This window comes from Notechis scutatus, chromosome 1 (assembly GCF_049901735.1).
Source record: "Notechis scutatus isolate UNSWTSFEM ecotype Mainland chromosome 1, rNotScu1.2, whole genome shotgun sequence".
NCBI classification, from domain to species: Eukaryota; Metazoa; Chordata; class Lepidosauria; order Squamata; family Elapidae; genus Notechis; species Notechis scutatus.
The window spans coordinates 91,165,532-91,453,889 of NC_142009.1; the positions used below are offsets into that span (position 1 = coordinate 91,165,532).

The 288,358-nt window shown below is 37.9% G+C and overlaps 4 protein-coding genes across 11 annotated transcripts in view; 1 reads left to right on the top strand and 3 right to left on the bottom strand.

The window, feature by feature from the left end:
* The first annotated feature begins 13,428 nt into the window (after positions 1-13,428).
* NHSL1 (NHS like 1) lies at positions 13,429-183,048 on the top strand. Of its 7 annotated transcripts, XM_087970934.1 has the most exons (9): positions 13,429-15,703; positions 141,944-142,096; positions 151,422-151,549; positions 156,431-156,559; positions 163,085-163,277; positions 167,847-167,978; positions 173,070-176,369; positions 176,944-177,067; positions 180,960-183,048. In XM_087970934.1, the coding sequence occupies exons 1-9, from the start codon at positions 15,382-15,384 to the stop codon at positions 181,603-181,605; spliced, it is 5,127 nt and encodes a 1,708-aa protein (XP_087827060.1). In that variant the 5' UTR covers positions 13,429-15,381; the 3' UTR covers positions 181,606-183,048. The 7 variants fall into 7 exon arrangements, with proteins under 7 accessions (XP_087827060.1, XP_026521958.2, XP_026521959.2 ...); XM_026666173.2 differs by lacking the exon at positions 156,431-156,559 and having other exon boundaries at positions 176,938-177,067; XM_026666174.2 differs by lacking the exons at positions 13,429-15,703; positions 156,431-156,559 and adding an exon at positions 67,499-68,293 and having other exon boundaries at positions 176,938-177,067.
* Positions 183,049-186,610: 3,562 nt separating this feature from the next.
* Positions 186,611-197,847, bottom strand: HEBP2 (heme binding protein 2). Its single transcript, XM_026666171.2, has 5 exons — positions 197,592-197,847; positions 196,026-196,101; positions 191,992-192,127; positions 191,079-191,259; positions 186,611-189,530 (listed from the first exon to the last, which is right to left on the bottom strand). The coding sequence occupies exons 1-5, from the start codon at positions 197,675-197,677 to the stop codon at positions 189,353-189,355; spliced, it is 657 nt and encodes a 218-aa protein (XP_026521956.2). The 5' UTR covers positions 197,678-197,847; the 3' UTR covers positions 186,611-189,352.
* A 3,549-nt stretch (positions 197,848-201,396) lies between these two features.
* Positions 201,397-213,306, bottom strand: SMIM28 (small integral membrane protein 28). The gene is made up of 2 exons (XM_026666170.2): positions 212,878-213,306; positions 201,397-201,795 (listed from the first exon to the last, which is right to left on the bottom strand). The coding sequence occupies exons 1-2, from the start codon at positions 212,989-212,991 to the stop codon at positions 201,412-201,414; spliced, it is 498 nt and encodes a 165-aa protein (XP_026521955.1). The 5' UTR covers positions 212,992-213,306; the 3' UTR covers positions 201,397-201,411.
* Positions 213,307-230,675: 17,369 nt separating this feature from the next.
* The window catches only part of ARFGEF3 (ARFGEF family member 3), a 75,475-nt gene continuing 17,792 nt past the window's right edge, over positions 230,676-288,358 (bottom strand). Inside the window, exons 5-34 of one of the 2 annotated variants that reach the window (XM_026666168.2) lie at positions 284,713-284,781; positions 283,776-283,898; positions 283,412-283,454; positions 281,592-281,670; positions 277,613-277,717; positions 275,097-275,421; positions 274,261-274,373; positions 272,509-273,413; positions 271,123-271,289; positions 270,237-270,402; positions 269,863-269,970; positions 269,046-269,261; positions 268,733-268,843; positions 267,328-267,478; positions 264,282-264,596; positions 262,055-262,188; positions 261,400-261,542; positions 260,191-260,370; positions 258,451-258,598; positions 256,483-256,605; positions 255,122-255,219; positions 254,380-254,524; positions 249,996-250,124; positions 248,115-248,291; positions 246,867-246,981; positions 246,103-246,205; positions 243,626-243,757; positions 241,695-241,825; positions 238,628-239,855; positions 230,676-236,005 (exon numbers count right to left, since the gene is read on the bottom strand). In XM_026666168.2, the coding sequence (XP_026521953.1) occupies positions 235,814-236,005; positions 238,628-239,855; positions 241,695-241,825; positions 243,626-243,757; positions 246,103-246,205; positions 246,867-246,981; positions 248,115-248,291; positions 249,996-250,124; positions 254,380-254,524; positions 255,122-255,219; positions 256,483-256,605; positions 258,451-258,598; positions 260,191-260,370; positions 261,400-261,542; positions 262,055-262,188; positions 264,282-264,596; positions 267,328-267,478; positions 268,733-268,843; positions 269,046-269,261; positions 269,863-269,970; positions 270,237-270,402; positions 271,123-271,289; positions 272,509-273,413; positions 274,261-274,373; positions 275,097-275,421; positions 277,613-277,717; positions 281,592-281,670; positions 283,412-283,454; positions 283,776-283,898; positions 284,713-284,781 (6,174 nt within the window). In that variant the 3' untranslated portion in view covers positions 230,676-235,813. Of the gene's footprint in view, positions 236,006-238,627; positions 239,856-241,694; positions 241,826-243,625; positions 243,758-246,102; positions 246,206-246,866; positions 246,982-248,114; positions 248,292-249,995; positions 250,125-254,379; positions 254,525-255,121; positions 255,220-256,482; positions 256,606-258,450; positions 258,599-260,190; positions 260,371-261,399; positions 261,543-262,054; positions 262,189-264,281; positions 264,597-267,327; positions 267,479-268,732; positions 268,844-269,045; positions 269,262-269,862; positions 269,971-270,203; positions 270,403-271,122; positions 271,290-272,508; positions 273,414-274,260; positions 274,374-275,096; positions 275,422-277,612; positions 277,718-281,591; positions 281,671-283,411; positions 283,455-283,775; positions 283,899-284,712; positions 284,782-288,358 lie in introns of both variants that reach the window. The other variant, XM_087970986.1, reaches the window with a different exon arrangement.

A 288,358-nucleotide genomic window follows, 5' to 3' on the forward strand; every position in this document is an offset into this window, starting at 1 on the left:
TCTCCCCCCTCTCTTTCTCCCCGTCTCTATCTCTTTTCTTCTCCCTCCCTCCTTCTCTCCCTCCGCCCCCCCCACCCTGTCTGTTGGGCACTGATCGGCTTGTATTTATTTGTTCCTTTTACTCAGGGATAAAGGCTCCACTGGAACCCAAAACTCTACAGTGGCCACTATTGCTTTAGCACAGTGCAATATTTATTTAATTTAGTACAATAGGACAGGACAGTAGCACGTTGGTGCGCTTATGCACGCCCCCTACAGACCTCTTAGGAAAGGGGTGAGGTCAATAGTAGACAGTCTAAAGTTAAAGTTTTGGGGGTTTGGAGAAAACTTTAACCTTAAGACTGTCTACTATTGACCTCACCCCTTTCCTAAGAGGTCTGTAGGGGGCGTGCATAAGCGCACCAACGTGCCTACCGTCCCTGTTCTATTGTTTCTTTTATTTTTCTTATATGTACCCATTTCATGTATTCATAACTATGTTTTTACTTATACCTATTATCTTGTAAGCAATTGACAAATAAAAATAAATAAATAAAAATAGGATGAGTTACTTCATAGTTCCATCATCTCCCAGCTGCAATAGATGCTGGGAGTTTTAAGCTAGCGGGAACCAGGTTGGGAAAGAACAGTGAGGCTGGCTTGCCCAAGGAAGGGCAGGCATTGCTCTCTGTCCCAACTGAGTCAATGAATGCAATCCCAAACATCCTTCTTTTGTCCGTCCCCCCCATCATATTTTTTAAACATTGATCCACCTTAATAGCAGAACTTTAAAAAGGATTTCTGCAATAATGGAGTGGATGAGGTACTTGTATACAAGAAATTTTTTTTCTTGCATAATTTTAACTTGTAAATTTCCCAGAGTGGCTGGTAATCTGGGGTATATATATTTAGTAAAAAACAGTCACTGTTTTAGGAAAAAGGGTAACATAAATATGAACAAATGTGGCTAGTTTCACCCATCTACACTGTCAAGACAATGAATTACTGATTTGCCATTCCATGTTTATTCTGTTACAGACTGAATAGAATAGAATACTTTTATTGGCCAAGTGTGATTGGACACACAAGAAATTTGTCTTGGTGTAAATACTCTCAGTATACATAAAGAAAAGATACATTCGTTAAGAATCAAGAATCATAACGTACAACACTTAATGATAGTAATAGGGTATAATCAACAATCAAATCATACTAGGAAACAGTCAATATAAATAGTAAGGATGCAAGCGACAAAGTTACAGTCCTACAATCACAAGTGGGAGGGGATGGGTGATAAGGAGTGATGAGAAGATTAACAGGAAAGGATTTGTATTGGCCAGTGTGTAATTTTGATGGTGACTGCAGTTTTCTGGGAAAATTAGCAGAGTTCTGAGCAGACTCTGTACTTGGAATAATGGCAGATCAAGATCCAAGCAGCTATTTCAATATAGTAACAAACTCTTTATCTTTTTTTAAAAAATACTGCAACCATCCTATTTTAAACTTGTCGTTGTTATCCATTGCTGCCTCTTCCATGCAAAAGTTTCCATAAAAAGCTTAGTCCAGTAAAAGAATGAGGGGTAGGCAGAGAGAATGGAAATTAAACTGTTGTAAAATTCATCAGCTATGTTGGATTTCAAAATGGGAAATTCTACAACCATCAATACTACATGTATTCCACGAAGGTGACACCAATGCAACTTGAACTGAAATAAATACAAAGGTAATCCTTCAGTTGCATACATTGTTTCTGTGAGTAAATGTTTATTTAAATTGCTTTAGGTGGAATGCAGTTCAACTTTTCCTTGTGCAGGAACAGTTATTGGAACCTGCAGTGAGTCACTAGAGAGTACAGTCGTGGGTTGTTGTTTTTCTAACAACTGTACTGCTATGAATAACTGCTGAAAAAAGGAGCAGTATGTAGAGATGAGGTAAATAGGCTTTTTCAATCAGTTTTTATTTTTTATTGAAAAGTTTCACCTCTCCAATACACAGCAGGAGAATACTGACACTGACATTCTCTAAGCGGATTGCCTCTTTCAAGGGACTTCAATATGCAAAACTACATACATACATGAATGACCAAATTAAATCTGTTAAAGTATCTTCCGCAGTTTTGATCTTATGGCACTACTCACAAGGGCAATACTGCTTCTCTTGGGATCTATCACATGAAACACAAATTGTGTCTAAGGCTGGCACAACATGATCCCTGCTTTTGAAGATGTGCAGAAATGTAACCAAAAGCGACACACATGCACAGATACATGTACCACATTTTCTTCCACAATAATGTAGGCAACTTTACACGGAGTGCCATTCTATCTTCAGCCGTTCAAAGACTCTCTCCATTACATTCCTGCACATGTGGTTGCATTATGCCTCCTGTTGACTGAGAAGCCTGAAAAATAGCTCCATAAGCCACTGGTATATATTTAGTATATGCTATCTCTGAAAGTAATTAATAGCGTGAAGACACCTCACCATTGATCATCATGGAATTTCCAGCAACAAGAGTTCTGAAAAACAAAAGGCATTGGACTCTTATGCAGTGCAGAAATCCCTTTTCACCAAACCATTCATGGTCTGCCAGAGATGTGAATTTTCTACAGACTGCTTGACATTCATACTTGACTCCACGTCTCAACCATTATGGTTGTTCCCACTAGGTGAGATTGATGCACAAGCTCATGGCAAATGACCAGTCCCCACACTATTATAGTCCCGTCCTCCACTGTAGCTTGTAAAGTTGCTGTTGCAACGGTGGATCGTAGGAATTGTCATATTGAAGTAATAGTTGCATAATTACAGGAATTGGGAAAGTCATAAAGCTAAAAGTGGGTGCAGGCATTTTAATGGTTCGGGGGGAATTTGCACAACACACTGAACAATCACATCAACATGTGTACAATGCCCTCTTCCCATTTTATCCAAAGTGTCTAAAGAGAAACGTAAACCCTGGTACCATGCTTTGCTTGTATGGCTTTTCATTTCCTATTATGGAAGATGGGCTGTGGTTATCCATTCTATACAGTTACTCCTAGCTTGACATTAATTGTATGTGTATGCAGATGTCCCTAGACAATTGCAAACCACTGTGTTTGTGAATACTTGGAGGAAAACATATGTTTATCCCAGATACTCATGCACTGTCAAAGAACAGCTGGTAAGGGGATTCCTCCAATTTATGGAGGGAAAACCCTGTAGAAAACCATAGGCATCCAGAAGGGCAGTGATTGAGACTAATTTAACAGAAAGCTAAAAAGTATTATTGTTTGTTTTCTTCACTGCAGTCTTTGTGGCCACTGCTCCCCCCTCCCCTCTTCCATCTTAGACTGTATTTTATCAATGCACTGGTTACTGTTGTATTCTTGGTGTGCTGCCAAATGCTGCTTTGAATCTGTGTTATTGTGTTTGTGGTACTGCCACATTTGCAGAGACAGAACTGTGACATGAATGGAAGAGAAATACTGTAAATGGGTTTGCTATGTAACAGATTCTTTTCCCATGGTTCATTGAAGGGAGCAAATTTATCAAGAGTTCTGATGCTCTCCCCCTCTCGACCCAATAGAGACCAGCATGCAATGTTCCAGGTCCCCTCAAGGAATTCAGAATTATTTCCTTAAACAACCTTCCATCCAATTTCATCTCTTGTTTTTGAACAGGATAGACCAAAGACTGAAGAAGACATCCTAGTGTAGAATCCAGGGAATAGGGGCATACTGTTCCAGGCCCTTAGGTTACTGACAAGTATGATAAAACACATATGTAGAGAGTCAGCATTCTTACAGCAAAGAAAGTTGGTGCTTGAAGTACATAAGCTGGGATACTACGGTATGTCAAATTAAAAGCAACCCCTGTTCCACACATCAACAAAATGTATATTTTATTATTTTATAGTAATATTGTTAGCCACTGCCAGGGCCAATGGAGAAGGCAAGAACAGATGATAGGAAATATACTCTTGCAAAAAGTTTATACAATAATAGTTAATAGAAAATTGAGTATGGGTCAACAATGTTTATTTTTATTTATTTATTTGATTTGTCAATTGCTTACAAAATAATACGTATAAGTATATACATAGTTATGAATACATGAAATGGGTACATATAAGAAAAATAAAAGAAACAATAGAACAGGGACGGTAGGCACGTTGGTGCGCTTATGCACGCCCCCTACAGACCTCTTAGGAAAGGGTGAGGTCAATAGTAGACAGTCTAAGGTTAAAGTTTTTGGGGTTTGGGGAAGAAACCACAGAGTCAGGTAGAGTATTCCAGACATTGACCATTCTGTTGCTGAAGTCGTATTTCCTGCAATCAAGTTTGGTGCGGTTTACCTTGAGTTTGTATCTATTGTTTGCTCTTGTATTGTTATGGTTGAAGCTGAAGTATTCATTGACTGGTAGGACATTGCAATGTATGATTTTATATACTATACTTAGATCAGACCGAAGGCGGCGTAGTTCTAGGATTTCTAGGTCTAGAATTTCGAGTCTGGTGGCATAAGGCAGTGGCCCCCAACCTTTTTTGTGCCACGGCCTGGTACCGGCATCACAAAATGATCCATGGCCCGGTACCGGCATCAGCACACATGACAAGGCAAGGCGAGCTGAGCAACCAGCCAGCCAGCCGTCCCCCGCTTCTCCCCACCACCTTCAACTCCTCCTTTGTACCTTTGTCGATGGGCTTCGCTTTGGGACGGCTTTGGGACGGTCACTCGGCTCACCTTGCCTTGGGTGCTGAAAGAATCCTCGTGCCTTAGTTTCATTTGAAGCCCTCCCCCTTCGATGAAACTAAGGCGCGAGGATTCCTTCAGGACCCAAACGCCGCTTTCCAACCGGAAAAGCTCACCTGGAAGCACTTTCTCGTCAAACAAGATGGCGGCGCCCAGCAAACCGGCAGCCCGGTAGGAAATGTTCCACGGACCGGTACCAGTCCACGGCCCGGTGGTTGGGGACCCCTGGCATAAGGTATTCTGCAACGAGTAGAGGAGTGTGTTGTAGTTTCAAAAAAAAAATCCAATTTAACAGAATAACCTAGTTGGAAGGGACCTTGGCGGTCTTCTAGTCCAACCCCCTGCAGAGATAGGAAACCTTACATCTACACCATTTCAGAAAATGGCTGTCCAATCTCTTCTTAAAACCTCAAGTGCCCGAGCACCCACAACTTCTGGAGGCGGGTCATTCCACTGATTAATTGTTCTGTCAGGAAATTTCTCCTTCGTTCTAAGTTACTTCTCTCCTTGATTAGTTTCCATCCATTACTTCTTGTCTTGCCTTCAGGTGCTTTGGAACATAGGTTGGCCCCTTCTTCTTTGTGGCAGCTACTTAGATATTGGAATACTGCTATCATGTCACTCCAGTCCTTCTTTTCATTAAACTAGACATACCCAGTTCCAGCAACTGTTCTTTATACATTTTAGCCTCCAGTCCCCTAATCATCTTTGTTGTTCTCCTCTGTACTCTTTTTAGAGTCTCAACATCTTTTTTAATATCATGGTGATCAAAACTGGATGCAATATTCCAAGGGTGGTCTCATCAAGTCATTATAAAGTGGTACTAATACTTCACTTGCTCTTTTTCATAGCCTGAACGTTAGGCTCCTTTCACAGAAAGATAATACTATGGTGACCAGTGATGTTACACTATTATCTCCCGCAAAGCACTTTGGTGATAGTTTTTTGTCTGTCCCATATGGGGGGAGCATGAAGATGCTGCTCCTTGTGCCTGCCTGGATAGAATCTATGTCTATCCTTTTGGGCATGCACACACCAGAGCAACCCAATCCCTCTCACAAAAGTGGATGAAGTGCCTGTCACACATAGAGAAAGGATGCCTTAGGTATGAAAACTAGCCTGGCAACCTGTATTTGTGTAGAGCAGGTGAAACAGCAAATGAGGAAGGGAGGAACGGAAAGGCAATGGCTGCAATTTGAGGACATGGAACCACTTTTATACCAGTGGTTTGGCCTGAACTAATATTATTATGGTTCATCGCACATTCAGCCAGAAGTTTAGATGAATTTGGCATTTTTGTTCACCTATCAAGTCCTTCCCAAGGACCTGGGATAGGTCGATGTTAAATGTATCATAGTAGAAAATAAGCTGTTCCAAGTAAAACTGCCTTTTGCAGTTGGCTGATGGTGGATTTGTCAATGCCAATAGTGTTCAAATGGTACTACAGATGTTTGGGGATTGCACTCAAGGCACCTATTACTATTGGCACTATCTTTGCTTTATTTTGCCACAGTTCTTCACAGTTGTATTTTGTAGTCTTCTCCAGTTCCTTCTTTTCTCTTTTGCGGTCTCCAGATACTGTCCTGTGTCCACTATCCAGACTTCTTTTTTCTTTCACATTGACAATTGTTAAGTCTGGGTTGTTATGTGGTGGGTGCCTGTCTATTTGAATTCTAAAGTCCTGGAGCAATTTAGCTTCTTTATTTTCTATTACTTCCTCTATTTGATGGTCACACGATTTCCTGCTTGCAGACAAATGACATTTCTTGCAGATCTTCCAATGCACTTTTGTTGCTACTTTGTCATGCCATTGTTTATAGGCAGTCTGTGCAAACTTCTTCCAGCAGCTATCTAAGTGATCCACTGTTTCTTCAACTTCTCCACAGAGTTGATATTTGCAGGACATTGCTGTCTTCTCAATTCTGGCTTTGTTTGTATTGTTCTTAAGGATCAATCTTGAACACTCCAAATTCGGCCCTCTGTCTCTTTCTTCAATTTTCTTGCTCTTAGCATTGCCAGGTCCTGTTGTTATATGCTTTGCCTGCTATTACTTTATGTACTAATCTTGTAATACTTTGCCTTGCCACATCTCTTTTCTATTCTTCCTTTGGTTTTTCTTGTGTACTAGTTTTGTCTTTTCAGTACTCATTAAGTCATCGTCGTATAGTAGGTTCATCTTCTTCACTGTGCTTCAGATATTCTTCGAATGCTGTTCTTTTTTTCTTTTTAAACTGTCTGGTGTACTTGCAACATTCTACACCCACTTATTTTCTTTGGCAAGTAGAGTCTATCAACATTGCTTTGTGGGTGAAGGACATGATTCATTGTTATTGTTTTTTTCATCTTCTAATCCAGGGCTTTTAATTCTATTTTGAATGCATTTCCATATTCCAACTGCGTATGACTGGAATTGACCAGGTGTTAATTGCCTGGATGGTATTTCCTCCATTCTGTTTGGACTTGAAGATATTCTTCACTTTTATGACGTATTCACTTCTAACCTCCTTCTTGACTTCAGTGTGCTTGAAGTCATCAGCTTGAAGGATGCCCAGATGTTCGTAGTGTTCTTCTTTAACCAGACTCTTGATGTTATTTCTGTAGGGCATCTTGATTCATTCATTGTTTTCCTCTGTTAATGGTGAGGATGGACACATTTGTCCAGTCCAAATAGATGTTCCAGTGAGTCATTTTGGTGACTGTGTTATGTTGTTGTTTATAATCAGATTGTGAAATCTTCTTGCACGAGTGATATATATATGATCTACTCTTTGTTCTGCCTCTTTGTGCAATCTGCAATTTGAAACATTTGATGAGTTTTTAATTCTGGCCTTTAATAATTTTTCTCTTCCTCTTCCTCCTCCTCCTCTTCCTCCTCCTCCTCCTGCTCCACCTCCCCTCCTCCTGCTTCCCCTCCTCCTCCTCCCCTTCCCCCTGGATCCTCCTTTCTCCCTCTCCTCCTCTTCCCTCGTCCACCCTTCTGCTTTTGGACTTTGGGTTGGAATCACTGAAAATATCTGGCAAATTGCTAGCCTGTTCTTTAAAACGGCAAGAATTGACTGTCCCCATGACTAGGACTAGCTTCACCAAGACATATGGCTACAAATGTATTTCACAACAATTAACAATAAATTAATGATGACTAAATGCCAGGAGGATATAAGAACAGTGTGCTCATTTTTCCACTTATTTTGCTATGAATGTACGTACTTTTCTCATTACTCATTTATTTCTTATTAAATTAGATTATTTTTAGTCACTTTAGATCAGCTATCTGTATCTCTTCCTCTGGTTTTAAATCTGCTCTTTGAAGATTTTGGTGGTATCATTTATACACGAAGGAGGAACCCAGCACCAGACTATGGGAGGATAACAGACATAATGAATTTATTTGTCTGTTTACTATAGTGTTATGCTGTCCATTCCCAGAGTTTTTAGGAGACTAATATTTATTTAAAGAATAGAAATGCCAAACAGATACAAAAACAAAACCCATATAAATATACCAAAGATATGGCAGGCACTGCCTCTATTTTATAAAGCGTTATCCTGTGCCAAAAGGAAAGGGTCCCCCGCCCCTAGTTTTTTGAATCACAGGAGGGATAAAGCCTAATGAGTCTTGTGAAGGAGTTCCAGAGAATAGAGATGTTGATGGAAAAAGCTTGCTTCTAAAGTCCACCTCTGATGACAATTACAAAGGGAGGAAGCCTGGAGATTGTTGGCCCTACGATACCTATTTGAGGAGGTAAATGGCAGACAAGATGGCCTCTGAAATAACCCAAGAATGGAGTCAAGCAGGACCTTTGAGGTGACAACCAGCACTTTGAATCACACTCAGAGACCCAATGGCAGCCAATGGAGCTTCTAAAGCGAAGGGTGAGGTGAGGTGGGATCATCCAAATATATCAGGGTGTCATGCCCCTGATGGAGACTGACTCTGAGGGAGAGAAGGAACAGCCGACAGGGAGTGGAAGTGTGGCTCCGGAGGTTGTGGAGGAGGCTGGGGAAGGGCAGAGGCCGGCTGAGCAGTCAGAGGAGGACCCAGGCCCATTCCCTTTCATCCTAGGGCACGCAGGGAGGAGAGGATAAGGGAGAAATGTGGTCTAGTCGGGAGGAGAGGGCCTTGATCCTCTTCATGGGCTGCAGCTGTGACAACTGAATAAGAGGAAGGACATGCGTATGGGCGAGTGCTGGAAACAAAGCGTGGAAATATCTCTAGTTTATGGTTCCTCTCTGAGTTTGATGTCCTTCCCAGTATATGTGTTCTGTTATCTGTGGACGTCCTCCAGCCCATATCTTGCCTGGTTTGTGTTGTTTTTTACTCTTTATAATTTAAATGGCATTTCCTCCTTCTGGTAACTGCTTGTGTGGGAGTTTTTTTTATCTCCAGTCAAGGATATTTGGAGCTTGGAAACAAAGTGAAGGAATAAAAGTGGCTTCACCTATTTTCTGTGACTGTATTTATTTTGTATCCCACTCTGGGTCATCACATCAAGGCATACCTGAGCTGATGCAATCTAGCTGTACCTTTTGAATATTTTTCAAGGGCAGGCCATGTAGAATGCATTAGGATAATCCAACCGAGAAGTGATTAAAGTATGAACTTGGTTTTCTGATCCAAGCAGTTATAAGTGGTGCACCGAATGGAACAAGGCAAAACTCCTATTCAGCTGCCAGTTGCTCTCAGCCATGCGTTTAGGACTGTGGACCATTTCCAAGTGGAGTAATAGAACCCCATTCAGGGAGAAAGGTGCCATTTCTCTTTGTTAGACCCACAAATCCAGAGCCATTCCATCTTAGAAGGATGCAAACTGAGTCTATTCTTCATGACTCTGACAGGCTCCAGGCACTTTGTCAGCACTTCCATCACATCATAGATAACAATGAGTGCCATTTGACCCTCTAGAGTACGGGTGTCAAACTCAATTTCATTGAGGGCCACATCAAGGTTGTGATTGACCTGTGGGGGCATGGAGTGTAGTCAGGGTGGGTGTACTCAGCTTGACATCACTCGTATTGGAGGCGCCTGTGGTGGCCAGAGCAGCATGCCAGCAAAAACAGGCTCCTGATATCAATTTTCGGCTATGACGGCCTCCTGCAACCCTCTGCCAGCGAAAACAGAGCTCGGGAGGACTGCGTACAGCCCTCCTGAGCTCCGTTTTCACTGGCAGAGGCACCGCGGGCTGGTCCTTCACTGTTTTCAGGGTGGCCCCGCAGGCCAGATCTAAGCACCTCGTGGGCTGGATCTGGCCCGCGAGCCTTGAGTTTGACATCCTTGCTCTAGTGGCTCAGAATAAGCATTTTTCAAGCCTTCTAAAGTAATTTGGATGATACTATAAGAGTTCAGTGATAATTTGCCAGCCACAAAGTCTTAAGACAGAAATGGGAAGCAGCAAGCTGCCAATTTTACCTACTTTTTTAAAAAAATCATTACGTGTTTTAAGAGATCAGAGGAGAGGGAATCTTTTCAATTGTACTGTTGCAAAACTTTGGTACCTTTGTACTGGGAATTGATGGAAGTTTGATGCTGCTACCCTAAATTTCCAGCAGTGTAGGCATGATGTCTGAGGCTAAGCAAGGCCTTTGAGTTCCCTAGCTCTGCTCTACTAATTATCTATGACCCCCTAGGTTCTAATGTAATGCTGGTGTATGCAGGGAGCATCTAATCCAACTATAATGACCATCTGAGCCACTATCCATGAAGAACATGATTAGCTGACATATGTAATTGAAACTTACATATGGTTGGATAAAATGACAGGTGTATTTTTTCCCCATGTCTATTCACTGGTTATTAAGTGTAGCTTAATAATCATTTATAAAAGACTAAGCTTGAACTTAGTCTTTTATAAATGATTCCTTCTTCATGGTTAGATGTTCTAAGTAACAACACCTGGTTTTGAAGATCAGGCAGAGATTCTGACATCTTCTCTGTAGCCTAACATTTTCCCTGCCTGAAGTATGGGACGTAGACATGCATACACATGTTTGCAGAAATACCTAAAGTAGGAACAGTAGTTTTTAGTGATTACAGCTAAAGTACACCAATGCGTTTTTCTTTTGTGTGTGCCTGTTGCTTATAACTGTATTTCATGACATTGAGAAACTTAACCAGAGTGCAGAAAATCCTTGTAATTTAATAACTACTAATATGGAGCCTGAAAGATAGGAATAGAAAATATCAAGCATGATTAATATGAGGAGTGAGCCAACACAATTCGAGGCAACACAACAGATTCAAGTATTTTTATGAATGTGTTTTTACCTCCAGAAGACATGAGCAAACTATTCTTTTAAGAACCATAGGTCCATTTCTGGTGTGCAGTGGTTAGAATGCAGTATTGCAGGGTAACTCTGGCCATATCTAGGAGTTCGAACTTGACTGGCTCAAGTTTCACTCAACCTTCCATCCTTCTGAGGTTGGTAAAATGAGGACTTAGATTGTTGGGAGCAATATGCTGACTCTGTAAGAGTGCTGTAAAGCCTTATGGGACAGTATATAAGTCTAAATGCTATTACTATTGCTATTTCTGTTATGTAGATACTTGTTTTCCTTCCAAGTATATCTGCCAGATGGTCTCACAAGTTTCAAAGAGGTTTTACTTAAAACGCCCCTATTTCCAGCAAGCAAGGCTATAAGAAATAATATATGGTTAGTATTTATCAATTTATAAAAGTTATCAGCTACCTATCTTACCACAAGCTAACTGTCATGCCCTTGGTAGAGTCGGACTCTGAGGGAGAGGAGGAACAGCCGACAGGGAGTGGAGGTGTGGCTCCGGAGGTTGTGGAGGAGGCTGGAGAAGGGCAGAGGCTGGCTGAGCAGTCAGAGGAAGAACCAGGCCCATCCCCTCTGCATCCTAGGACACGCAGGGAGGAACTGAGAAGGCAACAACTTGGCTTATGAGAGAGGAAGCGGCCATGATCCTCCTTGGTTGCAGCTGGGGAGTCTAGTATATAAGAGAGACTATTACAACACAGTGTTGCCAGAAGCAAAGAGTCTGTTATTTTGTGCTGAAGTTATCTTGGTTGGCGTCCTTCCAACAGACTGTGCTTTGTTATCTCCTTGAATTTGGTAATTACTTATCCTGGTCTGTTGCGGAAATTTCATCATTGTAGTTTGTTTGGTTTTTTATTTCACTTCTATCTGCTCATTAAGTTCGGACTGTATTGGCTTCCGGTTTGCAGGGCTTCAGCGGCAGGCAGGAATCCATGATCATGCGCGGTTTCTGCCTGGGCTCGCCGCTGGAGCGCCCCGAGCCAGCTGGCTTCGGGGCTAAGCCACCCCATAGAGGTGGTGAAGATGGGGGAGACCCAGCAGGGTCGAGGGGAGCCGCACCTCTCCTCCTCAGCTGGCTAAACTCCCTTTCCCGAAGGCGGTAAGAGCGGCGGTCAGAAATGGCTGCCTCAAAGAAGCACTCAGCCGGAAAAGAAAGTGCAGGAGGAAGTTAAGAAGTAAAAGTTTTTGGTTGACCGGGACAAAAAGTAACAACTAAATTACCCTGGAATTTAAATTTTGCAAAAGATACATTGCTCCCAAAGAAGAGTCGGAAGCAGCAAACGAAAGTAAAAAGGGAAAGTTTTTTTCCCCTTCACTCTCCTTCCTCACACTGACAATGAGAAGATCTGAATAAAGAAATCAGAAAAATCCGCTTTGGCACCAACAGGTAATTAAACTGGAAATATAATTAAATGCCAAAGGGACAATAAAGATTTCTGAACACTAAACACCCCCCCCCTTTTTTTTTTTTGCTATAAGTGGGAAGGGAGAGGAAAAGAATAAGAGCAGGACTTGGAAGGAGGAGACTGCTTGGAATTCAAAAGAATTTAAAGTTAAATCTTAACAAGACTTCTAAAGGATACATTTTAACTGGAACTTTGCAACTAAATAGTAACCCCAAGAAGAGAAAGTGAAAAAAGAAGAAAGTGTTAAAAGAAACAGCTTGTGTGTATTTGGATTGTTTGGTGACTTTGGGACTTTTGGAAATCATATTTGAATGACTAAAAACAATTGGGTGGTTGTTTAAAAAAAAACTTTACAATGACATCACCTCTGGATGAACTGAATGAACTGGATGAACTGAAAATCAAATTTAAAAAATATAAAGAAGAGGAACAAGAAGGGAAGGGCTCCTTTGGTTCCATTTTTCAATTCTTAGAAATGGCGATTGGTGTCTACAAGAAACAACAAGAAAAGACTGCGCAACAAGAAGATTGGGACAAAGAAGAAGCCATTTTTAATGAACAAGTAATTCTATCTGGGGAAGAAAAGGGAAAGGGGGGAAAGAGAATGGAGAATCTAAGACCTAAAAAAACAGCCAAAAAAGGGAAAAATAATGTGAAAAGGGGATATAATGTTGGAAAGCAACAGAAAGGGGAATACAGAAGAGGGAAATGGAGGTGGAAAGACGGGGGGGGGGGGTAAAAAGGGGAGAGAGAAGAAAGGGAAGAAGGAAGGGAAGAAAAGTTACAAAGGTCTGGAGCAAGATGTAAAGAAACAGGATTTATTCAGTGATAATGGGTGAAAATTTAACTGAAAAAGGGATTCTGTAAAGGTATATAAGATTGTATCGTTATATTTGTAATAGAAATAATGTTAGAAAATTGGAAACAACATATGATTAAAAAGTGGAATAAAATAGTTAGTGTAATTTAGTGAAACTTTTGTGAACAAAATAAATGAAATGAAATAAATGAGAGAATTTATTATCTGAATGAGTTGGTGTGCATGTAGCTCCTTAGAGATATTCCCCAAACTTCAAGATTTATGGGAACAAATTATCAATGAATAATGTAAGAAATTCTGCCTATATAGATTGCCAAGTATGGCCATCAGTCCAAATGAGCATGATGTGACATGCATGACAGATATTAGAATGTCACCTGAATAAAAGATCAAAACAGATATCAATATTGCCTCTCCTGTACACAAAATAGACCACAATTTATCTAGTGCTATGGAAAAAAAGCTTTACTTCTTGACTAGGAATGTGGATAAATGAAAGAGCCACTGTGCATGATTGCAGTCAACTATGGACGTTCACCATGTGGCTTTGAGCATTTTCTCTAAACTCAAACTACCTCACAGGGTTGTTGTTACAGAGCATAAGAGGAGGGAATCCTAGATGCTCTGCCTTCCATTCCCGATTGAAAAATGGGCTATAAAAGTAATAAATAAATGCATGTTGCAAGAAAAAAAGTCAGGGAACCCACCCTTAAAACTGCCACAGCCATGCCATTAAGGGTTCAGTCCATTTTACCAAAAAGGTCCCAGAAAAGTCCAGTTCCACATTTATACAGGTAGTCCTCGACTTACAACAGTTCATTTAGTGACCGTTCAAAGTTGTGACACTGAAAAAAAGTGACTTAGGACCATTTTTCAAACTTACAACCTTTGTAGCATCCCTATGATTATGTGATCAAAATCCAGATGCTTGGCAATCTGAATAGTAGTTCCTACTTATGACCGCTACTGTGTCCCAAGGTCATGTGTGATCACCTTTTGCATCCTTGGAGAAGACAGATTCACTTAACAACTAGGTATGTTATCAACTGCAATGATTCACTTAAACAACTGTGGCAATAAAGGTCATAAAACTCACTCAGCATGTTTCATTTAACAACAGAAATTTCGGGCTCCACTGTGGTCGCAGATGGAGGACTACTATGGAAGAGTACTACCTGTACTCTTTTTCTCCTGCCCTTCGCCTAAGATGGCTTCTGTGAGAAAGAAGCAGCGTTTGAGCCCTATATATAACAAGGCCGAGGCTTTCCTAAAATGAGCGGAAAGGTGGCAGCTGAGAGCGCCAGAGGAGAAAGTTCATTTTGAGGGAAAGAGTCCTTGAAGATTCCTCGTTGGAGAGGCAACGAGCTGAGCCCAGGCTGAGATTTCGCTGACCTCCAGCGGCAGAAAGAGTTAAAGCGAAGGCGGGGAGAGAGAGAGAAAGGCGCTCCACCTTCGCCTGGCTGGGGGGCAAGGAGTAACTCGGGCTGGGAGAGCCACAGGTAGGCGGCGGCCTTGATTGTTGTTATTGGGGCTGCTTGAAGAAAGCCTTCGCGCCAGGTTTCTGGTGAGACGGATCGTCTTGCGCTCTCCTTCCCAGTTCTGTCGGTTTCCCAGGAGTGGAAGAGCGGCTCTTTCGGGAAAGCAAGAAGAGGGGGAATCCCAGGTGACCGAGCGCCTTCGGGGGCGGGGTGGTGGTGTCGCCCGAGCAGAGCCCCTTTCTTCCAGCCCGCTTCCTCGCTGACTTCCACCAACATCGATCGTCTCTCCCTTCGGGTCTTTCCGTTCGGAGCTGCCCGGCAGCGGCGGCGACAGCGGCTCAAAAGCTCTGGATTCCGCTCCCCGCCACGCTCCGCTCTTGCAGCGCCTTTCGGGCTAAGTGGCGGGAGGGCAGGCGGGTGAGCCAACTCTTCCCAACAACGCTCGCTTCGGCGCAATGTACCTGTGGCGGTTCCCCTGCGGGCCCTGGGCTAACGGGGATTGCGGCCACGCCAGCTCTTCGCTCCGGCCTTTTTAAGAACGACAGCGAAAAGGAGAAAGAAAGAAAGAACGGGGGAAAAAAAAAAAGCTCGGCCTTCTTAGGGCAGGGGACCCGGCAAGCGCGAAGCCTCCGCTTGGGGTTGGATGCCTGTTGCTTTCCGCCGGGAGAAGCGGAAGCCCAAACGATGCCTTTCCCTCTGAGGACCGTGGCTCCCCTCCAGCTCTGCCGCTTGGAAGAGGGCGCTGCCGCCCTTCCGAGGGACAAAGAAGGGCACGCCAGGCGGAGCGGCGCGGGGCTCCTCTTCGACTCTTTGGAAGAAGTCTGCTCCCGCTCGCTGGTCTCCCTCCTCTGGCAGCTCTCGGACCTTTCCCGCTGGGCCGGCGACATCTTCGGCGGCATCCAGAGCGAAGCCGACAGCTTAGGGTGTCGGAGCGTCCGGCTCCACTGCCGGTTGGAGTCCCTCAAGGCTCTCGCCGGTGGCCTGGACCATCGCAAAGTCAAAGTCCGTAAGTCTCTGGCTCGTGGCTGCGTTGGGTGGGCGGCTGGGCGAGCTCCACGGACTCATTGGTTGCAGGGGCCACTCTCAGCTGCTGCGGGTCGGTGGGGGACGGTGTGTGAGTGTGTGTGTGTGTGTGTGTGCCGCGCAGGAGAGAAGAAGGGAGATTTGGGTCGGTGGAAAGGTTTGCAAAGGAGCAGAGGTCCCTCTGCTTATCCGTGGGGCTCACGGAAGACCCACACCCTCCCACTCGCGAGTGGAAACGGGGTCGTCTCCTCTTTCCGTCCAAAACGGAGCTCGGTCTGGACCAGAGAGAGAGAGAGAGAGAGAGAGAGAGAGAGAGAGAGAGAGACTAATGGTTCCGAGCGGGTTTTGCATAAAAGAGCTTAGCGGTTATTGCAAAAGGTACAGGCTCCACGGGTTGGGGCACATTGTTGAAATGCTGCTTTGCCTCTCCCAAACAGGGATCCTTAAAAGAGTCCAAATGCTCAAAACAGAGCCTCGGGTTTCTTCCTTCTCTAGGTTGGGCTTGGCCAAACCATTGGCCTCTTAGAAACTCTCCGTGACAGTGCGGGACGCATGTATCTGGCGTGCTGCGTGCTGAAATACAGATATGCGTCCATCGGATGGGATTATATTCCTTCTGGATGGCATGCCTGGGATTCCAAGAGGGTGTGAAGCAGGCTTGGGATTAGGTCCCAGGCTGTAAAAGGTTTTCTGAAGATAAGAGAAAAAACTTCCACATCTGTGTTTCTTTGTGCATGTTTTTATAAACAGGAGAGCAAAGGGAAAAAAATGGAAGGGAACACTCAGAACTTAAGTTGAAAAAAATAATACTTCTGGTACACTTTGAAAGATTTCTTTACAATGTAATTAGTTAACTTCTCTTATGGCAGTGGAAACATGGAATATCTGACCAAATTTATTCAGATGAAAGCTATTTGATAATACTAAACTCTGGGAATGGTGTCTTCCAAGGATTCCTTGATTAAAGTTTGAATATTATACATTTTTTGTAAAATAATGCATAGAAGTTTATAGAAACCCTAACGAAAGTAATTTGTTATTGTAAAATCTATTGGTATTCCTGATAAAAGTCATTCAAACAGAGAATGAGTTTGGATAACACTGAGACACCTGAATGATCAAACCTTCATTGAAGAGGTATTGAAACTTGGTAAACTTTCAAAAGCAAGTTTTAATTCAATTATTTTTTCTTCTGAACAACATTGTTCTTATATCCAGATTGTTTTTTATTGGTTTGACTTTAGTGTTGGATGTACACATTCTGTCTTCAACATATAAAAGCTTTTATCAATTTAATTTCATTTGGAAAAAAAATGACACTCTTACTATACTGCAGATGTTTTCAGACTCATTGTTCCACAAAGACATAAAGCCAACACCCATGGTTTGGTAATACAGTTATGAGGGTGTATTAGATTATTCCAGAGGTGTCTCCTACTAAAAAAAAATTGTACAATAGCCTTTCAACGCTGTTGCAGAATATGTGAAGTCCTAGTTGGGTCTAGGAAAAGTGTTTATGAGGGGTCCTTGGTATTCTCTGAGCTTGGTTGTTTTCTTGCAAACATTTCATTGCCCAAACTAGGTAACATCATCTGTACTAGCACTGATGATGTTACCTAGTTTGGGTAATGAAACGTTTGCATGGAAACAACCAAGCTCAGAGAGTACCAAGGACTCCTCATTTCAACCCTGAGCTACAAATACTTTCCTTTATTGTTTATTTATGAACATATATTGAGATCAGCAATTGACACTTTTGGGGAAACCTTCTCCTTGACTTGTAAGATAGTGGTTGGAATCTTCTGTGGTAGCAGCTATATCTGCTGTTGGCAAATTAGCCTAGCATCTGGCGCCTATTTTTTGGAGAGCAGCTGAAGTCTGGTCTCCTGAGCCTTTAAAGTTAATTGAAGCAACATTTGCTCTTACTGATTTCATCAGGACAGGATGTCATTGGTTTTTACAAAAGGTTTTTACCTTTTACATAATCATCTGCCATTTCTCTTGTTTTATCTTTGAAAATTGGAATTCACTTCGACAACTGTTCAAAGTGGGATAAGTATTTTGTAAAAAATGAAAAACATCTTTCTTTAAAATGTCCTTGCCTGAAAAAATGTGAAGGGTTTTTTGTTTTCCTTAGGAAAAATTCTATAACTTTTGCTGACTTACGTCACAGTATACTTTTCCTTAATTTTCCCATGGATAAGATAATGCTAGTCTGGTATCTTTGATCAACCTCAAAGTACTTTAAAGTTAGACAACGGCGCCTAATCCTTAAAGTTACCTTTCTGGGAGAATACTGAATCAACAATGCGCAACAGTGATTTGACTTCAGCTTTCACTGGAGTTCTACCCCAATTCCTGGGAGTAAGCTCTTGTGACTACAAGATATTTAATTTTTCTTTATGTTATGAAAGCATTGCTTTAACACTTTCCATTTTATTATATTCCACCCATCTAAACATGGAAGTTCCTTATCTTTTGCACGATATGTTCCTTTTTATTCACCCCTGCTGTCCATTTCAATGTTTACTTACAATCTGTTCAAGTAACGTAGCTTGTTTTTATTTATAGTATGTGCACTATTCAGAGATCCAAGCTGAAAAAAATTGCTGTCACGTGATCTGTTCAATCTGAATTAAAAGACTTCCATGTAAATGTTGTACAAATATTATTGGAATTCAACTTTAGACATTGGGAATTTACCTTCGACTGTTTAAATGAATGGAAGCAAAGTGTGTGGGGGAATGAGTCCTTCCTTCTTTCTTTTCCTTATCCCAGGCCCTCCCTGTCATTGAAGGTTCACAAGCAATGTTATGATTTTCCCTCTGTAAACTACATACATCCTTTTCTCAGAAACTTTTGAATGGAGTGTTTGGAATTTCCTGCTGGGTCTTTGCAATGAAATATTCTTCTGACCTCTCCTCTTTTTTCAGTTTTGCAGTTTGTCCCACTCTGCACAAAACAAGGCTTATAATGTGTGATGTACAGACAATTCAGCAGAGTAGAGAAGCTTGTTTGTCAGCATTTCTGATGGGTATCAGTTTTCAGCTTTCATTTGGCACATTAGCCTTAGGAGAGTAATTGGGGTTTTTGTTTGCTTACACTAACCATTTTGTTTCAATTCATATATTTTTTTCCTTGAAAACAAAACCCTTTTTAAATTCTGTTCACAATAGCTGGTTGTATAGATTTGATATTTATAATGTAATTATTTTTTTATATAATTTACACTATCTAAAGCTTATTCTTTAACACTACATTCTGTTTAGATTGGATTGTAAATAAATAGTGTTCTGAGAATTCCATAGAAGTTTCCATTGAAGAATTGGGGAGGTCTCTAATATTTTTCCCTAGCATGCGTTAAAAATTGCACAGATATATAGAGCAGCTTTTCAGATGGCTCATTGCCCCAAGAGTTTTCAAAAAAAAAATGTAGGGCACAGAACCAATTAATTAAAAATATTTCCCTTGAACCTCTGATCAAGAAGCATAATTTTAGAAGTGGAAGACTGCACGAACTTTTGGGGTTCAGGCATTGCCCTTGATCTCTCATGGAACATCATCAAATTCTTATAACATTCTACGGTTTTCAGGAACATAATTAAATAATCCTGCATTAGGTAACCAATGTCTTTAGCAGAGTTTGTGCTGATTGTTGCATTTTAAGTTTCTTGATAATAATGTAGAAGAAATAATAAGCAACCACCTTAGCATATGAAGATGAAGTAATAATTTATGCACACAGTTTAAAATGAGTAAATAATTCATGCATGTAATTCCGAGTACAAAAAAGAATTTACATTTTGCTAATTTATTTAATATTGCTTCATTTACCCTCTTGATTACTTAGCAAAAATGTATAACAATTTCTGTAAAATTCTTCCCTATTGTCAAATTGGGCTTGCTAGTTTTTTTTTTTCTTTAATGGTTGAAGTATAAGTCCTGTTTTCCCCCTTCCATTCAGTTGTATCAGAGACTGCCTGGACAAGTCCCTGCAGTTTTCTTAGCAATATTTTTCAGAAGTGGTTTGCCATTTCCTTCTTCCTAGGGCTGAAAGAAAGTGACTACTGCAAGTCATCCAGTTTGCTTTGTCCCTAAGATGAACTGGAGCTCACTATCTCCCACATTAAACTGACTTTCAGTGACAACAAAGGATATTTGGAGATATAATATTTATGAAACCACCAAGATTTTTTTCCAGTTTTTTTTTTCCAGAAGCAATGTTGGGAATATTTGAAATGTATGCGTATTTCTTTTAATATTATCCTTAATGATCTGAGTTCTCTTTGCTGTTTGAAGAACATTCAATGCAATATGCATAACTTTGCTCATATACTAGTCACATAATAATTTTGTCTACTAATAGAATTTACTTTAATATATTTTGAAAATTTCAATTTGGTGTTCCTTGATGCTTCTGTCCTTTGAAATCAGATCAAGGAAAATCTATCAACCTCTAAAACAGGGGTGTCAAACTCGCGACAACACATCAACATGACGTGTCGCAACTTTTTCTCCCTTCGCTAAAAAGGGTATGGCCGTGGCCAGCAAATGACACATCTTGCCTGCGGGCCGTGAGTTTGACACCCGTGCTGTAAAGAAAAAAACAAGAGCAACAGGCCTGTTTTCAGACACTAAACCAACCTTCCTTCCTCCCTCCCTCCGTTTCTCCCTCCCTGAATGGCACTTGTGACAGAAGTGCCTCTTGCCTTTGCATTTAAGAGTCATATTGCATATAGGAATTATATTGCTCTGGTACTCCGAATAAAAAGATCCAGGAAAAAAATACTTTGCATTTTGGAGTTCCATACTATTACATATGTAAAGCATCTTTTAATTTTTGAATCTCAAGCACAGCACAGTCCCAATAAAAGATCATTGGAATATAAAGCAATATATGAGCACCCTGTTTTATTGCAGCCATAATGCCAAACAAAACATCACATTTGAATTTTTTCATCTTTTCCAATTTTTTTCAACTTTCGAAATTTGCAAGTTTTTTATTTTTTTCTGCAAGCCTTCATATCTCCATATATATCTAATAGCTTCAAACTGCTATGCTATACAAAGTGATTTTGAATTGTAAACCTGGAGCAAAATTTTGCTAAATTTAAGTTACAGCATGTACCATCAGTGAAGGAAGTATATGTATTTACCTTATTTCATGTAAAAGATCTTAGAAATGCCTTTAGACATAAAAAGGAATACATCCACATATATATACTTTATTTCATCTTGGGGATCTTTTTTATGGTTGAGAAATGGAAAATGAAATTGTTGACATTGCTGAAAGCCAGTTTGCACCACATAGGATATAGCAGTCAGAGTTAGAAAAATGTATAATCAGGACAGTTATATCTAAGCTAGCATTTAACATTCTATCTGTTTATTCAGAGGACTTAAAAGAAAAGATTGTTTGTGTTTTTTTCCTTAAGAATAATGAATTTGAGTTCCCTTTCAGTAAAGAATGAAATCTACAAAAAGATATCACATGAACTGAGAATTTAAAGATTTTTTAAACACTCTCTTTCCTGAAAAGCTTTGCAAGCCACTGTTTAACCAAAGCAGCATAGAAATTATAGCAATAATCAAAAATAAAATCAAAATGAAATGTCTTCCTTGTATTTGAAGCTTGGAAAACTAGCAATTTGCTGCATGCTAGGTAAGACAATATGCTTCTTCTGGACTTGTAGAAAGACTGTATGGCTTTGGTAAAAGTTAATTGTTTTACTTTTTGATTCCCTTGATGCACAGTTTTATAAAAATAATGTGGAAGAGATTATTTGTAGAAATTGCTAATTCCTTTTCCATTTATTCTTGTGATTCATATAATTGGGTGACTGCAGTTCGTGTCTTCTCCACAGCCCTCCAGTGTTAAGAAGGAAATACTGTGCAATGCAACTTGTGACTGCTTTTGTTTTGTTTGGGGTCAGCTGTTTCCGTAGGGGAACATCTCATTTGGCTCACTCATCTCCTGCTGTAACAAAGAAAAATACTGTGAAAGGGCTTTCCTGTGTATTAAAAAAAGAAACATATGAATGGAAGAATCTTCCCTTCCATCCTTCACAACACTTCCTGTCTTGAAAGAATTTGTTTATAAAAAATGTATTCAATATTGTAGTCACTTCTATGGTACATATAACATGGCAGGATTTTTCTAGCAGCCTTACTTTTCTTCTGTACCTATGGTTTTCCACAAGTGAATCTTATAAATGTTTTGCTCAGTTTTCTGAAGAAACATTCCCTTTCTTGTTAAGTTAATGTTTGAACCATTGGAGCTTTTAAGGCCCCAGATAAGAAAGCGAAAACAGCCTAATTTGATTTGCAGGACAGTTTTAGCTATTTTATTCTTAAATCTTTACTAAACGCCTAAGTTCTACCCCCTCAAAATCAATGGCTCAAACAAAAAAAAATTTCTCCCTTCACTTTATCACAAAATTACATGAAAAACAATCAACTTTCATTCAATATTTTACCTCAAGACTATTGCATTACTAGAAACAAAGGTACACCGGAATTACTAAATTGCAGCCATAATTTTGAAATTTAACAGAGAATAATAAAAACAAAGAATTTGTTTCAGAAGTTTAGCCTTTGCAGTATTGATGACAGAAGTAAAAAAAATGCAGGATTCATTAAAACATGAACCCTTTTCAACAAGAAATGCACAAATCTTTGTTGTGCTAAAGCAAAGTTTATCTGAATAAGCATGAATTTGCACATACATAAATTTTGTCTAAAACCTGATTTTGTGTGTATGTATGATATAGACAAACTTCCTCGTAATAAACATGTATCCTGTTATTATCAATGCTTCTAATAATCTTCAAAAGAGTAGCTACATCAGAAGAACAATTAGTAATGACCAGATATAGCTGCAAGAAATCTGTCTTAGATTTGGCTAATAATCTGTGATTTATGTTCAAATCTGGCAAAACGTTGAAAGAACTCTTTGATTTTTTTAAAGCAAATAATACCAACCGGGAGATAATAAAAATAATAGTAATTAACATCTTTCCTCTTCTGTAATCCTGGAAAAATACTATTCTGAACCTTGGGTCTGTTTTAATGTGTGCAAGTTCCCTATTATAGTAATCACAATAATTAAATCTTGTCGCAAAGCCATTTGCAGTTTTATAGGCCTGTTTGTTATATACAAAAATGCATATAAACTCCCTTGCAGTATATGATTTTCTCGTTACTAAAAGCAATTCCTTTTAGAAGTCACTCTAATAGGTATTTGACATTTTATACCACTTATAGTATCCCCCCTTTTCCACCTGATTTAGCAGCTATATCTTGGACACAGAGATATATTGTAGAACTATAGTCTATGTATTGCATAATCTAAGTACTGCAGTCTGTACATCAGTTTCGCATTTCCAATAACTAATATATAAAGTTTGCAGAGAAGAAAATCTAAATATTTTGAGCTTGAAACCAAAGGTACTATTAAAAGTCATTCCTTTATTTTATATTTGGTCAGTGAATATTTATTAATTAAATGGTATAAAAAGTGTGTGACATTTTTGGCTACTGTTGGCAAACCAGATGACTAATTATAGCATTAATTAATGGGTGTAGGACTCTGGACTTGCAAGGCAGGCATAACAGGTATGGTTTTATTTTCTGCCATGTCTTACTTGGAGAGGATTAATTTCAAATGATAATGCTGTGTTTTTTAAAATTAGTAATATTATGCAATAGTATGGAACTTAAATGCAATCTGATGCATGAAGAAATTGGCTATAGTGACCAATATCCTTATTTCAGTCATTTTTAGTTTTGTAGTCCGTTTTTATTTTTGGCCACAGAGAAATATTTTTACACAATCAAATGCAAGAATGGATATATTTTGCTTCCTGAAATTCTAGAATGGTGTGGAATGCCAATATGCGGTCATCTTATATCATATACCTGGTCTCATTTGAAAGAAGGGAAATGGAATAGATATGACCATATAAAGGCATACTGTATGGTAGTGAATTGGGAAAAAAATAATTCGTAATTTAATATCCCTTTTCCATCTAAAGTTTAAGAAGGAAGAAATTATCTGCCCCATGTTTAAAGATAAATTATATGGATAAAAAGACCCAGTTTTCATTGTTCCTCCTGCTTTAAAATATGCTATCACCTTAGATCCTTCAGTTACTGACTTTTTATGTATTGCAAGACTTCTAGCTGCCAAGTGCATCAACCAATAATAAAGAAGAAGTTGCATGGTAGTTATGTAACTATTTGTGTAGTTGTAGAAATGTCACCTGTATTTAAAACATATGGTAAACTGTCCAGAGTGTCGGAGTTGGCAGGGAAATAAATTTAATAATAATAATATTGTTAATAGATTTTCAGACTTAATCATGTGAATGCAATTGACTAAAGTTATTCTTAAGTTTTGTTGATGTCAGTGCTTCTGTTCTATATATAAATAAATCTGGATCCACCCAATGACTATAAAAATAATTGTCTTCAGCTGGGAAAAAAAATTCTCTTCATTTGTGATATTTCTAATTTATTTTGCATAAAATATTATTTTATTGAACTATTTCTGTGTTATAATTTGGCATCTCTACCATTTCCAGCATAGATTAACAGTGGCCTTAGTAGGTGTTTAATTATTCATTTTTTATATCTTCCATTTTTATAGCCAGCCATAGTGTAGTAATGACTCAGAGCAGCTTACATTTGTTTAGAGGAGGTTCATAAGGATTTGAGAAAGTTATTTTATACCTTCAGATTATTGATTTATTGTGAAAAAAACGCTCAAAAGTCTGTTTTCTTTGAAGATTCTCAGTCATCCAGGTCATGGTTGTCCCAAAGGTGCTTTTTCAAGAGGCAACTAAACTTTCTTTGAAGACATTTTGCTTCTCACCCAAGAAGCTTCTTTAGCTCTGACTGGAATCTGAATCCTTCCATTCTTCACCATCGAGTAAAAGCTGAAGAAGCTTCTTGGATGAGAAGAGAAACATCTTCAAAGAAAAACCAGAAAGTCCAGTTGCCTCTTGAAAAAGCACCTTTGGGTCAAAAGTCTGTATTCTTTTCAATTTATTGAAAATCATGCTATTGTATGATGAAGGAAATTTAAAATAGACCGATGATAATTTGAACCTGGTAAGAAAGTTCTTGCCTTGTTTAATTCTTACAGAGATAGCAATAGCACTTAGACATGTATATCACTTACAGTGATTTACAGCATACTCTAAGTGGATTACAGAGTCAGTATATTGCTCCCCAATAATCTGGGTCATCATTTTACCGACTTTGGAAAGATGGATTGCTGAGTCAACCTACAGAGTTACTTATTCTGTTCCATTATAAGCAATATTATAAAAAGTGAAGAACAGATTAAGATAGTATGCCAAAGAAATGAAAGGCATGAAAAACAAAAAGAAAAGGAAACATTTAGCCAAATCTTTTTTACATCAGTACCATCCACTCCATGCATTTCTGCCTTTACAAATGGCCCTCTTCTATTATTCCTGTACAATGCCCTTTGTTATTTAAAATTCTCACCTTGATCCTATCATCTCCAGCAATGACTGGGACTTCTGCTTCCTCTTGACCATTCACTCTTCCTTCATTTATTTTGAGATTGAAGATCATTATTTCCAGACGATCTAGCCAACTCAGCACAATTCTTTTGTACTAGTCACCACTTTTGTGTTCAAACATATTCATTCACCACTCATTCCATCCCATTGAACTTACTTATAAGTTTACTCCAGACATTAACAACCTTCACTTCCATGCAAAGCGTGGACAAAAATATGTTATTTTATACCGCTACTTTGTCTTTTAACAAATACTCATTAATCTTAATCAATTGCATGTTATCCATTACTTTTCTATCTGCATGTATGCATCTCTTTACTTCCCAGATGGCCCAGTCATTTTCTCTGTACTGTCATCTGATTGCCTGAATCCATTCAAATTATATGTCAGAATAACAATTTGGGTGAATTGAAGCATCCACATATAGTATTAGTTTATTTATTTGGTATACATTTCATCTTTATTTGTACAATTCAAGTTGACATTTATAATGCTCCCTCCTTCTGTTTTCATAGCAGCAGTGAGATGTGGGCAGAGAGAAAGTGGCTGACTCAAAGCCTAAGAGAGCACTGTGGTCTCCTGCAGGTATACCTTACCTGCCTTAGCTTACAGTACCTGTGTCATTTCCCTGCCAGTGGTAAGGGTAGAGGTGGTTAGCTTTGGTCCATTTTGATCAAAGAGCATGACCAATTTTATTTTAAACATATTCATACCATTTTATGCAAACTAGGATCACTAATCTAGAAAGCACCTTGCAAACCAGTATATTTATATTGTACCATCCTGGAGATTCATGCAATGTTTTGACAGTCTTTATTCTTCATATTCTGTATTTTTTCATTTGCTTCATTTGATGGCTGTATTTTTTTATGAGAATGGTTTCCAGACTTGAATGATTGTTGCATGCAAAATTAACTAAAGCCATACAGAATTAATTTGATAGAAAATTTGTACTGTAAACAATTAATAAACTGCTATAAAATGTATTCATTAAACTTGTTCTAGTTAAGCATGGCAGGCTGCCAGTTTGTGGAGGAGTGGCTCAACTGAGCCTTGTTTTTGTTGCTCCACCTGTTAAGATGAGCACACCGATGAATACTGCATGAAGGCAGGTGCAGCTGGAGATGTATCAAGAACAATGCAAATATTCCATGGTGTCATGCAGATTTCTCTCTCTCCCATGTGAATGTCTTGTGATTCAAAGCACAGGAACCACCAAAGGAGAGAGAGAGAGGAGGGATGCACAAGTATTTGCTTTCTTGCATTATAACTTTAAACACTCATACTGGGAAGTCATTTATTGTTGCCTCGTGAGATTCATCTGTACAGAAGCAGTATAGTATGACTACATTTAACTGGATTAGATTTATTCTGTGATACCACATTAGAATTAAAATTGCCTCGTTCATAGAATTTAACACAAAAACAAAGTACACCTCTTATTTTCAAACGATTTGCTCAGCAACATTTTTTTTGCCAAATAATGTTATTTGAGATTATATAATACAAGTAAAACTTGTACAACTACAGAATAAAAAATATATTAAAAAATGTCAAAGGAGGTGCAGAAAAAGAAAAACAATAGAAAAAAAAGAAAAAAAAGCTTCCCCTTCGGTCTCAGCAACTTCAGCAATTCATCACTTTCTCTTAAATTGTAAGCAAACCTCTCTTCATTCTATATGTCATCCCAATTTCTAAAAACCCATGTCTAGAACTCTATAAAATAGAAGTATTACAGATTATATCTATTACATGCGATATAACTCCTTATTTTCCCTTTAAACCAGGGGTGTCAAACTCACCTTGTACGTCGTCATCACATGACCTGTCAGGATTTTTTTCCCCTTCACTAAACCAGGCATGGGTATGGACAGCATGTGATGCATCCGGACTGCTGCCTGCGAGTTTGACAGCCCTTCTTTAAACAAATCCCTATGTTGTTTTGTCAAATAATCAAAGTTTAGCTCCACTCAAAAAAATATTAAACATTAATAGAAATCAACATCATCATCCAGTTCTAATCAAGCAACTGCTAAACATTTCCCAAAATAACAACCCATTATTTTATTCTTGATTGAATAAACTGATTCTGTATTCTTCCTTTTTTTACTTCAAACAATCTTTCTTTCTTCAGAGAAACTTCTTACATCTGACTTCTCTTCTCACAAAGTTCTTATTTTCATCTTTATGAAGCCCCTTTTGTACTTCCAATGTAGCAACTCCAGCAAAACCTTCTTGCAAATTCAGTATAAGGAAATATTTCATATTGCTAATTTGACTAATTTTTTTATTTATCAATTTTAAGTCATAATCTTTCATTTGTAAACCCCTTATTTTAATCTCCTTTTTGTTAGCTCTAATTTTTAATTTCATCTGTAAGTCAGTTTCAAACAACCAATGTACAAAAAATTAAATAGTTCAAAATTGCCTGTCACCATACTTTACAGTAGATCAAATGATTCTTTTAAGGTAGCCATCTGGTGCCCTCTAGTGTGTAATGTTCAAAGTCTTGTTATCAGTTTCAAAATGTAAGCAAAGGATCCTTGGAAGAGGAGCCTTTCAGTCAATTTTAAAGTCTTAAATCAAGTCCATCTGAGCCCTTTATCTGTTTAAAACTTTATAAAATCAACAAAAATCATCCTTTTGCTGTAATTTTAATTTTTTAATTTGTAATAAAAAAGACAAAGCTTACAAAACTTATATTTAAACTTTTTTAAGAATTGAAAGAAACTTGCCAGTTTAAAGTTCTTAAACTTTAAAGAAAGCCAAAGTATGTATGTATACACACACACACACACACACACACACACACACACACGTGTGTCTGTATATGTGTGTGTTGTGTCTGAGTGTGTGTATATCAAATAAAAAGCCCAAACTGGTTAAGAGATGACTCCAGTTGAACATGCTCCATGTAGATGACATTAGCAGTTGTAATGTGATGAAATCTGGTGCTGTTGCAGGACGGAGGGGATCTTTTACAAGGAGCTGAGAGACAAATCAGCCTTGAGTCCTCGGCATGCAGAAAGAGGCCCAGGAGGGATTCTTCCGAAATCTTCACAGAATTTATCTGATAGTTATGCAGTGTATACTTTAGTCTGGAAAGATTCCTGTGTATGGAAGAAACAAAAACAGACATTTATCTGAGCAATTCATTGGGGTATTCCTGGTTCCTTGCACCTGGCATATAAGCAGGATAGAATGCCATGACTTCCAGCCAATTGGAGGTTGACACAAAAATGCAGCTCCTGCCCTCTACTTGCAAAAATGTAGGTGTCTGGAGTACATTTAAGTAATCTGATGGTCTCTCTTTAAGTTCAAAGAGATTTCATCAGCCCGATTCCTTCATTCAAGTATCATTTCAGTCACCACGGTTCCTCTCTTATAGAATAATTATGGCTAAATTGGAAGTTCTGCACACCAACACAGTTTTAATGATACTGTAAAGTATATTCTTCATGTGAATTCTTTTTTCCTATAAGCAGTGGTTGTTGTTGTATTTAATTTAAGCAGTGATGAAAAACTTATATCAAATAATCATATGTACAGTAGATTAATAATGGGCTTGATAAACAGATGGAAGATGTGATGTGGGAAAAAAGTAGTTAGAGCAATAGCTTTGCATATAATAGAACCAGCTTCCACCCACTTTCCCCAGATACTCATTTTGGACTAATTAGCACTTGTACAACATAACCTGTCAGGCAGGCTTTGTTAAAATAATGCTAATCAGGGAAAATTTAGAGTGAAATGTCTATCCTTCCAATTGTGATTTCATCCCTATACCATGTTGTTGTGATAAAGATTACAAACAAAAGTGCTCCCCCCCCCCCGCTTTTTAACTTGGGTTTAAAAGTTTAACATTGGGTTTAAATATACTGCATCTTCTTTGCTAAATTGATTCCATGTTAAATTACTGTATAAATCATACAAAATACCTTTTTAGTCTTTCATAACAGGTTAACATCCAAGTATACTTTCTGGAAAACATTTTTAAAAATTTCTTTTTTTTATCCTGACAGATATATATATCAGTGATAGATTTTTTATTTTTATTCCTTTCATAGGACTTGCAAACGATTGATACCAGATGTAGATATTTGTGGGAATAAAAAATATGCTATCATAGACCTATTTTAATATCAAATTTTAAACATAGGTGTAGCCCAGCATTATTCCTTTATGTAAAATGTTGAATAGTCTATGACGTTTCAGTGTAGGTATTTATGGTGAAGAAATCTTAGTATTGAAAGCTGCAGCTGATAATTCTCAGTCATAGGTTCCAAGTATTTATTTAGTTTATTATTCTTATCCTGGTTATTACTAATCTAGCATATTTTTACAACCTACTGAATAGTAGAGATATTTTCAATCTGTTCTTGACATTAGAGTTTGTGTGTTCTATGGTTTTTTTTTTGTAGACATGCTTTAGAATGATATCTTATGAAATGCTGCATGAAAAGGGCCTGGTGTGGAGAGATAAGTCACTTGGGAAAGCAGGATTGAGCTTTAATACAAGCCCATCTGGCAATTAGCAAACAAACAGGCAACATAAAACAAATGGAAAAGTCCAATTCTGATTTGACAAGTCAACTGTAGGATCTCTTTTGCAAAAAAAATGTTAATGACTAGAAGCAAGCACTAAGAATACACATTTTACCAGCTGCAATTTTAAATGCATTGGCAAATAATTTAAATACTAGACATGATATTTTAATTATTCATGCAGATGACAAACTAAATAATATTGCTTCAAGGAAGGAAGCATATATTTGAGTGAGAAGGTCTATGTGTGTATGCAACTGAATAAGACAGTTGCTTTATTACTATAGGATAATTTATAATTAATAGTACTCATTTTCTAATCTTAAAATCAAAATCTATACAACAAAACTTCACTTTATTGCAGTCAATTGTAAATTCAAGCAGTGCTGGAAAATTTCTGCCTGAAATCTTAGAAAGGGATTGCTCTACTGACATTGATGGGCTAGTGAGCTGGTTCAGAATAATGCATCAGAAGCTTTTACCCATACACAGTAAACTAAATAGTTGTGCAATATTTAAGATATAAGTATAAAATAATTATATCAACTTTGCATTTTTTCAGTATCTAAATGACAGTTTTTTTAAAAGGGAAAATTATTTCTCTAATTTTTACCCATATGCCCTTCCATATTTAGCAATCCACAAATCTATATGGTATCCCACTAGAGCACAGTGATTTTCCTTGTTAGATATTATGGTCACTTTTCCTGTATTATAATGATACAGAAGTCTACTCTTTAGCACAGAATTCATAATTTTTCAACCTGATCCATAAAACCTAGCTCCTTTGTTAACTTGATGTGGTTCTATAAAAAGTAATAGGCATCTTAGGTGTGATCCCAAAACAACTGGAGCACCAATTGAACACCATTGGCATTGACCAAATCACCATTAGTCAATTGCAAAAAGCAGTTTTGTTTGGAACATTCTGCTTACATTCTGCGACAGTACTATTCACACCATCAAACAACAACATCTGTTTAATCCAGATCCTTGGAAAAGACTCGACAGGTAGATAAAAATGCTAAATCCATCTAAACATCTGGGTTTTTAAATATTTTTTTTATTTTTATATTTCAAGAACATCTCTTTTGGTGAACAGCATGGTTCCAGATTTTTACATTTCCATACAAACATGACCTTAGTTACATATTCATCTTTCACATTCAGTTTCATATCACATCATTACATTACATAATTTCTATAAATTTTCTCAAATACCTTTATATTCTTCACTCTTATTATATCGTATTTGCCGGCGTATAAGACGACTTTTTGCCCTGAAAACATGCCTCCAAGTGGGGGGTCGTCTTATACGCCGGGTATATTCTTCGCCTTGTTGGTGAGGAGGCTCGCTTCTCCCTCTCCTTGAGGTCATAGCAGGCGCTGGCGAATTGCAAAGGGTTCCTCGTAAATTAGCTGCAGATCTCAGAGCGGGACTTTGCATTCAGTTGTAGCCTTGAGCGTCGGGTTACCCGTAGCTCTGCCAGGGAGGGATTACGCCCGCAATCCGGCCGGCCCTCTCGCTGAGGTGGGGCGGAGGTGGGATGTGGGTCCCTACCACCGCTAAGGCTCAGCTAGAGGTAGCGCAGCTCTTGACCCGGCTTGCTCGGTTTCTTCCTTCCGTTTGTTTTGCTTCGCTGGCGATTTCACCTTTTGTGGAGCTGGGCGAAGGGACTGATCGGACCCCGCCTCTGGGGCTTAGACGTTACCCAGAATCAACCTGGTTTTCAGGCGCATCCTTGGATGGACTCGGGAAAGGCAGGTGGAGAGGCTAGAAAGAAAAAGGATCTGAACTCCTTCTTTCCTGCCAGATCCCTGGCAAGCAGCGTTGGGTAAGACCAGGCAGGGCCTGGCGTTTTCGAAAGGACTTGCCTGTTGAGTGACATCAGCTTCTGAACTAAAGCCCACTATGTCAGATACAATAAAGCAGAATGGGTGTCTTTTTTCTCTTTAAAGACGAAACAGAGGTTGGGGGTGGGAAGAGAAGAAGGGGAGCGATCATGTTAAAATGACAACTTTCTAGATCCAGTCCCGAAGGGGGAAAAAAAAACCACAAACGCCTAATTTCCTTAATTTCACTGCAATTTCTCCTCTTTCTCACATCCCACATTGTCTTCTCTTGCTGCGGGAGCAATGTCACCTTTTACTCTGGTATCGATGGAAAAGCAGGTTTGGCAGCGGTATCAAGTAAAAGACAAGTGAAAGGCTGAGGAGGATTGACATCAAGATCAACTTATCTTCATTATGGGCAGCTTTGCAGGGTAGTTCATATTTCAGTTCATATTTCAGTTCATATTTTAGCAAGCATAATTTAATGATAGTGGCTGGCAAGTCAAATCTTAGATGCATTGCTAAAATGGGATCTGCGAATGTGGGGTTTTCAGAAAGCTAAAGGAAGGGGAGTGTGGGTGTGAAAATTTGGATATAATTAATCATGGCTAGTTTAAAATGCAACATTGCCACAATTAATATCAGAGTGAAAATTATGCTTCTGCAGGCCCTATTTGTGTCTTTCCGGCTTAGCTGAAATAGAATTCTTTTAATAAAGTTGCCTGTCCATGACAAGTCATGGTAAATGGCTAATTTGAAATTTAGGCACACACACACATTTTATAAAACTATGAACTATACCTGCTCTGAATCGGAAAATTACTTATGTTCTATTATTTGGCATACTTTCACAGCCTTGTGAGTTTTCCTGCATGTCATAAGCATTTGAATATAAATTAACATGTTGAAATCAAATCTGATGTTCTTTTACCTTTTATTTGGTATGTGGAAGGTGTGCGGAAGAGGGGGTAGTCTTATACGGCGAGTATATAACAAACTCTATATTTTGAGTGGAAATGTTGGGGGTCGTCTTATACGCCCAGTCGTCTTATACGCCGGCAAATACGGTATATATATTCTATTCATATCTCACATTTATACCAATTATATATGTGTGTAATTTAACAATAACAAATAGTCTAATAACAAAAAAACCTATCAGTTCCAATCTTTTCATTTTTAAAGTCTATATTTTTTATACATCACAACAAATTACTATTACTTCAAATACATTTATATTATAACATGTTGCCTTGCAGAATCCCCTTCCTTATTCCTAGTCTGTTTACCCGTTATCTTTATGTCTCCTAACTAAGCAATTTCTTTTCATTCTTGTTCATTTCCCATATCTTCTTCTTTTCTGGTCTTTTCTCTTATTGCCTATTTTTCCTTCATTTTTCCCTCCATTTCTTACTCCAGTTTTTATTCCCCTCCCTCTTTAAAGCTTCCTTCTGCAATTCCCTTTTCTGCTGTTTCCTTTTTTCTTTGTTTGGCTTTCCAAGCATTTCCCTTTTTAATTATCTCCTCAAACCTCCAAGTTTTAATTTTAATTCTTTTTTTCCTTTCGCTTTGGTGTTCGTTTTTCCATTTGTTCATTAGAGTCGGTCTCTTCTTTAATCGGTTCCTCCCCTTCTGGCACTCCTTGTTCTTTGTTCTCCAAAATCGCCATTTCTATTAGTTGTAAGGCAATGCAATTCGATTCATTTCTTTCATGTAATATTTCCTTTATGTTTCTGAGTTCCATTTTTATTTCCAAAAAAAGTTCTGCCATTTTTATACTCTTCTTTTAGGTTTTCTTTATTCCTTTCTTTAATATTTAAATTCCTTTCTTTAATATTTAAATATTTGTCCAGTACTTTAATTCAACCAACGTCTTTAATATTTATTTCCAATGATCAGTTTCTGTTAATTCTTCTTTCAGTTTTCTCCAAAATCATCAAATAATCCAATATCCATAAATTAGAGTTGTGCCAAAATCACCAAACAATCACAAGGTAATTTCTTTATTCTTCTTTCTTTTATCTTAAAATTCTGTATTTTCACTTTTCACTTTTCAGAGTTTCTATTTTGTTGTAACAAAGTTCCTCTTATTTTGTGTCAAGTTCTACTTTTGAAAGAGCCAGGTACTTTTTAAAGGATCACTTAAAAATTTTCTTTACCATTAGGTGGCGCTCTCTGTTATGTCCAAGTTCCACCCTCCCCCCCCCCCCACTTTCTTTTCTCTGTTTAGGGCTTTTAAGTTTCAAAATCCAATAAATCCAATTATCAATTACTGTTTTTTTGACACATTCAAGTTCAGATTTTAATTATGCCTGTTTAATGCCAAATTCATATATTTATCCAATTTAAACAGGTATTTTCTTCTGGCTTCTTCCTTGAATTTAACTCCTTTCAAAGTTCAAAGTCACTTTCAGCTATCAAATTTTCTTTTCACTTTCTCTGGCCACCGCTTTCACTGTCTTTCTTTAAAAATTTCTTAGTATCTTAATTCTGGGGTACCTTTATAACCAGATGTTGCACCTGATTAGCCTGGTCTTCACACTGTCCGCTTCTTCACCGCTCCAGCACGGTCTTTGTCCCGGTTAGCTCTCCTTTTTCAGGGTGGCCAAATTGGCCACCGCTACATCCTGTCTTCAGAGGGAGTATGCCTAGCCAGGGAGGGGAGATGTGGCTCCCCTCAACCCAACTGGCTGTCTTTCCCTTCTTCACTACCCCTGCAGTGAGTTTCTGGCCCCGTTCAGAGCCCTCCAACGGGGAGAGCACAGATTGAAGTCACGCACGATCACAGTCTTCAGGCAATCCGCAAAGGAAAAACCACCGGAAGTCTCCCATCTAAATATCTGGTTGACTGTGTGCTATGAACTATAATAACAACAACTTTAATAGGTTCATTCACCTAAACAAATTACAAAAAGCTCTTCATTTCATTGCCATTTTTGTAGACTACAGCTTTGCATCTTGATCAGGGATTCCAAGAATTATTATTATTATTCAACTAAGAAGTTCTACATTTAAAAAGTCCTGATCTGGGTTTCCGGTTTGTCGGCTTCGCGAGCGGTAGGGATTCGCGGCTGCGCGATCCCTGCCGCTTGCTAGCCGTTTTGGGGCTTCGACCCGGACGGGTGCGGAGCAAGGCTGCCCTGCAGGGGTAGCTGAAGGTAAGGGGGATCCGGAGGAAGGGTTTGGGGTGTTGCAGACCCCCTCCTGGCCGGCAGAACCCCCTGTTACCAGGACGGTGCAGCGGCGGGTCCGCAATGGCCGCCACAAAGAAGTTGACAGCCGGGCAAGTATGCGCAGGAGGAAGAAGAGAAAGTTATTGAAAGTAAAAGTTCTTCTTGGTCGACCCAGGGCTTTGAGATTTATTTAATTTAATTCCTGGAAAAGATGGTTTTCTGATGATTTCTTCCACAAGAGAAAAAAAAGCGGCTGTTTTGAGGTGCTGAAGGAAAGTTTACTCTCCCTCCCGACGGAATTAAGCCGGAAGGGAGAGGATAAAGAAAATATATAAATTTGGATCTTGTTGGAGGAGATGCCTTGAAGACTTGAGGACAGAAATACAATCTTAATAAGGCTTTAAAATATAGACTTGGATTCTTTTTTTTTTATTTGTTTGATACCACCCTGGAAGAGGAAGGGGGAATTTTGGCTTGCTTGGATTTATTGAGGATTGTGGATTTTGGGATTGTTTTGCCTTTCTCTCGAATATTTGGTTGGTGTAAGAAGAAAGAGGAATAAAGAAAAGAAAAGACTTATTTATAATGGCTTTCCTTTTTGAAGACCTGAGGGATGAATATGAGCAAACAAAAGCAATCTGCAAAGATGGCATGGAAAAAGCTTTTCTATTTCTAGAAATGGCGCTGGTCAATTACCAACAGACAATGGAACAGATGGAAATGGAAGAAGAACAACAAGGAAGAGACGAAGACGCCATCTTCATTGAATTCCAAAACTTATCTAAGGAAGAAGGAAGGAAGAGAGCAAGGAAAATGAAGGACTTAAGATCTAAAAAAACATTTGAGAAAGAGAAAAATATGATGCAAAGTAAATATAATGATAACAAACAAGAGAAAAAGGGAATGCAACAGAGAAGGGATCCCAGCAAGGCAGAGGTTAGAAGAAGAAGGGGGTAGGAAGATTTGGTGGGGAAGAAAGAAAGGGGAAAGGCGGAGAAAAGCCTCAAAGCTTTAAAATTGGATGGGAGAAGAGGGATTTTTTTAGAGATAAAGGATGAAATATAATTTTCTGTAAGAAAGATTCTGCTAAGGTACAGAAGATGGTATTGTAACATTTATATTTGAAATAGTAAATTAGAATGCTTTAAGATTTAATAAGAAATTAAAATGTTGAAGTTTTTATTAATGATTGATTTTTAAAATGTAATAAAATATCGAAGGAAAGGAGGATACAATGTATTTAAACATTTTTGGTGGATAGAATGTACCAAGCAGAACCAAATTGGGTATTTGTTATGTTGAATGTTAATTTTACTAACTTAGGGGAGGATAGAAAGGCATCATACTCTGATTAGTGATTTCAGGAGAAATTTTTTCTTTTATTATAAGAAGAGATAGAGGGATAAATGAATGGGCAAAAGATACAATTTAATGATTTAATTAAGATGGATTAAATAAGATAGAAATGTGAAGAGTGATATGTGTTATTATTTTAGCCCATGCAAAGAGAGGTAACTGGGGCCAAGGTACTTTACTAAAAGATTTTTTTTATGTTTGTTTGTGTTTGTTTGTGTTTTATGAGAATATTGGGGAAATTATTGTAGAAAACAGGGAAAGATTCAATATGTAATGATTTGTTTGTTGTTGAAACTTTTAATAAAACTTGTTTTAAAAAAAAAAAAAAAAAAAAGTCCTGATCTGGCACTCTAATTGTCAGGACAAATTAGATGTGACCTGTATCTCCAAGCACTCATTCTGCTTGATTGTTTGGAAAAGGGTCATGACATTTTAATTTGTGCTGAGCTGTGGGAAAATAGGAAATGACTAAAATAATTTCTACAATTTTTTCCCTTTAATAACAGCACATTTGTAAAGAGTGAACTATTTATAGCAGGGGTGTCCAACCTTGGTAACGTTAAGCCTGGAGGACTTCAACTCCCAGAATTCCCCAGCCAGCAAAGCTGGCTGGGGAATTCTGGGAGTTGAAGTCCTCCAGGCTTAACGTTACCAAGGTTGGACACCCCTGATTTATAGCATCCTAACCTGACCCAAAAAAGGATATATACTTCTTTGTATCTGTTACTTAAGTTCTTTAAAATTATTCTTTAACTGAAAACCCTCTGCTCCCTGTGCTTTGGCAAACTTTGTCCCCTGAGGTTGGTTTCAGAATATAGCTCTTGCAATGGCACAGTTACTGATTTATTCCAATTAATTTTAGATAGAGATAATTGCCCCAGATTAATTTTGTATGGATTGCAACTAATGATTTAGAAAAAAACACCAAAATCTAATATTAGAATTTAGGATATAGAAATTATTTTTCACTTCCTTTTTCACATCAGAATACTTCTGGCGTATTTTGACAAATTGCACAAAGGCAGTTCCAAAATTATATTTAAACATTAAAAAGCCTGTTGTTTATGATAAAGACAGAGAAAAAAAATTAGAAACCAAATAATTAATACACAGTCTGGATCAAGGAGCTCCAATGAAAAATTAATCCAATCAACAGAATTTTCAGTAAAATGATAAACATTTTAAAGTCACTAACTGGGACTGCTAATTAATATTACGGAAAGATCTTAAACCTAGGAAAATAACACTGCTTGTTATATTTATTAATAGAAGCATATTCTTTATATTTGGAATGCAATGTTAAAGCATGAAATAAATATCTAAATAATAGACAATTTTGATTTAACTTTACTATGAATTAAGTTAATGTTCATGAATTGATCATGAAAATATTTCTCTAAATCTATAGATATGCTGCTTATAATGTTAGGTGCTTTTAAAATAATAGAAGAGCTGTTTTGTAATATGGCTTTATGAACTTTTTAATGCCATACATTTAGCATAGTCCAGATTACTGTGTAAATATCCATATGCATGTGACAGTAAATTACAAATTCCACATTATACAACACACTGCACATATGTTTTCGCACTTTTCTGTTTATATGTATGTAGAAATGTTGCAGATTACACTATATATATATGTGACTTTGAGAATGTTTAATTCAGAACTACGTTAAAATTAAGGAGAAGAGGAAGCAGGTTACTGTAAAGGGTATTGAATACTGTTATATTTTAAAACATAAATTGTATTGATATTATTGGTTAGCATTATTATTGTAATATATTACTATGTTCTGATACCTAAAACATCTTGATTGCCTACCTCAGTAATCAAAACTGATTTTACTACAGTATTCATGAATTTACTATTCATGAATAATAATGAACCATATGAAAAGTATGCATATGTTTATAAAAACCATATGAATTACTAATGACATAAAAGTTTAAATCATATAAATCCCCAATTATGCTAGACATAATGTAGTTGTAACCGGAGAGGGAAAACTCAATTCACAACACAAATTTGAGCTCACATGAATGCCTTTGTGTATACAGCTGTACACACAAAGGTTTCCTCACAGCAGATTTAATTATTGAACGTGCCATTGAAGATTAGATTCACTAGTATGACTTCAGAGGAGTAGGTCTCATTGTATGATGAGTTTCTTCCCTTGTGAAGATGATTGCAAAGGGAAATAATATACTTTGGTTTTGGTTTGGCATAATACACAAATTTATCCGTAGAAAGAAACTATGGCTTACAAGCAAAGTAATTGCATTCCCACTTCCCTCCAATTCAAAAGCAAACCATCCTATGACTTAATTTGATATAGAAATAAAACTAAATAATAATAGTAGTATGTTTGTAATAAATATTGATTGTGTAGCACTTCTATTTCTATCCCCCTTTTTCTTTCCTTTTAAAAACTGTTTCTCCATGATTTATTCAGTGTGAATATTTAATATTCTAGTTCCAAGTATACTATCTTCCAGTTAGTTGAAGTTTAGCTTGCTCTGGAGGTATGTGAATTGAATGTACTCTCAGTCCCAATGAGATTTCTCCTATTAGTGACATTGTTTTATACATGGTATTATGGTATATTAAAAAAAAGCTTGATGGGTTTTAGTTTACTAATCAAAACATAAACTCATTCTCAAAAAAATAGCTTATTTGAAATCCTGCTTAATCTGATACTTTAAGCTTATTTGACTATTTTCCCCCTGACTCATAATTAAGCTTGTATGAGGTTCATTTACTGTATATTAAAATATATCCTTGTAGGAAATGATGGAAAAATCCTTTCTGAGTTACTGAATCATGAAAAATCTGTTTCCTAGAGTTTCAGCAAATTATATTGGACAAAATTTGATTTCTATTCAGTTCAAAGAACATTAAAATGTTTAATCTTGAAGGTCCACATAAGTTAACACAAAGATCTATTTTTGAGAACACCTCAGTATTAGAAAGAAGGCCTGTGAATTGCATCAAAGCAGAGCATTCCTGTGTTTGAGTTGTGATGAATAAAAGGCTGTAGGATTTAATGAAAAACTATTTTGTCTGAAATGTGTCTCTTGGTCATGATGGCTATGCTCATAGAATGGCTGAGTAACTGAGTACAGGTAGTCCTTGATTTGAAACCATTTGTTTAGTGACCGTTCAGTTACAACAGCATTGACTGAAAAGTGACTGAAAAAGTAGGACCGTTTTTCACATTTACAACCTTTGTGGCATCCCCATCATATGATCACAATTCGGGTATTTGACAACTGGCATGTATTTATGAAAGTTGCACTGTCCTAGGGTCATGTGATCATCATTTGAACTGTTACCACCCAGCCTTTGACAAGCAAAGTCAATGAGGGAAACCAGATTCCCTTAAAGATCACAAAATTCTCTTCATAACTGCAATGATTTGCTTAACAAATGTGGCAAAAAAGCTCGCTAAATGGGGCAAGACTTACTTAACAACTGCCTTGCTTAGCAATTGAAACTTTGGACTCAATTGTGTTTGTAAGTTCAGGAGTTCCTGTAAGGCACAGGTCCCCAACTCCTGGGTTGTGGCTCACTACGGGGCCGCGGACCATCCAGAAATGGGCCACGCAAACAGCATGCACACACAGCTCTACTTACACTTGCAGCTCTACTTCCACAAGCTTGTGCACAAAGCTCGATTTGGACAAGCAGCAGGCGCTCACGCATGAAGCTCTGCTAGCGGGGGGGGGGGAAGGGTATGGTTTTGTGTGAGTGATAGGCATGCACGCAAGCACACACACTCGCCCACCACTTGCTAAACCTGGGTCCAAATGGGCCATGGCCCAGTAGTGGGCTGTGGCCAGGGGTTGGGATCATATTCCTGCAGTGCAAATATTTTAGTATTAAATGCAATAAATAGATTCAAAATCAACCTCATGCTCATCATATCATTTCCACTCAGACTACTTATTTATTTATCAACTTACATACCAGTCAAATCATCAAAGTAACTACAGTAGATGGCTTATGTATTAAGGTTTATTTAAAGAAAAAAAAACCCTCTCATATTTATAGTTCTCTTTATTTGGCTCATTGCAGCACTACTGCAGTGATAATTCCCCATTCATCCCATTCAGAACTCTGTTGCTGGTTTTTGTATTTTTCATTAACTTTATAAACTATATCAACCCAAGCTTTCTCATCACAAAAAACAATGTATCTGTTACAATCAGTTTCCAAAGGAGAAGTATAGGCCATCCATAAATTTTATTATCTTAATGAGGTACTTTCTTTTAAACTACCAATCAAAGTTAATACTGTAAAGAAGCTAATTGTTTAAATATGGTCAGGCCTGAGAGGTAATAAATTATTTCTTTGTTTTAGTGCTAACTGGCTATTGGTCTTTTATTTCAAGACAGATTTTACCATCTTTTAAAAATAATATATATAGCTACAGAGCTTTTCATGTTTCTTAGGCTCTGTTTTGTCTCTGTGTATAATGAGCAACAGTGTCTTGAATTTCTAAAAGCAGGATTTGTAGTATTTAACTACACATGAACTACCTAGGAATAAATTCAGCTGAACCCTCTACTTTGGACCATTAATCTTTAAAATTAGATGTAAGAGTCCTTAGAAAGGCAGGCAGCTTTTGGCCACGTTTGTTGTGGGATAAACTTTCCTTTAGCAATTAGTACAGGCAGAAGGGTTTGATATGTCCACTCCCCAAATTTTCTTGATCACTACCAAGTTGGTGACTGAGAAATAAAAAGGAGGAAATGACCAAGATTTTCCAAGCTTCTGCAGCCTGAAAACCTGAGTTTTATACAGAAATACACTGAAGAAGATACTAACTTTTGAAAGTTCTTTCAGGAGAATGACACAGATTTTTCATAAGGCAACTATACGTTGTCTGGAGCAGGAAGAAACTAGGTAACATGAAGATTGGTTTGTTATGGAATGAAACGAACATTACATTCACAATAAATATCAGTCTTGCTTGAACTGGGATTCAGAATGTTTAGGTGATTATGTACTTAAATAAATCCACAAGACTTTTATGTATTAAATTGCAATTGATAGGTATCCTCAATATAAAGGAGCCTAATTATCAGTTCATTTGGGATTTGTTAGAATTTATATTGTAGTAAGGATTATTTTTTCTTCTGGGTTCTTAAGATTCCAAAGGCTAAATTATTACTAGTACTAAAAATATTGATAAAAATCTCTTTTAAAAAAGACTGATATAGCTCTATAAACGGAACAATAGAAAAGGTTAACAGATATTTTAATAGGTTAAAAACTATGAATTTACATCTTTAAAAGATGTAAAATACCTTGATTCCCCTTTTTCAGAATATGGTAAGTAGCCTGAGCCCTGTGGCTTAACAGAGAAATTTTGTAAGGAGTTTAAAGAAATTCTGATCTTAGATGGGCACTATTCAAAATAATTTTAATTCTCAAACTAGGTAAAGGTTTACAAAAGCATCATCTTTTAGACCTATATCTCTTCTTAATATATATTATAAATTATACACTAAGGTTTTAGCTGATCTTTTCAAATTAATTTGAACAGGAAACGTAGACATTCTGTTCAATCAGGATTTATCCCCAAAAGGAATTTATCAGGTCCCATTAGGAAATTGTTGAATATCATTAATCATTGTAAAATGAATACATTATATCTATTGTTTTGCTAACTAGGCATTTTTAATACTTTTGATTGTGTTGAAAGGACCTTTTTACAGAAACTTTATTTTGTTGATTATTTCTTCTGTCTGATCAGTCAAATTTATAATCATACTTTTGCTCAGATAAGAATTAATCACTATGATTCATAGCAATGTGTACTTTTAACAGTCATTAACAGTGAATTTGTTATAGAAATACGGTAGCTTTTTGTGCTAACAAGGAAATAAAATAATAAAAAATGAAAAAAGTTATTTATTAAACTTATTTGCTATTGACACATTTCTGACTTTTTCAAATCTTAAACATTGTTCAAAATTGTAGAGGACCAAGGGAGTGGCCTTGAAGGGCAGGACAAACTGCTGCTACCAAGGCAACAGTCAGATAAGCAGAGCTTGAGTAAGTAATTGTTTCAAACAACCTCTTTCTTAGTTCAGGTGAATTGAGAGAGTGGGGAAGCACATTCAGATTTGCAAGATTATGTTACTGTAGCTGTCACAATAAAATCAGTCCTGAGTTATATGTTATTAATTTTTAGTCAGGTTTATGTAATAGGGCAGGGGTCCCCAATCGCGGGCTGTGGTGTGGCCCACTACTGGACTGTGGCCTATTCGGAATTGGGCTGTACAAGTGGCTGGCTAGAGCACATGCAGACACACAGCTCAACTTGCGTGAGTGGTGGGCCGGTGGGTGCATGCACACTGGTCTGCCACACACATGGCCCAGTTCCCCTCTCCCCCACAAAGCCAGACTCCAAAGCCACTGTCATAAGGTATATTGGGATTTAAAGAGCTATTAGACTAAGCAGTATGGATCATACCTACTATTAATCCATAAACTTTCATACTAGAATTAACAGGTTCATAGCTCATCTAAGTCTAAACTAAACAAACCATATGGTTTATAATAGTGAGTGAATACAGCCTCTATGAAACAATATTAAATATTAAGAGTACTGGTTTGGCTTAGCACTTGGAAAAGAATTATATATTTTTAATTCTTAAATGACCTTTTTTCTCCTGGCTGTTAAAACTCTGGAAGAGCAAGCTATCTAATTGCACAAAAGCAGGAAACTGACATAGAAACAATAACAGTATTTTTGCAAAAGCCAGTAGATTTCTGTGTCTGCCAAATTCTTCTCTCTTATTCAATTGGTATTTCAAGATTACTGCCTGAAAATTGCTGCGGGTTGACTGGTTCCAAATGTTTTAAGACGAGAACATTAGTCTTTAAATTGGTACATAAACTGCCTTTTTAAAAGAAATGAATGAGCTTGTGAAACAGCGTATTGGAAGCTTAAAATAGGTTCTTGTCTATGACAGCCCCTTCTAACTCAGAAGGCGCATCAACATAATTGTCACGATTTTCATTTTACAAAGAGCACGAAATCTTGGCAAAAGTATAAAAACTTTTTGTGGCCTGCCTGGCTTGTAGCCTAGTACTAAATCTTTGCTTCATAGATTTCTCTACTAAAGACAGGAAACTGAGTAATAAATAAAATGTTATTCAGGTTGACTGTCATGACGATGAGATACACCTTCAAGTCCACATGATTTAGATAAAGAATGGATGTAGAACAGGACATTCTAAAACAGGGATTACTTTTTAAATTTAGGATAGGTTAACCAAGTAGGTATTTAAGTTTTATTATAATCTCGTATTTGTGTTTATGTTGCCACTTCCTTATATCATGTAACCACTGTCACTGTTTATCTGTCAGAGTAAATGTCTAATCAATTACTAAACATTTTGGATTTCATAGAAAGATATGAACTGAAAGAATTGTAGAAAGTTTTCTTACATAAATTAGGATAATTTTCATCAGGTAATTTACATTAACATCAGTTTCCATTGGGCTGAGAAAATGTAACTGGTTCAAATTCATTCAGCTGATTTTCATGTTCTTGAATTTCAGGTATTAAGTAACAGTGGGGATTGAAATGAAAGAGGTTTGATTGACCAATTCAAGGAAGTACAGTCATATTCAATAGAGATAAGTTCATTTATCAAGAGATCGTAGACACTAAGACAGCACTAAATCCAGATTTGCTAGCATTTCAATCAAAGACTTGAATTGCATTATAGAATGGGTAGGAAGGGCAGATGCAGCTTTATCCCTGCTGCCTCCCTTCCACTCTCAAAATAGAGACTTTGAAAGTTGAATCCCTAGAACTGGAAGCTAGCATAGCTCCACTGTCTCTGTGAAAATGATTGCAAGGTGTATACCACTATTATAGAAACTTTGACACTTTGATGCTCTCACTTTTCTGAGTAAGGCAAAAACTTTTACAAACTAATGCCTTATATGCCCCCAAATCATAGTTTCACAGGAAACAAGATGGTTTCAGACTGCATCCTATGTGCTAGTTTTTAGAGGTGTGGACTAGGGTAGAACATGCAGGTTAGGAAGGATTGTAGAAAGACATATTTTGGCATAGACAGCAAAACATCATACTGCATTTCTAAGCTTGGAATGTAAAAGATTTTAAATTGAAAGATTGTCAGTGTCGGATAAAATTAACCTGTCCTTCACCAATATAATTTTCCATATCCTTCCTTCCTTCCCTTCCTTCCCTTCCTTCCCTTCCTTCCTTCCTTCCTTCCTTCCTTCCTTCCTTCATTCATTCATTCATTCATTCATTCATTCATTCCACTATGGAGTTCCCAAGGGAACTTGATCTTCCCATAATTTGTCTAAAGTATGATCATTTAATCTGTCTACTTGATGAGATTCATTTATACTATGAACTATGCCACACAAAATGCCTCTGAAATACTCCCAAATCATGGGATTTGAATAATTAGTTTAGTTTAGTTTATTGTCATTGCACCTTGTACAACGAAATTTAATACCATCTTCAGTATACATTATGACTAAGAAAATAAACACAAACACACATCCTTCACATTCTATACATTGAATTGAAAACCCCTGATATTGCATTAATATTGCACTATACAGTAGAATTCAATAGAGTTACTACCCTGGGATAGAAGCTGTTTTTCAGCCTATTTATCCTTGCTTTTATTATCCTGTACCATCTGCCAGATGGTAATTGTTCAAAAAAGGGGTTCCCAGGATGAGATGGATCTTTAAGAATGTTTTGAACTTTCTTAAGGCAGCAGGAGCTATAAAGCTCTTGCAAAGAGCGGAGAGGGCAACTAATGATCTTCTGGGCAATGACGTTAACCCTCTGGAGTGCTTTCCTATCTGCCACTGTGCAATTGGCAAACCATACACAGGTTCAATAACCATTTAATTATTTAATAATTATAACTATATAGCAATAACTAAATGACAGACTTGTCATTCACTACACATAATGCGTCTAAATAATTTCTCATAGAGAAATAAAAGTTCTTAGTAGCAAAGAATATTTCATCTAAGGTTTGGACATCATAAGTGTTGAAATCAACATCGTTTTTATGGAATTTATTAAAATTCCTTCTTTGTGTCAGTTGTTCTGGTTAAGTTCATTTGAACACAGTTCCCTTTGGGGGGAGAACACTTAGTTGATGATCTCTGTCTTGTCTCTATCATCTGACTGTATATTACCAACTTTTCCAAGCAACAAATCCAGCCTTTTTCTCCCCCTTTTGCTACTGTTATAAAAACCCTTTCTATTGCCTTTAACAGCCTTGCAAAACTAAGCGGGCAATTTAATACCTAAAGTGAAAAAGATTATCACAATGATGCAGTTTATTACAGTTTAACAATTTAACATTTTAAAAATAATGTTTGATTTTGGTTACCTTCTATGGAATGAAGTGCCTTTCTATGTGAGTGTATTTGATGTACTTGTCCAGAAACAATTTGACCTTAGGACAAAATATATGCGCCTGTTAGTATTTTGTAGGAATACCCGACAGCCATTAATACATACAAGAGAAAAGTAAAAGGATACACCTCTGGTTCTGGGGAGTTAAAATGTTTTCTGTACTTATTCAGCCATTAACAAAGAAACTTGCTACTTCCTGAAAAGTCCCGTTTTGAACTATACTGCTGGCAGTGGAGCATCTTCAGGAGGGCTTCTCCCACTGTTTGAAGTAACCAGGCAGGAGAGATCAGTGTAGACTCTCTAGCCATAATTGTGCATAGATACTGTTCACCATCTGACATACTGTTCACCATCTGCAGCTATCTGCAAATCCTTTGACAGCTGGGAGTGTAAGGATCACACCCAAATGATTAACCTGTCTTTTCTGGTTGAATGTAGTCTCATACAGAGCAAACTTCATCTTAATCCCAGAGCACAATATTTTCTTTACTAAAAGCATCCCCATCTTGTATGAATTCAGTGGTTTATTCTTGCTTATCTAGACAATGATCAAGAGTATTCAGTATTCAAGAATAGAAGTTTCTTCCGGGCTTCCGGTTTGAGCTTCTTTGGTGACAGACCGAAATCTGCGATCGTGCGCAGTTTCTATCTGTGCTCGCCACAGGAGCGCCCCGAGCCGGCTGGTTTCAGGGCCAGCAGGATCGAGGAGAGTCGCATCTCTCCTCCCTAGCTGGCCATTACTCCCTTTCCTGAAGGCGGTTGCAGCAGTGGTCAGAAATGGCCACCTCAAAGAAGAACTCGACCGGAAAAGAATGTGCAGGAGGAAGATAAGAAGAGAAAGTTTTGGCTGACTGGGTCGAACTGAAAAAGCAACAATATAAGGTACCCTGGAATTTGAATTATAAAGAACATTGTTCCCAAAGAAGACTTTGAAGCGGCGAATGAGACAGGGAAGGGAAAGGATTTGGTTTTTTTCTTTTCTTCCCTATATTGACAACTAAGAGATTTAAGCAAGAAACCAGCAAAAATCCATTTTGACATTAACAGGTATTTAAGCTGAAAATAAAATGTCAAAGGGATAATAAAGATTTCTGGATTCTCAAAAACTTTTAAAAGAAGGAAAAAAACACAAAAGGGTGGGATCTGGAAAAATGGAGGAGACCACCTGGAAGTGAAAGGAATTAACAGTGAAACTTTAACAAGATTCCTAAAAGATACATTTTAACTGAAACTTTGTAACAAGATAAGAGAACCCCAGGAAGAGAAAGTGGAAAAAAGAAGCAAGAAGAAACAGCTTTGGATTATTTGGATTACTTGGTGATTTTTGGATTTTTGGCTATTGGATCTAAAGGACTAAAATTAATCAGGTGGTTGTTTAAAAGTTTTTTAAATGGTATCACTCTTGGAAGAATTGAGAATGGAACTTAAAAAACAGAAAGAAGATGCACAAGAAGGAAGAGGTTCTTTTGGTTTCGTATTTCAATTTTTAGAAATGGAGATCCTGAACTATGAGAAACAACAAGAAATGCCTGTAGAACAAGAAGGGTGGGACAAAGAAGAAGCCAACTTCAATGACCAAGTATTTCTATATGGGGAAAAGAAAGGAAAGGAGGGAAAGAGAGTGAAAAATTTAAGATTTGCAAAAACAACCCCCAAAAAGAATAGTTTGAAAAGTAATTACAACATTAGGAAGAAACAGAAGAGAGGATTACAGAAGAGAGAATCAGAATTAGAGAGAGAAAGGGTCAAAAACGGCAGGGAGAAGAAGAGGCGGAAGAGGGAAAGGAAAAGAAATTATAAAGGACAGAAACAGGACATAGAAAAATAGGGAAAACGTACAAGGATTAAGGGTATAAGCCTATTTAGAAGACACAGAGATAATGGGTGAAAACTTAATTGAAAGGGGGATTCTGCAAGGGTACATAAGATAGTATTGTTATATTAGAAATAGAAATGAACTTTGAAAATATGAAACAAGTGTGATTAAAATGATAGATAAAATACTCATTGCAATGTAATTGAATGTTTAATAAATAAATGAAATAAAGAGAATGAGAGAATGAAATTGGGAAAGGAGGGGAACATTTTAATTATTATCAGTGTGTTATAAAAATTTAAGTGAAGAGGAATATGAAAGAAACATAAAAAAATGGAAATATTATAAGTGTTCCTAGAAGTATGATACCCTATTGAAAAAAAATGTTAAAGATGTCAAAGATTATGTCTAACATTAATGATAGAGCTGAATTGGAATAGAATAAGTATTTTATTTATTATTGTTATATATATATTTTCTCTTTAAGAACTTAGTGCGTATTTTAAGAATGTACCAAGCAGAATTCGACTGGAAGTTATGTGTTATGTTGAATGTTATAATTGTAAAGGCATAAATTGAAGTCTAAATAAGAGTTGAATGGATAAAAACTAAAAGATACAAAGGTGTCATACTCCAATTAGTAACTACAGGGGAAAAAATGTTTAATGAGAAAAGAAAATATGAAATTGAAACAGGACAGACAAAAGTATAAATATAATGACTAGAAAGATATTGAAACTTAGAAAAAGATATACTGTATATAATTGAATTTAGGAAGGAATGAGAATTAAAAATAAGATTGAGAAAACTAAGGGAAGGGAAAAATTATTGAGAAAATGTTAAAATAGTAATAAGATATGGAATAGAACACAAAGATGAATATGAAATTGAATTTGAGTCTGTATGGAGAAGTGATAACCCGGGACCATGCTATTCTCAAAAAAAGGAAATTTTATTTGTATAATGTTTTGTGAAAACCCAAATAAATTTTTATATAAAAAAAAAAAGAATAGAAGTTTCTTCCTTGAAGATAAAAGATACTGAGCAGCATAGCTAGGTGTCATTAGCATATTCCAGAATTCTGAAGGATTTTCCTGAATGGTTTCATGCATACACTTTGCCAGTAGATGTTTGTACTGAATGGGCATTCCTCCCTGCATTCAATTGCTCACTGCAGCTTTTCAGTTGACTGCTGATTCCCAGATATGGCATTAGCATCCTCATCCTCATCCTGAATTTGTAGTTATCCTAACTGGTGGGTCTTCATCAAACCCAGCAAAAGATCCAACAGGAACGGCTCCATTACAAAGATGAGAACGAATGTAGCAATGTTGTTATTCCATATGTTGCAGGAATACCTGAAAAGTTCAGGAGAATTTTCGAGCAACACAACATACATGTACTGTGCACTTTAAACCCAAGAATACACTTAGGCAGAAGCTTGTCCATCCAAGGATAAAACACCCAGACAAAAACTCAGCAATGTAATATATACAATACAATGCAGTGAGACATGCAGATATGTACATTGGTGAAACAAAACAACCACTCAACAAAACAACCACTCTGGAGAACTAGTAGCAGAAATGTTGAGTAGTTCGGAGAACCGGCAAATACCACCTCTGACTGGCCCCGCCCTCATCTATTCTCTGCCTCCCGAGTCCCAGCTGATCGGTTGGGTCTTCTTTTGTTGCCCTGTCCAGGAGAACAGAGCTGGAAAGCAGGTTAGTGGGATGGGGAAGGAATGGGATTTTGCAGTAACCTTCCCCCAGGAGTGGCGAGAAAATGGAGATTTTGCAGTATCCTTCCCCTGCAACACCCACCAAGCCATGCCCACCAAACCATGCCACGTCCACCAAGCCATGCCCACAGAACCGATAGTAAAAAAAATTGAATCCCACCATTGCAACCACTTCACAGGCACATGGCACAACATAGGAGAAAAAACCCATCAGGACAGGATTCACTGGTCCATCTGCATTTGAAAGACAAAGGTCACTCTTTTGAAGACAGCAAAGTCCACATTTTGGACAAAGAGGATCACTGGTTTGAAAGAGGGTAAAAGAGGCCACTTGTGTTAACACTGAGCAACCCTCTCTTAACAGAGGGGGAGTGATAAAACATCACCTATCTCCTGGAAGGTCCTGGATGACTAAGAATCTCCACAGACATCCCCATCTATACTTGCAAAGATTATGAACAGCTAGATAGGCAAAGAACCAAATAGTCTCAGTCTCTCTTCTTTCTAATGTTAAAAAAAGAGGCTTGGATTTTAGCTGGAAGGGGAGAGGAAGAGCAAAAAGAGCAAGGACACACTGGATGGGAGGCTGAAAGAAGTTGGGCCAGAGGTGGTGTTCCAGCAGGTTCTGACCAGTTCTGGAGAACCGGTAGCAGAAATTTTGAGTAGTTCGGAGAACCGGTAAATTCCACCTCTGACTGGAGATTTTACGGTATCCTTCCCCTGCCATGCCCACCAAGCCACACCAACAGAACCGGTAGTAAAAAAATTTGTACCCCACTACTGAGTTGGGCTCTAATCTTCAAAAGCTAAGCTTGGAAAAGCTAAAAGCAATTCAAAGTAACACTGAATCAGGAAGAGAAGTTTGGTCAGGATTTTATGTTTTATTGTAATGGGTGTTGTATACTTTAATGTCTGAGTATTTGTGATTAATGTCCTTAGTGCCATGCTCTTGGCAAATGGTAAGTGAATTGTATATTGTTTGTTTTATGCTCCTCGGAACCTATCGACCTCAGAGTGCAAGCTGGTGAACCATCATATGATCTGGTCAGAGATCTTGTCTTCTGTGCAATTCTGTGGAAGGTCAAAAATAAGATGCTGTGTGTGCAATTGGATTTTCTCCATAAGTCATTGTTTTCACAGTAAGCTGCTTAAAACCATAGAAGAATACATTTTCTATTTAATTCAATTTAATGTAATTTTTGGTTAAACATAATTTACAATTAAACTTCTCATATTGTTCTGACTTGGTTTTGTGTGTGTGTGTGTGTGTGTGTGTGTGTGCAGTAGTTTTTCCCTAACATACATATCAATCTCATGCTACAATTATAGGAAGTGGCATTTTAGATGTTCACTCTTATCATTCCTGAATTTCTTGATTTTTTTTTTAACTTAGAGGTTATGGGATTTCTATCCATACCACACACAGAGATTAAAGTACTGTGCACAGGGAGCTAGTGACAGAGAAAGTACTTTAAACGTGCCGTATCAACTTTAGCCAGCTTGTGTAATAACCCAGACTCCCAGAGGATAACTGGGAGACAAGGAGAGAAACACTTCTTGTTCATCCTATAGGCCCAGCCCTTTCCATTCAGTCAATATTAAACAGTATAAGAAATAGAACTGCGTGGAGCACCATAGACAGTCGACTTATGTATACTTTATTTTATTTTATTATTTTTATTTAATTATTTAATTATTTTATTTCGAAAGGTTTTGTAAGAACTTCTTTGCAATAGTAACATATTATCAAAGAAGCAAAAAGAAGTATGAGGAAACAATTATTTTATTGCTCATGACAAACACAGAGAAATATATAAATTACTGTTTTTTAATGTTGCTACAAAATTCACAAACATTTTGTAATTATCTATTGTAAAAATCTGATACAGAATAGTTTATTCTGCTTTCAAATTCAGAATAAAACTGTATAATCTTCATGTCTTCAGCACAAAATGGGACATTCTTGAGAAAAAGTAAACTCAAGACCTTCAAAGTAATCTTGGACACTTTGTTTTGGATAAAGGTCTCCATCTGTGCACCCTAATCTAACAAGAATTTTATTGAATTCTTCTGTCAAAATGTCTCTTTATCTTGATATCCGAAAAGTACTACCCAAGTAAGTGTGAGAATGGAAATTTCTTTGCAGGCACTTCAAGAACTAAAGTTATGCTGTAATATAAATGTCATAAATATCGTGGTAACCTTACTCACGCATGTACTTTAGTGAACAGTATTCTGTTTAAGATGTTCTAATAATATGTTACATATTGTGGTAGTGTTAATTTAAGCTAATAAGTATTAAGTTTGGGACATTCAGTTTTTCAGTATGAATTTGGACTACTAAATCGGAGGTATATTTTGAGCAGCACATGTATTTTCATATTTATCCTATAGAATAGTAGTCTACAGTAAACATGTGGCTATGCCTGTTATTCATCTATGTTTGTAATTATTATTTCAAGCATCTGAGCAACAGTGCTGATGAGGTTTTGTTAGCTGGGTTATATTAGGATTTTTTAAAAATACATATACTTTGTTTTCCTAGTTTTGTAGAAACCCAGCCACCATAATTGCTTTATATTATCCGAAAATAAATGTCTAAAATTGATTAATCCTAATACCATAGAAATATTGGAATAGTACTTAATGGCTTTTTAATATGAACATTCATAGTGGGAGCAGAAATTCCTGGCACATAAAGATTATATATCTATCTTCTGTGATTCCCATGATTGGGACCAGGACAGCTTTGTTAAATTAATGCAGCACGTACATTCCATAGTTTGTTTTCATTGTATCAATTACAAATGGTTTCCTGACTATACTAAACTTTAGCAAATGCAATACTATTGTAAGCTTTAAAAAAATGATTTCCAGCATGAGTGAATAATCCCAACAAGCAGATTTGATTTTTTTTTGAGCCCTTCATTCTCTATGATTCATTATTTTTCATATGCTTATAATAATCCAGCTAATATTTTTAGGCTGAAAATCTCAGTCCACGTGGCAATAATCTCAATAATTAAACATTGATAATGCAGAAAATGTAGAAAGCCAGTTGGTTAAAGCACTGGTGGGAAACCAGTAGATCAAGAGTTCTAATCCTGTCTGAGGCACAAATATGTGACCCTCAGCCAGCCATTTTCTTTCAGTTCTAGAAAATGGGCAAGGGAAAACCACTTCTGAAAACCTTGCCAAGAAAACTGCAGGGAATAGTCCAGGAAAGCGTAAGGAGTCAAGACTGACTTGAAGGCACCAAAGGAGGACAAGAAGGAGAAGAGAGTGAGGAAATGCTATAAGTAATATGTGCTTGTTATATGTGCTTGAAAAATTAAGTAGTTGAAGAAACCATTGTAATTTAAGAGATCTGTGTATTTCTTTCGATTGTATCATCACAGCACTCTTGTGAGGTAGGATAGGAGAAAGAAACTTTATCCAAAGTTACCCAATGAAGTTGATCTCTGAGTAGAGATTTAAATATGTCTTTCTAATCCTGAACTAACATTCTAATCATGCTATTTTACTGGCTCTTATAATTAAAGTATATATAGAAAATGGCACTAAAGAATTTAAAAGAACTTCAGATGAACAGCAATAGCAATAGCACTTAGACTTATATACCACTTTACAATGCTTTATAGTCCTCTCTAAGCAGTTTAGAGTCAGCATATTGCTCCCAACAATTTGGGTCAACCTTGAGCCTGGTGAGATTTGAATCGCCAAATTGCAGGCAGCTGGCAGTCAGCAGAAGTAGCCTGCAGTACTGCACTCTAACCACTATGCCATTGTGGCTTTGATTACAATCCTCTGATTTCAGCCAAAAAAAAAACAATTATGCATATTAGACATAAAGTTATGTTTCCAGAAAGGAGATTGTCTTTTCCTAAAGATGGTTATCCATTCCTGTCATTGTGGAAGGACTTTTCAGAAGCTTCCTACAAGTCTGCTTGTTTGTTTCTTTCAGTTTCATGGTGCCTGCTAATCCAGAACATCTTAATGTAGTTAATAGTTTGTTTCTTGGTTTATTGATTGCTAAATAAATGTGATATTGTTGCTAGTCTTCTTTCATTTTATGTTAGTTGAATTCATAGAAAATAATAAGCATAAATTGCAGAGAATTTGTGTTTGCTAGGAATTATGGTGAGTTATAATTATGGGAGTTAGGAGTAAATACAGCTTAGAGATTCCTACAACATTGCCAATATGTTAAAGAATTATAACGGAAATGGTTTCTAGAAACTAGAAAAGAAATGGTTTCATCCTAAATTTCAAGAAACCCTCCCACCAAAGTACAACATTTAATTGGTTGCCTTATAATTCTTTTTTTCAGTATTTGTCTTGGCTTCTTGTGCTCTATAGTGGGGAAAATTCTATTTCTGTTTGTTTCTTTGCATTCATTTCTTGCCAGGTATTTGGATACAAAATAAAAGCAGTCAGTATAACAGAAAAGAGAAAGAATGTTCTTCAGCATAATAGAGCTAACTGCCTCAGAGTTTCTCAAAAACAAGGTCAACTCTCTATTTCTGAAGAAAATTGTGGGGAGAAACATAAATCAGATGATTACACATTTAAAGATTGTGATGGTGATGATATGAAACTAGAAATACTAATGCTGTCCTTTATATGTTACCTTGTTTGGTGAATTTCTTTGTTATTAAAAATATAAAATGCTTTTAAAATATGTTAGCATACAAAAAAGGAAGCTTTTCAATTCATGATTGTAAAATGGGAAACTAGACCTGAATATATAATTTATATTGGCCTAGATTTAGCAGCTTTTTCTCATTTATTCACAGATAAATACATAACAGAATAAATAAACTTGTCTATAACTAGACAGTGGCTATTGTTTAAAACCTGTCTTACTGACTTTTTATTGCTATATTTTTATAGCAAGAGAACCTGCACAATAAACTGTTTTTGAATACTGTGGATATTCATGATATTCTTCACAAATATTTAAGCCATGTTTCCTGTGTGTGGTGCGTGCGCACATATGTATTTTTCTATGTATATGCATGTTTTTATTTACATGTATAGGTAGGCACAACGAACAGTTACAACAGACACACCAAAATTACATACAACTCTGTTTCAAAAGTTATGACAGCTACAGCATTCTGTGTTCATTCTCCCTTCTAACCAATCATTCTCCCTTTCTCCCACCATCTCACCCACCCAGGAACCCTAGCACTTTGACCTGCTCCCCACATGCCCATCACCCATCACACTTACTTTTTGAAGCTCACTGGACCTTATGTTAGGAAAGGAGAGAGAGCCACATGTCCCTGGACCATGCAATGGCAATCCAGAAGTAGCTACCATTGGCAGCCTCCAGACAAACTGCTTTGTTTTGCTGCCTTAACAAGATCTGCACAGCACTGCAGAAGTTAATAATAATAAGTCTTTATTGATTAGCCCTTGGGCCATATCAAAATGCAAAGTTCCAGCAACAATTTGTTGCTAAAATTTAATAAAAGAAATTCAAAATGAAATTTGATAAAATACTATTTAAAATGGAACTTGATAAAATACAATTTAAAATGGAATCTAGACAAAATACGATGTAAGATGAAATAGTAATAAAATACAATCCAAAATAAAATTGTAATAATGTACAATAATTTAAGTTATGGATAAAATATAATAACATTATATTTCGGAGTCGCCCTTGCAATCTACCCCAATCAATCCCACATATGCAGATCTCAACCAAATCATTTTGTTTAAATACTGTGCTACTTTAAATGTTATTTTCAAGTTCTGGCCGGACATAAGGTAAGTTAGGTTGATATGGGTATCCCAATGGGTCATTCGTCTGATATATAGACCAAGATACCTGTCTCTCATCATCTTATACAGGCAACAGTCAAATAGGATGTGAGCCAGGTCCTCTACCTCTGCCGCTCCGCAAATGCAGAGATGCTCATTGTACGGTATTGCATGAAATCTCCCGTATCTAACCATTATGTCAAGCTGTTCAAATCTCGCTCTCATGAATATCTCCCTAAGATGTTTTGGGAGTTGTGACTTCAAGTAGCTATCTACTTGGAAAGTCCATTTGTATTTACTCAACCATTTCAAGTTACCTACCTTACTAAGGATAGCTATATCATTTTGTGCATCTATATCCTTAATTCTTTGGGCAACTCTTTTTTTAGATTGTTCTCCTGTTACACAAGAGATAGGAAGACCACAGCTTCTTACAAAATTTGTTAGTTTAATGATCCAGGAGGTTTGTGATTGTAGTTTTATTTGCTCTAGTAGGCATAATTTGGGTAGTCTATCAGTCTCCATTTCATTAACTTTGCACCAGTAGTTATAAGCTCTAATTTTAGATAATGCCTGAATTGTATAAATTCCCAATTCAGCTCTAACTGCTGCAGCAGATGTTCTTGGGTTTACACCCAAAATACATCTCAGATGCTGGGACTGTGTTTGTTCTAGGACTGTGGTTGAGTAAAGACCCCAAATTTCTGCTCCATACAAGAGCATTGTGGTAACCTTAGCCTTATAAACCTTGATTAATGGGACTAGGGACCCTGGATAACTATGGTTTCTTTAGTTTGAGCAATAAATTCAAACGGGCTTTTGCTCTAAATGTACTCGGTTGAAGATGGCAGGCCCAAGATCCAGTCTTGGAAAAAGTTACGCCCAAATATACAAAGGTTCACCATCCAATTGCCACCTACGTCTCTGATGGTTTCTTCCAAACACCATTATTTTTGATTTAGATTTACTAATGATTAGTGAGTTATCCTGGCAATAAGAGCTGAATCTTCTTAATAGCCTACATAATCCTACTTGTGTGTATGATAATAAAAATTATATCATCAGAATAAAGCAAGCTGTTACAGTAAGTATTTAAGATCATCGGCATGTGTACCATGGTATCCTTCATTAACCCTGGAAAGTCATTGATGTATAAATTAAATAATAATGGGGCCAGGATAGACCCTTGCCGTATCCCTTTATTTGTGCAAATCCTGTTAGTCAGGGCCACTGCAGAAGTTCTAAACATGGCAGAAAGCTTCTACAGTGCTGTCCATAGCTCATTTAGGCAGAAAAAAATAGTACTTTGTTTTCAGACCACACAACTAGCAACCTGAACATTGCTACCACTTTGTGGATGGGACAACTGGAATCGCGCCATGTGGTTGCATAATTTAGAAATCAATTCTAATCCTCTGAAAGGCCTCCAAGCTTTTCATAAGCTAAGCAAGGAGGTGGATGTTTGGTCTGGTGGTATGGAAATCTGGCCTAACCCCTGAAGGGATCCTGTGGAAATGGAGAAAAACCTGTAGGCACCCAAGGGGCTGGAAGTAGATCATGAGACTTCTTGGGGGGCATTGGGGAAGCCTTCAGAGGGCCAGGGCAGGTGGGCTTGGGCCTATGCTAGATGTCCAAGGATCCCTCCCACCCCTAAGGCACTCTGTGTTCTGTTTAATAACCTGCACATTCATTTAACAATTCATTGGGGAAAGCACAGGTGGGGCATTGTTAGGGGAGATGATTAACCTAACGACTATCGTGATATGCAATCGTGATGGGTAAGCTCCATTACAGTCGTATCTCAAGGACTACCTGTATGTGTATACTTGCTAGTTGTGATCTCTTATTTCTTTACCTTCTATATTCTCTCACCTTTTTCTCTATCCCTTCTTTGTTTCCCCTTAATATAAAAATGCCATTTTAATTAAAAGGGTCTAGAATTCTACATTCTGATGTCAAGCCATACTCTAAACCTACTTAAGAACTGCTTAAGAAAAAACTGCTTGAGATGGAGTGTTTGCACTGTTGTAGAAACATGGATTAAAGGCAGTTGGCATCTCCAAGAACAGAAATATTCTTATAGTTGATTGGGTTCACAAAGACATGTCAATATCTGGCTGTTGTATCCAAAATTGTGAATATGTGTCAGTGTATCATTTTACTTGACTTAGGACTTTGTGTTTTTAGTGGAATTGATTCAGTCATCTTATTGTAGATCAGATATATGTACAGTAATCAGATGAGATATGGCTGTTGGTGTATGTCTGAACCATCATTTCCCCCTTATTGAGTACATCTCCGTCTCTTTCTCTCTCTCTCTCTCTCCCCACATTGTTTTGTATTCTGCTTTCAAGAAACTATAATTGATGAGTGGTTTGTTAAAACTTATTTGTGCTTAATATTATGTAACCCCCTATACAGTTTAATTCTGTTTTTAATTTCTCTTTTGTTCAATTGTTGAAAAAATAATGGAGGATGTGCCAATGAAATCCCAACAATAGATGATATAAAGTAGAAGAGCTATAAACCCTCACATGGGACCAGTGTGGAAAAAGAGGAAGTATGCTTTCATTTGGTTGCATGCTAATATTATTAATCATGTTACATTCTCTTCCTCTTTCTTCTGCAGTTTCACAGACTTTGTGAAAATCCTTGGAAATATGTAGGTTATCTGATATCAGGTATCAGGATATTTTACTGGAGATATTTAATAGAATCTGGACAATAAACAAAACTTGAATTTCCACCAACATATTGGCTAGGTGATATAAAGGTACTCTTTTGAGTTATGACTGACTGTTTAGTGACTGTTTTAAGTTATGAAGGCTCATGACTAGTTGTTTAATATTTAAAGTTACTTATGACCCAGTTCTAAAGTTCTTAATGGCTGGGCCCCCTCTGATGGTCATTTGATCATTTGATCTCATTTAAGGCGCTCGGCAACCGGCCTGCATTTACAGCTGTTTGCAGCATCCCATAGTCATGTGACCACATTTTATGACATTTTTTGCTGAAAACCAGTGTTTATTTCTGGGTTTTGGCCAAACGCCCATACCAAACAATTAGTTTGCTTAAGGACTGTGACAGGCATTTAATGACTGTGGCAGTTGCTTAGCATTCACTGCAAAAAAGGCCATAAAATCGGATTGGTCATGTGGGTGACCCATTTTACAATCATGACTTACCACTATAGAGTCCAATTACGATCATGAGTCAAGTAATACCTGTAGATGGGATTCAATTATTAACCTGCTTCTCCTTTCACACAGAAGATAAAAATGGACAGGTCACCTAAATCAATTCATTCTCTTTGGAAATAATTTGTTTACCTTTTTAAAAGAAATTTCCCAATACTCTGAACTTTCCTTTAAAAGAAAGAAATATTTGTTTGTGTTTAAAATACTGCAGAATAGCTACCCACAAAAGATTTCTTTTCTTTGAAGCCCCAACCTCATCCGTACCGGAGCTTGAAAAACACAGGGGGAGATAATATACTAACCCATCAGAATTTTTAATGTGGCATTTTCTTTTTGAAATATTGCTGGGGGGAAAAGTATATATACTGGAATGAAAAAAATTCCCCAAGAGGGATCAGATCAAATGTAAATTACTAGGCTATGTTCAAGTGGTTTGGAATCAACTTCTTGTTGAGGACAAGGTCACTGGCAGGAAATATTTTTTTAAAAAATAATATACAATTCCATACTATTACTACAAATACAGGCTTCCAAATATACCTCTACTAAAATTACAGAAATATGGGATACTGACTTGCTTTGTTGCTTCTGCAAATGCCTCCTTAATCCTGGTTATTTCCTCAATTCCATCAGCCAGATTTGCTTCTGCCTTTACAGCCTAATCAGGTATGCAGGTGGGGGAGTTAAATTGCCCAGGGTGCCAAATACAGATTTCTTGGCCAAAACTCAGCTATTTTATTTAGCAGTGGAGACAAATATTGCAGACACTTTATTAGTAAAGCAATGAGAATGGCAAGTATTTATTATTACAACCTTAGTTCCCACTTAACAAATGGTGCATGTTATGGCCATATGTGGGCTAGAAAAATTCAAATGCCCAGTAGATACAAACTGTGGGTACACAATTGGTTAATAGTCAAAACTATATTATATACAATTGAAAAAAATGCCTTTGGCTGTGTTTCATTGCTGTGCATTTTTGGAGGCAACAATTAAGCTTGTTCATTGATAACTCTTACGGCTTATGTCAAATAAATGTTTTCCTGTATTCAAGACAGAATGTATTAAAAAGCTAACAAAGAATGGAGGGCTCTTTTTGAGAAAATGTTTAGTAGCCGTAATTATCTGTACAAATGTGGGATATATGAAAGTTCATGTTCACACATGACAGATTATTTTTTACTGATATTGATAGTTCAGATTATGTATTCATATTGTGAACTGAGCTGCAAAGACAAAATGAGGGAAATTTAAAACTTGAGCAGATGAAGGGAAATTTTGAAGAGATTCCTTGCCTGCAGTGTCATTTGTTTTTGGTGACCTTATGAACATGGGGATAGAGAAACATGATTTCCCCACAAATTCAGTGTTGCAAATTCCCATTTCAACCTGCAGGACTGTTTCAGTCCTGGGTGCAGTTCTATCTTCAAGAAATTTTTGGAAAAATGCAGTGCTAGTTTTTAAGCAATGGTTATGAGTGAAGGCAAGATGCTTATAGGAAATGCTATTTTAAAAAGGGATATTAGAGAAAAAAACACTACCTACTGTAACATTTCACCTTCTATATTTTACCTTCTATATGTCCCTTGTACTTTATCCAATCCCATTCTCTTTTACAATCTGTACCAACACTGATCTGGAAGAGAATTGAATATTAAATAGTCTTTCCAGAAGAGGACATCAGAAAAAAAGCAGCATTAAGGAGACAATCAAACGAAAACAAAAGAAAGAATAATCGCCAGTATTTTGACAAATACTCAGTTTTAACTAAAGCATTCCAAAACAATACAGTTTTGGAGCATTCTTTCTATATTCTCCACTGTTATTATGCTTATGGTCTTAGACACTTGGAGTAGTAAAAGCATATTAATTATTTCACACTGCCATCTTGTGGCTATATTTTATGTTTGTACTATAGAGCTCTCTACATTAGAAAAATGAATGTCATTTCTGACACTAGCATAGTTTTAAATTATTTATAATTTTGCTTGTAATATAAGCATCTAGTTAAGATAATTTTAACACACTAGCAGTCTGACTTGGTTATACAGGTGAAACTCGAAAAATTAAAATATCGTGCAAAAGTTCATTTATTTCAGTAATGCAACTTAAAAGGTGAACCTAATATATGAGATAGACTCATTACATGCAAAGCAAGATAGTTCAAGCCGTGATGTGTCATAATTGAAATGATTATGGCTTACAGCTCATGAAAACCCCAAATCCACAATCTCAGAAAATTAGAATATTACATGCAATCAATAAAACAAGGATTGTACATAGAACAATATCTGACCTCTGAAAAGTATAAGCCTGCATATGTACTCAGTACTTGGTTTGGGCCCCTTTTGCAGCAATTACTGCCTCAATGCGGTGTGACATGGAAGCTATCAGCCTGTGGCACTGCTGAGGTGTTGTGGAAGACCAGGATGCTTCAATAGCAGCCTTCAGCTCTTCTGCATTGTTTGGTCTCATGTCTCTCATCTTTCTCTTGGCAATGCCCCATAGATTCTCGATGGGGTTCAGGTCAGGCGAGTTTGCTGGCCAATCAAGCACAGTAATCCCACGGTCATTGAACCAGGTTTTGGTGCTTTTGGCAATGTGGGTAGGTGCCAAGTCCTGCTGGAAAATGAAGTCAGCATCCCCATAAAGCTTGTCCGTGGAAGCATGAAGTGCTCCAAAATCTCCTGGTAGACGGCTGTGTTGACCCTGGACTTAATGAAGTACAGTGGACCAACACCAGCAGATGACATGGCTCCCCAAAACAACACAGACTGTGGAAACTTCACACTGGACTTCAAGCATCTTGCAGTGTGTGCCTCTCCATTTTTCTTCCAGACTCTGGGTCCTTGGTTTCCAAATGAGATGCAAAAGTTGCTCTCATTAGAAAAGAGGACTTTGGACCACTGAGCAACAGACCAGTTCTGTTTTTCATTAGCCCAGGTAAGATGCTTCTGACGTTGTTTGTTGTTCAGGAGCGGCTTGACAAGAGGAATACGACATTTGAAGCCCATGTCCAAGATCCATCTGTGTGTGGTGGCTCTTGATGCACTGACTCCAGCCTCAGTCCACGCCTTGTGAAAGTCCCCAACACTTTTGAATGGCCTTTTCCTTCTCCAGGCTGAGGTCATCCCCGCTGCTTGTGCACCTTTTTCTTCCACACTTTTTCCTTCCACGTAACTTTCTATTAATGTGCTTTGATACAGCACTTTGGGAACATCCAACTTCTTTTGCAATTACCTTTTGAGGCTTTCCCTCCTTATGGAAGGTGTCAATGATGGTTTTCTGCACAACTGTCAGGTCAGCAGTCTTTCCCATGATTGTGATTCCCACTGAACCAGATTGAGAGACCATTTAAAGGCCCAGGAACCCTTTGCAGGTGTTATGGCTTAATTAGCTGATTAGAGTGGGACACTTTGAGCCTAGAATATTGAACCTTTTCACAATATTCTAATTTTCTGAAATTGTGGATTTGGGGTTTTCATGAACTGTAAGCCATAATCATCTCCATTATGACAAATCATGGCTTGAACTATCTTGCTTTGCATGTAATGAGTCTATCTCATATATTAGTTTCACCTTTCAAGTTGCATTACTGAAATAAATGAACTTTTGCACGTTATTCTGATTTTTCGAGTTTCACCTGTATCTGTTTTATTCCATTTGCATTCTTGCATCCTTTGTGGACTGAATCAGTGGAAAAAGAAGGGAAGTCTTTCTTTTTTCCTTTCCATTATTCCTATATGCAGCTATGATCCACTAATAGGAATTTGTAACAAATAATAGAGGGAATAATTGTCCATACTCTCAAAAGTTGCATGCAAAAACTATCCAATTTTATAGAGAATAAATAGAAGTGAAGAAATAGTTGGATAGGACAGTTTAATTATAGAAGTGGACATATTTGAACAACAAGATTTTGCTCGTGCTATGATCTTTGATATGAACTCTTAAATTTCTAGTTGATCTCTACATTCTTTTTCATAAAACAGTGTTTGAATGTTGGTAATGTTGGTTCAATATTCAATATTTACAGACTATTACAACATTTGAATTACATAGTAAACCATAGGAATTGCTCATTAATTTAATGGCAGCGTGATTTAATGGGAAACAGCTAACACCAATTTCTTTCCAGCCTACTGATTTTTCTGCAGGGTTCCTCCAGACACAGCTAACTAGAAAATGTCTGCATGGTTTGTTTTAATTTACTTACGAGTATGTTTTCTGGTTAGCAGGGCCAAAAGTATCCTACACAAAACTCAAAAACAAATTACATATGGCTGTTTCATAGCTGTGTTGTTTGAGGTCAACAATTAAGCTTGCTTTAAATGCTGTATGCTGCTTATTCTTTTTTACTTATGTATTGTCATATGTTTTGAAGGTTATTTCCAGGAAGAAGGATGTTAATACATTTACTAAACATATTACACATAAAAATACCTTTTTTGTAACTTCCTCAATATTTAATAGTTGTGAATATTTGAAATGTTCACCAGTTACTACACCAATTCATTAAAATTAAATTATAATAATTGCAAAGATTAAATTTTGATGAGGACAGTTCCAAAGGCATAGTGTAGTCAAATATATATGGCCTTCTGCCATTTGTGCTCTCTTTGTTCTGTTAAACTCAAAATTTGAATTCCAGCTTCACTTCCTTAGTCAGTTGACTGAAGGCAATTACTTCTACTCACAAGCAAAGGAATTTTTCCCCTAACCAAGAAAAAAAAATGCAAAGAGACAGAGAGGGTTATAACTATTCTGCCAAGTAATGGCTTAAAATACTGCTTCCTACCTTTTACTTTATGCAGTTCATTAATTTCTTCTAGATCTAACAAGGATCACCAGGGCATCACGGCTTGGTGTCCGTGGTCATCATGGTGAATTCCCAGATATCATAGGCACCAATCTTGCAACAATGCATGCCAGAAGATCAACATCTGGCAAGATGCGGTGATCTTATATGAAAAGAAGTCAGGAATAATTGAACTAAAGAAACTCTCATTCCCCTTTGCATTTCTCAGAAACAAGAAAGATAAGAATTGTGGACCTTCAGACACTGCTTTGAGATGAGGTCACTATCTACAGAAACTTCTTCACTTTGCTTACTTCTTTTTCTGTCACTTTTCAAGGAAAGAATTCCTATCAAAATTGAGCAGAAATTAGAGATGAGATGACCTCTACTGTCTTGGACTCTTCAAAGCTGAAAGCAAAATATTTTGCTTAATCTTTAGATAACAAGCCCTTTTCATCTTGATGAGTATGCCAAGTGGGTTGCTGTTCACTGTCACGTTTTACTAGGTTTTGACATAAACAAACCTTCAAAGTATAATATAAAAAGTCCTTTTTGCGGTATTTTAACTTTCTTTTCTAAAACGTTAACCTTCTATTTCTTAGGCATGATTTTATCAGGCAAAATGTAGTGTTTTCTTGTTTCTGACAAAGTCTCACCTCAGAAAAAAATGATTGACATCTGAGTAGATGAGAAAGAAGACTCTCCTAATTTTCATCATTCTTTTCTTTCTGTGAGAAAAAAGAGATATTATTTTACTATTGTCTCTCAATTTTCTTTTTCTTCTTATATTTTGAACAAACTATTACTGCATACTGTAAACTAGGTTTTTAATGAGAAAAAGACTTTCAGTCAACTCAGAACAAAAAACTTTAGATATTGGAAGTTAGTAAATTTGCTTCCACTTTGTCTTTCTTTTTATTTAGATACTGAAAAGAAAATAAGTTTTCCTGTTTTGTTGTTGTTCCCAGTTATTTTCAATTCTTAGTTAAAGACTTCTTTTCCTTGCAACATACCTTGTCTGCTTGCTCTAGTGGGTTGGGTGGAAGTAACAGACATCTATCAGATAACCCAATCCCAAACCATGAAGGGCTTTAAAAGTGACAAACAACACTTTTAATTGCACCTGGAAGCAAATTGGCAGCCAATGCTTCTCCTGCAGGAAGGGTGACATATGTGCACACCTATGTCTGAGGTTTACTGTATTTTGAACCAACTGGACTTCTTGAATGCTTTTCAAGGACAGCCCCATGTAGAAAGAATTGCAGTAGTCAAGAAGGGAGGTGACTAGGGTGTGAGTGACCGTGAGGAGGGATTGTTTGTTGTTCCAGAAAAGGGTGTAACTGATGCATAACCCACAGTTGCCCAAAAGTCCTCCTGGCCATGACTGCCAAATGGATTTAGAAACTCAGAAATGAAAACGAAATAGGTAGTTCAGGATGTAAAAAAAATATATGTATCAGCTGCATCAGGAACCCCAGACCTTGGCTATAGCACCAATCTCAAAATGACAACAAATGAAAAGAATGAAAGGTCATGTCAAATTTATAATGCAATGCCTCACAAACCACTATTTTGCATTTTTAATTAAATATACTCTAGGAGTATAAATTTTTTTTCCATTTTAAATTAAGTAATTTATTTTAAAATAAAGAATATATTAATAGAAAATTAAAAATACCTATTTTTTACTCATTCATAAATAATTGGGCTATGTCCAAGCCTGCTGTTCTATAAATAGTAGGGCTTCTTTTTCCTTATGGAACTGGGTGGGATTTCAGAAAGGTTCCTGTTTTCAAATTGGATACTAATGGAAGGAGAAAGAAAACACTTTCCTTTTTTCCAAAGGCTCTTTTAGAGCAGTGGTCTCCAACCTTTTTTGTACCATGGCCTGGTACAAATGATCCACGGACCGGTACCAGCATCAGCATGCACGACCAAGGCAAGGCGAGCCGAGCGACCGGCCAGCCAGCCGTCCCCCGCTTCTCCCCGCCACTTTCAACTCCTCCTTTGTACCTTCTCGCGGTCGATGGGCTTTTCGGGCTCTTTCTTAATCTCCTCCTGAGTAACGCGAGACTCCACCGCCATCAGGACGGCTCTTCATTCGAAGCCGCCCCCCCTTCGACGAAAGTAAGGCTTGAGGATTCCTTCAGCACCCAAACGCCGCTTTCCAACCGACAAGCTCACCTGGAAGCACTTTCTCAAGCGTTGTCGAAACAAGATGGTGGCGCCCAAGCAAAATAGGCGGCCTGGTACAAAATGATCCACGGACCGGTCCCGGTCCGGGGCCCGGTGGTTGGGGACCACTGTTTTAGAGGATGCTGGAGGTTCTCTAAAGTATCAGAGGACATAGAGGAGGAATAAATTAAAATAACATCTTTTCCAATCATAGATATTTGATTCACAGAGATCTGTTCTGCCTTGCTTAATACACAGCCCATTACTTATCTTCCTTTCTTCCAACTATCTACAGTACCGGCAGAGTTTGTGTTGTATATGAAGGACAATATTAGCATATCACAGTGTCCAAGTTAGAATGGATTTAGGAGAAAAGTCCTTCAAAAGTGCAATCGAGATTGTTAAATTACGAAGGTTAACTTCCTATTCTTCTAAGGGTAACTTTATGCATAAAATAATAAGACTATGAAATATATTCTTTAGAATATAGTGCTTTCTTCAAAAAATGGTTTATAACCTACCCACCCTGTTAGTTACCATACAAAATGTCTTCTTTAAATTGCTAGTCACAAGCTAGTTAAAATTACATACTTCATAATCCTCTTAATAAATATAATTGTGTGTTTAGTTTTTTTCCACTGAAATATGATATTAATGTGTATTCAATTTACAAGTGCATAATTCTGTCCTGATTGCAGTAATTCAATTTGGAAGTAGATGTTAAACAATGTAATTTATTTCGATTCTGTATGTTTTATGTTATTATGTTCGCCTTTCCAGATCATTTAAATTCCCCAAATTTGAAAGGTATTGCCCTCTCCTTCTGCTTTTGTTGCATAAGAAATTACTTCTCCATTGATTATTATAGAAAAGTGACACAACACTATAATATATACTGTAATAGTATAAAATTCTCAGTTGATTCCCATGAAATGAATATACTGTACTTTATAATATCCAGCTGGGAAACAGCCATAATATTAATTGAACATATTTGACTGAAAAACTAGTTTCTGGCCAGTGTTCTGAAATTTAACTTCCATTTTCCCATTTCCTTCTTATTGATTTAATCTGTACTTTACTAGAATATAATTTAAACTTCCAGATGTATTATGTACTGTGGTCACTATAGTTATATGAATTGTATGGCTGAAGTTATACTAATGGCTCAATTAAGTATATATTTGTCACATAGCATATTTTCTTTTGCATTGGCATGTGAAAGAGAAAATGGAAGAGTTGGAGGTGCATATGCTGTTCTTCAAAGCTAATTCAGTATAAATACAACCTATTCAGTTTATTTACTAAAGACAGTTGGCTAATCCATTGTTCAAGGAACTAAAAGTCAGCCGATTTATAGGTAATCTGATACAATACTTAGCTGTTTGATTCCCAGACAGAGGGTTGTACCTTATCTTTTCATTATGAGTCAGGTAACCATAACTTTTCAGGGAGGAAGCTTTGAAAGTCCTGCTCAGCTAGTTTTTATTCAAGAAAATACGTTTCTGCGTGCTAAAGCAATACTATGGTTTAAGGTACATCATTTATTCAAGAATCAGTGACACATTCTGTTCTTTATACTTTGCTAACTTTATCACATTAGAAAAGTTGGCAGCAAATAATCCTGTGCATGTGGGTTTCCAAAGGTTTCTGCAGATAGATTCAGATGCTCCCAGGGTATGTAGGCCTAGAAATGTGTCTTACATTTTTAATACTGTATATCTTCAAGAAGTGCCCCTTTGGACTATAGTTTTATTATCTGAAGTCTTAACATGTAATTATTGTCATCACGGTCCTTAAAAGCAGAGAAACTACAAATACATCAGACTTGAGTCATTTTTTTTTATTTTGTACATTGGTTTGTTTCTCCCTTTTTACTGTTTCCTTTCATAATCCAAAAAGTATCTAACAGTGGACCCTGATGTGGTTTTCATTTGTTTGGTCGCTTTTTGAGCAAAATCTTAATTTGATGATGAATCCTGAAATGGATTAAAGTATAGTTTAGTGAAGCATATATAACTAAAAAGAGATCATGAACTTTAAGCCAGATAATTTCTGTAGTAATATTGATGGTAAGAATCGAATAGAAAAACAACTGTTCACCCCATCAATAAAATGAAAATAAGCAACCTTTTACATGTCTGGTGTTAGAAAAAAGAATTGTCATTCGGTTACTAAGTCTTTTTTTTAATCATTATTTCTCCTTGTGTAAGTCAACTGAGATGCCATTGTGTAATTATACTTCTGCTTCCTGTTCAGAAGTTTGAACTGTTGTTAGCTCTTTGCCGTGGAAGGGAGGAGTTTCTGTCTCTTGTAGCTGCGCCTTCAAGAGCGGAAGCCTATCATATTTCACCCTAATCCTAATTGATAGCTATAGCCAAGCTTATTGTTAACGAGAATCGCTCCGGAGAGGCTTCGCTGAGCCTTTTCGTTTTAGGCAGAAAGCTACATGGCTGGTTTGGGGGAATCAGAATGCCTTTTCCGCAGAGAAAAGAGAGAGCTGCTGTAACGTATATCATCCTCGCCTGGCAACTTGCTAAGAGCATGCATTTTTTTCTGATCAAAGGAGCTCTTGGTTTCTCTACGTGATAGGAGAGGAGCCTGGATTACAAGCACACTGGAGGGAAGAGGTGGACTTTGGATGAAAGCGGGGAAAAGCCAAAATCTGTGTATTTTTCGGGATTGTACTTCGACACTCCTAATCTGATTTCCTGGAGGTTGTTTTCAGCGTGTCCGTCTGTTTTGCTTGCTTCTATTGTGTTGTGCTTGGCAGCTCGGAAAGTGGGCAAAAGCAGAATTAGCCACTTGGATTTATGTTCGATTGAGTTTTAAAATGAACAAGTGTGTTACTTATTTTAAAACACGTACACGCCCACGCTGGAGGTAAAGGAAAAGGAACAGGAGAAGATTTAAGAGCGTTCTTAATTGTTGCAATATTGCATTTGGGGATATTTTTTTAAAAAGAGAAAATGAAACAGGAGGGCTCCTCAAAATCACTGCGGTTTAAATCTAATCCAGGATCCCTTTCACGTGCTGTAAGCTGGATAAACTTCTCTACGCTGTCCAAGCAAACAAAAAGGTTATTTCGCAGTGATGGTGAACTCACATCCATAGGCGGAGAGCAAGTGGGAGAGGATGAGAACTGGATCTACAGACCACAACACAGAAATGGTGATGGTTGTTTTTATATTCAACCCAGATCTCATCATTTTAATTATGCTTTGTAAGATTGTGCTTCATTGTTCCCATGCTCCTTTTCATTTTCTCCACAAGCGTCTCTGTTGACCTTCTAGATTCTGAGGCGTTTCTTGATAATGCAACCTGCTGTTTTATTGTATGCTTACAAAATCATTCTTCCTAAGAGGCTAGCCTATGAAAACAGGATTTTCGTTGCTGTGCTTTTTAATGTGGCAGTTTGTTATGACAAAGGAATTCTCTGAGATTGCGTGAGGGGAGGGGAACTGAAATTTAATGGGCCTAAAGATACAAGACAGGGAAACGTTAATTGCAAAAATACAATCTTCAGTTATTTTTGGAGACATAATCAGTGCATGTAACAGACGTGTAACAGGTGTATGTAAAGCAAATGGTAAGGTTTTTTTTCTTGCTTCACCTGTGGATGGGGTTTAACACTTTCTGGAAGGTGGGACCCTAAGGAACATGTATTTATATATTTATTATTCTCATTAGTGTATTATGCTATACAAATAAATGACTTTATAATTTGATTGGAACTTTTGGCTTAGCTTCATGTGAGATTCATTCCCTTCTTAACTGTGTGCAGTACTTATGTGGCATTCTGGCAAGGCAGAATTATTAGCTTTAGCTAAAATTGTTTCTAGACTGGAGGAATGGTGATTCATCCACCTTTCTGAAAACTACACAAACACATCCTTGAAGTCCTCAGGAGCTGAGTTTCACCTGAAAACCTTTACTCTACTTCTCAACTTCCTTTCTTACCAATGGCTGTTTCATCCCCCCCCCCAAATCAAAGTATTTTCTACTTGTGAGTAGTTGCATGCCTCATTTGTCATCTCTTATGAAACATGATCAGGACTTTGTTTTACAGCATGTTAAAATAATTATTATAACTTTTTGGCCAGTGTTGTAGGGACCACATATAATAATCCAGTGAGTTAGCTATTGTACCATTAGAATTTATACATAAATAGCAAATGATAGGCTGTATTGGAAATTGCAACTGTTTAGTTTATATTTTACTGAAAAAGGCATAATGTATTTTTGAACATTGAGAAAATCAGTCACAAATGTTTAAAGAGCACTTGTGTGAAACAACCCCATGATAGCTTTAAACTTCATAGCGTGGGAAAAATGAGGATGGGTATGTATCTATTGTTTTATGGGACTTGACTAGAAAACTTGTGAGTTCTTGTTTGGATGCCGAATTTGTTTTGTTTCCTGCTGTGGCACCCCGCTAGAGACCCAAAGATCTTCCAGTAAAAGTAAATGGCTATTCAATTTCTCCTACATTCAATTAGGTCTTTTCTCTTGGTGCATTTTCTCTTGCTTTGAAGCTCTGTTTAAAAGAGATGAGACTGAACGATAGCGGGAGGAGGCAGAGAAGAGAAAAAGAGACTAGATGAAATTACTGTAAATCAGCCTGAATTTTCAGGACTTCACTTCTAACAGTCAAAGTCTTCAATGTCATTGGTAAAAGTAGTAAAAAGAATTTAATGAAAAAGCATTTTTCTAAACTCCCCTCTTAAATGCAAATGTGTTAAGTCAGCCACTCTTCAGAAATGGTATACCAAATTTGAAAGTTACTTTTAAAATGGAAAATCTAGAATTCTGAAAAACTGAAGAGATGTTTGGTCAAATCTGTTTTTTTAAAAAACTGGGTCATTTAGAGGGTAGATTTATAAAACAAAAGTTTGGTAATTGATATTAAAGCAATTTAATAATTAAATAAAAAATTCTGAAACATAAGGTTAATAAGTTAACATTACAGTAGGTTAATAATCCTAACCCTTGTATATTTTGTACCAAGAAATTCATAATAGTCACAGCATTAAGATTTTTTTTATTTTTAGTCCTCTAAAGTAAACAATGACACATTAATGCCATATATGCAGTACAGGTAATGATAAACTTGGCACTATTTCTGGGGTCAATTTTTGAAGTCCATGTGTGGACATTTTAAATTCAGCATATATTGCAAATGTCCATGAACACACCTGGAGTTTATATTGCCCTGTGCACTGATTCATCTCCAGGAACTTGATATGTATGGTATGAGTAATATTACCATGTTTCCACTGATGATTGCTTTATAAGGTCTGTCTATGAGCCCAAAATATTTATTGGTTTAAGAGCTCCAAAGCAACTCTGTCATACCGTTAGAAACACTCAGAAGTGATTGCAGTTGTAATAATTTCCCAGTCAGGCAGACTAACCCTTGGACTAGAAACCGGAGATTGCAAAACAACCCCAGGTAAGAATGTCTGGTCTGAATAATGTGAATAAAGCAAATGTATGATGATTTCTTTTTTGAAAAACAACTGTGAAATCAAGTTTCCTCTCTTCCTGAATTCAGATTACAAACAGTGTGGTAGTATAATAATCTTGGGTCAGAATCCCTAGGCATAAAGCTCAGTTATTTGTAAAATCCAATGAATTACTTTTCAACCCTAATCTTTGAGAATTGTTCCAAAAAACGGTACCAGAGATTAGCATGAGGAAAATTTATTTACAGAATACAATGTAGAGACATATGCATGACCTTATTCATATTAGAATAAAGACCAGTGTGCCAATTGTTGAAATTAACCTTTTCATATTTCTAAATAGTTGCTTTTCTCAAAGCTGTTCATTGTAAGGCCCTTATTCTTGAAATGCCTACACTTCAAGTTGAAGTTCTTAAAATTATGAGGTAAATAATGAAGAGGCCAATACCATCCTTTTTGAAACATCCTTTCCTATATAATGTTGAATGTGGCTAAAAAAAGCAAGTTGTCCTTAGTAATTTGTAACCCATTTTGTTTCCAAGAGTATTTCATAAACTAAAATGAATTATATATTTCAGAAATTCTGTGGTTTAAACTTAACATGTAGAATAGACCCTGGAGAAATGCTGGCATGTCAATGTTCTTATTTTGCTTTTTTCATAACTGTTCTACTGGGTATTCAGTTAAATTATCAGGTTTACATGAAGTTGGATTGAAATCAATTTTGCTTGTATGTAAGGCTAAAAGTAGGAACTTAAGGAGAGGACATTTAATCAAAATGTGCTAGAAGCTGCAGTACCACAAGTGTGTTACCCAGATGTTAAGTCTATTTCCTTGAAGTTTGTTGCTTCAATGTTTGAAACTTAGCATTGTGTACTGCTCACAGTTTTTTTCTTGTGAGATGGGTAAATAAATAAAAATGTTTAAAGACATTTTTTGTTAGGTGGCTGACTTCTTTTAAATTTGAAAGGGACAACAAATCTAGCAAAACAAATGTAATTATGTGATATATTATGCAGAAGTAAGTAATGTATTGTTCATTTAAGATATATGTTCTCTTGTTGACTATATTGTTGTTAGATTTTCTTGCAAGGGCTAGTTTTTCCTTTAATGAGAGTTCACATACTCAGCCAGTGTAGGAATGGGAGAAAGATGTAGGAATGAACATACTTCATTGATTTGGGGGTTAGATGGGTAGCATTATTGTCACTTGACTCATATATAAAATAAAGAAACCTATTGCATAGAGCACAGTAAGGGGTAGAATGAGAGGACTTTGTATCCCTGTAATTGGACAGCATCTATAAAAATCTTTTATTACTTGTAATGATAAGGATGGCAGTTGACTAATGTTTAAAAATTATTTTAATTGGAATAAATAATACAGGTTATGAAGTTATTACAACATCACTGATGAAAGTTGATTTGTGATTGTTTTTCACCCCTACAACCATTGCAACATCCCCATGGTCATGTAATCAAAATTCAGACTGCTTGGCAACTGATTTACATTTATGACCATTGTGACAAGAAAGGTCATAAGCTGGGGCAAAACTCACTTGACTATCTCGCTTAGCAATATAAATTTTGGGTTCAGTTGTGGTTGTTAAGTTGAGAACAACCTGTAATGGGATGTGACTGTTTCAAAACACTTGAAGTAGTGCAAAAGTACCCTTGATTTTAGTTAGCATATGTTGGAATTATTATACAAATTATTGAAGATTGCTTTAACAGTCTTGTGAGTATCAAATGTGGCAATTTTTATTTTGTATACAGTAGTATCCTATTCCAACTTACCATGTGATGCTGATGGGGTTGTTTCTGAGTGCTTGGAAGCTGTGGGATGATAGGCTTTAGTTCAACCCTAGCAAGACCAAGCGACTTTGGGTTCTAGGGTTGCCCAATCTAGTGATTTTCCATCTATGGTTCTTGATGGGATAGCCGACCCTCAGACAGAAGTGGTGCACAATTTGGGGATTTTCATGAATTCAAGCCTTGTGTTTGAAGAACAGATGTTGACCATAATCAGGAGAGTTTTTGTAGTACTCCATCTGGTGTACTAATTTTGCCTTTTCCTGGATCAGCACTGTTTATTGTCACTCATGCCTCCCAAGTGGCTGACTGAAATGTGCTATACATACATGGAGCTGCTCTTGAAGATCACTCAGAAGCTGCAGCTAGACCAGAACATAATAATGCAAGCAGTTATGGCCACACCTCTCATCTACACTTGTTTCCAGTAGGCTTCTGGAGGACCTCCTATGTCTCCTCTAAAATCCTTCATTGGATGAGATCAGGTTTTAAGTGGGAATTCTCTCTAATTGTTTCTGTCTGTCTCACTAAATTTAAACAGGAAGGGAATGTTCCAGGTTGCAACTATTAAACAGTGCCATTTGATGGAAGCAGAGACTTTCCTGTCATAGCACATGCCCTATAGAATATGAGATGTACACAGCCCTTACATTTTGTAAGTCCTTAATGACCTGGGTGACTCCTTGAGCATGGGGTTTGGAGGTTGGGTGAACCTATCAGATTGTTTTTTTTCTTATGGCTTAAGTTGGGTTTATTCTTGGGCACCATTTTATTAGTAATTGTTTTTGTTTCGGCTTTTAATACTATGTTGGCTGATGAGAATGAAGGTCAATAAGATTGGAAGCTATATACTTTGATTTGAGTAAATAAAGAAAATAAATAATCAAAATACTTGGTCTTTTCATGCATCTTTTATATTCTGGCAGCGTGACCTGATTAGATTTTTTCTCACAATTTTACTGTACTTGCACTAATCAAATGCTTATGTCATCAGATCATTGGCAGCTTGGTAAGTTCCAAAGTTCTGGTTTGACTTTAGCAGTATTTCTGGGATGCTACTTGCTTCAGTATAATTTCTGAAAGTCGGTTTGAATTAAACGTTAATTTAGGAATTTATAACAACAAAGACTGTAAAGAATACATAATGGCATATATATTATCAGAGTGGTCACATGAAGTAGCTTTTCAGGAAATAAATTAAAGATGAAGAGAAAAGATGTGGAAATTTTGAGAGTATAGAAATTGAAATGTGAAGTTTACCTCTCAGAGACATTTGTGTCTCTCCCTTACACTGCTCAGAGAGACACAATGGCCTACATCAGGGGTCAAACTGAAGGCCTGGGGGCCAGATCCAGCCACAGGACACTTAGATCTGGCCCATGGGGCCACCCTGAAAACAGTGAAGAACTGGCCTGCAGTACCTCTGTCAGCGAAAACGGAGCTCGGGAGGGCTGCCTTCCCGAGCTCTGTTTTCAGTGACAGAGTTACAGGATGCCATTGCAGCTGAAAACTGGAGCTTGGGAGCCCATTTTTGCTGGCAGAGCACTCAGGCCCCCACATGCCCTCCCACACGTGACATCGAGCTGGCTACACCCACCCTTGCCATGCCCACTCCAAGGTCAAACACAAACCTGATGCAGCCCTCAATGAAATCGAGTTTGACACCCCTGGCCTAAATGATCTTTTGAATTCTTACGATTCAATGAAATTTATTTTATAATAATTAATTTATATGTATCAGCAATGAAAGTTCATTATAAAATGAATCTCATTAATTGCAGTACACCAGAGCTGAGTTTGTGTGATAATACAGAACAATCTTGCGATATTAATTGGAGTGCTCTTGAAAATGTATGTTCAAAATCTACTGTTATGAGTATAGAATACCTTGCCACTCCTAGGGTTTTATGGAAGTTTATCTTCCAATCTTCCAGTCTATGTGTATGGTTAAGTGTCAGAATGGAAATCATAGAAACCATGAAGTCTAGTCCCATCTTGAGCAAAAATCCAGTTGGATGACCTTGGTCTAGTCACGCTCTTTCAGCCCTAGGAAGGAGCGGTGGCAAACCACTTCCAAAATCTTGCAGCAGGGCTTCAGGGACTTAATCCAGTTAGTTTCCATAAATCAAAAAATTGACTCGAAGGCACCAAATCATATAAATATATAATTCACTAAACTAAAGTGGTTCTCTTATCACATTCAGATCACTCTCTATTGACGTTTGAGTTCCCTTCAGCCACTCCTTATCACAGTGAGGAAGGCCCTATTAATTTGTTATTTCTCAGGCACCTGATTTATATGCTGTTGAGTTTCAGAGGGAAATGGGGTAGTTCCTGAGGCTCTGGTGCATAGATCTATGGGACCTTGTTCACTGCCTGGAATTAAGAGATTATTGCTATAAGAACTCTCAGTTCCTGCATCCTGGAGAACTCATAGTTTTCAAAGGGATTCCATGCAGTGGCAAAAGAGATACCTAGAATGCCACCGAAAGAAAATGAAGAGTAAACCTGAGTGAGCACAGGAAGATTACTTCAAGTAGTTAAATGTTATCATTTTTCCACTCTTAGTGCAACAACAGATTGTCAGCTGTGGCCTTGTATGAAGAGTTCTAGGAATTTCTCAGATAAACTTGTTTAGATCCATTCTTAGCTAGTTTCCAGTTTGCAAATCCTTTGGAGTTGACTAAGACATAGTATGGTTATCGGGAAAGAGTTCAATCATTGTGGTCAAAGGAATACACAAAGGCACTGGGGCTATAAGTGCAGCCATCTTGTATTAAAGCTATGTTTATTCCAGTTGGTTAAAGCCTCCTGGGAGATGATGTATAGCTGGACCTAGTGGTGGTAAATTGATTTTTGAAATAAGGGATGTTTTCTCCAGCTTCTAAAGATGCAGAGCCCACCTACCTCTTCAACAAATCATTCCAGGACCCACTAATACTGGATAAATTGTGTCTTGTCTCCAACCTTCCTTTTTTTAAGGGAAGGTTTAACAGTTAACAGATAATCAAGAGTTGGAAGGGACCTTGTAGGTCATCTAGTCCAACCCCCCGCCCAAGCAGGAGATCCTACACCATTTCTGACAAATGGCAGTCCAATCTCTCCTTGAAAGTCTCAAGTGATGGTGCTCCCACAACTTCCGAGGGCAAGCTGTTCCATTGGTTGATTGTTCTCACTGTCAGAAAGTTTCTCCTTATTTCCAGGTTAATCTCTCCTTGTTCAGTTTCCATTGCTGAGAAGGAAGTCAGTTAGCAGCTTCAGAGTGTCCTGGAGGAAAGTGATTACCTTGATCTTTTCAGTCAGGTTTCAGAGTACAGTAATGAGGTAGCATTGATTATGCTTATAAACGACCTTTAACAGAATTGAGGTTTATTTACGAATGAATGAATAAATGAATGAATGAATGAATTTTAGGACTGCTTGAAACCAATCAGGCAACCTAAAGAATTTGAGTATTCAAAGCAAATACAAACCAGAAGAAATTAAAATGGTGATTAAAAATGCAAAGCTAGCAATTATAAATTTCTAAAAGTGGTGCAGCTATGTTAAAAATAATCCTCAAAAGCTGTCCAGAAAAGTTACCCAGCTTCATAAAGGCTATGAAGGTAGAGGATATATGTGATTTAGATAGCAAGCTGTTCCATAAAAGGAAAGCTGCTACAAAAAATGTCCATCGTTGGGCTCCCGATAGGCAGGAATCTCATATGGCAGTTGTCTCAGTAGGATGATCAGAAACTATTGAGGAAAGGCAGTTCCTAAGGTACCCAAGGCTTACCATGTAGGGAAGGGGAGATGTATCCATCTGGGGCTTTTCTTTCTTTTTCTTTTTTTGTCTTAAACAGCTTTCTGTAACATTTTTATACCATAGTGTTCTACTGGATTTAAGGGTTTAGAATGAGCAGGGTGTGTAAGTGGTTCTCCTTCTTCCTCTGAGACTCATTCCAATCAGTGTTGATAGTAGGAGAGACCTAGTACTAGACCTGCCACACTTGTTTTGTTCTTACTTAACATTTATATGAAAACTCTGAGTGAAGTTATCCATTGGCATACTCAGATATCAGTACACAACAAACTATTCCTAAAACTAAAATCTTATGGTATCTCTGGGCAACTGCATAACTGGATTCCTGTCAAACAGACAACAAATGGTCAAAATTGGGAGTGTCCTATCAAATTCTGTACCTGTCAACAGTGGTGTCCCCCAAGGCAGTGTTCTAGGACCAACTCTCTTCATGCTCTACCTAAATGACCGCTGTGCTCATATTAAGAGCAACTGCGTTCTCTTTGCTGATGATGTAAAGCTGTTCAATACCACAGACAATACTGCTACCCTTCAAAAAGATCTTGACTATGTATCAAAATGGTCAAACAAATGGCAACTTCAAATCTCAACAAATAAATGCTCTGTCTTACATATTGGCAAAAAAAATCAGAAAATAAAATACAAGCTGAATAGTCAAGACCTTGTTGATGATCCAAGCTCTGTAAAGGACCTTGGAGTACTCCTCTCTAATTATCTAAGTGCTAGAGTCCACTGTAACTACATAGCCAAAAAAGCATTAAGAGTTGTTAACCTAATCCTACATAGCTTTTTCTCTGGTAATATCACACTACTAACTAGAGCATACAAAGCATTTGCTAGACCAATACTCGAATACAGCTCATCAGTCTGGAACCCACATTACGTGTCTGATATTAGCACAGTTGAGAAAGTCCAGAAATATTTCACAAGAAGAGTTCTCCACTCCTCTACTCGTTGTAGAATACCTTATGCCACCTGACTTGAAATTCTAGACCTAGAAAACCTTGAATTACACCGTCTTCGGTCTGATCTAAGTATGGTATATAAAATCATACATTGCAATGACTTACCTGTCAATGAATACTTCAGCTTCAACCATAAGATTACACAATAGATACAAACTCAAGGTAAATCGCACCAAACTTGATTGCAGGAAATACGACTTCAACGACAGAGTGGTCAATGTCTGGAATACTCTACCTGACTGTGGTTTCTTCCCCAAACCCCAAAAACTTTAACCTTAGACTGTCTACTATTGACCTCACCCCTTTCCTAAGAGGTCTGTAGGGGGCGTGCATAAGTGCACCAACGTGCCTGCCATCCCTGTTCTATTGTTTCTTTTATTTTTCTTATATGTACCCATTTCATGTATTCATAATTATATACTTATACCTATTATCTTGTAAGCAATTGACAAATCAAATAAATAAATAAATAAAATAAAATATCACCAGCTGATGATATTTAGCTATACCTCTCTATCCTGGGTCAAGCAAGTAATGCTATCAAGGTTCCTTTCAAATGTCTTGAAACTGTTAGTGGAAGGAGGCAAATGTGAAGAACAGGATTTATTTTAACTGAAGCAAGAACAAATAGAGTTTTGGGTTGTGGGAATGTTCCATCCTCAGTTCTCAATGTGTTGCACTCCCAGAGAGAACTGATGTACAGTTTGGAAGTTCTGTTTGACTCTTAGCAGGAAGAGCAGGTGGCAGCTCTGCCCAAAAGAACCTTCATGCAAATCCATTTTCTATGCCAGTTACATATGTCCATTGATGGACCAGGAAGCACTCTCCATACTCACTCACACCCAAGCCAATTCTTATTTGGACTACTTCAGCTTACTATATGACCTGTGCTTGAAGGCTGTCTAAGAAGCTGCCCATGGTCTATGTACAGTGGTACAGATAGGTGTGTGTGTATCCAATACGCTCAAGAAATACCATTATTTTTGAGAGCTACACTAGCTACCCATAAGCTTTTAGGTGTAATTCAAGTTGATTACCATCTATAAAGTCCTTCATGGCACAAGAGCAGGTTATTTGTCTTTCTTTGTCTTTGCACATTCTTCAAGATCTAGCAGGGAAATACAGGTAGATCTTTAAGTTACGAGCACAATTGAGGCCAACATTTATGTTGGTAAATGAAAAAAAAATGTGGGTTGTTTTTTTTTTTGCCCCATTTTATGGTGAGTTTTTTTGGCCACAGCTGTTAAGTGAATCTTTGCATTTGTTAAGTAACACGACTGTTAAGTGAATCTGGCTTCCCCATTGAGTTTGCTTGTCAGAAGGTCGCAAAAGGGGATCACATGATCCCGGGACATTGTGACCATCATGAGTCAGTTGCCAAGTGTCTGAATTTTGATTGTGTGAGCATGGGGATGCTGCAATAGTCGTAAGTGTGAAAAATGATCATAAATCACTTTTTTCAGTGCCATTGTGGTTTTGAACCGTCACTAAATCAACTGGTGTAAGGTGAGGTGTACCTGTATGCTCTGAGTCCCTTCTATGAAACATTATCTAGCAGGAAATGGGTCTTCTTTGTTGTAGCATCTGCCCTTTGGAACAGCATATTTCTACAGCAGGGCTGTCAAACTCATGGTGTCATGTGACATCGTGAGTTTTTTTTTCCCCTTCACTAAACTGGACGTGGGTGTGGCCAGCACATGACGCATCCAGCCTGAGTTTGACAGCCCTGCTCTAAAGATTCCAATGCCTTCCATTGGCCTCTCAGAAACCCTTGAAAACCTGTTTTTTTTTCCCTCTGGCATTAGGCCAGAATGTTGAATGACCTTGATTTCTACCAACATCAGGTTGGAATGTGTTGTGGTTTGGCTTTGGTTGCATGGTTTGGTCTGTGGTGTGTCTTTATGATTTTTTAAAAAATCTTATGTTATTCACCCAGAGTTGATATTCATGATTTGGGCACCTTATGTATCAAATCATACCAGAGAAACAAAGAACTATCAGCAACTCTTGATTTTCTGGTTTAATCATGATATGTCTTGTCCTTATCTTTCTTTTCTTATGATACTACTGGTTTTGTTTTGTTGTTGTTCAGCTGCTAAGTCATATCCAACTCTTCGCAATTCCATGGATCACAGCACACTAGTCCCACCATCCCGTCCTCCACTGTCTCCCGGAATCTGCCCAAATCTATGCCCACTGTGTCAATGACCCTATTTAACCATCTCATCCTCTGTTGTCTCCTTCTCCTTTTCCACTCCACTATCCTTGCCAAGAAAACTCCATAGAGAGCACCAAAAGGCTAAAAGGTACTACTGGTGCAATCTATCAATCACAGTTTATTTTATGTATGATCTATGATTTAAATTTAACAATAATCCTGGCATGTAAATTGAATTAAAATTACATTTTACAATATAAATAAGTTTAAATCATAGTTTCTTAGTTCAGATATCAAAGAAATTTGTTATTTCAGAAATAATATTACAATGTGCAAGAGGATGGAGGATAATATATTTTTAATTAAAATATCATAATTAGGTTTTAGTCATGTTTCTGACATTAGATTGGGACAGAAATATCCCTAGTTCAGCATCTTTGGCAAGGAGAAAGGATGCTGCTATATTAAGATGCTCCAAGAATAGGGCACACTTCTTTGAAGCTCCAGAAATGGGAACAGCTTGTCCTAGAAGTTGTGCAGTAACTGATCTCTGCCACTTTTCTAATTCAAAGTTGGCACAAAGGACCGATGGGTGTTTGGCAGCCATGTATTTTAGGCAGATGGAAATCCTGCTGTAAAATCTGCAATGATTATGAAATGTTTTGCTTTCCCCTCTCCCTCTCCTTTTTCCTTCCTTCCCTTTCTCTATCCCTTACACGCACACATGTGTAAACAGAGTCTGAAACACTAGTAATTGCTTAAAATTCCAAAGTAATAAGTACTTCTGGTTTGCTATCTGATACCATAATCACATGGATAGTTTAGATAATTATGTTGCATTGACAACTAATGTTAGCTTGGACATGCTGAAACTATAGGCTATATTTATAGTGGTTTGCAAGAGTATAATTCAATTTGGTTTAGATTGTTATAGTGAGTTAAATTTGGAATTTGCCTGGAAAAAATAAATAAACTATAGAATCAATATTAGTACTATATTTATACTGTTTGATATAGCTACATTAATATTGCTTTTCTTTTTTTGTAATAATTTTATTAAGCATTACAGTTAAAAAGACAAGAACAAATACAAACTAAGAGATAAAAGTATACAAAGAAAAAGAAAGTTAGAAATTATTTACCCTCTCATAAAGTATAAACATTTTTAGTAACCTATTACCTCCTTTTAAAATATAACAAATTATCTCTTTGTCCCCTATTTTATCTATTATCTATAATCTTTATAATCTCATCAAAAGCAAAAAGTCCATTAAGAAACAAAATGAAGAAAACAGTTTTTAACCTTGATCATGTGCCTTCCTTCTACTTCTATTAATCTTGATCTTTAATTCCTTCAAATAATATTCTAGAACTTGATTTCTTTTCATTTTTTTGTTTGTATCACAAAATTATTTAATACTTTAACGAGCCTTTTTTTATAAATCCAATATTGAAAAATTATTCAGGTCATTTACTTGTTTGTTAGTTATTTCTATATCCATTTTAATTATTAAGATATCAGCTGATTTCTTTTGTATGTCCAATGTAACTTTTTTTATCATATTCTTATAGCCTGTCATTTTAAAATCACTTTCAGATCAGTCACAATCTAGTCAGGTAAAATTTATTCCTTTTCTATAATTTTTGTATACAGTCTATCTATAGAAGCAGACGCTTTTAAAATTAACTTCTGGATCCTTTGTTCACAAATATATATCAGTTACATCCATTAGTTTGTTCCATTCTGTATTAGTAAATAAAATTTAAATGATCATCTCCTTTAGTTGTAATCTCTAGTTCCCATCCTAACATTTTTTAACCATTCAAAATAGCATTTCTCCATGTAAAGGATTCTTATACTGTCATCAATTTCAAAATCTTATTTCAAATCCATTTGACCTTTAATCCATTTGTAAATTTTTGAATGCTAATCACCATTTTGCTGTTTATTCAAAATATTTTTTTTAGTTTTTAAACTTGTATTTAAAATTTATTTTGCTAAAGACTAAAAGAGACTCACCCAGTGCTCTAAATCCTGCCTTTGTGGAGGTTCCTAATACAGTAATTAAAAAGCAGCTAAAAAGCAATTTCTGAAAGCAATTAAGCAATGAGCCTAGATGAACATTATGTCCATATAGATTATTGTTTTGACGGTGAGCTTGTTCAGAAACCCTCAACTCCCAATCATTCTACTCATAAGCCAATCCTGCAGTCCACACTAGAGGAGGCATAGTCTGGAGTACAAGTGGGCAATCTCCCAACCTCTCCTTTTTCCAGAGAGATATTACTGACCAGTGTTCACAGTGTGGCTGCTGACCTCTCTTGCAATGCTATCCCTGCTGCTTCAGGGACATCTAGTTTGCTATGAATCCTCACTGGAAGTCAGTAGTACTACTTTCCTATCTGTAATTTATTTAAGTGTTGGAAGGAATGAGTAATTAAACTTTTAGCAGATTTCATCATTCTTGGAAAACTTCTTTCAGCTTGGGTTAGTGGATGCTTTCTTGGTTTCATTCATACAGCCTTAAGAATCATCACATTTGGCCAGTTCTGAATTATGTCTTTTTAAAGCAATAATCCCACAGATATAATTTCTGATCTAGTCAGTATTGTAGGTATTCTACTTTTTTCCTAAGTTCTTAGCTTAATATTTTATGAAACTCAGTGCTTTCCTATTTGGAAAAAAAAATTGTTTATCATAGAGATGGATCAGGCTTTAGACCAGGGATCCCCAACCTTTTCGAAGCCGCGGCCCGGTTCCGGCATCAGCTGGGCGCCGCGGCCCGGTACCGGCGTCAACTGGCGCCGCCATCTTTTTTGACGAAACAGCGCTTCCGGTGACGTCACCGAGCGCCGTCAAAAAGATGGCGGCGCCAGCGCCCAGTGAGCTTTTTGGGTAGAAATGGCTTTCTACCCGGAAAAGCTCACGAAGCGCATCGCCGCCATCTTTTATGACGAAGCGCTTCCGGTGAGCTTTCTACCGGAAAAGCTCACCGGAAGCGCTTTTTACCAAAAAGATGGCGGCGCCCAGCAACCAGCGGCCCGGTAAGGCTTGTTCCTGCCCGGACCGGTCCCCGGACCGGCGGTTGGGGACCCCTGCTTTAGACTAAAGTCAGCAGTTGTGACAAATAGCGGACAGATTTTGGATGCAGACGTTTCTAATTATTTTTCCTCACTGTGTTCTAAATTGCTTCTAATTACTGGGCTCCCTCGTGAGTTACCAAACCTATTTATCTGGGAGCTACTGCCTGCATACAGTATATTTTGTTTCTCCTTGTGTAATGGTAGGGTCTAAGTAGGTCAATTTCCCATTGTTTTAGCTTTTTTTCTCTTTTCCTGTTCTTCTTTCCTTTTCTCTTCTTCATAAAGGAGAATCTCTTTGAATCTCTCTGAAGGGTGGATCAAAAATTTTCTCCTAATTGCTGTGGATGAAGGAGCAAGTAATGTTTGCTGCAAGTGATAACTTTAAAAGAAAGGGTGACCTTTTTAAAATCTCAGACTAAAATCCAAATTAAGGAAGAACTAAGATGTTGTAATGTTCAAGTCATTTTTAAGTGAGCACTATGTGTCATTGAAATTGGTCTTATAGAGCAATGAATTATGACACTCGGCTTTTCCCCAGGAGATTGGCCTTTTATTAATCCCAATTTGAAAGTGCTTGGGGGAATCATTTTTCTAGCCCAGATGAAATTTAATATGTTGCAATATGTTACCCAGTTATCTCTGATGGTTTGGTTTGAAAAACGTGATGGCCATTTTTTTATTATTCCAACATGTTATCATTGGCAGAAACTCAGAGGTACCTTAGTAGAAAAAATTATTAGATTCCTGAAAGTTAACCCTTTCCCTGGAATGTTTTCCTACACATGAATTCTACATGGATGCACATAGACACCTGCATATTCAAAAAGTATGTATATTGGGTGTATGCATGTTTGTGACATGTATGTGTACACATTTGCACATGTGTGTGTGCACTGAATCAATTTTGGGGGGAACAATTGTCTCAGTACATTAATTTGTTTGGGACAAGAAGGTTATGCAGAAGCTTATGGGTATGATTTGTGTATAAGAATCATAGTTATTTATTATGTCAGTTTGTGCACCTGGAATCTAATTCTGTACCTGGTTAGTAACATATTTAATACACTGATTTTTTTTAAATTAATAACATTATTTGTGCACATTTGTTTTCAGGAAGATAAGAATATTGAAAACCTTGTCCCTGAAATATGGATTTTATAAATATTATTGTGCTGGTTTAAAATAAGTTTATGGCAGATTTCAATGCGTGTATCCAACAAATAACAAAGTGTAAATTAGTTTTGGCCATTTAGGTAAATATATAGTTGTTTGCTGACATTCTATATCAATGCTTTATACTATGTTAGTATAATTTTATATAATTAAATGTATACCCTATTGATTCATAATTAAAAGAATGTATTTCTTACATCATTCAAAATAGTAAAAAGTTAACTGAACACTGCAGGAGATAGTAGCAGGCTTGGATATTAAAGCCCAACCAGAGAAATCAGTACCTTTCGGAGTGAAATATTTTAGTAGCAACAGAGGAGTAGAAATAAAAATTAATTGCCAGAGGTAACTTTAGTTTCAGTGCAGCCATGGATAAGGTTTTCACACATTTGTTATAATCAGTCTACTCTCAACTAGATTTCATTTGGCATGTACAGGTAGTCCTTGAGTTACGAATGTAATGGAGCCTGCCCATTCCATTCATAACCTGGGGATTTGTGGGAGTGAATCTCCTACCTTGAGCGGGATCACTCCCTCTTTTCACCTATGCATTCACTAATTGAATACGCGGTTTGTTAACTGCACATGAGGTATTTCAGGGTGGGGAATCCATGGGTCTAGTGATGGAAAAGGCCACGTGCTTAAGACCACCCAGACACACTGAAATTGCTCCACACAATTGCTTTCACCTGCCACCCAATCTGCCATGCTGGGTCACTTACCATGCAAAGATCTAGCAAGCTGTCTCCTCTCCAGCCTCTCAGCCCTCTGCAGCTCCATTTTGGTGTGCGCAGGTCTCTCCTGGCACTTTGCTGACCAAAATGGAGCTCTGTTTAGGCCTGTGCATGCCTCGCCCGGCACTTCACAAGCCAAAATGGAGGTTCACAGGAGGTGGGCCCAGGCATGCACTCCATTTTGGCCGGCAAAGTGCTGCAACATTTGTAGTTTCGGGACTTGTTCGTAAATATTAGGGGGCGCTGATCACCTAACTTCAAATATTCACTAAGGGAATACTTGTAACCCTTACAATACAGGGATTACCTGTATTTCATTCAACCTCATCAAATCTTAAGAAAACTGGTCTTTTAGGGCATTTGAACCCCATATAGGGTAACAATTTCACAGAGAAAGGAATGTTGAAGAAGGATGGAGTAAAAAAGAGCTTCTAAAGTTGAACAATACTGAAAAGATTGTAAAGTGCTTTACAAGCATAAAATTCAGTGCAAAAATTTATAGAGTTGGGTATCCGATCTGACTATTAAAGCACAATTCCCAATGCCAAAATTTTGAGCAAAATAGTCATAGACAACATTTTTTTAAAAATAAATTTTTATTGGTTTTTAAAACAAACATAAACAAACAAAACATAAAAACATCAAATCATCTTCCATATATGTACATACAGTGTGCCGGTTGGTTTACAAATTGTTTTGTGCTTCCATTTCATAGTCTTCAATTATAATTACATTGTATTATAATCTCGTATTTTCAATCAATATATTAAATACATTATCATTATTAATCAATCATTTGACTATACTTTTATTCATTCATGTTTTCCAAAATGATCATATTTTCTTAATTTGTTTTATGACAATTCAGATTATCATCCCAGATCTATCCTAGAATCATTTTGTAGATATAATAAGAAAAGAATACATCTTTATATATTTATTATTTTCTAAAAGTCTACATATTTCATTACTATATTTTATTGTCTAACCATTGATAGAATAGATCCCAAATTTTATAAAATTGTAACTCAGAAAAGTTATCAACCTGAATCATGAACTACATAACCTTTGAATTATATTGTACCTAAACAACTAGCCCATTTAAACATTATGAATGTTATTTATATTTTTAATGAGCTTAATAAATAATTTAAATCTTTTTTTTCTTTGCTATCAATTGCCACATTTTATGGTTGCTAACTTGGTGAAAAGTCTGTGTGGTTGGTTTTTCTAATGTGCAGATCCAGTTCATTATTAAATACATAGTGATGTGCATCTCTTCACTATGGGTTAAGGAATCATATTTTCAAATTGGCAGGCCTGATCTAATGATTACCAGCTTAAATCATGTTCCCCTGCTGGAACATAACTCATTCGAGTCCAGTAATAAACTTTGCCTGATTAGCTGCACCTGCTAACATCCCCAGGGCGAAGCAAATACTTGATTGTCATTGGTATAAATCTCAAATGATAGCTGCTGTCCCTTTTCTTTATTTTTCCTTGTTTGCTTGTCTTGACAGAATGAATCTTCTCCTTTTAGTTTGATGGGGGCTAGTAAAGGTATTTTTTTTAAAGAAAAACTGAGACAAAGAGATTAATGCACTATTTTAAGGTGTACATTTAGCAGTTGCTTGAATTGCTACTTGCTTTTTATTTTTAATTTTTCTACTGTTTCCTTTAAAGCCTTTTTTCCCTTTAAAAGCCATGAAACATTTACTTAAGTAGCTCTTTTATTACAAAAATTATATATATATATATATATATATATATATATATATATATATATATATATATTTATAAAGCACATCTACCATAGTTTACTTGGGGAATAGCTACGTTTAAATGGCTTCATTTATCTGTCGCTAATACACCCAAGTATCTTTGCTGATTTTACAAATATGAGCAGTCAACCATGGTATGACTTAGTTTATTGTCATCTGTTGCCACCAAAGCAAAATAACATGTACCCTGAAACTCTGCAATACTGAATATAAAAGTACTACCAGGAATACTCATTTCTATCATAACTTATTTGTATCCTACGATAGGAAACTGCCTTACTTAAATCTGACTGGTGTAATTTTTGAATTCACAAAGTAGGATCAGAGGCTGACAACCACTAGAATGCTCTATAGGTAAAGTTAAGCTTAATTTCAAATATAACCATCGTTTATGAATTTCCTACTTCACACTTATCACAAAAGGCAAGGAGCAAGTTACATAAAAATAAATCTGATATAAGCCTTGGGATAGCCGATGTCTGTTTGCTGGGGGGGTTACTTCCTGCTCTGGAAGGCATAGATGGGAAGGGGAAGATAAGTAGTAGGGGGAGTTGTAGGGAGTCCCTTACCTTATGGAGGCTCAGGGTTGGGAGGACTCAAGCCTGGCTTGGCTTGGCTTGGGTGGGTTATTGCTTAACAACAGTACCTGCAATTCCTCTTTAATGATCTCAACAAGTTCACAACTTTTTGCTTTATATCCGCACTGATTTATATCAGCAATCCCAGTCCCAATTGCAGTCATAACTCTGCAACCACCCATACAGATTTATAAAACAGATAACAGATAATCAGAGTTGGAAGGGACCTTGTAGGTCATTTAGTCCAACCCCTCGCCCAAGCGGGAGGCCCTACACCATTTCTGACAAATGGCAGTCCAGTCTTTTCTTGAAAGTCTCAAGTGATGGTGCTCCCACAACTTCCGAGGGCAAGCTGTTCCATTGGTTGGTTGTTCTCAATGTCAGAAAGTTTCTCCTTATTTCCAGGTTAAATCTCTCCTTGTTCAGTTTCCATCCATTATTCCTTGTCTGGCCTACAGGCGCTTTAGAAAATAGCTATATTTAGACGAGGTCCCACTCGCCATCTTCAGGCTGGTACTTTCGGCTTCGTGCTTGTGCGAGCAAAGCGTGATCGGAACTGCCCCCTCTCTATAAATACTGGTGGGGAGGTGTGGTGTGCTGGCTCTGTTGTGAGCATTGAATTCTACCCTGTATTGTGTGTGTAGCTGGTGTAAAAGAAACCTAGCTCATTGGGAAATTATAAACATTTAAATAAAGCTTTTATAATTTGGCTAATAGCAATAGCACTTAGACTTATATACTGCTTTATAGTGCTTTACAGCCCTCTCAAAGCAGTTTACAGAGTCAGCATATTGCCCCCAACAATTTGGGTCCTCATTTTACCCACCTCGGAAGGATGGAAGGCTGAGTCAACCTTGAGCCTGGTGGGATTCGATCTGCCAAATTGCAGTGGGAGTAGCTTGCAGTACTGCACTCTAACCACTGCACCACCGACCTTCATGTACTTGCACTTTAGTCTTCTTATTTATAAAATTAACATATAATAACATATATTATTCCAGGAATGTGATAATTTACTGTATTAGAATATCTTCATTAAAAGTTAGTAGCCATCATTTCATCTTGGGGTAGTGAATTCCACAGGGTAATTATGCACTAACTGAAGATCTGCTTGCTTCGCTCTGTTCTAAATCTCCTTCTAATTATACCTTTATTAGGTGGAATCTGGTCCTACTGTTTTGCAAGACCGAGAAAACACTTCTCCTTGTTCACTTTCTCCATGTGATACATGTTTTTTAACTTGTCTCTATTTCTAACATACTTTTCTTCCTAAATGTTCTAATCTTTTACTCCCATTTTGGTTCTCCTCTGCTTCACTTTTTCCATCTCTATTATATCCTTTTTCAAATGTAGTTATTGGAATTATACACATGCTCCTGGTGCAGAGGTACCATATATCTTTATAAGGGCATTACAGTGTCAGGCAATTTTATTTTCAAGTCCTTTCCTAATGAAGCCTACAATGGAATTTGCCTTTTTCATTCCTGCTGCACACTGAGTCAAAATCTTTATTCAGCTGTCCACTATGACCTTAGCATTTTTTTCCTGGCTATTGGCTGTCAGCTCAGTCCTCATGAGTTTGAGCCCTAATGTATATCAATTTACACTTATTTAAATTGAACCTCATTTCTTGAACTGTTCACTTAGTTTTGAGAGATTCTTTTTGGTATTTTTCACAAGAAATTCTTGCCATGCGGAAGAGTTGATAATATTCACAAACTTGGCCCCGAAGTCACTATTAAATCAAGATAATTTATAAACAAGTAAAAAGTAGTAAGCATTCAGATCTCCTTATTAAGTAAGGTGTTTAGTCTTCAGAAAGTGGGCTGTACTGTTTAACCCCTTGCTATAATAAGTGTGAATGTGTATATTTCAGAGGTGGTATTCAGCAGGTTCTGACCAGTTCTGGAGATCCGGTAGCGGAAATTTTGAGTAATTTGGAGAACTGGCAAATACCACCTCTGACTGGAGATTTTACAGTATCCTTCCCCTGCCACGCCCACCAAGCCACACCCACAGAACCGGTAGTAAAAAAAATTGAACCTCACCACTGGTATATTTCTATTTTTTTACTGCTGCTGTTCTTCACTGTTTTAATTTGCCCAAAAACTGTAGTTTCTTTTTAATATGAGGTACCTTTCTAATGTAGTAATCTATTTCATCATACATATTTTTTTTAATCCAACTAACTTTTTCCCCGAAGACTACGCTACTGGGTAGTAATTAGTTTTACTCTATTTTTCTTTGTTCTGAAGCTTAAATATAATACATTTCAGGAATATGCATGATCATACCTTGTAACCATATACTAAACCTTTCTTAAACTTGGCAGCAGCAGAAGAATTTTTTTTATTTTATTTGTATAATAATAAAGTTACTTTTGGTAAATAATAAAAACACAGGGCAAAATCATAACCTCTCAATGCAGAAAAGAACAAGGTATGGGATGGGAAACTATTACAGATTATTTTTCTATTAATTCCCGCTCCCTTCCATTCTACACACTTTCATAGTTTTGTCTTTTATACAAATTGGGTTATTTGGAGAAATTCATTTGAAAAGAGAGCTTAAAGATTTCTCTCTTGACCTGTCACAAATTTATGAGGCATTGCCCTTTGTATGCCCTTTAACTTTTATTTGACTTGCTCTTGAGCCTAACTTAATTCATGACTGGGATTGGCTTCATGCAGAGTCTTACTGTGGTTTAACGGATTCTTTTTGTTTAAAAAGTGATAAGGAGTGCCAGACTCAGAGGTCACTTTGGAACATTCAGTCTGAGTTAATATTAAATTAAATTGCATCAATGTATCCATTTATATGTAGTTACGCCCTCTTTTGAACTGACTGTTCCCCATATTTATCTTGGCGTTGAAAAAGTTAGATTAGACGCAACATGTTCAAAACAATTCAGTAGTTCTACATGTGGAGTGAAGTTTTAAAATCTGGAATATCTACTTTTCTTCATGAAATGTCATTTTACTGGTAAAGTTCTACACAGCTTCAATAAAAAATAAAAGTTGGGAATATAGATGGACACAAGGTTTGAAATTTATATAAAATGATGTATCAATGGTATTTTAACTCCTGTTAAATTGTCAAAAATGTATAAGGGAATTCCAAATGGAATTGTACAGGTAGCACTTGACTTACCACCATTTGTTTAGTGTCTGTTCAAAATTACAGCATCACTGAAAAAAGTGTCTTATGAGCAGTTCTCACATTTACAACTGTTGCAGCATTCCCAGGGTCACATGATCAAAATTCGAGCACTTGGCAACTGGCATGTATTTGTAATGGTTGCACTATCCTCGGTCATGTGATCACCATTTATGACTTCTCAGCTAGCTTCCGAGAAGCAAAGTCAATGAAGAAAGCCAGAGTCACTTGGCTACTGCATGATCCACTTAACAACAGCTGTAGCAAAGAGGTTGTAAAATGACTCACAACTCACTTAAATGCCTTGCTTAGTAACATCAGGTTTGGTCTTAGTTCTGGTCATAAGTCCAGGACTATCTGTAATCAATCCAAAGGTACTTTGGTGGACATGTAAGAAGGCTAAGAAATTTTGGTATCAGATATTTTTGTTAAAAAAAATGAAAATGGATCTTATATTGAAACCTAAAGCTTTTCAGTTAGAGATGGCAGATGAACAAATGAGGAAAAACACAGGACTTTGTTTTTATATGTAATTATGGCAGCAATGTTGTTACAAGCCCTAGAATGGAAAGATCAAGTATATTATCTGTTCTTATCAATTTAATATTTGATACAGGTAGTCCTTGTTTAATGACCTGTCACTTAGCAGTTGTTCAAAATTACAACGGACTGCCAAAAAATTACTTACAACCCACCGTTGAAGTTACAACTGACTTACGCATATGCCCTACAATCATATGATTGCATTTCAGTTGCTTGGCAATTGGCTTGAATTTATGTTTGATTGCAGAATCCCACAGTCATGAGATCATGATTTGCAATGATTTTTTTTCCAGCAAAAAACAAAAAGCGCCAATTGGGAGAATGGATTCACTTAATTATTATGTGGCTTGCTTAATGACCACAGTGACTAGCTGTACATCATTATAAAAATGGCCATAAAATTGAGTCAGATAATTTGATGACTCATTTAACAACTGCAATGATTTACGATAGAAATTTTGGGCTCAGTTGTGGTTGTTAAGTGAGGACTAGTTGTATGTCCTCTATTTGAGGACTCAATATTAAATGGAATTTTAGAACTTTTTTATTTTATTGTTGTATACTGTCCAGAGTCACTTTGTGAGCAGTATACAACAATAAAATAAAAAAGTGGGCAGTATATGTTTTATTGTTATATACTTCCCAGAATCACTTTATGTGAGATGAGTAATATAAATTTGATAAATAAATAAATAAGCTTTAATTTATTTTGTAGTCATATTTTGATAACTTATTTTTTCCTTATTCCTCATCTTATAAAAACACAAATGTAAATAAAGTATTTTCACATATTTGTAGGTTCTATCAAATTTAACTATGATTTATTTTTAATAACAAGTTTTTTGGCTTAAATATCAAATTATGGAACAATACTTTATAAAGAGAAGTTTCAACAGAAGATCATTCTGGAAATGAGCATTTGATATTTTATTTTCCTCCTGAGACTCCTTTTAAACTCATTAAGGTAAACATATTTCAGATGCATACTTGCCTCCATCCAAAAAAATAACTTTACAGCACCATACAAGCCCTCTCCCCACATTCATTGTCCCAGGCTAGACACAAAAACCATGATTCAGACATTCTTGAACTGACTGAATCACAGCTGGGAACATGTAAATGAAAAGTAGTTCTCTTTTGATAGAAAAGTTTTGGTTGTTTCAAATCCAAGCCTGAAGAGACAAGAGTTTTCGGGGAACAGAAGAAAATGTAGCGGTTATCCTCAGGGATTATCTAAAGTGCAGATCCAGGAGTAACTAACATAGAAAAATCTGTTACAGGCGATAATTAACTCAGAAGGAAATAAAAGGGGATATTACAAATATTGTAGTTTACAGGTATCAAACAACATCCTTGAGAAGCACACAGCGATTGCTTGCTTGAGAGACTTCATCTGTGAGGAGTAAGGAATATTTGTAATGAAGAAGGTTCACTTTTGATTCACTTTATTGTGAATAACCTTTGTCTCTGAAAGCAATTCTTTGTGACAGTTATTTGTGCAATTATTCTCAGTCTGTATATATCTTTGTCTTTTTGAATAGTATATCTCACCTACCTTGGATCTGTCTCAAATTTATATTATGTTTGCTAATTTTATGGTTAGTTTATGAGTAGGATGCTTGAGGATGCTGTTTGATTTATCTGTATTATTTATTCTACTTATCATTTTTGCATGTGTCTACTTGCAAAGTTAAACAGAAAAAGTCTTTCTCTCTCTCTCTCTCTCACACACACACACACATACATGTGTGTGTGTGTATCCCTAGCTACATGCCTCAAAAACATGTAGTCACTAGAAAGCGGCCCTATAGAATTTATTTCAGCTTTATCAATTTTCCCCTTTTTACTCACAAGTAAGTATAGCCTGAGGGAATTCTACCTGTCTTCCATGCTGGAGTTAAGATCACTATTGCTTCTCTTTGGTTCACCTTAGAGCCAGTTTAGTCTAGTATATAAGATGCTGGCCTAGGAGAGTTTTAGTCCTACTCCCTCCTTAGGCATGAAAAACTGACTGGGTAACTTTGGGCTAGTCACTCTCTCTCAGCCACTTATCTCACAGAGTTGTGATTGCAGGGAAATGGAAGGCAGAAGGAGTACTGGTATGTTTGCTATCTTGACTTGTACATGAAAATAAAAGTGGAAAATAATAATAAAAGAGAGCTAGGATACGAGGTAAAGACCTTTCTCAAGAAGAGAGGTAGCAGCAGTAGTAACTACCAAGCAGCTACACCAGCATAAACCCCAGAGGACCTCTGGGAAGTGAGGGTTGAGATCCTGTAAGTGTTATGCTGCTTGTAGTGTTAATCAGCTGTAGCCAGTAAAGCCTTTGCACAACTCTATCTGGTGTGCCGTTTGCATACTTTCCTAGGTCAGGGGAAAGGTCAGGGGAAGACAGTCACTCATCTCCCAGTCACCTTGGGGTTTGACTACTACACCATACTGTACATGAGACTGCCCTTGAACCATAAGCTTCAACTGGTCCAGAATGCAGCAGTGCGAACAGTGATGGGCATGCCTCAGTAAGCTCATGTAACACCTCAGCTTTGTGAGCTATGCCAATTGCCAGGTTTCCTCTTGGGGCAATTCAAGGTGCTGGTTATGACCTATAAAGCCCTATAGAACATACAGCCTGGTTACTTGAGGGGCCATCCATATCCCATGGTATCTGCCCAGCTGATTTGATCTTCCAGGATTAGTGCACTCTGAGTTTCTTCAATTAAACAATGTCATTTATTGGGACCCCAGAAATGTGCCTTCTCTGCGGCAGCACCTGTTATCTGCCCATTCCACTGTTTAGAACAGGGGTGTCCAACCTTGGCAACTTTAAGACTTGTGGACTTCAACTCCCAGAATTCCTCAGCCAGCTTTGCTGAGGAATTCTGGGAGTTGAAGTCCACAAGTCTTAAAGTTGCCAAGGTTGGACACCCCTGGTTTAGAAGAACAGTGAAGACCTGGCTCTTCACCCAGGCCTTTGGTGAGGGAAAGTGAGACTTTTTACTTCATTCAATTCAATCTGTCACTCTTGCCATCTTTCATCTTATATCTTTTATTGTAATATCTTTGTCTGATTGTTCTGAGCTGCCCAGATTATTCTAGAGTCAACCCTACCACTATGATGGTGATAACAGAGTTAAAAAGAAAAATAGGAATTTAGAGTGTGATTCACCAATGACTGATGCTGTTCTTCCCAATTTGTTTCAGTGGATTGTTGTTGGTGGTTTTGTTTGTTTTCCTCTCTGTAGCAGATGGCTAGGTAAAACAAGACTCAGAGGCACTTATACTCACTGCTCCAAAAATGTCTTGGTCCATTCTTCACATTATAAAAAAAGGAAAGAGTTGAACAGAAAGCATAGATAACAAAAGATGTGATTTTTTTAAAAATACAGCAAACAAATATAACCACTATGTTTGTTTAGCCAGTAAGGCAGAAATATGATTGGGTCCTTAGTTTTCGCTGAGCTTGGTTTTCTTACAGACATTTTATTACCCAAACAAGGTAACATGATCAGTGCCAGTAGGATGTGCTCTAATGATATTTCCTAGTTTGGATAATGAAATTTCTGCAAGAAAACAACCTGGTTCAGAGAGCACCAAAGATGACCTCATTTCAATGAATATTCTCCTCTATCAGATATATGGTTGGGCAAACTTTTGATTAATCATGAGCAATACTCAGTATGTTTTCCAAATTTAGCCTAAATAAATCATTTGAAGGAGGTCCCATAGTTTGTTTAGCAATTCTCACAAGAGATTCCAATTTGTGTGATTGAGCAATATATGCCAACATAATAATACGTTACATCAGGAGTGGGCAAACTACGGCCCGCGGCCACATCCGCCCGTTGGTCTTTTTTATGTGGCCCGCCGAAGATTGGTCCGTATGTAACCGCGGCCACTTTTTGGCTGCTTTCAGACGCGTTTGAGAGGAGGTGGTTGAGGCGGAGGGCGGGTGGTGGAGAGCAAGTAGGGCGCCTGGCGGGCTTGTCAGGCAGAGCAGGAAACGGGGCAGGAGCCCGGCGGAGCGAAGAGAGCTGAAACCTGTTGAGGTCTCGTCGCAGTCCCTTCGCGGGAGAGAAGCTGCCGAGCCGAGAGGAGCGCGGGATGCTGCCGGCTCGCCTCCCTGCCCCTCCATCGTGACTGCGGGAGAAGGAGCCCTGAGCGCTGCTCTCGCGGCCACCACCGACAGAGCCCAGCTTCATTTCGCCTGAGCCACGTTTGATTTGAAAGGGGGGGGAGGCAGCACCAAAGGAGCACTCTGGGGTTCGGCCAACCACCCGCTGAGCACCTCCGGGCTCCCCACCGTGGCGGGCAGACTTTGGGGCTGCACTCTGGAACCCAGAGCCACGGGACGGCGAAGCCGAGAGGCAGGAGGAGGCGCGTTGGAGCTGCAGCAGCCGGTTCAGATTTTCGGTCCCAGGGAATCCCCCTCCGCGGCGCCTGAGCCCCGAGCACCGTCGGCATCGAGGAGCACGAGAAGCACAACGGGGCCATGGGAAAGCTGCGCCCAAGGAGCAACTGGTGGCCGGAGCGGCCGGGACTGGCAGTGGCGGCGAGGGCCCGACCTGCACAGGGGGGCTGGGCGTTTTCTCCTGCGCCCGGCTTCGGAGCGCCCACCGTGTGATCTTGGGCATCTGGCTCGCTGCGCCCTAGGCGCGCCTTTCCCTCACCTCTCGGCCAGCAGCAGCAGCTCTGCCGCCACCTCCTTCCTCCCCTAACGCCCGCTGTTGTGATGCGTATTCCCGTAGACCCGAGCACCAGCAGGCGCTCACACCTCCCTCCATGGCCTTCCCCTGCGGTAAGATGGGAGAGAACAGCGGCGCCCTCAGCGCGCCGGTCCCGGGACCTCGCACTTTTGTAAGCTGAGGGGTACATTCATACACACATACACACACACAGTCGTTTATTCGTAGGGGAAGAATCTGTCTATCTATCTATCTATCTATCTATCTATCTATCTATCTATCTATCTATCTATGACGCCAAACTTGAGTTTTGGAGGATGTCTCGGAGAAAAATAGTTATTTTTCCTACCCCGAGTACGGCAAAAGCGTCTCTCCGCTTAAAAACAAAACTCTTTCCTCCCCTCGCTTTGAAAAGGGGAACTGTTAACAAATGCAGTTTTTTATATGTATCGTATCTTGTGCTGACCCGCCCGTCCGTCAAATTTTAAAGTCAATGCGGCCCCCGAGCCAAAAAGTTTGCCCACCCCTGCGTTACATGGATGAAATCAAGTTTGTTCTTCATTCTTCCTATGGAATATATACCGTGTTTCTCACATAATAAGGCCGGGCCTTATTTTTTTTTTGACCCCCGAAAAAATGGCTAGGCCGTCTTTTCGGGGTTGACTTAATTCCCCCCCCATGCATCCTCAGGTGGGTGGGCGGCGACAGCTTCGGGAGACCTTCCGCCACCGTTGCTTTTCTTTCTCCCTTGCTGCCGTGGCGTTAGAGCAACGCCGCAGCGTTTGGCACAGCCACGTGCGGCCAGTCAGGGCTCCTCCCTGCAACCGGAGCCCTGAGGAGACACTTGGCTTCAGGCGCCTGTCGCTGCCTTCCCTTTGCCTTCGAAGGCAAAGCGTATTTAAAACCTCCGCTCATCCTACCAGGGCCGCGCCGGAGCCGTGTTGGCTGGGCAGAGCCGGGAAAGCGAGCCGCGGGTGTTTCCTGGCTCTGCCCAGCCTGCACGGCTCCGGCGTGGCCCTGGTGGGATGAACGGAGGTTTTTAAAATAATTTGCTTTGACTTCAAAGGCAAAGGGAAGGCGGCGACAGGAGCGCCTGAAGCCAAGTATACCAACAACAAAAGGCAAATCCTCAAGGTGGGCTGGAGGGAGATGGCTGCGTGTCCCCCGGGCTGCTTCAATGCAAGGTCCTGACCTTGCCCAATTGCAGCATCCTGCCGTTGCTGCCGTGTCCTTTTCGCCGCCGCCTCCCTCTCCGACTGCAAAACTCGCGTACTTCGCCAAACGCTCTGAGCGAGGCGAGCTCTTTCATACACACACACACACACAGAGAGAGAGAGAGAGAGACGCCGGCGTGCTCCGAGAGGCTGGCTCTTTTCTCTAGCCAAGGCTGACGTCTGACTGAATCTCTATCCCGCTCCTTTATCCTCACGATGGGGTTGGCAGCGACGCTCTCTGGTGCGGCCACCTCAGCTTGCCAGCCTTGCCCCGCTATGAGATGATACTATGACAGCTGCCGCTGCCGCGCTCCCTTCTCTTTCCTCGCCTCTCCTCCCTTCGCTGGCAGGAGCGTGCGTGCCTGCTGCCACCGCCGCCACTCCTGAGGCCGGCTGGGGCGGGCAGGCAGGAAAGCAAGCAAGGCAGCTGCGCTGTCTTCTTTTTCCCTCAGTGAAGTGCTGCCGCTTGCCGTCGCCGCCGCCACCTGCGATGGGCGAGGAGGAGGAGGCGGAGGCGCCCGAAATGTTCCAATTCGCTCGTCCGAGCAAAGCGCGAGCACTGAGTCTCCTGATATGAAGTGCCCCACCAACGCAGGCAGCACCATATCCAGGCATGCAACAAAGTACTTCCTAACGGCAAGCCCCCCCCGCCATTCCCCCCCCCCCATTTTGCATGTTTAAAAGGGGGCCTTAATTTGGGGGGAGGGGCTTAATTTGATTTTATGCCAATAAATCATGCTGGGGCTTCCTATTGGTGGAGGCCGTATTGTTGGAGAAACACGGTAATAACTGTATTTCTCTTAATCTAATATCCATTGATCATAGTATTAATCTTTACATCAATTTTCCAATGGTTCCCATTTTTTTTTTCCTTTATTCTATCGTCATTGCTGCCATGGCTCATGAAAATGCAGCTCTACCATATATATTTTTCTGCTACCCTCCCTCCCTCCCTTCTCAGAGAAAGCAGAGAAACACAAGGGAACTAGATTAATTTTCATACTCATGCAATTTTGGAAGGTAAGAAGGGCATTTGCATTAGAGTTTCTGCGAAATGCTATGCTATAGAAAAGGGTTGATAACAAGATTTTATTTACATATCTTTGGTTAAATTCCATTTTTAAAATCAAAACTTGTGAAATAGACATGTGATGTACTCTTTTTTTGCTTTTCTCAGTGCTGTCTGGTAAACAGAGGACAGCATGTGTAGCTTCATCTTTATTTAAAGGTCAGAATAGCTGTTCTCCTAATTAGATAAGATATTTGTCCTATTTATTTAGAAGCAAGGTTAACTGTGACAATTGGTTGAAGATACTCTTGGTATCTATTTATAACTATAAAATATTTGCAATCCAGTCTGTGCGTGCTTAACATTTAGTTACAATTATGCATATTTCCTACTTCGTTGCATGTGTATGTAAAAACCTTTACATTTTAAAAAGTTGCCAACTTTCTAGTATGCTTCAAAATGAAACAGATTGCAATCCAGATTGATTATCCAAAAATTAAGGAGAGACGGAATTCACCATTCAGAGACGCAACTAAGGTAAATGAAAGGTGGTTTATTTTTTTTACTTCACACTGACCAGCTCATGAGTGTGAATTGTTTTCAAAGGAAAAACAAGCTGACAAAGGAGAAAAAAAATGTATTCAAGTTGTAGTCTGATAGGCGTGGCTGAAGAGGCACAATTCCCTTTTCCTTTCTCTGGTCTTTTTTTTTGGGGGGGTAGTAGCTGGGAGGGGAATAGGGAGGTGTCAGTAGTGTTGTTAAAGAATCAGTGGGTTGGGCGACAGCTTCCTAGAGCAGCAGATTTGGTCTGCAGCCAGCTTCTTCGGCTGAGTGCTTGAATGGGGGGAACTGGGGAACAGCTGTACCTAGCACTGGTGTGTTGCTTTCTCCCCAAGCAAGACTTTTCCATTTCTTTCCATGGAACAGTCTCAGAATGTTTTGTCTAAAAGGTAAGAGTTTTGGGCAGTGATTTGGCTTCTTTTTATATTGCCAGTTGGGCTGTGTTACTGTTTGGGAAGGGGATGGTGGAATCTTTTTGTCCGTAGTCGAGCCAATTCTCAGAAGTTTATGAGAAGTATAATCTCTGGTCTTAGGTCCTGAGTCAGAGAACAGCCCAAACCATCCCATCTCACCCTTTGTCTTTTATGATCCGAGAGAAAGCATATTTCTGGCTGGAATGCATGTAATCTTTTCCTGTACAAAGGAATGAGCTTGTTCTGTAGGTTGTAAATTGCTGACCCTATCAACTACTTGCAAATACATTGTTTGGGTCATTGGAATGTTTGGGTGGATTTACTGAACGAAGCATGTACACTGGCTCCGCTACTAAACAGCATTCATCAGACAATTCCTTTATTTAACTGGTTTCAAAACAGCATCTCTAATTATATTGATGTGGGGTGTGGGTAGGAAATAAGAATATAAATTCAAAACTAAACCGCGGTGTTTTTTAGGATGTATCTTATACCCAAATATTATGCTTGTATGGATGTGGAGGTGGATAGGGTGCTTTGGCACAAAAAAAATTACTAATTTTTTTTAAAAAAAACCTGAAAATGAGCATTTATTATTTCAAAGGTAAGGAAAATATGAATGTATAGTGTTCTCCTGTGAGGCATATGTTTATATTTATTTATATTTTCCATTTCTGCTCTTTGATTGTTAAAGGAAAGAACTGCTTAATTGTACTGTGTTTTCCTTGTTAGAATGAAAAGAAGTCAAACTAATATGCATACAGCACAACTTAAAGCATTCAGAGTTAGAATTTATAAGATAATAAAAAGATAGTTGTTTTAGGCTTTCTACCAGGATTGACTGCAATTGGGAAAAATATATATTGTAATAACAAAATAACTGTTGCAACTTATTATGGGTGAGTTTTGAAATACCTGACTCACCCTTGCATGTGCTGCAAACTAGTACATTGGTAACATTTCTTAAATTCAAATCAGATTAGGATGTTAATGCTACCAATCTCTCCCACTGCAGCTTTGCTGGAGTATTTTTAACTGATTATTTTTAAGCACTGTATTGTCTCAATGGAGAGATTACAAATCTGCTACTGAATTTGTGTTTGCATTTTAAAAAATCGAGAAAGAGAAAACAACACAAATACTTTTAATTGGTCTGACCTAAATTTTATAGTCACACTCAAAACGTTATATGAGAGTTTGCATTATACGAATATATTATGAAGCACTCTTGTGAACCATTTTGGGTCTTCAGGGCAAATCAAATAAATGAAATTAAATACAGTATATTCATATGGAGGGGTAAGGGTACATAAAGGTTGCATTTCTGTTGGGCAACTTAGATAAGTTATAAACAGGTCAAGAACTTAACTGGATTTTCAGAGATAGGCAGGCTGCAAAAAGAGTAAGAAAATGAGATTCTCTTATAGTTATAATATATGTGCTACTTAAAAACCAATATGGTGACATGGTTAATGCATAGAATTGGGTAATCTTGGGACAGACACTGTTTCTTAGTCCAACCCACAACCCAATGGTTGTTGTGAATGAGGTACTCCATGGTGTAAGAATAGGAAACGAATCTTAACAAATATAAAAATAATTATTTTTCTTTTATACATTAATCATACTTGTAATAAATAACAGATTCTGTCTTTTTAAAACAGCAAAAGGGCTCCAGTAGGTAAAATGCCAGAGCTCACTATCGTCTTCCTTCTCATTGTTATCTAGAGAAATATTCAGATATGTATACAATTACAGTGAGGTGACTTTTCCTTATAGGATTGGTCATGTGAACACTTTTGTATAGCAACAATTGTGTGGAAAAAAACTTTTGGACAAAGTTTTGTGGGAGGATATCCTTTGAAATTCTTCCAAAAGTTGGTATTCAACATGGGTTAATCAAACAGAATATTTTTTTTCTTATTCTGTAAAAGTAAAATAATGAAAAACAAACAGAAAGGTCAACAAAAAAGAATGACAATTTAGTTTAAACTGTTGTTTAAACAAGTTTGCTGTTGTTGTTTTACCTACTAATACAGGTGAAAAGTTAGAAAGATTTGTTAAATAAATTCCTAACACCAAAACAGTTTCTTATAAATCCCTCCACTTGAGATAGTGCCAAGATATTTATATTGGATTGGAGCTTGCTCAGAACATCTTGACATGTACAGATGATAAAGGAGGAGCCTTGTGATTTAACTCTTACTTAGTAAATTAGGTCTGATTTTGTGCTAGCAAGTTACTTCTGCTTCACAAGATAAATATAAGCTGTACCATAAAACTGCCTTTTGCAATTGACTAATAATGATTTTTGTCAATGACAATGGTCTTCAAGTGATGCTCCAGATCAGGGGTCTCCAACCTTGGCAGCTTTAAGACTTGTGGACTTCAACTCCCAGAATTCCTCAGCCAGCACTGAGGTCTTAAATTTGCCAAGGTTGGAGACCCCTGCTCCAGATGCAATGAAATTAGGAATAGGAACCCAAGGCACCTATTACTGTTGGTGCCATTTTTGCTTTCTTTTGCCACACTTGTTCTACTTTTATTTGCACGCCTTTATATGATTTTCTCCAGTTCTTTCTCTTCTGTTCCCGTGTCTCCAGGTACTACTGCAGGGTCCACTGTCCAGAACTTTTTTTTTTTTTGTCTTTCTCAATAGTTGTTAAGTCTGGGGTGTCATGTGGCAAACACTTGTCTGTTTGAATTCTAAAGTCTGGAATGTTTTAGATTCTTCATTTTCTATTACTTTGTCTATTTTGTGGTCTGTTGCTTGCTGGCAGGCAAGCAGTATTTTATTATTATATTATCCTACCTTTTTAAATATATATATATAAAACTAAGGCAACAAACACACCTACTATTCCTGCCTCCTGTTTTTCCAATAATAAAAACTGAGGTGACCAGAGAAAACTGGCTGAGACAGAGTGACTGGCCCAAAGTCACCCAGCCAGTTTTCATGCCTAAGGGGTTGTCAATCTTCTGTTTTCTAGGCCAACCACTATAGCAAACTGACTTTTTTAAAGAAACAATACAGTATATGTATTATATTCGATAACAGCAATTGTTTCTATTCTACTTGCATGAGTTTTGTTTTCTTAATTGTTGTTGGACTCCTTTCAATAGCTTCTAGTATTTGATATCACTTATTTATTTATCGCTTAAGATACCACATAACCAGATCAGAAGGAAACCCTGGAAGTCATGAATAGGAGATGGAATGTTTTTAGTTTCTTCAATATTGCAATATATTATTTGGGCAATGTGCTGATTCCAAAACCCCCCACAGAGCTTGATTTAATTGGTTTATTTATTTTCCTATAAAAATATGCATTTCAGTTTTCTGTAAGAATGTTTCCTAAGCCTTTATTTATGATTAGTGTCTAGTGCAGAAATATTATTTACCTCATATTTTGTTTAAATATGATGGAAGAGAGGCTGAAGGGACATTTGAATTAACTTCAAATAAATCAACTACAATTAAAATGGTTTAATAATAGATGACAATTCAGTCTTCATTGACACACCCCGATCAGTATCCCCCTACAGTGCTTGTATTTTTTTTAATATCACAATTCAGGAATGAGAAGATTTTATGTGCTGATATAGGATAATGTTTAGTCACTGTTGCTATTAGAGGTACAGGAAAGGTGAAGGAAATACTTTGGGCCCTGCATTTCTCTTCCTTCTTTCTTGCTTCCCTCTCCTTGTTGCCTGCTCCCTTCCCTCCACACTAGCTGGAGAGCACTGGTCCTGGTGACATATCTGATCATTGCCACACCCAGGTCAAGTGTAGATATTTCCAAGGAGAGCACCTAGTTGGAGTTGTTGTTGTGGGAGTCTTAATAGCAATCTCCGACACATATTGAGTTACAGGCAAGTTCAGAGAAGAGAAGAGGAGCAAGGAAGTATAAGATCTGTGATAGGGACTGGAGAGAGAGGCAAGCTTCAGTGAGGGAGCATCAGTGGGGAAGTACAGCAGGCAGGAGAAGAACAAGACAAAGAACACTAATACAGGTAGTCCTCGACTTACAACCACAATGGAGCCCAAAACTTCTGTTGCTAAGTGATACATTTGTTAAGTGAGTTTGACCCCATTTTACGACCTTTCTTGCCTCAGTTGTTGAGTGAATCACTGCAGTTGTTAAATTAGTAACATAATTGTTAAGTGAATCTGGCTTCCCCATTGACTTTGCTTGTCAGAAGGTTGCAAAAGGTGATCAGGTGACCCCAGGGCACTGCAACCGTCATAAATACAAACCAGTTGCCAAGCACCTGATGTCAGCATTCCAAGAAATACAGACATTGCGAGGTCCGAAGCTGGGTTTCGGGCTGATATCTGAATTTTGATCATGTGACCATGGGAATGCTGCAATAGTCATAAGTGTGAAAAATAGTCATAAGTCAGTGAGTAGTAAAACTTAGTCATAAGTTTTTTCAGTGCCATTGTAGCTTTGAATAGTCACTAAACAAACTGTTGAGGACTTGCAACAGAGATTACAGTTTGGAATGGTAACCTTGTGGAAGCTCTTCCAGAAGAATTATATTAATTCTGGTTAAAAATAACTAAAAACATTTAATCTCTTTGGAAAGTTTTAGTCTCTCTGGCAGCCAAAGTTTAAATAGCTATGGAGGCACTGAGCTCATAGTTGGATGGAAGGGCAACCTGAAGACTCAAGATATGGTCTTGAGGCGTATCAGTTGGAACTTTATAAATAATTGACTCTTCCTCCATACAACATATAAGTTTGCACTGGAGTTATTCTTCTGTTTTCCAGTTGATAAGACCTCGTCCTACCAATTCACCTTGATTTAGCTTCAGCCTATCTTGGCAGTGGATTGGCACTGAGATGAAACCTCTCCTGTGAAATGAGGTTTCTCTGTAAAAAAGAAGTGTGCTATTTAGGATCTGAACCAAGGGTGGACTTCAAAAATTTCAGCAACGGGTTCTCTGCCCGGTTGCTGGGTGGGTGTGGGCATGGTGGGTATAGCCTAGTCAGTCTCCTGCACTATGGGGGGGGGCATTTTCATCTTCCCCAGGTTCCAGAGGCTTTCCTTGAGTCTCTGAGAGGGTGAAAACGGCCTCTCCTGGGTTCTGGAGGCCCTTCGGAATCTCCGGGAGGCCTGTTTTTCACTGTCCCCCAGCCTCCGTGCGGGCCCTGCACCTACCCCGCATCCAAAATGGGTCACATGAAGACTCCTGGGAGAGGTGGGGAAGGGTGGGAGGGGCCAGCCAGGGGTGGGATTTGGAGGTTCTCTGAACCATCCATAACATTAGCTACGGGTTCTCCTGAACCCGGGCAAACCCATAGCAGCCCACCCCGATCTGAACAGAAGAGGATCTGCATCCACAGAACGCTGGCAGCATTTCCACATCAAAGAAGCTTTGAAATGAGGGTTGTATCTTCTAGTTTTAACTACTTTGTTTTTTATTTCTCTTGTTTAGAGTTTGTCCATTTCCCTTATAGAATGACTCTATTTGTATTCTACCCACCAGGTCAAACCCAAGTAGCAGTTTATTTATTCATTTATATCATCAATGTATGGGACTAGGGTGATACAAGGAGGAAATTCGATGTTTTAAGAGCTTGAAGAAAGGGGATTGTAAAAGGACAAATACAAGCAAAAGCAGTTGCATGTAGCAAGGCTGCTTTTCTTTTTCAGTTTCAAGAAAAAACAGGTTTCTTCTTTTTAGGTAGTCAGTAGATAACGAGAGAAGAAAGAGATAGGACAATAAGATATAACAAGCTATTCTATCCTACCGGATAGCAAGAAATTGATAACAGAGATGGTCTATGAGGGACCAAGAATATAAAGGTGCCCAAATGCACATGAAAGTCGTTCATTGCCTGGAGAAGTTTTGAAACTGTGGAATGGAAGCAATCTGCACATCTTTTCCCTTGTTCTTCTCAATTTTTTTTAAACTAAGTGAGAAGATCTGATTTTATTGTGATCTGTGAGTTTCTTTAACTATTATGTGCATGTCTTTGTGTCCAAATGCACATGAATACATTCCCTTTTAGATGTTGCAACAGCTTGGGAACATTAATGACTAGGATGAGCAATATATGTAGACAAAAAAAAATCAAACCCAATGTGTGTATTTGAGTCCTGTATCTTATTTCACGTTTTGAGGACAATTCTTGATTCTTTGATGTGGAAATGCTGCCAACGTACTGTTCATTTTATCATGCAATGTGCACAGTTCCATTTTTTTAAAAAATAGAACCGTATATTCTTAAAGACTAGCCTTGATTTACAGGTGGCACAGAACCTAGAAGAAATTAATGGCTTGTATCTTGTGACAGATAATCAAATTATTATCACCAAAACAAGATGACACATGTTTGAACAAAGCATATGTATGCTAATTAATGCATGAATTCAAAGTTAAAATAATTCATGTGATACATATATCATACACCTTTCCATAATGGGGCTTCTGTGATCAGGAGATTGGTATGCTTGCTAGCTTTGCTTTTTAGATATGAACTATTGATGGACAGCTTCAAGGTCACTTGGAAAGTGTCCTTCAATTTGCATGTTTATAGTATCTACACTGCAGATAAGCAGTTGAGAAACATAGTGACTGCTTTATTGTTAACCATCTTAACATTTGTTTCTGGTTAGCCGTTTAATCACTCTCTGGATATCATAGCTGTGGTTTCAAATTGCCCATGAATTGAGTTGCATTGTTGTTCTAATCAAGTTAGGGTAAGATATTGGGGGCGGAGTGTTAAATAAAAATATTATTGATTTCCAAAATTCTTTTCAAGCAAGATCTGGATAGCTAATATTTGGTTGAATTATTGTATGGTATCAGCATGTAAGAATAATGAGGACCAGAGTAAATTAGGTATGTTACACTATGGATGAACTCTGAAAATATTTTGCATAGTCTTATTTATTGTACAGCTGTGAATTTGGTGAAGGGGTAGGCGAAATATTTTCTGCTAATAATAGGATGTTAAAGACCATCTCTGAAAAATCCTGAGTATGTGCTTACTGCACTCTAGAGGAAAGCTCTTTGCTAGAAATGCCAATTTATCTTCTCCCTCTTTAAAAAAAGATACCAGTGGTTTGTTTACCAGTTGTCTCTTATGTAGCATATGTATGTATGTGTGTGTGTGTGTGTGTGTGTGTGTGTGATATATATATATATATATATATATATATATATATATATATATATATATATATATATATATATATATATATACACACACACACACACACACAAATATATATAATATAATATATATATATATATATATATATATATATATATATATATATATATACACACACACACACACACACACACACACATACATACATACATACATACATAAAGACATTCCTTGAATTCTTTTCTTGGCAATGTTCTTAGCAAATATGTAAAGTTTGGAATCAGAAACAGACTTTTAGAAAAGTGTCTAAGGGAGCTGTACACTTTGAACTAATCTATCTCTCTTAGGAAAGAAAATAAAAATATGTAGTTACTTTTCTAATACGCTTCTACAAACATAATTTGAATTTATTAGTTTTAAATTTGATTAGATTAGGCTTACTCAGGCTTGACTTTGATTAGGTTAGTCTTAATCAGTCTAGTTTACTTCTGATAAACATTGTCCTTGGATTTAATTAAGGAAAATTGATTTATGACAGCAATAGCAGATAATGTATTTTGAATAACATGGGGAAAAGTATGGGCAAACATCTATCTTGAGAACTTTTGGCTGAAGAGCAGTGTTTACAAACTACATGGAAGTTGAATTTGAGTTTGTGGGCAGATTTTTCTTTGGCTTTATATATCTATCTTTGGCTTTTTCCCAAATTTAAATCTGAAACCACTGTAAAAGTCTGACTCACAGATGAACACTATACAGAAGCCTGATGATGGCAGATGAGATTCTGCCGAAACGTTGCTACAACTTTAAAAGCACAACTACAATGACGTGGGAAAATACCCGAACAAAGCTGAATGCCATACATGTAAGTACCCGCGAAAACTTAAGAAAACACACATATATATATGTGTGTGTGTGTGTGCGCGCGCGCACGCGCGAACGCTTTTAAAGTTGTAGCAACGTTTCGGCAGAATCTCATCTGCCATCATCAGGCTTCTATATTGTGTTCGTCTTTGAGTCAGACTTTTACAGTTGTTTCAGTTTTAAATTTGGGGCTAGCCTACTGCTGTGCCAGAATGGTTTTTTCTTCATCCTGATTGGTTGGGAGTCTTGGTCTGTGTTTATGTGTTTGTTGTCCAACACCTCAAAGCCACAGGACATGAGATTGACTTTAAAAATATCAGAACTATTGCCAAAACCGAACACTTCAACAACAGAATAATCAGAGAAGCCATAGAGATAGAAAAACGCCCACACAGCATGAATAAACGAGATGACACCTCCCGCCTACCAGCCATTTGGAAACCTGCCCTCATGAACAGACGAGTACCTAACATAAAGAATGACACCAGACCCATACCCACGAGGGCCACACAAGATGCTACCACCACACTTCCACGTAGAAAGCAGACTCACACCCACACAGAAGATGAGACGCGACCATGGACCAGAAGCCGCACCGCAGCTGCATCACTACCCGCTTCAAACCCCTCCGACCCATACATCAAGCGAACTGACGGCCACCATGAAGATGCGGCACGACCACGAACGTGAAGCCAAAACAGCAGGATCACAGCTCACCAGCTCAAATCCCCCAGCAGCTAAGACTAACCTGAGCACAACCAAGCCCCCACCTGAACAGAACACACCCCCAGCCAATCAGAACACAGCCAACCCCCAACCAATCAGAACACCGCCAAACCCCCAACCAATGAGAACACCCCCACCCAATCAGAACACAGCCAAGCCCCCACCCAATCAAGTTACACCCCACTAGCAGTTAAAAGGAAGAAGCAGCTGCAAGCTCACATTACTCTGAGAAGCGCAAAGCCGAAGACACAAGCCTGAAGATGATGAATGAGACTTCATCGAAACATCGCCTAGATACTTCCAATTTTATGCAGGAGAAAACCCGAATAACCAAAGATCCACATACAAATACCCACAAGAACCTCAGAAATATATATATATGTGTGTATATGTGTGTGTGTGTGTGTGTGTGTGTGTATGTGTATGTGTATATGATATATGTATTTGTGTGTGTGTGTGTGTGTGTATATATATATATATATATATATATATATATATATATATATATATATATATATATATATATATATAATGTTTTCTGAGGTTCTCGCGGGTATTTGTATGTGGATCTTTGGTTATTCGGGTTCTCTCCGCGTAAGATTCAAAGTATCTAGGCAACGTTTTGATGAAGTCTCATTCATCATCTTCAGGCTTGCTTCTTCGGCTCTGTGCTTCTCAGAGTGATGTGAGCTTTCAGCTGCTTCTTCCTTCTAACTGCCAGTGGGGTGTGACTTGACTGGGTGGGGGCTTGGCTGCGTCCGATTGGGTGGGGTGTGTTCTCATTGGTTGGAGGCTTGGCTGTGTTCTGATTGGTTGGGAGCTGGCCGTGTTCTGATTGGCTGAGGCGTGCTCTGTTCAGGTGGGAGCTTGGCCGTGCTCAGGCTAGTCCCAGCTGCTGGGGATTTGAGCTGGTGAGCTGGGATCTTGCTGTTTGGCTTTGAGTTCGTGGTCGTGCCACATCTTCATGGTGGGGGTCAGTCGCTCATGTATCGCTCAGATGGGTTTGAAGTGGGTAGTGATGCAGCTGCAGTGCGGCTTCTGGTCTGTGGTCGTGTCTCATCTTCTGTGTGGGTGTGAGTCTGATTTTTACGTGGAAGTGTGGTGGTGGCATCTTGTGTGGCCCTCGTGGGTGTGGGTCTGGTGTCATTCATCATGTTGGGTACTCGTCTGTTCATGAGGGCGGGTTTCCAAATGGCTGGTAGGCGGGAGGTGTCATCTCTTTTATTCATGCTGTGTGGGCGTTTTTTCTATCTCTATGGCTTCTCTGATTATTCTGCTGCTGAAGTGTTCAGTTTTGGCGATAGTTCTGGTATTTTTAAAGTCAATCTCATGTCCTGTGGCTTTGAGGTGTTGGACCAGGGAAGAGGTTGGTTCTTCTTTTTGATTGAGTTCTTATGTTCTTCAACGCGTGCACTTATTCTTCTGTTAGTTTGTCCAATGTATGTGGTGAGGCAGGCAGTGCAAGGGATTTCATATACTCCTTGGTTTTCTAACTCGATTTTGTCTTTAGGGTTTCTTAGGATGGTGGATATTTTTCTGTTTGTGCAGAATGCTGTTTTAATGTTGTGTTTTTGGAGGATCTTGCTGATTTTGTCTGTAGTGCCTTTTATATATGGGAGGAGGGCTTTGCCGTTCTCTTGTTCTCTGTCTTGGATTTTGGTTGGGGTTTCTTTTTGGATTAGGTGGGTGATCTTCTTTCTTTGAAATCCATTGGCTGTTAGTACGTTGGTGAGAGTGTTTAGTTCGGTTTTTAGGTGTTGTTCATCAGCTAAGCATTTTGTTCTGGAGATGAGTGTCTCAGCTACGGAATTGATCTGTGCTGGGTGGTGGTGTGAGAGTGCGTGTAGATAGCGGTTTGTATGTGTTTTCTTTTGGTAGATGGTGTGTCCTAGGGAGCCATTGGGTTTTTTGTATACCAAGACATCTAGGAAGGGAAGTTGATTGTTAGCTTCTGTTTCCATGGTGAATTGTATTTTGGGGTGTAGGCTGTTGAGGTGTGTGAGGAAGTTGTTCAGTTTTTCTTTCCCGTGTGGCCAGATTATGAAGGTGTCATCTACGTATCTGAGCCAGAGTTTGGGTTTGTGATCATATTTTTCTAGAGCTTGTGTTTCAAAGTGTTCCATGTAGAGGTTTGCGATGACAGGTGAGAGGGTGATCCCATGGGTGCTCCTTCTATTTGTTTGTATTTTTGTCCGTTGTAGGTGAAGTATGTATTGGATAGACAGTGATTGGTCAGATCTAGGATGTGCTGGGGGGGTTGTATTTGTTTTGGATGGCTGTCAAGGCTTCTTTTATTGGCACTTGGGTGAAGAGGGATATGACATCGAAGCTCACTAGTAGGTCGCTGGGTTGTAAGTTTTGTTTCTTTATGATCTCGATGAACTGGAATGAGTTTCTTACATGTGAGTTGATGGATTCTGCATAGGGCTGTAGTTGTTTGGCGAGAAATTTGGCTAGGTTTTGTAGAGGTGAGCCTATGGAGCTGACTATTGGTCTAAGTGGAGTTCCTTCTTTGTGTATCTTGGGAGACCATAAAGCTTAGGGCATCTGGAAGATTTCTCTCTGGGTATGATTCTTTGCTGGATTTCTTCACTGATGGGGAGGCTTTTATTTTGGATCTGGTGGTTTTTTCTAGGTAGGTGGTGGGGTCTGTCTTTAGGGGTTTGTATGTGGGGTCTAGGAGTAGGTTGGTTAACTTGGTTTGGTAGTCAGATGTGTTCATAACCACTGTCGCGTTGCCCTTGTTTGCTGGTAGGATTATTATGCTGGTGTCTTCTTTCAGGTTACGTAGTGCAGTTTGTTCTTCTTTGGATAAGTTGCTTTTGGGTGGTTTGCTAGTGCAGAGGATGTTGGTGATTTCGAGTCTGATTCTATTAGCATCATCAGGGTTGGTTTTGGTCAGGCTGGTTTCAACTCCGCATATGATGGTTTCTGTGGGGATGTGTTTGGGAGCAACAGCAAAGTTGAATCCTTTTGAAAGGACCTTGGTTTCGGCTTCGGTGAGGATCTTGTCTGAGATGTTGTGCACTGTTTGTTTCATGTGTGGCTGTGAGGGGAGAAGAGTTGGTTTCTGGCATTGTTGTAGTTTTCTGAGTTTGTTGGTGTGTGTGTCTGTCTTGAGGGTGGTCTGTGTTTCGGCTCTCCAGACAGCGAGTTGTTTGATTTGTCCCAAAGTAAGGGGTGAATCTTGTTGCTGAGTCTGAGGTGAAGTGTGAGAAGATCTTTGTTGATTTGGTCTAGGAGAAATCTTTTTGTGTGAAGTTTATTTCTAATTAGGGCCAATTCTGTTCTTTCTCCGTAGAACTGCTGCGAGCATCCAGAGAGTGGGAGGTGCTTCAGTCCTTCCTTCTCACAGGCTGAGTTATAATTGAAGAACGCTCCTCCTTCCTCCACGTGGCTCCTCCATGCGTTCCCCCAGTTTTCACTCAGCCTTCGAGAAAGCAGGCAGCGATCTCTTGTTCCTTGGCCGTTTTTCAGAGTTTTTTGCTTCTAAGTGTTCAGGTTTGCCTTTATTCCTTTCCTCCTTGTCCCTGCATTGATAGTGTGCTCTTAAATTTAATTGGTGAGGCGTTTTTTTGCCTGTTGGAAGGGGTTTAAGGGCTCGGAGCTTTACTTCGCCCCCCCCCACCCCTCTTCTCTTTCTCTGCATTTCGAGCGTGCCTTTATCCAGCCGCTTGTCTCCGTGCCTTGATTTATTGCACTATTATCATTCCCCCCTAGAACGCTTTAGAGGAAGCAACGCTTCCTCTCCCAGCCCTGGCTTTTCGTTGTTCCTGATTGCCTGGTGTTTAATAGGGCTGGTGCGCCTCTGATTGCCTCGCGTCATGCCGGGCGGCCATTTTGGAACCGCCGTGGCCGGCGCCATTTTGTTTTATTTTAAATAATATTTTTTCCTGGCTGTGTGTAATTTTTGTTTTTGGATTTAAGCTGTGTGGATTGAGGCCCTAAGCGGGACCGTCAGGCCGCGTGGAGCCCCCTTTTTTTATTGGAGGACACTGTGGTTCCGGCCCTGCTGTCTTTCCTTTAGAGGTTTTTTTTCTTGTTGGCCTTTTCTGTCTGTATCAATCAGCTTGTTCAGAGGCGCGGGCACGTACTTCCCATTGTGTTGGGAGGCTGCCTAAAGAGGCCTACCTATTATACTTATTTTGCTTCCTTATTTTTTGGCCTCTGCGTTCATTCGGCTCATTTGGATTTGTATTTAATAATTTTTATTATTATTTTCTCCTTGTGCCTATTTGGCCCTGTCCTTGGGCCCCGCCCTTAAAAAAAAAAAAAAAAAAAGGAGAAAAGAAATTATTATTATTAGTTATTTTATAATATATTCCAGCAAGCTTTTGTGTAGATATTTTTGGATAGTTTTCTCCTTGTGTTTTTTAGTACTTGGTGTTTTAAAAAACAAATTCAAATAAATAAATAAATAAATAAATAAAAAATAAAAAATAAAAAATAATAAAAAAAATTTTTTATTCAAAGGGGGACGTGATCTGATTTGGGAAAACCGGTTTGCGTTTGTAAGCCGAACTCCTAGGCGTGCCAACCGCCATATTTGTTGTAAGGTTTTTTTTCCTTGATACCATGGCAGAGAACAATCCAACTGGCTCTTCCCTGAAGGCCAAATCGAAGACGCACTATCTTCGTAAGAGGGACAAGGACTCCTCCAGTGCTTCTCAAAAGGACGCCTTAAGGCGTCACAAAGCTCTGGAAAAGGAGTTCAGTAAACGATCTAAAGAACTGCACACTATAACTACCCCACCTTCTACCTCTGCCCATCCCCCTCCCCTGCCGAGTCGTTCTTCCCCCTCCAGGTGCAGTACATCCACCCGGAGCCGCCAGCCATCCCGTACTCCAGAGGCGACCTTCACGCCAACCGCTGCAGGTCTTCGCCCTGAGGAGCCGCCGTCAACCATCATCCCTGATAGTATCAGGGAATGGATGCAATTTGCTATCCGTCAGGGTATAGCTGATGGAATGCAGCAGCTATCCGGACCTGGTTCTCGAGGGAGGACTTCCGACGTTGAATCTTTATCTGGTCGATCTCTCTCCGGGCAGGCGCCCCAGCAGGGTCAGGTACCTTCTCATACGGATGCCCCATCCCCAGGAGGGGAGGAGCCTCAGGAGGTCTCGCAGGAACAGGAGGAAATGGGCTTTGAGCCCTTCGGGGAGGAGGAAGGCTCTGAGAGGGGGTCCTCGCAGTATTCTGATTTCCTTCTCGGGGACCCTATGGAGGGGGAAATGTCAGAGGACGAGGGCATTTCTCCCGAACAACCGACGGTTGTGGGCCTCTTTAAACCCCAGTTATTTAAGTCCTTATTATTTAAGGCTAAGAATAGCTCAGGCCTGGCCTCTCAATCTCCTTCTGATCCACCGCCATCGACTTCGGAGGATCCAGATGACCTCATGTTCAGGCAACCGATTGTGGAAGCAGAAGTTATTCCAGCCCCCCCAATCTTCTCAGACTTGGTTGCGAGGCAGTTGGCCTCGGTGGGTCCTACACCCGCCCCTCTAGTCAGGATAAGAGGATGTTTAATCTGGACCCAGCATTCTCTTCTATGTTAGACACCCCGGAGGTAGACGATCCAATTGTGAGGCTGACCTCCTCTTCCAACCCTACGGATGCGTTGGAGGCGCTGAAGCCAGAGGACAAGCGGGCGGAGATGGCTCTTCGGCGAGCTCACCAGTCCGATGCCTGGGCCATCAGGTCGGCCACGGCCGCCTCCTTTTTCACCCATTCCTCCATCAAGTGGCTCAGGCAGCTCAAGCAGCATATCCCCCCGACTAATACCAGGGCCCATCAGGATATTGCAAAAATCACAGCAGCGGCGGAGTTCGCGGCTGATGCCACCTTTCATTCGGTTAAGTTCGCTTCACGGGCCATCTCCTCCCATGTTACAGCTAGGAGATTACTTTGGCTTCGGCATTGGCAGGCCGATGTTAAAAATAAATCCAAGTTGGCTTCAGCCCCCTTGGCAGAAGGGAAGCTGTTCGGGCCTGCCCTTGAACCCTTGCTTTTGGAAACTCGAAATAAGAAGAAGTTTCTTCCTTCGCTTTTCGCAGGCAGGAGTCTAGAGGGTCCCAGCCCTTTCGGAGGGGCTCCTTTCGCCCCCATACCAGTCGTCATTCTCCCCTAGATTCCAGGGTTCCCCGTCGTTTCGGTCATCCTACCACGACCGAAGTGATACAGGAGACAGGAGCCGAAGAGGAGGCAGCTTTAGGAGACCCTTTAGAGGCTCCGGTCACAGGGCCTCCCGCCGGCCCAGATAGGGCCTCAGACCTTCTCCCCATAGGCGGTCGTCTCAGGCATTTTGCAGACCTCTGGGAGAGGTCCACTTCGGATGCCTGGGTGAGGAGTTCCGTGCGTTTTGGACTCGTTCTACAATTCCTCTCCCCCTGAACATTTCAGGATTTCACCTGTCTCTAGGGATCCTACAAAGCGGGCTCTTATGGATTCCGCCATTAAACATCTGGCTGACATTAGGGCCATCCAACCTGTCCCATCCTCTCAACGAGGAAGAGGTTTTTATTCTCTCTTGTTCTTGGTGCCTAAACATTCAGGGGTTGGAGACCTATTTTAGATCTCAAGCGACTTAATCGCTTTGTCAGGCGCCAGAAGTTCAAGATGCAGACTCTACAGTCTATTTTACAGGGTATCAGGGAAGGGGACTGGCTCACGTCAGTTGACCTGTCGGAAGCATACCTCCATATTCCCATTCATCCCTCATACTCAAAGTATTTGAGATTCTGTTATAATAACCAACATTTCCAGTATGTGGCCCTCCCTTTCGGCCTTGTTTCAGCCCCGAGGTCTTTCACGAAGGTGCTGGCAGCTCTGGCGGCCCATCTTAGACAAGTTCCCATCCGCATCCATTGTTACCTCGACGATATCCTTATCGTATCCCCTTCCCGACAGCAGGCCGAGAGGGATACTAGTGTTACCCTTTCAGTGCTACAAGATCACGGGTTTTTAGTGAATTGGGAGAAGAGCCAACTTAGCCCTTCCACCCGCATAGCTCACCTAGGAGCTGTAATTGACTCTGTTAAGGGTAAGGTCTTCCTCTCCCAGGAGAGGCTTCATAGTATTCATACTGCTATCCGGACTATCAGGCGAACTGGTAAAGCGTCCTTGCTCAGTTTATCCAAGCTTCTGGGGAAACTTGTTTCCTGCATTTCTATTATCCCATGGGCTCGTTTGCATTCCAGATCCTTGCAGTGGTTCCTTCTGCCGTACCAGCGCGGGAAGGAGCACATCAAGTCGAGTGGTAAGGATACCTCCAAGGGTTCTCTCATCCCTTTTTTGGTGGACTCGACCTTCTACCAACAGAGGTCATCTATTCAAGGAGCCCCAAAGGGTCACTCTTACGACAGACGCAAGCCTTTCCGGATGGGGGGCCCATCTGCAGTCTCTGTCAGCCCAGGAGTTTGGTCTCCTTCGAACGACGACACAACATCAACTGGTTGGAGCTTCATGCGGTATACCTAGCCCTGCGAGCTTTCGCTCCTCAGGTGAGAAGGCACCACATTCTGGTCCTTACGGACAACACCACCACCAAAGCCCATATCAACCGTCAGGGAGGCACCCACTCCATCATCCTCATGAGAGAAGCCGAACGACTCTGTCGGTGGGCAGAGACGCATCTTTCCTCCATCAGGGCAGAGCACATTTCCGGGTCTCCAACGTCCAGGCAGACTGGCTGAGTAGGGCCACGTTGGACCCAGCAGAGTGGCGCCTGCATCCGCGGTTGTTCAGGGAAGCAGCAGACAGGTTCGGGTCTCCTCTGGTAGACCTCTTTGCCTCGCCGCTCAACACGCAGACACCAAGGTTCTTCTCTCGGTTCCCTTCCCACGGGGCAGAGAACCACGACGCCCTGCGTTGCCCGTGGCCTCCCGGCCTCCTGTACGCCTTCCCTCCGCTTCCGCTGATCCCCAGGGTAATTCGGAAGTTGCTGTTCGAGAGGGCGGAGATCCTACTAGTGGCCCCATATTGGCCCAGGAGGCCGTGGTTTGCGGATCTTCACGGTCTATCGGTGGTTCCGCCGTGGAGGATCCCGCTGGACCAGATCTCCCTGTCACAGGGACCTCTGCTTCATCCAGAACCACAGTGGCTGCAGCTAGCCGTCTGGAGGTTGAGCGGGAAACGATGATTGAAGAAGGCTTGTCTACCCAGGTCATAGATACCATTCTGGCTGCCAGGAGGCCTTCCACTACTCGAATTTATGATTCAACTTGGAACAGCTTCTGTAAGTGGTGCCGAAAATCCTCTGTCAATCCTCGCTCTCCTTCTATAGCACAAATTCTAGCCTTTTTACAGGATGGCCTAAATGAAGGTCTCTCTCCCAACACGTTGAGAAGACAGGTCGCGGCCCTCTCAACGGTGGTGGCTGGCGGCTCCTTCAGCTCTCTTTCCCACCACCCTCGCATTAAGGCCTTTTTAAAAGGGGCTTCTAATTTGCGCCCGCCGGTAGTGCATAGATATCCAACATGGGACCTTAACAAAGTTCTCCTGGCCTTGACTAGGCCTCCCTTTGAACCTCTCAGGGAGGTACCACTCCAGTTTCTCACCTTTAAGGTGGTCTTTCTTGTAGCGATCACCTCAGCTAGAAGGATATCTGAAATTGCAGCTCTATCCGTGAGGAAGGACTTGTGCATTTTTCATTCTGATCGAGTTGTCTTGAGACCAGACCCCTCCTTTTACCAAAAATCAATTCTGCTTTTCACAGGGCGCAGGAGTTGGTCCTACCTAATTTTTGTCCAAAGCCTCTGCATGATAGGGAGAGGCAATGGCACACCCTCGATGTTCGAAGGGCGCTGCGTATTTACATATGTCGCACGCAATCCATCAGGAGATCGGAGTCCCTGTTTTTGTCATTTCAGCCTAAAACGCTGGGTCAAAGGTACTACCATCCACGGTAGGCCGGTGGATTAGGGCGACCATTTCCAAGGCCTATTCAGTTCAAGCTCTTCCAATCCCCAGTGGGATAACGGCTCATTCCACCAGGAGCGCAGCTACATCAATAGCTTGGGCTACTCAAGCCTCGCTTCTTGACATTTGCCGGGCGGCCACTTGGGCCTCTCCGTCACCTTTCATACGCCACTATAAGATTGACACTTTCGCTTCGGCTGAAGCGCCCTTTGGCAGACGAGTCCTACAGCAAGTGGTTGGGGATCCTAAGGAGATTCCGATCCAGACGGAGTCCCGCCCGTAGGACAAACATGCTTTGGTATGTCCCACTCTCTGGATGCTCGCAGCAGTTCTACGGAGAATGGGCGTTGGTTCTTACCTGATACGCCTCTTCTCGTGGAACTGCGTAGAGAGCATCCAGCCCCACCCTTCTTGGTCCGTCTGGTAGGGAATTCTGTTTTTCGGCCAATGATCGTTATTGTATATACTTGAGTTGTTTACTAGTTCAGTTAGAGGATTGTGGTTGTCCTCTCGTCTTCGTGAAACTGGGAGAACGCATGGAGGAGCCACGTGGAGGAAGGAGGAGCGTTCTTCAATTATAACTCAGCCTGTGAGAAGGAAGGACTGAAGCACCTCCCACTCTCTGGATGCTCTACGCAGTTCCACGAGAAGAGGCGTATCAGGTAAGAACCAACGCCCATTTTAGGATGCGTTTGGTGGCTGCTGTGTTGGTGTGGAATTTCAATTGGAAGCTTGTGGGAATTAAATTTTGATCTCGGCAGTTGCATAGGAATGCGAGGTCACATAAAATGGAAGCTCTTTGGACTTCAAGTTTTTCATAAGTCCTGGTCAGATGGTGGGTTTCCTCCCGTAGAGGTGCAATATTTGTTTTCTGAGGTTCTCGGGTATTTGTATGTGGATCTTTGGTTATTCGGGTTTTCTCCCGCGTAAGATTCAAAGTATCTAGGCAACGTTTCGATGAAGTCTCATTCATCATCTTCAGGCTTGCTTCTTCGGCTCTGTGCTTCTCAGAGTGATGTGAGCTTTCAGCTGCTTCTTCCTTCTAACTGCCAGTGGGGGTGTGACTTGACTGGGTGGGGGCTTGGCTGCGTTCCGATTGGGTGGGGGTGTGTTCTCATTGGTTGGAGGCTTGGCTGTGTTCTGATTGGTTGGGGAGCTGGCCGTGTTCTGATTGGCTGGAGGCGTGCTCTGTTCAGGTGGGGGCTTGGCCGTGCTCAGGCTAGTCCCAGCTGCTGGGGGATTTGAGCTGGTGAGCTGGGATCTTGCTGTTTGGCTTTGAGTTCGTGGTTGTGCCACATCTTCATGGTGGGGGTCAGTTCGCTTCATGTATGGCTCAGATGGGTTTGAAGTGGGTAGTGATGCAGCTGCAGTGCGGCTTCTGGTCTGTGGTCGTGTCTCATCTTCTGTGTGGGTGTGAGTCTGATTTTACGTGGAAGTGTGGTGGTGGCATCTTGTGTGGCCCTCGTGGGTGTGGGTCTGGTGTCATTCATCATGTTGGGTACTGTCTGTTCATGAGGGCGGGTTTCCAAATGGCTGGTAAGCGGGAGGTGTCATCTCTTTTATTCATGCTGTGTGGGCGTTTTTCTATCTCTATGGCTTCTCTGATTATTCTGCTGCTGAAGTGTTCAGTTTTGGCGATAGTTCTGGTATTTTTAAAGTCAATCTCATGTCCTGTGGCTTTGAGGTGTTGGACCAGGGAAGAGGTTGGTTCTTCTTTTTGATTGAGTTCTTATGTTCTTCAACGCGTGCACTTATTCTTCTGTTAGTTTGTCCAATGTATGTGGTGAGGCAGGCAGTGCAAGGGATTTCATATACTCCTTGGTTTTCTAACTCGATTTTGTCTTTAGGGTTTCTTAGGATGGTGGATATTTTTCTGTTTGTGCAGAATGCTGTTTTAATGTTGTGTTTTTGGAGGATCTTGCTGATTTTGTCTGTAGTGCCTTTTATATATGGGAGGAGGGCTTTGCCGTCTCTTGTTCTCTGTCTTGGATTTTGGTTTGGGGTTTCTTTTTGGATTAGGTGGGTGATCTTCTTTCTTTGAAATCCATTGGCTGTTAGTACGTTGGTGAGAGTGTTTAGTTCGGTTTTTAGGTGTTGTTCATCAGCTAAGCATTTTGTTCTGGAGATGAGTGTCTCAGCTACGGAATTGATCTGTGCTGGGTGGTGGTGTGAGAGTGCGTGTAGATAGCGGTTTGTATGTGTTTTCTTTTGGTAGATGGTGTGTCCTAGGGAGCCATTGGGTTTTTTGTATACCAAGACATCTAGGAAGGGAAGTTGATTGTTAGCTTCTGTTTCCATGGTGAATTGTATTTTGGGGTGTAGGCTGTTGAGGTGTGTGAGGAAGTTGTTCAGTTTTTCTTTCCTGTGTGGCCAGATTATGAAGGTGTCATCTACGTATCTGAGCCAGAGTTTGGGTTTGTGATCATATTTTTCTAGAGCTTGTGTTTCAAAGTGTTCCATGTAGAGGTTTGCGATGACAGGTGAGAGGGGTGATCCCATGGGTGCTCCTTCTATTTGTTTGTATTTTTGTCCGTTGTAGGTGAAGTATGTATTGGATAGACAGTGATTGGTCAGATCTAGGATGTGCTGGGGGGTGTGTTGTATTTGTTTTGGATGGCTGTCAAGGCTTCTTTTATTGGCACTTGGGTGAAGAGGGATATGACATCGAAGCTCACTAGTAGGTCGCTGGGTTGTAAGTTTTGTTTCGACTTCATCGAAACGTTGCCTAGATACTTTGAATCTTACGCGGGAGAAAACCCGAATAACCAAAGATCCATATATATATATATATATATATATATATATATATATATATATATATATATATATATATATATGTTTTCGTAGATTTTCAAGGGTACAGGTGTGTGTGTGTGTGTGTGTGTGTATGTATATACACACACACACACACAGACACACACACACACACACACCTGTACCCTTGAAAATATATATATATATATATTTGTGGTCTTAAGTTTTCGCGGGTACCAAAGACCAGCTTGGTCAGTGGGAGGCATGTGTGCATGCGTGGCAGACCTGAGCTGGGGCAACGGCGTGCTTGCACAGAGAGGCCGATGTGTGACACCTGTGGCATACGTGCTATAGGTTCGCCACCATGGGTCTAGGGCTTAACCTCTAGGCCCAAGTGGCTAAATGCAAAAAAACCATTTTTAACAAATAAAATAAATAACAGTGTTTATAAGAATAAAATTAGGCAAACCACACAGGTATAATCCACTGCTGCAGCTCATATTTTCAGGATTGGTTTCAAGTGAAAACCAAAATCAGCTTTGTCTACAAGAGTAATGCCGCATGTTACTGACTAATTAGCTTTCCATCATCATCAATGTGCAACCAGAGATTTTTACCACTATGGTGCCATTGGTTTGATGAAAGCTAATATAACGTGATGTAGACAAAGCCATAATGTATAATGAATACTATCATAATACAGAAAGTTCTTTTCAGCAACAATACTATGCGATTTCTAGAGGCAATCCTATAAACATCAATAGGAATTTGTTCTGCATAGTCTTGTATAGGATTGCACTTTTAGTTACCATCTGTTCCCATCAGAAGAAACACCAGAGAACTATGTACAACTGTTGTTGAGTTTAAGTATGAAAGGAATTTTTAGTGCAAAACGGTATGCGAAATTGCATACATGTTTGATACGAATCAATTATTATATATAACAAGAGTATGCTTATATATCCATTGCATTAATAATGTATGAATGACAGGCTTTTCAAGAATTTGAACTGAATAATCAGCATTGTGTTGTATTAAATAGGTATGTTTATGGCTATGCTTAGCATCTGAGGTCCCCCACCCCCCCATGGTATATTAAATTTTGTTTACTTTGATAGAAGAATTTATCAAAGTGGCTATCCAGCTAGTGAACTCTTAAGCTGACTATCTGAGAGACCCTCTTACTCCCACTTTTTGTGCCTGTCCTGTAAGATCTGTTAGAATGAGAGTGTTTCAAGTACTATTTTTAAAACAGGGTCATCTGATGGGACCTAGGTAGAAAACCTGCTCTATTGTGGCATCTCCACTGTGGAATAGTATTCCCAGTGGCCCTGACATTTGTCTCCTTGAAAACCTGAACCCTTCCCAGGTGTTGAGTTAGGAAGTATGCGCCTGGCCAGGAATTTTATCAATGAATTGAATGAGATATTGCCTTCATAGTGTTTTCGTTGCACTGGATATTTATTTTTTGTTTATTTTTATTTTATTTGGTTTGTCAATTGCTTACAAGATAATAGGTATAAGTAAAAACATAGTTATGAATACATGGATACATATAAGAAAAATAGCTCTAGTATAGTGAACTGAAAAATTTGTGCTTTTCATCGATGTAAAGAATGCTTTGCTCTCTTAGTGCTAGGATGTGCCAGCTATAGCAGTTTTGTCATTCTATTGTTGCTTTAGATTAGAGACATTTCTTTTTATTTATTTTTTGGCAGCAACTTGTTTTTCAGATGCAGCAGCAGCTTCATGAAAAAAAAGCTAAAATCCTCCAGTATTGTGCCAGATAAATCGCTTTTGTGTCAGTATCAGCAACAACCTGTTTTGAAGAGTGAAAGTATTCATTTCTGTTGACTGTATTCTAAAATGTGAAAGCCGGGTTTAATGGGTGAAACTAGATGTAACCTTGAAAAGTGAAACTTGAAGAAAAACAGCATTCATGCCAGGCAAACCCGTTATTCCATCTAATTTACAAAATGGTATATTCCATTGTTAATAACATTATATTCCATTGTTAATAACATCCTGTAAAAATTCCACAGTAGAATAAAAGCGTGAACATTTGAAAACCTGAAATGAGTTTATTTGTGTGGTAGGTTTGATGCTTTGATCCTAGTCTGAGTCACCATTTCATCGTCAGTGTGTTGTGTTCAATCTAGTATCCGTTCTTGCCTGTTAAGCAGAAATCTCAGAAACATTGGCAAATAAGTACAGAACATGAAGTTCTAGGACCATATGTGACCCATTGAAGCCTTAAGATATTTCCAATGGCCTTTTGATTATAAAATGACCTTTTAAACATGACAGAAGCAAAATTATTAACTTAAATGACTAGACATTAATGTCTCTTCGTTTAGCTATGTAATCCATTCAGAAAGAGAGTCAGAGAGAGAGATGCTACAAAATTTGCTGGTTGGTGCCATCTCATGTACATCTTCTCTTGTGCAGCTACTCTGGCATTATTCTCACTCTGACATTGCCAAGTGCAGAAATTTATACTTAAGTGCAGACATTTATCGGTCAACTTTTTTTTTTACTGTTTATTATGATCATATTTGCAAAGTGTTGCTAATCAAGGTAGTCACTAAGTGGGGAGTCGCTGTATTAATTTTTTCTTAGATTTTAATGAAATTAAAACAGATATATTTTGTGTCCTATTACTCCTTGACCTAAAATGAAAGTACATTCCAGAGTTAGAAGAACTGATTTTAAATAAGCTTTTAAGATATGGCCATCTGGGTGTGCAGTTGTATGTTCAGAGGTTGATAAATAATCTGGGATAAAGCTTAAGTCACGTAGCATCAGAGTTCAGTTGTAACTTAAAGAGGTATCTTGAAATCGGTCTGTGTAATCCCACAACTGATCTTAAACTGGAGCCCAAGGGCTGCTTCTGGAGTTTCTTGGCATCCAGTTTAAGGCAAATTCTTGGATTAAACTGGAAACCGTACCCATTTGTCAAATCTGTTCAAAGGGAGCATAAACATTTTATTGGTTTATATTACCACATATACAGTCATAAAAGTGTAGCAAAACTAGAAAGATTGTAGCAAAACTAGAAAGGCAAGAATTCTAATATTTTAATATGGGGGTCATTCTTCCTTTTATTTGAAAAGTTATGGGCAGATAATCAGCATATTTATCAGAGATTATTACAATAATTGCCTATAGGCACTGCTTATCTGCAGATCCAGGAGTTGATAACTTGATAGAAATAAATGACAGGCAAGTTAAGATAAAGATGGACTTGGAGATATCCTTCTGGAAAGGACATGTTCTGGTATTTTTCTTTCCTTCTTAGCTTTGTTTGTCTCTCTCAAATGGTCTGTAAAATTGATCTGTAAATGGTCTGTAATATGTGACTATTATTGGTTGATATTTCTGAATGCCAAGCTTCCAAGAATTCCCTAATGGTTTTGGAGTTAGCTTGGTTTAGGTTTCCCAGTTGAAACAATGGTTGAGTCTGTCCATGTATTGTGAGATTAAGAAAGTTTCATTGTGTCTTCTGATTGCAGATTGATATTCTTATATGTGCTCTTCTTGTCTGTTCTACAAAGTGGTTGTTACAGTCCTTATACTATACATTGTAGATGATTTCTGCTTTCTTCTTCTTAGACAACTAAGTCTTTAAGATGATTTACAAGTAGTACAAGACTTACAACAGTTTGTTTAATGTTTGATGTTACAATGACACTGATTAGCATCATTTTCACATGGTCATTGCAGAATCCCCATGGTCATCTGTTCAAAATTCAGATGCTTGGCCACCGATTCATATTTATGACAGTTGCAATGTCCTGTGGTCATGTGAGCACATTTTGCGATGTTCTGACAAGCAAAGTCAATGGGGAAGCCAGATTCATTTAAAAACTGTGTTACTAACTTAACAACTGCAGTGATTCATTTAGCAATTCTGGCAAGAAAAGTCGTAAAATGGGGCAAAACTCACTTAACAAATGTCTTGCTTTAACGATAGAAATTTTGGGCTCAGCTTTGGTCGTAAGTCAAAGATTACCTGTAGTTCAGGGGTGTCAAAGTTGCGTTATCACGATGGCGTCATGTGTTGTATTGTGACTTTTCCCCTCCTTCGCTAAACCGGATGTGGCCATGGCCAGCGCATGATGAATCTGGCCTGCAGGCCGCGGGTTTGACAGCCCTGCTGTAGTTGGTTTGTGGCTACAGTGATGTCATGTAGTTGTAATAGTCTGTATTTGTTTCTGAAATGTTTTTGATACATGGGTAGTTGTGATCCTTTTCATAGCTTGTTTTGAATGTGCTGTGGTGGTCAGGTACTTTTCAATAAAGTCATATAGGTATCAATTTTGCTGTAGGTTTTCTGGTTTTCTTGTGTTCTGCTTTGCTACAGTGCATAGCCACAGCACTGAAATACTGATACAAATGTTTGTACTTTATTTCTGATCCTGGTAGCAGGTGTAGAACTGACAGCAAATGGACACAGTAAATCAATATGGAATTATGGCATGCTTTAAAGCTGTGTTAATTGTTGTACTATCTGTGCCCCTTGACCTCGGGGCTGTTGTTGGTCTCTGCACATCTGCTATCAGCCTTGCATAAAGCTACATCAGCATGCATGCACAGTTTTTAGGTTTATTGTCATGGCTGAATGTTATTTGTTTGTTTACTTTGGGAAGACAGTATGGCAAAAAACCTGCATCATTAGAAAAAGTGGGAGAGATTCAGTTGAGCCCACAGTGAAGTAGGTCAGTGGCCAGGCCACTCGCTAACAAAGCTGGCTGAGGCTCATTACTTAGAAGGGTGTCTTGAAAGCAAACAGGCCTTAAACATGAAGATGACTTTATATATTAACTGAAAACCTGGCTGCCATGTATATCTACAACTACATATTATATGCAGTAGTACATAACAGCATTATATTTGATTGAAATGTGAAATATTCACATCCTAGTCCTGTAATGGTGAACCTATGCCACATGTGCCAGAAGTGGCATGCAGAACCATCTCTCTGAGCATGCCAGCCATCGCCCGTTGACCTTCCGGGTTCTGGCGTGTGCCGGCCAGCTGGTCTTCGTGCGTGCAGGAACACCAGAAACCAGAAGAGCAGCTCCCTGGAGCGCATGCGCATGTCAGCCAGTTGGCCTTCATGCGCACATGCACATTAGAAACCAGAAGACCAGGTGGCCAGTGCGCATGTGCGCGCTGGGAAGCTAAGCTCCGTGCGCACACATTGGGGAGCTGTTCTCCCGGTTTTTGATGTGCATGCGTGCTGCTGTTTTAGCACTCTGTGCCGAAAAGGTTAACCAGCACTGCCCTAGTCATATCATAAATAAAAACAATTCTTGGAAATAAAGTAGAGTTAGGCTTCCTGTGGCTGTTAACATTATTCTGAAAACTACATATATAACCCCAGTTTTATCAGCGTAAACAAAGATCTGGACAGCTATTGCAAATCAATTTGTATAAGAATACCTTTTTCATACTTTATATTATTCTTGCATATCTATAGAATGTTTGCTTCTGTATTTCACAGAAATACACTTATCACCTTTGCTCTATTTTCAGCACATTTCTGTTTGGCAGGCTAAGTTTTCCAACTTTTACATTATTTTCAGTCTCTATTTATCAAACTTTCTTACCTTTATTTCTTCCTATTAACAACGCACAGCTTCTCTTTCATTATTTTAATCTTTAATTTTATCTCACTGAGCTTACTATAGCTGCGTTCTCCTCACATGAAAAATGTATCTGATGTTTCCATAAACTGAATAGCTGTCACATCAACTTAGAAAAATATATGCAGGTCGTTGTATATAAATCTTTACAGTGAGTTTAAAAAACAGCTTTTCAAGCGGCCCAGTTCCAACATATATAAATTGTTTTGTTGTTCTGCCTTGATTACAGAGTTAATGCTTGTAAATGGACATTTCTGATTGTTTAGGCCCTAGCAATGAACACATTGCTAGTGTGTAAACAATCAGAAAGGCCCATTTACAAGCACTAAGTTTGTAATCAAGGGTAGAATTGTAGCCATAGTCTAATAAATATTAGTTTAATATCCCTTTTGCCATTATTTGCTTGCCCACACTGCTATGCAAACTCAATTAGATTGATTGCTAGCAGATGGCTGGCTTGAGTACATAGTCAACAGTATTTAAGTTCCTAGTTACAGATATTTATTCAGTATAAAATTGACTTGCCAGGGCCAAAGACTTTGTAATAAAATAGCTGTCATTAATTTTAGATTTTTCTGATTTGATAATAGTGGGTCAGTTACCTTAACTGAAATAGAGTAATTACTTTATTGTTTTAAGGACAGAGAACTGCTGTCATTAAGCAATGCAATTGTTGTAAATTAAAAGCATGTATTATTTAATTAAGACAGCTACAAATGAATATTAACATTGTTGTTGTTTGGTCCTAGTCTCTCTTTTGTGGCTTTTCTCACGTCTGTCTAACATCTTTGTACTGCACCCTTAATGCTTACTTTTGGCAGATGCTGCTTTATGACTTCCGTAACATTATATGTTGAGGAGAGACAATGAATGGCTGCTATTTGTTTTGTTGAAAACATTTGCTTCTGAATGCCTAGGAAAATATTTGGTACTAGCAGTGGGAACCAATGTGAATGTAAGATGGACCCTGACATAATTCATGCATCCCAAAAATCATGCACCCCAGAAATGAATGAAAGTTATAGAAGTTTCCATCCACTTTTCTGGAGAAAGAACTGGAATGGAAATATTTCATGTGTTTGTCTGTTTTTCTTTGTGTATGAGTCCTATTGCAATGGCCCTTGGTTTGCCTTTTGGGAAGAACTTGCCATTGGCTCATCCTGGCCTTCATTGAAAGTGGCAATATTCTGGTGGAAATGACATGATGTACTTCATTTTTTTCTCTATCCCGTGTAGTTCTTAAGCTATGTATTTTTTTCTATGAAGGTTTGTTAGATGCTATATTTTTTTTAAAAAAAATGGATTCGTGTAGAGTTCAATTCAGCTACTCCTGAAAAGCTTAATGCAGATCTCCCAGTCTTCCTGTATCTTATTCGGTATAATTAATATAGAAAACTACTAATTGTATTGTTACTTCTAAATGAAATGCTATTGTATTCTGTTCCTCATGTTTGTGTATATAACAAGGAATAGCAAACAGAAAGAAAATATATGAAATATTTAAAACATAATAAAAATATAACTATTTTAAAATAGTTAATGGTAGTACTGAAATTATCTTTTCTGGGAACAGTGGAAATTAGGAAAACAGCAAAAATTGCCCTAGGAGAGAGGATTGGTGATTGATAGCAAAAGTCTTCTAAGAAACAAAAGCTCTTCCATACATAGATTACAGATCCGATATTATCAGAAAAGATCCTCAGGCCATTTATATTTATTGGGAATTTTTTTTCTTGTCTCCATGGAAATAATAGCCCATTGTAATTTTTACATTCCTTTATTACTTTCTAGAACAAGATAGACTATCTGGATCCATCAGTCACTTATATAAGTAATTAACTTCTGCAATATATTTGTCTTTGCCTTTTGCCTTCTAAGAAATCTGCTACCTCATTTTGTCTAATCTACTGGCACGCCCTATTAGAAGATGTAAGAGGATTGGATACCGTAAACTATTAGTTCATCACAGGACAAAAGTGGCTCATCTTAATTTGTGTAATTAGCATCTTATATATGGACCAGCTGCCTTCTTGAACAAAACCAGAGGATAAGATTATTTTATTAATTGCATATTAATTCTTGCATGTGTCAGCCATATGGGGGATCTTTCTGAATCCACTGTAGCAAATCCATTATGAGAACAGGGTAAACTCAAGACCAATTGTATCTGCAGAGAACAAAACATTGGAGCCGTGAAAAATGCTTGTGTCATCGTAAGTACAACCCATCTGTGTCCCTCCTGCTCTTTGTTACTCATATTAACACATTTAAGAATGAAACAAAACAGAGTGAGTTTAGTAACAGTGTTTCTGGGAATTGGTACTCCTTTCTTTGAAAACAAAGCTCACGTCTTTACCACATGTTTTCTAAATTCACAAATTAATTATTTTTATTAATATTATGCTCAGGCTTATGTGTTTTTAAAATTCGTAATGCAATGAAAGTAACCCTGCCTTTGCAAAAGTTAAAATTTATCTCAGTATACACACAGAAAAAAAATGAGACTCTGTAGAAAGTTTATTTTATAAATTAAAATAAATATTCAAATTGGTACCGTAGACATTTTCTTCTAAACACTTCCTTACTTATTTGTGCACGGCCTGTAAACATTCCTAAGTAAAGTAACTTTTTCCCCTGAAAAATACATCCATTAACACAATTATTAAAACTTAAATCAGAATAGAATTGGAAGGATCCTTGGAAGTCTTCTAGGCCAACCCCCTGATCAAGCAGAAGACCCCATACCATTTCAGACAAGTAACTATCCAATCTCTTTTTAAAAACCTCCAGTGATGAAGCGTCCACAACTTCTGAGGGCAAGCTGTTCCACTGGTTAATTGCCCACTCTGTTAGGAAATTTCTCCTTAATTCCAAGTTGCTTTTCTCCTTAATTAGTTTTCCATCCATTGTTTTTTGTCTTGCCCTCTGGTGCTTTGGAAAAATAAGTTGACCCCCTCCTCCTTGTGGCAGCCTCTCAAATACTGGTATAAGGCTATCATGTCACCTCTAGTCCTTCTTATCTCTAGAGCAGACAAACTCAGATCATGCAACTGTTTGTTATATGTTTTAGCCTCCAGGCCTTTAATTGTCTTAGTTGCTCTTTGCACTTTTTACAAAGTCTCAACAACTTTTTTGTAATGTGATCAAAACTGGATGCAGTACAGTATTGCAGATGTGGATGGAATTATTTAACTTATTGTGATTTATTATCTAACTTACTGTGACTGGCTTATGAGGCTTGACTTTTGGTGCACTCATTGTGGCTGTATGTACATGCATATGTGATTATTATGTCACAGTCATCATTGGCAGAGACATACAGAATATGGTTGGAATAAAATATCACATTCCTGTACACTGAATAGTAAAAATGATTGATTTTCACATTTTGAAAATGCTGAAAGAATCTGTAGAATCATTTCTTTACTAAAAAAAAAAAAAAAAAAATCAATAGTGCAGATAATCCTTAATTTATGACTACAATTGAGCCCAAAACTTCTGTTGCTGAGCGAGACAGGTGTTAAGTGATTTTGCACCATTTTATGTCACAGTTGTTAAGTGAATCATTGCAGTTGTTAAGTTAGTAACACGATTATTAAGTGAATCTGGCTTCCCCATTGACTTTGCTTGTCAGAAGGGACTTGCAACCATCATAAATATAAATTATTTGCCGAGCGTCTGAATTTTGATCATGTGCCCATGGAGATGCTGCAACAGTTGTAAATTGAAAAAATGTCATAAGTCACTTTTTTCAATGCCGTTATAACTTCAAACGGTCACTAAATGAACTGTTGTAAGGCAAGGACTATCTGTAATGTAAACTGGTATGGAAACATATCACAAACTAAACAATTTATCAACTTAAAATGATGAGTTAAATAGGAATGTTTTAATCTGCCACTGGAAAAAAATTATCAAACTTTTATGGAACCTCAATCGCAGGACTCTTGGTAGCATAAGAATATACAATAAAATGTAAACAAATAGAGATAAGAAATAAAACCCATCATGGATATCATAGCTTCAAGCCTTAGAACCTTCTGGAAATGCCCTGTTTTCAACTTGTTTCTGAAAAACAGACAAATCTGCTTCTGGAGTTATTGACTGGAGTCAGTGAGGGCTGTCCCCATCACTGAAAAATGCTTCTGGGCTCTGGGACCAAAATGGATGACAATTCCCTTTTTCTCCCAACATCATCAAAATGGTTCTCTAGTGGGAAGATGTGGTCGTGCAAGTAAGCAACCACCAAACCATGAAGAGCTTGATAGATTCAAACCAGCACTTTAAATTGTATCGAGAATCAAATAGGAAATCAATGTAGGACCTGCAAAACAGGTGTAATATGTGCCTACCTATGAACAGTTGGGGCCACTGCATTTTGTACTAATCAGCACACTGAGTACCATATCAAAAAGTCCTGGATCGCACTTAGGAAATCTGGACATTGACAAAATTTCCACCTGTCAGTTACAAAAAGCCACACATACATAGGTCAACATTACATTTTAGGTTCTTCAGAACAACTCAATGCATATGAAGGCCAATATCAGCTAAAGAGCTGGCAGCTGTGATTTCACATTGCTGTGTATATAATATTAATAATAAATAGTTTACAATAAACAAGTAGCTCTGAGTAACCAAAGCTTAGGGAAAGGAGCCAGTGTGGATAATTTAAAGAAAATACTGGTCCCCCAAAATTTGGATTTATCTGTCCATGGAATCTGTATTTCAATTTTATGAGACTCCTAAATCAAAATATAATTTTAATAATATGGACTGCATTACATTTAGTGATTTACATTGTGTTGACCATGCTTTTCCTACTTACGTTTCTTAATTACTTAATGTGATTATAGTACATGTAATATTCATAACTATCACATATGTGATATTCATAGCTATTCATAAATAGTCATATTTTTAAAAAGCCATAATCTCCATGATACTTTTAAATCTTTAGCTTATCTATATTATTTTTTTCTCTTTCGTTCCTATGTTTTTTCAAAACTATTCATTTTTCAAAGGAAAAAGAAAAAAAATGCTAGCTTAATCTGCTGAAGTTTAAAAAAAAACAAAGCCAGATAGACCTAATTAGTACTTGGATAGGAGACAGAAAGTCAACATGTACATGTAATCAGGAGTTAAGCTCTGGTGGTCTGCCACCTCCATGCTAATGTAGCTTTTTAAAATAAAGCCCCGCAAGACCTGGAATAGGGTGTATTGTTCTGACCATCACAGCTTAAAAAGAATATTGTGTACAAGAAAACTTACATGGCTTCCCTTTTTCACCTACCAGGTAGGGATGTTTTAAATGGCTGTGGTATTCGAAAAGGAGACAATAACTATTGGTTGCCTACAGATGGCAGCATTTTACCTTTTTTCCAGATTTTGCAAATCTATCATACTGTTTTGGGAAGTAGCTAATTATGCTTCGCCCATCACTGCCATCTGTTCTGATTTTTTTCGTTACAGAAAAATGAGTATAACAGGTTTACCCATATGTTAGCTTCTTTTAAATGTCCTTAAAATTTTTTCTTCTTGAGCAAAACATCTTTATAGCACATATTGCAAAAATCCATAGCTGTCTTTGTAAAAAGTATTATGTTGATCACCATCACTTCCATTCTCATATGATACTATTCATGGAATATTTAATCTCATTTTATCTGACTAATAAAACTTTAAACACTGACCACCAGAGACACTTCCTGCTTCCTAGAAAGAGAGTGACTGGCCAAGGCCACCCAGCCAACTTTGTGTCTAAGGTAGGACTAGAACTCACAGTCTCCTGGTTTCTAGTTTGGAACCTTAATCACTACATCAAGCTGGCTTTCTTCTGATTTAGCTTACTGGAAATGGCCTGTGACAGGATTCATAGTACAATTAAAACAGATGTATTATGAGGATGTCATGCCCTTGTTGGAGTCTGATTCTGAGGGGGAGATTGAGCAGCTGATAGGGTGTGGGAGTGTAGCTCCAGTGGCTGTGGAAGAAATGGGAGAAGGGCACAGTCCGACTGGGCATTCAGAGGAAGACCGAGGGCCATCCCCTCTTCATCCTAGGGCATGCAGGGATAAACAGAGAAGGGAGCAACGTGGCTTACGAGAGAGAAGGCCCTGATCCCTTTCATTAGTTGCAGCTGGGAGAGCAGGTTATAAGTGGGGCGTTTGCACAGGCTCCTTGCTGGAAGCAAAGCGTGGATTATCTTAGTAGAGGCTTATCTGGGTTTTGGCATACTCCCAACTGTGGGTGCTGCATTATCCTTTGAAAATCTGCAATTTATCATCCTGGCCTGCCAGTGTTAATTATTTCAGTGTGGTTTATGTTGGTTTTTTATTTACTAATTATCTTTACTTTGAGTTCCAACTGCATTTCTGCCCTAGTAGACTGTTTTTTGAAGAGTTTGATATCCAGCCGAGGATAATTGGACATTGGGGCCAAGTTGGAGGCATTAAAGGGAATTTATTCTACTTTGGTGACTTTGTTATTTTTGTGTCATTCCCCGGGTCATCACAGAGGAAGGCCATTTTCATTTTTAGCTGCCAACTCTAGGTTAATGATTGAGATAACAGTTCTGTGTAGAAGTTGGTACCTCTTAGATTGTGCATTCAGCTAAAGTAAATGTACTAAATAAGTGCCAGGAAGCTTGCAACAAAGCACTGAGTAAATAAGCAGAGTACTGAGCAGATGGTAACCCACAGTATTATATTTAAATAATTAAGCAAATTCAGAAGTGGCATTGAGCTATCAGTGGGTAACTAGAAGCAGAACTGACTTGTTGCTATTTAAACTTGGATGAATTTATTGCACTGAAAAATAAAGGCTTTTATGCAGCACTTTTTTTCTATCTCTTCAAAGACACAGTACATTATTTGTTAACATTTTAATTCAGAATATATTCCGTGTCTTTGTAGAAGGAGCTTTGTAAAAACAATCTTTCTTCACCAATTTTGAAAATTAATGTGTACTAAGATCCATATGTATGTCATACTTGCTTTGTCTACATTAATTTATTCAAAATAATTTTGAGTGCTATTTAAAATTCTGAAATTTGACTTTCTCTTTTACATTTTTTGCAAAAACAACCACTGCCTATAGTCACTCTATGAGGGAGAGAGAGAGACATTAAGGAATTGAGGACTTCGATTCTTTGTTGTTCAGATGTTCTGAATGTCAATAGAGGAGCATCAAGGTTTTTTTGTATAGACACATGATAAGCTTACAGTCTGGAACTCCTATTGGTTGAGATTTCTTGAGGGGGTTGCTAATTTATTTGTATTGATTGTAATGTTGACTGTTTACACTTTAATCTCATTTTCTTTTTTTAAGGTCATGTCTTCCTTGACCTTACAGTAGATTACAGTAGAAATATATGTAGCTGTTCTGTCTGCTGCTGACCTGCATGCTAATTTATTGGCTATATTATGAAGTATTTCATTAATATATTTTGTGTCTATTTTATACTTATTTTTAATATTCTTTTAAATATTGGTGATTTATGAAATTATTTGTTGTAATGCTTACAGAACACATTGGAACCAACTTTCGGATTTAAATACAGAATTGGGATTTTGAAACAGGCCATGGAGCCTGGTTTTGGAAGATAACATTTATGACAATTCCATAATTTATTCTTTGAAGTTGAATGCCTATAAAGCCCTCTGTGTTGAGTCATAGTATAAAAAGTATTGTGGCCAGGGTTTTATATATATACTGTAATTTCTGAATTCGGCATGCATATTTTGATTTATGGAAGCTATAATTTTGATTCCTGAGGTGTAAGTTTATATAGTAGCATCACAGACCTTGAAATAATTCTATGGAACTATGAGTATTGTACCAAATTGTTATAAATTTGACATACGAGACGTATCACTTTCAGGGGAGTATACTGTTCTGCATAGAGTTAAATGGTGAATGTTGGACTAAATTATTTCTGTCCTTTTTCATATTACAAAGTTCTGATCAAGGAAATCACATTCCTTTGTTTCATCAGTGTGAACTGGCCATACAGAAGATCCTCACAAATACAAGTATCTTATTCTCTTATTAATATTGTACTATACTATTACTATTACTATTACTATTACTATTACTATTACTATTACTATACTATACTATACTATACTATACTATACTATACTATACTATACTATACTAGTTATAAATATCTTATTCTGATGTGCTTATGCTTGTAGTCTGTGATGGTAGAGAAAATGAATCATAGTAATCAAGGATACTAGGTTTACCCTGTTCAGAAAGTGCTATTAGTTATGGTAAAATAAGATCATTATAAGAGACTCTCCTTTTACTTTCTTTGTCTCTGATCATAATCCATTTTACTGTCAATCTACCAATCTCCTTCTCAGGATTTCTGATCCCCTGAAGAAGCTGCCATGAATTTCTTCTAAGCGATTACCTACTTTGTAATCTTCTGTGCAAAGATGTTTCATGTGTGGCTCTTGCTTTGGCTTATATGGTGCACAGGTTGTTGGGCTTTTGTTTTTGTTTTTAACAGCTGTTTAAAGGAAAAAAAATGTGACTTACTTTCTGATTCTTCTCCAGATCCCCAGTTTAATTAATTATCACTTCTTAGGAGCCAAGGCAGTATTAAGATGCATGAAGGCTGAGGCTGCCTGGTTAAAAGAAACTATTGTGAGTGGAGTTCAGTTCATGATGGGAGGGCAGCTAAATTCATTGCTTCTTGGGAGAGGTTTTGTGACAAGAACTCACTTTTGTTCTGAGGCATAATGCTAGGGGTTGGCTAAGTCTAGATGATTTGAAAAGGGGAAAAAAAGCCTTATAAATTATTTATCACTAGTTCTTGTAGAAGTATTTGATAACCACTGCAGTAAAATGTTTGATTAGATAAATAGTCTGAATATCAGTGGGAAGGAATTTAATGATTTTTTTCATGTTTTGTTGGTTCGTTTCGTAGAGATTTATTATGGCATCTAATTGGAATAAATAAGTATTGTTTCTTAAGGTTTCTCTTTGAGTACGTTGTACAGTATATTACAGGAGAGAGAAGATTCGGTGCTTTAAAATGAAGCCTTAAATTTTGCTTTATCTGTTTGAATTGGAAAACAACCAGTGTGTAGCAACCGAAATATATCTTTTTTGTGATACCTCATTTGGCAATGCTTGTAGCTTAGTATATTTGTCATGATAAAGAGTGCATATGTTTTCTCTACCAAAACACTGATTTAACACTTTATACGTATAACAAATGCATTTGGCACATTAAATGAAAACATTCTTTGGAGGCAAGCCATGTTAATCTATGGTTGCCATTGTTTAATGAAGCCACTGCTACCATAGTGCTCTATGGTAGCACACCAAGCATCTGATGAAGTGAGCTGTAGCTCACCAGAGCTTATACCTTTTAATGAAATGCAGATTTATTCTACCAGATTTATTCTAATTGTACTGTGAAAGAATTACCCTTTAAAGCCCTTAAAATTTATGTATTATATTTTAACATGCCCAAACATTATTCAAAACTTTACACAAATCTCCATTAGCTTGCATTATTTGTTATTAAGTTTATATTATACCCTTCCTTCAAAGAATTCCCAATCATGAACATAAATTCTGTTTCCTGTTGTAATGTAGATTGCACTGGAAAATGGTGACTTGTCCAAAGGTGGAGTGAAAATGGAATCTTTCCTGTCCTAGAATGCATAGAATTCAGGTGGTCCTTCACTTACTAACACAGTTGGGCCCAAGAATTTCCATCATAAGTCATATAACTTCAGGAGGCATGTATATGATTGTATTGTATGTATGTATGATTGCCAATCGCACAGATTGCAATCATATATGTGACTGTGGGGTTGGTCCAATAGTCCTAAATGCGAGTATGGGTTGTAAGTCGCCTTTTCTAAGGTTGTTGTAACTTTAAACTGCAGTTAAACTAATGGCTGTAATTCAAGGGCTACTAGTATTTCATATGTTAATATAATGAACATGCATTAACCTACCACCTCAGTTTGCACTTCCTGAATTCCAATCAGAAATAATATGTCTGTTTCAGCATTAGTTTATCTAATATGGAATATTTATGTAAAGCAAGAATATTCTTAAAGATTATTGCTAATAAAATGTGGGAAAGTAAATGTTTCCAGTTCTATGGAAGATTGAAAAAATCAGTTTAGAAATATAGGTTCAAACAGCAAAATAATGAATTGGAACATGTGGAGATTAGATACTTCATTCCTAGCACATTTAAATTATCAGTTACTCCATTGTTATGCTAGTAGGTGAAAAACTTAATTAAACATGAAAATCTTTCCTCTTACAATAATCGCATTGTTATAATTAAAGTTGAAAACAGTTCAGTGTTTATTTTGTTTAGGCTTATTAACAATGCAGTACATTCTGCATTTGATTAAATGTTGATTTAATAGCCAAAATAAGATTTGGTACTGATAATATCCATCCATCCATCCATCAATATTAAAATTCTTGACCCATCACATCATTTTTGCTGAAACAGAATAAATGGATAATGATCTGTTCAAATTTTTGTGGCCATCTTTCTTTTAATTTTTCGAAGCTTCTTGAGGTTCTTGTTTTATTCTAAAATATTCAGAGTTTTAAATTGTGCAAAACTAAACTCTATTTGATCACTTTTCTTTCCAAATCATGAAAAGCTGCAGGGCTAATAACAGGATTGTAAAGGGGCACACATGGACATATCTTCATTTTCTCCTTAACACCATCTAAATATTGAGGAAGTACTTTTCAATACTATATGGCTAAGATATTCTATGTCTCTAGCAACTCTTTTAGATAATATTTTGCTAGCTTTTTTTTTAATGTCCATAATACACAACTTCTGTATACAACTTCTGCTGTAACTTTGGTCATTGAACAGTTGATTGTAAGTTGAGAATTACCTTTGTGTAGCAAAGTTAACTGTTCTGAAAGTTAACCCACTAAAGATTGGATATTGAAATATGTATATTGTTTATGCTCACTAGATAAGTTGTAATCAATTTGATACATGCTCTACTTACCTTACATTATTTTCATTTCTACCTGTGATTTTGCAAATATTCAAGCTTCATTGAGTGCTTCACAATAGCATATTATTATAGAGAGAAAACTAGTCATCAAGAATTCTTTCACTATGGAAAATTAAATTCAAAACAGTTAAGCGTGAAACTTCTCAGCAAATATGTTTTTCTTCGTTGATAAACCTTGAATTATTAAAAGTGCATAATTCAATAATATTTTCATTATTCTGTCAGTCTTGCACTAGTTGCCTCCATATTAAGCTGGATAGAAGCCTTTGCACTGCTTATTGTTTTTATTCTGGTACACGCTGATGCAACTTTTAAGAGAAGTTCTCTCCTGAAGGTAATTAATCATTGTCTATCCATTTACATTGCTGTGGTGAAACAAAGTTGGTTGAAGTGTTAAAGAGGAAAACTATTAACGCAAATGGTATCCCAAAGCTTTGAGTCTATCTGGCCTCTCTTGGAAAGGATTGAGATGGCCCCTGCTGTTGGTGTTTCTTTGGGGAAATGAGAATTCCTTTCAGTGTCAAGCTAAGACATCACTTAGTCTTTCTTTGAAAGGGCAGTCTGACTTCTTGAGCCTCAGCATTGTGCTACAGGCATGCCCCGCTGAGCACATTAATAGCGTGCTTAGCATTGTTCTCTGCAAAAAAAAAAAAAAATGTGAATTGCTTCCAAAGGGAGGAAAGAGATTATGCTTTCACTTCAAAAATCCTTCACTTACCAATATTGTTTAAGATGTCTTAGATAGAAATTATACCTAAGTGGGAATTGTAGTCGTAAGTTTTAATTACCGGTAAATCCTGTGAGTGAGTTAAGGAATGCATGAATGGAAAGATAAACTGTATGATGGTGTTTTATTATACAATCTTGTATATAATAGAAATTGGCAGGTAAATGTAACACTGGAAAGCAGAACGATTTAAAGGAAAATTATTTTGGAAGCAGCGCAAAGGATCAAAATATATAGATGGAGGAGGGAAAGGCACTTTATGATTTGCAAACACACACACACACACGCAAAACAAGTCTATAGGAATTTTATAGCAGTGCTGGAATCATGCTGACTAAAAAAGACAGTCCTTGATAGGAAAAGAAGAAGATGGGTTTAAAAAAAAAAAGCTGAGTATCTCACTGTGCCAGACAATAAAAAAAATCATATTCACAATAGGCTAGGATGAGAAAAGTCCTGCCCATTAAAGCATCTACCTCATATTCTGTCCTATAAAGGATTTTGAAGATCCCATTAAGGTAATGCCGGGGGTGGGGGGCGATGTACATTTTATTGTTCTCGTCTTTGTAAAGTACAGTCTGCAGGGGAAAGAAGAACTCTTGGTTTCCTAAGAGAAGTGGGGTGGAGGACGCGGAGAGAGAAAGGGAGAATCTATGAATGAGCATTGAAGCAGAAATCTCCATCTTGCTTCCATGCAAACATGAACAAAGATCGGTTCCCCTCGCCCCCACCTTCTCCTCACATTGTAACTGGCTGTTGCAGGCACAGCATTATGTTTCGGATGGAGGCTTTCAGGTTCAAGGACTGTTAATGGTTTCTAATTGGTAGGATGTTTCATTGCAGCGCGGAGCTTGCTTTTTAAACGAAGGAACGAGGAAAGGGGTGGTGTAAGGATGGACAAAGTTAGCAGAAATTGTAAGAACTGTTGGGGAAGCTCTGGAATTTAGTTTCTGCACGATACTTCTCGCTCTCTATGGAAACCTGGAGTGAGCAAGGCATTTCCTACTGAAATGGGGGTGCTTATCAATACAAAGCTCAAAGCCTTAATACAGTTTTTCAAGAAAAAGAGTAAGTAGGCATGGTGTGTGTCTTTTTTAAAACTGTTTAGATTTTTGGCAGAAGCATTGCGAAAACATTGTATAACCTGCTCTTATTCCTCCAACCGTACATAGCATTGTTTAGTGTCCTGTGCTTTGATATTGTGTGGAGGCAGCTTATTAAACTGGTGCTCTAAGCACCTGCCCTAGCTTTTGTTGAGCTTGTAAAGTTTTGAATTGCCGCTTCCTTGTTTTCTTTTGTGTGCCTGAATTACCCACGGAGAAAGGAGAAGCGCTTTTTGATCCAACCCAGCCATAGTAATCCTGAAAGAAACTTGATACAAGCAAGAGTTGATTGTATAGAGATGTTTATCCAGCTGAAGCCTTATATAGCCCTTTCAGCCCCATGCTTATGCAAAACTATTGCAGGACCCCCTTTGCTTTGCTTTGCTTTGTTGCTCTCTCCAAACTTGTCATAGGTGTTTCAAGGGTTTCAGTCCAGGCAGCCCTTATTTAAGGTCACAAATCGTTTTAACTTGCTAGTAATATGCATACATATGTATTTTTTTTAAATAAAGCTACTCTGCATTTAACTCAAAAGGAACTTGGTGGCAATAGTCTGCTCTCAGCATTTATATGGCAAATCTCATTTAATTCTGTATTCAGCACCTGTGATTTTTCTCTCCCGCTTGTTTTCTCCCTCCCTGTCATTTCATCCATTCTAGGTAAAGATTGAAAGTGATCGAAGTGTCAGGTAGATGGCCCATCTTTCTGTTCATTATTTTTTGGGGTGGTGGTGATGGGAGGGGGGGCTGGGGTTTATTTAGCAAGGCTTAAGAAGGCAGTCAGGCATTGTGTCAGCATGATCTACCTGGCTGCATGAGATGGCCCTTGTAATATATGGTGTAATAAATGAGGATGACCTTAGAATTCCTCAAGCAGATCTTGCTGACTCCCATTAGTAAGATGTGCATGAAAAACTCTAAGGGCAAACCGGTCGTATTCATAGGCTGGCCGAAATACTGTAGCCACATCAAAAGGGAAGACTTTTTTTTCCTGTAAAGTCATTTATCACAGTTGGTTAATTTGTGGTGAAAAAAAATGCAATTTCCCCACTAATGGTGTTATTATTTACCTACATAACTTCTCAGCACATATTCCATTACACAGATAATCCTCCACTTACAACTACAACTGAGGGCAAAATTTGTATTGCTAAGTGAGAGAGACATTTGTTAGGCGAGTTTGCCTCCATTTTACGACATTTCCTGCCACAGTTGTTAAGTGAATCATTGCAGGTGTTAAATTTGTAACATGGTTGTTAAGCAAATCTGGCTTCCCCCCATTGATTTGCTTTTCAGAAGGTTGCGAAAACATGACCCCGGGATACTGCAACCGTCATAAATATGAACCAGTTGCCATGCATTCTGAATTTTGATCATGTAACCATGGGGATGCTGCAACGGTCATAAGTGTGAAAAACAAGTCAAGGGCTACCTGTGGTTACATAGCAGTTTGTGCTTTGTTAATAAAATCTAATAAAAGATGGGTGCTGAGTTTTGCATCTCTTAAGAGGAATACCATCCAACCTAAAGGTGTTGCTTTTTCAAGAGGCAACTAAACTTTCTTGTTTTTCTTTGAAGACCTTTTGCTTCTCATCCAAGAAGCTTTTTCAGCTTTTTGGATGAGAAGCGAAACGTATTCAAAGAAAAACAAAGTGCAGTTACCTCTTGAAAAAGCGCCTTTATAAAAATTTTATTCACTTATTTGAGCGCGCACACAAAACACACACACACACACACACAGTCTAATAACTCCTTCACAAAATTACAATTTACATCAACTTTTTGATCTTTGTGAAGGGCATACCTACATTTTTTTAGTGGACTTGTGCAGGTCTGGAGGTGGGCTCCACTATTTGTGAAAAGCACTATAGTGTCATCCAAGGAAACAAGGAATTCCAGAATTTATTTTAAGTGAAGACCATATGAAAGCAGAATTCCGTCTATCCAATGCTATATTTACAAAGAAAATATAGTATTTGTAAATCAATACATAAGCAGTATCCTTTTGCAAGTAACCCTTGACTTACGTCCACAATTGTGACCAGAATTTCCATTGCTAAGCAAGTCAGTTTATTTAGTGAGTTGTGCCCAATTGTACAACCTTTTTGGAACTATTATTAACAAATTACTTCAGTTGTTAAGGGAATCATGTAGTCATTAAGCGAACCAGGTTTCCTCCATTGACTTTGGTTGTTGGAAGCTGCCTGGGAAGCTTGGAAATAGAGATCATGACCTCAGGTTGCTCCAACCGTCATAAACGCATGCCTGTTGCCAAGCACCAATATTTTTATCCCATGACCGTGGGGATCTGTGACAGTCATAAGTGCAATGAATAATCATAAGCACTTTTTAAAGAACTGTAAACAAATGGTTGTAAATTGAGGGTCACCTGTAATTTATTATTTGATCATACTATCCCTTTCCATAAGTGCTTTATGCAATCCATTTCCATTGGCAATGTTCTGTTTCTGTGGCAAGCCTAAATGGAAATATCATTTGCACTCTGTTTTCCTGGCTCTACCTGGCAATCATATAGGCTGAGTTCTAGTAACTATGGGCTGTCCAGAGCAGTAGTAGGTTCCTACCTTGGTCGCTACCAGTTTGGTAGGTGATTGTGCGTGCCCGCGCGCCCCTAACACGCCAATCAGCTGAGAGGATGAAGAAACAAAAGCTAGGAGTGATCCTCCTAACCGCCCATGAACTTGTCGCTTCTTTTATCCTCTCACCTGATCGTCGGAGGAACCGGTAGTTTTTTCTACTACTGGTTCGGCCGTACGAGTAGGTTTTTTTTACTGCCAGTTCAGCTGAACCAGTAGTTATTTTTACTGCCGGCTTGGCCAAACTGGTCCGAACCGGTAGCATATCACCAATGGTCTAGAACCTTTTGGGGGGGAGGAAGAGATACATTAACTAAGTGTTGAGATATGGAAAAGGATTGCCTTCCAATCTATTATCCTGAAGTTTCTGTCCTCATTTCTTCATCTGCCTGTTCTAACTAGAAAAATGTCTGCCTCCACCCTCTCTGATTCCGAATTGGGAAAATTAATCATTGAGGTATTTCTGTCTCAGGTCCTGCCAGAAGAAATTGATAAGGATCCAGCAACCTTTCACAGCACAGAAACCCTTACATTTAGAACTGCCCCGCTAGCATTTTCTAGAGGGAAGTCCAAATGTTGTTTCCAACACACTTGAGCATTGTGGGAACAGATTAACTGGAGGATTTAATTATCTGTTTAATTCTCTGTCTGCTTGCTGTGTTCAATATTGGAAACACCACTATATGTGTCTCACACTTTTAGGAGATTGTTAAAGTGAGGCAGGCAAACTTCTAACGCAAAGGAGACTTTAGTTTGAGAAAGTCTCCTTTGAGTTTCATTGAGACCTCAGAAAAGCTGTTCTTTACAGACCTTTTAAGGTGGGCTAAGGTATTCTGCCTGTTTCAAAGTTACATTCATCTGCTCTTGGAATATGTTATTCTTTTGAATCATTTTGTAATTATTTAATTACATTTATAAACACTTAATTGTTAGGAAGCTTGCAGTTTACAATATAAAACACCGAAGACACTTTATAAAATAAAAGTATACAAATAAATACTCTACAAAGCGTAAAATGAAACTAACAGCCAAATTATAACCAAGGATAGAATCAATCCAAATGCCCTCTGGAAGTTTTAAAGCAATTTGTAAAAGTCAGACAAGGTGGGAGAATAGAAGAATGTCCCATGTTATTATATACACTGATATTCTGATATTACACAGATATTCTGAAGATATCTGTGTAAGTATTTTAATTATTTTTAGTGAGGAAAGGTGGAACTAATTAAATAAATAATTGGGTATTTATTTTATACCACTCAGGGCTGGTTTTTAATAATAAAGTTCTATCTAAATGGCTTGGGTCCCAAGAGATTCCTTTTGCTTTTGTGCTTTTATCCTCTGAGGTTGACTTGTCTACTCCTTTCATGAATGAGAAGTTTATGTAAATGAGGGCCTGGGTCAGAGCCTTCTTTCTGTTTGTGGAATTCTTTGGTCAGGCTGTACAATTCTGAACACTCTCCTCTAATATTTTAGCAAGCTATTCCAGAAGTTTTTTTTACATCTGTCCTGAATTATATCTTCTATGCCCAGGGAAGCAAATGATTATGCATGAACAGATATGCAGAGACAATCTGGGAAGGATCGCAAAATGCTAAGACTTCCAGAGATGCCGGTCATCTAAATACGTTTCTTGCACTAACACATTTTGCTACATATCCTTTCAAATCACAATCCTACTCCATTAGAGTTGTACAATACTAATGAATATCCTCTGAGGTCAGACCGGGCCTTAGCTGTATGTACTATGTTAAGTCCTGGGTCCTCCAAAGAGTCTTTGGGAAATTATTTGAGTCTTTGTTTCATTTGAAGTGTGTTGTTGCTTGCTGCTGAATGTGTTGTTTTGTTATATGTTATTGTATTGCATTCATTAAAAAAAAACTATATCTGGAAGATATAAGATACTCTATTGCCTTCAGTTGGAGTCACATATTAGCTGCCATAAATAAACACAGAAGGAAATTGAAAAAAAAATACTTCAAAAAACATCATACAAATGCTTTACACTGTTTTTCAAGCTGTTGGACTGCGTTGTAGCAAACCACATAAAAGCCTTTCTACATGTAAAATAGAGTGAGCAATCAAAATGGTTGTTATTGCTTCTTTCATTTCTCTGAGTTGATCAAGCTATTTCATTCTTTTAACTTTTAGTGTTTCACACAGCATTAAATTTATTTTCGTCTTTCCGCTCTTTTATAGCTGTCTCCAACCTAGATGAAGAGAGTAGATGGACAGTTCATTATACAGCTCCCTGGCATCAGCAGGAGAATGTCTTTTTACCTTCCACCAGGCCACCCTGCATAGAGGAGCTGCACCGTCAGGCCAAATTGAATCTGAAGTCCGTGCTGAGAGGTAGGAACTTTACAAATATATATGGTCAGTCAACAAGATCACACCCGTGCCACCTTTTGTTTCCTTAAGGGCTCACTTGTCTTTTCAAAGTCCTTCATTTTCCCAGTTTTTCCAGTTTCCGGTTTTACCAAACTTCATTCACAAACTTATTTATTTTCACTAATGTGTTTGGGGAACCAAACAGGTTTGTTCTGTCACTTTGAAGCCTAATGCACAGTGTTGCCTTTAATCCCTGTCCAAAACCCAGGAAATGAGAATTCCCAGTCTTAGAATATCCAGTAGAGAAAAAGTTTAGAATATAGAAAAAGCACAAATTGCTCAGAAACTGTTACGACAAAGGATTAGTTCAGATTAGTTCGTTTCTATAGCCTGGGATTTATTAAATTATTTTGACACAGAATTTAGAAGAATGGTAGCTGCTAAGATATCCTGAAAATGAAAGGGTGGTCTGAAATATAAGCTGATAGCTGAAAAACTATTTTCTCAATGCACTATTTTCATTTTTGCATTATATTGTGGCATTTAAAAAAAAAATCTCATTGCTACTTTGAAGTTCCTTTAAAAAAATCTTAGCTGATATCTTGGGTGGAGTTTGTTTTGTACATAAATATTGAAAGCATGAAGTTAGAATATCAGGCACTGCTGTTTGAAAAGTTCATTGTAGGCAAAGTTGTTTGAATAATGTAATTAATTGTTTAATGTAACAGTAGAAGTTAGTAACCGAATAACAAATATTTAATATAAAAATATCAACCCTTTTACTTCCAGAAGTATTTAATGAGGTGGTTTTTAATTTGTTACAGTGCTCAATATTAAATGACATATGGTTTTATACAGTAGATTTTAGTTGGAAAAACTGCTGCCATAATCTCAGTATGGAAAATGTATTCCTAAGTGAAAATCTCTGTGCTCTGTAATTTCTCACCTCACATGATAAAGAGTTGGTTTCAAAAGTGGTTGACAAGAATAGAAATGCTTGAATATCAAGTTGGTTCAAGTGAAGTGCAGGAGGATGTGAAAATATATTGTTCTTCAACTGTGGTCAGAAAAATGGAATGATTCCATACAGAGTTTTTACTCCTGCAGTGGAAAGGTTTTATCTGTAGCAGTTCTATCTTTCTTCCTCAGTGGATTTTCTCTAGAAAGAAGAATAAAAACTTAATTGGTGGGGAAATAGGATAGTTAAAAAGGAGGGCACAACAATATCTGGATTGTTATAAAATGTTGTAAATGTGGCAGGACAATTATGTAATAAAAGCTTTACCTGAACTAGGTTGCATCCGTATTACAGAAATAGACTGAATCCTGTATGGGTACTTCCCTCACGTTTCACTTTTGCACATATCCCTGCATAACAAAGACTCCTCTAAAGCAGGGCTGTCAAACTCCCAGCCCACAAGCCAGATGCATCATGCCCTGGCCACGCGCCCACACCTGGTTTAGCAAAGGGGGAAAATGTCCTGATACATCACATGACACTGCTGTGATGACATGAGTTTGACATGCCTGCTCGAAAGGGTTCCCATTTCTCCAAAACTTCCCGGTGGAAATGATCAGAAAATTCTGTTCTGGTGCTGGATGCTATTGTATATACAGAAAGATATTCTAAAAGTAGAGTCTACGAACTCTTGTTGTATTCATTTGTTGTTAAATTTTCTTAGAAATGATTTATAAAAATTCTTCTAGGATGCTTTTTCAAATCTACTATTAAAATTCTAGAATTATCCACTAGACTTCCATCCTCATATGATCCTGGCAAGGTCAGCTAGGGGCTTCTGTCTGTTAATTTTTATAACTAACTCTGGAGTATATGTGTTTATACGAGAAATATCAAATTACTTTTGTGTATAAAAATGGAATATTTTCTATTCAACAAAAACTGAACAGCAAAATACACAGCTTGAATTTTATTTCCTTATTCAGGATTGAAGACAAGCTACTCTAATGCAATAAACAAAAGGTAGAAGTACAGGTAGTTCTCAACTTATGACCACAATTGAGTCCAATTGTGTTCTGTTGTTAAGTGAGAAATTTGTTAAGTGAGTTTTGCCCCCATTTTATGACCTATCTTGCATTAGTTGTTAAGTGAATCACTGCAGTTGATAAGTTAGTAACCTGGTTGTTAAGTGAATGTGGCTTTCCCATTGCTTATTTTGCTTGTCAGAAGGTTGCAAAAGGGGATCAGGTGACCCCAGGACAAAGCACCGGTCATAAGTATGAACCAGTTGCCAAGCATCTGAAATTTTAATCACAAGATCATGGGGATGCTGCAAAGGTTGTAAGTGGGAAAAGTGGTCACAAGTCACTTTCATTGCCGTTGCAGCTTTGAACAGTCACTAAATGAACTGTTGTAAGTCGAGGACTACCTGTATAAACGAAAAATATTGCTCTGTGCTGATAATCCAAGCTGAAAGTAAAAATCATGTCTAGAATTAAATACTTCCCTTTTGCATTCTACCAACCAGAGAATTACAAGGAAGTGATTTGAAAATAACAGTTGGCATACCGTATTTTTCCATATATAATAAGATGATACTTTTTCTTAAAAATATTTACCTAAAAATGGAGGGACATCTTACGAGAGGAGAACCACAGTTGCGAAACTGCTGATGCCTTATCTCTGCAAACTAGCCTCACGAACGAAACTTCCGATTTCTTAAAATATTAATTTCTGAATTTTGGGTAAGAAAAGTGTGGCGTCCTATACATGGGGGCGTCTTATAGACAGAAAAATACGGTAAGTAGAAAACCCAAGAGGCATAATGGGGAAGGGGTCCACAAAGCCAAACAGTCTTTTGCAGATGATATTTGTTAACAGACTGTCACTAGGGGAGTGCTCAAGGTGATCCTATCCATTTGTCTTTAAGTAATTTAGATATCTACCCTATGCATTTGTGGATAATCAGGATTGATTGCTTCAGTCATGCCTACTTACCTCTCCATTGTGAAAATAAATGTACTTAATTATTGTTTACCTATACGTAAAGGGTGAAGCATGCTTCCCAACCTTTATTGCTTAGAACATAACATGAATCATCGATACTCAGTTCTCTCTGGATGATATTTGGCAAGTCGGTACTTATTAAGGAACTTAAATTATTATTAATTTTGAAACAAAGCTTTTGCTCCAGCAGTGGGCCTCCACTGTAATCTAGATATCATACCTACTAAAGAAACACATCTTGTTGCTAAACCTTCTTCTTTGGTTATCTCTGCAAATCCTCATCCATCTGTTCCTGTTTCTTCTCTGACCAGATGACAAATTTAAGGCGCTAGTTGCATTCAATGTTCTTTCTCTGCCTGACAGGATTTGAAAAATTCAGCCAATGACTTTAGTGCTTTCATGGAATGCTGGAGATGCAAGCCCTGTCTCTACTTTGTGTCAGTTAGCTTAAAATGTTTTATTTAATTGATTTATATGGTGTTCATCTCAAATACATTAATACATTAATAATACATTACTTGAGGTGGTTAATGATAATAAAAAGTGAATAAAAACAAATGCATATACAACAAAATTAAAACACAAAAAAATCACAAAACAGTCATTAACATGTAAAACAGCCCTAATGTTAATTCTTCATCCATAATTGGATTACCTCCAACGTTGCTGTAATAGACTTCCATTCATGCAGTGAATGTTGTATGTCTTAGCAAGGCTTTCAGATTGGCTCCACAGTATGTCCCAATTCCCTGGAATAGATTTCAGGGGGTTGCGAATACAGAGATTTTGTTTCTTTCACACTATATCTTCTGATGATGATTATAATTGAGTACAACTCATTGTCCCCATGATTCTTCTCATGATGGTCCTATGAACCAAGAAGGTGACCAGTGAATGAATCAGCCAACTTTCATCTCGAAAAGTGCATTTTAATTTGAAATCTATATAAATAGTTTGCTGCGGTGAATGTGTCCAATCCAGTCTGTGTTTGAGGGGAGACTGCAACTTGTTGCACTGACCCTAAAGCTAATGATAAATTGGGTTTAGAGAAGGATATCTGAATGTTATTTATTATTTGTCTGTTTGGGGGGGAAATAGTTATGTTTGACATATGCCTACATAGTGCCTTTGTATCAAGCTTGTTGTGGTTAGCCGGCAGGAGGTACAGGTGGCTGAGGAGAGTGAGGACTCTGATGAAGGGCCAGGACCATCAGGGAATGGACTGCTGCCTTCAGAGATTGTGGGGGCAGCAGTGATGAGGAGGTTCCTGAGGAGCCTGTGCCAAGTGCACGTGCACAAAGGATTGCTCGGAAGAAAGAACAATTACAGCAGCACAGGCGACTCGGGAGTAAGGCTGCAAGGTAATGGCCCCTCCCTCAAGAGGATGAAAGCCAGGTTTGGAAAAGCGTTCTTTGCAGATAGCAAAGAAGCTCTGAAACTCAACTGGTGGACATCTTAGTTCGTGTTTGGAAAATCTTGTAAATTAGTTCTTATCTCTGGGTTTTTGGCAGCCTTGACAAACAACTTGGCAAGGCTGTTTCTTGTCGGAGCTAATTAGTGGAAAGCAGCCTTCAGAACAGAATTCGTTATTAAACCTTAAAAGGTGGGGGCTGCTGCCTTTGTCTGTGTTTGCTCTTTGGGAACCCGGTTGGGTCAGAACACAAGCTATAGAGAACTAAGCAGTTAATAACTATTATATAGTATGTCATTGTAACAATCAACCAGCCTTTTGTTTTGCCAATCTGTTGGAATTCCTGACTCAGTTTAAAAAAGAAAGGTGTCTCCCCCCCAAAAAAAACTGCAGTGAAATATGCTGTGGATATAGTTCATGAACCTGCTTTATATTCCAAGCTGGGATTTTTTTTTTTTCCAGAAACAGCCCAAGTGCTGCTGTTAGCATTTTTTTTAAAAAAAAAAAAAGCTAAGCTTGATATGAAACAGTGCTTGTGGCATCTCATTTCTGCTGCTGATAGGTTTTTTTTTTAAGTCTATAGAAATGAGTCCTGTTCCACTTGATGCAAACTTCATTGCTGAGGTTTGCCATATTTAGATCGTTAGACAGAAATAGATCCTTATCAGAATCAAAAAGTTTGCCTTTAAAAGTCCACTTATGATCCAGATAGCTGTTGCAATTATATTAACTATGCTTTGTACTACTGTGGCCATTTTTAATAGATAAAACCATTTTATAAACATCTGTATTAATTTTCAGCTATCCCTATAAAACAGAAGGATAATTTCATTGTAATGTATGTTGATTAGTGTACATTTAAAGTGACAATAAATGTTATATTCCATTCCATTCGCTTTGAGAGGCTTTCTGATACGCAGTTCATATGCAACAATGGCTTAGCAGACTAGTTTGGCTTGGGGTTTTTTTTTGTCACATAAATCTGCATTAATGAATTAATTGGAAAACATTGAAGAGATTAATGCTGACTTGGAGAACATCCAGAGCGTAATCCAAAGCTGAAGAAAAGGTTTGTGCATGGTCTAAAAACTATGTCCTCATATGAGGACTCAATGATTTTCAATAACTACCAATAAGTTGCCACCATTCCCTTTTGGAGAAAATTTGTTGAAAAGATGGTCAGTCTTTAATTCTGAAACAAATTAGTTCAGAATTAGCCAGTCTTGTGTGTTCATTACTTGTATTGTAATGATAAAAATGTATATCTGTAAAAAGAGATGGGAAATATCTCATTAGCTACCTGTTCTAGTGGAATATCTGTAGATTATAACAGATGGGTCCAAAATGTGGGGCACATTGCAAGGCCATTTCTTCCCTATTTCTGGTATTTTCTTCCTTTTTCTGCTTTCCTCAGTGGAAAGAAGTTGGAGAACAGGAAATTGCTTTTAACAGTGGGTTAACTTGAAGAAAAGTTGGCAGGTGGCAGCATGTAAGTGTTCATGACAAATCTTGAAAAACCTAAGCAAGGTTGGGGTGTACATAGGATATCATCAAGAACTGAAGTCTCAGCACTGTGAAGTATGAGAATTTGAAAAACAAATATCCTGAGGGGAAAGGCATCGCAAATCAGTGTCATATTACTATCAAAAAGACAACATGGATTTGCCGTTGTTACTAGGGGACACTGATTTACTTGAATATACTTTTACAAAGAACTCAAGTAGTCTATTCTACTACAAAGATTTCTTTTGGTTTAATCGTTTAAATTAAACTTTAAGAAGTTTATTTTTATTTTATTGTAAAAAATAAAATGATCACATGTACTTCAGCACTTATTGATAAATTAATAGCTTGTGCTCAGATTACTAAAAATGTTCTGTATAGATTTAATGGAGAATTCCTAAATATAATGGCTATTAAAATACTGTAGATACTGTAATCTAGAACAGTGGTAGTCTAGCATTGTACCCCTGGGTTGTATGTCACTAGAGGAAATAATGAAATCTCTCACGCATTTTATGCATTGTGCAGTATATGTTGTTAGAACGTTCCATGTGTGAGAAGTAAAATAGCTTCTTCCTCAAAAACATGATATTTGAAGTAATATAAGACAAAGCTTTTCTCTGCTATTAAAATGGCATGGAAAATAGACAACCATAATTAAAAGAAAATATTATCAGAATCCTATTCAGTAAAAAAACAGCATAAAATGTTATGAAGAGTCAGAGGATTGAGCTTGTGATTTGTACTGTGGTTTGTGCTATTACAGCAAAAGTTCTCAGTGTTTTATAAATGTAATACCACATATACCATAGCTACATGGAGACTTGGAGTAATGCATTATGATATGTAATTTATGTAACCACATTTTTAAGACTTGATCACATAGTCTATTCCCATCCTGCTAAAAGGAAAATAACTAACTTTTACACACACACACACACACACACACATTCTATAACCCATATGAACAGACGCTAAACATTCCACATAATTCCAAATGCATAAGAATGGGAGGAAATGGATACCTTGGCCCATGTGCTACATATATTGAGGCTTCCTAGTCTACATGCAAAACCAGACTTCAGCATTTTGCCAAGTGAACAAACCTTCTTTCAAATATACTGAATTGAGACAAACAACAATTACACCAGAAAAAGGTATTTTTAAAAACAGCATTTACAGTTCTATAGGTGGCTTTCAGAATTGCATAATCTTCATAATCTATGTTATAAAAGATTCTGCCAATGTATTCTTTGCTGCTTGCAGTATACTCTTTGTTAACAAAGGCAGGCTCCATTTGCTAAAGTTTTGAGTTTCCTGCATTATGTAAGTGAGATAAGTAACTATGTAACATGATGAATTCAGGAGATGATGAGAAAACAATCAAGCTTGGTTATCTGGCATAATCCTGCACCTTTAATTTAATTGCAAAGCTTGCCATTCTACTCTGTTCAGAAGATTGCAATTAACATCTTTCTCAGATGGAATTCAGTTGCTGGTCTCAGTGAAAACAGTTTTATGTTTCAAGGAATTGACTTACAGCATATTTGAATTTGCTTTTCTTCAAATCCTGCTTGCTTGGCTGCTTTTGTGAAAGAATAGAGAAACCAGATAAGAGTTCATGAATAAACTGAGATTAGAAAAATTTCAAATTTGATTGGGTTAGAATTTTATACTAGGTGTGTGTGTTTATGTGTAGAGAGAGAGAAAAAAATATTGTTTTTAATCATCATTGATAAATATTATGTGGGAACTAGGAGCTTTTTTTGTATGCCATAAGTTTTTCCCCTGTAGGATTTTAATAAGTTGCAACATATGTACAAAAAGTGCAAACCCTGCACTGTGACAAACTTTGCAGATACTTCTGTATTTTACTTCTGTATCAACAATGTAGCTCTGATAACTTTTAATCAAACGCAATAGAAGTTTCTAGTTCATTTGAATGATCCCATATATCTTTAAATCAGGAGTCGCCAACCTTTTGGACATCAGGGACCGCCAAACTCATAATTTGAAATCCCAGGGACCACCAACGGTTCTGTGGGTGTGGCCTAATTTCTGGGTGTGGCTTGGTGGTCATGTGACTGGCTGGGCATGGCTTGTACTTAAATATTATAAATATTTATTTAAATATTGATTTTTTTTATAAAAAAGAGCAACTTTTACCCAAAATCAGGCAAAGCAGGCAGGCAGTTGACTTGCTCACAGAATCGCAGATTCATTCAGAGATCTATCTATCTACCATCGGCTAGCTCAGTCTGTCACATAAAATTTGCTTGCAAGCAAACTCATAAAATTTGCTAGCAAGCAAACTCACAAAATTAACTCATAACACACCATGTATGTAAATATTGATTTTTATTTTATTTTAAAAGAGCAACTTTTACCCAAAATCAAGCAAAGCAGGCAGGCAGATTGAGTTGGTTACAGAATCTCAGAATCATTCAGTGATCTATCTATCTAGCAAGCACCACATTAGCTCTAGCTCACCATGTAACTTTGAAATTTTTTTAAAAAAAAGCCTTGTACAGAGTCAGGCAGCTGAATTCTAACAGAAGTGATACTATCTCCTTAGTTCTAAGCCGGATTGTTTGCTTGTGTCTGATCAGAACCTTTAGTTCTAAGGGATGTTTGGTTGTGCTTAAAAGCAGAGCCGAAGTTCTAAAGACTAGCCAGAAAGCAAGAAATCCAACCATTTCCTGCTTCCTAGCTAATCCAAATCTCCCGGCACAGCAGAACAGATGATGGTCGGAAAAAGGAAAAATAGCAATTTAGGAGGCAAGTTTGTCGGGTAAGGAATGAGTGGGCGGGGAGGGTTCCCGCGGGCCATGTGGGTGGCGCAGCCTTGTGTTTCTGTGCAGCCTGGATTAATTGCTTTGTGGGGTGCTCTGGGGGTGAGATTTCTCTGTGGCCCACCCAAAATTTTCTCATGGCCAACCAGTGGGCTGCGGCCCACCGGTTGGCGACCGCTGTTTTAAAGAGCTAAGTGATTTCATGTTCATAGGCATCTTAAATGTCATTTGGTCAGGCAGTGTGAGTTTTGTAATACAAATTTAAACTATAATGGTATTAGCATAATATGTGAGAATCCAAGCAGTGTGGCCTTTTGTAATTGACAGATGGAAATATTATCAATAAGTAGATTTTCTAAGTGCCATCTAGAGGCTTTTTTTGTATGGTACCACCATAGCCAGTTTATGGACTGGGACCACCACAGTCAGTTTATGCCATAAACTTTCAACTTCAGTTTTCAGATTTTGATACTTTGTGATCTTCAATTCTTCTATCTCTTGACATTGCCATATCAATTAGCCATATTTTCTTCTTTTCAATTATTAAAGAGGATAAATCTAGTTACAGATGAGTAAGTTCTCCTTGGAATTATTTGTACTTCTTGTTTGAAATTATTGTGTAAATCAACAACAGTTAATGGTATCTTTTACTTATATTTCTTCCACCACTTACAGAATGTGACAAACTTCGGAGAGATGGCTATAGAAGTTCTCAATACTATTCTCAGGGTCCAACATTTTCATCTCCATCCAACACAATCCATGGAAGTTACCAAGATGATTATGAAGAAATTGAACAGAAGGTGAGACAGCAGAGTCTTGAAAAAAACAAATGAAAATATTGCAGAAATGTTTATAAGTTAAATAAATGCACAAGATATATATTATGTTCCATATTTGAAAATGATAAACCAGTTTTTAAAATGTTCTGCTCCCAAAGCATCTTGTGTGAGTTCTTTTTTTTTTTTAAATAATTTTTTATTTGGGTTTTCACACACAAAATACAAGTAAAACATCTTTTTTGAAAATAGCATGGTCCCGGGTTGAACTTATTTATACAGACACAAAACTCAATTTCATGCTCCTTTTTGTATTCTATTCCATATCTTATACTATTTTACATTTTCTATATAGTTTTTCCCCTCTTTCAATTTTCTCAATTTTATTTTGATTATCTCATCTCAATTCAAATCGTTATATTTATACTTTTGTCTGTTCTGTTTCAATTTCATATCTTTTCTCATTAAACAAATTTTCTCCTGTAGTTACTAATTGGAGTATGACACCTTTATATCTTTTAATTACATCCATTCAACTCTTATTTAAACTTCAATATATACCTTAAGTTTATGACCTTCAATATAATACATAATACATAACTTCCAATCGAATTCTGCTTGGCACATTCTTATAATACACACTATATTCTTTAAAAAAAAAAAGATTGTAAATATATGTAATTATAAACCCTCATTCCATTCCAGTTCAGTTCTATCATTAATAATCATTTAAACCATAACATCTTTAACACTTCTTTTCAATTAAATATCATACTTCCTTAAAAAAACATATAATCTCCATAATTAATTTTTCCCTTATTTCTCTTCACATATGTTATATAAACCATTAAATATACCTTTTGTTACATTTATTTATTGACAAGCATTCCACTGAATTACGATAGCTATTTTATCAGACATTTTAATCATACATTATTTCATATTTTCTAAAATTATTTCTGCTTCTAATATAACCATACTATCTTATGTACCTTTGCAGAATCCCTTTTTCCATTATGTTTTCACCCATTATCTCTAAATAGACACTGTTTCTTTGTATTTTGCTTCTGTCCTTTATAACTTCTTTTCCTTTCTTTCTTCCCTCTCATCTTCTCCCTCCCCTTTTTACCCCCTTGTCTCTCTAGTTCTAATTCTCTCTTCTGCATTTCCCTCTTCTGTTGCTTTCTGATTTTATACTTATTTTTCACTCTATTTTTTTTAGTTGTTTTTCCCAATCTTAAACTTTCCATTCTCTTTCCCCCCTTTCCTTTTCCCCCCCCACCTAAGATTACTTGTTCATTAAAGATGGCTTCTTCTTTGTCGCAATCTTCTTGTTCTGCAGGCATTTCTTGTTGTTTCTTATAATTCCAAATCTCCATTTCTAAAAACTGAAATATGAAGCCAAAAGAACCTCTCCCTTCTTGTGCATCTTCTTTTTACTTTTTAAGTTCCATTTTCAGTTCTTCTAAAAGTGGAGCCATTTTAAAAAGTTTTAAACAACCACCCGATTGATTTTAGTCATTCAAAACAATAACCAAGAATCCAGAAATCATCAAGTAATCCAGATAGTCCCGAGTTATATCTTCTTATTTCTTTTTCAACTTTCTCTTCCTGGGGTTTTTGTTGTGATATTTCAGTTAGAATGTATCTTTTGGAAGTCTTGTTGAGATTTTTCTGTAAGTTCTTTTTTGATTCCAGGCAGTCTCCTCCCTTCCAGATCCTGCCCTTTTATTCTTCCTCTCTCCTGTTTTCAAAAGCTTTTAATTATCCAGAAATCTTTATTATCCCTTTGACTTTTTATTTTCAGCATTAAATGCCTATTGATGTCAAAGTGGATTTTTTTCCAATTTCTTGCTTATGTCTCTTAGCTGTCAGTATAGGAAAAGGAGAAAACCAAATCTTTTCCCTTTTCTCTCTCCTTCGCAGCTTAAAAATCTTCTTAGGGAACAATTTTATTGTTTTTTAACAGTTTCAATTCCAGGGTACCTTATTTGTTGCTTTTGCTGTTTGACCCGGTCAACCAAAACTTTCTCTTCTTATCTTCCTCCTGCACATTCTTTTCCGGTCGAGTTCTTCTTTGTGGTGGCCCTTTCTGACCACTGCTGCAACCGCCTTCGGGAAAGGGAGTAATGGCCAGCTGGGGAGGAGAGATGCGGCTCTCTTCAACCCTGCTGGCAGTCTCCCCCCTCTTCACCACCTCTACAGGGTGGCTTAGCCCTGAAACCAGCCGGCTCAGGGCTCTCCAGTGGTGAGCACGGATCAAAGCCTCGCAGAGACAAGGTTTCGATCTGTCGCTGAAGAAGCTCAAACCGGAAGTCAGTGTGAGTTCTTTAGAATAGTTTAATTCGCAGGAAAAAAAATTACTGTGCAGAAACCCAGGTACTATTTAAAACAAAAACTCTGATTTAAAAAACTGGCTAGGTTAGGTTTTGCTGCTTTTATGAACAAATAGAAAGAACTATTGCTCCCTTGTAAATACCCTGGCTTTGTAGTGATCACATTGCCCCATAGAATATACCATAAATGGCAGGACCACTCCTTCATTGGCTTTACCTTGTTTGTACTTTGATATTTACGGTGTGAAAACAATGTGATTGTCTTCTTTATTCTATTACTTGTTTGAATTATTTGTGCCATAGTGAATTGATAACATCATATCTTTGTAGCACCTGTCCCTAATGCAGCATTTAATTAGTTCATTTATATGTCATATACTCTCAGATAGGCATGACTTCTCTAAAAGAAAATCTAATGAGTAAAAATATATTTTGAGATGTTTCTTTAAAAGATAGTAAAGAAAAAGCTGTCCATGTAGAGAGAGGGAAGGAATTGTAGAGTTTTGATGCCATCATGCAATATTTTATATTATATCTATTTTAGATAGATAGATAGATAGATAGATAGATAGATAGATAGATAGATAGATAGATAGAGAGAAACAACAATATCTAAACAATATCAGGAAGAATTAAAGAACATTAAAAAGAATTAAATTAAATAATTAAAAAATATTTGACAACTTTTTTAAAGGCTGAACAATTTGGATTATAAGGATATTCTTCCTATATTGATGAGACATCTCTGAATTTTATTTATTAAATTTATTGGCTGCCCATCTTATCATAGGGTAACTCTGGGCAGCTTACAATCTGTCTGAGTTTATTTTTCACATAACTAAACAGGCTTCATATATTAATACCAAATTGAACGGTAACATGAACTGATCTTGTTGAACAGTAATCAGTGTAGATTGTTCACTGTCAAAATGATATAGTCCAATAGGATATATCAGTCAGCAATATGGCTGCTACATGTTGCAAAGGCATTTACAGCTGTTCCCAAATCAGGTTGCTTTTGAAAAGCCTACAGGTTATGCAGTAAATATAATTATGCCCAGGGGTGGGATGCTACCAGTTCTGCCAGGCTCTATAGAACTGGTAGCTCTGAACAGCAGCAGACACAGAACCGGTTCTGTGTCTGCTGTTGTTTGGCCCATCTGCCCGCCTGGACTGTTATCTGACCTTTATTTCCTACTTTTTCAACCTCAGCTGAGATTGAAAAAGCGGTTAAAAAGTGCTTTTTCAAATGCTGCGGAGCGCTTATCAGCTGTCCAGGCGGCACAGCTTTAGGTGTAGTACATGCATGCGCACGTTCAAAGCACGCATGCGCACGCAAAACATAATCACCGAACTGGTAATAACACCGGTTGAATCCCACCCCTGATTATGCCAATCCTGCAATTAAAACTACTATCAGCTGAAGTTCTGAAGACTTCAGTGGGCCATGAAGGAGTCGCTAGCTACAAACAGCTTTTTCAGGCAGAATGCATTATTTTCTAGAACATGCTAAATCCCAATCTAGTCTTCATCTTGACTGATACTACAGAGAATCCTTGTTAAGCAACCACAATTGGGACTGGAAGCTTGGAAACTATAATTGTGCTTATCTAATCTTACTTCAGTTTCTTTTGCTTTGAAGACCTATGAAGGTTATAAATGCAAAAATTGGCTGGGAAGTTACATTTTTATCACCATCATAACTGAGAATGGTCACTATACAAGGTGCTTGCAAAACATGGACTACCTATACATCCATCTTAATTTATTCTCATTTTGATTACCCTTAGTCATTTCAATTAAAAAAAGAGATGTTTTTGCCATTTTCCTAATTGCTGGGAAAATGGGAATTCGGAGGAATGCTACAGGATTTGAAAGACACATAGGAGAAATCTCTCTTTTGTATACCAGACTGATAAGCTTGTGGCAATGAATCTTCAAAAGGGCCTGTCCTTATTGAAGTACTCAGTCAGGTTCATAATAGGAAAGTTGGTCCCTTAGATAATCAGACCCACCTTTGAAAGCAACCTTAAATAGTGTCCAATAGATAATTGTCAGTCAGTGCAGGTTAGCAGTCTAGCTACAGCATTTTGCACTAGCAGCAATTTCTGGTCACTTTTCAAAGATAGCCTCATCAGAGCACATTGCAGTAGTCAGGTAGAATTGTAACGAAGTATACAAATAAGAGTTGCCAAGTATAGTACGCTCAAGAAGGACCAAAGGTGATGGATGCATTAGCTATAATTGTACAAATATACATGTTCTCAACCACTGATAATTGTCGAGCATTTTTGCGTGACAGTTTGATCCTAAACAGATGTTACCTTTGGCTGAGATGTGTTGTCTTTGGTGTTCATATGATAAGCTACTTGCTTCTAGAAGATAAGGTTGCTAGTTACCCATATGTGAGAAGCACTTAGAGACCTCGATGAAGAAAAAGAGTTGATTATCTGTAACTATGGGACTTGCAGAGATCATCTGTGCATTCATGTAACCCACCCACCTTCCCCTTTTTAGTGAATATTTTGGATAAATTCTGGTGCTTCTTGTACCTGCTGTATTGTCTCAGGGAAGTAGAAGAGAGACCTCAAGCATGAACAGTAAAGCTTCTTTCCTGCCAAAATATTTCTCACTTTTGGAAAATCCCCAAGAAAGACTGCGTGAATGCACATATGATCATTCAAAGAGCCAATTACAGGTAAGCAGCCTGTTCATCAAGGTAACATACTGTGTAGTAATTTGCTTGAAAGTTTCAGTAAACAGAATGGGTCTTTTTTCAATAAAAACATCACAGATATTTTTACTGTGAAAATATTTTAGTTTTCTATTTGTAGGTAATTTTTCATTAAAGGTATTCCTGCACATTAGTGCTTATAAAAATTTAGAATTAATTAATATGCCTCATAGCATGCTTGTTATGCTAGTTTATACATTATAAATCAGTACAGGAGTCTTTAGCACAAAACAATAAACTAAAATATTGAGTGGGTCATTTTACAGAAAGAAAACTGGGTGTTATGCATCATTGACTCATCCCTCCCTTTCCTCTTTCTTTAGTCAACTTGCCCCATTCTAGCAGCTTTCTCTGTATCTCAGTTATTGTTTCCTTCCCAAACATTAATGTGTGCCTCAGCTCCCATCGCTGCATGTTTTCCAACCTCTAAATGCTTGGCTTTCCATTTCTGTTCTGTTCATGTTGTTCCTCTACTTCTCATGTGATCGGCAAGGTAAAGACCAGGTAATTGTCTAGGGTGGATGTAGGCAGCTCAGCAAGAACAAGAAACAGGCCAGGAAAATCATTTTATTTTGGTGAATATGTGGGGAGGAGGTGTAAATCAAGAAATTTGGCATGGAGCAGACTAGAGAGCATTAATGTTCTGCAGAACCTTCCATCATGAAGTAAGCAACAACCTTTTTATGCCCAAAAGTTATAGTTTATATATGGGTAGTTGAAGGCTAAGTAGATGGGGGCCATATCAGCGATAATGTGTTCAGGGAGAATTTCATACGTTAGCAACCTTTCATTTTTAATCCTTATATTCCCATAAGGATTAAGATTTAAGACTACAGTTTTCATGCATTTCCTCTTCAAAATAGGTAGAAATCAGACCACTGGATCTAGGACCACGAAAAAGAAGAGTTAGGCTGCCTGTAACTCTGATGCTGCAGATTATCTGCCCCTGACATAAATGTTCAGTTTTTGTTCTCTATATCCTTTTAGTTTATATAGTACTAATTAAAAGCTTGATAATCAAATACTGTATACTGAGAAGGTGCATAAGTGCTGTCGATTGAAAAATGTATGACGTGCTGGTTGATGTAACAATGGCAACCATTTTCATAGAGACTCAAATCTACTGTAATTCTTATAACTGAGACATAATTTTAAAATAATAAATATTGTGTTTCACCACATTTAAATGGAAATCTATGAAATTACTTGAGTGCTCTATTAATCTAATGTTCATGATTGTTTTAAAGACCAGGTATAGAGCCCCCAATAGTTCAGGAATGGGTGATTTGGAAGATCACTATTCAAGGCCGTTCTCTGGTTGTCAGAGAAGATAATATGGACTAAACAGATAAGTTCTTTGACCTGATGTAGGCATAGTTGTATATTATTTTGACTTAGTTCTGGATTATCATTATGCACAGACATGTAATCCCTGGCACAGGTTGAGATACTTGTCACGTTAAGACTTGATGATGCTAATTTAAGTACAGTTCCCACTTGTAAACACACTGAATTGGTTGATCCAAGTAATATTCCTTTTTCTGTTCTTCTATTGCATTCATTATATGTTCTGTGGAAAAGGTGTGTTTGTATATAACAACTTCTCCCTGTTTTTTTAAATTATTTGTACTCTGATATGCATACAATATCTGTTGTCTGTTTTTTATGTCTGTGTGTTTTCATTATTTTCTCTTTGTCACTCATTTGCTTTCTTTTTCTCTCTCACCCAACAGTCTAGTCTGTTAGACTGCCTCCCTCAGTCTTCCTTAAGTGCCTGCTGTTGTTTGATGTCATGGACGATCAAGGTATCAAGCCCCCTCCAGAATCATCCAGCTGTAATACCTGCAGCCTGATGCTGTTGTCACATTAGAGTATTCTCTTCTTAACAGTGCTCTTATTTTAAAATTACTCCTACTGCTTTATTTCATGTCACAGGGAAAAACACTGCAATAACACTAAATTTTCTATTCCTTTTTAAAATATTATTTCGTTTCTTTGCAAATTTGAACCTTTTTTTGCTGTCCTGTTTCCCCCCACCCCCCTATTTTCTAAATGGGCACCGTGGAGAGTTACTAACTTTCAGAAAGCATTGTACATTTTGTCATAAAATTGAATTTCCAAACTAATTTAAGTTCAAAACTTTCTTAAAACTTTTCATGTAAGAATGAACAGTGACAAACTCTTAGGGTCTTGCTAAGGGTCTTACAGAAGGACCTTTTGCAGCTTCCCAATCTCCTTTTTGGCTGAAAAGAATCCTGAATCCTTCTCTGAATGTGATTGTAAAAAAATCAAAAAATTTGTATGTCATTTTGAGACTTGAATGGCTCATTTTTTTTTATAAACATAGGCACAATACACACACACACAGAGTCTGGCATCTTTAGTCATTCAAGGTTCAGCATGGCTTCTGCCCATCTAAAGGATGTCTATCTGCATCTAAGAATTCCAGCACAAATAGCTGGCTTCCTACAGTGTAAAGGTAACAGGAAAAAGGGATTTTATTGTTGTTTTATATAGTTCTTGTGATGTAATTGTAGATTTAAAAAAAGGGAAAGGTAATCAGAAAGCTGTTGCTTGAACATTTTCTAAATTGATAATTTCTACGAAAAATGTAGGTGAAAGTGATAGGAACAATAGCCCTGCTAGATTAACTTAATGCTCATCCGAATCAATTATTATGTTTCACAAAATCAACTGTAGGATATTCATACCAGAAGATGGAGGCTGTCTTCTATCATTGTTCCCCTGCAATTATTTTGAAGCATATTACTACCTTTCAGTGGAAAACTTACTGCCTTCATTAAAACTTAAGCCTAATAGGCTTTAATAGACACATCCTCCATGAATGTATTCAGTCCCCCTTAAAGACAATCTTTCAATTCTGTGATAATGAACGAAGAAGCAGAAGACCAACCAGCTGGATTCATGACTGATTAAAATTCAAGTTCTTCCCAAATCTTTTGAAATAGTCAAACTTTTGGTGTTGCTTAGAGTAGATTTTTGTTTAAATGAGTAACTTTACATTCTGACAAAGAATGCAGTGTTGCTTAAAAGTTATCTTTTGAATTTTGAATATTTCTAAATCAATATGACATTCTTTATCTACTGGTAGTTTTAGAACTTGTTTGGAGAGCAGATCATGTTTTAGATCATATTTATGCAGAATTATTGAAAATTCAAGAGTTCATAAACTTTTAAATACCATTGTACAAAGATAAATAGGACTTTGATATATGTGTTCATTGTATTGATATGACTGCATTATGCAATGAACTTTGCATCAGAAAAATTTTGATTTATAGAGATCCACAATTAAAATATAGCTCTATGTGCTACATCAACCTTTTTTTGATAAATGTATGTAAGACATATGCACTTGGAAATCTATATCGAGAAAAGAAACTATTAATATATAAGATCCTAAAGACATCAATTAAGATTAAGAGCACAATTCTGCAAGGTGCAACTCCTGAATCTATGTTGACAGTCCAAGTAGATTTCTTGACTATGGTTTGTTATTCTCTTCTGGAAAAATGTTCAGTTTACCAGGCTAGCATAAAACCTTGGGGTTTCCTGATTGTTTTCCATCCAAATGTTAAGCATACCTGATACTGTTTACCTTTTTTAGATTTGTGTAGTTTAACTAGGTACTTTAGATAAAAATGCATTTGTTCAGTTGGATATGCTCCAATTAAATGTGCATACTATTGCTGTTTAAGGGAATTAAATTATTAACTATATAGTGTGAAACTGAATAAATGCAAAATATACAATTTTTTTCAATAGAAAGGCTCTACTTTTGCATTTTATTTAGTTTATGGAGTTTTTCTACCCATTAATGTGTAGAGTTTTTATGTAATGGTTATGGGCATCTTCCTATTAAATTAGCTGGAATCTTCCCTCATTTAGTGAGTATTGGATTGATTGATTGATTGATTGATGATTGATTGATTACGCATCCCTGGAGACAGAAGATTAATGTACAGTAGGCTTCTTCTTTGCATTGATCCTACAGAAGAATTCCTGATACCAAAAAAGTCCTTTGTCTAGTTTTATTTGTTACAATAATCTCATATTGGATTTAAATTTCACTCTCCCAAAATATTAAGAATTCTAGAATTAAAATTTTAGGACATTTAGTAATAGATAACGCCAGTGCATTACTTCAGCTGCTGCAAGCCATCCATGTTTATATTTCTTTATCAGTTGCGATAACACTGAAACTTTCTCAGGAACATTCAGATTGGAATGACCTAGAACAGAGGTCTCCAAACTTGGCAACTTTAAGACTTGTGGACTTCAACTTACAGAGTTCCTCAGACAGCCATGCTGTCCACAGTCTCAAAGTTGCCAAGTATGGAGATCCCTGACCTAGAAAAATACTTTTCCTATTAGGTAATGCTAGGACCCCAAGTGGGATTTGGTGCACTAAAAATAGTGCTTGAATCAAAATACTTTACTGCACTAAAATACTGAGAAAGTTTTAAAGCGTTTTTTATTAGAAGATATCAATTCCTGTTTAACTGTTCAACAGCAATAACCAAATGAGAAGTTCATTTTCTTTCTGCTGGTTAATACCTTGGTATTTTGTTCTGTGGATCCATCATAGATTTCCCTCTTTGTCAGCAATCTTGTTGTATTAAACGGTATTTATTTAAAGCTGTATAGCCCTTTTCCCAACAAAAATATAGTTTACTATTTAATATATGCAATTTTATTTCTTTTCATATTTGAAAAAAATCAATCCAGGGTCATCATCTTATGACAGTTACTAATTTTGGCATTGTTAATCGGTATTTTTATGATTATGTTGAAATGTTATGGCTTACCACACAGCATCATCCTACTTGAAGTATTATTACATTCTCAGTGAACCTAAGAGAGAAGAAACATCCCCTTTGGCTATTATTGCATAATAAATAAAAACCCATTCTACTATCTTGCACTCAAAAAGGAAAGATTTCTTATTCTTATGTATTATATATTCTTTTCTGCCAGTTATATAATTTCAAAACCAGCTCTGGCCTGGGAAAATTTAAAATAAAACCAGTTGATTATAAGGCTATCCTGGAAGTAAATAGTAATTTATGATTTATTGTTAAGATGTTTCTATGACTAAGATTGCTTCGCTTTGGTGCAACTTCACAATGTGTACTTTTTCCCCCACCAAGGCATCTGTCATATTTTAGAGAAACACACTTCTAAGAAATTAAAGAAATGGTTACAGCATTTACTGTACAAGCGGTCTTTGCTTAATTACAATAACTGGGACCAGAATTTTTATCACTAAAAGATGTGAACATAAAGCACAATATCATGTCACTGCGTTGTTTAGAGACTTCAATCCTGGCCATCCCCAGTTGCCATCATTAACAGAGGTTATCATGGGATCACAATTTTTGACTTTCTGTTGGCTTTCCCATTGACTTTGCTTGTGGGAAGCTGGCAGGGAAGGTTGCAGATCATGTGACCGCGGGATACCATGATGGTCAGAAATCTTATTGGGAACTTATGGAAACTGCCAGTGCCATACATATATTAGTTTAATGACTTGTTTGAGCATCACAGTTGATTTATGATGAAATGTTCATAAATAGGCAAGACTCTAAGAGGATATTAAGTATTTATGTTCTCACTGAAATCATTCTCAACTTTTGGCAGCGTTTTAACCCAAACTGCATTCCTTGATATGTAGTTTGTCCATTGCATTTATTATAAAAATTCCTATAAATGTATCCCTGTTAACATAATTTTGAGACAGACTTTGATCTGTTCTCAGTTTTCTTATATAACAAATGCTGTCATTTAGTCAAATTAATGTTACAATGGACATTTATCAAATCTTAAGAATTTATTAACTGTTGGGAGTATAAAGGTTGCATAGTAGTTTCAGTATAATCTGGGACACTCTGCAACTTCCTATCTCTCAAGATACTTTGTTGTGAGAAAAAAATGGAGTATGCAATTCCATGATGAAATCCAAAACAATAGCTTTTCTAAAAGAATTAATATATCACTGTTGCTAAAGTTAAAACTAATCAAATTTTTAAAAAAGAAAGCCCCAAATGAGTTTGCTTTTGAATACATTCCAGAAAGTACAAATATTGCAGAAAAACTAACTTGTCGCTTATAAATTAATAGACTTGCTGTTGTCTGTCTTTAAGTGCAAATATAGAATACTCTTTAATATACTAATGGAATGAATCATTAAATATTCAATTACTTTTTTACTAAATGCTTAGTAAGGAATTGAACCATGGATTACTCTTGCTTTGGCTATTAAAAATTTTCCGCAAAACTGTCATAAGAAATTAAGTCAGATATCAAAAGTGTTTTTTCAAATTCTGTCACAATATGTTGTTCACAAGAGAAATGCTTTATTTAAAATAAGGTAATGTATAGCTGGAAAAATGTGTAATTTATCTTTTGCTCATTTTTAAAGCAAATTTTATAAAATCCCTTCAATTAATGATATACTGTTTTTTATAGTGTTTGACTCCTTCTCCTGAAGAGGAAAAGCTTATTCCTGTCAAAAGACCCAAAACACCAACTCCTGATGAATTATCTGACATCAACACTCAGACAAATTGGACCAAATCTCTTCCACTGCCAACTCCAGAGGAAAAGATGCGACAACAGGCTCAAGCAGTCCCAACTGATGTTATCCCTATTAATGTAACAGGTAAGCTTTTAATTTTATGGATTTATGGCATCTCTATGATATTTAGAGCAAAATCATACCTTTATAGAAAGTACTGATTATGTTAAATAATGATAACAGATGATAAGCATCAGGGCCTTTAAAATTTACAATATCAGAACTCTCTCCTCTTCAAAACTCATGCTGAATGATTAAATATTCTGAAAAATGCTGAAATGTTGTACTTCTGAACTTTCTGTAGTGTAATGTTTGTTCTTTAATGACTTGTTTCATAATAAAGTTTCTGCTAATTTTTAAAAAAGTTTATTTTTAAAATATCTAGCTCATTTCATTCACCATCAAATAGCATATATGTCATTATGGAATATTATAAAAATAATAACATAAAAGGATTAAGGATTAATTATGGAATAATATAATAATAACATAAAAGGATGAGTAACGCTTAATAACCTAAAATAAAATTGACTGAGACTGCTGGCCCATAATAAAATAATTTAAATCAGAAGTAAGATTGTTCTCTGAGGAAGACAAAGCAAAATAATTAGCAAGCTTTCATTTTCTCCACAATTATTAAGCAAGAGGGAAATCAGGTAGAAGAAAAAAGTTGACCTGCGAAAGTCCTAAAATCTGTTAATCAAGAATCTGAAAAAAAAACTATAGGAGATTGCAGGCATAGCTGAATTAGGCTTTTTGCTGGATATGATGATAGGTTAGGTCATAATTTAAGAAGTTGATGCAAAAAAAAAAAAAAAGCAATCATTATTTCTGGTTTTCTATATAGCCCAGGGGTCTTCAAACTTGACAGCTTTAAGACTTGTGGACTTCAACTCCCAGAATTCCTCCTCCAGTCGTGTTAGCTCAGGAATTCCACAAGTCTTAAACTTGCCAAGTTTGAAGACCCTTGCCTATAGCTATATAGGGCTGTTTCTGTTCCTTAGAAACCATGGAGGTTCCTTCTCAGAGGCACAAGAAGAGAAGCACGATTGAAAGATTGAAAACTGAATTCTTGGTCCTTTACAAGGGATTCATCATTCTTATTCCATCTGGGTTTTGTTCTTTCCTGCTTAAAAAGGAGTGTCACACTCAAGGCACTATTTTTGAACTGCAATCACATGCTAATCTACAAGATCAGTTAAACCAACTGATTTTTTTCATTAATAAATTAACAGGTGCTTTCTTTTTCCATTTGGTGACTAATATTTGCTTAACTATATTATTAGTCTTACCTTCTTAGAGAATTTTAATATAATTCAGTGATCAGAGTTCAGTTAAAAAAAGTGAGAGAAAAAAAAAGATAAAACAGAAAGCCATGTACCCTAGAAGAACAAAAAAATGTTTGTGGAGGTTAAATAGTTAATGCAAACTAATAAATGGGGGTTTTCACCCCTTATTTTCAGTTGGAGTTTCTTTGTTGATAAAGTCATGCCCTCCACTAAATTGGTTTCTCCTCAGTTGTGCAGTCTCTGCATGCCTTCCAAATCTGGTGGATGTAGAGATCCTTCCAGATTTGAGGAACACGTGATATCAAGAGGACAAAAGAATTGGGGACAGTCCTGTTATATTAGCAGAAGTATCCTCCTCCCACAGTCATGGGTACAGACAAGATTAAAAAAATACATGTAAGTCAAAAACGTTTAACAGGGAAGATGCCAGCTGTTTAATCCTATTTGACCCACAAAAGGTAGATACAAGGATTTTTAAGAAATGGGTCAAAGAGTAATGTGATTCTAAAATGAAAGACTTCAACTCTGCTAAAGCATTCATTTTTCATGCTTCATGGCTATTTTTATTTGAGTAAGTACACAAAGTTTGCACTATAAATTTGTCCTCAGAAATATTATCTTACTTGATAAAATGTTTTTTTCAGGTAAGGAAATAAATATATCATAAAATATATGTCTCTGGTCTGTGTGAGACAAGAGGACTAGGTCATAAGAGTCCATTGTTTCTTCTTCTTTAGAAATATATTTATGTCAGTCTAAGCCAGCCACATTGCTGAACTAATATTAACTTTAAATGTCCTATTTAAAAATTAAAAGCCTGTAAAATAAAAATTAATAATGGACATGATATTTCACTTGTCTGTAAGAACATAACGCCTTCCCACCTTTACTTTCATCTGTCAGTGCTCTTCTAGTAAGATAAATTTTAGTACTAAAACTTGATATAAATGTACTGAAGACTTAAGTTAACAGGACAAGCTGCTGAGTTGTTATCAGCATTGGAAGTAGACTTAAATCTCATGAATTAGCAGGAATTTAACTTGCTTTGAACATGATATACAGTACGGGATATACAAGATGTAGTACACTTTTCCAGAGACCAGCAACTTTTTCTTTTCTTAATGCTGTTATGTGTCTCTGGATATGGCTTTACCCAAATATTTGGAAAGGGAGTAGTGGATATTACTTGGTGATCGTTGTATCAAGTAAAAGTTAAAAGTCTTCATTTGCTTACACATAACTAGCTTCATTAGGTTGTTCCTCAATTAGCAAGTGAAATTTAAACAGCTCTGTATAAATGTAAATTATAGCAAAAAAAAAGTGTCTCAGAAATTCATATGAAAAAATTGTGGAGTACAAATTTAAGTTAACAAACAATTTTCTTAAGAGGTTTAATTTAGAAGGTGTGCTAAACAAACTCAAGCAGTACCTTACTAATCTGCATGAACATTTTATAAAATGGCCACTTATAACGCCATTTTAATTGGTGATAGGAAACTGAAGACTGGATGAGAATAGTGAAAAAAGGAACAGTAAAATGAGCCTTATAAGTGTGGTTATACCTAGTTATTATCTAATTCTTTCCCTCATTTGCAAAGTCTGATACTGATATAAATTGGGATGAGATGTAGACAACTGTAGTACTTTTATAGAAAAGAGAGGCTTTTGGCACTTCTTCCAAGAGCAATCACTAGCAACAATGGCACCTCTGAGGAATTTATTTTTTTGTAGTTTTTACAATATGGAATAGAGTACTGCTGTTCAAAGAAAAGCAGTAATGTAAGAGGCTCCCTGGTATGTTGAACAGAAGCAGAGTTGATGGCCTGAAACTCATAATCTGTTCAATTGCAAATGCTCCTTTACTCCAAACATTAGATACGTTTCGTCTAACAAGAACAGAATGTCTGGGCTCACATACAACATCATCTTCTCAAAACCCAAAAATTTTGTGCATGCAACTGAAGATGAAACAGTTACCTTTAGTGTGTTGCTACAATCCAGAAAATATTCATGTGTAGAGTTAAAACATCTCTTTAAATTCATTTGCATATCCCATGTTTTCCTTAAAACTGATCTGATGAATTGACCTGATCTAGGGAGGATCCATAAACAGCACATTCTAGCATATGCTAAAGATACTTTTCAGTGAGAAATAACTTGGCTAGTCAGAAATGTAAAGTATAGAACTATTCAATTATCTGTATATTTTTTTTCTTCGCTACAGTGAAGACAAGATGAAAGAACTTAATCTAGTTTTCTGAAATTTTTAAATAGAATATTTTGTGAATACAAACAAAAACCAAAATGTGACGTATATTTGATTTGTAATCTATCTGCAAGAATAAAAACAAGAGCAGAATATAAATATGGGTAATGACAAGTAGTCAATTTATTAACTCACTGGAAAAAAAATGGAAATGTCTATAGCTATCTGACCTGGAGAACTGCTGTTGGGTCCATTATGATGGAGCACATACTCAATTATAAGGCTTACTTTTGTTACATGCATCATGAATCATCTTAACTTACTTAAACCTCATTTTGATTCAAGGGGTTCAGCAAATGTAGCATCCACTGGTGATAGATTAAACATAGTTGAGATTTCAAGTAGAAAAGCAGTTCATTATAATTATAGTTTGTTTATCCAGTAATGCTCTGAATTAGAATGCTTTTTGTGAATGATCAGAATGAAATGGAGTATATTATATTTTTGATCAGAGATAGCCGATTTAGTCAAAAATATTCCTAATTCCACACCTATGTATTTTTTTTCAAGACTTACAGAATCATACGGTTATAAATAAATCATTTTTGGTAACATACAGTCATAATTCTGTATATTTTGATGTTATATGTAACTGTATGTATATGCATGTCAACTGTTTTCCAAAACCATTTCCACTTGAAAATCTATTTTTGGTTGTGCTGATTAGGTCTTAATTTGGCTGCTGTGTAAACAAATATAGGTATGTTTACATGTCTATATTTATGACTTACAGTGTTTTGTGAATCCAACAAGTTTTAACACATTCTACTAAACATAATTAGTAGAAGGGTCAGCAACTTCTTCTAAGGCTGACACCTGATAACCCAGGCATTCTTCTTGCTAATCCCGGATCATCCAAAATCATAGGAGATCAAATCACTAAGAAATTATCCATATAGGCATTTAATTTTTTTTTTTACATTTTAAGCCTTATAGTTGCAGAGTGCTGTACCTGTTCCTGCTTTGTATGACAGTGCTAACACCATATATTAATGCCTTTTCTTCATTTCTACTACCGGTATAAGCAAGTGGAAGAAAGTGCATGATGTCAGCGTGCTTGAAAATAATGGTGCTTTGCTTGTTCCTACTGTACATCAGGGGAGAATTTTGACCGCCAAGCCAGCATACGGAGGTCTTTGATTTACACAGACAGTGTGGTAAGGCGGCCGAAGAAAATGAAAAGGAGAAAGACTATTACAGGAGTCCCTGACAACATCCAAAGAGAGCTAGGTATGGCTCATCAGAACTGTATTCCATTCCAATTAATTGCTTATCGTAACTAAACTCTTAACATTTAATTGCGCTTATGAAACCAATACAGTCTGATAGCCTCTTAAAAGTTCCAAATGAATGGCTGGTCACCAAGAAAGAATAGTGAGTGTGTTCTTTGTATTATTATTTGGTCTCCTACCAAGAAATTAAAATTCCCATTCTATGCTGGAAATGGCTGGGATTTGCTACAAGGAAATGCAAATAGCACACATGTAGATAATGTCACTAGTGGACTAGAGGTATTCGATAATAACCATTTGCTAATTTTCAAGGCCATTTCACAGATGATAGTTTTGCTCCAAAAAGTTTCCCTTTTCAGATTATCTATTGAATGAATACATACATTTATTTTATATGGTACATGGAAAGGCCATCTGTGGAAGAAAGCTTTAATGTGAAAATTATAGTTTTTATTGAGTAAGTATTAAGAACATTAATATAACTTTGTCAGTTTTATTGCTGCCTAAACATTTCTCCAAGTTCTAACATCTCACGAGGGTGACTTATTCTTCTAACTATATCTCCCTTTTTAAAAGTGAAATACAGGTAATCCTCGACTTACAACAGTTCATTTAGTGACTGTTCAAAATTAACAACAGCACTGAAAAAAGTGACTGATGATTGTTTGCCATACTTAACAACTGGTCATGTGATCAAAATTCAGATGCTTGCTTACTGGTACATGTTGCAATGTTATGTGATCACCTTCTGCACTTTTCTGACGTAAAGTCAATGGGGAAGCAGAATTCACTTAGCAACCGTGTTACTAACTTAACAACTGCGGTGATTCACCTAACAATTGTGGCAAAAAAAAAAAAGTTTGTAAAAAGGGGCAAAATTCATTTAACAACTGTCTCATTTGGAAACAGAAATATTGGGCTCAATTGTAGTTGTAAGTTGAGGACTACCTGTAATAAGTCTTTAAAAATATGATACAGATTCAAGTATATTTGACTATGTGTTTATTTAATCCATTTATATAGTCACCTTTCTCAATAATACCTATGCTTTATAAGATTTTTAATAGTAATTTTGTTAAACATTACAGTTAAAAAAATAAAACCTAATACAAACTAAAAAGAAAAGAAATAGAAAAGAAAGAAAAAATAAGAATATAGTAAAGAAAAGAAATACATAAAGAAATGACTTCTCCCTCCATGAGAACAAGTACAAATAATTTTAGTAACTTGTCACCTTCTGTTAAAATGCAACAAATTGTCTCTTCTTCTCATATCTTATTTATATGATATATCTAGATAAGATATATCTCATGATATATCTTGAAACTTAGTTGTTCAGTCCTGGTCAGCAAAAGTCTCTTATGGGTTAGCAGAGATAACAACATATCTATTTTAATCTTAAACATGTAAACCAACTTTATATTCCTTTCTCTTTTAACAATTTTGATCTTTGATTCCTTCAAACAATGTCCTAGACCTAGCACTTCATTTCCTTTATTTTCTTTCTTTATCACTTCTCACAGAATCTTTCAAAAGTTTAACAATTCTCTTTGCAAATTTCAGTATAACAAAGTTATCCAGGTTACTTAGAAAAGATCCAAGCTCATCCAGCCTGTCCAGGAAAGGAATTCTCTTCTATGCAAAGAATGGAAGGAGCTGCCTGCCCTCCTTTGGCTCTGTTGGCTTAATGACCCATGTGGTTACTTAATGACTGCAACCGGAAGAGCTGGGATTGCAGTTGTCAAGCAAAATGATCATATTGGTGTCTCACTTAATCACTGCAATGACTTAAGATTGAAATTCGGGACTCTATTATGATCATTAGGTTAAAAACTACCTGCATAATGCAGATATGCTTAAAGTAATTTTCTATGGCCATTTTTCACAAATATCCTTCAATACATCCAACATTAAATATTTTGCCTCATTCTGCATTATTACATCATATTTAAATCTCCTTTAATTGTAATTGTTGGCTTTGTTTGATTCCCTGTAGTGATCCGCCTCCAAAGTCCCATCCTATCGTGCTTTTTAAAAGAGTTCAAAAGAACAGCATTTTTTTTCATGGGAAGGCTCTTATAATTAATTTCAAAAACATATTTCAAATTCATCTGTACCCTTAGCTCATTTATAACTTCCCAAAATCAACATTCTGTTTATTTATTAAAGGCATATAGCTGCCCATCTTCTAACCGACTCTGAGTGACTCCCAATCAAATGTTAAAACAGCATATCAGATCATATTAAAACCACAAATTAAACAGATTAAAATATTAAAAACATTACCTAATGCCCATGGCCACAGTGCAAATGTTTGCAATGGCTGAAAATGCTTTACAGTCCATAAAGCATTCTTTTTGAGGCCATTGTGGTTCCCAATGATCGTTAAAAGAAATGGTCATAAGATGAGGACTACCTGTAAAGTCATTTGAATGATGCCAACAGCAAAGTTGGTGATAAACAGAGTTCTCGCATAAAAGAATTAATTTAAAATCTTTGTAGATGATAAAGATTTTGTGATGCTTTGAATAACATCTACAGCTACGTCCAAATTGTGCACAATTGGAATTTTAGTTCTCTTTATCTCTTTCTTGAGACAGGTCCTCATGCAGCATCATATTTCATTTTTAAAGTGCTTCTAATTTCAACAGAGTTAGGAGGAACTGAAGTTCACAGAATCCAATCCTCCTTTCATGCACAGTTAGACACAGTGATTTTATAAATGAGAGCCTGTGATCCTCATGTAGAATTCTGAATGTGAAACACTACCTTATTATTATTCTCTTCCTCTTCTGTTTACTTTCTCTGTGCTAGCAACTGTTCAATTTTCTGATGACCACTGACTTCTAACCCATTTAGAATATGCCTTGCATATTGCATTGGAGAAAAGATAGCTTGTATTGCCTTTTCCAGGCTACACAGCCCATGATCCATCCAGAACTTCCAAGACTTACCACAATGAAAGCAATTTTTTAAAACTGCACAAGGTCATATAATTCTATTTTCCATGTGTGTACATGTCTTCATCCTATTTGTATCGCCAATTGAAAGGGATCTCTGGAAGAGGGTAAAATTATTAGAACCAGGAAGTTATTTTCAAATTTCAAGAATGAATATAAGAAACTCCCAATGAAATGGACCTTATTTGGGAAAATGAATGTTAAAATGAAAGAAAGAGAAAATAAAAGCACAAATGTAATACAGGTATCTTATACGTAATCATCTGGAATCCATACTTGTATGACATGTAAGAAAAAAAACTATGCATGCATTGCCTAGAGAGTGATTAACAGCAAATTACAGTGAATGTAATTTTATGTTCAGTCAAGAGGACAATTTATGAATATAAAAGTGAGAATGTGATTCAATCCTCAGATGTTGCCAGGAAAAAAAATCTAAATCCATACACTAATGACCCAATTAAGCAATTATTGTAATTATTCACTTCAGAAATGCTGGATTAAATCAAAGCACATTTTAATTCAGGATTCTATTCCTTAGACTGGCCACAATCAGATGCCTCTGAGACAGGGATGTCAAGCTCATGGCCCACGGGCCGGATGTGTCACGCACTGGACACCCCCCACCCCCAGTTTAGTGAAGGGGGGAAAAGTTGCGATATGTCACGTGACAACAACGTGTTGTCGCGAGTTTGACACCCCTGCTCTGAGATGATCACAGGCTGGAAGATATATCCCCTTTTTACCTTCCCTGCCTTTACAACTGGCATTTGTATATGCTTGAGTAGAATACAGTTTATTGCTAACAGCCTTTGATTGACCTCTTCCATAGAACTTTATCTAACCTACTTCTAAAGACATCATAGTCTAGTAGCCATTACATGCTTTCTGACAATAAATTCCACATGTTAGTTATATGATGTTCAGCAGAAAGAGATATACAATCAATGTCCTCCACCTACTTTGGGATTAGGTTTCCATCAGATCTGTGCTCATTATTTGGAAGATAACATCTTATCTCCTAAATTATAGCAATGGTGAGTTACTATTATTTTTGCTGATCATCATATGTTATGCAAGTTTTTCATATTACATTCCTATCATCAGACAGCTTTTACTATGGAAAAATCTATAGAAATGTTAAAAAAAATGTTCCAATTTGGAATCAGTATATGAAAACAGTTTCAGGAATGAGTGGAATATTTTTTTTATTATTATATTTATTTGCCACGTGTCTTATTTCAAAGCAACTCTGGGCCACTCACAGCATTAAGAGCATTAAAACCATACAAGATAGAAATTTCTAAAATGATAAAAAAAATGTTGTTACAGTCAAAGATAAAATTATAGCTAAAAAGATGGGGAGATAGAAAGCAGGATGCATTATGGGTGGAGGTGGGATTGACTCTTAATTTATCCACCCCCTTCCAAAATTCCCCACTTTAGCTCCAAGTCATCTGGCAGAGGCTTTAGGCCCTTACAGAAGGTCAAAAGGTGGAAGCCAATTTCACCTTAAGGGTTAAGATGTTCTAGGAGCCATGATAGAGAAAAGCCTTCGCCTGCATCCTGCCAGCCAAAATTCCTTGACTGATGGGTCCGTAGCATGCCCCCTCTGCCAGGGTTGGCCAGTTCCATTGAGGTGAGAAGATTCCTCCAGTAACCTGTTATGCCATTCAGGTCTTTAAAGGTAGTTAAAGTCCCAGATCTTGAAGCTCCATGCATCCACTCAGTCTTCCCAGGGTTCAGTCAAAGCTTGTTGTCCCTCATCCAGGACCCCCCAATACCTCCAATGTGGCTGTGGGCTGGATTCAACAATAGTGCCAGCTGATATGATTTAAAATATATCTGAACTAAAGCACACAAGGAACCTATTAGCTTGCTGTTGTCTTTATGCATTTTCATCTATTTTAATCTTTTTCAAAAATCTAATATATCACATATATAATATATAGCGCAAATATAAAAATGCCAAGAATCTTTCATTAGGAATACCTGAGCACATTGGAACTTGTATGGTAAAAACTAAATGTGAGTTCCGTGTAAACTTTTTATTAATGAACACATTTTAAATGCAACTATAACAATGCTGTATATTTATTTTTCTAACAGTTTTGTTTTAATATCTACAGTTGGCAATGGCAAATATGACATCCGGGGCCATTCGTTATGTGTCCCTGATCATTATTCTACACTAGGAAAATTTGAGAGCTGTCAGTCTTCTATGCATCAGTGTGGCACCAAAGACTCCAGCTGTCAGACAGAAGAAGTTAAAGTGGTGCCACCTTCAGTTAGGCGAATACGTGCACAGAAAGGCCAAGGAATTGCAGCCCAGATGTCACAGCTTTCCAGTTCTTCTGGAAACATGTCTGTGATGAGTGATTCTGCTGGAGTCATGTCTACTTCTCGCCTAAATAATGACCTGGGCTTTCACAGTCTACCTCGGTCTGGAGCAAGAGTGTCCCTGCAGTTACTTGAACGTAGGCATAGCCTCTCCAAGTCAACCGAAAGTGGACCTTTGTTACATCATGTAGGTGTGTGGCAAGGAAATGAAAGAATAGATGATATGAGAAATGGCTGTAGGATAAATGGGCTACAGAGGCCAAAATCTCAAGAATTAAACTCTGAAAATGGAAAAACAGAAGGCACAGCATGTATGATCTCTCCACATGTTGCATATTCTACCATCATCACACCAAATGCTTCCCTATCATCCACTTCAGATGTTATGAATAACAACCCGGCAGAGAGTCCTGAGACAATAGATAGGAAAATGACGAACTCTTCTTTGTACCAAAAACCTGGAGACAATCTTGTTGGCAATGGGACAATAAATGCAAAAGAGCGATGTCGTTCTTCTAATGGCACCTGGAGTGACACCAGCTCAACACATCACTCACATTCATCAGACACCACTATCTCATCCAACGGTGTAATGGTGTATGCATCCTTTTGTGATACAGGCACTACAGAAAGTATCCCCCAAAGTGTGACCTATAATTTTAGGAACAATCACCATTTGCCAAGCCATTCTCATGACATCAATGGTAGAAGTGAATCAAGTTACACTGTGGACAGCATACAGGACAAAGTCAAGCAAAATGCAAAGCACTGTGGATTCAACCATTATGGAAATGACACCACCACCTTACACATGTCAAAATGTGCCATTCCAGATTGCTCTGGCTCTGACACCCTTGAAAGAGTCTTAGCCAAAGAAGACTCACACTCTTTATATTCTGTGGACAGTGATGTCTGTTACCCTTCTATGCATGTGGATTCAGATGTCCAGTCTGTTAAAAGCTGCAGTGAAAATGGCTTTGGAAATCCCAGGCATAGTGTCATTAATGTGTTTGCTGGAACCGAGAAGAAATCTCTGGAAGATTTTGCAAGTTCTAATGACAAGTCACTCACACGTAGCATCTCCTTTAAAAAGGCAAAAAAACCACCTCTCCCACCATCCAGAACAGATTCTCTTAGAAGAGCCCCCAAGAATAAACCTCAGTCCAGCGGACAGGTACTGGATGATAAGCTGATAGCGAGCCTTCAACATTCCTTGCAACTGAACCTCCAGTGCAAAAATGGGAGCTCGCTGTCACAGAGTCCCTGCAGTGATTATGATGATCCTTGGGTGCTGCGGTCTCGTAGCCAGAGCACTGTGAGTGCCAGTAGCAGCATGATGTCTGCCACAGGACTCAACATGTATTCCATCTGTGCAGTCACACCAGCCCAGAGTGACACAAGTAGCATCAAATCAGAATACACTGACCAGTGGTGTTACTACAGTGATTATCCTGGGATCCCGGATGACCATTTAAAATCCACAGCAATTCATTCCTCTAATGCTGTACCAAAGCTAATTGATTATAACGTTAGTCACCTTAATGATGGGTCAAGGGCTTCTGTACCACAAGTGCCCTCTGGAGTAGCCAAAACAAAAGCTATTTCTCCAGAAAAATCACAGAGAGTTACATCACCATCTAGTGGATATTCTAGCCAATCCAACACACCCACAGCACTTACACCAGTGCCTGTCATTCTAAAGTCTATGTCAACGGGAAACGCGAAGTCCAAGATGAAGCCTAGAGTGCCTGAAAGAAAATCAAGCCTACTGTCTTCCGTTTCAGTGTCTTCCTCTTCCACCTCTCTGTCATCAAATACATCTGCTGAAGGAACTATGAAGAAACCTGATCCTACCCTGAGCTTCCCTCCGGTTACATCATCTTCACTACTATCTTCAGATTCCAATCACCCTCTTCTTCCTCTCCCACCACCTCCCCTAACAGATGTTACTGATCTTCCTCAATCACCTGAATCACCAAGTTTTCCACCTCCTCCCCCAGATGTTGTCACAAACACTTCTTTTCCTCAGAATATTGGATGGTTTAATAATCAAGATACTTCAATCCATTCTTCTCACTCATTACTTCCCGATTCTTCTCATCGCCTCCCACCCACTTTTCGAACTTCAGCTCCTCCACCAGCCCCACCCTTAGATCCCAGATTCATGAGAGAGGGACATAAACCTGTACCATACTCTTCCAAGAAACATAATTCGGAAGGTTCTTGCAACAATGCAAAACAGCCCTTAAATAAGGATGATGTCCCGAGGCCTGCAATGCCACTCATAACTACTGAAGCTCTCCAGATGGTACAACTGAGGTCAGTGAAGAAAGCTATGAAGTCAGAGGTTGAGCAGCCAGCCGAGTCTGCTTCCAAGGCAAGTCCTCAGGGGAAAAAACAGGATCCTTTTTCTGCTGGGTTGCCTTTCAAATCACATTTGTCAGGAGGATACAGTGACATGCTGGATGCCGTTGGGAGTGAAGGCCAGAGAGCTTCTGTTTGTAGCCTAACTGGCAGAAAATCTGAACCTATCAGTGCTAAAATGCCCAGAAATGTAATAAGCGTAATTAACTCATTTGCCAGAGAGTCGCAACCAGACAAAGCTGAAGAAATGTTGGTGCAGAACCAAGAGTCTCGTAATAGTCTTGTATGTTCATCCCTTCAGGAACAATCTGGATTTCTCAGCAAGCCTCAGGATATATTGCCAAACAAGAAGCCACCGCCTGTTTCAAAGAAACCCAAACTGTTCCTGATTGTGCCACCCCCACAGCCTGATGTTACAACAGAGAAAATAGCTGCGGGTGAAACAGCCAAAAGCATTCCAAGTACAACTGCGAAGGATGCTGAAATTGCACAGTACAGCCAGGTTAACGATTATCCTACAGATGGATTCGGTTCCTATGAAATGGAGCCTAACAATCTTGTCTCAGAAGGAGGAGCTGCGAGTCCTATCTCCTGTGAAACCAGGTTCTCTATTCTGCAGCCCCAGCAGGAGGAGGCGGCTTCCTCGTGTGAACGAAGCAGTCCAGACGGAAACGTAGACAGCATCTCTGGAGCAGAGAAACAGTTTTCTCAAGGGGATGAAAGTTGTAAGTTTTTTTCCCCCCACTGTGTTTTGTCTTTTGACCTAGTCTATTAGTCAACAATCACATCTGGAATGATGGAGAGTCACATCATAAGAACAGTTTAAAGATTTTTACATTGTATATGGTAAAGATGATATGCCATCAATATAATTTCATACTAGTCTTAAGGAAAACCAGAAAGCTCAGATTACAATTGGTAATAAAATTATTATCTTAATTCTTTTCTTTAAAAAAAAAAAAACTTGTTAGATAGGATTTTATTAGTTTTATCCCTATGCTAAAAAAATTGGTGGGGCAAAAGTATAGGTTTCTAAATTAAGCTGATGCTGATTTCTTTATTGGGGGAAAGTTCCAAAAACTTTCACTAGGCTTTAATTTTCTTCACAAACCAGTTAAAGCCTTTCATGGACACCAGTTACTGAGAACATTATTTAAAAAAAAAAAATAGGTCCGATTGTTGCACAGTTTGTGAGAAATGTACAGACTGTATTTGTTCATTTGTCATTTTGTCAACTGTTGCTTTAGATTACATTTTTGCTTGGGTGTTTTTTCTTCCATCCTCGTATTTTAGCTGAAGCAATTGAAGCTGATGCAGCAGCCAGCTTTTTGCTACAGAGCCCAAGCTATGGGGAAGGCAGTGAGATAATGGCAGTGCCAAGTCGACCAAGGACAACTGAGGATCTTTTTGCAGCCATTCACAGGTACTGCTTAAATTGTTTTGATAAGGTTACTTCCTTGGGTGTCCTTTCTAGTTTCTTTAGTGCATTTCTCTTATCATAATGTTTGTGCTTTCCAGTTTTCATTAATTAATGCATCCACGTCCCACATCATTTGCATGTAGGGGTAATACCTTTAATTGCTTTACAATAATGTTTTGTTCGTTTTAAAATGTAACTCTCCTACCAACAGAATTATGTTTTACTACATGATCAAGCCGTGGTTTCTTGGTGCCAGGTTACTCCTTGTTTGATTGTGCTCTTGTCTCAGTCTACATGATTTAACATATACTATTGCTTTTTCTGTGTATCTTTTTCTTTCTCTTCATTCCCTTCCATCTCTCTCTCTCTTTTTTTTTTTTTTGTATTCCTGGTGCAGTTTGGGACAGAGGCTCAACTCTAATGTTTCATGGCAAGCTTGGCTTAAACTGGCAAGTAAACACAATATAACCATCATAAGGGGAAAACATACGACAATAGCCAGAATAGAGATTGCCATAATTTAATTAAAGATGACATGCTGCTTTATCAACTGAAACGTGCAATACCGACAAACCCTACCCTGATCCAATTCTTCCTTAATTTAAAAAGGGGAAATGATTATAGATACACATTTCAGCTACATTTAGCTTTCCCCACAAATGATTTGAATTATGAATATCTTTTGAAGGAGTTCTTGTCCAACTCATCTGCAGGGCTTCAGGTTCAGGAAGGCTGGGTGAAGTCAGTATAAACATTCTTTTTACAAGAAGGCTGTTTGGTGATAAATTTTTAGAAACCAACACCCTCTAAAAATGCTTCAGGAGAACTTCAATAGAGAAAGTACTGTATTACTGATTTGTAGTATCTAGCATGAAGCATTGGTTCCATCTAGTGGTCATTTATTGCCATTTATTAAGCTGGTTTCAAAGTAAAATTGAAATCGACTGCACAACATACATCAACATGTTCCTGCTTTTATTCATAATGCACAGAAACTGCAACACTTTAGTTACTCAAGCCACAAAGATTTTCTTGTTATGTCCTAGTGTGGTAGAATGTTGTGTTGACTTTCACAAGATAGGAACCATGGTAAAGATAACTTCAAATCATGTCCAACTTATATTTTGCAATCAACAGTGTCTTCCTGTGTCTACAGCGGGAAGGGTAGTCATGGATCATTTGATGACAGCAGTGTCATCATGCAAGGCCCACCTTTTTACATATGTCATCGCTTGCAGAGCCCACGAGAGTAAAGTTCTAGCACAGATCTACCACCCAGGTTTCATTAATCTGGTGACAGCAGCAAGGTCCTGCAATGTTAAAGCATGACAGCAAGTACAGTTTTGCTGCTGGGACTATGCTATTTCATGAGTTATTTGAGTTAAATTTGTAATAATTGACACAATTGTCAATTTTAATTCTGTAAAAGAGAATTTTTCTTACATGTGGTGAGAAAATTGAGGATAATTTTGGGAGAGGGGAGGGAGGGAGGGAGGGAGGGAGGGAGAGAGAGAGAGAGAGAGAGAGAGAGAGAGAGAGAGAGAGAGAGAGAAGAAAACAGACTAAAAACAAATAAAAAATTCATTTTGACATTACAAATTTTTAGGTACATAAAATAGCTCTTCAGACAGGTATAACCAATGTAGCATTCAACCTCATATGAACAGAACAAGACCAGAAATGGAGCTAGTTTAGACTAGCAGTTAAGGTGCCAGGCTAGAAAGTGGAAGACTCTGAGTTCTAGTTCTGCCTTAGGTGTGAAACCCAGCTGGCTGACTTTGAGTCAGGCCTTCTCTCTCAGCCCAACAGGGGTTGATGTTTTAAGGAATTTAGGAGAAAGAAGGAGTATTATGTATAGGTTCGCTGCCTTGAGCTACTTATAAAGTAATAAAGGCGGGATAAAAATTTAATAAATAAATAGGGAAAAAACAATGTGTGAGAGAATATCATTTAAACATGAGTAGGTGAGCTTTTCTATCACCATTGCATCTTCCAAGGTGTTGTTGTATAGATGCCTTCATATTACATATTGTACACTACATAGGTTGCCATATGTTAACTGATACCATAATATCAATTAAAATCAGTTATATTATACATGTTATCATTATGTTAGTCATAGACTTTACATGCTTGTCAGAAGAGGCTTCTTCTCAGGCAAGAAAGAAAGAATGATAAAGAATGATAAATGATAAAGGCCTTGGGGGAGAAAAAACTACATTTTTATAAATGAATTTAAATGTCATAGTTTTGTATTCTTATGGGTTTTTTTAAAATTTTCTGGATAATGCTCTTTAAGGAGGGGTCTGTATTGCACAGTTATATAAAACAATAGGTGCTGTTTAGATTATTTGTGTAAGACAGAAATAGAGAACAGCAGTTTGCATTAATGCTAATCTTCATATTACAACACAATGTGTAATGTGAATGTATCACTGCTCAATTTGCTACAGTGATACAACAGTGATACAATCTGCATTCCCAATCTTTTCTGATTTTCCATTAACAAATTATTCTCCCTGTTAAACTGAATATGGAGAAATAACATTTTTTCCGTTGTTCTTAACATTTCTTGCTGATGTGTACTACTGCAAGTACATAAAAAATATACAAGCTATTTTGTTTTGTTTTAGGGACAGAATGTATGACCAGAAATATGCTGGGTAGAACTTATAATTATAGTATTATGTTTCCAGAAACCATAGTACAGCTTTCTTCACCACCATTCTGCTGCAGCTCTCCCCTCCCCCCTGTTTTATCTAGAGGCTTAGCCATTTTGAATTGGTACCAACCTCTTCTGCGATGGGTACTGCTTCCAGGAATGGAATTATATTGGTGGGGCTGCCATATGCGGTGTTTAATTAAATGCAAACAGTAATCCAAGTCTACTGCAACAGAGACCAGAAACTATGCCATACTTATTCCAATAATTATTTCTGAGATACTTTAAAGATTTTTGTTGTACATGCATGACATGCTTAATGTTACAGTTTGTATTGGAATGCAATTCAGATGATCACATGTTTGTTCCCTCCTTTAAACTAGACATTCTGGTTTTTTTCCCCTTCCATGCATATCCTTGTTGTTGTTTTAATGAATATCCTTTTTACCATGTGACCATAAATGTAGTTAGTTGAGTGCTGTTGCTAAATAGTGAAACACTGTGTCCAATTTGCTAATTGCTGTTTGATAGGCAAGTGAAATGCTTGCTGGATTGATAGTTCCCACAGAGCTTATATATTTTATTTTGATTTCATTAATTCCATTCCCTTGGCAATTTCATTGGGAAATGCATATTAGTGCACATTTGTAAGCTGTCCTCAATTTGGAAGAGATTGGAAATATGCGTTCATTAAAAGTAATGTTTAGCAAGATTCAAATATTTGCTTTACAAAATAAACAGCAATGGAAGAAACTTTTAAATTGCATACACATTGTTTGGTTTAGATTTGTGCCCAGAAACTGAAAGTACTTTTATGTCTGAAATATGGCATACAATTCCTTTTCCCCCCAAAACTACCCTTCTATAAGTTCAGTAACAGTAGTTACTGTACTCATATATTTCCTTCTTAACAAGCATAGCTAGTCCTCATTTAGTGATCACAATTGGAAGCAACATTTGGTTATCAAGTAAAGTGGTCATAAAGTGAAACCATAACTATGCTTATGAATTTACTTCAGTTTACTCTTTTTTTACACAACAGTTTACTCTTGTGAAGGTTGTAAATATTAGGACTGGTGAAAAATTTTCATCACTGTTGTAAGTGTGGTCGCTATCTGAGGCAGTCACTAAATGAGGACTACTTTATTATCTTTTTCGTATTGGGATGCAAAATAAGTCCTTATCTAGAGAGGCTAGTAACTTTTTCCTGTTTTTCCCAACTCACAACTACAGATCCAAAAGGAAAGTCCTTGGCCGCAAAGATTCTGAAGAAGATCACGCTGCAAATCATTCTCCATCGCCTCCAGTCACACCTACCAGTTCTTCCCCAAACCTGCTTTCCCTGAGGCAGGCAGGGTCAATTCAGAGAAATATTCGCAAGAGCGCCACCAGCAATGACAACTTCAAAGCGCTGCTTCTTAAAAAAGGGAGCCGCTCTGACACCAGTTCTCGTATGTCCGCAGCAGAATTGCTAAAGAATACAGACCCAAGATTTCAAAGAGGTAAAGTAGATTCCATAGGGGATCTGAGTGAGAGCATAGTGGCTTCTCCGACCAAGACCAAAAGGCCTCAGGAGGAATGGGCCAAGAGTGAAGGCCTGATGCCAAGGAGTCTGTCTGTCTCCAGCACAAGATACAGCAGATCTCGAACCCCGCCCTCTGCCGCAAGTAGCAAGTATAGTGCTCGAAACCGGATCCAGAGTAGCCCTATGACTGTTATCAGTGAGGGTGATGTAGAAGTAGTTGAATCTGCAGAAAACAGAACTCGCAGGTTTTCAGAAGAGGAACCACCCGATGTATTTGAGAGTGATGATACGGATAGTAATGAAAATAGAGACTCTACTGAGGTTGACAACATGCTCAAGGACTTGTTATCTTAATGGGTAACACAGAATGCCCTTGGTTTTTTTTAATATTAGCATTTAAACTAAAAAAAAAAAAGTTTAAATGAGGTTTAAGGTGCTAGACTTTCATACGTAACCAGTAAAGCATCGAGTCCAAGTATAATTTAGGGTGAATTTGTGTATGGGATACTGTATAGATGATGCAGTACACTGATATTTTGATCAACTCAATTGGACTGACTTTTTTGTTTGAAAAAAGAAACTAGTCATCAGACCTCTGCATTCAAGCCTTAATAACAAGAAGTAATGACAGTTCTTGGATTCTAGTTTGAGCATGCTTTTTTATTTTTCCTTTTTTGAGAGTGTAAAAAACTAAATAAGTCTGCAAAAAATAAACGGGAAGCTTCTATGGTGGCAGTAACTTTTTAAGTATTATATTTATAAAACTTAGTAAACTTTCCGCAGGGACTATTTGAAAGAAATGTGCAGCCTAATATTAGTTAGCAGGACTGGCATTGTCCCACTGCTGCTTCTGATGAGATCTAATCTCCTCTTATGAGCTAACCATGTCCTAATAATACAACAAGGGTTTAAATTTTAAAAATTACATCGGAGTGGGGGACACTTGTGATACAGAAGTGACTGCTGTGCAGCCATATTACAATCCATCTGCTTGGACTTACAGAAGCCATTTATTCTCTGTGGTTTCTCTGAATACGGTTTGAGGTATCCTTTTGGAGACCTAAAATATTTGCTGACTTATAATGGGGATGTAGATATATTCAGGGGAAACATAATAAGCAGCTATTAATGTTTCGATTTTAAAGTAAATGCAACATTGGAGAACTTACACCATAGAACTGTGAAGAATGTTTTCCTTTTCTATTAAACTGTATTGTTAGCTTTTGTTTGTCAAAAGGGAGAAGAGCTTTGAATAACATATCACTTGAAAGTTTCAACAGTAACTTGTTTTTTTGTTACCAAAGAGTGCACTACAATTACTTTTACTTTTTAGGAATAGCCAGCATTTCCTCTTTCTGGGGAAATAACACTGCTCATTTAGAAGACTTAATGTTTATTAAGATTTTATCATTGATTAAAAAAAATTTCTTCCTTGTAAAGAAAACTACAGACAAAGTAACTGCAGTTTTGCTCAGTTTTGTAAAGAAGCTTTTAATTTTTGAAAAGGAATTTTGCATAAGTTGATAGTCTGTAAGGTTTTTATAATATTTGTACATAATGGAAGTTCTTAAGGTAATTCTTGTTTTCTCAGAGTTTGGAATTTCTACATTTTTAGATGTTAAGAAAAATCCTGTATGTAGATAATTTATTTTGATGAAAAACACTTGACTCCTTTTTTGCCCTCCATCTCTATATTGTTAATACTGTATATTTCAGGGGTCTTCATCAACTGAAGAAGATGATGGAGACAATGCTGTGATTCTGCTTTAATAAACAAGGCTGCCATTTGTCATCTTACTCGAGTTAATGACCATTCATGTTTCCATGCAACATCTCTTTAAATAAACATTAGCAAAGGATCATATTGGGAAATCCAGATGCTATCATTAAAGTGTATTTATTAGATGGTGCTTATATCTCTCGTGTTTGATTTTCCTCTTAAGAATGATAATCCACATAATCGGAAAGATCCAAAAGGAAAAAAAGAGAACATTCCATGTATTCACTTTTGAGTTTTTATGGGGAGAGTAGCTTTGACATTTGCAATAATATCCATCATTTCCAAAAACACCGTGGTTGCTGTGAGGGTGTATCAGCATGGTATGGCTTTTTTAAACAAAAAACACCCCTGCATTTTAGTTCCAAAACTTAAGATAAAATTAACCATGTTAAAACTATGTATCCACCTTGGTCTGCCTAGCTTGACTGAGAACTCTATTGCTATTTCAATCAGAATCGATCTGGAAGGGACCTTGGAGGTCTTCTATTCCAACCCCCTGATCAAGCAGGGGACCCTATACCATTTCAGACAAGTGGCTATCCAGTCTCTTCTTAAAACCTCCAGTGATGAATGTCTGTGGAGATTCTTAGTCATCCAGGTCATGGTTTCCCCAAAGATGCTTTTTCAAGAGGCAACTGGACTTTCTGGTTTTTCTTTAAAGATATTTTGCTTCTCATCCAAGAAGCTTCTTCAGCTGTGACCCACCACCCAGTCAGAGCTGAAGAAGCTTCTTGGGTGAGAAGTGAAATATCTTCGAAGAAAAAACAGAAAGTCCAGTTGCCTCTTGAAAAAGCACCTTTGGGACCCCAGCGATGAAGCACCCACAACTTCTGAGGGCAAGCTGCTCCACTGGTTAATTGTTCTTACTGTTATGAAGTTTCTCCTTAATTACAGGTTGCTTCTCTCCTTAACTAGTTTCCATCCATTGTTTCTTGTCTTGCCCTCTGGTGCTTTGAAAAAGAAGTTGACCCCCCTCCTCTTTGTGGCAGCCCCTCAAATACTGGAATACTATCATGTCCCCTCTAGTCCTTCTTATCTCTAGACTAGCCAAACCCAAATCCCGCAACCATTATTCATGTTTTTGTCTCCAAAAACATGTTTAACCATCTCAGTTGCTCTTCTTTGCACTTTTTCCAAAGTCTCAACATCTTTTTTATAATGTGGTGACCAAAACTGGATGCAGTATTCCACGTGTGGCCTTACTAAGGCTTTACAAAATACAGACATGATATTCTTCCGATTAAAATCGGAATTCTGATTTTTTTGGGAATCGCCCCCCCTTTCCCTTCCCCTTCTTCTCCTCCTTCCTCCCTCGGAGGCCTCCCAAGTCAGGAGTTGCTGGCGCTGGTTTGCAGTGGTTCCAGTCTCCGTTAGCCCAGGAAGGAAAGGCAAAAGGAAGAGCTGCGGCGGCGCTTTGCAACGGCAGCAGTGGCTCCTGGTTTTGCCTTCCTTCCCGAGGCAACGCGGGACTGGAGCCGCGCCGGCGGTAGCAACTCCTGACAACCCCAGCCGGATACCTGAGCGGAGCCCGGGCGGTGCGAGTGGAGCCCGGTGGGCGGGCGGGCGGGAGAGCGGAGGCCGCTGAGCGGCAGGAAAAGGGAGCTGGGCAGCGATTTCTTGGCGCGCGGTGGGGGTCTCTTTGGCCGGCCCCGCTTTTTTTTTCAGAGGGGAATATCATGCCTGAAAATAGTATTAACATTTCACATTATTTTAATTCTATGCCTGTTTATACAATCAAAGATTGTATTAGCTTTTTTGGCTGTTGCTGCACATTGTTGGCTCATATTTAAGTGATCGTACACTAGGGCTTCCAGGTCCCTCAGAGTTACTGTTTTTGAGCCAGGTTTCGCCTAATATTGTGTTTAAACTCAGCAATGTGTACTCAACTCTTAGAATGTTCAGAAATGTTTCAAACATTTGTACATAGGAGTGTATGAAAAATCTATCTACAGTACTTGTTCTCAAACCAGAGAGTTTGAAGCTAGCAGTGAAAAGCAGAAAGTATGTAGGACATAGGAGTATGCTCCATCACGCTTCACTCATTTATACCAAAGGGATGAGTTTCCAACAATGTTAAAAGGAACCAGTTGTATAGAATCTATGGCACATTACCAATAATAGGAAAATATTAAATCCAAGACAAAGCTTACAGGCTTAGAAATTATTGTACTGAAATCCAGCCTGTGGCAATGACAGTTCCCTATGTTTAACATACACAATACAGGTAGGACCAGAGGATTTCACTGTTGAGAAGGTTTAGCAGGCTTTGTGTGCACGTGTGTGTTTGCATCCATTGTGTATAGCTGTGTTCACATCCATGTGTATGTGGTTGTATAAGTGCACAAACACACCTATGAATGAAGTGGATGGGCTGAGGTTCTTAGTTTCAATAGAATAAGCAAAGATAATAAAAACAAAGCATTCCTTAATTCTAAGTATGTACTGAAAAGATTCAGTTGTTTTGCATGTGCAAAATGTTATTATAGAAACAACATTCCAGGAAACTCCAGAATGTTCTTTTTCCTCCAAACCATGGAGGAATTGTCCTTAAGGCAATTTTCTACAAACTGACTTTCCAATGCTTCACAAACCACTTAGCATGCTGGTAGATTTACTTCAGTAATACTGCTGGATTCCCTTGGAACAGGGGTGTCAATCTCACGGTGTCATGTGATGTATCGGGACTTTTCCCCCCTTCGCTAAACCTGGTGTGGGTGTGGTCAGTGTGTGATGCATCCAGCCCATGGGCTGGGAGTTTGACAGCCCTGCCTTAGAACATCTGGATCAGTTTCGTCTGGGGGAAAACTAACATTGTGGAATTCTGTGGAACGTTCTTCAGAACAGAACATTTTTAATATACTTACTTGCACATATACCAGCTTGCACATATACTTGCACGTATACAGACATGTTTATTTTCATTAATTTTCTTCCTTGTGCTTCAACCAATGCATGTATACAATACCTATTAAACCAAGATGTTTTTACAAAATCGCACACTCGCCAAATAAGGATTTGTTCCCAAAAGCAAGTATAATTAATTTGAAAACATTACATCATATGTTCTTAGTAAAGCTGTAATTACAGTATTTGATTTTAAAAACTGCGGGCTTCATTATTTGTTTGTTACTAAACCATTTAATTGCTTGCAAACAATGTCTAATTTTAGACTTGCCTCTTCTACTAAAAGCACTTTTAGTGTTTGGTATGACCAAGCCAATTGTAAGAGGGCATGAAATTTTAAAAGTGAGAGTTGTTATGTCTAGCTACAGTTTAGAGATTTAGAGAAAGAAAGATTTCCTCTTTCTATTATGGCACAAAATGTGTATACATGTTTCTTTCAGTTTGCTATTTCTTATTATACAGGTAGTTCTTAACTTATGACTGTAATTGAGCCCAGAATTATGGTAGTAAATCATGCCAGTTGTTAAATGGTTCACTATGTGACCATACTCAATTTTACAACCTGTTTTGCACCATGACCATTAAGCAAACACCACGGTCCTTAAGTGAAACTCATTAGTCACGACAGGCATTTTTTGCTAGAAACCCCACGTACACTCTGGTTTCTGGTTTAAAAAAAAAAGGCATAATTGGTCATGTGACTGGGATGCTGCAAATGACCATAAAGGTAGGCTGGTTATTAAGCATCCAAAATGCAACCACGTGATGGAAGTGGCCATTAGAATTTAAAATCTGAGTTGTAAGTAGCCTTGGAGAGTGTTATAACTTCAAAGAGTCACTAAGCTACTGGTTTTAAGTCGACTATCTGTATACACAAGCAAGAGGAAGAAATAGTATACAATACAATTTCATTTAGAAGCCACAATACAATTAGTAGTTTTCCACATTATACTGAATAAAATACAGGATAACTGGGAGATCCATGATAAGTATTTTAGCTGAAGTACCAGGATTGAATTATACATTAATCCTTAAAAAAAAAACCGAACACCTTATAAACTTTCAGGAATAAAAATGCACAGCTTATAATGCAATAAAAGTGGGAATCATACTTTAATAATGCATTAATGTAAAAGTTTGGAAGGGCCATCGTTATCTGACCAAGTTAGGCTACTTTTCACTGTAGCGAGATGGAGGGGCAATATTGCAGGTTTCCATGGTAGAATCACTCACTGCATGCTATATGGAAAGACAATAGCATTGAACTCTAGTGGGCCGGTTACCTAAATCCCCTCCGCTATAGCTTTCAAGAGCTCACAAATATTTTCGCCCAAAAGCAAAGCACAAACTAGTGTCAGTCGAACCTAAGCATAATCAACTCCTTCAGGCATGAATATTCTTAAATATTTATAGCATGTGAATCGGTGGGCTATTGCCTGGTCAGACTGTTTCGGGCTAGATCACTGGCTGGGCCTGCCCACTCACCGCTGCACTATCCTTTCCATATATAACTAACTTTCTGCTTGTTCCCCCACTGCTCAGATGAGTTCTGCATTGCACCTGCTGTCCTCACTGGAGCTACCCAAGTAGATTAGCTACATGTTTGAAGCCGTGTTTCAGCCCCAAAGAGGCGGGTGCGTGTGTGAGTTCACAACCAGTGAACCAGTTGTTAATATAAGTGCACTTCTGATGTGAATGATAACTTACATACATTGTGGCATCCAAGTGTAACGATCAACTGGAATCTGGTTTTTCAATTAAGGATATTCCTTCTTAAGTACAGGTAGTCTTCATTCAGCGACTGTCTCAAACAGTGACCTTTTGCAGTTATAACAGTGTTGGAAATGTAATAGCAACTAATGCCTACATTTATGACCTTTGCAGCATCTCTATCAAGTCATGTGTTTGTCACAACAGTCAGTCAGCACTATATTGCTTTATCCTTTGGTTGATTTGTTTTTTCCTTTCCTTGCCCCGTTGCAGATTGCTTAAAACAAGCTACAAGATTTCCTGAACTGCTTTTGTCCGTGCATAGAACTTCCTCCAAAGTCCTAACTACAAGCAACAGCTCTGTGATCTTTATAATTTGATTAGAACAGTCCAGCTCACTCTGAAACCGACAAGATCCTAATACAGTTTCACATGGAAGGCTTTTCTTTGCCTCCTAAGCAGCTGCAAGCACAACAGCCAACCTGCTTTTCCTTTCAATGTCTATTGCCTATTATGTGCCTGCTTACTTTTCTCTAATGAATGTAAATACAAATTGCACTCTAGTTAATTATTCTAGCACTGAGATGAGTATTGCAAAAGGTGAGGGAGGGGGGAAAGGAAAGTTGAACAAAAATCATAAGCAGTTACATGGTTTTCACATAGCAACCACTTCACTTAATGACTGAGCTGCTGGAACTATATATTCAGTAATGCTAAACAAGAACTACCTATATATTCAATAATTATTCAGAAGAAGCATTGGCAAAGTTCAAAGAATTAAGGTCCACAGTCAATATTTTGAGGAGATGAAAGGGAATGGGGACGTCTCTCTGAAGCAAGCTGCTCTCCTTCTCACCCTAAAAACTGCCCCTAAACAGTCCACAAGTGCCTCCCCAATTCAGCAACCCCTGATTTACAGGACACGTAGGAAGTGTTTAAAAATCCTCAGACCAGTATTTGATTTAAAAGGAAGCTAGGGATTGGCATTAACTAGCTTACCTTTTAGGTAACATTTCCAAAATGGCTAAAGGAGGAAGCAAGATAGGATCACCTGGCTTACCTAAGTAACTTCTTTCTTGGCCAGCTCAAAAGTGCTGCCTTTTAATTCCTCCCCCCCCCCAAAGGATATGGTAATGCAAGAGGGACATAACTTTCTGCCCCTTTTCCTTTCGCTGGGGAAGGGATTTGAGATGGCTTTTCATTTAATTAGTGCATCAAGACTGTCAAAAGTCATTATGCTTGATTTTGCAGCAAGGATCAGCAGCAAAATAATGCAATTTAACAGTCTGCCTTCTAATGAAGAAAAACAAAACTCTAGAAACCACAATGAGATTCATGGAGATTCTAGGTTGCTTTACCTGCCTTTCAAATTTCCCAAATCCTCAGATTAAGCCTCCAATTTAGTAAAAAAGGCTTAAGCATTGTTACTGTTTTTGTAGAAAGTTCAGTTAATTTCCTACAAAACAGAATTGATCACACTTTCAAGGTTTATAAATATTATAATTATTAGCATTACTCTACCAGCCATATTTTAGGAGGAAAAAAAGATCAATTTTATATCAGCATAGAAATTTAGGCAATGGTAACAGTGGAGAAATATGTTAGAAATATACAAAAACCCAGCTTTCATATGTAAGGAAAACTACTCCCTTTTAAATTAAGCATTTAAAAGTTAATACTTATAATCTGTGTTGCTATAGAAAGATTTTAGGTTCTTTTGATAAGCCAAACTTCGTTATGCCTGTTTAGTAACTTAAATGGACTGTCATAACCAGCTGTATAATAGATCTTTTCTTGAAATGTTCTTCCATCCCGCCTTAAAGTTTCAGCAAGTGCCTGTATTTCATCTTGATTTCTTTTGGCTTTAGCAAATCCTCCAAATGATCTGTTAAGAACAGACATACATATTTTGAAAAAGCAGTACTTAGACCAAACATACAAAGTCAAAACTCAAAATTAGTGTTAATTAAATACTTTTTCCAGAATTTAAGCACTGATTTATATTATTCTTAGTCATCTATCATCTGTCCTTTGTTTAATTTTCTCATAAAGAGAATCCATCCATATATCATAAAAACAGCAAACTAATATACCCTCATGATGTTTTCATATGCGCATGGAATGCTGAACCAACATAAATTAGTTCTGAATACAAAGAACAATGAGATTCATGACTTTAAAAAAAATAACATGGGGACCAATTCCAAAGGCTGCTTTAAGAGAAAGAACAAATGAGAGGGTGCAAATGTAATGGCATATAAAATACCTTTCACAGAATACAAATTTCATCCATAGAATACTTGTTTTCATCCTCTAGTTTCTTTTTAGTACTGTTATTTGTACTGTTAGATCTTAAGCTAAGTTGTCTAAAAATTGAAAAACTGCATATTTAGTAATTTATAATCACTAAAGTATCTGAGAACACCTGACGACTTTTGATTTTAGCAGTCTTTTTTAAAATCCCAGAATATTTAAAACTATATACAACATATTTTATCCACCACAAGGGGGCAGACAAAAGTTATTAATAATTTTAAATAGCTTTTAGCTCTGATATACTCCATTACACTCAACTCTTGTAAACAAGAGTTATCTTTCATCTTAACTGATTAAACATTATTATATTAAGATCATTAGAAAGGGTGTGGGGGAAACCTTTCTCTCACACATACCAACTGGCTAGTTAATAATATGTAGCAGATAGTAATAAATAGATATTTTAAACAGGGACTGTGTTACCTGAATAGATTTTTTTAAAAAAACTATTAAACTTCAAAAACATTGCTATCAACATGTCCTTTAAATATAAGTGATAAACTGAGACCCAGTCTAGTCCAGACAAGAAACACTAACCAATGAGTACTAACACTTTTATTGTAAGATAGAATAGAATAGAATTCTTTATTGGCCAAATGTGATTGGACATACAAGGAATTTGTCTTGGTGCAAATGCTCTCAATAAAAGAAAAGATACATTCATCAAGAGTCAAGAATCATAAGGTACTTTGTAAATAATTGGACAGTGTTGAGGGAATTATTTGTTTAGCAGAGTGATGGCTTTTGGGGGAAAACTGTCCTTGTGTCCAGTTGTTCTGGTGTGCAGTGCTCTATAGCGTTGTTTTTGAGGGAAGGAGTTGAAACAGTTTATGTCCGGGATGTGATATTTTCACATCCCTCTTTTTGACTCATGCAGTATACAGGTCCTTGATGGAAGGCAGGTTGGTAGTAATTGTTTTTTTCTGCAGTCCTAATTACTCTCTGGAGTCTGTGTCTGTCTTATTGGGTTGCCGAACCAAACCAGACAGTTATAGAGGTGCAGATGACAGACTCAATAATTCCTCTATAGAATTACAATATGTCTGAACATAATATCTCCCCCCCCCCCCATTCCGGCTTGCCTTTACAGTCCAAGAAACCAGAAGTTAATATTTACCTGACAAAGACCGTCATTGCTGGCTTAGTTTCGATGAAGACCTCTGCTTCTGAAGGCCTGGGTGGGTTTGCCTGGTGCTGAGATGGCAAATAAAAGGCAACTGTTGTGATGGACTCAGAGAACGGGCCAGCTCCTGGCTGGACATAGCATGTCACTGGAGCTGTCATAGCTATCTTTGTTCCTGCAAAAAGCAGGAAGAATCATATCACTAGCCCGACCAAGAAGCAAACTAAACACACTGCTAATCTTTAAGGATTAAGTCTTTAAATTAGGATGCTAAAATCCTGAAATCTCTCATACATTAAATAATACTATCATCAGCCAGAAACAATGATTAAAAGAGTTTCATTACAGGCAAACATATAGTTCAATATTAAACTGCACACAAAATAAATATAATCAAATGACTAAGCTGAAGCTAACTCAGTCAAAACACCAAATATATTTACTATGTTTTCTGGGCAGAAATCCAGTTAAACCTACAAATAAAGTAACTTTAGTAATATTTAAAAATGTACCTGACTACTGCAGAGGAAAATTGGTTCCAATGCAATCATTAAAGACTTCTTTGCAATTTTAAACAAAAATTTAGAGGAGTGAGTCAATTTGACCTCATAATCATTGGTAAAATGAATGTCCTCAGAATGGTTGTTTTTCCTAATAACTTTAAGAACTTCTTTATCTATATTTTGAAATGGCTATTAAAATATTTGTATGTGCCTTTAGCCAGAAAATAGAGAACAGCTTCCAATAAAAGATTTTAGAATATGCATGTAAGACATTTAGGAAAGCAAACATTTTGGGAAATGATGAAATATATCTGTGTGGCATGAATTTTTTTCATGTGAATAAAGAAGAACAATTTCAGGAAAATAGGATGCATACATTGGTGCCCCAATACCCTGTATATTACCTTTTTCATTCTTGCCTTTAATATAGTTCAAGAGCTTCATGAAGCCAGCATTGATGGCTGCATCCCAATCTACGGTTTTAAGAGATGTACACACCCATTTGGCAGATTCATACTGTCGAATTTCATAATCGGATGCCTTTAAAAAAAGTCCAGGTCACAGATCATGACATTGTTACTACATTTGCATATCATAAATTCTGAAGGAATTCATTGAAATACCAACAAAAAAACACATATTAAACTATGGTTGGTTAAGAGTGACAATGGTTACTGGGTTAGGTGAGGTTAGGGCAGACCCACATTTGACCATAGAGCTCATTCAGTAACCCAAAGATGCTTTTCAAAAGACAACTGGACTTTGTTGTTGTTGTTTTGTCCTCCTTGAATGTGTTTTGTTTCTCATCCAAGAAGCTTCTTCAGTTCTTCTTGGAACTTCAGTATCTTCTTGTATGAGAACTGAAATATATTCCAGGAGAAAAAAATCCAAAAAAGTCCAGTCACCAATGAAAAGCACTTTTGGGACAACAACCATGACCTGAATGATTGAGCATCTCCATAGACATTCATTCAGTAACTTTTAGTCAGCCACACCTGAATCACCTGTGTTTTGAGAATAGAAGAGTTGGTTAGAGCTCATTGGAAGAAAAGTAGGATGTAACACAGTAAATAAACAATAAATGAATAAAGGATAGAACATCTTTAAACAGGAGGCATTGTATTGACAGAAGGATTGTTTAAACCCAATTTTTTCAACTTTATTTAAAAATACTACTGCCATCCTGCAATCTGATCTTATAGCACACCCAGCCTCATTTAGGTACTATGACTGTGCACACCTCAAAAAGTATTTGAAAAAAGTGCTTGACATATGCTCTGAACATATGCACAGTACATCTCTGTAATCACTAAAGCAGCCCAAGTTTTTCCAGGCTTCTGCCCAAGGCTGAAAAAGAGCTGCTTCAAGGAATTCTGCACTGGCTCTACATAGAAAAACCTGCTGTTTTCATGAGTCAGGGGTACTAGCCTCACTCAAAGTCTTTTCAAATGTGTGAATGACCCTACTGGAGAATATTCACAAATGCATTTAGTGATGTGATAGTTTAAAAATCCATGAAAGGTTGTGATTCAAGCAAAGAAATAAGGATTAGTCATTTCCTCAGTCAAATTTCAATCTAGCTGCATTACATGCTTCAAAAGAAAACTACACTTTCCTTTATGGTAGAAATGTTTAGAAAAAAAATGGAGTGCAAAAAATTACTACAGAAGTAAAGATAGAAAAGATCTATGCTCTTCCATCCCAGTGTTAAATGTCTAGTTTTTATTGCAAAGAGAGGGGGAAAATGGGCTTTACATAGATTTGCTCTCTACTTTGGTAGTAATTTCAAGTAACATTCACGAAGTTGAAACACCTTTCAAACATGTTTAGGTCATAATTCCCAGGACTTGATGCTAACAAGGCTATCCATGCTGCAATTCTGGATTTTGGCCTCCATATACCTGACAGGTGTCAGGTTAGGACAGGCTAATCTCTTCACAGATATGAAAAAAGAGTAGTGATAATCCTTGCTTTATGGCTATTTGTTCAGTTAGAATTGAATTGAATTGCAGAATTGGATGGGACCTTGGAGGTCTTCTAATGAATAGTCCAACCCCCTGCTCAACAGGAAACCCTATACCATTGCAGACAAATGGTTGTCCAATCTCTTCTTAAAAACTTCCAGTGTTGGAGCATTCAACAACTTCTGGAGGCAAGTTGTTCCACTGATTAATTGTTCTGTCAGGAAATTTCTCCTTAGTTCTAGGTTGCTTCTCCCCTTGATTAGTTTCCATCCATTGCTTCTTGTCCTGCCTTCAGCTGCTTGACTCCCTCTTCTTTGTGGCAACTCCTGAGATATTGGAACACTGTTATCATGGCACCTCTAGTTCTTCTTTTCATTAAACTAGACCAGGGGTGTCAAACTGGAGGCCTATGGGCCGGATGTGTCACATGTAGGCCACGCCCATCCCAGCTCCGCGAAGGGGGGAAATGTCACAAAACGTCACGTGACGGCAATGTGATGCAGTGAGTTTGACACCCGTCAACTAGATAGTTGACTGTTCAAAGTTATGGAATAGCTAGAAAAAAATGATGTGATAGTCCTTGACTTACAACCACAATTGAGATGAGAATCTTGCTTTTTGAGCAAAGTGGTTGTTAATTCACTATTTTTTAATCTTTCAGTGTTAATTTGATTCAAGTTGAATAGGCAAAATTAATCTGACTAATCACAAGTTGATGAAACTAGCAGTTAAATTATTTAACTAGCAGTTAAATTATTATTATTGAATTAAAGCATTGCCCTTAGCCTTTTGTAAGAATAACAGACAGGCTGCCTTTCAACGCCAAGAATAGGGCAGAACAAGCACACAATTTGAACACTCAGCACTTTGCTCCTCCTGTTCATCATATGAACAGATCAAGATAGCTACCTTTTTATGGCCATCTCAACTATGGTCTGGCTATGTCTGTTTGTCATCTCAAACAAGGACATGGTTAATCTATCTTTGAAGGAAAGTGATTTTATTTATTTATTAAATTTATATACCACCCATCTCACTAGTGAGGTGACTTACATGAGGAGATAGCACAATCAATATGCAAGGACTGCTGGTGCCCAAGTCCTCATTCAAGATGGCCGATAAGAGTTTATTTGGAGTATCCCACAGTTTCCTATCTAAAAAGACCACCTTGTACTACTTAATTATAGGACTGCTCCCAAGGAGAATCTAACTTATGTATTGCATAATGTCAATGCATACAAAAGAGAGGAAGGCAACAGTATAGGATGTGTAATATCACAGAAGGAGGGAAAGGAGCCAAGAAAATAGAGACAATGATGGCTACATAAACAAAACAACTTTCATGCTGGTGAACAATGGAAGCGTGTGAGAGAAGCTCAGGTTGTCTCTTTCCTAATTCTGTCTCCTAACTTGGCCTAGCTCAAAAAGTAGACAAGGAGTAGGGGACATATGAAATTAAGTTTTAAATTCACATTGTCCCTTTAATATTGTTTTTTCTGGGATAGTCACATCTACAACAGCATATATGTAGTGACAACTTATGCAAAGTTAGTACTAGAGATGCAGATTTTATGGCATGGCTAGACTGAACTAGAGGCAGTTGTGCAAGAAAACTCTTTTTATTATTTTACTGCATTCTATTATTATAAAACCTAAGTAGAACATTATATAGTGTGCATACGATATTGACTGGAATACCAACACTAATATTTAGATAACTAAAAATTTTAAAAATAAAAAGATATTTATATAAATATTAACTGTGATTATTAAAATGTCAGTCATAAAGTTATTTAACATTTACGTCCAAAGGTAAAAGTGGCATTAATAAACTGCAATGTACATGAAACTATTTGTTATATTATAAAGGTTTCCATTTAAGCTTTAATACTAAGATCTCCATTGTATTATTGTTTGTACATATTAAAGAAAAAGAAAAACAGACAAATAATAGCAAGCTATTTGGTTTCCAATTTTCCCCTTTTAGTGCCCCCAACAATTTACAGTGTTTATATGCATTTAGACCCCCTTAGAAGCATGCCAGGAAATTCCTATCATCTAACGTTCGAAACCACATACTATGGATTTAGCCTCTACAATCTCTTTGGGTTAATTTGGGTTAATTTAGAATTATCTGGATCTTCTGTGGCCTGTAAATTTGAGCCATGGTGGAGCAGTAGTTAGAATGCAGCATTGCAGGCTAATTCTGCTGACTGCCGATTGCCAGCAGTTCGGCAGTGTGATTTTCACAGACTCAAAGTTGACTCAGCCTTCCATCCTTTCGAGGTGGGTAAAATGAGAACCCAGATTATTGGGGGCAATATGCTGACTCTGTAAACCACTTAGAGAGGGCTGTAAAACATTGTGAAGTGGTATAGAAGTCTAAGTGCAATTGCTAAATCTCTCAAGATAACTTGGATAATTAGTCCCATTACTTGTTGAGGCTAATCCAAGGCTGGAAATGCATAAGTCACCTGATTTGGTAATGCAGTCCATTTAGGCATCTCCAAGCCAGAAGAAAAAAGAGCTTGTTTTATAGTCTTCAACATCCTATATGAACAAAAAGAACAATGTTATAGCTCTTCTATAATCTGGATTAAACCTACAAGTTCATAAGGTTCAATCCTTTTGAAAGAGGATCTGCAAAGGATTTTTAGCTTGTAGGTTTTTAATAACTACAACATAAAGCAAACATTTTATTCTCATCTCTTCAACTTCTTAAGTTGATGAGAGGAAGAAAAGCTATGGCTAAGGGAACAAGGAAAAGAACTGAGTAACAAAACTGTAAGCATATACGTTTGCAGAAATGGCTAAATTGACTTGTTTTAAGGCTTGTTTTAAAAAAGAAAAGCATATGTAGTGTGGGTGTGTGGAGATGTTGTGTTTGTAACAGCTGTAAAGATCAGAAATTGTCTCTTTACATTTTTTTCTTTTCCTTTTGTTAGCTTTCACTTTATCTTTACATCTTCTTTTTCTACTTTTTCTTTCTGTAGTTTTTAAGCCTATATAAAAATATCTAGTAGTAACAATTACTTTTTTTAAAAAAAAAGGCTGTAAACACAGATATGGCCTGGAAACAACTTCCTGGGTACAACTTTGCTCTGAGACAACCTGCTCTTTTAACTGGGTTTGTATCGTGTCCTCCATAGCACCATGTTGGATCACTTTGGTAGAACTCTCAAGGCTGAAGTAGAACCTCTCTTGGTAGAATCCTTCCCCTAAATAAGTATTCACCTTTCCTTAAGTTGATAACTCTTGCATTTCTCCCAGAACCACTTCTGCTTTGCACTGCTTCCAAATGTGAGGGTTTTCCATTTATTCTGCATGCCACCGAGTAGCAAGTCTCCTTTCGATTCAAAGAATAAAAGTCTCAATTCAGGAACTCTCACAGCTGCATCACCTGGCAAATCCTGCCTGATTTGCTTTGCTCACTCAAAGGGCTAAACCTGACCCTCTTCAGATTTTGAAGAGTTCAGTTGGGACAGCACTTCTCCAGGGGAAAAGACCTATGGAAGGTGCACCTCTGTAACTGTCTGGTTTGGTTCTGCAACCCAACAAGACAGACACAGACTCCAGAGAGTAATTAGGACTGCAGAAAAAACTACCCACCTGCCTTCCATCAGGGACCTGTATACTGCACGAGTCAAAAAGTAGAGGGCTGTGAAAATATTTACAGACCCCTCACATCCTCCACATAAACTGTTTCAACTCCAAAACGATGCTATAAAGCACTGCACACCAGAACAACTAGACACAAGGAGAGTTTTTTCCCCAAACGCCATCATTCTGCTAAACAAATAATCCCCTCAACGCTGTCCAACTATTCACAAGTATGATTTGATTGCTTATTGTACCCTATGACTATCATTAAGTGTTGTACCTGACGATTCATGACGAATGTATCTTTTCTTTTATGCATACTGAGAGTATTTGCACCAAGACAAATTCCTTGTGTGTCCAATCACACTTGGCCAATAAAGATTTCAATTCAGTTCAGTTCAAAACATAACTACCAAAACAAAATTTATCCCTCAACTCACCTTTCCGTTAGCCTCTTCTCTGGTCCCCAAGCAGGAACTTTTGCAAAAAGCAGCAGAGTTTGAGGGGGGGGGCGGGGGCATAACATTTCTAGCCCCAAGAGTCGTGGGGCGGGGCTGCCCGGCTCAGGATGGAGAGAATAATTATTCTCCTCTCGCCTCCCCTCCCCCCCCCCGAAAATTGCACAAAGAATCTGGCGGTCACTGCGGGGGAGGGGGGGTGTTGGCGATACGGAGAATTCGGTTTTCTGATTGGTTGCGAATGGGCGGCTTTTACGCCCATGGGGGATTTTAAGGGAGCCACGGCCGGCTATTTGGCCGGACCGAGAGAACGAAAGAGGGCGGGGAGAAGAAAAAAAAAGCTTTTGGTGGCGCTTGGTGTGGGTTGTCGCTTGGTGTGGTGGCACGGTCTCTCGGGGAAAGAAGGAGTGAGCTCATGGCCTCCTGTCAGATGCCCAAAGGGGGGAGGAGAGGGGGAGATGAAAAGGGCTCTTTGAAGCAGAAGGCATTCGTGTTTATCTCGCCCGCTCACTCCCACAGCGCCGCATTTCTCTTCGCTGAGGGAATGCTTGCGTTTTCGTCGCTGCGCCGACGGCAAGTGCGTTTTTTTTTTTTTTTTTTCCGCGCTGCGAGATGCGGAGGAAAGTTTGGCACTCGAAGTTTGCGCCCTTTTCCGTGTTTGGAAGTACGCACTGGATGTTCACTTGACAATCCCACGCTCCTTTTGAATTTACGGGGAAGGAGGCGCTTGGCACTTTACACGGCAAAGCCAAGCAGCAAGCAAGATTTCACTGTTAGGGGTTGATGAGGGTCCTCTAATAAAATTTTGCCAAGTGTTACAAGTCTCTTTTCTTTTCTTTCTTTTCTTTTTGTAAGAATGCCAAGTTCTTCTTGTGTGATTTGCGGTAAGGACGCAGGCAATTCGCAAAACTTCAGGGTGAGAACAGTGAACTTCGGCAAGGCTTCAGAAGAAGAGAGCTAAAATCTGAGATAGTTGGATGTGCACCTGAATCATTGTGCAGAATAACGCACCTGGAAAGGCTGCTTCGATTGCAGATTGTTCCATATGTTTCACTTGCATAAAAGCTCATTGTTAGGACCGCCAGGAATAGTAATAGTTACGTTGCAACTTTCAATTGCTTGTGCATACATCAATATAGATATAAAAGTTTCTTACCTGTCCAACTCTTATTCTCCCAAATGTCACAAGAAGTATGATTAAACTCTCAAGGGGGATTAGTAATACCCTGGTAAGAATGTCCCAAAGGACATTTTTCAAGAGGCAACCGGACTTTCTGAAAAGTCTAGTTGATTCTTGAAAAAGCACCTTTGACTGAGAATCTCTATAGACATTACCGATAAGAATGCCATTTTTCATGGCAATGATCTTGCCATCCAATCTAGCCAGTTGTATGGGAGAGTTTATATGCTCAACCTATTTGAGAACTACATAAAAGAACTGGCCTTTTTAGATATCATAGCAACAGCACTTAGGAAATACTGTTGACTGCATTAAAATTAAGGATTACCATATCACTAGTTCTCAGATTTATCTAAATCTCAAATATTCTGTGAACAACAATATATACATATGTATAGACTTTTATCTAACATTCAGAGCCTTCTCTATGATTTCCTATGTTCTTCGAACACCCTTCTGAGCTTGGAAATACTCACCTTTGAGCAAGTTTCTAAATATTAATAATTTTAATGTATTTTCAAAGTACTTAATTTTAATTTGGGTTTATGGGTTTATCTTTTTATTGTGAATTGCCAAGCAATCTTGGTAGTTACTGATATATAAAGTAGGGATGGGATAGAAAGAAAACTATTATTAGACTAAGAAAGTAGAGACAGTCTGAAAATAATTGGTTTCCAATATTTATTATGTTGATGCAATAATCTGTCCAACTAGAAAGGCAATGTCAGTCAAGTGACTTGAATTTAAAGAGGATTGGCCTGTTTAATTCCAACTTATTTCTTAACAGCTTCTACTAAAAATAAATAAGCAATATAGCCATAATAACAGTATTAGAGAGGTTATATTAATGCAATCATTTAATTAAAAACATAGAATGCCAGTTCAGCGTAATGATGTTAATTCATTTCTTAGTGTAGAATGCATTTGTCCTAAAAAGTTTATTTGGATGACAACAAGCAATTGCTTTTTGAAATAAATATGATTTTTTGAAATAAATATGAATAAAGCATCCACATCAATTACAGTAGATATTTATTTACTTATTTGATTTGTATGCTACCCATCTCACCTATAGGCAATTCTAATTTACCAAGAAATTATTTGTTTCTATTTTTACTAATATGTCTATGTAAAATGTTAGTTATCAGATAAAGAATAAGTTTTCCCCTATTGATGGATATTACTTAAAGCATTACTTTGCCTGTTGACTTATGAAAACTATGCAACTAAACATTCATATAGATATGTTATTGATCAAAATAGTGATAATTGTTCTCAATTTTCTTTCTTTTTAGGCTCATATCTAAAACTATGATTTTGAAATATAGCCAAAAATTCAATGTTTGTTTATTTTAAAACATTTATATAGTCACCATTGTTATACCAAGCTCCCAATGGAGAATTAAAGAATATTATAATAAAACAACTCAAAACTATATTAAGACTGTTAAAACCATAAGCATTAAAACAAAACAAAAACCTGGCCCCAAGTTAAGCTTCTGGCATACAGTCACCTCATTCTGTACCAGCACTTGGTTAAATCTTCAGTGCCTTCTAGGCTAGGAGGATCGAGGTCTGCCATACCTCAGAGGGAAAAGTATTCCAGAAGGGCAAGGGAAAAGGCACATTTCCTATAAGGTGACAGTGTATAAATAAAGACACCAAGAGTATGCCTATCCTATCTACCCAGATAGAATAATCCTTTTGGAAAGGTTATTCTCACAAATAGAGAGATGATAGAGATGATAGATTAGATGGATAGATAGATTAGATGGATAGATAGATTAGATGGATAGATAGATAAATAGATAGATAGATAGATAGATAGATAGATAGATAGATAGATAGATAGATAGATAGATAGATAGATAATGGATGGGTAGAGGAATAGATAGATTAGATAGATGGATAGATACATGGACAGATTTTGTAGTGACAGAAATGTCACTAGAATCTACCTGAAGGGCAAAATAAATAAATAAATAATTTAAATACTTCGTTGTTTTTAATGTAGCCATACTTAACTTGATCTTATATATAGAATTAAAAGGTTACAGGATTTGTTCTATTTAAAAGTAGAAAAAACACGAAATTACTTTGTACACAGTGCAGAAAACCACCGCATTGGTGTAAAAGTATCTCATTGTGCCTTCCAATAATCAAATCTCCATATTTTCCACTTATCTTGAACACTCAAAAGACCACACATTTATTGTGTGTACCATTCAGAGACCGTACTCTCCAGATACATTTCAAAAGTCATGTATAATCTGTAGTATTTTGATATGTAAACTTGATTATTTGTTGAATTCATAAAACATCTAAGAAATAATACTGCATTACAAACGTTAAAGCCCTTTCAGTTATGTTTATGTGTAATTCCAGTCTAGTTGTTTTCCAACACAGCTGTTGCAATCCAACTCACTTCAAGTTTACCTTCTAAAACATCTGTATGTCATTTACTGCAGGAATTTCCTAGGCACCATGTCAAGTTTAATCTTTCCTTCATCCAATACAGTTGTCTGGTGAGTTATTTCAATATCCGTTCTGTTTGAAATCAATTCTGTTAAAATTAATCCCTTGAAGCTCCATTGTGCTTGTACTGAAAGGATTTCTGTGTGCTTATTGTTGTTTGGTCTCTTCATAAGGAGGCACTGGCTCCTGAAATTGCTGAACATGGTCCTCTTCCATGGACGCCTTCATGGTGGCTTCCTCATATGACGGAGGCAGGCATACAGCGAGAAAGGCAGTTTCAGGCAGGAGGGTGGAGTATTGGAATCTCTGCTCATGGTTCCAAGGCAGCACAGAGAGAAAATCTGTCACCTCATGCTCCGGAAGGGACTCTGGCAAGTCAATGCTGAAGATCTGAGCCTGAGGACTGTGACTCTGGCAACGTCTGTAGAGGAAGAGCAACAGGAATGCCAGGAAGAGCATCACGGTAGCTGGTAATATGATGCATAGGAATGGCTCTATGTCTTCTTTGGTTGAACTTGCTTTATGCTGACTCTAGGAGAAACCAAGAGAAGAATGTGCATCAGGCCTTTGCCAATTTCATTTTATGTGCATCCCGTCTTTCATAAAAACATCATCTCAATGCAGATAGACAGCAGTATCAAAACAGCCCAAACCCATCGAAACAAGCAAATTATAAAGCATAAATACAGTTCTAATAGAATGTGCTGTTTTGCAGAGTGTGCACAACTGAGCAATTATACTGTCCTCCAGTCAGGTTCTCACTTGCACTTAGAAAATGCCTCTACCTAAGGGCTAATCCATCTCTCTTCTTGAAGCCTCGGAGACAGATTGGCACTTACTACTGGCCCCCATCACTCAGGAAGACCTTATTATGGAAGTTCAGAGCCTGTTTGAAAATAGCAAGTATAAAGACTCTGTAGTCCCAAAGGTGCTTTTTCAAGAGGCAACTGGACTTTCTGTTTTTTTCTTTGAAGATGTTTCACTTCTCATCCAAGAAGCTTCTTAAGCTCTGACTGGATGGTGGGTCAGAGCTGAAGAAGCTTCTTGGATGAGACGTGAAACGACTTCAAAGAAAAACCAGAAAGTCCAGTTGCCTCTTGAAAAAGCACCTTTGGGACAATGATGAGGATGACTGAGAATCTCCATAGACAAAAACTCTGCAGCCTCCTTTTCTATGCCAATAATTATCTCCATCAAAACCCAAAATGATTGATTATATCTAATGTTTTCTTCTGCCATTAGGAACAATTCTCGACAAGAGTTCTTTTAATTACATCTCAGAAAATGGGAGGTTAGACAGGAGGTATCCTACAGAACCACCTCTTAACCTCCCCTATCAGTTGGATAGCAACCGTTTCCCTACTGTTTCCCTCTACGGCTCTCAGAGGGCTGATTTAGCAACTCAGTGACTGGGATTTTTAAAAAAATTCTGATGTCTTTGTTCCCTTTCCCAAAGGACGTACAGTGTACTTTTGACAAGCTACTCAGCTCTTCCGGGTATTATTTCACAACTGACACTTTCCAAATCTATTTAAAATTCTGACTGAGTCATATAAACATATTATCTTGCAACTTAATTTATCCTCATCCCTGCACTAGAAGTAACTGTAAGCAAGGGGTTCATTCTGAATTTTTCTTCTCCCATTTAAGTTCCCTCTTAAACCTTGATAAGGGCACATAGATTTTTAAAACCCCAGACAGGACAGATGATAAATAAGCAGCTACTAGTTTTACTGCCAAATAAATCACAGTTTTTAATATTTATCCAATATGATTTTGGTAGGGTGCTTAAATTACTTTAAGAGATACCCCTTCATACTGATTTCTTTTTAACTTATCTACCTGTCTCACTTTAAGAATTTTATGCTAAAAACCAAAGAAGGATCAGTTAAGTGAGATAAAAATATTTCTGTTTGTGTAAGGCGGACATGGAAATGGGAACCCTTCTACCTTGACTGTCTACATGACCATCCTAAGGGCACACCACGCGCCTCCCCCGCCCGCCTTCCTTTTTTATTTTTCTTAAAACCCATAAACACAACAGTATACACTTGTACTTATTACTGTAAACAAGACAAATCAAAAAAAAAAAAAATAAATAAATTTAATTGAATGAAATAGGACACCACATTTTTGAGAATACAAGCTGACACTTACCTATTTTATTGTTGCATTTTGTGTTGTCTAACAATTAAAAAAGCAATAGTGAATTGCCTTAATAGATTTGTCAAGGCTGTATATATTGGTTTTATTTTTCATCTTGTTTTTGTTAAGTTTTTATAATTTTTTATACATAGATACCTAAATTTATTCTTATTTCAAACAATTGCAGAAAACAAGGCCCATGGTTTCCTTCTTACTTTACTTTTATTAAAACGCATAGGAATTATTATAAATGATGTATGTAAGCATATCACTTTCATGATAGAACCATGCCAGAGAGCAAATAATGATTTCTATTTATAGACATTGGGGGCAAATGATAATACAAACTCAGTCTATTTTACATGTGCATTAAAACATTGGGCATCTACAAGCCCACTTGGAGTTTGCAAAAAAGCACCTGGAAGACTGTGAGGAACAAACTCCAAGCAGGCTTTCATATGTTTTGCATTAAGGAGAGGCTTCTAACCATGGGTGGGATTCTACTAGTTCGCACCTATTCGCTAGAACTGGTTGTTAACATTCTAAGCAGTTCAGAGAACCGGTTGTTAGAAGAAATTACTGGCCTAATCCTGTAAGGAAGGCAGGAAGGAAACATTCTGGTGTTGCTTAGAGCAACTGCCTCTCTGTTAACCCTTATTACATTCTTGGCAGGACTAGACTTCCTGTCTCAGGAACCTCTCTGGAGTTTTTTCCCCCTCCTTTGCTGGTACTTTGCTTGTGTGGAGTGACCATTTAAAGTTACAATGGCACTGAAAAAAGTGACTTATGACCCTTTTTCACACTTATGACTGTTGCAGCATCCCTATCCACAGTCATGAGAGGCCAGGCGAGGAAATGCATGCCTCGATGTGAGTGATATTGAGTTGGCCACACCCAGCAAGCCATGTCCACCCAGTCACATAACCGCCAAGCCACGTCCACCACCTAAGCCACGCCCACAGAACCAGTTTTTAAAATTTTTTGAACCCCACTCCTGCTTCTAACTAGCCACTCTGCCATAAAGTCCAGATCGATGGAGGGCTGCAGTGATGATTGTCCTTCTAGAACTCTGTCCCATCTCCACACAAAATCTTTGGAGCTCAGTCAGAGTGCCCATCACTCTGTTCAGTTCTTGGTCACCTCTCCCCCAATTACTCAATTTGACCAGGCGACCAGCTCTTAGAAGAATCCTGGTTGTGCCAAATTTCTTCCATTTGAGAATTATGGAGGCTACTGTGCTCTTAGGGTTAGGGTTCAGCGCAGCAGGAATTCTATTGTAGCCTTCTCCAGATCTGTGCCTTGCAATAATCCTGTCTCTGAGGTCTGCAGGCAGTTCCTTTGATCTCATGGCTTTTGCTCTACTACAGTATGCATCATGAACTGTGACGAATTCTAGACAGGGGTGTGTGTGCCTTTCCAAAGCATGTTCAATCCATTTCATTTACCACAGGTCAACTCAATTCAAGGTATAGAAACATGTCGGCAATGATCAAGAGAAATGGGAGGTGTTAGGTATAACATTGATACCAAATATGGTTTGGGTGAATAAATATATAAAACTTAGATATCATGGTTTAAGTGCTTATCACTTTAAGCACAATGCTGAAGGCAATTTGCCAATTAAGGGTGCGGTTAGAAGTTACAATATAAGGAAGCATTAGAAGCTGGAAAGCTTACTGCGAATAACTGTGTCTTACTGTGACTAACTGTGATTACTGACTGTGAGTGCCTGTGACTGAACTGTTCCTGTCTGCTACTGTTTGCTGATTTACTGCGTAATTCTACTGTTCTACTGTTTGAACTTCTTGCTGAATATCCACGTTTGTTCCTCTGGAGAGAGGCACCGGAGGAGGAGAAGATATCTTTATCGGCTGATAAAGATATTGCAAGGACTCTTAACTTGGACTATACTAGTGAGTCTTACTGGATGGAAATACTGTGAATGACTTAATGGACTGAATGACAATGCTTTAAACTCTAAATGGATTAAAAACTATTTAAACTACAAACAGTGTTTGTGTTCAGTGTGTGTATACTCTGGGGCCCTTCCACTCTCGCTTGGCTGCCTGGCTTGACTACTGCTGCAATACTCTGCTAGGGTTAATCCCCAAACACTAACATTGGTTATGGGCCCAGCAGCATAGTCTAATTAACAGGATATAGCAGAGAGAGTTGGTGTGAGTTGCACATTACTGTAAAAACAAACTGTTTTAATTAGTTTAAAATAGTCAAAATATCTGAAGAGTAATGGCACAAGTAAATTTGTCACAACTGTCCATGATATCCAGGCTGGATGGAACAAACTATGTTTCATGGTCAATGAAATGTAGTTTACTTTCACGCAGAGAAGGTTTGTGGGACATTATAGCAAACCCACCAGATGTGAGTAGCTGGGATCCTGCTGATGATGATGATAACGAAAAGTTACAAGACTTTAAACTGAAGAATGAGCAGGCTTTATGCATCATAGGACTGACTCTCTGTGATCAGCAGCTTGTCCATATTCGTGGAGAAGAAAATGCTGCAAACTGCTGGGAGAACCTCAGGAAGATTTATGTTCGGGACAGTGTAGGAGCACATATAAATCTTACACGGAAGCTTTTTCGACAGCATCTTCAGAGGAATGGAGATATGTTAGTTCATTTAAACTGTATGAAGAGCATTTTTCAAGATTTGCAAGAAAAAGAGCTTACATTTAATGAACTGCAACAAGTCTACATCATATTATCTTCATTAGATCAAAGCTATGATGACTATGTGACTTCGTTAGAGGTATTGCCAAAAGATAGCCTCTCATTAACCGACATAACAGGCAGGCTATTAGAAGAAGCCAGAAGAAGGCGTGAGCGTGATGAGCTGAGAGAAGATAAGAAAGAAGAGAAATTATCTTCAAAGCTTGAAAGAAACCAGCAAAGCAAATTAAAGCACCTGGAAGAAGAGAATTTATCTTCAACAGCATACACAATTAAAAAGTGTTTTAATTGTGGAGGCAGAGGACATTTGGCAAGATTCTGCAAAAAAGAGAAAAAGCCAGAATATAAAAAAGCCAAAGAAAGCATTTGAACTAGCCATGTTTAGCAACTCTGATGTGAAGAATGATCTATGGGTGGTTGACAGTGGCGCATCCCACTGCATCACAAGAGATAAGACAAAATTTATAAAAATGTCTACAAGTTCTCAACATATATCACTTGCCAATGGCTGGAACCTGAAAGCGAAAGGTGAAGGTTTTGCACATTGTCCATGCATAAACCAGGATATAAAAATGTTGTATGTACCGCAACTAAAGTTTAATTTGCTTTCAGTAAGGGTATTAGATAAATTAGGTTATGTAATTACTTTTAAGGATAATAATTGCATAATTGAAAAGATAACAAAAGGGTAACTGCAGCTTTAAATGGAACATTATATGTCTTAGATAATAGTAAGAAAGGGAGGCTCAAACTGTATTTAATAATATAAAGCCTCATGAAGAATGTATCCATTTATTGCATAGGCGTTTGGGGCATGTAAATTTTAAAATGCTAAAACGTACAGTTGAGTTATCTGAAGGAATAAGGTTAAAACCTTGTGATAAATATTTGCGTTGTAATGTTTGCTGTGAAGATAAGAGCAAAGTATTGCCTGCAAATAGGCTAAATGGTTTCAAAACAAAAGAACCTTTAGAAGTAGTATTTGCAGACATAATAGGTCCAAAGAAACCCAGTATGGGGGTGCTAGATATATACTGAGCATTATGGACCATTATTCTAGATATGGGTTTTGCTATTTAATGAAAAGCAAAACTGAAACATATCAACATTTTTTCAATTGGCTTAGGTTTGCTGAAAGAAAGTCTAAACGTAAACTGATAACCCTGGTGACAGATAATGGCACGGAATTTATTAATAACAAATTCCAGAACAGACTTAAGGTAGCTGGAATAGAGCATAAGAAGTCTGCTCCATACAGGCCAGAACATAATGCTTTTATTGAAAGAAGAGGCCAAACACTACAGGCAATGGTTAGAACAATGTTAAATGATTCTGGGTTACCTGATTCTTTGTGGGGGAGGCTACAATGTGTGCTAATAACATATTGAACAACGTTGTTAATACAACAACAGGTGAAATACCATTTACCAGATGGCATGGCAGGAAACCTGATCTAAGTTACCTGCACACATTTGGTGCACCAGCATGGGTGCATATTCCTGCACAAATCAGAAAAAAAGGGCAACATAGAGCTAAAAGATTTTTCTTCGTTGGTTATCAGGCAAACCATAGGGCATATAGATTTTGGGAGAAAGGCACATCTAAAGTGTTATGTAGTGCTAGTGCCCAATTTCTAGAACATGAAGGATGGGAGAAATTAGAACAGGATGCCAATAAAGATGTAATTATTGAATCCTATAGAAATCCCATTAGTTATCCCTGTAACTTTAAAAATAAAGTAAAGAGACAAATACAGGATGAAATAGTGCCCATAAAGGAAGAAACAGATTCAATAGCTGAACAGGATGAGGAAGATGAACAGGTAGTAGTTCAACAAAGTCCTCCTGTAAGCCCTGTAATTCCCAGAAGAACTACACGTATATCTAGACCGCCTGATAGGTACCAGGCTAACACAGTGTTCCAGATTAATCAAGTTCCTAATTCTGTTGAAGAAATTAAAAAGTATCCTACTAAGGAAAAAGAAAGATGGTATGCAGCAATGAATAAGGAACTGAATTCATTAAGAGATATGAAAGTGTATGAAAATGCCAAATTACCTGTAGGTAAGAAATCCATTGGCTGCAAATGGATATTTAAGGTAAAAATAGATAAAGATGGTAATTTAATCCATAAGGCAAGGTTAGTAGCCCAAGGTTTTAGGCAGAATGCTAATGACTACGATGAGGTGTTTTGCACCTAGTCTTAAGGCAGCAACCTTGAGGGCAGCTTTAGTGTGGGCAGCTAGTAAAAACTATATAGTTAACCATCTAGATGTGGAAACTGCTTACTTGCACGCCCCATTAAAACATATTATTTATATGAAAAAACCTGTTGGTATTAAAAGTGAAAGTAAGGATAATAATGATTGTTGGTTGTTAAAGAAAAGTCTCTATGGTCTTAAACAATCAGGCTATGAATGGAACCAGTATATTGTAAAGGAACTAGACAATATAGGATTTAAAGCTGGTTTAGCCGATCCATGTCTGTTTAAGAGGGAGACAAATGGGAAAGTATCATTATTATTACTATTCACAGATGACATTGCATTGATAACTGAAACTAATGATGAAGCAAATAAAATAATAGCATCATTAGGAAAGAGAATAAAGATCAACAATTAGGGGAGATAAAGAAATATCTCGGTTTGAATATAAAGAAAACAAGGAAAGGTTTTAAGATATCACAGGAAGATAAGATAAGCAAATTGCTAAAAGATTACAAGATGGAGCTTTGTAAGCCAGCTAAGACTCCAATGAGTCAGGAGTTTAGCAACACTGATGTACAAAGCCCTGAGTTTGATAAGGTGATTTATCAATCTTTAATTGGTAGTTTGAGTTATATTAGTAATTGGTCTAGACCAGATATATCGTACTGCGTGAATCAGTTGGCTAGATTCAATTCTGCACCATGTGAAAGACACTGGAATGCAGCTAAGAGGATATTAAGATATCTTAAAAAGACAATGAATTATTCATTGTATTTAGAACCAAAGGGTGATTTAATTTTGAGTGCTTATGCAGATGCTAGTTTTGCATCAGAAAGAGACACTAGAAAGTCGACTTCAGGAACAGCCATAATGCTGGGTAAGACATTAATAGGCTGGAAGTCAATAAGACAACAGCATATAAGTTTGTCTACTATGGAGGCAGAATTCTCCTGTTTATCATTGTTATGTACAGAATTAATAATGTATAAACAAATGTTAATTGATATAGGTATAACTGTAGATTATCCTATAATTATACATGAAGATAATCAGGCAGCAATTCAAATGGCCACAAATATTGGAGTAAAAACAAGGAGCAAGCATACAGATCTAAGATACCTAAATGTGAGACAATCTGTAAGAAGTAAGATGATTCAGCTAGAGTACTGTATGTCGGAGGACAATTTAGCTGATAATTTTACTAAAGCCCAAGGTGCCAGTAAGCACCAGGAGAGTTGTGAAAAATATGGGGTTAGATTGTAAGGTATTATATATTTATTTCACCCAAAAGGGAGTATGTTAGGTATAACATTGATACCAAATATGGTTTGGGTGAATAAATATATAAAACTTAGATATCATGGTTTAAGTGCTTATCACTTTAAGCACAATGCTGAAGGCAATTTGCCAATTAAGGGTGCGGTTAGAAGTTACAATATAAGGAAGCATTAGAAGCTGGAAAGCTTACTGCGAATAACTGTGTCTTACTGTGACTAACTGTGATTACTGACTGTGAGTGCCTGTGACTGAACTGTTCCTGTCTGCTACTGTTTGCTGATTTACTGCGTAATTCTACTGTTCTACTGTTTGAACTTCTTGCTGAATATCCAGCGTTTGTTCCTCTGGAGAGAGGCACCGGAGGAGGAGAAGATATCTTTATCGGCTGATAAAGATATTGCAAGGACTCTTAACTTGGACTATACTAGTGAGTCTTACTGGATGGAAATACTGTGAATGACTTAATGGACTGAATGACAATGCTTTAAACTCTAAATGGATTAAAAACTATTTAAACTACAAACAGTGTTTGTGTTCAGTGTGTGTATACTCTGGGGCCCTTCCACTCTCGTTTGGCTGCCTGGCTTGACTACTGCTGCAATACTCTGCTAGGGGTTAATCCCCAAACACTAACAGGAGGCACCAGAACTAAATTTCACATGTTGTTGCAAAGAGTCTGAGTACTTATGCCAACGAGTTATTTCAGTTTTTTCTTTTTAATAAATTTACAGACATTTCTAAAATTCTGTTTTCACTTTGTCATTATGGGGTACTGAATGTAGATTAAAGAGAGAGAAAATGAATTTTAACAACTGCAGAATCAAGCTGCAGCATAACAAAATTGACAAAAGTGAATTTTTGAATATTTTCTGAATATTTGAATAATTACTGAATATTTACTGAATGAACTGTAAATGGAGAAATTGTCACTAGGAACGAAAGAGGAAATTAAAATTTTATAGTTCTTAAATTATACTCAATACATATTTAATGGTATATAATATGATAGAAAGGATTATGGTGAATATCAAATATTGCAGTACTACCATTAAAATAAATACTTTGTGAGGAAAAAGTAAACTGCAAACCTTTTATGTTTGATTCTATTTACTACCACTTGAAGCCTAATGGTATAAGATAAATAGGATGTATTCCAAATTATGGAATACAGAATGGACAGGTTAATCAATATTTCCAAATGCAACAGCAATGATATAATTTGTTGCAGATTTTTAGTATGAATCATCAGTTGACTTTAAGTATTCTGTGCTTTGAACCCAATACAAAATGTGCATTGCAGATAGCTTACCTATTTAAAACATTGACATTTTAGAGTTTTTATCTGAAGACCTGAAGGCAATTTGAAAGAATGATTATCCTATAGAGTAAATGCTTTTATTCTGTTTGAATACTTTGGTAAACCAATTTTGCAAAGTATCTGTCTTTTGCAAAATATCTTTACTGGTTTAATCAATCTGCAAAAGTGCATCTCTTCCAAATACATTCTGTTAATTTTTTTTGCTTGATTTGTCCTGAGTTTTCTTGTATGGAACAAACGTTACCATTTTACATGCTCTTTATTTACACCTGACCATACCGTCTGTTTTGTATATTTTGGTTGAGAAAACATAGAAAAATAAATCAGATATGACAAATACTATTTTTGCAAAAATATATAGAATTGCTTGATTCATTAATAAGTAGGCAGAAGAAAAACCTGTTGATTTATATAATGTCCTAACATTTCCCTAACCAGGATTTCAAAATAAATTAATCCGAACAATACACGTTTATAGCCAAACTTACGAATTAATCACTGCAGAGCAGGGTTTAACAGAATAACAGAATTATTGAGTTGGAAGGGACCTTGGAGGTCTTCTAGTCCAACCCCCTGCTCAAGGAGGAGACCCGATACCTTTTCACACAAATGGTTATCCATTATCTTCTTAATAACCTCTGGTAATAGAGCACCCACAACTTCTGAAAGCAAGTAGTTCCACTGGCTAATCGTTCTCACTGTTAGAAAATTTTTCAGTTCTAGGCTGCCTCTCTCTTCAGTGTTTTCCTATGCACTTTTATGAACATATGTACTTTTGAATTTTAAACAAATACAGAGAAAAAGCAAAAAAAAAATAATCTGGTTGATTACTGAGAATGGAGTTTGGCTCATTGTAGTAATGATGCAGAAATCATAAGCTATTTCAATCAAGAACAGAAAAAAATTGCATACGTGGTATGATATTTAAGTATACTGTGCTTAGATTTGAAGCACCATACACAGATTCAAAACATGTTGACTTTAGCATCAAGTAGTGTGAAAATGTAAATGAGTAATCACAGTTTTTTCATCACAGACCAAACTCATTCACTATTAACTTTAACACTACTTTTTTTTAGTATAGTAATAATAGTTTTGACATTCAAATAAATGAAATCATATTTAGGCTTTGTCAAACAAAGAAACGATGCATTGTGAACAATTTTATGAACTCATGCAAATGCGAAGGATCATATTTATGATTATGGTGGTTGACATCAACACAAAAAACACAATTGCAATCATTTACTGTCATATTACTACTATTACTCTTCTGATCTTATCATGATAAGTTATTCTGTCTAAGTAGGAGACCTAGAAATAATTAGGAAGAATAAGTTCCATTCAATATTCCACTAAATTCAGTGGGACTTACTTCAACATAGACATGCAGATAATTACATTCCTAGCCTGCTATTAGTTTTATTTTTGACACAGTTCAGCTAGACTTTTATTTAAAGAACCAGACTAAATTACTTTACAGGTTACTATAAACAATACTGAGAAAAATAATTTCACATGAACCTCAAAATCTCTTTTAGATTGTCTTGTCAGAGTAGCCTTTCTGATCTATCATGCCTTCCCCTTTTGCCACTCACAACACTATAAAAAGTAATATAATCTAGGAAACAAAATTTGCTGAATATCACTTATTCTAATATCAGTAAAAAGGGTCTGCAGAGAGAAAGATTAAGAATGAAATAGTCTTGAAATGAAATGATAGATTCAAAAGCAGTCAAGATATCAATTTGAAGTTAAGGTAAGTTTTGAAGTAAATATTTACATCAGTTTCTGCAAACTTTTTTTCTCCCCTCAGACGGTGAAACAAAAGGAAGAGTTGCATGGAGGACAGTGTACAATTTATATAAAACGAAGTACTTGTCCCATGTTTACATCACAAACCCTTTGTCATCCTGAAATGAGAAAGCGTGAAAGAACAGAAGTAAACTGCAAGGAATATAGATGATACAAACCTGTAGCTCTGTTTCCACCAATGGCACACCTGGTTCGCTGGTTAACCAGTCATAGTTTCCCCTGTCAGCGTGTCCAAATTTCTTCCAGCTACTACTGTCCAGAAGCCAACGCATACTTTCATGGATGTGTGGATTTGTTCTTTGTTCTTCCTCTTCCGTTTGTGGTCTTCTTTTGGATTATTTTTAATACTGTCACCTTCCTCTATTTCCCCCACTGATACTAGGCCTAGCTTGGGATGCCTAAACTGAAAACCATGCTGATATTCTCTCCTGTTCCTGGCAGTGAAGAAGGAAAGGGTAGAGCAGTGACCAAACAAATCTTGGATGCTATTTTGTCTTCTAACTCAGTCTCTGGATTTGCTTCAGTGGCCTACATTACTAGGGAAGCTGGCATCAGGTATCAGGAAAGAGATAGCCTTCTGATTGGATGGTTGCCTGCATTAGGATTATTAAAGGGGTATTTCCATGACAATCTGAGTGCACATGGTCCTAACTCGGTGGATAAATCATTGTCTACATTTATAGTTCATATACACATAATTTATATATAAATATATATATATATACATAATGTGTTTGTGGAGGAAGGGAGCTCTAATGTTATAGAAAGATAAAAAAAATGCTTACTTCTCCCTAAGGGTTAAGGAAATATTTCCACTTGGATGCAATGTAAATAGCAAAAGCAGTTGCTGCTAGGCAGGCAAGGGCATAGCTGAAAGCTGTTCTGAATTATTTAGAGGTATTAGAATGTAGATGTTAATGATAAATCCGAAAAGAAGCTGCTGCTAGAAAAGGCTTTAGTCAATGAGAATATACGATTGCTTTCAGTGACACATCTAACGGGCTTAATTCTGCTCTTTAATCTTCCCCGTAGATTTTTTTTTTAACAGATAAGTATCATTATGTTTCAATCATTTAATTTAATCATTCAAAGCAAAAAAAGACTCCAAATGGTTTAGTTATATGGTTGCATCAAGACTGTATTGATAAGAGTAGTAAGATGTCAGTATGATCACTTAGCGGTTCTTATCTTTCTTTTAGTTCCCCCTTAGCTATATTCTGAACTTAACATTGTGTGGGAAACATTTGATAAAATTGTAAAAAGAAGACATAATGCTCTATTCATCATTAGCATGCAGAAAGCAAAGGAAATCATCCAGTCCCATTGGTATCCATACCAGGAATTCAAATGTAAAATTGCTAAGTGTTAAAGATATATGACATCGTAAAAGTAGTCCTCAACTTACGGCCACAATTGAGAACAGAATTTTCCATTGCTAAGCAAGGCATGAGTCATGCTCGATTTTACAACTTTTTTGTTTTTTTTAACCTTTACCTTTTACAATAATAGTTGTTAAGTGAATCATATGGTCAGGAAGTGAGTTCAGCTTCTCCCATTGACTTTGCTTGTTGGAAGCCAGCTGAGAAAATTGATGACCACTTCACTCCAGGATGCTGCAACCACCATAAATACTTGCTGGTTGCCAAGGACTGGAGTTTTGATCACATGACCCTGGTTGTCAGTGTGAGGACCAGTTGTAAATCACTTTTTTCAGTGCCATTGTAAGTTTGAACAGTCACTAAACAAATGGCTGCAGGTCAAGGGCTACCAGTATAGATGATATCTACCATATAACTAAACCTGAACCATGAAGACCAGAAATGGCCAACATAATGCGTTTAAAAAGAGGAAGTAGGAATACACATCTTGGGAGACCTGAGAAATTACAAAAAGAAATTACAAATTATCACCTGTTATCAACAGGTGATATTACAAGTATCACCTGTTCTAGGTAAGTTAAGTAGTGGGAGCAATATAGATAGTCCTCAACTTACAATCACAATTTTCTTTTGTTAAGCAAGCGAATTGTTAAATGAGTTTTTGCCCCATTTTACGACTTTTCTTGCCACAATTGTTAAGTAAATCACTACAGTTGTTAAGTTAATAGCAATAGCACTTAGAGTTATATACTGCTTTACAGTGCTTTACAGCCCTCTCTAAGCAGTTTACAGAGTCAGCCTCTTGCCCCCAACAATCTGGGTCTTCATTTTACCCACCTTGGAAGGATGGAAGGCCGAGTCAACCTTGAGCCTGGTGAGATTTGAACTGCCAAATTGCAGTCAGCTGGCAGTCAGCAGAAGTAGCCTGCAGTACTGCACTCTAACCACTGCACCACCAAAACTAATAACACAGTTGGTTTCCGGTTTGTCGGCTTCGCGAGCGGCAGGGATTTGTGAAGCTGCGCGATCCCTGCCGCGCTAGCCGTTTTTGGGGCTCCGACCCAGACGGGTACGAGCTAGCTGCCCCTGCAGGGGCAGCTGAAGGTAGGGGGATCCGGAGAAGGGTTTGGGGTGTTGCAGACCCCCTCCCGGCCGGCAGAACCCCCTTTTCCCAGGACGGTGCAGCGGCGGTCCATAATGGCCGCCACAAAGAAGCTGGCAGCCGGGTAAGAATGCGCAGGAGGAAGTGGAGAAAGTGCTTGAGAGGAGAAAGTTTTTCTTGGTTCCTAGGACTCTAAGACATATTTAACAAAATTCCTGAAAAGTATGACTTTCTGAATGATACCTTCGAGAAGAGGAAAAAAGCGGCAGTTTAATGGTGCTGAAAGGATAGCTTACCCTCTTTTTTTACGGAATAAAAAGTGAACATTAAGAAACCTATTTTTTTTAGGTGAAACTGGCTCTAAGCGGTGAGTGGGAAAAGAGAGGACTAAAAAAAAATATATATTTGTATGCTAAGACCTTGTTGGAGGAGATGCCTTAAGGATTGAAAGACTAAAATATATTGCAATAAGATTTTAAGAAACAGATTTGGACTTTCTTTTTCTTTAATTGATACTACCCCAAGAGGAGCGAGTGGGAACTCTGTCTTGGTTTGGACTGACTGAGAACTTTGGGATTGTCTTATTTTTCCTTTGGAATATTCTGGCTGTTGTAAGAGAAAAGAAAAGAAAAGATTTATAATGGCTTCTTCTATCGAGGAACTGAGAAAAGATTATGAGCAAGCAAAACAAAATGGTAAAGCTGGTTTGAAAGAAGCCTTCTTTTTTTTAGAAATGGCGCTTATTAATTATCAACAAACATTGCAACAGATGAAGACAGCAGAAGAAGAACAAAGAGAGGAAGCCATCTTTAATAAATCTCAGAACTCGACCAAGAGGGAAGGAAGAGGAAAAAGAAGAGAAATAAAGGACTTAAGATTTAAAAAAACATTTAAGAAAGGGAAAAACAAGGTGCAAAATCAATATAAGGATGGTAAACAAAAGGGAAGAGGAATACGACAGAGAAGGGAAGCCAGTAAGGCAGAGGCTAGAAGAAGGGGGGCTAGAAAGGTTTGTTGGGGAAGAAAGAAAGGGAAAAGGTGGAGAAAAGCTACAAAGTTTTGAAATTAAATGAGAAAAAAAGAAATTTTTTTTAGGGATAAAGGATAAGTATAATTTCTTCAAAGAGATTTTGCAAGGTACATAAGATGATATTGTAGTATTGTATCAGAAATAGAAAATTTAAATGGCTTGAGAGTTGATAAGAGATTAAAATGTTGGAATGTTAATAATGATTGGTTTGAAAATATAATATGAGGGGAGATTTAGAATATTAAACTTTAATTAAAGAGTTTATTAAGATTATGGTATTGATGTTATTATAAAACTTTCATTATAGTATTTTGTTTTTAATATTTAAATCTATTGCTTAACTATGTATTTAATTGTTTTAGATGTATTATTCAGTTAGAATGTACCAAGCAAAATCGGATTGGGTAGTTTAAAGATTAATTTGATTAATTTAGTGGGGAGATAGAAAGGCATCATACTCTGATTAGTGATTTCAGGAGAAATTTCTTTCTTTTTAAAAGGAATGAGACAAAGGTATAATAGAGAATGGACAAAAGATATAAATATAATGACTCAAATTAAGATGATTAATTAAGATAGAATCAAGAAGAGTGAAATATGTGGAGAAGTTAATATAGAAGACTTAGAATGGTAAATAAAATAAGTAATGATATGTAAGATGAGCCTGAATATAATTGAAGTCCATGAAAAGAGAGATACCTGGGTCCAAGTTACTTTCCAAAAAGATATTTTTTATGTTTTGTGTGTTGTGTGATTATGTTGTTTTTTTTGGGGGAAAATTAATAAAACCTTGTAGAAATATAGAATGAGAATAATGGTAACTAAGTCAGAAAGAAGTAGATGAAATAATAATAATAAAATTGAATAAGAGTGAAGAGAAATAAAGGGAAATTGGATAAGAGGTTTTTTGTATGTTTATATGGAAATGGTTTAAAACAGAATTATAGTTTATCTGATTTGTTAAATTTATAATGGAAAAAGGTTTAAACATGTAATGGATAATGATGACTTGTGTGTTTTGAAAACCAATAAAACTTGTTTAAAAAAAAAAAAAAACTAATAACACAGTTGTTAAGTGAATCTGGCTTCCCCATTGACTTTACTTGTTAGAAGATCACAAAAAGTGATCACCTGATCCTTGACACTACAACCATAATAAGTACAAGCCAGTTGCCAAGTGTCCGAACTTTGATCACATGCCTGTGGGGATGCTTCAATGGTTGCAAGTGTGCAAAACGGTCATAAATCACTATTTTCAGTGCTGTTGTAACTTTGAATAGTCAACAGTCACTCAGTGAATGGTTGTAAGTCTAGGACTACCTGTAACTACAAAGTAGCATAAGGCAGGTCCAGGATATGTCAACCCAGTGGGCCTCTGGGACAAGCCCCAACCATGCTGGTGTGGAAAAAGAAATATGGCTGTGTTAGTCAATGTAGATGAAGATTTTATGGGATATGAATATATTTAACACATAGAGCCAAACATTCAATCATGTAGGTAAACTCTACACCTGGTTGATGACGGCTGATGATGATAACAATTTCAGAAATGATCAATAGTCACAAACTGCTAATATCACATGATCCTTTTGTCAGCATAAATAAGTGCTGACTTCCAAGCACTTTATCCAATTGCAGATATGTTTCCTGTAATTTGTCCCAAATGCACTAGTTTGCTTTTTGTTCCCGGGTTGAATACATTTGGTTAATTCCTGCCATTGGTCTAATCTCTTTAGGTCTGTTTCTAATTATTTTACTATGGTTTCACTATGTGTACAAGTCTCCCTCTGGGCCTTTATTATACATGAATTATGTTAGTAAAGCTTTTAGGTGTTTTTAATGGCAATAATTCACAAAACAGAATGTAACCTTATCCTTATATGACCTCAATATGAACCCTGTTTTATACAGCTATGATTTCTGTTTTATCCAGACATGCTATCCTTTCTATTGTGAAATAGAATAGTAAAGGATATTCATATTCATATGAATTTTCCTCACAGCAGAATTTCCTATATGATTTATCAAATACTTTAATCATGTCCAACTTTTTTTAAAAAAACATTTCTTTTATATAGACATATTGGAATCCATATCACTAGAACCATCAGTAGGACTTTATCAAGATGGCTGTTGTAATTGTGGAAAAGATTAAAACAATGGAATAAGCAGAGATGGCTAAATCAATTAACGAAACAATAATATCTGGGCTGGTAACCCCTTATTAACTTTTGGCATGAAACAGAAAAAAAAATTGTGCTTATGATTTGGGACTTTATTAGAAAAAAAAGGTATAATAGAAAAAAATAAAAGTTTTTGTAATCATAAAGTAACTCTGTAATTGCACATATTTGCTGCAAATGTTTTAAGTGGGCATTTCATCTAGATACATGTTTTTCTGTACATAAGATATACCTTCCTTTACATAGTTATGCATGGATTCTGGTATGCAATACTATCTCTCTATTGTTTTTAATTGGAGAAGTCAGCTTTTATACAATAACATTACTACTGTATTCACTGCTGCCTATTCAATCTTTAAACATAAAAGAAAAATGTCCCAACACTGTGAACATATTTTTCATGTTTTCCTTTTGCAAATATGTTCTCTAATTGCACTCCTGTGAAGAATTTTTACAACTAGATTGGAACAGCAATGGGGTGAGAAGAAGACCTGTGGGTTTTGTTTCAAAACTATAGAACAGTGTTTTGTTTTGTTTCGACAGTGATTTCCTTTTCCCTCTTAAAGACTTCTTAAAGACATTATCTGAGATGTATAACTAAATAATTTGTATATTTTAAAAAAACAAGATCAGATGGCCTCTTGAGAGATCAGGCATAAGGCTTTCAGGACTGGTCTGCAAAGATTTGGACAGCCTTTTTTTTTTTGCCAGCTAGGGATCGTATGAATTTTTCAAACTCCAAACTGGTAGATCTAATTAGGCTATCAATGGATATTAACCTCCTGAAGAGCTTAACCATCAATTGCTGGGCAGAAGGAGGCCATTCTTCTCCCTTCTAGGCCAGTAAGCTTCCCATATTGCATCCAGCTGGCCATTAGCACTAAGTAAGCTTAGCCCTACTCAGTTTCTAAATGTAAACAGATGGGCTTAGTCTTGCTGCCTCCTGGAGCATTTTGTGACTGGCCTCTTCTAATAAGGCCATTCTTAGTAAGTCTTTGCTTCCTTCCTCTTTCATGTTACTGTTTACCATTCCTTTGCTCACCCCACAGAGAAGGCTTCCACATAGTCACTTGAGTGGCAATAAATTATAACTTTATATAGGCTTTCTATTGCGACTAGACCAGGGGTGGAATTCAAAAATTCCAGCAACCAGTTTGCTGCCCGGTTGCTCAGTGGGCATGGCCATGGTGCCCATGGTCTACCGGAACTTCCTGTTTCTGGCTTCCGGTGAGCCTCCAGACCCTGAGTGAAGCCGTTTTCACCCTCCCAAAGGTCTGGAGGCCTTCCCCTGGGCCTCTGGAGGGGGGGCGAAAATGGCCTCCCCTGTGGTCTGGAGGTCCACTGGAAGCTGGAAACAGGCCCATTTCTGGACTTCTGGAAGGCTCATTTTCCCCCCTCCCAGAGCCCCCACACGGACCATGCCCTTACCTCCATCAAAAATGGGCCGCATGGAGACTCCTGGGAGGGAAGTGGCAGAGTGGGCAGGGCCAGCCAGTCGGTTGAAATACCAGTTTGGCGAACCAGATGTAACTTTAACATCCGGTTCGCCCGAACCAGTCCGAACTGGTAGAATTCCACCCCCAGACTAGACCAGCAGTGGAATCCTACCTGTTTCACTACCGGTTCTGTGACTAATGTGCGCATGCAGCTTTCCACACACCAGCTGAGGCCTGTAGCGCCAATTAGCTGAGAGGATAAAGAAGAGAAAAACGCAGGGGTGGATGGTAGGGCCAATCCTGCGTTTTTCTCTTCTTCCTCCTCTCAGCTGATCATGGGAGTTCGGGCCGAACCAGTAGCATACCACCACTGTAGCAGACAACCCATGATCCTGAATTCAGAGAAATCTCCTTACTTAAACAAGAAACAGAAGAACCAAGGACAATAAAGTAGTGGGAGCAGGAACAACTTCTTGCCGGCTTGACCACAGCTGACTGCCCTCCAGCAGCCAATGGGTGGAACCAATCTACTTGGTCTTCAGAAGGCTAGAGTGGGACAAGCCAGTGATAGTATTGTAGCAACCACAAATTTGCCAAATTTCAATTCCATGGGAGTTATGTATCCTGGATTTTGGACACATTCTGTAAGTTAGTCCATTTGATATCCCTTGTTTAAAAAATTGTTGCCCTGGGATAACACTATTTTGCCCAGTTAAAGATTACAGATACTAGAGTTTTAGTAGTACATGGATGGAGACGGCTGAGTGATAACTGGGGTAGATCTATTTCATGAGCTGATTTATATCTTCTTATCTCAGAATAATATTCTATGATTCTGAACTTGACTGCATTTTGCAAGCACTCTCAAACTTTTAAAGGATGCTCAATGATATATCTGGCTGGGTATATAATGGCTAAATCGATTTGAAGAGAACCCTGTGCTTTTGCTAATTTATGCAACAACTTTTTAAAGCCACTTTTTAAAGAAACTTGGCCCTTTAAACTGCTTTGATTAAAAATTTAAAAACACATTGCTGATGAAAGGCAAATGGAAGAAAGAAACAAGTGTACTTTCTGACAGATGTCTCCTGCCAGCTAAAAGACGTTGCCTAACAATACTTGTATTGCATCCTAGCTATTTATTAACCGAACCAAGCTTACAACATTTTTGCTAGGTTTGCAGAACAGCAAACCATAAGCAACAAATTACGTTTTAAGCAATTGTGTTGTGCAAAGCTAGCTACATCCAGCTACTCTATTGTTTTCTCCTTAATGAGATTCATTAGGCATAGCATACCAATTCTGGCACAAACCCTGATGACTGCTAGATGGCAGGAAAAATATGGTTTTTCGGGGTCCCACGGGTGCTATCTCTTGCCTATCCAGAGACACGGTAGGGTGATTTCGGGTAGAAAAAAAATAGAAGAGGTGAGAAAACAAATCAAAGTTACAATTGAAACACAATGCCTGAACCCCCCCAGTGCAAATTTGTGATCAAAGCAAAGGGACTGTAGAATAACCTTGCAAACTATTTTGTGTCAAATCTGAGAAAGGACAAAGGGTGGGATGAGTACAGTATGATGCCCGCTGGCTTGAGACTCGTCGCCTTGTGGCTGCTGGCCCCTTGCTCAAACTACTGGAACATCATTTTCTTTCTAAGATCAACGAGGGACAATAAGCATGTGGTCTCTACATCCAAGGGAAAGTTTTTTGAATTGAGATATGCATTATTGAAGAGGGCATTTGTTGTCAGGCTCCTGGAAATTGTATCTGCTGGTTTAATTTAGCAAAATCAAAGGTGGAAAAAATTGGCATGATGCAGAAAACAGAGGGATGGATATTATCACTTCGGGGGGAGGGGGGCAGTTCACAACAGTGCACTTTGTCAAGAAAAGTGTTATGGCACTTTTTTTATACAACCTTTTTAAACCACACTCATGAGTATCCCACAGTTGGGTATCACAAATGCTCACCATTCAATTATGTCAGATATATATTTAGACTAAATAGTTCTGAATTCAAATGGGGCTAATTCCCAACTAGGATTGCAATTCAGCCTGTCGTGGGGCTTGAACTACCTAACTACAACATCCAGATGTGAAGATGTGACCTGTTTTTACAAAGCCCCATAATATTTTAGATTTAGAAACAAAATGTTTTTTTCACTATCTCTTATAAGAGCACAAAAAGAGTGTTCTTTACCTCTGATTATTACGATTCCTGGCAACTCTATTGAATTTTTTGGCAAAGGAACGAATGGTTTAGATCAGAGGTGTCAAATGCAAGGCCTGTGGGCCAGATCTGGCTTGTGGCCCTCCTGAGCTCCATTTTCACTGGCAGAGGGTTGCAGGACATCATTGCAGCCACAAAATGGAGCTCGGTAGCCTGTTTTCGCTGGCAGAACGCTTGGGCCGCCACAGGTCCCCCGACATGAGTGAGGTCAAGCCGGCCATGCTCACCCAGGCCCCCCTGAGATCAAACACAACACTAATGCAACCCTCAATGAAATCAAGTTTGATAACCCTGGTTTAGATCATAAGTTCTTAACTTAGGGCCATATGGTCTTCTGGGAGACTTAGGATATTTCAAGGGGGCTACAGGTGAAAAGCATGTAATGTGGGGGGCACAGCCTAGCAAAATATATTACAAATACTGTATTGTAGGTTGTTAAAAACATAATAGTCATTGTCCCTTGTCTACAACTGGTAATAGGACTTGGATGGTGGGGGGCACAAGAGGCAAGACTGGAAGAGGGCAACGAGATAAATAAATACACGGTTGAGAAACACTGTTTAGTTAGACCATTTGTATTTTTGACTCCAGCCTGGAAATGGCAAAGCCTTAGTTTGCAAGCTATGTAATTTTATTATTTAAAAAAATATTATTACATTAATTCCACTGTAGTTCTCTTTTGTTTTTGGGTGGTTATTCATAACTTCATCTTCTGATTATCTATGTTGTGGCTAGTCTATGAAAGATAAGAATCATTGTTTTTTTCAGTCATCTTATCCCTTATCTAAAACAAACTATGAAGTCATTTTAGATGGAACACATTAATGCACTGCTGTGAACAATCTCCCAAAAGAGCTGAATTGTATATGAGAAGAACACTTACATTATGTTATTTACATACATACAGAGCCTCTTTCTGAGGAAGATGGATGGTTGAAACATATGAAATATAAATATAGAAATATATACATATGTCAACATTTTTTGTTTGGATACCGTTCAAATATGTAGACTTCAATTCCCATACTAGTCCAGGCAGCCTGACCTTAGTGAGAAGTCAAGAAGGTTTCCTTCAGACAGGAGGATAGAAATCAAAGTGACAGAACATATGTATGGAAGTTTTTATAAATTTTGTAAGAAATAATAAAACCCGGGTCAAGGCCCACTCATTAAAAACACAAAACACTTTCCCTTTCTCCTTTATAGAGAAGCTCCTCTACTGCATACATGCTTGAGAGATTTGGAGGGCATAAATATGATGTCAGCCACTTATGTGTCCTACCAACATGCCATGGAAGAGATCTCCCCATGGAGCAAGCTGGCAGCCGGGTCTGCAAGTTGCACAATGTGATGGTTTTGGCTGGAGAAGGAGAAGTGACTCACTGTAGCCAGTGCCACTAATGAGCCATCATCACTGTGGAAATTATATGGGGGTGGAGTCCAAAGGGGATTGTGATTGCTCGTCTGAATAATGTTCTTCCACAGCTCCTCTTGTGGGGAAATTGAGTTGTTACTTTGGTAGTAGAGTATTCAAGTTATTGTGGGCGGCTTTTCAAAAGATGTTATAATTTGCTGCCAGTTCCTTTACTAATGATATCTAGGAAGAGCAGTATGTGGTTACTTTCTTGTTCCCTTGTGAATTGTATGCCTTTGAAAATGTTGTTGTTTACTGAGATGTAGGCGTCTTGGGCTTTTAGTAATTCTTTGTCTTTTAGTATGTATTGTGATCTGTCCATGATAACTATTATTCAGCCTTTTTTCTTCTGGTAGGATAATTATGGTTTGATCCTTCTGTGGGTTTTTGAGGGCTGCTTTGTTCTCTGCTTTGAGTTGGTTCTGATTCTGTGTTCTTCTGATCTGTTATAGGATCGTCTGCCTTTTTTGGGGTCTCTGTGGCAAGCCCTATAAAGATGTTTCTAAGCAGTGGTGGGTTTCAAAAAGTTTTCCTACTGGTTCGGTGTGAGCGTGCGCTTTGCGTGCAACTCACCTTCTGCTGCAAGCCCTGTGTGTAAAACAGCTGACTCATGGCAATCGGCTGTGCTGCACGAAGCAGCTGAGGTTGAAAAGCAGGAAATAAAGGTCAGTATAGAGGCGGGGCAGGTGGGAGGGCCCAGCAGCTGAACCAGGCCAAACCGGTAGAATACCACCACTGTTTCTAAGGCTGCTAAGAACTCTGATTAGCATCATTTATGTTGTAATTGAGTCCTTTCTGTAGGACAATGTGTTATGTAGTGAAAACCATGCAGTGTTGTGGTGTTCTACGACAAAAGACTTTTGTCAGAGGAAGATAGAAAGCACCACTTTAATTTCCATAGAAAATCTTGGTTAGCTGGCCTTAAATGCAGACTGAAGATACAAAGAAAGCTAGCTAATCCTTTGGGAGTAATTAGCCATGCACCTTAAACCAAAATTAGACTGATATGTAGATGTGGATGTAGCAGGCTAGACAAATAACTGGATAATAAATGAATAACTGGATAGTTATTCTATAATAAATAATAAATGAATAACTGGATAGAAGCATTCCTGTCAAACAGACAACAAATGGTCAAAATCGGGAACGCCCTATCAAATCCAGTACCTGTCAATAGTGGTGTTCCCCAAGGCAGTGTTCTAGGACCAACTCTCTTCATAATCTACATAAACGACCTTTGTGATCATATCAAGAGCAATTGCGTTCTCTTCGCTGATGATGTAAAGCTGTTCAATACCACAGACAATACTACTACCCTACAAAAAGACCTAGACTATGTATCTGAATGGTCTAACATATGGCAACTTCAAATCTCAACAAATAAATGCTCTGTCTTACATATTGGTAAAAAAAATCAGAAAATAAAATACAAGCTGAATAGTCAAGATCTTGTTGATGACCCAAGCTCTGTAAAGGACCTGGGAATACTCACCTCTAATGATCTAAGTGCTAGAGCCCACTGCAACTACATAGCCAAAAAGGCATTAAGAGTTGTTAACCTAATCCTACGTTGCTTTTTCTCTGGTAATATCTCACTACTAACCAGAGCATACAAAACATTTGCTAGACCAATACTGAATACAGTTCATCAGTCTGGAATCCTTATTACGTATGTGATATTAACACAATTGAGAGTTCTCCACTCTTCTACTCGTTGTAGAATACCTTATGCCACCAGACTCGAAATTCTAAAACTAGAAAACCTTGAATTACGCCGTCTTCGGTCAGACTTAAGCATGGTATATAAAATCATACATTGCAATGTCCTACCTGTCAATGAATACTTCAGCTTTATCCATAACAACACAAGAGCACACAACAGATACAAACTCAAAGTAAACCGCACCAAACTTGATTGCAGGAAATACGACTTCAGCAATAGAGTGGTCAATGTCTGGAATACTCTACCCGACTCTGTAGTCTCTTCCCAAACCCCAAAAACTTTAACCTTAGACTGTCTACTATTGACCTCACCCCTTTCCTAAGAGGTCTGTAGGGGCGTCATAAGCGCACCAACGTGCCTACCGTCCCTGTCCTATTGTTTCTCTTATTCTATTATTTTTCTTATATGTACCCATTTCATATATTCACAACTATGTATACACTTGTACTTATTATCTTGTAAACAATTGACAAATCAAATAAATAAAATAAAATAAATAAATATATGGAGTCTTTTGCATGGACTCCCACAATGTTGGACTTGTGTGACGGTTAGGAAGCTGTCAATTAATACTACAAATAACTGAAATAATATAGGATGGAGCCATTTCCGATCGGTTAAGTCCTGAGCTTTTCTTCTTCCTGCAAGGGAAAAAGTCCCATAGTTCCTTGCTACTATATCCACCCCAGCCAGGAATGATTCAGGTGGGATGCATGGAAGGGGTAGCAGGGCCCTCTCCTGCTTAGTTCATAGTCATGAAGTGAAAGGAAAACAAGAAAACAAACAGAGCAGGAGACCATTTTTCCATAATGGGGGCTAAGGATCAGGGGCCTTGTTGTGATAATCATTAGATATGTCTCATTAAAAGACAATGTATAAAGAAAGTCTTGCTGTATTGCTCCAACACTGGAAGTTTTTAAAAAGATGTTGGATAACCATTTGTCTGAAGTGGTGTAGGGTTTCCTGTCTAAACAGGAGGTTGTACTCCAAGGTTTCTTCCAACTCTATTATTCTATTCTATTCTATTCTATTCTATTCTATTCTATTCTATTCTGTTCTGTTCTGTTCTGTTCTGTTCTGTCCTGTCCTGTTCTGTTCTATTCTATTCTTGTATTGAGCTGAAATAGTAGGAGATTTTCTTATTTTATCAAATAATACAGCACATTGTATTTTCACTCCTGTTCCCCCCACTTTTCACCCACCCCTAGCAACTTCTTATTTCATAAGCTCACTGATCCTGTTGAAGGAGACATAACCTTGAGGATTTTATTTTTTTTACAAAAAGGGGGGAATTTGAACCATTACATATTTAATGAGTGCTATTTCCATCACAAAAATCTGACCTGAAGCCAGCAAATGAAGAAAGCACAAATGTTCTTTGTTCCTGCTGGATAGGAAACCTGAGACGAGATCTTCTGCTTCACAAACTATGGCTCTGAGAGGGCACTGAGACATTTCTGGGAGGAGAATAGCACCATCGCGAGTAGCTTTGGACTTTTAGAGGAGACAACTGGGTATCGATTTTGTAACATTAAGGCAGCAGACTAGATTATCGCAATTACGTAGGGTCCTGAAAAATAAATGAAGCAGCTGTAAAATAAAATGTAAGGAAGGTCAGCCATTGATTAGGAAATCTGCCAGCTGAAAGTAAAATGTTGTGTCATCTTGCAGCCTTCTCGAGTTGTTTGGTAAGGCAAATGATTTACCAGAATTGATAGTAACACACTTTGTGACAGGGGGAAATAAAATACAAAAAGGAGCACAGCAGGTAAGCCCTCCCTCCCAGCATCTACAACCCCACATCTTATTTATTTATTTAAAAGAGCTCTATAGCACCCAACTCTGTGTCATAGTCCTGGTGGCTTACAAATAATAATAGAACAAGAAACATAGTCATATTCTGCCTATAGAGCCTCAAAACAGAAGTCTTGCAGATGTAGTGAGTCAGAACCTCCAAATTTCCCAGGAAATATGGTCAAAGGCTGGACTGCCTAACAATACCTAGGGAGCCTCAGAAAGCTGCCAAGTGGAGGATGTTGTTATACAGTAATACTTTATGCAGAGCAGAGGTGGTATTCAGCAAGTTCTGACTGGAGAACTGGTAGTGGAAATTTTGAGTAGTTCAGAGAACCGGCAAATGCCACCCCTGACTGGAAATTTCACAGTATCCTTCCCCTGCCACGTACACTAAGCCATGCCTACAGAACCAGTAGTAAAAAATTTTTTTGAATCCCACCACTGCAGAGTAAGGTTATTTACATTTTAGCCTTAAATGCAGTGTATGAAAAGCACAACAGCTAGCTCAGAGAATGGATATTAACATTTGGTCCCCCGCTACAGGCCTGAGTGGAAAGGACCCTAATAAGGAAAGCTCTTAACTTATATCAAGAGCAGCATTGTGGTGGGGACAAAGAGGTTTATGTGTTACTCGCCTCCACTAATACCATGATTGTAATTTGACTTGGGCCCACTTCTGCATTCTATTTATTTTTTAAGAAATGATTTGCTTTTTATCCCAGGCTACAAAGGGATAAATAAAATTTCATATCCAGACTGGTTCATTCTATCATATAAGGTAACTGGTTTGGCTTTCATTTAGTGCACTGCATGCACCAAGCTACTGTACATTGTAAATTATGGTTTATGGCTTATCACATTATGAATCTAAATTAGCTAACTGTGGTTCAGTAAATGAATAGGGATTAAACAAAGTTGTGGTATGATTTATGAACTCTGACTCACTTTTGGTCTAAATGACCCAAAACCCCTAACACTAACTCTTTCATCTCTCTCTCCTTCTCTCTCCCTTCCCTCTCTCCCTCTTCCTCCCTCCCTCTCTCTCACACACAAACACACACATGCTTCACAAGAACCTTGTGAACATGCCTTTTATATTGTTTTTAAATGAAATTTAAAATTACCTCTTTCACTTTGGATTCTACATTTATTCTTAACAAAAAGTTGTAATACAATGTAATAATATGCTAGGGAATCATGACAAATTGAAGATGTTTTTGAAAAACAGGGACATGAAATTTGTGGCTGGATGCAGGATCCGGGCCAGTGAAATCTCTCTGGAGACAAGCAGAGATGTTGAGATTGGTCACACACACTACAGACAGCTTTGAGTAAACCACAGGAACTAATGCTTTTGTGGCTGGCTAGGAAGCGTAGCAACTGGGAGTTGAGAAAAAATTCCATCTAAACCCATAGGCTTAATGCAGCCTCTTTGGACTCAAAGTTCTGCCAATTTCCATTTCTTAATCACTTTGGAATTGATTTTTTTTATTCCTTTTTAAATATTGACAACCTCCAGAGTGGCAAATGTTATGACTTTCACTGGGTAAATTTTTTTCAGTCAAAATAAGATTTCAGTACAAGTTGAAGGGCTTATGAAAAAAATAGTTTTTTTAGAATTAACATCACAAGGATGATTGAAGTTTTTAAAAAAGAAAGTTATACATGGACTACAGGTTCAGATGGATTTAATGTAGATGGATTTAAACAACATGATAGTGGGGCTTTAAAAAACATCAGATACAAATAAAGCAATAGATGTATTATTTGTGAAGAAATAATTATTTGTGAACAAATAATTCAGAAATTACTTTCAAATATTTCTACCATTATTGATAAAATTACGATGATGCTATGGAAGAGAAACAAATTTTATTGGACAAAAATAAATTTGACTTAAATATTGACTTAAAGATGAGCGGCTACAGGAAGAATATTGGACAAGATGAAACATTAAATTTACAGTAGAAATCAGCTGAGTTTTTAATTTTATTTTTTTATTAAATTTTTACGCTGTCTACCTCCCCTTCAAAGTTAATAGTTAAAAAGGGCATACAAATAATAGATCGAAGAGCATCTTAGATTTCTATTTTGGATTTACAAAAAGGATTTGGACCAAGGACTCCCCAAGGCTACCAATATTCTCTTCTATTAACACTTATTATTCATATAATATTGTTAAAGGAACTAGGCAAAGCAGATAGGTTCTATGTGATAATTCAATTATTTATTATGAAAAGTCAGCAGTATTATATTCTCTTGTTTACCTCCCCCTCATAATAAACTCAAAATCTGTGTCTAGAAGTTTCCACGTCTACCCACTTAATTTTCTTTATAATTCCAAAATGAATGGAAAAGAATAGCTTATGGGTCAAGCTACAAAGGACTAGGGTGGGTTGTAGAACATACTCATGACATCTCCTCTGGGCAAGTAGACAGCATCTGAATGACTTTGATGAATTGGGGTCTATAGTTAAGTGTTGTTTGAACAGCATATTCTATACTTCCAGGCCTCAGCCATTAGTTTTGTCAGAGTGCCTGGAATTCTTTTACCGCAGCAAAGAACAATGATCAAAAGGCAAATATCAATCACTATAATAGGATCATAGCAATAAAGGGGAGACGATTTAAACCCTTCCTCTCTAGTCCCAGCCTCTAATGCACGACAGAACCACCATGCAGCCATTTCAAGATAACCCCACTGCAGTTCAATCACGGGAATTGACTAGATGAGTTTTCATTACTCATAATCAATAGGTTCAGCTCATCACACTAGAAATCATCTGATAAACCCTAATAGGTATAATGGAAATTTTATTGTAATTTCTTTTTGGGGCAGGACTGTCAGGCTTATTTTCCAGTGATCACAAAGTCACTTCATAATAAGTTCAACTAAAGTCACCAGAGCAATGCAGACAATAGGAAAAAGGTTGCCCTATAGCGACATTTTCTAGGCGTGGTCAACGCATAGCACTGTAGCACTGCAAGGCCAAACAGAGAAAGTAAAGTTCAATTGTCTGCTGTGCAACAACACCTGATGGCTAAAGAAGGACTGGCAAAATAGCTGCCAGTGCCTCTCTGAGTGGGCAACAATGTCTCTGAGGACTTGCCACCTGCAGGCAGAGCAAGAACATCCTTTTGTTCTGTCCCAAGTCGGATCTTCTGAGAATTCACAGCCAAGTACCAGAAGGAACAGGGATGAAAATATTCTTCAGCCCAGTTCTTCCCTGAAACATTTCTTACCAGTTCAATTATTGCAATAGTGGAAAGTCTAAGGCTCTAAATGGATTAAGAGGGCTATGTTCACATATGGAGTCTCTCAGACAGGCTCATAATTGAAAATAAAATAGCTCATTAGTGCCATTGGTGCACGTACGCTTGAAATGTTCACACAGTCTTTAAAGATGGATTAAGGAAAATAACAGAAAAATTACTTGCCAAAAATTTTCTGTTAACCTTTAGATTTGGCATGATTATATTTTCAGAATGACAACTGTGGGTATTCCAGTCACTTGTGTTAACAGGACAAAAAAGATAATTATTCCAAGATTAAGGGGACACAACTAATTATTGTGTTCAGTAGCACTTTTGTTCTGTACTACTGAATTTCCCAAATAAAATTATTTATTGTATTTAAATAAATAAAAGCTCCACACTTGCTTTACTTTTTTGTAGTTTCTTTATTGTATAACACAAGCAACACAAATAATTATGATTCGTTTTAAAATATCCTCCTTTAAGAATTCCCTCCGAACAAAATATACACAAAATACATTTTGCAAAGTGGCTTACAACAAACTGTTCTTAAACATAACACACGAGAGAAATGGTTCAGATATGTCCCTCCCTCTCCCCTCCCCATATATACCAAAAGAAGAAGAGGGCTTAGGGGAGGTATTTTTAAGAGCACAAGGAAAGCTATGGCAGGATCCAGACATTTTGTCAACAGATATTCCTTATAGGTTTTCATCGGCCAGCATAAAACAAATCCAAAGACAACAAACTGTGAGGACCCATTGAACCTTGGCTGGAAAGGATGTCTTTGTCCCCTTCAAAATACTTTGGATTCCTGTCTTTTCGTGTCTACTAGTGATACAAGCCAATTGTGGCAAGCACTGCGATTTTACTTTTATTTTTTTTACAAATTGGATCTTTGGTATAAGAGAGAAGATGCTCCTTTGGGGGTTGCATTTCACTTGTTTGGCATAGAATCTGTCTGGGGAAAGTAATAATTGCAGGACCTGGTTAGTTAAGACAAAGCATATACATAAACAGCACTGTGTGAAATTTCTAACTCCTACACTTTCTGTCACTGCTGTCAGCGTTTGTTTTTCCTACTTGTGCCTCCAAATCATGGGCAGCTGTTAGGAGGGGAATATTTAGAATATGGAAATCAGGGTCCACTATAAATTGCTTTTGCACTATGGACACATACAAATAAAATTGATCCAGAGCAACTACATTCTGTGACTGCCCTCTGATTCCTTGAATGTGCAAATTCCATCTTAAGATCCCATAATCATGACCCACACTTTGCATAGTGAAATAGGGGACAAGTTTCTGCCCTGAAGAATGTCCTTTCCCCTGCCTATTCTTCATTCAGAGACATGTGGAGACCAAGTTACTGAGTGTATGACTGGCTGATTTTGCAGTCACTACTGGAGAAGTGCAATTCCCTGACCCAGGAGGGCCTTGCAGGATCAAAATGCAAACATGAGCTCTGGGCTCACAAGAGTTTGGTCATTCAGAAAATGGAAAGGGCAGATAGATTGGCACACATATGAAGTCTAATGTCTCCATCCACAAATGTGCACCCATGGCTCGCTTGCGAGGCCAAAAGCACCTCAGGCAAATGTACCTCCCAGTTTTATGACATGTGTTTCCATAAAAAGTCTATAGAAGTTGGAAACCATGAAAAATAAAACTTGTCCTTCCACCCAGTGATTTTCAATTAAATATCAAAATAATTCTCTAGTTTCCTCCCTTGAGATTATCGACCTATCCTCAGAATGAGGCACTTTCTCCTTTTTCTTCCCAGTGAATGTTTTTCTTTAAGTTTGGCTGAGCTTTCAGCCAACTAGTTACATAATACTTTCAGTCACCCTGAATAAATAAATAAACAAATATTATGATGATCTTCCGCAGGAACTGTTGTCTATCTACCACTTGCCCTTGTGGTGATAGCAGCAACTGAAATGGTTTACAATCAATGGTCATTCTTGGTAATGGCAGGAATGTGTAATACTTCCCTTCTTTGAAATAAATAATAATTCATTGTTGCCTGCTTTGTAATAGTGGCCCTACAAGTTTGTTACACTTTGTTATGTCGCTTTTTGTATACGTTAGCACTTCGTTATTCCACGCACACAATGAACAAGTAACCTATACCTAACAGCACAGAACTGAAAAGCAACACTTGAAATCCAAACATTTTTTTTTCAGCATTCAGGAGAACAGATGAAAAATTCTTGAGTATGATGATTCGGTTTCTCTGCTCGTTACCACGTTCGACAGATGCTTCAAAGTACAAGCTAGAGTATGCATATAAGATCTCACTAACAAACAATGTAGGTAAACTAAGGGCAAATGTTCCCCTAAAACAATTTCTTCTTCACAAAGAACCATAGAAACACAGCAGTATTTAAATCTTAAAGAACAAACAAATAGAAGAATCAAACGATCATCTCAGGGCATAGCACTGACAAAGAATTCCATAATTCATAATAGACAATCACTAGAGTTCAGCAGCAACTGACACAACTTATACATTCAAAGTCTTCTGTTAACTGAATGAGAAAGCAGGGAAGCAAAGGAAACAGGACTGTTTACTGTTCAAGCAAGCTGCAAGGCATCCTATATGAGGCTGATTAAGGCTCTTCCACTCAATCAGCTCGATGACTATGGTTGAAAATGAAGGCTAGCACAACAGGCAATGCTGCATTGCTCATAAATTTGATCCCAACTTTATCTCAACATGGCACACAGAATACTTTGCTGGTGCCTCTAACACTTGCTGATACAAGCTGTCATTTGGGCATATTCCAACAATGACTTAATGAAGAGAGAAAAGGCAGATGCAGTGTTTAATCATATTCATGTAAGACAGGGGTAACAAACTCAAAGCCCGTGGGGCGTCCCTGAAAACAATGAAGGACCAGCTCATGGCGCCTCTGCCAGGTAAAACGGAGCTTGGGATGGCCAGGTGAGCTCTGTTTTCGCTAGCAAAGGGTTGCAGGAGGCCACCTGGAAATGGAGCCCAGGAACCCCTTTTCACTGGCAGAGTGCTTGGGCCACCACAGGCGCCCCTGACATGAGTGACATCAAGCTGGCCACGCCCACCCCAGCCACCCTGAGGTCAAACACAACCCTGATGTGGCCGTGAATGAAAACAAACTTGACACCCCTGATGTAAGACATGAGGAAAGTGTGTGGGCTCACATACTATGTACCATTTTTGGAGTAGTGAAACATGGCCACCAATTGTTCAGTTTTAGCAGTAGTTCAAAGGTGAGCTCTTCTTTATTGGCATAGCTGGGATTCATTATTCACCAGCTGCCTAGTAGGCACTTTCACACTAGTGTCCTGAATTCCTCTGGCATCAGCTCCAGACCAGACTGATCTCATGCCACATGCTTTTGGATCTAAAGAAACTTAATCACTATCTCTGCAGACCTTGTGGGTCATTGGTTTTCTCAGTGATAAAATCTCATGCCTTCCATGCCATCTGCCCCTGAACTCATGGGCATCCACTGTATCTTGATCTACAACTTTCCAATATTTACAACTCATCTTCCTTCACTCTTGCATTCCAACCAGAATAGGATCCTTAAGAATTGGTCACAGCTTTAAGGAAAAATAGCTGGTGGAAAAATTTTCTGCAATAAGAAGTGATTTCACATGTACAATCCATACTTGTGTTGAAGTGTACGAAAGGGTTGATTTTGAATTGGCTAAGAAACCATCAGAGGATATTAGTGCTTCATTTGCATTTTTCCAACCAACCTTACCTCATATACTATAGCTTCCCATCAGAGCAAATTCTCGTGGGGATTTTGGAGTTTGTATTTCTGTATGATCATTACAGAGAAATTGGGTGGGTGGCTGGGGAGTTCTAGTCAATCTGCTATTGGTCAAATATAGGGACAGAAAACACGGTCATGTTCTTTGAGCCTTCTATATGTTTGGAGATCCTGACTTAAGACAATTGTGGCCAATTTCAGTGTGAGAAGTTGTCAGGGTGCAAATGCTATTATGAAGGCAAGATGAGGTGACAGCTGCCTTTCCCAAGTTCCCTTACTGGGATTAACATCTAACTGGCTGCTCTTCCTTTCCATTCACAGCTATACCAGCCAGCTACCTCCATAACTTCAGCTTCCCACAAATGAGACACTGATTTTTCTCCTTTTTTTCTTCTACAAGAACTGCCTTTTATATAATGATCACATTATATAAACGTGTGTGTTTTCCCTTTCTTGTGTATCCTTTTCTCAGTTGTGACTAGACTATTAAATTATACACTAATGTTTAAAGTTATGCTCTATTCTCTGCAAGAAAACAGAGAGAGAAAGCATTATATAAAGGTAGTAAATAAATAGATGTGGTGGCTCAATCTGTCCCATAATCAATGTAACATTTCTTACACTTCTTTATTTTCAGCTATGGATGTCACCCAGTTTGACTTAAGAAAAGAATGATGAGTGAATGATATTTCTGCTTGGCCATAAAACTACAAAGGTCACTAAATATCTCTGAGAATGATCTATTTTACAGATTTGTTATAAGGGCAAAAATTTGATAACTCTACATATTCTAGTCATGTGCCTAATTTTTAGATTCTTTTGTCCTGACAGAGAAGCCAGGCAATATAAAATGGAAAGCCTGAAAACAGAAAACCTGGGACACATTTCACAGCATTTCTTAACACCCAGTGAAGGGAATGAGCAAAGATATAGAACCAGGAAACCCAAGTAGTGTTTGCAATTTACATAACAGAGAAAATATATTTTTGGTCTTGGGTTTGCATCAAAACGAGAAAAATCACTTAAACTCATTTCTCAAATGAGCGTTGGACAATTATACCAATTTTTAGACAGACACCTTATAGCAATATAAAATAATGCATGGTGCCTGCAGTACTTCCAAGATGGTAAGTACTTCTCTCTGAAAACCTGTTACAATCACATTGAAATATTGTCACTTCCTAAGTCTGGAGGCCTAGTTTTCGCTGTCAGTGTTTTATAAAGGTTAGAATAAATGGGCTCTCCTGTTTATTGGTACAGCTATGGTTTTAAATTTAGATGGCTTAAGGATCAGATGCCTCATTTAAGACATAACAGAAATCTGTACTACAGACTTCTCAGCCATCGTTACATTCTCAATGGTCAATCTGGACAAAACCTATTACATAGCTGTGTCCATTCCACGCTGTTTTCCTTGCTCCACAATCTTCTTTGCTACCTTCCTGTTCTTTAAAAAATATGCAGTATCAAACACTCTGAGCCTGTCAGCCTGTCGGAATATCAGCCTTCTAGATACCTATTTCAAATTTAATACAAAGACTCTTTCTGTCATACTCTGCTATATTACATTCTCTGGTGTCATGAGTAGGACTACACTGTGCTCTTAAGATTTAGCAGCATGGGATACAGCTTGCTAGTTATTACTGACTAGCAAATGGGCAGATATACATCCTTCTACCATTTTTTTTAAATAGACAAGTTTTCAACAAATGCACTTTATTTCTGTTCCTCAAAGTATCTTAGATTTCAGTCTCTCTTTGATAAGGCAGCTAAAGTCGTCTACACAATGATGTCATAAACCCTGCCCACTCTTCCTAGCCATTCTCTCAGAGCCTGACGAACCCGGATATCAGTCACATGGCAAGTCAATTGACTGATGCAGGGAAATACCACTGGTTGTAGAGCGATGAAGATCTGGTCTGGTAGGGATTGAATCTGATTAAGAACTGTCAGAACCATGTTGGTCCATGCCTAAAACAATGCAAAGAGAAGGGGGGAAGGGAACAATTAAATATATAAATTAGAACAATGCAAAAGACAAATGGAAGAACATAGAACAACAGGGAAAATAGGAAGGACACCTTTAGAAGAAATGCAGTATTAGTATTAAGTTAAGGACATGTTAGTTCGGTGTGAAAATTGTTTTCCCAGGGTTGAGTAATTGGGCTATCAGTGTAAACTACCCAAGAAAGGAGAATAATCTGTTTAGAGAAGGGACACTTAGAAATCTCTTTTCTATCTTCTAGTACTATCTAGTACTAGATAGTACTATCTAGATGAATCTGTACTATCTGTGATAGTACTATCACAGATGAACACTATACAGAAACCTGATGATGGCAGATGAGATTCTGCCGAAACGTTGCTACAACTTTAAAAGCACAACTACAATGACGTGGGAAAACACCCGAACAAAGCTGAATGCCATACTATCTAGTACTATCTAGTTGATCCATGCCAAAAATACATAAAAATGCTGACTTAACAAACATGCCAGAAATGGAAAAACTAAAAGGAAATAACTATTGCAATGTGCTCTGCATGGAATTTACCTTGAAGATTCAACGGGTCTACAATGCAGCAGCATAAGCAGTGATGAGCATGCCTCATTGAGTCGCTGTGTCACCTCTGCTTCTGGAGCTGTATGGACTACTGGTATGGTTCTGGCAGTGGTGAGATTCAAATTGTTTTTTACCACCGGTTCTATGGGCGTGGCTTGGTGGGCACGCTTCGTGCACTTCGCACGCCAAACATGTACTTCACATGTGTGCAGAGGGTTTCTTACTGACCTGTTAGGTATAACATTGATACCCAACAAGGTTTGGGTGGATAAATATATAAACTAAGGTATCATAGTTTAAGTGTTTGTAGCTTTAAGCACCACAATGCATGTAATTAGCCAATTAAGGGTGCGGTTAGAAACTGCAATAAGAGGAAGCAGGAGAAAGCTGACTGCCTACTGCCTATTGCCTACTGTCTACTGTTTTACTGTTTGCCGTTTGCTGTTTACTGCTGGATACAACTGTTTACTACTGTTTTACTGCGACTGTCTACTGTTTGATCGTTCTACTGAATATCCAGCGTTATCCTCTGGAGAAAGGCATCGGAGGAGGAGAAGATATCTTTATCGGCTGATAAAGATATAGTAAGGACTATTACCTGGACTGAGTTAGTGAGTCTTACTGAATGGATATATTGTGAATGACATACGGACTGATTGACAATGCTTAAACTCTAACTGGATTAAAAACTATTTAAACTACAAACAGTGTTTGTGTTCAGTGTGTGTATACTCTAAAACCCTTCCTCTCTCATTTGGCTGCCTGGCTTGACTGCTGCTGCATACTCTGCTAGGGGTTTATCCCCAAACACTAACATGACCTTCTCCTGCAATCCTGCACTCTCCCTGTGCCTTCAACAGCTGATGTGTGGCAATCTGCTGTACTGCGCGAAGCAGCTGAGCTTCCAAACCAGGACATAAAGGTCAGAACAGAACTGGGGTGGGCCGGTAGGGCCAGCAGCTGATTGTTGGAGTGAACTGATTTGTTCACAGACGATCCTTGGAGGTACCGATTCGGCCAAACCGGGCCAAACCGGTAGAATACCACCACTGGGTTCTGGATACAATTCAAGGTGCTGGTTATGACCTATAAACTTGAGGAATCACCTATCTCCTGTTTGATCCAGAATGGCTGGCAAGTTCTGGGTCCCTTCAATTAAACATCATCTATTGGGACCTGGAAGTATGCGTTCTGTTGTGATACCTGCTCTCTGGAATGAGACCCCACCTCCCACACAATATCTGTGCGATTCCCAACCTGATAGCATTCTAGAAATGCTTAAATATATTCTCCCGGGACTTGGGCTAGGGTGATTCAGGCCCTTCCAAACTGTGCCTAGGTGCGAATAGCTGGATCTGCTGCTGGTTCTTGTTCCTTTCTTTTATCTTTTCATATTTCTTGTGTTCAATTTTGTTCCGTTGGTTTTATTGTACATCACCCAGAGTTGGTTTGGAATCAGCTGGTGACTACACTGAATGAATTAAACAAAACAGAATCAGAAAATATTGGATATTAACTTATTTTGGGAAGTTCACAAGGATCTTGTGGACATCTGAATTAATCACAGAAAATCCCGAGCTGCCGAAGAAACTTAGATGATTGTCAAGAGTGTTCACGTGGAGATAAGTTGGAATAAGGCACTTTTGCCAAGAAACTGCATGTATATACTTTATATGTAGGTGTATATCTTCATGTATATAACAACACCTGAACATTTTGCTAAAAATGCCATATGCTTAAGACCAGGGGTGGGATTCTACTGGTTCGGCCCGCTCACTGCAAAGTGTGCACTCAGCAAACCAGTTGTTACACCGGTTGAATCGCACCCCTGCTTATGATTCATTGTGTAGTCACAAGCATCTCATATTTTGTATAATTGTAGCTTTCTGTTTAAAAACCAATTTATTTTATATAATCATAGGTCTCTTTTTAAAAACCAATAAGGAAACCAAGTGCCCCAATATGAAAGGCAAAAGCAGGCCTCCCAAATTTAAAGTTCTTCCCCCTTATTTCATCTCTTCTCTTTGCTTACCTGTATTTGTGCCTCCCCATCCCGGATTGATATACCGAATGAGCTGGCAGTCGACCCGGACCGCGGCCTCTTTTCTTGCCTCAGAATCTCTGGTCCTGCACTAAAGGAGTGCCTCATCTGGCCTTGATCAATCAGATTCTGTGGCCGTTGGGGGAGAGGTGACTCTGGCCCTCTTGTGCCGAGCGGATCCCCTTTCTTGTCAGCATTCATCTCCTTGGAGAAATTAGCCAAGTTATGCTGCTGTTGCTTTCTTTTTTTATATTCCGTCATTAGTTTTGATATGGTTTTATCTGTTGCTATGGTGTAAATTTTGTTGCTAGCACTCTCCCACCATTCTTTTTTTCTGCCTTGGTCTTTCTTCTCCATTTTGGGGCTCAAAGGTGGAAGAAGCAAAATATCTGTACTTCCCTTAGGACTGAAGTTTTCGGTGAGGGAGTCCCTAATCTGGCTTCTATCATCTTCCGAAGGGGTGTTTTTCCCGGAAAGGGCTCCAGTAGATGGTGTGGATATTTCTGATTGGAAGGCTGGAAGGATTAAGACAGGGTCTCCTCTGAAGACAGGGAGCTCATCGGCACTATTTTCCAAATCCAAATGCATCTGAATGTAGTTATTACATAACTCCATGCAGAGTTTGTGAAGCCTTTTGATTAGCCAAGCCCAGTCTGCATTGCTCACGGGCTGAACACTCAAAGATGGCAACCTGGCCCTCCATTGCCTCTTCTCTTTCCCCCTTGGTGGGCTGACTTGAGCAGTCTCTTCAAAAATGTCTTCGTCTTCCGAAGAGCATTGCTGGGACGAATCCGTGCTCCTTTCATCCTCTTCAAAAAGGATTTTCTTCACCTGTTCCGCAGTGATATTTTCCTGATTGGTCACAATAGCACAGATCAAGGCATGGAAGTAGATATTGAAGCTCATAGCCGACTGGCGGTACAAGTTGGCGGCCCCACCAATGCCAGATACCTTTTTGAGCAAGCACTTCAGCCCAGTCCTTGTATCAAACTCTCTGGCTGTTCGGTAGGAGTCCAAGAGTAAATCAAAGATGACAGCCAAGTTCTGCATAGAAATGTACCTGAGGAAACCAGTGAGTTTGGTTTCTGACAATTGGTGTACTACCTTCTCTTCACTGTGTGAGGGCCCTTTCACAAATTCTTCCAACAAAATATCGTATAAATTCTGCAGCAGCACTTGGTGGGAAAGCAGGCTCACTACAATTGTTCTGAAAGGGATACTTCATGCAGCAGGAAAAGAAAGAGAGAGAATTTAGAACCTCATTAATGTTTCTTAAATTTCTTAATTATATTTTTCTCTTTCTCCAAGAAACCTCCAGTGTGATAAGGTAACCAAAATTATAATCATTATAATTTTTTGTTGTAAATATGTTCATTAACTAATGCTGCTTATCATCTGCAACTTGTTCTTGCAATGTGTGGGCTTGTTAATCACTGTTGTGTTTTTAGTGCTTTCACTGTGTTTTAACTCACTCTGGTGGTAGATGACTGGCATTCGTTTTCTGGCACCAAGGAAAGTTGTGGTTTTCTGAGGAATGCTACATAAAAGACTAGCCAAAATGACACGCCCTGTACATTTCAGTGGTGGGGGTATTTTCTCTTGTGGCATACGTGCAAATTTTACAGTGAGGTATCACAGTGTGCCAGAAATTGTGCATGGAGCGAAGTTGTTGTCCTTGGTAACACATTCACTATTAGAAAAATAGCAAATATCTCACCATGGAATATTTGTGCACTGCGGTGTGGCAAAAGAGAAGGGTGGAATATACACAGGAACTTGCAAGGGTTTCTTTTTTAAAAATGCATTTTATAAATGCATCTGACTGAGGATGCAATTCACCCAAGTTGAATTGCAACGTAATTTCAATTGCAATTAGGGCTGCAATTGTAACCGTATCGGCCTTCTTCTTTGCTGAATTAGTCTTTAAAGGGCAGGTAAGCTTCTCCCTTTTAAACTAGATAGTTAGGGAATAGCAGTTCATTTTAAATAGCTATTTCAATTTCTTAAATAGCTAAGGGGATACTTTTTGTGGATAAATATCTGTATCTCAAATGCCATTTAAGAAAATACATGATTTGGATGTTGGCTTGAAATTGCATTGAAGGAAAGAAACTCTGTCTTACCCAAGTTTCCTGTGTATTGGTTGCAGCATTATAAAGAAAAATCAAGACAGAAAAAAGAGAAACTCAACTAAGTGAAAACAAAACTGGAAAAAAAAACACTTCTGGATTGACACGCAAGAGAATATAAAATAAGCAAGCAGCAAACCCACTGTTGTAGCAAGTCCTGTAAAGAGGGACATTTGTATCCCTGCTAAAAAAAATTTAAGGAATGAGCTTCCAATCTGAATAGGTCAAGAAATGGGACAGCATGAATGTCATTTATTAAATTCCTACAATGAATTCACAGTTTGTACCAATGCTCACAATTAACCCTTAAATCTGGGTTTAGGGGCTGTTGGCTTTCTGCAATAAGTTCTTGGAAAAAAAAGTTTTACTGTACTGTACACATATTAATTCCCCTTTTCCTCTCACATACTTTGGCTAAGTCAGCATTAAAGATGCAAATCTATGGTTTGCTGTGAGGGTCTGCATCTTAAGCATTCACTAACGATGCCAAGGATATTAGATGAAGTTCAACACCTCACTCTTATTCTGAGGCGAAACCGCACGTAATGCTGGACTTCTCAAACTGTAAGTCAGCACTACTTTGGGGTCATCGGCAACTCAGAAAGAGAATCACCATTTTTTTTTAAAAAAAAATATTGCACTATCAACATTTGTTCCTTATTCTATTGCAAAGCTTGAACAATTTAAAGACAAAAAGATATATTTATTTGTTTTTCAACCCCATTCATCCTGTTTACACATATTTATTTATTATTTAAGGGGGTCAGAGCAGAGTTTGGAAACATCTGATCTATTGAATTATATATTCCAACTACCTTTTATCTTCCATGGTAAGACACTAAACTATCCAAATAGGAATACGAGTATATAAAGTGCCTTTCATCTGTCTCATTTTGCTTGTGGTTTAATCTTGGAAATCTGTTTCTTACCTTTTCTGTGAGTGGCCATTGGACTTCTTATCTGGAGGTAGCTCAATAATAAGCAGACAAGACTGAGCATGCTCAAATCCTTCCTTGTTATTTGGTGTCTTTGGGGAGCACTGGGTATCCAACATGAACACCTGTGGAAAAAAATCATACCAATATGCTATTGTCTGATATTCGGGAACCACAGGCAAGTCAGCACCAGAGCAAGCAATTTGGAATTAAAATGAGACTATCTGAATCTTGGCCTATTCACTTAATCCAGGCATGTCCAAAGTCCAGCCCGGGGGCCAATTGCGGCCCGTTTTCAAATTTCGAGCGGCCCGCAGCCTCTTCTCCCCGCCAACTCAGCCTGTCACTCATCCCCATTGGCCGACATTTTTCCCTTCATCGCACAGCAGTTCCCCTGAATGGTCGGCCCCCACACATTTTCACCTCACCAAATCTGGGCCTCCTTGAAAAAAGTTTGGGCGCTCCTAACTTAATCCATCTCATGTAGAGAACTTCAGCAAGACTAGAAGAACTACCGTGTTTCTCATATAATAAGGCCGGGTCTTTTTTTTTTTTGAGCCCCGAAAAAATGGCTAGGCCGTCTTTTCTGTGGTGACTTAATTCCCCCCCCCCCTTGCATCTTTGGGCAGGCGGCGACAGCTTGGATGTTGACCTCGGCGTTGGTGGGGCACTTCGTATCGGGGTCAACGCAGGCAGCACCATATCCGGGTGTGCAACAAAAGTGCTTCCTAACAGCAAGGCCCCCCACCATTCCCCCCGTTTCGCATGTTTTAATATAGGCCTTAATTTGGGGGGAGGGGTTTAATTTCATTTCATGCCTATAAAACATGCTGGGACTTCCTATTGGGGGAGGCCGTATTGTTGGAGAAACAGGGTACCATGCGGATTATTCCCCAAGCAATTTTTTTTTGCTGGCTCAATGGTCTCACTTAGCTCACGGCAGTTCCTTTTTGATGTTCACTGCAAATGGAATTGTTCAATGAGCAAAATCAGCCCTGCAGAATAATTGATATTTCCTCCCCCAACACTCAATGAATTACCTTTTTTTCATTTCAAAAGGTTTCTTATTCTTGCCTATCTAAACCTATTCAACTCAGTGAAGACATCTGTTGCGTTCTGAAAGGACTGAGCTGAACTCTTCACTCTGATCCGTACTCCCAGCAGGAACACGGACCATTCCTATTGGCTGACGCCATTTGACAGCTGACTATAAAAGGGAGCTGTCAAACGGCATCAGCTGTTGCCCGCCAGCTGGCTGCCCTGTTAGCACGGCAGTGGCGGCAACCCTTTATTGTTATAATAAAGTTTAAAGCTGAAGTTGCTCCGCGTTTGCCTCAGTCATTCCGCTGCTCACACAACAACATCAGTGTCCAGGGAACATTCCCTTGAACCAGAAGCGTGGAGCACAAACTTTAAACGTAAGCAGATAAATAATATTGTATAGATGGTATATGTCAGGGTAATTAACATTAGGTAACTGAAGTCAGTTACGTTGCCAACGTAAAACCCCCATCTTTATAGACCTGATAACATAAAATCAACTCAAGCAAGGTTAAAATGCTCCAAATGAATTACCAATTAATCTAGTCAAACCTAAGCACTGATTTTATCAGAAGTATTAAAACATCTTAAGAAGAGTGGTGCGGTGGCGGTCGCCTCACAATCAAGAGGCTGAGAGTTCAGTCCTAGGTAAAGGCAGATATTTCTCTCTCTGGGGACACTGAGAATATATCTGCTGAACAAAACTCCGCACTGGTGACAGGAAGGGCACCTGGCCATTAAAAATACTCTGCTAGCTCCATTCGGTTGCCCAGACTCCACCCCACAAAGGATTATGGGGTCATTAAAAGAAGAAGATGATGATTAAGATGCCTTAAGAACACATCCATGCACAGAGCAGTTAAGTATGGAACAAAGTTGTTTACTTGTTGGGCCATCGCCCTTATTCTCCAGTATTCAGCTTCGGCACTTGGGGAGATTGAAGGAGCTGCCATTTTCATCTCACAGGCATCACTGCTCAGATTTTCAGAGCCACTGTGGAAATAGCCCAACAGATTCTACAGAGAGGCAAAATATTACTGGTATAGTAAACTATATCTTAAGCAACATGCAAAGCTGAATGGTTTCTCCTCATATTATACTATTGTTATTCATATTTTCTGTTTTTCCAATATAAACTTGGTAGTAGATTTTCCAATATAAACTTGACAGTTAATTTTGGCTCACATCATAGATGATATTGAGTTGGTACATTTTGTAAACTGGGGCAACCAAGATTCACAAACTAAGCATGGTTGGCTGTGCCATGCAACTAATGTTCACTAACATTTATGGTAGTTCCTGACCTACCACTGTAACTGATCTTGGCAATTAATTGTGATGATCGTAATGCAGGTCAACATGTAGATTGGCCCAATTTTTTAAACTTTTTTTGCGGCAATTGTAACTGTGGGCATTAAGTGAACCCATTGTTTGCTATGGATCTGGAAACTGCAAGGAAATGCTGCTTTCTGCTCAAAAATGTGACCACAGAGTGCTGCAAACAGCTATAAATGCTGGCTAGTTGCTGAGCACCCAAAATATGATCACATGACTGCAGGGGAAGGTATTTTCTGATGTTGGGATTTTGAAACTGGGCAACTAGTTTTGAGGAGAGATAACTTCAAATGGTTACTAAGCAACTGATTGTAAGTCAAGGACTGACTGTAAAGCAATTGAATAACAGAGCCAAAGGCCATGCTAATGTAAATTGTTCTGATATGATGATGATCTTATAGCTATCTTTAATAATCATGTAATGTCAATACCAAAGGATATTGAAGACTACAGGAACATGGTTTACACTCTATTAACTGGAAGATGTAGAAGATGGGCTGGCTGAGCCAAGGGAAAGCGTCAAAAGGGGAATTAGTCTGGAATCCCAACATGGGCACAAGAGGCCAAAGTCTGACTTTCCTTGAATGCCACCAAACCTTATCTAGTGACACCCAGATACAAACCATCAGTCTGAGAAGATTCCTGTGGTATAGGCTTGAATAAAACAGCTAACTGAACTCTTCACAAGTGGATCTGGTTGTTTGCGGCTGACAAACAAATCCAATTGGTGCCTTTGGAATCTATCGTCACTATAGATTACTCTTCAGGAATAGAATTCACCCTTTGTATACATTCTATGAAAAGGAATAAAATGGAATCGGACTATTTTTTGAGGAATTTTGATTATACACCCCATTGGAAATAGTTAAGATAATTACACTGAGGGAGTGCAAAATTATTAGCAGTCCAGATATCATGGATTAGATTCAACACACATTTACTTTATCGTTTTTGAAAAAAACCATTTTTATAATAATTTAAAAATATTTTCCTTTTGGCATAGGTTTCATAAACTTTTATAAAAATATACAATTGTATGTATAATTTGATTTTTCATTATGAAATAACACATGATATATTTAGGTCACTTATATTTCATTTAATTTTATTTATTAATATTATTTATTAGGGCTTTTTGTTTTTATTTTAATTGTAGATATTATAATTCATAATTTAATATTAATAATTAATTTGATTAACAATTAGATGGAACTATATTATCTTTTTTAAACATTTCTTTCTGTGTGTGTGTGTGTGTGTTTTTGGCCATAAGTTATTTTCTGTGTACTTTTTTTTTTTTTACAAATATCAATAAAATGTGCTGTAAAAATGAAATAATTAAAAATAGAAGACTTGAATTAATTTTATATTGTTATTTATAATTATAAGCATTTTTTAATCCATTGGGTTTTTGGACTTTTTCAGTTAATATTAATCACTATAAGATATTTAGGTATTTTTTCTGAATTGTATAAACTTGTATAGACTTCCTCCTTTTGGAGACTGCTGAGCATGTCTTCTAGTGCAGTGGCCCCCAACCTTTTTTGAACCAGGGACCGGTTTCACGATTATTTATTCTTCCACGGACCGGTACCTGAGTAACGCGAAACTAAGGCGTGAGCACCCAGACGCCGCTTTCCAACTGAAAATCCGGAAGCAACCGAAAACCCGGAAGCACCGTCGAAACAAGATGGTGGCGCCCAAGCTTTGTGGCCCGGTAAAAAATGATCCACGGACCGGTACTGGTCTGGGGACCGGTGGTTGGGGACCCGTTCTAGTGAAAAGAGGATCCACATTCATACATTATGGTATTCCCAAGAGTATCCCTGTCTCTGTGAAATTGAGAGTTCAAAGAAATAATGCTGCCACATCAGTTTTCATAAAATTCTGTATGTGGGAAGACATAATATGTGTATGAATAAATAACCATACACACACACACCTGCATACACATGCGCAACCTGAAAAATCCCATTTAAGGAAACGATAACCCCTAAAATCAGTTTTAATCATATATAGGCTATACCTTCACTGGTTCAAGAGTAGTTGAAAAAGCATCCTCTAAGGCACAACATGCCAGACGCCACATTTCTTCAGTAAAAACAGGACCAGCTGTCACTAGCACATATCTGTAGAGAAGGAACAAATGGTGGAAGACACAGAAATCTATTTATCGTTTGGGTACGATCTACTGGAATCTGCTTGTACTCTTTCAACTTCTCCCTTCTTCACACCCTTAAAATATAATCAGGGAGTTTCCCAACTCTTCAGAACAGTTGTATAGAAGATGTACAAAGGTCTACACAGGCAAAAGGTAGCGTCCTTCTTCTACAATGGAATAATCCATTGTTGCATTATTCAGCTATTAGAAGATGACAATTGGATTCCATCCATTCAGTCGACAATCAGATAACAATCCTTATTGAACTGCCAACTAGGTCAGAAAATTGTGAAGAGATTTATGTACTATTGAAGTATTGAGTATTTTTCTGCATTTGATTTTCATGTCTATGTCACCCAGGAAAGATACACAGAAATAATAGTCATTTAGCCAGGGATAAATTTACCATGTACAATCAGGAAGTTATGTAGGGGAAATGTATCACAAAATGAAAGCTAACAACAACAATAAAAAGAGCAGTATAACTTCCATTCTTTCTTGACCTTTCATTTAGTGTTAATGATCTGTTTGGATAGGAAACAAACAGGATTTTTAGGTACTTGAAGAATGCAAATATTTGCTTACTTCACTCTCGGTTGAACAATTATGGAAAGAAAATCTTGTACTACCTGATACAAGAACAGCCGACTCTAGAGATGGTCTCGGTGGTTTCCGCTACACAAGCTACAAGTAACTTGAAAAGATCTTTGAGCATTGTGTTGATCATATTTTCATAGCCAACATCTAAAAAAGAAAGAAAAGTATTACTAAAAGACAAGCCTTCATTTACTTCTTATTGAACTTAGGGAACAGCCATATTATTTTTTTGAAAATAGGTTTGAAATTGCTCTGTTTCGTCCTAATCATTTCCCAGAGCTTGGTAATTATAGCAAGTCTGGTCTAGTGGTTAAGGCACCAGGCTAGAAAACAGGTGACCATGAGTTCAAATCCTGATTTAGCCATGAAAGCCAGCTGGGTGACCTTGGGCCAATTGCGCTCTCTCAGCCCAACCCGCCTCAAAGGGCTGTTGTTGTAGGGAAAATAGGACAACGAAGCAATATTGGATAAGTTTTCTGCTTTGAGTTGCTGCATTTGTAAAAATAAAAAAAGATGAGATACAAATAAATACATAAAAAATAAAAAATAAACACACTTCTGGTCTCCTATCATGGTGCCTATCCTGTAGAGCAGGATGCCCTTGGAGATCCAGATGGTTCTGACCTTGTTGGTGTTGTATAACACATTAAAGACCCTGCATTTTCTCTCAATCACTAGAGCCAGGTAGTTGGAAGAGGTCACCGAAGGAGAGTTATTTTGTACCCCTGGTACACAATATATTAATTGATTTATTACAATTGTTTTAACTGTTTTGGACTGCTCTTGTTCTTGTTTTATTATTGTTAGTAGACCAGAGCCTGCAGTGAACTGGTTAGCTATAGAAAATGTATGTATGCATGTATAAATAAATAAGCTTCCATTATTTTTTGAAACCTCTAAACAAATAACTTTCAATTTCCATTTATCAGTAATAAATGTAAAACTATACAAAGAAACTAAACCAGTTTTACTTTAATATGGTCTCTTTCTCATTTCAATGGGTAATTCACATACTTTTGATTACGTTGCATGAATCTACAGCAGTCATGTTTATTTGCCACAAGGTTAACAAGTGAGATGTGCTTTACTCCAGTGGTGGGATTCACAAAATTTTACTACTGGTTCTGTGGGCGTGGCTTGGTGGGCGTGGCAGGGGAAGAATACTGTAAAATCTCTAGTCAGAGGTGGTATTTGCCGGTTCTCCGAACTACTCAAAATTTCCACTACCGGTTCTCCAGAACTGGTCAGAACCTGCTGAATACCACCTCTGCTTTACTCACCTGAATGTATGAAACTTTGAATGTGTTCCACCACTAATTCGCAGGAAAGGCCAATGGCATGCTTGAAATTAGAGGATGCCCCATCCCAGTAAGAATGATCACCGTGGCTGCGATGAAGCCAAAGAGACATTGTAGGGAGCAGGAGGTGTACAACTGCATAAATACCAAATCCTGGGCCTGAAAGATGAAAAACAGTGGGATAAAGGATCTCCCCCACTTTCAAATATATGCTTAGGTTAATTCATGACCTTACTCTGGGTGCTATATCTCAAGAAAGCAGAGAAGAGGAATTTTTGATAGACTACGCTAGAGAGGAAGAAACTATGGACTTCTAGGTATTGTTGAACTCTAATTCCTAGCAGTCTCAGCTAAGATGAACCGTGGGTGGGTATCAGTGGTGGGATTCAATTTTTTTTATTACTGGTTCTATGGGCGTGGCTTGGTGGGCATGGCACGGCTTGGTGGGCATGGCAGGAGAAGGATACTGTAAAATCTCCATTCCCACCCCACTCCTGCAAAATCCCATTCCCTCCCCACCCCACTAACCTGCTTTCCAGCTCCATTTTCCATGCAGGGCAATAAAAGAAGACCCAGTCGATCAGCTGGGACTCGGGAGGCAGAGAATAGATGGGGGTGGGGCCAGTCAGAGGTAGTATTTGCTGGTTCTCCGAACTACTCAAAATTTCTGCTACTGTTCTCCAGAACTGGTCAGAACCTGCTGAATACCACCTCTGGAAGGTATGCTAAGTTAAACTCCACAACATTTCGAGAACTACAGCTTGCCTATTGAGGACCAGGAAATAAAAATGGACCGGAAAGAGATGATAGAGCTCTTCTTAGCTGAGCAATCCTAGCCATCTTCTTTGCATTTCTTTTTTGGGGAAACAAGGTACTACCTATTTATCTACTCACATTTGCATGCTTTCAAACTACTAGATGGCCAGGAGCTGGGGCAAGTAATGGGAGCTCACCCTGTCACACATGGTCGGGTCTCAAACCTGGACTGTCAACTTTCCAGCTGACAAGCTCAGCATCTTTAACCACTCTCTTGCGTATAATTAAATAACCCATGTTGACCAGAAAAGAGAACAAGCTGTGAGAAAATGATAACTTTGGGAGGAGAGTGTCAGAATTTTGGAGTTGTTTTCCCTCTATTTTAAAAGGTTTGTTCATTTTAAATTTAATGAGCTACGCAATTGACAAAATACACACACACACACACACGTTGGCATTACTTGTTTGCTGCTGAGTTTTGCAGTGTCTTCATAGAAATCTCAAGGGATTGCAAAGTGATTCCCTTTGGAATACCCTATCTCTATTTTAAACCTGTTCTGTCAACTTTAAATGGTTTAATTTGGGGTCCAAAGAAGTACAGCAGCATTTGCTTAATATATCTCTATTTAAATTACCAACTATCATGCAAAATATAAATATGCCAGCATGAACCAGTTTTAATAATACTATAAAACATGGAGTACAAATGAAAACTGCAAGACAATGATGCCCTTGGGTGTGCTTTTTTTCTCAATTCCTGATCCTCCATTTTGTTTGTATCACAGCAGTTAGACTTAATTAACACAGCATGCTCTCAGAAAACGTTCTGCAATTTTATTTTCCGTGAAAAGCCTTCAAAATAGATTAGTCTGAAATACAGTAATTGACATCAAACCTTCTCTGGAAGCAGATGTGGAAATCAGTGGCAGTGGTGGGATGTACCAGTACATATGTCAAAATCTACAAAATAGAGGTCTGATACCGGTAGAAGCCTCACTGCTTTGGGAGCCTAGCTTCCTTTGAGATGCCATGACTTGCAGATTTTGATCCCTGTGGTGGAGATTAGATGTGCTTTTCATTTTTTTGTATTGAAACTCAGTTAATTACCTGGTGTTTTGGTAATGTCTCTTAGCAGTTCGAAGAGCAGATCCAGAGTAGGAGGCTGGTGTTGCCGAGGACAATTAGATATGGCAGTGGTTAGCTCTTCTAGCAGAAGGATCCAGACATTAATAAGGCCTAAGGAAACAAAATCTTATGTAAGAGAATATGTATAATATATGATAAACTTTTTGTGTTTTCCCCAGATTCATACTTTTTTATTCCAATTATATCTGTTTTTATTTTATTACAGCTTGCACGTAAGAGACTCAATTTATTTTATTACAGCCTGCATGTGCTCAATTCTGTTTTCCTGGCTTCCAGCAAAGGCTAATTAAATGCCAAATGCCAGGCTTTTCAGAAAAGAAATTCATCTGCTATCTGAATTGCTGTTCTCTTATCCTTTTGCCCAAATTTAATTGACAAATCACCCACTGTTTTCATGCAATCAATGTACAAGTCCATGTTTTCTTCTACTCTGATATAACAGCATCTTCAAAGGGGCAGCCTTTTAAAAACTAGAAATTCATAATCAATGAGGAACACAACCTGGTTCGAACCTTCCTCCAAAGTAGGATTATCCATTTTGTAAAAAAGAAAAGGACAAATTGTTTGATCACCTTGAAAAACTACACACATCCCACTTGTACCTCTGATATCCACTTAGCCTAGTTCCATTCAGAAAGTAGTTAGCACAACTCTGCTGTTTCTTCATACTATTTTTCCCTTGTTAACAGATTTATATTCAGTGAGGGGGGGAAAAAACCAGATGACGAACGTGACAGGAAAATAGAAGATTAACAAAAGGGGGAGAAGAACAAGACACTTTGATCATTGATATAAGCAGAAATGTGAGCTAGAATATTTTTAAAAAATAGAATAAAAATCTAGGTCCCTTGTAAAATAGGGTATATACAAAAAGCAATCTACGATATTGTCTAGAAATGGCTCCAGCTGAGGACAGAGCCAGAAATATTTATGCAGCTCTCTGCAGAATGAAGGCATTATATTGTAATGTACTTTGTACATACATTCAAAAATAGCATCTTGTGAAATAATGACGCTTGCAGAAATAATGCTGTTCTCTTTAAATCAGTGATCTGTTTGTTCTCCGATGTAGATCATATTGTTATAGTTATGCAGAAATGAGGAATGGAGAGAAACTGAGAAATTGGCAAATAATCAAATAATAGGCAATGAATTTCCAGTGAAAATTCCTTAGACAATATTTTAGAGGACATTCTCTAAACCAGAAGTTATAGCAACTGCAAGTTTAACAGCAGATCTGGCCCTTTATAGGAGCTGAATTGCATTTCCCTATCAGAAACAGACCTGAGATTGGATTTGGAACAGACTAGAAATCAGATTTGGAGATGTTTTCTTCTTCCACAATGGCTAGACTCCAGCCTGCATTTGCACATTAAAGGCAAATATAACAGGGAAGAAATTTATGCAAGCAGATTTGCCTTCCATAGTGCATATGCCTAATCTGCTTCAGATGAAACAAGGGAAATTATAATTAGACAGAACCGTGAAGATCATATCTTTCACTCTTCATGGCTATAGGAAATCTTCTAAAACACCTATGATACCTGATAATAACCAACTGCAGAAAATGAGACTGACCCCTTAGCTCTGTGTTAACATTTTAGGCTCCCCCCAAAAAAGTTCTCTGGGAAATTAATATCAAAGAGAAATTTAAGTCTAGATCTCTTTTGTTTTCTTTAAAAAAAAGCTTTTAAAACTTTTATGGTTGCAGCTTTTCCCTTCTAGCAAACTATCTTCATGACAAGCGTGTATGTGTGTGTGTGTGTATATATATATATATATATATATATATATATATATATATATATATATATATATATATATATATATATATATATATATATATATATATATATATATATATATATATATATATATGTTGTGATTCCGGCATCTGCTACAGGTTTTTTGAATGACAGCTCCAGTGAGGAGGACTTATATGAATCAGCAAGTTCTAACGATGAGGAGGAGATGAATGCATTTGATTTGCAAGATCGGCTTGAACCTTCAAACTCCTCCACCCTTCAATTAGGTGGTCAGCCGGGAACGGGTGATAATGAGGAACCAATGATATCTTCAGGTGAAGAAGATGATAATTTGGATGATTGCTGGGTAGATGTCAGGACAAGACGTCTCCTGACAAGGAGGAACCAACGAGGATACAGTAGGAGAGCAGACCAGCAATTAGACTAATTAGTTACTCTATAAAGGAGAGATATGACTTTGCACTTTGTCCGGAACAAAGTGTCTATTTGCAAGGAGAACTGAAGAGCACAGTTTGGAGGATTTTGATCTGAAATATCTTGTTGGGATTTGGATTTAATTCGTTGGAACTTCTACTTATTGGAATTATTTTGTGAAGGATTTTGATCTGAAGAATCTTGTTGAGTCTTGGATTTAGTTCGTTGGAACTTTTACTTATTGGAGCTATCTGTGAAAATTCCTGTTTGCTGCCTTTCTTTACAAGGACTGTTGCTTTCAGCCTTATCTGTTTACTTTAAAAGGTGGGACATAACATTTTCCTGTTTGCTGCCTTTCGTTACAAGGACTGCTGCTTTCAGCCTTAACTGTTTATTTTAGAAGGTGGGACATAACAATATATATATATATATATATATATATATATATATATATATATATATATATGTATGTATGTATGTATGTATGTATGTATGTATGTATGTATGTATGTATGTATATATATATATGGTGTTCGGCTTGGTTCGGGTATTTTCCACGTCATTGTAGTTCTTTTAAAGTTGTAGCAACGTTTCAGCAGAATCTCATCTGCCATCATCAGGCTTCTGTATTGTGTCCGTCTGTGGGTCAGACTTTTACAGTGGTTTCAGATTTAAATTTGGGTCAGCCTATTGCTGTGCCAGAATGGTTTTTCTTCATCCTGATTGGTTGGGAGTCTTGGTCTGTGTTTATTGGTCTCGGAGTTTGCTGTGTTCTGCTTGATGGGTGTCTCTGATATCTTCTGTCTGTTTTTGGCTCTTTTTGTATCTTGATTGGCTGGCAGCATTGTGTTACTTTAATGGAGGCCTTTAGTGCAGCTTGGCTTCGGGTAAATGGATGGCTATCATTAGTTAGGAAGCTGGGTTTCATCTGGGTGCCTGGTTGGGGTGTGTTTGAGCTGGAGGTATCAGGGGGATCTGTTTGTACCCAGGTGTTTGCCTGGCTTGTGGTGTGGAGATTTTTTTGTTTGTGAGTGCAGGCTTCCAAATGATTGACAGCCTGGTTCCATTAAAGTAACACAATGCTGCCAGCCAATCAAGATACAAAAAGAGCCAAAAAACAGACAGAAGATATCAGAGACACCCATCAAGCAGAACACAGCAAACTCCGAGACCAATAAACACAGACCAAGACTCCCAACCAATCAGGATGAAGAAAAAACCATTCTGGCACAGCAATAGGCTGCCCCAAATTTAAATCTGAAACCACTGTAAAAGTCTGACCCACAGACGGACACAATACAGAAGCCTGATGATGGCAGATGAGATTCTGCTGAAACGTTGCTACAACTTTAAAAGAACTACAATGACGTGGAAAATACCGAACCAAGCCGAACACCATACATGTAAGTACCCGAAAACTTAAGAAAACACATATATATATATATATACACACATACATACATACATACACACACACATACATACACATACATACATACATACATACACACACACCGACATCATAAGATATATATAAGATACCATAAAGTGTGTGTGTGTGTGTATGTGTGTGTGTATGTATGTGTATGTAAGTGTATGTGTGTATTATGTATGTGTGTATATATATATATATATATATATATATATATATATATATATATATATATATATTCTTAAGTTTTGGTACTTACATGTATGGCATTCGGCTTTGTTGGGTATTTTCCCACGTCATTGTAGTTGTTCTTTTAAAGTTGTAGCAACGTTTCAGCAGAATCTCATCTGCCATCATCAGGCTTCTGTATAGTGTTCATCTGTGAGTCAGGCTTTTACAGACTTTTATAGTAAAAGTCTGACTCACAGACGAACACAATACAGAAGCCTGATGATGGCAGATGAGATTCTGCCGAAACGTTGCTACAACTTTAAAAGCACAACTACAATGACGTGGGAAAATACCCGAACAAAGCTGAATAACACACACACACACACACACACACACATTCATAGAATACACACACACACACCAAAATATGTACAATATATATATTTTTCAATGAATAAATTTGAATCCATCTGATGAACTTCTTATGGCATAACTACGGAAGCACATTTTTAGTACGTGATATTGAAGTTCATTTTTCATTAGATAAGCCATATTTGTTTACCTGTGTCGTCATCAAACTCAGAAAGGACACATTCAATGCCATCCTCGCTGCTCGTGGATTGTTCCTGGACCCTTTGGGGTACATTAGCAAATTTCCCACTGAGAAAAATAGGCTTCAAGGGCATTTTGTAGATTTTGGCAAGTAGCTAAAAAGGGACGGACATGGTATAATTGGTTTGGGATTTCCATTGGCATATCATTATCATGACATTAAGCTATATATTAAAAAAAACACTCTGCTAAAGTATTTTTCATTTTTTGATAGTCTAGCTGGTCAGAACTAATTTCAGCAATGATTAGGTGGCAGAGAAGAAAATAATGGTAAATATGAGAATGGGGATCATTACATACTATAACTTTGAAACTAAATTCTTCAATCTTCACTGTGATTTCAATTTCACTGGCCCTTTTCTAACCATGTGCTTTCAACTGTTTACTAATTACTTGGGAATTTAACAGTAAATGTGACAAATAGAATTTAAGTGTTAAACTCCTCTCCCACTTTACACACTAATGAGTGAACAATGAGGCATTATAACAAAAACAATAGGAGAACCCACAAATCCCGATGCTATTTCAGTCTAGAATGTACCACTTGAGATTTAAAATATGTAGCCCTCTCCACTAAGCCAGGTCCTTAATGCACATGAAAGGCTCACTGTGTGTAAGAGCCTCTGATTAGGAACTAATTTAAGTGTTTTGATGGAATGACGGCTGAATCTGTATGGCTTCAATCCGCTCACCTGGGAACACTTCCTGAGATAATCAAGAGCAGGAAGGCACAAATCTGTAGATGGGTATCCTGATGTACAGTCACCAATATCCTTGCAATCTGTTTCCCCTGTGAGGAGAGAAAGGAAAATGAGACATGATAGATTAAAAGACAATTGCTGTTGTGAACTGTGTGTCATCAAATCCAGAAAGATTTACTTAGGTACAAAAATAAAACAAGGAACCGTGTTGTCAATCAAATCCAGAAAGATTTACTCAGGCACAAAAATAAAACAGGGTTTTCAAAGGATTAACAGGTAGGAGAAGGCAGAAATTGTTGGCTTGATTCAGGGATCAAATACAACACAGGAGTGCCCACGTATGCCTAGCTTTTCCTCAGGGTTCAACATATTCCATTTTGATTGTGCCCAATCATGTGGAGCCAAAGTGTGCCCTTCTATTGCATTTTTCTTTCTAAAATAAAAGGCTTTTTTTTTAAAAAAAATGCTGACTTTGAAAAAGATGTGGGGGGAAAAAAGTTGGACCGTACATATGTTGATGGCAACAAGACTACCCTATGCACAAAATGGAAGGATATTTTGATTCCTACAATGGATGAATGGCTGCAAAATTTGATGGCGTTAGCAGAGATGGCTAAACTGACTATTTTGATCAAAGAAAAGAATATAAGTATTTTTGTTTCTACTTGGAAACCATTTCTGGACTTTGTGCTTGTGGTGGGGAAAAAAAGGACACTTTGATTTTGGGTTTTATTGATTATATGGATTTGTTGCTATAGAAATGGCTAGTTTATACTATTATGCAAAAGTAAAAAGTTGAGGTTTGATGTTTAATGCCTTATTCTACTGCACCAGAGGGAGTCAGAAGTCTACGCCATTTTATCTTTTTTATTTTATTTTCTAAGGTTCTCTCTTCCCCTTTCTCTCCCCTTTGTGTTTTTGTATTTTATATTATAGCCTAATAAAACTGTTAAAACTAAAAAAAAAAAAAATGCTGATTGTCTTGTTAATCTTTGGGAAGATTGTCTGCACTCCTGGGTTTTAGAGGCTTGCCAATTCTGAATTTAGAGCACTAGGAAAGCTGCATAAAACTCTCCTACAGTTGTTAATGAATGCTAATTGAAGGCATAATATGGGAAACGATAGCCTCAGAAAACAGCAAAAGAGCTATCTAAAATATAATGCAAAAATGTTCTTCAGCATTCTTGGAAAGTTATGAGGGTATTGTTGTAATTTTAACTGCATTCAGAAGCAGTTTTTTGGTGTTGGCTATCCTCCATTACACACTGCTTGACATCTGTTTCAACAGACAGGAATCCTCATATGACATAAAATTTGCCCATTTTTCCCCTAAAAAAAAAAAAGAGTTTTACCCAATCCTTTGACAAACTTCATAAGACATATGATGTAACTGGTGGCTGCATTTGCAAAGACTTGGATGTTGTCGGTATTTAGAAAAGCTTCAAAGACATCAAATACTGGAGCCTGGCATTTTCCTAAAAGACAAAGAAAATGTTTAAATGATTACAAAATCTTCCATTTTCTAGAAGCCGAATGGCTTCAGAGTACATAATGTTATTTGGTGTGGGCTTTTTTTGAAGTATACCATCTGCATTTTAAAATTATGTCTCAAAGTTAAGTCCCAAGCAGGTTTATGCAAAGATGGGGGTACTAGGACTCCAGCACATGGCGATGTTTCCAATGGCAAATTAAACCAAGAGAGATTCAATGTGTTTTTATGAACAAAACAGGAACTTTTAATTCTTATTGCAACACTAATAATTATGGTGGTATTAGAAATCCATAGATTTAATCCCTGGAACCTTTATGTGAAAAAATTCCATGTCCAGCTTTGTAGAACCTCTGCTAATAACCTCTGATAAAGGGGTTGGTCTAATGGTCTAATTCAGCAAGAAGCAGCTTCCTATAAGAACATTCATTCATGTATAAGAATAACATATCTGGACTGGAAAAAAATCCAAATCAATAGTCGTTAGCATTAGAAAGTATGAGTTTTTGTAATCTACATGTTGCTGCTTCATGTTCCACTGATAAAGCTGATAAAGCCCTACCATAAGGAGATAAGCTATAAATCGCTTAAATAAAAGTACTGTGCATCTCCATCTGATTATGCAATTACATAATTCATTGCATAGTTGCAAAATAATCATGGATCCTATTGATTGAACTGTTCTGTATGGAAGGAGATGAAGCTAGAAGAACGTCCAATCAGTCAAGCATCTGATTTGGACTTTGACTACCAGTTGGATCACTGTTAATTATTAAATGCCCGGAGGGATGAATACTTTCAGGAAAAAAAAATGGTTACTAGGGTCAGCACATTTCACATCAGTTCAGTTGGCAAAGGCTGTTGGTTGTAGTTTGGAGGTTTTGTTAGTTGTGGTTTTCTGTAATATTTGAGCAGCGTGTTGGTCTAGTGGTGAAGATCCTTGCCTCCCATTTGAAAGGTAGGGAGTTCAATCCTATGATGTTTTTCTTCTCGGACAAAAAGAAAAAATATCTGCTGTGAACTCTAGTGTGGCATCAGGAAAGGCACCTGGCCAGTAAATAAATGCTCAACTCCACACAGCCACCCCTGACTCTCCTGAATTAAGGGATTACAGGGATATAAAAAGGGAATTAATTCTTACTGGAACAGCAGTGTAGCTGAGCAGAAGAAAAGAAGAAATTTAAGACCAGTCCGGGATAAACACACTCAAACTTTTTTTTTTTTAAAGTAATCAAATAGGTTATTTTAGTCTGGATATGCTGAAAGCTGAGCCTCATTCTTTAAAAAGTTATTCTCCCTGAGGTCCAGTCACTACTTTGGATGGGAAGCCTTGTGGGTGTGCAGCCCTAATAGTGAGAGAATACATTAACCTGAGGATGTGCAGGCTTCTGCAGATTGAGCAGTAGGCATGGCATTGCCTGTATATACCTAACACCTTGAGGTCAGCAGGAACAAAAATAAACACAGATTATTTTCATGCTGAAACTGTGAGGTATTAGGGAGTAAAAATAGTTATCATATGGATTGTTTAGCTCTACGGGTAGCTTCGAAAATCAAGCACAAAGGCAATAGTGATATTTCTTAAAAATCAGTCCTAATCATTAGATTATTCCTGAAATAAGCTAAAAAACTGAAGCAATAAAAATCAAGGTTTATTTATCAAATAGAAATGGAAGTATATTTGATTATTTTTAATATTTTGCAACGAAGTTTTGTATTAGCTGTAATTTACCAGGTTAGTCAGTATTTTTCAATATTTTGCAACAGATTGGTTTTCAGAAATTAATTCATAAAGCAGGAGGAGGGGGAAGAGAGAATTAGAGAACCTCACCCATCAAATACTCTCCAACAAGATACTCTTTAACTTCTGATTTGCTGCTGCTGCTGCGCACAGTTTCTAAAGCACTGAACAATGGTCTCCAGCCTGATTGAATTCGAGTTGAGCACACCTCCACCAGCTCTCCTATAGATGTGACCACCTGGTATAATTGAAGCACCAAAGCATTATAAAGAAAATAACCAACATAAAGAAAATGATAAGCTGGATCCTGACTAAGCTAGGCTCAGAACACACTCACTGGGATCAAGCAAATGAATTACAGATAGGCCCCTCATTGGGACTGGCACTTTGGCTTATGAATGAAACTGTGACTGTGCTTGTGACCTTACTTCAACTTTGCTTTACAAATTGGTGAAGGTTATAAATGTGAGGATAGATCAAAGTTTTTCATCGCTGTCATAACTCCAAGCGGACATGTATGAGGTAATTGTGAATAAAGACAACCTGTAGTTCAGACTCACAAGGTCCATTAACCGGTGAATTACTGTACATATAATGAAATCTATGTTAGGTTATTTACCAAGTGAATTCATACACTACAGTGGTGTAGACACTGGGAAATTTGAGAAATATGAATATCAGAGCTGAGTTGAGGAGCTCCTGAAAAATGAAAGCCCTAAATTGGGGAATGTTCTAAACATGGCATTACACCTTCATGAATCTCGTATGAGTACATAAAAAAAAACCAGGATATGGATTACTACAATCAGCTTCTTTATCAACTATATGTTTCTAATCGTAGCACTAAAAATATTTGTCCTGTGATGGGTGGCATACAAGTTTAATAAATAAAATTTTTAAAAAAATTAAATTAAATTAAATTTTGTGTGGGATACCTCTATCCTGATACAACTGATCAGTGTGTCAATCCTGAAGCTGGCCTGAGCAAGGCCATTTATTGAGCTGCAGTGTTGCAACACTGGAGCTGATGGTTAGAGAGGGGGGACTAGAGATAGAGGGGGTTGTAGCCAAAATACTTTCTCTTGGGAACCAAGGATATTCCCACAGGTGCTCAGAGAGAGGTGGAGCGATGTTACCAGGCAACTGGACGACACAATGATTGGACTGACTTGTTTGGGGAAGGGGAAAAACTTTTACTTTTAACTTGGTGAAAACCACGGGAATGTTCAGAATTGGTTTTCACCAACCTGTGCCAAAATGATATTTCCAATAAATATAATCCAATAAAATGATATTTCCAATAAATATTTCCTAAATATTTCCTTTGAAGGAACCTGCTTGCCTCAGAGTCCTATTTATCCTGGGAGTATTACTTAAAACCCTGATACAGTGTTTTCTGTTTCAGCTATTCACAGTAATGTGTTATACAGAATGCTGATCCTGTTAAAAGCAAACTCTGTAGCTGTTAAAGAAATCATTTTCTCCAATCATTTGTCTGGGAACTGGAAGTAAACACTGGAAAACAGCAAAACTGTTACAAATTCTGGTTGCATGACTGCGAGACACTGCAAAAAAAGGCCATAAAGGTGAGTTAGTTGCCAAGAGCCCAAAATGCAATCATGTGACCACACAGCTTGTGTGAGGCCATTATAATTTCAAAAGCAGGTTGTAAGTAGTTTTGGAGAGATCTGTGGTAACTACAAATAGTCCATGACTACCGTACCTGTATAAACAAATGCAAAACTGCATCCATCATGCATATAATCTTTTTTTTAAATCAAAACTTAAAAACCTGAGGACAGTTTCCTCCTTAACCAAAATCTAGCTTGCCTGATCCTGAATGTCCTCATCACAAAGTTCAAGCTGCATGATGCGCTCAAAGGGACGAAAAAGTGCCTCGTTGAAGTGAAAATGAGGCGGTTCATTCCAAACTGTCAGAACCTCTGTAAGGATGTCATGGATAAAAGAAACAGCCTTCCGAGAAACATGTGTTTCTTTATGGCAGGCAGCCTGCAACGAGATAATAAGAAGCAAAATATATAATATTTTTTGTTGATAACAGGCAGATCAAGAAAACTGAGGAAAACACAGACATTCTTAGAGATGATTGGCACCTCGCATAAGACATAAAGGAAGAGCAAAGGGACATGAGCCTTTGCAGGAAGCAACTTTGTTCGTTCTGGTCGGTTTAAACTCTGAAGCTCCGTGTGGACTTTGTTCTCCCTTTGGCCTTGTACAGCTAATTGACAATTTAGTTGTTGGCAGCATTTCAAGGGAGATAAAGTGGGTATTTATCAACCTTATCCCGAAAGACTGTGGCAGACTTCTGTTCAACTATTCATAAACTGTTTGGGACTCATTACAGGCTGTGAATGCATATAATTCACAGCTGTTGAAATAAAACAAAAGGTTTTTGGGAACAGCATGAGATTGTTACTGTCTCAGGAAGCCTTGGTCAGAACACCACCTGATCCAGGTGAATGGAGAGCACCTGGTAGTTCCCTCTAATCAGGAAGCTGAACAGAACAGAATTTTGATGCAGATGTTTTTAATGGCTGCTTCCTTCCTTGCTTTGGGACAACTTAAATGTGAAGGCAAGGTGGCCCCACTCTTATGGCCTTACAGAGAATAGTTAAAATAGGGCTATTCCAGAAGGCCTCTGGTAATAAAACAGGTAGAAAAAAATTGCTCCATGAATGTTTCTTATTTTTTAATGTAAGTACATTGTTCCTTGTACAGTATTGTATTTTGATTTAATATACTTCCTTAGAATAGGATTGTCCACTCTTGGCAACTTGAAGACTTGTGGATTTCAACTTCCAGAATAACCCAGCCAGTATGGGAATTCTGTAAGTTGAAATCCACAAATCTTAAAGTTGCCAAGGTTGGATATTCCTGTCTTAAAATCTCTGAAATGAGGCAGTTTTTTTTCATTCTTCTACATAAAATAAAATAAAAATATTGGGGTGCAAATTGCAATGTGAAAATAGTAGAAACTCTATAATTTTTTTTCCTCTTCCCATCCCCAATTTCACTCACTTCCACTAAGTGAGGAGCCACTAGGTGCCAACAACGCATAAGATGGAGCAAAGGCCGTTTTCTACTCCTCACAATTCGGAGCATGGCTCCTCCTAGACGGAACAAGTGAAGTGCACTTCTTTCTTGAGTGGATTTTATTTCTCCTAGAAGTTAAGAATGAGTAGAATATCTGGTAATATGAATTAAAAGATTAAAATAACACAATATCTACATACACATCCAACTTCTTCATTGTTTCCTGCTATTAGTTCAGTCATTCATTATATTTACGTTTTAAAATTAACCCTTCAAAATCAAGTTTGCCCCAGTGTGACCTACAGCACAATAAAATACAAACCATGCAATTCTAAAAACTTCTAAAATATACAATAAAACCCAGTAATCAAGTAGTTAAAGTATATAACACTAAAAAAATAAAAGCAGTGAGCAAAATAATTCAAAAGTTACTAAGCATCATATATCCTTAAAATTAGCAGACTGACTGATTAAAATGCCTGAGAGAATTAAAATAAATTTGCGGGTGTCAAAAAGACAATAAAGTTAGTGCATCATTAGGGCATTCTAGAATGTGACAGGCATTAACGTTCTTGAACATGTATTGTTAACAATTTTGCATCCATAATTAGAATTAAAAATACCTGTTCCAGAAGCATACCTGGCATGGCCAAAGAGTAATCGACTGTGTCTGTAACTGACTGGAAGAGTTGGGATTGGGAGGCCTTTTTTAGCTGGTACAGGAAACCTCCCAAAGCCATCAGATTCAGTTTGTCCACAGCATCTTCAAAAAGCCTTCATGGAAAGAGGCAGAAGGTATTGTTCCTTATCAAATCTTCACTCCAGTTTTTCATATAAGCCACTAAGCAGACCTGAGTTACCACATATATTTTTCTCCTTTATGGGCAAGAGTTTAGCACACAGATATAGCAGTAAGAAACGCAAAACAGTGACAGTTCAATCAACAAGGAATAGGGTAGTTCTGAATCCTAATACCATACAACCAGCAAGGACTAATTTGATTTTGTTGACCTCGAATAACTCAACTTTTGATCAGTTCGATAACCAACAAAACACAGTGGAAAAATTGAAAATATATTGAACACAGTTATAGTACAGTCAAATGTGTGTGTGTGTGTGGGGAAATCTATATGGAAATCCTGATTTATGATATATTTTATGATAGAAATGTATAAGAAAAAATATAGCAAAAGAATATAATTGCTAAAAAAGTAGTTTAAAGACATTGCATAGAAAAAACACTTGAGAAAACTGGCAACACAAAAATCATGAATTTAATCATTAAATTATTATGCCACATACTGAGAATGAACCACAATGAGCTTTGGCTTTGTGTGTTTTCCCTATTTTTTTTTCTAACACAGGCAGGAGGAGGCAGAGTTTGAACCTTTCACTTTCTTTTTCTGAAACAGTTTACGATGTTATCAGACAATATTAATCATAATTAAATTCAAGCAAACCAAGCACAGGATAACTCTAGCATTTATTCCTGGCAATGCAAGTTAAAGACAGCAATATGAAGTATCCATTTATCTCTTTGTGTATCTAACTTTAAAGCAATTATAGATCACTTCCTCTTCCTCTTATGAGTTTCTTATGACATGTTACATTGTTATTTTTGGCAGTTTACATCTAAATTTCACAGAATCATTTTCTAGACCTCTTGAAACTACAAAAATGGAATGTGGGTGGGGCGGCATATCTAGATTTCTCATCACTAAATTAGAAGACTCGTGTGATGACCCGGGGCATGGCACAAAGGCAACAGAGTCAGATAATCAGTAGGAGTCTCTTTATTAGCTCCAACTTTGCCCCCAATGTCCTGGTTACTTTCTGGCTGGAGAAAAACTCTCCCAGGAACAGCCTTTGGCTGCAGAGAATCAAGTCCAAAATGTGGTCAACAAAAACTGTAACTATAAGTCCAATCAAGGCAAAATGAGGTTATTAGTCCAGCAGGGCAGGGGCAAGAATTCCAGATGTGAAGGCATGGCAATAACTCAACACAGTTGGGAGGATGCCAAGAACACAGATAACCAAAGTCAACACAAGATAAACTCATGTTTGCTCCCAGCAGCTGCCGCACTCAGCATGCATCTCTTTTAAACTCTCTTCCCAACTATGGCTAATGAAGGGAATCAGGGCCTTTCCTCCCCTGGAAGCCATGCAACTCACGTTGCTCTCTTCTCCATTCCTCTCTGCGTACCCTAGGATGAAGAGGGGGTGGGCCTGGGTCTTCCTCTGAACTCCCTCTCCCATATTCTACCTCTCCCCTGCTCTGCTCAGCCAGACTTTGCCCTTCCCCAGTTTCCTCCACAGCCAACAGAGCCACACTCCCACTCCCTGTCAGTTGTTTGTCTTCCTCCTTGGATTCAGACTCCAACAGGGGCATGACACCTAGTTGACTAGAAGTTGTGGACTCTTCGGCCTTTCATGTATCTGTTATGTTGTGTTCATGCATAGGAATTTCAGAATGGAAAGATACTGAGTAAGAACAATGATCTAAGAATTAATATCTGTCTGTCTGTCTGTCATCTATCTATCTATCTATCTATCTATCTATCTATCTATCTATCTATCTATCTATCTATCTATCTATCAATCATCTGTTTATCTATCTATCTGTCATCTGTCTGCCATATTTGTATGGCTACTCATCTCACATGAGCATAAATTTCAACATTCCCTAATACATATCTTAAAACAATGGTTACACACACACACACACACACACACACACACACACACACACACACACACTAATTCTGGACATTTATTAAACTGACCCAGCTTGTGAAAATGGCAGCAATTCCCCCACTGTGAGGTATTAAATAAACCCCAAACTTCATCCAATATGTTGTTGCTAATACCTGTCGGCTTGATTAGAGAGGGTGAGGATAGCCTTGGCAGCATTGCTCCCAGTCATCAGGCTGCCTCCCCGAAAATCAAAAGCTCTTCCCTTACTGCTTTCTTTGACGAGATCCTGAATGGATACTGGTTGGATGACAGGATTGTTCCTCAGGGCTGCCTCTTGCTCCAGAATCAGTTCCTGGGGAAAGTCTGTAGCCTGTACTTCACCCTGAAGTGCCACTGCCCCCTGTTGGGCTTGGGTGATAGTTACAGGTGGCTGAGAAGTGCCATCACTGAAATGGGCATGCTCCAGAGTGCTGATGTATTCACATACTCTGAAAATAAAAATAGGAAAGTGAAACATAGCATGGATGGTTCTGCTAGTTTATTCGTTGCAAATCTTATTGGTTATAGCAAACATTTATCCTTTAAAGGTCGTCCTCAATTATTTCAAGAATACAAACAACCAAGGTGTCAGGTTTGACATATGTCAAATTCGGACTCTACACAAGGTACCACTGTAGGGACCAATTCAACTAGTAAATCTGTAAGCACAAGAAGCATATTTGCTAATTGCAAATTAAAATGATAACCGGAGCTACAATCAGTACATCTTCATTAATAATACTCTGCTAGTCACAGCAGCTCTAGTCAGATGGTTAAATAAAGAGAATTAAACAAAATTTAACTGGGCTGATGGATTTTTACACTTAAACTCATTTGCGTAAGAATGCCTTACATGGAGAGAAAGAGAGAAATGCTTACCTATCTACCCAGTTAGATAGATAAATAAGTGGGGGAACCTCTTAATAATCTTTCAAGAACCAATCTTTGGATAATTTTGTAAGGACAAATATCAAATACTGTATAAAATGTGTGACAGATAATAATTTTGTAGCTTAGTACTGGCTAAACAATGTTAATGAATTCTGAAGTATAACTTTAAAGTTAAGGGGTTTTTGGTTTTTATTTTGAATTCTTTTTTTTTTTTAATTAAAAACAAGTTTTATTTTTCAAGACAAACAATACATAAATACAGATAAACACAAAACATAAAAATATAAAAATCTCTTTTCTGAAAGTTGCTTAATCCCGGGTTAAAACTCTTGGTACAGACACAAATTCAATTTCATATTCATTTTACATACCATTTCATATCTTCTTAACATTTTCAATTTTCTATATAACTTCTCCTCTCCTTTAAATTTTCTCAAATTTTTTTTTATCTCCTCTCAATTCATATCGTAATATTTATTATTCTTTGTCTGTTCTATTCCAGCCAATCATTTATTTTTCTTCTTTTTAAAAAAAAGTACTTCTCCTATACACTATATGGAGTATGATGCCTTCATCTTTTTCCCCTATATTTATAGTACTTAATATAAAATACATAACATACATTGGGATTCTGTCTGGTACATTCTAAAATTATACTATATTATCAAAAATAATACAAATCTATTCATTAATATTGATATTCATTCATATCTTAGATGTTTAACTCATTACTTTTCAATTAAATCACATGCTTTTATGAGAGCCCTATTTTTCAAAATTTTTGAATTCTTAAAAGGCAAAGTGTATAAGAGGAATGTAATCGAAGGCAAGGGAGAATCACAATTCATATATTAAATTTATAAGTGGAAAACACAGAAGCAAAATAAAGATGAGAACTTTTTTCCACTCCTTCTCCTGCCTTGTCTTCTTTGATTCTACTACATTCCTGGAAACATGCACATTTCTGGTTCTTGTTATCAAAGAACTGTCCCTACCCAAATATTTCAGCTATCATATAGCACAATGATCAATGATCACACTTTCAGGGGAAATATAACCCATGGGATTTCAAAAATTAAGCTCATCTAACTAGTGAGATTTAAAAAAAAGGTTGATCAGAGTTAACTTGAGAGAGAATCTTGTGACAAAAGAGAAAGGGATCATTGTACAGGGGTCGGCCTTAGCTTCAAGGCCAATTGTTTCTGCCTAGATTGTCACAATGTTAGGAAAAAAGGGGGGGGGAGAAGTTGCTCATTCAGGGGTGGGCTCAAAAGGTCACATGAGAAACTGGGACTGTTTGTGGACCGTTGTCCTAAACCCTGCCAATTCCCCCCCTCCCCCGGAGACACTGCCATGGATCTGACAGGGACAGCTGAAGGACTATGAAATGCCCAGGTCTATGCTAGTGAATGATACAGCATTAATACTGCAGGCTTCTGAGGTGATAAACACAAATCATATTCACCTTTCCTCTCCTGTTCCAAAACTACCAGAAAATTATGCTGCCCTAAATATTACTGCCTCCAGTAATGTTACTGCACTCTTATTTGCAATTGGGATACATACAGCTTTAAAAACACAATATTCTGAGGCCCATGATTGACGGTTTCTCAGCTGAAATTCTAGTCCTATCCAACATCATCCACCATGTGAAAACCTTCCTCCTATTTGCTATACATAATACCCTGGTTACTTCATATATTGCATTTCTCCCTTTTCTTATCATTTAGCGATTGACTTCAAACAAAAACAAAACTCCTTAAAATTATGAAACACTGTTTCACTTCTTGAGCACTAGGTGACAGCAAAGAACATTGAGTTTATGTCTATTGTAGCTGCCATCTTGTGGTCATCTGGGTACGTGCAGCTGTCTGATAAGTGAAGTTTAAGGATTGGAATTAGACAAAGTGGTTGGCAAGTACCTGAAGAACTCTTAAAATCTTTATGTGAGATGAGAATCAAGACTTCTGGGGAACAACAGCTATAGGAAAGGGAATTCAGAAATTGCAAATATGTAGCATAAAACCTGCAAATGCGGAAATGCATAGAGCAAAATATGCAATCACAATGTTGTGTTCCTCCTTAATTATTACAAAACCTTCTACAAAACTCTTTTTTAAAAAAAATAAAGGGACAGATAATATTTTGTGTTTTTTAAAGGAATAATTATGGCAAAGCAGCTGGTAATAACTTAAGCAATCTGCAAGGTGTCAAGTTCATTTTGGAGAAAGCTGTCTGCAAGCGCTCCACATTACAGTCTGAATTGGCTCAACCAAAGAGTTTCCTTACCTAAACACGTGAGGCCAACAGTCTGGGTTGTGGCTTCCCATCTCCAATCCCACAGCAAGAACAGCATCCATGCATAAAACATGAGCGGTGTGGAGGCAGACACCTTGCGCCTTCCCCATCTGTTCCAGTTTTTGCTCCACTTTCTGTTTTACTGTATCATTACATATTCAGACAGAAAAGAATATCTTTTAAAAGCCCATCGAGTTTCAGTGCAATATGTAAATACCCCTGAGCCTTTTTATATCTTTCCAGCAAATTAAAGCAGAAATGGTCTGAGACGGGGCCAGATTGGGTGGGGTTAAAAATGTCAATTTCTTAATTTTGCTGTGGTGGATTGGAGGGATTTAACATGTGGAGAGTATGAAAGCACTACTTCCCCCCTCTCAATCAAGCTATTTTTTCCTCTCCTTTGCAAGTGAAGAGTCAAAATTAGCGCCATTAGGTGCTGGGATGTTTAAGGAAAATTATTTTGCCCATTCCAGTGTCATTACAATATCATTTGTTATGTCACCCAAGCTCCCGGACAGAAGAGAAAGAAGTTCCCATTTAAAAAAAATCCTACATTAAGGCATTGAGAGGAGAGGAAGGAAACAGTCACCCCGGCACTGTTCCTAACCTTCAAATATCTAGTAGAAAGAGTAAAGAAAAAGTTGAATGCAGACAGTTTAGATGGGCAATTTTTCTGATTGCCAGCAGGCCGTATATGAGTGCAAGTATATGGACCAAAAAACAAATTGAACTCACAGGTTGGGCAGAATCAGGAGGTTAAAACCCATTTCCCCTTCTGTATATTTGTGTCCATTACAAAGAGGTAAAACGGGCCTGAAAACAACAGCGGATAGGAAATAATCTCACACTCATATACCACCAGCTATAGTTTCTTACTTTATTTATGGGATTCTTGGTTGCAACTCCAGTCAAACCTTATTGAGAATAAAATAAAAGTCTCCCTTGGGTCCTGTTCCACTCATGGTTATTACTTTGCTACATTCATATTATTTTCTTGACAATGTACAGAAGTGGCTTGCCATCATCTACTTTGGAAATCTTTTTTTCCCCCCAGCAGAATCAAACTTAATAGTCTGAGATTCTCTCCCATCAAGTATGAATCAAGTATACCCCGCTAAGCTTTTTCAAGATTGGAAAAGTCAACCGCCAAGTCACCGACTTAAAAATACTGTGCCATAATAAAATCTTTTTCTAAAAGGACTGTATATATAAAATGTCTATTCTTGTTTTATGCCGTGGGATTCTGCTTATTTTAAATCTGTAAAAGATTTTCTTTCTTTGCTTAAAGAAAGCATACTTGATCTTGCAGAAAATATAGTAAGGGGAGGGGGGAAAGGAGCAATATGGAGATCATGAATATCTGACTGAGGGCCACCGAACATCTGAGGAGTCATACCTTGAGCAATGGCATCACTGGGCTCTTGGGCATCTCTTTCCTCTTTCTCCTCTTGAACACACGAGGCGGCTGCCATCTGAGCAAGGGCTGATGCACAATTAGCAGCAACGCCTACGATCAGGAGGAAAACATCTGATGAAGTATAGTTCAATCCAGGAGCCGCTAACTGTACACTTGCTAAATATCTGGTATCTCAGAAGGAGAAAGGTCACATAGCTTATTGCTCTCCTTTGTTGAAGCTCCCTTATTGGATACTGAAAGAGTGCACAGATTTATCTAAACATGACAACTTTGCCAATGAATACAAGTCTACCTAAAGCACAACTGAGCCGAGCTGCCTTCCTTAGCCCGTCTAGACTCATGCAGATGGCATCCTTCTCCTTTTGGTTCTGCTCCTTGATGCCTTCAGCCCCAAGAATGAACGCTAATCCTTTGGAGCTGCCTGCCATGCGGCCAGTCAGAGGGGTTGATAAGGTGTCGATCAAATTCTTCCAGCAACCAATTAGAAGGTATCGGGCGAAAGCAACTCCTGAAGCAAAGGAAAATGAAAGGCAGTCTTAGGAATTATTCTAACTATGCTAAATATTTAATCAGAAGTTATATCTAGGGAGGGGAGGGGAACCGTAATTTCCTCCCATCATGATCCTGATGGAAATTCTCTCCATCATATTGACATTAGCCCAGAAAAATAGCTTCCACAGACGCTTATGGGATCATATATCCCTCTAAAGCGAATAGAAGGGCAGAGAGGAGATTCTCATATAAGACAAAGACAAGGTGAGGGCAAGGTTAAGAAAGAAAGAGAAAGAAAATGAAAAATTATTTCAAAGGCTGTGAATTATTCCAAAATTAAGCACTCATTTTTTCCCCACAATGTACATTTGAATGAACCATAACATTGATGATATCCGTGAAATGCCCCAATTGGGGAAAAACAACAACCCATAATTCATTGTGACAGGTAAAAGCTGGAACCAGACTTTAAATGGGATCTGTATCACACAGGGAGATATAGAAGACACCGAAAAAAGAAACATTTCCCTTTCAATCAATAACTAAATCTTTAGCCTAAAATATGACGCTGATATATGACAGGTGAGCCATGCTGCCCACTGTGCACATCCCTTCACCTGCCATCAATGTATCATCTGGTTTCCAGGTCTGGGATAGAGGAGATTGTTTGGAAGCCGAAGCCATCAGCTGCCCGCCTATTGCACTGCTTCCGAAGCCATCGATGTCTGCAAAGGGAAACATCTGGATAAATCACCTGCAATGTATCACTCTTGTTCTTTCTTTCAATTCAGCGGCAGTGGCAACGGAATGGATATCAATTTGAAATAATTAAGTCTAATAAGCTCACTCCCCAATCATTTTAAAAGGATGTAGCATTAGATGGAAATAAATAACATTTATTTCTAACGTATTAAACACTGGCATAAACGGAAATTTTTGTTCGTGTTAGTACACATGCTTGTTTTTATGTAGTAGTCAAAGGGGAACCAACCCGTCAGCATAGTGATGAGTGGGAGGCTATGCTCTTCAGGATTTCCCCAATAACCAGCTTCCCCGAGAAGATTTCTCTCCAATACTTGATGGTAAAGTTCTTCAACCCAGGCCTGAGAAAACACCATCAATACTCCACTGGATTGGACCTGTTTCATGAATTCTTTCTGCAGAACGAAAGAGCGTTCGTTTAGTTAGTAAGGTACGGCTAGACGTATTGTTTCTTTCTTAAGGAATTTTACATATACAGATGTGACATACAGCACCCAACAGAAATAAAAAGCATTGCTATGTTTACAAAGGGAGCCTCAGCATCTCTCTTTCCCCCCCTCACTCCCCTTCTCTCTCCATTTTGAGGCAATATCAAATTGAGCACTCTTGAGTCTTAGGTTTGCATGCTCCTCTCTTTCATTTTCTCTCACTGAATTGTTATTTCTTTTTCTTTAGGTTTCTTAGAAATTTAGTGTTTGGCTGAACTCAAGGCACTATGAATTGGTATAGCAAAAAAAGGGATAGCCTTAATGTCTCTTTCCCTCGGTTTGAATCAGGAGGAAAAGGTTGCATTCATTTTAAATTTTGGATTTGTTGTCTGATTAATGCTTTTCAAAAGGGTTTTTTTTTTAAAAAAAAATCTAAACCCTAAATCACTGAAACAGAGGAAACAGAAACCTTAATCTCTACGATATTTCATGCATGCCTCTCTTTCAAATCCATGCAGCTATGTTCTGTGTTTCAGTAACTGATCTCTGATACAGCGACTGTGATTATTCTGTTCATGAGCCAAAGAAAGGTTAAATCTTATCATTGAACTGGAGACTGGTAGAACGGGATGTGGCCAAGTGCAACATGTTCATCACTGTAGGGGTCAACAAAGGCTTTGACCTCACCAGTAATACAGCAGACTGGGCTGGTTTCTTCTGATAGTATTCTGCGTTTGACAGCTTCAGGTTGAGCAGGAATATGTAGTGACAGACCGCATAGAGGCTATCTGCATTCATCAGGTTCTGGAAGTGAAGGCTGACACTCCCTTCAATTCCTGAAGAATGCATCATGCCTAATCAATACAGACAAATGGGAATTATGCACAAGAACCAAGTTTCAGTCATTTTTAATTCATTAAAAATAATAACTTACACCAGGGGTGTCAAACTCGATTTCATTGAGGGTCGCATCAGGGTTGTGTTTGACCTCGGAGGGGGAGCATGGCCAGGGAGGGGCATGGCCAACATGTCACTCGTGTTGGAGGATGCCTGTGGTGGCCCAAGCTCTCTGCCAGTGAAAACGGTATCCCGAGCTCCTTTTTGGATTGTGATGGTTTCCCGCAAACCCCTGCCAGCAAAAACAGAGCTTGGGAGGGCCACGCACGACCCTCCTGAGCTCCATTTTCACTGGCAGAGGCATGTGGGCCAGTTCTTTGCTTTTTCCAGAGCTGCCACATAGGCCACATAGACCACGGGCTGGATCTGGCCCAGAGGTGGTATTCAGCAGGTTCTGATCAGTTCTGGAGAACCGGTAGCAGAAATTTTGAGTAGTTCAGAGAACCAGCAAATACCACCTCTGACTGGAGATTTTACACTATCCTTCCCCTGCCACGCCCACCAAGCCACGCCCACAGAACCGGTAGTAAAAAAAATTGAATCCCACCACTGATCTGGCCCCTGGGCCTTGAGTTTGACACCCCTGACTTACATTGTTGAAACCTCCTAGAAAAGAATAATGCTGCTGTAGCTGGAGTAATGCTACAGTGCTGAATTGGGTAACTTTGGGTTAATGATGCTTTTCTGCATAACTTCAGATAGGGCCCCATTTCTCTCAAGCACATACATCAACCCCCCCATTACCACTGGAATCGCTGTTCAATTTTGAAGAAGCTCTAAATATCAATATGATAAAGAAAATCAAAATAAATATTTGTACTGACTTCGCATACTACCTATAGATAAAGATTTGTACCATAATATGGCTGAACCAGATTTTCTTATGCAAATAAATAAGTATTCAATTGACTTTTTTTAGGACAATAAAAACACTGGAATAACATCTCATCCATAGATCTTTCCTTTAAAAAAAAGTCCAGAAGGAGTCACATATTCCTTTCGTTAAAACAGAATGTGATACACACACACACATGCAAACATATGGAGAAACAGGTAGGTTGGTAGATAGGCAGGTAGGTCAACAGATAGGTATAGACAGACAGAAAGACGGGTGATAGAGATGTTCTAATACAATAATTGGACATTAATGGGAAAGTAAGTGAGTAGCTTACAAACCTGAACAAAAAGTTGAAGAAAAGTTCTGGAGAGCCAAATCTACCTCTTCTACTGTAGCAAGAGTGATAAGACGAGGAAGGAGTGTTTCAAGAGCCTCGATAAACAATCTGGCACTTTGCTGATCTGCTTCCTGGTTCTTAAGTAGCTTCAAGGAAAGGGCGGCAGTTCGTAAAGACTTGTGACCTGGACAATCTCGTGGCGTCTGTTCTTCATCAGCTAAAGAACAGTTATCTGAACCTATATCCGACACATCTGACCTTCCAGAGTCTTTTTCTGCTGCCATAGAATATTGGTCACATGAATCAAATTCGGTTCTGGAAAAATCCTGGTCTTCAACACTGAAATTACTCTCGCTGTATCTAGATCCACAGGAACGGGCCTTGCAATCAACAGAAAGGAAATTGGTTATATCTGGATAGACAACAATATGGCTCCGTTGAACTACATCTGGTTGGTCAATTGTTTCTGATTCTGGCTCTTTATAATGAATTTCTTTGCCTGCTTGTCCAGCTGGGGATTGCAAAGAATTTTTACGGATGTCAGAATTTGGTGTCGTCTGTCCCATATCTCCTTCTAGGGTTGTCTGACCAGTATCTGTGGTAACACTAATACTGATGTCAGGACTCTTTTCATGGCCTGGCTCCCAAGGGGCATGTTCTGATGACAGGATACGTCTTTGCCACCTAAAATCAGCATCATTGATCTCCATGGAATCTCTACTGGTCTCAGCCCCCTCTTTTAACTCGTCCAGCCGTCGGAGAAGCAGATGCACTTGCTCTTGATCCAGGCCCTTTCCTTGACTTAACTCATCCAGAGTTCCAAGCAGGGCACAGGCACAGGATACTGAGGCATAGCAGGCTTCAATGCCACCTTTTATGCAGGCTTCAGTCATCCCATCCAAGATTCTACAATGTGAAGGAAGATAAGACACTCTTCACCCTTATGCCTCCTAAGTCAATTATGCAACGGATAAAGAATTTATACTGTAAAAAAGAGGGGTGGTTTCATCTCTTTGGTAATGAGCAAGCAGTTGATTAACTAGATCCATGTGATTAATCTAGAAAGGGTGCAGAGAAGAGCAACAATGATGATTAGGGGACTGGAGGCTAAAACATATAAAGAACGGTTGCTGGAACTGGATAATCAAGGAGAGAAGCAACTTAGAACGAAGGAGAACTTTCCTGAGAGCTAGAACAATTAATGAGTGGAACAACTTGCCTCCAGAAGTTGTAAATGCTCCAACATTGGAAGTTTTTAAGAAGAGATTGGATAACCATTTGTCGGGTTGGACTAGAAGACCTCCAAGGTCCCTTCCAACTCTTCTGTTCTGTTCTGTTCTGTCCTGTCCTATTCTATTCTATTTTACAAAGGCATCATCTGATAAAACAATTTCTTGCCTTTGATTGTATTCCAGTCATTTGGAACCAAAGGTCTTCAGTTCTGAACTGAAGAAGTTTCTTGGATGAGAAGCAAAACATATTCAAGGAAAAACAAAGAAAGTCTAGTTGTATTTTAAAAAGCAATTTTGGGACAACCATGACCTGGATGACTGAGAATCTCCATAGATATTTTGCTCATTTTATAATTATTTAACAGATTTTTAGCCTTTTAGGTCAGCACACTCAGTTGAAGAAGAAGACTCCTAATCAGAATTATGGAATGCCTATTGAATTAAATACTGTCAAAGAAGAAGAAAATATTTGTTTCAAGCAATACAGTTATCAAATATTGTAAAACAATTGGGATACATACAGTTTAAGAAGGTCCAGGTGGGATTTTCTTTTTGAAATGGATCTCTTTCTTGATTCTGGTTCTGTGGAACAGGGACCTGCTAAATCACAAAGCCGCCGAGGACTTCCAAGTATCTAAATGTAATGCAATTTAGCAGAATGCAATAAATATATTTTTAAAGTCACTTTGAGATGGGCAGCATATAAATTTAATAAAGAAATAAACTCTTTCCAGTTGATCTTGAAATCACTTGTTAAAATTTATTCACATATTCATGCAAAGAAGAACATTATTACTGATTGTGTAATAACTGTTTCTTTTATCACAGGATTATTGTTATTATTGAAGACAAACACATAGGACAAGATAAACTTCTAAGACAAAAACCCAGTGCTTTGGTAAGCACTGCTTACGAAAACAACTAGACACAAATATAGTTTTCTCCTCATGCCGTCATTCTGTTAAAACACCAAATTCCTACAGCACTGTGCCTAAAGATATTTACTCATGTAGTAGGGCTTTATGCTTAAAGATATTTACTCATATAGTAGGGCTGTATTGCTTTTATCCTTCTCATCTTCCCTACCTTCACCTATTAGTATCTTATGATTTATCATTTGCTGTTTGTATCTTATGATTTATCATTGTATTTTATGATTTATGATCTATGACTTATCATTCTGTTGTTTGTATGTATATTGAGACCTTATGCACCAGAGACAAATTTTATCAACCAAGTGTCCACTCACACTTGGTCGATAAAGAATATTCCAATATTCCAAACAATTTGTAACTTGTAGTTTAATCACAATTTAAATTGACAAATTAAAAACAACAACCAGGGAGTATAAATTCACCTCTTTCATGATCTTGATAGCTTCTACTCTGTGCTGTGGTGGAGGATACAGAAGCATCCGATGGTAGAGAGATTGCAGAACAGGCTTCATGGACTCCACTGAGCCCACCAACCGAACAAGCTCCGCTGCGATGTAGTAGATAGTCCGTGCAACAGGACTACTAAGGGCAGGGGCAGTTGTAGAGCAGCCTGATCCTCGGCCGTGGTCAGACACTCCGGAAGAAGGAGAATCAGCTTCATGACCAGTGCTGCTATGAGCAGATGTGATTGTTTTGTCATGAACCGGATTGCCCAAGATTACTATCAGGGCTGGACATAGCTGCTTCCTGAGGAAAAAATAAATTAAAGTGATAGTGTGGGAGAAGTAGTGAAGGATACTGTACCTGAAGAGATTGTTAAAATAGTTTTGTTATGATGAAAAAGTACACTTCTATAGAAAAAAATGAATAAAAATAAATGAAACACAGAATGTTTCACTTAGAAACAGAATTAAGGCTTTGATGTTTAGCCCACCAACCCTTCACCCCTCTTCATCCATGTATCTAAATTTGCAGTGGTTTTTGACTGGTTTTTGTCCCTATTTCATAATCATACACTTTAGCAAATGCTGGGACTAGGAGAAAAAAAAGATTATAGGTAGTCCTTGAGTTATGGAGCCTGCCCATCAGGGTTGCATGTCAGGACAGCTGTTAAGCAAAATGGCCTCCCTTAATGACCCTACCTCTTGATGCAAACATTAAGTGAATTCAAATGTTTATTAAATGGAGCACCTGGTGCCTCAGAGATAGGGGAGGCCTTTGGAGGCCTACACAGGTCCAGGGTCACCTGCCCAGTCTCCCAAGGCTACTCCTACTCCTTGAGCTCTGCTTCTTGCTCCTCAAAATTCCCATAGTCCTTCAGCCTCCTTTCCACCCAGCAAACTAGGGAGATCAAGCTATCTGAAACTTGCAAGCCTCCAGCTGCCTTCCCACCCAGCAAGCAAGGGGAGATCAGACCAGCAGAAGTTTCCAAACTCCAGTGTGTAAAGTGAGATCAGGCCGGGAACTAAAACGACAAATTTACCTTTCATCTACTTATATTCAAATAACTTGTTCAATATCCATGAGTTATTTTGAGATCTTCTCGAATAACTTTTCTGCTGTTTACTCTATTTCTTCTTGGATGCTTCCAACTCATTCTACAGCTCCGTGGAAATGGAAATGACATTCTCTGTAGGCATAGTAATATTTACTTTGTCCAGATGATACCCCATCTTCTTTAAAAGCAATATTCTAATGCAAATTTTCATCCATTTTCTGAACCCCTTGTGGGATTCACTTTCTTCAGCATACGAGCATTAAAGAAAGCTACCAGCCACAGATGACAGACATATGATTCTCAGGTAAGAAACAGCTGCATTAAAGAGTTGCAGATAAGTGCTACATGAGCTTTGCCTGATGTCCTTGCCTACTCCAGAGAGCTATAAAGCCCCAGGTTGTAGCACTGAAGTACTGGAGAAGGACCGATCCCAGTTCAAATCTTTTCTTGACCAAAAGACTGACTGGGGGATTATGGACTAGTTATTCTTTGTTAACTCAACATACCTCATAGGGTATGGGTGGGCTTCAAAAATTTTAGCAAAGGGTTCTCTGCCCAGTTGCTGGATGGGTGTGCCATGATGGGCATGGCCTTGTCGGCCTCCTGCACCACAGCGGGGTGGGTGGGTGGGTGGGGTTGTTGTCCTCTCTGGGCTTCAGAGGCTTTCCTTGAGTCTCTGGGAGGGCGAAAACTCTCCCCGGGCTCAGGAGGCTCTCTGGAAACTGGAAACAGGCCCATTTCTGGCCTCCCTGAACTTCCGGGAAGTCTGTTTTTCATCCTCCCCGAGCCTCAGTGCACGCCCGCACTTACCTGCATCCAAAATGGGCTGTGTGGGGACTCCTGGGAGGCAGGGGGGAGCAGGGGGCAGCCAGAAGTAGGATTTGGGGATCTCTGAACTGCACAGAATCTTACCTAGAGGGTCTCCCAAACCTCTGAGAACTCCCAGTAGCCCACCCCTAGTTATAGGGGTAAATTGAGATGCCCATATATGCCCTCTTGAACTCAGTGAGGAAAAACAAGAAGATATCAATGCAATTGTTCACTCCATTTAATTTGCATGCTCTCTAATAACTCTCTCCTAGTTAAGAGAAAGAGGTTTTTTTTATTAAGTCCCCCACCCACACTGTGAAAGGCACAAGTTCATTCATGAAATCCAACTTTAGTGTTAAGATCCCAGCTTTCTCTGCTTCAGTTTCAATGGGGAGAGAAATTTTTTTCTGGATGGTATTCTTGTGGCTTCTGATGTGCAGCACAAAAGACCGTAAGAGTGCTGGTCACGAAGCAATTTCAGACTCGGGTAGATTGAATTCCCTAAGTATTTCTCCCCCCACCCCCTTTTAATGTAAACAGATATTACTTCTGCTCAAATATACAGGCCAAATAAGATTTCTACAAGGCGGAGACTTTGTTCTCGGCATCATTCAAGGCACATCTACTTACCAGATGAGGTCAGTGAATCCTTTATGGTGGTGCATAGTGGAAGAGAAGCTATTCAGCATGGAAAGAATGCATTCCAGGTAGAGAAGCTGCAACTGCCGATTCTCACTGAAAAAAAATGGAAGCACAAAGCATAGCAGGTTCATTTCTACAGAGATAATGAAGAAGCAAGCGCTGCATACTTTCCCATGAGCCAGGAAAAAGGAAGTCCTCTCCAAGGGCATGGCAAGAAAAAGTAGCTGTGTGCAACTGTGGGGGTCAAAACTACACCTAGAAAAAGCATTATGGGGGTCAAAGCTATACCTAGTGCTGTTGAATTTATGTTTCCTGACAAAGAAATAAAGGGAGACTAGTATAGATCTGTTTCAAGCTATTTAGCTCTCATCAGCTAACTATACCCTTCTGGGATTCTGGGAAGGGTATGGCTAGCTGATGAGAGCTAAATAGCTTGAAATAGATCTATACTAGGCTCCCTTTATTTCTTTGTCAGTAAATACAAATTCAACACAAAATAGTTTGTTGCAAAAGCAACTGCCTGCAAAGGCTCCTGGATTGGGGCTGAAAGGTGAAAGTGGAAGCAGTATGCTCCGTCCATAAGTGGGTAGGACAGGTTGCCCGAACTTAACAATTGCAGGGATTCATTTAACCACGGTGGCAAGAAAGCTCATAAAATGAAAAAAAAGTCCGCTTAACAAATGTCTCCCTTAGCAACAGAAATTTTGGGCTCAATCGTGGTAATAAATCAAGGACTGCTTCTGTATGCAGAAATATGACTAGGGTGCTGTAAGTTACTTCTGTGAACTGAATCATGTTCTGATCATAGGCAATTAGTTTATACATCATCACCTTATACTGTAGTTTTGGAAGGGTATTTGCGTTATTGCATATATCCTGTCCATTTACTGAAAGTTGGGTAATCTTACTATTATAGTCATATGTCTGACTCAATATTTTTGTGTACAGAAGACTGCTTTTATGCATGACTGCTTTAAGGGCTGAGATATTTTTGTCAGGTTCCTATTATTATTATCAATATGCACCCTCCATATATCTGCCTAAATAAAAATATGCATAGCGATAGCATTTAGACTTTTATACTGCTTCACAGCTTTTCAGCACTCTCTAAGCTGTTTACAGAGTCAGTATACTGCCCCTAACAATTTCGGTCGTCATTTTACAGACCTTGGAAGGATGGAAGGCTGAGTCAACCTTGAGCTGGTGAGAATTGAACTGCCAAATTGCTGGCAGCTGGCAGTCAGCAGAAGTAGACTGCAGTACTGTATTCTAACCACTGCACCACCGTGGTATACGCATACAAGTAAAATGAAAAGGTTCCAGTTGCAATTAACATTTTATTCATCATTAAAAGGCAGCAATGGGAGACTACTTAGAGTTCCCATTTAATATGAAATGCTGTGACTGGAAAGTTTCAGTTTTATACCCTGTTTCTCCAACAATACGGCCTCCCCCAATAGGAAGTCCCAGCATGTTTTATAGGCATGAATGAAATTAAGCCCCTCCCCCAAATTAAGGCCTATATTAAAACATGCGAAATGGGGGGATGGTGGTGGGGCTTGCCATTAGGAAGTACTTTTGTTGCACACCCGGATATGGTGCTGCCTGCGTTGACCCCGATCACGAAGTGCCCCACCAACGCCGAGGTCAACTTCCAAGCCGTCGCTGCCTGCCCACCCAAAGATGCAAGGGGGGAATTAAGTCACCCCCAAAAAGACAGCCTAGCCATTTTTTCAGGGCTCAAAAAAAAATAAGACCCGGCCTTATTATATGAGAAACACGGTATCATTGCCCCATGTGATCACAAGCAGGGCCTTCACCATCCAGGCAACTTAGTACTCCAGAAGATAATCATTTAAGTATTTTGATCTAAGTCACTAGGGGTCTATACGCAAGTACCAAATTATGAAGCATATTAATCTTCTCTAACTTTTCTTCTGCTCAACAATTTCACTGTGCTCACAAATAACCCAGCAAGAGAAAACAGAAATAATAACAATATAGTTAGATACTATACCAAGTAGAAAATAATGAAACAACCCTCTACCTTACTGCCTTTGGTGAATTTCCCTACCTCATTTGTTTTAAAAAAAGATGATGCTATTGTTGGAGAAATGGAAATCTCTCTTCGCTTGATGCCTTGCTTCATCCATATGTCTCCGAGCACAAACACATTATGTTTTGAAGATTAATTTAAAATTTCTAAACTGCAAACTTGCAAATACATACCTTGTTTAGATATGGAGGCATAATAATGCATGCCTAAAGGGTTGTTAATATTTTAGGATACATTTCTCCATGCTTGTTTCTGATCTAGCTACTTGGGAAGCAGATAAATGTATGGTTGTCTTCTTCAAACACCCTGCCGAAGTATACTATCCCAATGATATACTATCAGTAATGTAAAATAAGTATACTGTATTTAAGGAGACAGACACAGAGAGAGATTTCCTAAGAGATGGGCAATTAGAAGAAATGAAGCACTACAGGAGAAGAGCATAATGAATTATTCTACATGTACAGGCCTGAAGGAAAGCAGAGCTGGCTAGATTTAGGCTTTCTGTTTAAGATATGGGGCACGGACATTGCTTCCTACTCAAGATTGGTCCTTCTCAAGTGGGGAGAAAAGAAAGAGAGAAATATCCTCTCCCCAATTCCCTTCCGTGTTTTTTATTGGTACCCATAGCAAAGGAAAAATAAAAATGTTTCATTTCTGTTTATGCTTTGGAGTCCCACTTAAAATTTCAATGCTTTTTCTTTCCTTACTGTTCACTAGGATTTTTAATTTTTTCTCTATGTTTACTGGCGGATAATATCTTTTTCTCAAATTCTGCTACACATGCTGGTTGTTGAATGATTCTAGAGCCATGTTGGCGAACCTATGCCACGCCTGCTGGAAGTGGCATGCAGAGCCATTTCCCCCGGCACGCAAGAGGTTGCCTGGAAGAGCCCCACTGTGCATGCATGTGCGCTGCTGCCTGACAGCTGATTGTCGGGTATCTGATTCGCATGCGCAGGGGGAGGAGGAGGATGCGTGGGAGACATGTGCGCATGTGCAGGGACACGCTGCGCACGAGGGGATTTTGTGCGCAAACGCAGATGTGCTGCGTGCGAGGGGGAAAAGCTTTTCTTTCCAGAAGCACTGTTGAAATAATTAAAAACATACCCGTCAATGCAATAAATTTCTCTAACAAATTGCATGCAATTAAACAGTAATTAGATATCACTTGCAAATAATTATAGTTATTTAGGTGCACAAGTAATTACAGTTCCTAAACTTATAGAAATTTATATACTATTACATAAATTATAATAATAATTACTGGGAACAATAATTGTCTGTTCCTCGAACTACATAATCTGTAGTTGTCCAATCCAATATTCAATTAATTTTCTACAATGAAACTCATGTACTACAATGTAGCACATCAAGAACTAATTTGCCAAAATGTGTTCTACCACACAAGGAAACTTGTTTACTGCTAAGCGCTTATAGAGAGCATTCTTAATGGTAACAATGCAAAAATGAGGGCTATCTTTTTAAATATTCAAAATACAATAGAAATTAACATCTCAAACAGGAAGTAGAGTAACAAAAGCAAAACTAATACTGTAAGAATCAGCCTGAAAGACTGCACTTGCCAGAGCAAATATCTGCCACTGAAAAAGTGCAGCATTTGTTTTTTTGTAATATGTTCTGCATTAGGCCCACATTTTCAAAATTATATAAAACTTGTTTTTCATAGTTTTACTGCTGATGGAATGTAGGTGTTTAGGTACAGAGAGTATGCTGGATACAGAAAGTGTATATGCCTCTGAATATTGTCAGGGTAATGTTATGCTTGTCAAATTAATCACTAGCTAGTACAAATTTAAACTTGATTCAATAGGTCAGAGAGGAAACCCAACCAAGAAAAGGAGTAGATTTTCTCCCTAACTCCATTTATATTTAGAAACACTTGCTTACCTGATGGCTGTCTGAAGTTTTTCACAAAGGACCATGAAGACAGAGACAACATCATCACAGAATGACTCAGTGGTGGAATCTCCAAAGTAAATAAAAGGCATGCATTAGCAGCTTCAGATATATACTACACCAAAATTAGGCACATGGAATATCTTCAACCTTGGCGACAGGATGCATCACACAGGGATGTGGATGACTGGGATATGATATTGCAAGAAAAACTAGAGCCATTCTGTCAAGAATCTTACCAGCTCACAAATCAAATAAGTGACTATTTGGAATGCATAATCTACTGAGTGTGAATTCTGCAAATTTCTCTGTAGAGCATATCACTTCTAGTGATCATGTTAGCATATCATACAGTTATAGAGACTATGGGAAGCAATTATGAGCTGACTCATAACAACTCTATTGGGATTTCAGATGTACTGTATCAACACACATTTGACCTGTTTCAACCTATGCCAAACCTTTGAAAGAAAAGATAAAACCAAGAGCTGAAATTTTCTTGGTATGCGTGAAGTAATTTCTACCATTGTTCAGTCATTAGGTACATGAAACTACTAGAAGCTATTCATATTCACTGCAGCCTTGTATGCTATAATTATGCTAGAATCTGACTCATGATTCCCAATCAGCTTCCCATCTCCCCTGACTAATGAAAATGGTAGTCTAAGCCACATGCATAAGATACTAGTTTAAAACAACTGATGTGAAATAGGAATACATGCAAACTAAATATTGGAGCAGGGTCCCCAACTCTAGGGCTGCAGCCCACTTCCAGGGTGCAACCTTTTCTGAACCTGGCCATTCAAGCTGTATATATCAGAGGCAGGGAATGTCTTTGTTCATGTCCTTTCAAATGTTGTCCTCAAATTCCTTTGCCACTGACCGAGAAGTTGATGGGAATTGAAACAGCTCCAGAATACAGGTAATCCTCAGCTTAAGTCTGGTCATTTAACAACTGTTCGAAGTTACAAAGGCTTCAGAAAGGGAGCTTTGTGGCTCCTAAAGCACTTCTGCCTGACACCAAACTTTGTGCCACCCACCCACAGTCAAATGATCACAATCTGGGTGCTTGGCATCCTGTTCATACTTACAACCGGTTGCCAAGTACTTCACGATCCTGAACATCTGACCACTATTCCTGCATCCCATCAAATCTTTTCTGTCAATGGAGGGGAGCTGACATCCTCCCACAGGGAGCTGAAATGGAGCTTAAATCTTGATGATTAAAACTCGTATTTCTGTATCCTGCCAAAAGAGTTCTGTGTATCAAGGAGAACTGATATCCTTTGGCAGGCAGCTCTTTCAGCCTACCAAAGAATATCAGTCCCTGGAGATGAAATGGAGCTGAATTCCAAGCAGGATTTTCAGGTCCTGAGAAGAGAGGCAGAGCAATAAGAGCACTGAGTGCTTCAGGTACGTAGGGGAGGCCTGATACAGGTGTCTCTTCCTCAGAGGCTGAAACTTCTCCTTGGATTTCAACAGGGAAGGTTTTTAGGTCTTGAGTGGAACCTCCCAGGGTCTCCCTCATCCTCCCAGAGGAACCCTGTACTCCTTATGATGACAATCGAGAGTGTTGGGATTGTTATCATTTAAGCAAAATAGTCACATGAACAGTCACCTGATGTTTTGCTTAACAACTGCTTTGCTCAATGACTGAGATTCCAGTCCTGATTGAGGCCATTAAGCAAGGACTCCCTATATTAAGTTGACTACCTCCAGTCTTTTTTGTGAAAAAGGAAACAACACCATAATTTTGCATAAATATGAAAGTAATCAATAAATCATTTTGTCAAAATTAATTAACTTGATACCTGAATTCTTGAAACCTTGAAGAACTCCTTGGCTTTCGGTCATCTATCAAAGAAGAATAGATGTATTATCAATAAAACAGACAAAATAAAAGTGGCAATGATACTTGAGACAAAATCTCTTACTTTACACTTTGTAGAAATTTGCTCCTGAAGCAGAAAAAAGTCCATATTTGTCTAGCTCAGATAAAACCTGATCCAGAGGAAAATGTCAGAGCCAGTAAAAAATTACCTTGACTTTTTTTGGGATAGGCTTTAATATTTTTAAAAACCTATTTATAAATTCAGTTTTGGGAGCATTATACCAACTCTAATTTAAGCATAAGCAGCAAAGACCAGTCCCATTACAGATGCCTGAGTGACTCACTGTATTTTCTTGTTTTTGTCGTAATTGTAAAATCAAATCACTCAACATCTGGCTGAGGGTTGCCCGTACAGCTGTATTAATACTCCGTTGGTGATAACTGGAAATGTAAGTTTCAATACAAACCTATTTGAGGAAAAAGGAAAAGAGACAATACAGTAATAGCAATACAATTATACTGGTTAGAAGTTAATGTACAGGAGGTCCTCAACATATAACCACAATTGAGCCCAAAATTTCTGTTGCTAAGTGAGACATTTGTTAAGTGAGCTTTGCCCTATTTTATTATCTTTCTTGCCACCGTTGTTAAGTGAATCACTGCAATGTTTAAGTCAGTTGTTAAGTGAAGCTGGTTTCCCCATTGACTTGGCTTGTCAGAGGGTTGCAAAAGCTGATCATACGACTCCGGGATATTGCAACCATCATAAATGTGAGTCAGCTATCAAGCATCCAAATGTAAATCACATGACCATGCCACAAAGGTCATAAGTCACTTTTTTCAGTGCCATGGTCACTTCAAATGGTCATTCAGCAAAATATTATAAGTCAAGGACTACCTATATTAGATGTGAATTACTATTCCAGATATCTATCAATATATATAAGCATCCCTCTCTCTCTTTATTTTATCTTATTATACAGCTGAGTATTAAAGTCTCATTTCATAATAATATATATAAAATAGAAAACTAATAGCAGTCACATTTTGGTATCTAGGTATTTTTTTAAAAAAAAAACTTTGATAGAAGCTGCTTGCTTAGAAGAGTTCAAGAGAGTGAGGAGGGAATAATAACTTCTCCCAAAGCAATTATGTGCATTAGAGATACATGACTGACATAAATCTAACATTGTGAATGAAAAAAAACCCATAATCTAGCGCGAAGCACATTGTTTTATTAAACAGCTCAAGTTTCATTCCCAACTGACAGAGGATACTCACTTCAGCAATCTTAAGAACAGAACTTCCACTCAACTCAAACGTTGGAGTGTATGTTATGCAGAGCAACACCTAGAGTTAAACAAATACAACACAAAAGAATTTTAGATTGATGATTCCCTCAATTAAAATCATGTTAATGGTCAAAAGTAATAGTATCAATCTGGAAGCAAGTCTACAGCATATTTGTCTATTATCTGATTGCAAAATCATACAACACATAGAGGACCATAATGTTAAAAGCCAGAATAGAACCCCACAGTCTAGTGCAGTCCAACATAACACAACGCAATACAATAATAATACATAATAAAAATAATACAATCCAAATAAAGGCAACCCATTATTAAAAGATCTCTGAGTAGTTCAAGGATCTTGACATTAACTGTACCAGTCTTTTATAAGACTTTTATATACTGGCTAGCAATTATGCAAACTGCTGTCTAGAAACTATCAGCATGAAAAAGTTTATAGTGCCAAGGATAAAATTATGAATATTTTAGGACCATCCTGATCCAACCTCTAATGGGGAAAGATCTACAGTGGCAACCAGGAATATCTTCTAAAATAGTATATCTACCACGCTATGAATTAAATTTACAGGGCGAAAACAGTTTTGTAACACTATAAATCAATGAAATGAGCTATAAAGGACAAATATGACAAATGCCTTGTTTTGCAAGGATACTGAATGACTGCAATGTAGAAAACTGAGAAAATTAAGAATACCTCTGCATGTAGCAAGTGAAAATGTAGATCCTATTCAAGCTTGCTCTTGGAAGGAGACCAATGTAATAGAAAAAAATCCTCTCCACCATAACAAAGGAATGAATTTCAATAACATCCATTGGCACGATTTATGGTATTTACTACCACTTTTCTGAATGCAAAGTCTAACAATGTCTGAATATTAAATACTTTGGATGATATTGTCAATTTTTAATTGATGTAGCAAGTGTCAGTTAGCTGTGCATTTGGCATTTCATAAAGAATGTAAAAAAATGTGCTAAATCAAAATCTTTATACAAAAATGGTTATATATTGTTTATGTTTCAGAGTAATTTATAATTGCCCCGGTTAGAAACCTAAGTGTCACTGCAGGAATCGGTAGTGAAATCCTCAAGTCCCAGGACACAATCCAAGGGAACATATAATTAATTGTTATTCATTCATTCATATTATATGGCTACCATCTCACAAATGGTGATTCTGGGTAGTACACAATAAAAAAAACCTGTAACACGGCCATGTAAAAACAGACATCAATTAAAAATATTAACATTATGATTAAAAGGCAAGGAGAGAGCAACGAATATTAGCAACAATGGACCACTTCAATGACATTCTTCCCCTGGGCTCCCCAGGCCTCTTGATATAACCATGTTTTGAGGGACTTACAGAAAGTTAACAGGGATGGGGTTAATTTCTGCACAATGTAAAGGTGTATGATGGCATGATTGTTTAAATTGTCCTATTATTCCTGGAAGGTCAGTTAGTGACTTTGGGCAAGCTGCTGTCAATCTCTCTAACTTACCCCAAAGGCTATTCTATAAAAAGCTGAAGGAGAATGCTATGTACCGATGATTCCTGGAAGGAAGGTGAGGAATGAATCTAACAAGCAAAGACATAAATAAAACACACTGCTCATCTTTGTGCTTAAAACAACAACTAAACTAAGATTCAGTAAAACAGTGAAAACATGATCCTAATATTAGGCAGTAAATGACAAAATCTGAAGAAGGTAAATATTTCTTTTATCCATCCTGAATAAATGGAGAATTTATGTCCTTGAGTAAACAGAAAGATTTTGAGATAGGTCCTAAAACTCAAAGTGAAGCTGCCTCTTCATCCCCTTAAAAGAGACTGCTTTCCATTATCAATTATCAACATAAAATCCTACACTGCACAATTTAAATCTGATTATTTGAAATGACAAGATATCCTTATAAGGTCATTGTATTATTGGGCTTCATGGAGAATAAAATAGATGCTTACACACTGGAAAGAGAATGGAAGTTACTGGAAGTAACTTTCCTTAAAATGTGGTCAGTTAAACCCTGTTTTGTTTTAATTAAACAATGTTAGATTCTTGTCTTGCACATGCCCAGAAGAAAGTTCCCTCCAGTACTGAATGGCCTTGATAACATTGTAGATTTTAATCACAGCTGGAGAGCTTTCTGACATAAGAGAAAAATATTGTTTTTGACTTCCAAGAAGATGAATATTACCCTGATGGGTTCTCAAAATCAATAAGATAAAAAAATTCTGATTTTATTAAATAGAAAACTATATTCCTACAACTCAATTTGGCAGTATTTTCAAGCACTTGTATGCTGGCAATCAGCATTTAATATAATTTGAACCTTTCAAAATAATTGCAGAATGTTAAAAAACCAGTTTTGTAAAACAGCAACACATTTCAGTTCAGAAAGTAACTTGCAGTCTCGCAAGAAATAGTTAAAGTCCTCAGATTAAAAGAGTAGGATTTGTATTCTTGTTATTTTCAAATAGCTGTCCTGGAATAAAGTATTCTGTATTTGCAAAGCTGCCAATCTTTCAATTTATTCAATCTGGAATCACAGTTATTTTTAGAAACTTTGGAGGGAGAGGAGATTAATAGCCTAACATTGGCCCAACTACAATTTTAAGAAATCTCTACCACATGAAAACCTGTTATAGGAGAACATATTGCTCAAAAGCATACCATCTGTATATGAAGTTTGAATACCCTTTGCAAAATTCATTGCACCAAATTCCTAATTCTTTTCCTCCTATTTACTGATTATCTGCTGCAGTGGCGAGTAGCTGATATGAGTTCAGTACTGTTAAATGAAATAGTTAATTACAAAGTAACAGGCCTCATATTATCTAGCTACTCATCTACTCAGAATAAATATTTTTCTAGTGCCAGGAAGCTACCACAATTCACATTCAGTGGAACATGGATAAAATACTGTTGCAATAATGTGATGTAATAATGGTATATGAGAAAGACCCTGATAAAGGGAGCAAAGAGATACTGCACAGAAAATGGTCAGATAAGAGGGGACATAGCCCACAGCTGCATAATGGGCTCAGAAGAGATCCTCTCTAACTTCTCCGACAGTAAAGGAGACAACGGGAGATTTGTATCTGCACACCTGCCAGAGTGATGTTGGTTAACCTTCTCGGATAAACCAGACAGGAAACACGGCCAGATGAGATACTTTATTGTGTGGTTACATTAACAGAACCTTGCAAATCTGAAAATACATATCTTCCATTGTCTCCTTTACAGCTTAAGAAGTTAGGGAGGGTCCCTTCTGAACTTCTTTCTCTGCCCATTGTGCAGCTGTGTTTCTTCTTATCTGACCATTCCCTAGGCAGCATCTCTTTGCCCTATTTCATAACCAACAGATATAAAAATATATACCAAGAATGGGTAAGAACTGGGTCTTTCTCTATCCCTCTCTCCCTCCCTCCCTAGTTCTGATTACAGTTGATATTGTAATTGTAGTCTCCCAGCATTCCGATTTTGCTCTGACTTGCATTTATGGGATGGACTATTCCACATTATTTAGAGGCTTCTCCCACTGTTTACAAATACTATTTGTAATCCTATGTACACTGAATGCAACAAACCACTTTCATCGGCTGGATGGATATTCTG

What these genes read in the sequence shown, in the direction of transcription:
- NHSL1 (XM_087970934.1), top strand. Translation starts at nt 15,382, where the DNA reads ATGCCTTTCCCTCTGAGGACCGTGGCTCCCCTCCAGCTCTGCCGCTTG. An exon ending in CCATCGCAAAGTCAAAGTCC is followed by an intron (nt 15,704 to 141,943) that starts GTAAGTCTCTGG and finishes GCTCTTTTATAG; the next exon opens with CTGTCTCCAACCTAGATGAA. An exon ending in TATCCCTATTAATGTAACAG is followed by an intron (nt 163,278 to 167,846) that starts GTAAGCTTTTAA and finishes ACTGTACATCAG; the next exon opens with GGGAGAATTTTGACCGCCAA.
- HEBP2 (XM_026666171.2), bottom strand. Translation starts at nt 197,677, where the DNA reads ATGTTATGCCCCCGCCCCCCCCCTCAAACTCTGCTGCTTTTTGCAAAA. An exon ending in GGACTGCATTACCAAATCAG is followed by an intron (nt 192,128 to 196,025) that starts GTGACTTATGCA and finishes CTTTTTTTAAAG; the next exon opens with GCATCCGATTATGAAATTCG. An exon ending in TAAAGGCAAGAATGAAAAAG is followed by an intron (nt 191,260 to 191,991) that starts GTAATATACAGG and finishes TGCTTTTTGCAG; the next exon opens with GAACAAAGATAGCTATGACA.
- SMIM28 (XM_026666170.2), bottom strand. Translation starts at nt 212,991, where the DNA reads ATGCGTTGGCTTCTGGACAGTAGTAGCTGGAAGAAATTTGGACACGCT. An exon ending in TGGTGGAAACAGAGCTACAG is followed by an intron (nt 201,796 to 212,877) that starts GTTTGTATCATC and finishes GGTTTCTCCTAG; the next exon opens with AGTCAGCATAAAGCAAGTTC.